Here is a 276,283-nt window from a genome sequence, read left to right on the forward strand (position 1 = left end):
CGTTGTTACTGGTATTTAATCAACTTAGTCAATTATTATTGTAAACTAAAAGTATAAATATATGACAGCAAATAAATAAAATACTTCGTTTTAGCTGAGGATACTGTAAAGTATCAATTTTGGTGGCATTAAGCAATTTTGGTGGCTTTCCAATTACCACCAAAACCACCAAAATTGATGCACCAAAATTAGAACCATTGCATAATAAAATTTTTAAAAATAAACTATTTCATTCACGTCACTTTCAAGTTTATTACTTTTTAAAGAAACCATAAACATGCTTTAAAAACAGTTCACGTAAACATAACTACTTGTTTGTCATTAGTTAGATATACCACCAAAATTGCATGAAAAAATATTTTAATACACCAAAATTAGGTACTTACGTGTTTGCTGGTCAGATACATTGACGTACGACACGTACGTCATAGTTCAGGGCCAGAACAGAACTAAACTAACAGGCTACTACACGTTTCTAAGATTTATAGAGGTAGGTTGGCCTATTTTTTACTAAATGTTAGTATATAAATATTATATGTTAAATGAATATATTCACTGTTTTCGTTGGTAGTTTGTGAGAACTGAGTGAGCACATGTTAATGGCTGTATCTTTTGATTTATCTTTTTACAAATTCAGAGATTCGTTTTACAATTGTTTTAGAACTTTTACTAAATGATCAGCATATTTTTTTTTATTTTCGGAAGGTGCTCACTCAATCCACACACACACTATTTGGACCTATTCAGTATCGCGTGAGCTCATGTGAATTTGAGGTTTTTCATAAGAGAAGGAACCGCTAATAGCGTGTGTGCAAGTACAAGACATTTTAGTCAACATGTGACGCTGGCGTACGCACAGTCAACATCGAGTTGGGTATACCTAATATACCTATTTGCCAAATTGCCAGATAGATATATCGGAAGTCCGGAACTCCGGAAAATAAGTTTTACAGTACAGATGGTGCTTTTTCGGAGGGCCATCTGTACCTACTGAAAAACGTCGTACGACACACGTGTGAACTTCTTGTCCCCACTTGAATTATAATGTACTTATAATAGTTATTTGTTATACAAGGGGGCAAAGTTGTATTTTAACGCCGAGTGTGGAATTGAAACACACGAGAAGTAAAATACATTTGCACCCGAGTGTAACACAAAACTTTTCCCCTCATTATAGCGAGAACCTACAACGCAAAAAAATGCGTTTATCACTGTTTCCGTAGTTCCACAGGTGGTAAATCATCTTTATTACTAGATTCACCTACTTTTATCAATTTTAAAGCATGAAATAAAACTATGGAAACGGATTAAATCGCGTATAATGAATTTAAAATACATCCACGAACGCTGTAAAGAGTTCGAAACGTCGGGATGTATTTTAAATTCATTATACGCGATTTAATCCGTTTCCATAGTTTTATTTCATGAGTAACTATCGCGGTAACCGAAGACAATAATTTTAAAGCAGTTAATTTGACTTTATTCAAGGTCAAATTACTTTACCCACTAGTGGATAAAAATGAGTTTTTACCCGCTGGTATTAAAGGACAAAACACGTGTTTCCGCGCTAGTGAGGGGAAAATATTATTAAGGTAACTAACGAGTGTTACGATATATTTGGCGCATTGGCTGTCACAATTAGTGCGTTTTCCCATTATCCGATCCGATATCGGATGTAGGAAGGATTTCAAAGAAATCAAAGATATCGGTCCTACATCCGATATCGGATCTAATAATGTGAAAACGCACTTATAGTCGATACTGACTGTGCGATTTATGTGACTTGCCAAACAAGTGAATTTGCTAATACTCTATTATTAGTAAGTTTTTCGTTTCATGTCAAACGGCCTCCTACTAAAAAACACACAGATCGATCCCGATCCGTGATTTTATTGTCTAACTCAGCCATACTCAAAGTGTGCTCCGCGGAGCCCTAGGGCTCCGCAAAACCTCTCTGGGGGCTCCGTGTGAATTTTGGTTGACTGATACGCGATTTCAACTCTCTTCCATAAAACCTTGCCCTAAACTGTTTTGTTTTTATTTATTTAATTTAAGGGTTCCGTCAGATATTTTGCTTTCCAAAAGGGTTCCATGAGAAAATAAGTTTGAGAACCGCTGGTCTAACTGAATAATTACCAGCTATCTACTTTATTCAACATATTTTTTTAGAAAATATTATCTACTTCAGGTGCAAAAATGTAAATGGGTATATTTTTGATGTGGACTGTGCTGAAATGGCCCAGTTACTATTATTACGTCTGGTACAGTGTCCGCTTGAGAAAATTCTGCACCGACTTGGACAGAGCGAAGTTTGGAAGTGTCATACTTATTACTTACCTACTTAAATTCAGAGTAGTTTGTAATTTGTGCAATTTTAGATTTTTAATTTACAAACTTTGGGCATAAATAGTTTGGTTCGCATTCATCGAGGCTTGAATTGTAGTAAGTATTCAATACTACCTACCTATTTTAAATTTCCAGCTTGATAGTTTTAGTAGTGTGGTGTGATAGGGGGAGCGCTTCCATGGGAGAGTGGTCCCGTGTGCTTACGCTCCACTACATCTCGTGCTATTTCGGGGGAAACACCCCGGTTTTATTCGCTTCATGAATTAATGAAGGAAGTGAAAATTACTCTGGTCGGTTTGACAGCTTATGAAAAAATCGCATCCTAACGTATCTATCTCAAATTGTAATTTATGCTAAAAGTGTAACCCCAAATCTTTAAAATGATCATCTGCAATGTATAAAAGTTGAAAAGAGTAATAAGGTAGGTAACTAATTTTCAAAAGATATTTTAACATCCCCATGTAACATATGTAGGTGCCTACTAAAGATAGTCATATCTACTAGCCATTGTGGTGAATAAAATGAACCTCTTTCATTTGACTCATGCTTGGGGTCGGATTAGAAGGAATCACAAAACAAAGAATACAAACGGTGTGTTTGCCCTCTGCAAGTTGCCCTGCGCCGGCGCACAAAGGGCTGTGATTACGCGGGGGCAGGGGCGCGGGCGCGGCAGGTCGCTGACCTCGCCGGGGTGGCCGCCCCCTGCGCTGCGCCCGCGCCGCTCGGTGGCTTGGGCGACGGCCTGTAACGTCCTGACATACCCTCACGTTCGAAAAAATGCTACAGTTCCCTGGCCTCTGAATATCTTCGACCGATCTATCCTGTGAACCCGGTGTTATAAAAAATATAGACTCTTTTTAAGACACATCTACTTAATATTATTCGAATGTTACCGTCTCTTCGGCTAGGATGTTATTGTCTTCGTCTGGCTTTATTTAATCAAAGTTGCAATTGTCGTCGAATTTATAGCGCAGGTTCCGTACATTTTACTAAATTAAAAGGAAATCTAAGTTTTTTTTGCAGAATCTATATTATAAACCAAATTGCATCTTTAATATAACTAGGCGAAGAATCCTAAGCGAAGAGAAGGGGTTTACGGGTACAGTTTAAAATGGTTTCACATCTCAGTAATCTATTACTGTTGTCATTGCCAATGACATGGAAATTTAAAAAAAATGTTTATGCAGTGATTGTCAGACATCGGTGGCGGCGACCCCCACCTGTAGCGTGCCCCCATACCGGAAGTAGGTAATTTGCATTACAATCAAATCTAGAACCCTCCTCGCGCGTAGCGCACTTCCGCCCTGCCCCGAACGAGTAGAGCTGGTGGAGTATAAACAAGTGCATGTATGTCCTTGCTCGGTTTATTGTCCACGCGTAACAATCATCACCACACACCACTGACACTGGCGATCAAATATACATGCATGAAAGAGGCGCGTTCCTAGCACACAGTCTAAGCTCATGTACGCGTATGAACGCGTACTATGCTTGTACGAGTGAGATATGACAGGTCGACTGTTCGCGTTTTTGACAGGCGGTAACTATGAGGTATCGAGAGGGGGTGGGCAGCACTTTCAGCGGGGAGCGGGAGTGGCCATACTGTACGATAGTACTCTTTATTATACTGTAACATCACAATAAGTACGGTGGACACTACCTGTAGCTGTAGTTCACTTTGCTTTAGGCGCAGAGAGCGGATTGTTTAGTTTATGTAGGGTTTTATTTTTCATCATGGTCGCCAAAAATGTAAATAGCAAACTTGAGAAAAGATTCTCTAAAATATTGATGGCTGAATTTAGGTAGGTACTTACTTTTATGTGGGTACAACATTAAATTTAACCTTTTTTGGATCTCAGAAATGTGAAGTTAAAATCTTTCGGTTATCTCATCCTTTTCATGCCAAATTGCAGCTTTATAGTCACCAATATACCTAATAGGCAGACAGACGGACATAGCGAAATTATAATATTTATGTACATTAAGGAACTCGCAAAAAATAACTAGCTTTAAATCATCAGAATTTCTGTACAACTTTAATTAAGTACATCAGATACCTACCTGATACGGTCCCTCGATATTTATTAATTAAGAGGAAACCAGAGAAAAAACCCATTTATCGATTTCGGAAAACTAAGTAAGGAATAAGGATAACTCACGTAAAAACTGCATAAAATCTCTAAAATCGGAGGTTAAGTACTCGACTAATACATAGTCGAACATAGATATGAAAGTAGGTTTCAGTAGTTATTTGTTTTACAAGGGGGCAATGTAGTTGTTTAACCGCACGTGCCAATATTGATACCTGAAAAAGCGAGAGATTCCAATATTGAACCGCGAGCGTAGCGAGTGGTTCAAAAAGTGGAATCTTGAGCGTTGCGAGGGTATCAAAGCACGAAGGTTAAACAAACTTTGCCACCGAGTGAAACACAAAATTTTTCACCACACCAACACGAACAAAATACTGACTATAAAACATCAAAATAAATTAAATCCATCAATTTATTCAATATTTATGATTCAAAATCATCATTTTATAGGTAAAATCTAGCAGCCAAGACATCGAGTTAAAATTTGTATGAAATTACTTTGCCCCCTTGTGGATAAAATGCAACTTTGCTATCTGTTTTCGAATAGCAAAGAAAGCCTTTACCAGTTGGTGTGGTGAAAAATAATTTCTCAATCTTTTGAAAGTTGTTCCGAATTTCCTCTTTTTTGCACTTTTATCGCAAAGTACTATTTCGTAACGTATTATGTATAAATGAAGTTTCTTTTGCCTGATCTTTAGTTTACTTAATAAACTTTTTTCCTTGATAACTTTTTTTCCATGATAACTAGGTATATTAAGGATTAGATATAGGTGGAACCATTTCACACAGGCTAGCTCCTCTAACGCCTTACTACCGATGCGTAATGAGGCCCGGCTGTCCATAAACAGTGTTACGACACTGCTGTACAAACATCGCACTGGCTTTAGCAGGCTCTATCTCAAAATATTTACTATACCTACATCTGCGTTACCTACCTACCTACCTACATTAATGCGCGCTAACTGAAATGTGACTACTGGCCTGACCTAGCTCGTGGTGGCCCTGCCTGCAAGCCGCGGTCCAGGCTTCGAATCCCGGTAAAGGCATTTATTTGCGTAGGTAACGAGAACAGATAATTGTTCTCGAGAAAGGTGAATAATTTGGGAAATCATCGGGTTCCCGTAGCTTATGAGCGCATATTTTATAAAATGGTTTTGGATGTTTGAATACCTAAGCCATACGCGCAAAAACACTGAATTCTAAACTTTTCCACGATAAAAATGTAAATGGAGGACAGCTAAGAACAATGGACACTTAGGGTCTTCCAAACATATCGACGAGGAATCGGCTTTCGCTGACCAAAAATCGCTAGTTATTATGAAACTACCTATGAACATGCGCACGGCTGCGTTCAGCGACGTCTAACGGCCCAGCCACGACATTGGTCTAAGCGCGACAGCGGTGAGCGGCGGCCATACATTGGAGCGAGACACAGCGATGGGACTTTTCATTCGCACATATGGCAGCCGCTCACCGCTGTCGCGCTTAGACCAATGTCGTGGCCGGGCCGTAAGCGTCTTCATACTAAAGAGCGATGTTTGGTCGGCTAGAGCCCATTCCGCGCCAATAGGTTTGAGGAAACCCTAACAATTTTCCTACTTAAATATTTTTTGAGCTGTTTCCCTCACAATTGTAAAAGCGTGCGAATCCTCATCAGTGTGATGGTCATCACACGTTAGCGGGAGGCAGCAGGGCAGGACGTTAGTCGCCGGGGAGGGGCGATCGTGTCCTATAATAATCAGAAGGCCATGGCAGCCCTCCACACCTCGCGACACGCTCGTGAACGCTGCTCTAAAACTACGCAGCTATGTATGATATTAATGGTGATATTTATTCGGCAAAAAGGATTATTTATATAGAATTTACATACTTCATACTATGATAACTACACTGATGATGCCTTCAAATCAAGAGTGAACAGGCAACTTCTGGGCGAGCTCACTCCATCGTAGGCCACGTCTGTGCCTTGGCTAGTGGCTGTGGCCAAGAGTAAGCCCATTTATAATAATAATAATAAAAATGTGTTTTGACGTGATTTCAAATAAAGTAATATGTTATTAATTAAATTAAGGGCAACGCAAAGCTTACTTGTTACTATTTAACATACTGTATAAAGAATACATACTTTTAAAGGTTGTTTGATAGATATTGGTCGGCTTGAGGAGTACAGCACAGCCTGCACTACGCACCTTGCACATTTCCGCGCAAGATTGTCTGCGCGGTAGAGAAAATTTTCATGTTTTAATTACGGGCACTAAACAGGAAACACTTGTATTCTTTCTCCCCGGGATGTCCCTCCGGGATATTGCGGCGTCCGATTTGCGGATAAAATAGAGGTTCCCTCTAAATTCCCAATCTTTCAATATAAAAAAAAAAAACTTGTATTCTTACTCATTACCTACAGTTTATAGTAAAAGGACGAAATTTCCTTAAAACCCAGATGAGCATGATAGCGACAGTTCGAAACGTATGAAAGCTAACGTGCCTTATACGCTGACCTCTGTGCGCTTATCTACTTCGGGCTAGTTGATATACTGATATAATGTAATCGTGAACTTGACTGCTATTGTTACGATCGAGTTGTGTAATTAGTGTAACTACGATACAGCCAATGTTTGATTGTGCGATTTGTGCGGCGTCTACAATACACATGTAAATTGTTACTTCAGAGTTTTCTATGTTTTATGTATGAAATGCCGTACATGTATATTTACTATTCGCTGCGTGCGCATGCACATGTCACGCGCCCTAGCAACAGCACTTCTTGCGAAAAACGTCGATTCACTTCATCTTCTTCACTAGACGACCGGTCTGACTCAGTCGGTAGTGACCCTGCCTGCTAAGCCGCGGTCCTGGGTTCGACTCCCGGTAAGGGCATTTATTTGTGTGATGAGCATAGATATTTGTTCCTGAGTCATGGATGTTTTTCTATGTACATAAGTATGTATTTATCTAGTTAAGTATGTATATCGTCGCTTAGCATCCATAGTACAAGCTTTGCTTGGTTTGGGGCTAAGTTGATCTGTGTTAGGTATCCCCAATATCTAAGTATTATTTTATTAAAATTATCTTATAAAATTACTCTAATCGCAAAAACGACTGAATGGAAAAAGTCAATAACGGCGGGGTTTCATGAATGAAAAAGATTTCCTTTGGCAAAATTGTTATTTCATACAGATTACAATGATTCCATGAATCGCGCCTTTTCTAAGCATAGTACGATTTATCGAACACATGCGTTTCTACGGGATTTACACTCTAAACACTGCAATTCAGGGTATAAATTAGATTAGAATTTCCAAAATGTGACTCGCTTTAAAATCGATCTTAAAAAAATCACTACTTAGGATATCCTAAGTAGTGATTTTGATCGATATTACTTATATAGTGTGTAGGTAGTAATAACCTCTTTTCTACTCTACTAGTTAGGTAATTTTTATCCAATTTATTTTCTACATGATCCCATAGAACAGTACCAACGTGGAAACTCGAAAGGGCGAATGGTGTAGGAACAGGTGTAAATTATTTTTATGGTCACCTACCTATATAAATATAATGTTTGATAGTACAGATTGATTGTGATTTTATAGTTGGTAACTATGGTTTAATTGGTTATACATATATCTCCTGTCGACAATCGACATGAAATATTTTAGAGAAATCTAAAGTTAACTTTCAGGATACATTCTTACAGGAGGGCGACATTTTTTCAGTCCTTGAAACTAAAATTTAAACACGGGAACATCTTTCTTCCCGTGGGTGTCGTAGAAGGCGACTATGGGATATGGGTTAAATTGTGGCGTAGGCGAGAGGCTGGCAACCTGTCACTGCAATGTCACAGTTTCGTTTTCTTTCAACCCCTTATTTGCCAGGAGTGGCACTGAAGCTTTGGTAGTTTCGTGTGCTCTGCCTACCCCTTTATAGGATACAGGCGTGATTGTATATATATATAACATCTTGCAATTCCATTTTATACAATTTGTGAGGTAAACGTACTCGGAAGTGTACCAGACCAGGGGGCCGATTTTTGAATCTCGGCCATTCGATTTCGTGAAATTCGTTCAATAGTATCTCCACTACTAGCGATTTCAATTCTACTAACAGAATCGAAAACGACTGGTCATTACCACTAGTTTTAAAATTACTAGCCGTCCTTTTTCAAAAATAGCATTTACGGCGTTTTCCACAGATTTTCCAACGGCGAATTCGGGCGTTCGAAATTCAAAATCGATCCCCAGTAAGTAAAACATGCCAATTTAATAGTACATTACTACAGAGGCCGGGACAAATGGGATTGCCGGCCGAAGACATATAGACGGCCGAGCGAAGCGAGGCCGGATAGGTCTGAGGTGGGCAACCCCATTTCCCGCCGAGGTATGTATAGTGCTTTTCTCAAACATGGTATGAAATAAATAAAGTCTACTGAAAATAGTAACTTTGGATGGCTGTATCTCCTAAACGGTGCGTCGTAGCGCAAAAATAATCGAATTTTCGTTCCCCTTTTTTTTTTGTATGAAAACGCACCCCAAAATCAAATATTGTCTAGGGCCCGTACCAGTTGCAGTCGGCACGTCTATAAAGCCCCTTATAGTTTTTTTTTAATTGGCTAAATACCTGGATGTTATGTCACAATTATCTGTGTTTGGAAATTAAAAAAGAAGACTTTGCCGGCCTTGGCCTGCAAGGTTTGTATGAAATTCCATTATCTATCAATCGTCCTAGCCGCACCTGCAACATCATACTTCGCTGCCAATTATAAGGCACATAACATCAATATTTCATACCATGTTTGAGAAAATGAATTTTTTTCGTAAGTAAACACAGATGACAAATTACATTATAAGATACCTACGGTATAGATAGGTGTGACAAAAACATATAAAGAATGAAGTGCCATGGAACGAATCCCTTGTGTACCTGGCCTGGCGGCCTAATGCTACTGCTAGTGGTAAAAGCCCGCGGTGTTCAATTTGGCGATCGCGGGTTTAAGCCCCGGTTCTCACCATGAATTTTTGGGATTTATGTATGATACGTCTTTTGTTGTTTGCTAGTCACTTTCCGGCGAAGGAAAACATCTAGTTTGCCCTCAGTGGCAGTCGCGCTTTTATCAAATTGGTGCCTGCACCAAATCATTTCATTAGTCGCCAAAGCGGACCGCAGGATCTCATGAACTGTAGCAATATACTTACTAGGATGACGTCATATTCCATGCTCCAGATTTTAATGGAATACTAAAGCCAGAGTCAAGTTAAGAGAAGTTTTCAATATCGTCACTAAGTTATATCGGACTGACTTTACCTCACCCTCAGTATCCTCTCAAATTCATAGTCTCCAGGTTAGTCTCCATTGTGCATTATGTAGGGCAAACTAAATATCTAGTAACTGGCCACCTAATATATGTTAAAAATGATTTCTATTTATAGATAATTTTAGTACAAGGTATATATTAAATACCTAAAAAACCAATAACTGGCCACTTTTTAGTTAGTGGCCGGCCACCATATTAAAAATGAATTCTATTTAAAGGTATGAGAACTCCTTTTAGTAGGAAGAAAATGGCCAGTTACTGGAGTGCCTGAACGAGTGCCTACTAGCCACTCGTTCAATAACTGGCCGCCTATACTAAAATGAGTTCCATTCATAATAAACAGAAAACGTTTTCACTAAGTAGCCTACCAAAAGGTGGCCAGTTACCAGCGAGTTACCCTACTTATATATCCGAAATAAACAATGAAAGATATAATTTCATCCACCATGTGAACTATGATAAGTTGATAATCTGTAGCGATACACTATCAAGGACATTGAGAATCTATTTTTAACCCCCGACGCAAAAACGACGGGGTTGTTATAAGTTTGTGTGTGTGTGTGTGTGTGTGTGTGTGTGTGTGTGTGTGTGTGTGTGTGTGTGTGTGTGTGTGTGTGTGTGTGTGTGTGTGTGTGTGTGTGTGTGTGTGTGTGTGTGTGTGTGTGTGTGTGTGTGTGTGTGTGTGTGTGTGTGTGTGTGTGTGTGTGTGTGTGTGTGTGTGTGTGTGTGTGTGTGTGTGTGTGTGTGTGTGTGTGTGTGTGTGTGTGTGTGTGTGTGTGTGTGTGTGTGTGTGTGTGTGTGTGTGCGTGCGTGCGTGCGTGCGTGCGTGCGTGCGTGCGTGCGTGCGTGCGTGCGTGCGTGCGTGCGTGCGTGCGTGCGTGCGTGCGTGCGTGCGTGCGTGCGTGCGTGCGTGCGTGCGTGCGTGCGTGCGTGCGTGCGTGCGTGCGTGCGTGCGTGCGTGCGTGCGTGCGTGCGTGCGTGCGTGCGTGCGTGCGTGCGTGCGTGCGTGCGTGCGTGCGTGCGTGCGTGCGTGCGTGCGTGCGTGCGTGCGTGCGTGCGTGCGTGCGTGCGTGCGTGCGTGCGTGCGTGCGTGCGTGCGTGCGTGCGTGCGTGCGTGCGTGCGTGCGTGCGTGCGTGCGTGCGTGCGTGCGTGCGTGCGTGCGTGCGTGCGTGCGTGCGTGCGTGCGTGCGTGCGTGCGTGCGTGCGTGCGTGCGTGCGTGCGCGTGCGTGCGTGCGTGCGTGCGTGCGTGCGTGCGTGCGTGCGTGCGTGCGTGCGTGCGTGCGTGCGTGCGTGCGTGCGTGCGTGCGTGCGTGCGTGCGTGCGTGCGTGCGTGCGTGCGTGCGTGCGTGCGTGCGTGCGTGCGTGCGTGCGTGCGTGCGTGCGTGCGTGCGTGCGTGCGTGCGTGCGTGCGTGCGTGCGTGCGTGCGTGCGTGCGTGCGTGCGTGCGTGCGTGCGTGCGTGCGTGCGTGCGTGCGTGCGTGCGTGCGTGCGTGCGTGCGTGCGTGCGTGCGTGCGTGCGTGCGTGCGTGCGTGCGTGCGTGCGTGCGTGCGTGCGTGCGTGCGTGCGTGCGTGCGTGCGTGCGTGCGTGCGTGCGTGCGTGTGTGTGGCATCGTAGCTCCCGAACGGATGAACCAATTTAGATTTTTTTTTGTCTGAAAACTGAGTTAGTCGGGAGTGTTCGCGGTCGGGGGTTTTTCAATATTATAATTTTGTGGTTAGGTTATGAATCAATGAATTGCAATCCTCCACTGTGCGTTTCTCCAGAAACTTCCTACCCCGCACAGCCGAATTAATTGTCGCCTGTGCGGTATATCCGGTGCCGGACCGATACGACCTTCAAGAAAAGAGCGTACACCCATCTCAAAGGCCGGCAACGCACCTACAACACTTCCGGTGGTAGGTGATATTCGGCTCGAGTGATAGTGAAAGAGATACCGTAACTTTTCCATGTATAATGGCGGTCACCATTTTATATATTTCCCAAGAATAAGATTTAGCCCCCTATTTTAGGGGGTATAGTAGGGTGGGCAAAGTTGGAACATTTCACGGAACACAAAAAACTTATTTTTATTTTTAACCGAATTTGCTTTTTGACATGGAATTCGAAATAGGTAGAGTCAGCCCAGTAAGTTGTTAGCGAGGTTGTTATCTAAAACCTCAAATGATAAATTATTATGTTTATTAATGTCTTTCCCATCACGGAACAATGGTATTCCGGACCTTTGGAAGGCGTGCGCGGGGCCGAAGCCAACGCGTAGAGGCCCTTTCGACACTTTAATGAAATGTAAGGGGTACACCGAGCGAATGTTGCCCTTGCCCGTATCATGGGACACACACAGAGGCAACACCCGCCAGGGTGTAAGGACTATTTGAGAGTTAATGGAATCTAAAATGAACTGGTCTATTTTGATGAAAGTGATGGACTAAATACTAGGCTATGGATAAAAAACCGGACGCCTGCCTAATAAAACGGTATCCAATTTTATTTCTGGCAGACGGTGACTCGTCCCCACAAGATGGGCCCCCACAAAAAGCGACATCCAAGATGGCTCAAGGGCAACACCGGTGTGAGAACTCAAGGGTGTCGAGAGGTGTACACCGCTTTCTGCCCAGTGGCTGTTAAGCCACTGTACCAACTCGCGTCTTATGCAAATTTTCACTTCCACCCCTGGGGCATGTATAGCCCTAACGACTCCACTCTGGACGGCCAGGCAAGGCAAGCCAGAGGTAGAGAGTACTGTATTAATGTTATTATTAACCCTTGCAGGCGCTATCAAAATTGTTGCTAACTTGTGGTCTGACTGTAGATGTTATATTATGTCATACGTCATACCATAATTTTCTCCGGGACCTTGACTATTGTAGGGGGGAATTATTATTTTATTAGCGATTTCAGGGTTGATCCCTTAGTAAAAGGTAATTACAGGTTGTTGACCTATATATTTACCATGTAACAAACTAGACTAAATGTGACGTCACAGGCCTAAAGGGACTAATTCATCTTGGAATTTCAGATGAAAACGTCGTCATAAAACTCGAGGCAAGAATAGTTTTTTGTGATGGGATGCAAATAAACACCCTGTATAATTAATAAATGTACAGCGAGCATTATTTTACGGATACGTTTTCCTATCCGGTTCTAAAAATACTTATCAGATATAAATACGATATGTATCGGATAATTCGGATATGTAGGTACTGTCAAAAGTAACGGTTTTTTTTTTGAAGAAACGCAATTTTTTACATGTACTTCCAGGCTTTACAGATATAGTGCGAAAAGGGTTTCCTTCGTATTTTTCCGGAAACGTTCGAAATGGTCACGCTAGTTCAGTCAATGTCAGTACATTTTGTGGTGAGACTGACTGAAATAGGATATATGACACGTTCGTACGTTTCCGTAACAATACGAAGGCAAATCTTTCCGCACTACAACTGTAGTTAGATCTATCTATAGCGCATCTATTAGGCTGCTACGCCCTAGGCGGTTTATTTTTTTGGAATTGTAGATTGAAAAAGCAGCTTATCATAATCTTTTATATATTCCACCACACAAAAAGTTCGAGAAGATCTTCTCAAACTTTTTGTACAAGAGCCGGGTTTCAATCATAAATCATAACTTAGATGTAGCATGTGATATTTTTCACCACACCAACTGATAAAGGCGTTCTTTGCTATTCGAAAACTGATAGCAAAATTGCATTTTATCCACAAGAGTGCAAAGTTATTTCATACAAATTTTAACTTGATGTCTAAAACTGGGTGTTGGAATTCACGTATAAATGATGATTTTGAACCATAAATGTTAAATAAATTGAAGTACTTTATTTATGTTGATGTTTTACAGTTCATATTTTCATAGTGTTGGTGTAGTGAAAAATTTTGTGTTTCACTCGGTGGCAAAGTTTGTTTAACCTTCGTGCCTTGATACCCTCGCAACGCTCAAGATTCCTTTTTGAACCACTCGCTACGCTCGCGGTTCAATATTGGAATCTTTCGCTTCCTCGGGTATCAATATTGGCCCGTGCGGTTAAACAACAACTTTGCCCCCTTGTAAAACAAATAACTATTACATGTTCGCTCACGTAGGTATTTATTATAAGCATACAGACCTAAAATGTTCATATTTAATAACTGTTCTAGTTCATGCCCTTCAACTTTTGTGTATACCCGGAACGAAATGATAGACGCTTTCTTTTCTTTCAGGTTGAGAATGAACAAAGGCTTTCAAGTTGCTAAGGTCAAGGGGAATGTAACCTGTCTATCAAAGTGTAGACCAAAAATAAAAAAACTGGTTTCTGCACGAAGTTAGGTACGTGTGACAAATCTCGATGACAACAAAAAACCTGCGACCACGCACCACACTTAATGACCCCCGCCGATCTCATTGCCTAATATTACGTATGCTTTATTTACCCTTTATTTTACATATTCGTGCTTATATATTTATGTATAATACTCGTAGTCACCTATATAAAATACCTATTAGGTACACCTATCTTAAATAACACCATGTAAAATTACTCTGATAAAGGATGTATAGGAGGAAATAAAAATATATAGGAGGTATTTAATTATATAAACCTCGAAATTTGCAGACCGTCTTCAGATAGTATAACATATCCTAAGTTGCTACGAAAAGAACGTACCTTATACCTACTTATATTACGCTGTACAGATTACGTGAAAATAACCCTACGCCTATGTAATTTTCTCAATGATCACATGATATCTGCAATGCAAACGTGTCGTCCTTTGCATGCGAGATTTTCCCGCACGGCGTTGGCGGGGTGGCGGGGTGGCGGGTGGCGGGGTGGCGGCGGCGCGGGCGCGGGCTAGGCAGAGGGCGCGGCGCACCCGCCGGGGCCTCTCGATCTGCGTCCGCGCCGCCTGTAATAACGCTCTCCGTTCGCGAGGGCAGCTTGGGGGCAGCGATGCCTCTACCGATTGACGTCATCCCAATTGACTCATAGACCTCAATCCACAACTATTTTGAACCTCGACGTTCCTTAGTAAATATGCATGAAAGGAAAACAAACATGTTGTTAAGATAATAAGTGTTAAAAAAAAACGATTAAGCGAAATGGTATTTATTACATATTTTATTAGAGTAGTGGATTCCATTCACTGAGAATCCTAAAAGTCTTAATTTTTAGGTACCCCACAAGAAAGTGAGAAATAGGTAATTGGCTTCCTGTATCTACTGTGTCTTATACAAGTACTTATGTCATAGCTGTTGGATCTCCAAATAAATATATAAACTAATAGTTTAGTTGAATTTTTAAACTAATTTAAACAAACGTCTACAAAACTAACCAAATAGCAATGCAATTTAAAACATCTATACTAGTAGGGCCCGTAGTTCATTAAATAGAGAACTTGACTTGTGTTTATAAACTAGCATTTGACACTAGCGGATGTAATTAAACACGCAGCCGAATCACGGTTGCACACCTGTGTCTTTGGTATTATAATTATACCGCTTCTCAGTACGTACTACCGATTACCAACTCACACAACATAATCTCTCCTGCGAAGGAAAAAGTAGGTATGCTATAAGTGTACAAGCCCTTAATGAAACCAATATTTTTCCTTCGTAACTAAAATACCAAATCTACTAATTAAACCGGAATTCTTTCCCGATCCTAATCAACGTTCAGAACGAATGGTCGAAAGCAATTCCTCACGCTTAGAGTACAATTTTGGAGTATTACGATAACGAATAACGCTATAAGAACCGGTGAGAAGTAGGAAAGAATAACGGTGCGAAGGTAATGAGTGTGCCCCTCGGATGCGCACGTGGGACGCGATGCGTTTGCGCAATGAAAGGCGCCCAAACCACGGCCAAGATCGATGGGCCACCGCCGCCGCCGCGCCGGTCGCGGCTGCAACCGCGTGCAGCGCGCACCCTATAGCAGAAAGAAAGGTGTATTACTTAAAAAAAAAGGATTTTTATACATTCCGTAAACAGTGCCTGAATGTTGAGATAAGCCTAGACGTATCATTTAATCTAAACTAAACATTTGCGATAAAAATTATGACCCTTGCAAAAAACAAAACAAATCAATAAGTATAATGATTTGTGTCAGAGCCTTCTGCTTTCCTATAACCACGAAAAGAGTAACCTGGAGTAAGCTGGTAACAACTATCAAACAATCTGGTATTTTTACTGATAGATCGTTTCCGGGAAAAATTGGTCATTGACCTTAAAATCACCCTTTCCGTAATGATTTCTATAAAGATCTTTCGTAATAGTGTGTACTACTCAAGAACTAAGTAGGATTCTGTGACGTTCAAAAATGCTCGCAGCTTTTTTTTTATTTGTTGAGACTCTTAAAAATATACTTAATCATTTTTTAAAGTGTAACGTTTCTTTTAATCGTGTTTAGCTTGATGTTGATACAAAGTCCTATTTCTTGTATGCAGCCGCATAAAAATAACAGAATTAACATAACTCAGATGCTCATTTTCGTTACGTAACCCTCCATTGTCATCATTATCCGACGGGTTTCCAGTACGGTCAGAATTTTTTATCGATAACCATAGTAAATTGGTGGAATAAGGATTAGGATGGCGTCCACCGAGCGCGCCGGCTACACGTGGTCGACATAAAAAGGCTCTCGGTGTTGCGCAACGCGGTTCGCTGCGCCCGCGCGTGTCGTAGCGTTACTTTCATACGGTCACTACCCTTTACAGAGGGACGCGGTACTAGCCACCTTTGTGGATATCGGTCAGCGCGATGAACATAGTTTTAATAACGCTTACAGGCCTGCAGCTGAAGAAAGCCTTTTTATAAACAAAAATGTTTAAAACCTACTACATATTTGATATTCAAGGGTTCATGGTTCCTGTACTTCCTGGTAAAACAGTAAAACAATTAATAAACTAATAACACTGACCAATCTAATAATGAAGAAAACTGGAAAAGCTCTAATTTTAAATTTAATCATTTTCAGAAAATTACTTTACGAGTATAACTAATTATGCAAAAGTCCTCCTAGATCCTAGGAACATGACAAAACCTACTTATTAAAGCTTCATCTAATCAACACTTTGAACTTTATATGAACGACTAACGTACATATGACGTCGTACCTATGTACACCATAAAATTTAATGTGATAGGTAGTCACAAAAAAATTAAAAGGCTAAAATTTACAGAAAATTGAAACGTGGAATGAACTATCGCCTGCTTCCTGCGTGCGGTACGTTCAAGCCTTCAGGAAAACCTACCTACCTATACTCCGACCGATTTTGTCGTACTGTCTATTTATGCGCGGCGGTGATCGGTTACCATCAAGCGATACGTCTGTTTGTTTGTTTCCAATATCATAAAAATGATGTGATGCATTTATTGTTGTTTTCAAGAGCTTTATTTTATTACAGACTATCTCATCTTCATCTCCCATTAGTTCCATTTCCTGGTGATTTGCGGATTAACTCCACACTGTTGTTTTGAAGTTCCACTATTAGGAGTACAGTAAGCTGCGACATTGCATGGAGAAATTATGAATGAATTCATTGACAAATTCGCCATGCAGTTTTGCAGCTGATAGTACATTGAAAAATAAATCGTTTCTTCTTTGCCTTCTGAAAGACGTTCTCAAATAATAAAATTAATAGTAGGTAAATTACTTTTGGATTGGTAGCCACCAAGTATTTAAAATTGCAAACCGGACTTAAACGCGTATTACTATGATTTAAACACTATGTTCTAGTAATATGAAAAAATACTGTAGCACATTATGTTTTACGTTGGAACCTATCAAACCTAACAAATCATACCTAACTAACCTAACAAAAAAATAAGTACCTATAAGATGCAAGTTTTTCCTTTTACAAATAGGTACCTCCTTGCCTCCATTGTAATAGATAAGTACACTTTAGGATGAATCTACCAAATTTATATTTAATTTACCTATCTGTTTCAAAAACATGTTCCAAATCCATAGCAAACATAATACAGGTAGGTACTCCATCAAATCGGTTCATAGCACTTTTTCAGTCATTAAGCCGAAAATTATGTTCCAAATTATATAAAAAATCACCTTAAACGCGTGTCGCGTTAGGTCGTCGACCTCCTCTGGAACCACCCCGATTTCAAGTCGTGCATCTCTGTCTAGCGTGAGGCCGGCGAATATATCCGCACTGCTCGCGCGGCGCCCATTCTCACGTGCGCTCGCGCCTCTTGCTGTAACGTCACATCTATCAACAACTATTCTCTGGGCCACTAGACTAGACATATTAATTCCCCTATGAATAGTCACTAGATGTAGTTTTTGGCAAACGGGTTCTTTGCTTTGATGCTAGCTTAGACATCTAGAGTCAGGTCAACTAAGTTGACAACGATTTTGATGGGGCATTCTTAGCACGTGTTATAGTAAACCTCATAATTATGACGTTTTAAGTAACCCTTCTCCGTGTAGTGTGGTATCTTTGTCAACTTAGGTTAGGTAGAACCTGACTGTTCACGCAACTACTACCTTGGTAAGTTTTTTGTTTCTTCTACGCTGATTAAAAAAAATTGGCATTGGAAACGCGGGATCCTCAAGGTTATTTATGTACCTACTTAATTAGACAAAAAAATGCACGGATGGTAATGCGAATGTGCATTATGTGTGATCACATCGTAGTGCTATGCTATTGTCAGGCTGTATGAGAGAATAGCTTGTGATACGAAGCACTTTCCATTGTGTCATTGGTCGACTAGATATGAAGAAATTCTCACCGCACCGACCCCTGTTCTCAAGCCGTCTTCCACGAGCTACCGTGGAAATCTAGGAGAAAAGGAATACACTTTTTTCTACATAAAATGCCGTGCTCTGAAATGTTCCATTGTCGTTGTTTATTTGGTCGCCGCCGAGCCTCTGAGAGCGCACTCAGTAGGTACCGCTACTCTTTCGAGCTTATGGATGCCTTATTTTGGAATGAGAATTCAAAATCCATTGTTATCCTAATATTTAGCCAGGTAAATTTATACAAACGGCCGAAATTGGGAAACCATGTATCCTATGTATGTACAACATTAATTAATATTATTACTTATTACATACTACAGCTAAAGTACTCACTAGCAAAAAGCCGAGCTTTGTGAGGGTTCGCGATGTTTTTCTACGTGGTAATACGGTCTTCGGTAAATCTACACACTCATAATTAAAATGGAAGTGTCCTGACTAAACTGACTGACTGATTCGTCAACGCAGTCCTCCAACGGCTCCAACTCCGCCGGAAATTGAAATAAACTTTGTTTATAGACGGTTAACCAAATCTTGACACAAAATATTAAAAAAAAAAAAAAAAAAAATATCATCAGAAAGTAACATTACATCTAGGTACGGTAAAAGATTATGTGTAGCTATATTGTGCTTGCGCCTTATAATTAAGGTTAAATACGTACGCCCTGGCAGTTTTTCAATCAACGCGAGAGACTTCCCCGCGCCCAAGTCTAGTAAGTAGCTGTATCTATTGATGCTGATACTGTATTTTATAATAGTACATAATGGTTAAATTGAGCTAATACTTCTTGTTTATGATCTACTTACTGGTTTGTTTTTGTTAGCTGATCATACTTTGATGATTACATATGTATGTACCTAAGTCCCAAAAATTTTATCACACCACCCGCCCTGGTAGTATAGGTACTAGCTTCAGCCTACGACTTTGTTTGGGTGGAATGATGATGATTATTAAAAACTATCCTATGTCCTACCCCGCGTCTCAAACTAAATTGCAAATTTCCATATTACCTATCATTCGAGATTTAGCTGCTTCGAACTAACAGACTGTAGTAATTAATATTACATAATTAGTTGAATAACATAACTGGTTAGTTTGTTTTGGCTATAAATTATTACTGACGTTATAAAGCATAGCTACGTTCGTGCTGAACTAAGAGCCCAGAGCCGCCAGAACTACCTCATTTTCTCAAGGATGAAACTTTGGGATAATGTAGTGTTTGTATCGACGGTTAATGTCTTCATATTACCTAGTTCGGCCCGTCGGCCATGTTTTTTGCTATAAGGTTTAAAAAAAAAACCACTAACTTTCCTTAAATTCTCAAAACTGATTTTTACATAGGTATGTGTTAGAAAATTGCGCCGGCCGTAGCTTGACTGTATTAGAGTAAGTTAGAGAGAAGTTACGGCCGGCGGAAATGGTCAGGAATTGATGATTATCAAATCCTTACAGTTTTTTCTATTACATATATATAAAAAAACCGGCCAAGTGCGAGTCGGACTCGCCCACCGTGGTTTCCGTACAAACTTTCAATAGTTGACTCATCAAATGTTATTCATATATAACTCTACCTCAGACTTGACTAAATCCCCCAAGACTCAATTTCCCACATAAAAAGTAATATTTTTTAATACACAATTTTATTATTAGACAACGTCCAAAGAAAATCAAGACTATTCAACTTCAATAGTTTACGACATGTAAGGACGCTCCTGAACCGACGCCATTATAATTATATTAGAAAAATCGCGATGTAGGAAATGAGCGTTCAACGTACAGCGACATCTATAGGCAAAATTAAGGAAACTAATGTGCGCGAGCTAGTATGGAAGATAATTTTTATGATAAATATGCTTTCAATTTGTAGAGGTTTTTTTAATGATGTTCATATGTATTCAAATTTCAAAGTGATAGCACAAGTAGTTTTCGAGTTATTTAATAATGTGACAGACAGACAGACAGACGGACAGAGTCGCACCATAAGGGTTCCTTTTGTACCTTTTTGGTACGGAACCCTAAAAATCAGCCTTGAGAATTTAAGGAAAGTTAGTGTTTTTTTTTTTAAAAACCTTATAGCAAAAAAATGGCCGTCGGGTTGAACTAGGTAATATGCTAATATGCAGACATTAGACGTGAATACAAACTTTACAATATCCCATAGTTTCATCCTTGAGAAAATGAGGAAGGTCTGGCGGCTCTGGGCTCTTAGTCCATGCCGTAAACGGCTACTGTAGGTATAGACCGTATACCCACCTGCCTGGAATGGACCAAACTCGGAAAGCATGTATGTATTTGGTAACTATAATTAAGTAATTATAAAGGCATTAAGTCAATTTCCAGCTTGCTGAAAACAACATAATTTCAAATTTGATTGACCTGATGACCTCCTATATTTTGCACATCTGTGATCTGTGTCAATAATTCTCACACTACCCTTAAAGAAGGTAAGTGTCTAGTCATTCAGGCGTCCATATTAGGTATTATTTTGAACCTGCTAATTGATTTCTAACATGTCAATTTTAAGTTAATCGAAATTAAACTTCAAAACCGGCTAGGTATGAGTACCTACGACAAACGAGTATAGTCTTATAAATGAAATAGGTACTCTACTCGTACTCGGTTATACTTACCTCGTTGATACCTACTTAGCTCGGCGTCACCGCTCAAGGTCTCACGTCGTGGTGGTACCAAATGATAATCTCTATTCGTGTCTATAAGTACTACATATAGCGGGCTAACCATTAAGGTAAGGCTACGACGCTTCATCCTTACCTACATACTTATTTACTCAGAGCTAACCATTATAAGTACCCATCCATTACGTTACGTTTCAACCGACGAACATTCAGTAAACTTAAATACGTATATGTCATCTCGCGATAGGTATATTATACATATTTATTTATTATATGTAAGTAAGTATGTCCGTTCAAGCACGTAACGAATGGAGATAGATTAAAAACACTCCTCCAATATGGTTCTAACTTATGGGCAACGCTTTGAAACTATGTAGATTATAAACAGTGTTCCAATATATGATACGGTTTCAGGGCTATTTACAAAGTTACGACTAAGATATCAGACCTGTGGATACGGGTAAAGATAGTCAGGATAAAGATAAGAGTGATTACGGGCGATACATAAAACCGAATATCCGCAGCTTCCTCTCTTAACTTGTCCATCCATGAACTATCCGGAGAGGAAACGTTGCCATCTTTAGTACCTACGAGACCTCTTGCAGGGGTTGTTTTTAACCGCCTTCCAAATCTCAAGGGAAGGGGTTCTCAATTCGTCTGTATGTTTTTTTTTTATTTTTTTTAATGTTTGTTCCTCGATATCTCCGTCGTTACTGGACCGATTTTGAAATTTTTTTTTTTGATTGAATGTATATACATACAGATTGGTCCCATTTTTCTCAGAAACCAGTTCTGATGATGGGATCCTGGAGAAATCCAGGGAACTCCTCAAATCTGAAAGGTGAAAGGAATGATGATTTTTGTGTTTTTAAAGGAACAGCATGCATTTACGTACGGAACAGTGACATTTGGTGCAGTGGAACTCCTGATGATGGTCAGAATTGAACTCCTCAAATCTGAACGGCACACTTATATATTTTTATAAGAACAGCATGCACTTACGTCCAGAACAGTGACATTTGGTGCAGTGGAACTGCTGATGATGGTCAGAACGGAACTCCTCAAATCTGAACGGCACACTTATAGTGACTTTGGTATTTTTATAAGAACAGCATGCACTTACGTCCAGAACAGTGACATTTGGTGCAGTGGAACTGCTGATGAAGGGTGAGCCGCCCCTGGTTAGAGTTCCGTTCTGATAATCATTCTCATCTGTAAGTACTTCAGAATCATCCAAATTTCAAAATTGGTTCAGAAATGACGGAGATATCGAATAACAAACATTAAAAAATATACAGACGAATTGATAACATAATCCAACATTTGAAAGTATTTATCACCAGATTTATCAAAGGAAGGCGGTTTTTTTTTTCTTAAAAATTATAGTATTTTAGTTTTGAGCTAAGTATATCGTCGTCATTTTTTAAATCAATTTTTAGTTATTTAAGTATTTGATAATCTTGTTTGGTACTTGTGATTGTACGAAATAAGTAGGTACCTATTTTTAAAAAGGTTTTTTTGTGCAACGGTTGCAGTGCCGAGTGGCGCGCAAGTGGGAACAGTTCTCGGGCTGACCTTGCTGCGTGGGAGCGCGCTAGAAATCGGCTGCGCTTACGCAATCCCAACCACTCGGCGGCGCGCCTCCGCGTCAGCGCCCGCGCCCGCGCCCGCCCTCTCCCCGCCCCTGTCCTATGAGCCACACACCATCATTGTTGCTATCCGTTCTTTAACTCCCAAAAAAGGACAGGTTTACAGATCACGAGAATTCCATAGTCAATTTTTAGCTTTTCTTAGATCGAGTACCTACAGTCAGCAACAAAGCTATGTATATAAGTATATAACCAAAGTGCCAAAATATACATTAAGTATACAGTTCTTTATTGCCTGTACATTGGAGTCGTGTATACATATTTTTGGCACTTTGGCTATATTCATATTTTTGTTGTTCACTGCACGCCTGTACAGTTACCTAGTTTAATCTTTCTGACATTCTGACATAACTCAAAAAAACGATTTAAATTATCGTGTGGTAACATTTATCAGAAAATTGACTTTCAGCTGAATCAACTCTTACCTACAAGTAGACGAAACCCTTTAAAACGAAAGAGCTACACGATAGGCTTAACGTTGATGTTGCAATCTAACACCGCCGACAAGGTCAACGACTGACTTGAAATTAGAAGAAACCTCCTCACTTTGGTAGCCAGCTACATTTGTACAAATGGGGTACCTTCCGACAGGCTATCGCATATTACGTAAGCTCACTATGTACTTTATCTAATCTGCAAGGTGGGTGCATGTGTAATAATTAAATTGTGGTATTATTATTACTTTTCCATCACGGAAACCAAACTTTTGGGAAACGTGCGCGAAGCCGAAGCCAAAACTTTTGACACTTTTATGAAATATAAGGGGTACCTAGCTACCTACAGTTATTATTTATTACCATTATGAAAACTACCTAACAACCGACCCTATGCGTATTAGGCTTAATTTATTTTTTAATTTTTTTAAAGGACCTTGTCAGTCTGCTTTTTATGGTCTCAAATTACATTATTGTTCAGATTTAGGCTTAATTTAAGTAATATATTTCTACTTAGAATCAAAGAAAGATCCAAAAACAAAATAATGTACCTAAGTAATTTTGTACATTTCTCGAGATGTGTGCCGGATATCATTTGGGGTTAATCGATTCACCGCCAAAAGTCGAGGTATAGTGAGACGAGATTAGTGATGGGTCTCGATCTCGAGTAACGGGATTCGCCGCTGCTTTGCTTCCTCCGCGGGTACCATCGCCTACTCGCCGCATAGACCCCGCGACAGGTGTCCTGCCTTACTAATAGTATGAGCTTTTGACGCTTTAGAATAAGATGTATGTGATTTTTGGTTCTAGTATTTGGGAGTGCTGTTCACTGACTCCATACGATGAATGTTGTTTCCGTAACGTTTCCCCTATCGAATAAAGTAAAGCTTCACGTGTTCCTTAATAATCTTTTTAAATGAATCAATATGTAACGATATTGGCTTATAGTTGCATAGAAAAGTTTCCGCATATCGATTTATTCCGAACCGGTCCCTAATAGTATCGCAATTAAAATAATCCTTATTACCAATTAACTTATGATATGAAGGGCGCAATTTTATCGAGAAACACTCGTGCAATTATTAATGAATAAAACTGTCTAGCAATTCATTAACATAATTAGCTATCTAGGTCGGAATGGAACGAATAATGGGACGCAACAGGTAATGGGAGCTGTTAAGACACTTAAGACGCAACAGCATTGATAACAATTTGTATTGAAACATTAATTGTTCAAGATGAAGACCCGGGAAGAGCGTTTGTAAGGAGAAAGACGTTGTTGTGGTTTAATTCGCTGTATTTGGATGTGAAATATTTACGTGGAGTAGAATGGCTGCACGACGTGTGCGATATATCTCATCTTACTCTGTCTTCTCGGAATAGGAGCAGCGGGAATTACTCTGAGTAGTCTGAGTGTTAGCGGTGACAATCTGGCAATAATACGAGAAAGATAAGAGAAGCTCTATGCTGTTTGTGGTAGATCATAACATATACTTTTTAGAAGATTGGACAGAGGGATTTAAGCGAATTGTAGTTGTTGCTCACTTTTCGCTCCTCCTGGTAGTCCAGACATAAATACTTATGTTGACGGAATTTTGTGAGACAGACTAATTTGAAACAAAAACTTAGATGATTAGAAAATCAGATTGTGTAACAAGTGCATAAAACGCACAATATTTTTAATGCAGTGTTCAAAGATCCACTACGTGAAGTTGTATACCTACCATTCAAGTGAAAAGTCGTGTCACAACCGTGCGGTGCGGTTGACAATCTTATGATTACGAGTCAGTACATTGTGTGATTGTTCAGCTTTTATTATAAAGCAGTGCTAAGGGACCATCAATGTACGATTTCGATAAGTTGTTGCTCTTAAAATGCATTTAACATAGAGTCAAGCCAGCTAAGGGGTTATACCCCCATTTGCCAGAATTTCATTTGCCATAATTTTATTTGCCACCCTATTCAACAATCATAAAATTGTTTCTCATAACATCTTATGCCATAATCATTGTTTACTATATTAATCAAGTGCCAGAAACTTTGTTTCCCGATTGAAATCAGTAATTACCACATTCCATACCATCATTTGTCATCCAAATTAGCGACCAGAAAATTCAATTTCCATAATATGATTTGGCAGAATCATCGAAATGCGTAACAATCACAGAGACGACACTACTAGAAGTAATAGAGAATGAAACTGCTTGAAAAGTAGGTTAGGTTAGGTTAGAACTGTGACCCCCTGGAAAATGAAAATGCTACCAGAAAGTAGGTTAGGTTAGGTTAGAATTGCGACCCCTGAAAATGAAACTGCTATCAGAAAGTAGGTTAGGTTAGGTTAGAACTGTGACCCTCCGGAAAATGAAAATGCTATCAGAAAGTAGGTTAGGTTAGAACTGCGACCCCCTGGAAAATGAAACTGCTATCAGAAAGTAGGTTAGGTAATAATTTTGGCAACAATTAATAGGGCAAGAATTGCTTATGGCGTTTGAATATTATATTAAACCATATTATTGCACTTAATAATATGGCTAACAAATAGTATGGTATTGTATGATTATGGAAGGTAATGTTCGGGTAAACAACCAGTATGTCATACAATTTTTATGGTAAACAAATCATTCGGGCAAATGAAATTCAGACAAGTTAGATTTGGGCATATGAATATTATGTTAAATGACTGTCGGGCAAACAATAGACAAACAATAGACAAACAACTTAATTTCTTATAAAAATATTTGAACACGCATCTATTGTCACGTTCAGGTATTTTAGACCATCTTGATAGCTCCGATATATCTGATGACGACTGTATATACTAATGACTAAGAAATAAATAGTTCAAATCATCATCATTCGCTGCCAACCCTTTTCTTATTCATTTGTCGGTGCAGCATGTCTTCGTCTTCCATATTACCTCTCTATCGTCTTTCGTTTCACTTTATCTCACACACAGTCCATCCACCTCTTCGGTTTCCCAAATCCAATAAATAGTTAAAATAGATACATAAAGTAAGTACATTCTGAGAGCTTTGAATCCCGGTAAGGGCATTTATTTGTGTGACGAGCACAGATATTTTTTCCTGAGTCATGGATGTTTTCTATGTATGTAAGTATGTATATCGTCGCTTAGCACCCAAAATACAAGCTTTGCTTTGTTTGGGGCTAAGTTGATCTGTGTAAGGTGTCCCCCAATATTTATTTATTTATTTTATTTATGTGGAGCCCACGAGGCCTCCTCCTCGACCCTACAATACAGACAGATTTTCTAAGATCAAGTAGGTTAGGTAGTAGGCCATAGTTTTTATTCTTCGATTTTTCCAATAAAAATTTAAAATATACACATAAAAATACATGCAGAGAGCTTTTATGTGAAGGCAGCGCCCCGTGGACGGCGAATGGGCCACGGGGCGCCCGCGGACATTTCTTTCTCATTATTGCAGTGTGTTATTGCCGGCGCGAGATGTCTAACAGTATACGCGGCGAAAATTGAGTGTCCGAATCGAGTCAATGAACCGAAAACTGACCGTTAGCCGCAACGATTCTAACAGGACGGGCCCTTCTACTTCCTACTATTTTTGTCCTCAATAACTTTTATGTGGAACTATTTACCAAAGTATGCAGCCTCGGCCGTCAAGTGTGCAGCTTCCAATGCGACTTTAGTGTAGGTAGTGATAGTCATACGGTACCGGTTGGGTAACAGCTTTTTTACTTAAAGCTTTTCCTATCGGATATCACATTTCGTAAATGAAGTCGATTCGGTAGAATTAAGTAAGTTTTGATAGGTTACTTATCCTGTGTAGGTACCTAGAGTTTTGTGATAAACGTTGTTGGCAAACAATATACTTACAAGTGAGCAGATAATGGAAAGACATACATGTTTGCACGGGTAACAATACACGTGTGAAGGGGATATTTCGTATAACAGTCTTCCTTTGGTCATGTTTTAATTAATCGCCACTCGTTTCGAACTTCCTCCTTTCCGCACTTTTATCAATTTTATCATAATGGACAAATTTATTACGTGATGTTGATATTGATGATGTATTATAATTTTTAATTAAATTTAGTTTGAAGTTTTACTTTTCGGTAAGTATTTTCCTCGTGGTTGTAACAGTAAATTAAAAAAAACACTTGTCAAAACAATTGCTACGCTTATAGTTCGTTATTGGAATGGTTCGCTTACCCGGGACGGGTATCAATATTAGCACATCTTTGTCCCCTGTAAAATAAATTAGATTGAAACACTACCCAATATCCTGCACTAGTCGTATTTTTATTTCAGCAATTCTCGAAAAGTTTGTACAAAAATTAAGGAAAAAGTTAAATTTGTTTTTATTAATTCCTATTTTGTTACCAAGATTTTGTTAATTAATTGAGATTTTATTAAGTTTTATTTCGTCATTAAGGTTCTCTAGAATCTATATTTTCTTAATTATAACAATTAACCTGTATATATCTTACGAAAGTCGACTTATATTACTAAATGTTGGTAACAAAACCGGCCAAGAGCGTGTCGGGCCACGCTCAGTGTAGGGTTCCGTAGTTTTCCGTATTTTTCTCAAAAACTAATGAACCTATCAAGTTCAAAACAATTTTCCTAGAAAGTCTTTATAAAGTTCTATTTTTGTGATTTTTTTCATATTTTTTTAACACATGGTTCAAAAGTTAGAGGGGGGGGGGGACGCACTTTTTTTCCTTTAGGAGCGAATATTTCCGAAAATATTAATATTATCAAAAAACAATCTTAGCAAACCCAGTATTTATTTTTTAATACCTATCCAACAATATATCACACGTTGGGGTTGGAATGAAAAAAAAATATCAGCCCCCACTTTACATGTAGGGGGGGGTACCCTAATAAAACATTTTTTTCCATTTTTTATTTTTGCACTTTGTTGGCGTGATTGATATACATATTGGTACCAAATTTCAGCTTTCTAGTGCTAACGGTTACTGAGATTATCCGCGGACGGACGGACGGACGGACAGACAGACATGGCGAAACTATAAGGGTTCCTAGTTGACTACGGAACCCTAAAAAAGGATCAATTAAAATTTGCTGACGTGGCTATGTACAAAGTTGACGGGAACTGCAAATTTAGCTCGATGAGAAGGAAGTTTTTACCCGCGCACCTATAATATAAGTAACAGTTACAGCAACCGTTCTCTTGATGCTTTAGTGCAAAAATGCTTATTCATCGGCACTCGAAATATTTGAGAAGTAGTTAGCAGTTCGCCGTAAGTAATTGAAATGGTATTTTTATACATACACCATTGAAACTTAGCCTACTTAATGAATAAGGCTAATGAACGACGTATAGTTACCAAACTATCGCCTGAAGAAAATAGGTGGTATACTAGCTTTTGCCCGCGGCTTCGCTCGCGTTAGAAAGAGACAAAATGTAGCCTATGTTACTCTCCATTCCTTCAACTATATCCACTTAAAAAATCACGTCAATTCGTCGCTCCGTTTTGCCGTGAAAGACGGACAAACAAACAGACACACACACTTTCCCGTATAATATTAGTATGGATAAACAATGATTTGCAAAGGGGTAAATTAGAATGAAACAAGATACAAAGATGCTACGTGCGACAATTACCTATGGACTAAGAGCCCAGAGCCATCAGACCTTCCTCATTTTCTCAAGGATGAAACTGTGGGATAATGTAGAGTTCGTATCGACGTTTAATGTCTGCATATTACCTAGTTCGGCCCGTCGGCCATGTTTTTTGCTATAAGGTTTTTTTTAAAAACCACTAACTTTCCTTAAATTCTCAAAACTGATTTTTACATATGTGTTAGAAAATTGCACCGGCCGTAGCTTGACTGTATTAGAGTAAGTTAGAGAGAAGTTACGGCCGGCGGAAATGGTCAGGAATTGATGATTATCAAATCCATACATTTTTTTCTATTACATATATAAAAAAACCGGCCAAGTGCGAGTCGGACTCGCCCACCGTGGTTTCCGTACAAACTTTCAATTGTTGACTCATCAAATGTTATTCATATATAACTCTACAGACTTGACTAAATCCCCCAAGACTCAATTTCCCACATAAAAAGTAATATTTTTTAATATACACACTGGGCTCTTAGTCCACTACGATGGCAGATATTTATCCAGTCTTCAGTATTTCATCAGATTTTATTTTTTACCTTATTATTTAACTTACTCTAAAACATTTACTTTTATTCAACATTTTACTTGCCGGATCCCTTGAAGATACCTCTACATTATTTAAGATATACAACTAAATTACTTAAAGACCTTAATGTACACCTTTAAATGGTCTTCAACCCGTGAGTGGTCGACCTGGAAACCAGGAAAATGATGGCCCTCGATGTAAACATTGCGCAAATTTCTCATAACACAAGTAGTTTACGTTGTTATATGCACAAAATAATTGCATCAAGTATCTTGTTTACTGGTGTTGGCTCCAGCTGTAGCCGTTGAGCTGCGTGCGTAGTAAGGAAATTGTTTTGACTTCCGGTATCGAATAACGCCCGGAAGGTATGAAACTTGCCCGAAGCATCACGAATTTGGACAAGCGCGGTTGCCAGTAGCACGGTCGTGTTTAAAAGTAAGTTCGACGAAGTCCGCGGTTCCTTAGCCAGTAACACGACTGGGCTAGGTTTTCCACCCGAAGGTTCAAGATGGCTGGCAACTTCCTCTCGGTGTAACAGAGTGTGGTGCTTTCGCTTGCATTTCTGACAAGAGAAAATCGATGTGCACTGTCTGACTGAATGAGACGCGTTAAGACAGTTGTAGCACCACTTTCTTTCTGTAGTAACAGCCATGCGTTCATCTACCGATTTAGCTAAAAAAGCCTTACAGGCTGATATGTGATGATCATCATCACAGAAGGAACATTTTCGGACAACTTTCGGAGTTCCCGAAACTTTCGGTTTCACCTCTTGTTTCTCACTCTTCGCATGGGGGGTTGCATTAACGGTAGGTGAGAGCAGGGTATGCGTGACGTTATGTCGCTTCGGTTTCTGAACGGTTCCCGTTGCCTCTTTAGAAGAACTCGCGGTTTTAGAAGTAACGGCGGTAAAATGCGTATCGCGCAACATAGCTTCGCATTTCGAGTGTAAAAATGCCCTTATTTGTTTATATTGAGGCATTTCCACGTCGGCGTGTTTTTCCTCAAACTCGCGTCGCAACTTAGTATCTAACTTCGCAAGAATGTTATAACATAGGACAAAGTCCCAATGTTCCGTCGGTAATTTCAACTGTTTTAAAATAGTTAGATTTTCATCGATAGTATCTAGCGCGTGTCGAAAATCTTGAGCGTTACCTATTTTAAAACTGACATCTAAAATGTCCCGCCAACACGTAAAAGCTAAGTCGCGTTTATCCTCATAACGAGCTTTAAGCGCATTGTATGCACTCAAATAATGTTCATTTGAAACCGGAAACGTCTTAATTAACGATAAAGCGTCACCGCGTAAAACGGACACTAAATAATGAAATTTCTCAATTTCACTCAAAAGAGTAGATTCATGAATAAGCGCATTATAAGTGGCGATAAACTCGGGCCACTCCTTAATAGTACCCGAAAAGGTCGGTAGCGAAATCTTTGGTAGTCGCATGTTACTACTATGCGAACCCGTTGTTGTGTCCTGCCTCGAAATATCCGGTTGTTGAGACGAGCACGGTAAAAATTTACGCTGCATGGCAACCACCTTAAAGTACGCTTCATCAAAACGTTCTTGAATCTCATTCTCACCTTCGTCGGCATCATCCCCCAATAGATCCGAAATGATAAGGTGAGATTCTTGAAAACTGTCAGAAATATTTTTTATTTCCTGACAATACGAAAGAAATAACTCGACTTGTGAATCGTCGGTATTGGCTAAAATACCTATCTCTAAAGCCTTCGCTATACGATTATACGCCATAGTTCGTTTACGCCGCAAACTTGGTAAGTTTTTAACAGTGTAAGTCTCATCAGTACATTTTTTACCTACGTTCGATTTTGATTTACGCCTTGTTAGGTAAGACATTGTTAAAGTTATAAAACAATGTTTACTAATACGTAAGTAATGCCTACTTGAACAACAAGCTTGTATTTAAAAACACTATACGTTAAAAGTGATAGCACAAATAAAACCAACTTCGATGTTTTTATAACGCGGCAACTATTAAAATGGGCACCCCAAGTTCGCGGAATTAATATGGTGAAATATATCAACTTAGTCAATTTATACAAAATAGAACTCAAGTAGCACTCGATACGGTCAGGGATATTCGGAATAGTCAATAGAAAATAAAATGAAGGAAGGTTCGGTATAAAATTTAACTTTAATACCACGGTAATTAATTCGAACGATTTGAATTTTCTAAAATTAAAGAATTGAAAGGTTCTATTTATTCCGATTCGAAATAGGTATACGATGGCGTAAGGTTTGCAAATTATAAAACAATGACAATTTTTTAATACGATAAGTCGAGCGGTCAAAATAAATGAACGAGTTACAAATGTTATGCCTACGTGAACACCTGCGTATAGGAAAACGCGAATATGACCCGTGCCGCCGTACACTATTCAGCGGGCGAGGGATCAGCTTACGTGGTTACCTCGAACAGCTGTGCGAAGTACCCGTTGCAACTTGTAGGTTTTTAAGAAATATGGTTCGATTTCTTAGAAATTCAGTTATTTATAATAAAAACGGTAACTAATTTTGTCAAATGGATTGAGACGAATAGGTATTATTTCGATAAAGTTTGAATGAATGAATTTGCGATTATAATAATATCTATCGGTACGGTATGCGGTAGGTAGCGAGACAAAATTGGCACAAAGAAGTTCTTAATTATATTATCCATGCAAAATAATAAAAACAGAGCGGATCCAACAATGTTTCATTTGTTACAAAGTGATTACAAAGTAGTGAACAATCGCTCTCTGTTACCGGGATCATGGCCGTTGCGGATCGCGCAATTTTGAAGTAAAAATATAAAGATGTTTTCAAATTTCTCATAACACAAGTAGTTTACGTTGTTATATGCACAAAATAATTGCATCAAGTATCAAATTATTTTTAATTTAGTTGTTTACTGGTGTTGTAAAAAAATGTACCTAAGGTACAGCGGGGCAAATATCGACTGGGGGGGCCATTGTAACTGATCCATTTTTTCCATTATTACACTATGTTGTTGAGTTCTATATGTATCAACTGAACAAGTGAACACGCCTAATACCATACATATATAACCGGTGGACACTCTATTTAATAATGCAAACATTGTAAAACATGAAAAAAATGGACCAGATACATTTGCCCCCCAGTCGAGATTTTTTCTCCCCCTGTACCTTACATATAAAGCCCGAGGTTCTACTCGTATCGCTGACTGAAAATAATTTCAATTTCCTATGACACGTTGTTTACATCATTTACATGTGATTTGTGAACACATATCCAACTATGCATATTTTTTAGTTTCGTCTAAATGCAAATCAGAATCGATACGGGTGACCTATATCTGTGAACTTTTCAGAGCCGTCGAGGTATACTCAGGTTATGTTTATTTCAGGGCATGTTCGCTATTCGAGGGAAAGTGTTGGCGTTGGCAAGCTTTATGCATCAACCGCGGCGCTGAAACTGGGTCAGCCCGCTGTAAGGACTTCAGCTAACAGTGGCACGATGACCTAACCTAGGTCAGGTCACTGAGCACTGAACTATACCTCGTTCCAGGCCGATCGATACATCAACCCAACGAGGAAAATACACCAACTTTACCCCCATTTTTAGCTGCATCTGTCTCAAAAGATTAGTGCACAGAATAAAAATATCAAAGTTTCATCGTATTTCCGCGAAAAAGATTCATACAGATGGTGAATGACAAAGGCCTATCTATATTGTTCTCTCGTGAGTTGTGGCTTTAAAAAAAAGATTTCACTCCCTCCCTAGGGATTCATTGCTTACAATTTTTAATTTCATTCTATTAGTTTAATAAACGTTTAAAATATTTTAAACCCAATTTTCAATCGATTGCTAATCCTCTCGAGTTTCATCGCAATAAAAAAAAATACAGTACCTGCATAAAACTATGGAAACGGATTATATCGCGTATAATAAATTTACAATGCATCCCGACGTTTCGAACACTTTACAGCATTCGTGGTCAACGGGTGACTAAGGAAAAGTTACAATGTGCAAAAGCTACCCACATTGACACAATTGATGCTACGCTACCCCGGCTGCTGGAAAATGCACAAAAGCTCCCAAATGGAACAAATATTTGCTGGAACAGCTATCATTGGGCGACAAAGATTAAAAGGCAAGAAAAAATGGCCAGAGATTGAGCTGTGAAAAGGTGATGAGGGAAAATCGACTGGCCTGAATGCACGCCCGACTCTGCTCAGCCAGTCAGCTAGGCAGCCTAAAAACCGATGGGCCAAAGGTTTGGATGCCGATCTGTTGCGTGAGCTCCAGCATGAGCTTACGTAAATCTTCACAGGAGTCACAGGACTTTGATCAGTGGCGAGTAGTAGTGTTGGAGCCCCAAACACACTTTTGGTAGCAGTTGACTGAGACAGAACGGATACTTACAATAGGCTAGCGCGAAAGTAGTGTAAGGAATAGTCACATTATTTTGTTCTTAAATATTACTTACTTATGTATAGTTATTGCAAATGTTATCGTTAGTTAATTTACGTTTATCGTGAGTTAATTATCCGGACTTCATAATAATTAGTTAAAGCTCCTCTTTTAGTGAGCTCTAAAAGTCTATAAAGTTATTTCTATTATACAATGTGATTTTATTATTTCCAACTGGAATATACATAATTATACGAGTACTTATTCATTTTAGGGCTTTGGTCAAATTAGTTAACATTTGTAAGGTAGGTACGGTACAGGCGCCTAGGATGGCCCATTGTTATCTTAATTTTTGTGACATAACAAAATGTGAAACATAATTATGTATACACTTGCAGTTTTTAACCCACGACGGGGGTGTTATAAGTTTGACGTGTCTGTCTGTTTGTGTGTGTGTCTGTCTGTAGCATGGCATCGTAACTCCCAAACGGATGGATCGATTTAAATTTAGTTTTTTTTTGTATGATAGCTGAATTAGTCGGGAGTGTTCTTAGCCATGTTTCATGAAAATCGGGGATCTTTTCAAAATTTTAATTTTGTGGTTAGATTGAACAGTTGAACACATAATTTAAACTCTGAAAGTAAAAAATTCAGTTTGAGAACCCGGTCTTAAAAGTTACATGTTTTTTTTTGATGCATGATAATTGCTGTTTGGCCACGCCTGATGGGGCCACTGGGGCCAGTTACAGCTGCGGTATGAGTGAGATTCAGGCCGCGCCACTGCCAAGTAAGAAGACAGGAAGGGGAAAAATACAGAAAGAAGAATAGAAGATAGAATAGGATAGAGAAGTGAAGTATACAATATTAAATTAACAAAAGCTATGAACTTACATTATACAATAATATTCAGGTTTGAAGAAAAATTTTTTTTTGTATGATATAAGTAAGTACTTAGACTACTTACCATAGCTGGGCATTAACTCGTTAATCCGTTAATCGTTAATTAACGAAGTTAACATTTCGATTAACGGATTAACTTTTAAGTTAACTTTAAAAAATGTTAACGGATTCGTTAACTTCCGTTAAATTTCATCGAGTCCGTTAATCGTTAATCCAGTATTCCAAGCGGCTCGCTGCGCCGCGAAAACCACGTTCTTACTGCTACTGTAAAAGCCCGTAGTACGGCAAAACCTAGGATTTATCGGTAAAAGCAGATCCGTCGGTTATAAATAGTCTAAAGACCGATTGGCGACTTTGGATCACTTATTCGAGATCTTCTAAATCTTATTAGGCGTGCTAGATCGACCACTAACCTGGGAATATGGTGCAATCATCAGGCATGACAGACAAATCGCGCAACCGACGCATCGAGTTAGAGTCCTTAAATTTTTCTACAAAGTTATCGTGGCCCACAGCATGGAGTTGTCATCTCAAATCTCAATCTGAAGAACCGACGCACCACGATCGCGACCTCATGAATGACCCAATAATTACCAATCCGAAGTAAAACCTAGGATTTAGCCAACCAACGGCGGTAAAAGCCCGAAGAGACCGTAATTATTACATTTCGGTTCGGTCGACGGATTGGCGTCACAGGTTTTAATGGTTTTTGGTGGATACTTAATAAAAAGAAATACATAATACCTACAGTGAAGTCCTATTTTTATGACGTGTTAACGGATTATCGATTAACTTTAACTTCCGTTAAATCTACCGAAATGTATCGCTTTAACGATTAACGAAGTTAACTTTTTAAGTAACGGATTAACGATTATCGAAGTTAACTATTTGATTAACGGTGCCCAGCTATGCTACTTACTGCATGAAGATACGTACGTACAGTAGTTACGAGTAATACGTTGAGAATAAACGAACTCCATGACATCATATTATTCGTCCTGACTCATTTCCGTTTCTTCCTCTCACGGGAAAAAGTAAGCATTCCAAAAAGTGCTTAACTTTTTTAACGTGCCAAACTTTTTTCTGCATTCACCGCATTAGGGTCCGTTACTTGTGTGAGTTGTCAAGTATTTTATATGTACAGATGTAGTGCGAAAAGGGTTTCCTTCGGAAACGTTCGTATTGTCATGCTAGTTCAGTCAATGTCAGTACATCTTGTATTGACACTGACTGAAACAGTATGACACGTTCGTACGTTTCCATAACAATACGAAGGAAAAGCTTTTCTAATAGTTATTTACCTACTTATTTACTTTAGAGTTTCTCAATATGTATTTGATTAATGCCCTTTAATTTCCTAAGTTACGTAGGTACGAATATTTATGGGGTACGTATCACAATGTCTAAAGTTAAAAAACCTAACGTCAAATGACCTACGTTCAAAATACCTAAAATCAAAATACATAATGGTGTTTCGACCGAAATTCAAAATACCTAAAGTTTAAAAAGGTGCATATTATAATGTCGAAAATAAAAAAACTAACGTTAAATGACCTACGTTCAAAATACCTAAAATTAAAAACACGAACGTTAAATGACCTACGTTCAAAATACCTAAAATCGAAATACCTAATGATTAAATCCGAAAATCAAAAATGTCTAATAAATGGGGCTTAAATAACCAGTTTATCCTTAAATCGTCGACAGACAATCGAATATTATTTCAAAGTACAAGTCAAATTAAACCGTGGACTTTTACTTCGTAGATAACTTATTCCGAGTATACTTTATATCGTGGTATTTTGGTTTGTATTTTTTCATTTCATTTGGTTTTACATTAAATAAAATTTATTACGCGTAATATTATTTCAATTGTGTAATTGTGTATACCTAAATATTTCAATTGTTAATTTTTCTAAAATTTTACAATTTGTAAATTTTTTGTTTTTATGTTTAGTAACAACTAACGTAACCTTCTTCTAACCTATTTTAAAGGTCGTGCGTTGATGTGTAGGGTCGCAGTTCTAACCTAACCTAAACCTACTCTGTAAGCCGTTCTTTTCTGTGTGATCGCAGTTCTAACCTAACCTAAACCTACTCTGTAAACTGTTTGTTTTGTGTGTGGTCACAGTACTAACCTAACCTAAATCTAATCTGTAAACTATTTTTGCGCGTGGTCACCTAGTTCTAACCTAACCTAAACCTACTTTAAAAGCCGTTCGTTGTTGTGTAAGGGCGGAGTTCTAACCTAACCTAAACTTACTCTAATATAGGATTTAAACCAATCGTGTTCCCTCTATTTGGCATACCTTTAATTGTCCGAAACGATTTTCGCATAACAGACTTCGCATAATCGATTTTCGACGAATGTTAATTTGGCAGAAAACTTATTTGACATAATATAAAATATTACTAATATTACTTTGTACGAAAATGAGTTCGCATAATACTTTTTACGCCGATTGTTTTTTATGAATAACATTGATTTGCAACATTGTATTTGGAATATTTCTTAAAATCAGAATAACCACCCATACTAAATGCAGTCAGGAGAGTCGGTTAGGTTAGGTTAGAACTGCGACCTCAAGAAATACAATATTTTGTTAAGAATGCACGAATGTCGGTTAGGTTAGGTTAGAACTACAACATCAATATAGTAGTATTAGCTATGATAAAAATTCTGCGTGATAAATTTCGACTAAACAATGTTATGCATAAAAACCACTCGACGAAAAACCTTTATGCACAACATAAATTCGAACAAACAAAAATATGCCTAGATAAATTATGCGTAACTATACTATGCTTAAAATTAATACTTCAAATACCCTCTTTTACGCTCGCGGAACCTACCCTACTACTTCGGTATTTTGACCGGTTAATCATTTTAGGTATTTTGACCATAGGGTATTTCAAATTTTGGTGTATAAAATTTAGGTTACATAGTTTTTGGTATTTCAAACATTAGGTATTTAGTCCAATAGGTATTTTAAATTTCGGTAATTCGTGCGTAGGTGAAACTTGCTTAGGTATTTAAAATCATTAGGTATTTTGATTTTAGGTATTTTGAACGTAGGTCATTTAACGTTAGGTTTTTTAATTTTAGACATTGTGATACGTACCCATATTTATGCCTACTATGTACCCGAAGTTTTTTGAAAGTTTACCTAATATAGATAAATAGAACGTGTTTCCAGAAACCATTCCTTAATGTTTTGAATTATACTTTTACGTATTACATTTCTAACTATTCCCTACATAAAATATTGATTACGTTTTATATTTGGATAGGACAACACGGACTTCACATCCAATCGTTCTGTACCAGTAATTCAGAAAATCTGTCACCATTTCTTTATAAAAGTATTAAAACGATACAGTTTTATATTGATATCAGTTATATTCGCAAAAGTCAGTGATGTATTAGAATTGCAAATAAGGACGCAGTATGTACGCGAGTTAGTAATCTCCTGCGTCCCGGCGCGCACGCGCACCCGACGCCGGCGCCGGCGCGACGTCGCGGTGCTCACGCTCAGGGCCCGCGCCGTGGACGTCCCAGGACATCGTCGCTATGTTGCGTGTTTTCCACGATTCTACTTTTGAAACTTTCTAACCCTGTGCCGGAGTGAAGCGGCAGGGAGGGGCGCGCGCGGGTGCCAGAGAGAGGGTACCGACCTCATTGCCCATTGCCACTCCTCCCGCCGAGGCGGCAGGCCATTTTTATCAAAAATACTTTCGTGTTCTGTATACGCGCGCGGAAAATTGTTATATTTCCCGAGAAATAAAAATATCCCCCAATATCCTCAAACATATTAGTAGTGTTTATGTTGATATCGTATCAATCAAATAATATTGCCGTTGATTCGTATCAAAACAACCCCTTATTTTATAAAAATAGTGATGACATTGTAGTTGTAAAAAAAAACCTGTGCGCCCCGAGATTTGTTTTCCGATTTAACTCGGGTGTGCTCGGTTGCGAAAAAGTGGCTGCTCTCGGCTATCTTCGGCGGCGATCGTCACAAGGAGGGAGTTCAACCCCGCCCGAGAGCAACAGAGATAGAGAGCAGTGCTGACATGGCGACGATACGAATGGATTGATGTTTTTCCTCGGAAAATTCATCCCTCAAACGACATCACGGTCATGTTCAGGTAATTGTAATGATAAAAATGTGTTTATAAAAAACAATGCACGAGCGTCCTCCCCGGAGACAAGTGCTTATGTAATAGCCGTATAAATAATAGGTACAATATTGATATACGGGTAATAGTTCCCAAGTAGGACCGAAAGGTATTTTCCCGGTCGGAGAGGAAATCAATAAATTTCTACAGATCAATATAATCGTGCACCCCGCGCCGAATATATCCTCTGCCGCCATTTGAATGATGACGGCGTATTTTTTGTGAGATATTCGAATCGGAGCCGCTGCCGGAGCGCTGCGCTCGGCTCGAGGCGAGTCGAGTCGGTGTCGGGCTGTCGGCGCTCGGCGCGCGGGGTTGTGGCCGTCACCGTCAGTCGTCGGGTGAGCGGGGTGCGACGCAAACGCGGACTCGGACTATGGCGGAAGGGCTGATCCTCATTCCCATAAAAGGGTCGAGTTGATTGTGGTGTGGATACGTTTGGTATGTTTTCTAATATTAGTGCAGTGATATTTTATGAATAACGCCTATTATCTTGACGTACCGTTCGAATCGATGTGAATATCATAGGTAATAATGCCATTGTGATGACGTAATGTAACGCGCTCGGCTGGGTGCGTAGTAATAATTCGAGCGCCCGTTTATACCGCGATAACGTTTGTGGTCAGCAAGCACCTGTGTATGTGGAGCAAGTAATCGTGTTTTTTGCAATTCGTACATTATGTTTTGGATTCCAATCAGATTCTGATTGGATTTGTTTCGCGATTTGTATCGTTTGGCGTTTATGGCATATTTAAAAAAATATATTAAGTAGGATAAGATATGAGTATTCATGTTATTATTTTTGATGGTTCGTTGTGTTAGCGTAGTGACGTGAGCGTTTTGTATGGAGGCGAGCCGGTCCGCGGGCAGGGCGCGATTGTTTTCTCACTGGCCGCTGGCCGTCGCCGTCGAATGTCGCGCCGCGCCGCGCCGCGCCGCGCTGTGCGCTGTGCGCTACCCGAGCGATACGATACCTACTAGCTGCTCTGCGCTGCTTGCCACTAGAAGCGCCCTCAATTCATTAACTCTTCAATTATTTCAAGTCTTAATGTGTTTCAGTTCAGTCATTATCCACAATAGCAAAAGCGGTTCCCCATATTTCAAACCAGAATTATAATTAATAGAGTGGGTAGGTAATAGTAGGTATGATTTGTATACACCTATCTACTTACCTAGCTATAACACAAATCAAAACATGGTATTGTTAGCCTGTCTAAATAGAGCTATTTAAAAATAAATAATTATCATTACGATTTTCGACCTAGCAAATGGAACAAACAAATTATTGTAATTCAATTGTTTTATTTGAGGTTACTTAAACATCGAAATGTTATACACATTTAAAGTGTAGGAGGAAATAGACTTCTCGTATATTTTCTAAATCTTATGCATCCTATTGTTATTAACACAAAAGCCAATAGAAATCTAACTCGAAGGCATGAAGGTCATTATTACAGCATACCTACCTACCTACGCCTTAACCGACATAGTTCTAGGTGTCCTAAGCTTTCTTGGCGCTATACACAACATCCTTACCGCCTTCAAGGTTTCTTGGTCAAAGGGTTTAAAATTAAACGTGATGCAAATATAAGGTGATAAATAACTATTGTATTAACTTAGAACAGCCTGTGTGCAATTTTGCGGACTCAGCGAACCGATTTTTAAATCTCGACCGCTCGACTTCGTGTGGTCCCCATCAATATCGACTATCTACATAATAATAAATAATACTAGTCATTTAATTCTTAGATACTAAATAAGTAAACAGTAGGTACTTATTATTTAGGTGAGAATAACAAATAGATTTCTAATTGCTGTCCCTTGTCTTTCAAAACCACAAATTTTATCAGTTTTTCCACTGTTGCTGAATAAATAGGCAATGCCATATATCGATTATGATACTTATTTTGGAAATTAGGTATAATTACTTATATGAAAAACATGGAATACTAATCTACATTTTTTATTTTAGTTTTTCTTTATATTTTCAAGTACGAGTACTTATGTGCCTACTCCCGTTAGATATTCAGTTAGGTGGTTAGGTACTTATTATAATGATAGTTGGTTCTTTTCCTCATATTATTATGAAGTAATAAGATGTTACGAAGTGTTGACTAATGTAATTTCCTCATTTTATTCAAATTTTCATATTATTTGCCGATTGTATTTGCCAAATAGCTTTCATTATTAAATGCTGTAATATTAATAGCTGCCTATAGTAGTGAGTTATAAGAAGTTCATTAAGAAAAAGTTAATTTCAATATAAAGTTGATCACGATTTTTATTTCATAAACAATAAGGTATATAAAGGTACCTAATACAAAACTGACAGCAATTAAACTTTCTTAACTAGGTAAGTTTACGCTACAAAGATTAGTAGTGTCATTCCATATTTAATTTCTTAAAAAAGTAGCAATAAATAGAGAAGAATGGAAAAAGAGGAGGGATTCCTTTGCCCAGCAGTGGGACACCGCGCGCAGGCTCTGAATAATAAATAATTTAACTCTACATTTTTTAGGGCTTCGTCTTTAATATACATATTAATATTGGTATGCATAATGCATATCAAATGTCGCAAAAGTAATATAAGGAATATTGTCGAACACAACCCCGTCCGTCAAAAAGTAGCAATCTATATTTTTAAAGCTGTAATTAGTTCTTACACTACAAATGCATAGGTAGGTAGGTACTTTTAACAGCAGCGGCTGGTCCATACCTACAAGCCGATACCCACCGACTTGCCTAAAATTGATCACTAGTAAAGTACCTAATGTAAAGGTGTTTCTTTTGGCTCAGTGTTGCCTAACAGAAATTTTCACCAGCCGCCACTGGTACTTTATAATGAAATATTATACATATATTTTTTTACAACAATAACAAGTCCCAAAATATAATTACAGAGCTAATAATATGAAACCCCATCTGAGAAGAAATGTTATTAAATGTGACGTTTCATGCCTAAAGGGTCCTTATGCTCCATCTGCAATAAGGACAAATTTATGTTGGAATTTGAGAAGTAAACTTGCTTGTTGCATTTTCACAAGGAACTAGGGAAAGCCTAACGCAAAATGGTAGCGGTCTTAAATTATATAAGTTTTATACACCGTGTTTCACTTAACACTAAAAACCTGAAAACAGTTTGTTCAGAATCGAGAGTAGAATCGATTGAGCTATATCTTGATGGGGGTAATATTTTTATTTAAATTAGTATTATTAGTTATTTTTTACGTGCCCATTCTATTGTACTCGTAATACAACATTGTGTATATCGCATTGCTAGAGGTTGTTTACCTTTTTTCAGTATTTAGGGGTATACTGGCCGGTTACTTGGACGATTATTTTTTCCGCTACTAGTTTGACGTTGTTTGTCAGTTTAATCTTAATGTTTATCATAAGTCATAACAAATTGAACTCGTACCTAATTACAACCTTGTCATTTTGAATATTGAGTTTATTTGCTTACTGCGATAACCTGTCCAATTTGAAGTTTACTGTGACAAAGCTTTAGTGTTTTACAGTGACATCTTAGCTGTCTATTGGTAAACCTTATGTCGTTGCAGTAACGTACACAAATAAATAGTCTTATGGTTTATGATGGTAGTTAGCAATTATTTTATTGAGTGTAGAGCTAAAAGTCAAGTAGAGCTGTACAGAAAATTAAAAATTCAATTAAAAAAAAAGTAACGATCAGATTAAAAGATGAATACTCTAGATGAGTTTAAAAAAATAAAAATCAGTTGGGGTGTCTGAGGTTTTGAGTGATACCGGAAACACCGTGTATACTACGTCACCGTAACCTATGGACGCCTGCAACTCAAGGAGTGTCACATGCGCGTTGCCAACCCATTAGAAACGTGTACACTCCCTTTTGCTGTGTTAAGTAGACCAGGTACACCCTTTTGCTGTGTTAAGTAGGTTAGTTACCTTTAAGAGGATACGGTAGCGAAAATGCTAAAATGGAAAGGAGCCCCTCTTTCAACTTGGGAATTTTATTTAAATATACAAGTGTTATTTAGATTTATCGAAACAAAATTGTCCATTAAGAACAACTCAGTCAAAAGATATTTCAAAAAAATCTTTGAAATCGAGGTTCCGCTCTCGACTCTTTCCTCCTTCAAAACTTAATCAATCGGAACGAGGATCGGAATTGAGAATCTGTATCACAATGAAATAATCTATGTCGGACCGTTTAGCTTTTTTGGTTAATTGTTACCAATCTTGAGTATCACACCTTTTTTTGCGCCACAATGAAAAAGGGCTGTTTTTGGAAATTTTTGATTGGCTCTAGAGTCTTTAAAAAGCAGAATATCAAAACGGTCCGACACAGATAAAAAATAATAACAATCTGTGTTGAAAAAATCATTGCCCTATCTTCAAAAACCAGGGAGGAAATAGTCGAGAGCGTTTGTATGGAGAATTGACCCCTATCGTATCGCCTTAAAGGGCAAATGTGAAAAAATAAAACAAGTTCTATGTAGCTGCCGCCATTATGCCTCATGTTCATGTACTATAAATACTATTTTAGCCGACTAAGGACCCTTGTTTGTTGAAAAGCCACATGATTGCTAAGGCAGACTCTGACCAAAACAAAAAAATCACCAACAATATTTTTTATTTATTTTGACTTGTAAGTAGACATTGATAAATAAATATTCTATATCTTGAAACTATGTGCTAGGGCACTAGATTTTAGTATAAAATAAGGTAATGATAATAGCTAGCTGAAGTAGGTATTTTTATGCGTCGGGAGGGGTTAAAAAGCCCTCGTGCGATAACCTAAATTATCTTGCGACTAGATTCGTTTACATGTGAACATGGTTTATTCCCTTCTAATTTATTTTTATCCTCCAAATTTTAAAACCCTATACGTTTGTACTTGCCGAAATGTATTTTATCTATCTCCTAAGTAATAGGTACATTTTTAAAGTTTTTTTATTAACCTGTGTCATGTCATGTTATGTGATATATTAAATTAAAAGGCTTATTTCAAATATTACGAATACATTATTTTTATTGTTTTAGTTCAAAAAGTCTCGAAGCTCTTTAAGGATTCAAGATGAAAAATCCTCTTTATCGCGAAAACTATTGAGCGTAAAATTTTGAAATAATAGTTTCCTACTAGTCAAATCAGCTTCTTTTTATGACCTGTCAAAACGATTTGCTAGTATGTAATTAGTATGAAATACTGAGGAGTGACGTCACGGTTAATTCATTTACTTTAAATCTTTCTTTTTGACTTATTAAATAGAAATTATATTTAAAAATAACTACTTACTGTCCATATTTTTCTTCCAATTATGTGGTGCTTTATTTCGTGCACTGCATAAAATATTTTAATTTAAGTATAGGAAACTAGCCTATTACAGGAAATAACCCTATATATGTGGAAATAATACACGTACAAGAATCTTGGTATCAGGCGTGGGTCAGATTTCGGGAAAAAAATGTAAAATTATGTGAAGAACACAAATTTATTTTATGAGTCCTCCCTCTTAGTAGTTGCGAGTGAAAGGTGTTACGATTGGGAGGTAGTTTTTTTGTGTATCGAGGAATAATGGGATTCACAATTGAGGCTTATTCCCCTTACACAGCGTATAATTAAAAAAATGGTGTAGCATTTCCATAGTTTGTATTTGCAAAATATGAGCGTGTACAGCATGTTAGGTTTCACAGAGTTAGTTTTGAGCCAAACAATTGAAAACGTAAAGTACAAGATCACATACATACCTAATTAACTACATTCAAGTTATATTATTAAATTAAAACGGGACTTAATCGCGTAAATCCATCGCGTATCTTCGTGGAATCCAGTGATTAGCAAGTGTAAACGTGAGAAAACTTCCCGTCTCATATACCATCGGATGTCGTGAGTGTTGTATGTAGGCAGAGTGGCAACCCTAGCGTAAAAGTGACTGATGACAATCAAGTGCGGGTAGTTCGAAAAACTCGTACAGCTAGAAGATGTTGATACAACTCCCAGCCAGTCTACCCGTGACCACGGACGTAATGTCATGTCCGAAACGTCGGGTTAAATATAAAACGTAAGTTTTACGCGATTAAGTCCCGTTTTAATTTAATAATATGAGTGAAGATCGTGTTAGTTTAAATCAATATACATTCAAGTTACATTTTAAGAACATGACTATAAATAAAATAGTGACATATACCAATAACGACCACGTATTATTCTTAAGAGGTACATATAGGTATTAAAAAAAGTTTGATGAAACCATTCTAATTAATTTACATTTTAAGTATTAAGTTTAGTCTCAGATTCTGTTTGATCTCTTATAAAAAAAATGAATACTATCACTAATGGATATTCCCACCTCTTTAGAACATTTTCTATTGACGTCAGCTGAAAAATAACTACGAGTATGCCTATTGTATATATTTTACTATCTATCAAAACTTGTCCAATGTCGCTTACACTTAATTCTCTTTTTTTCAGGTCCCCTGCGCTCGTCACAAAATCTGCGGAACGGAAAATAAAAATGGATCTTAAAATGTAAAAACTACTATTGTTGTTATATTATAGAATTGTTCTTGGAACAAGAGAAAAAAATACTTATGTATACATTATAGATTGTTGAAATTAGATGACAAATTCTAGAGGGTGAATATATTCCTAACAAAGAGGCAATTATACAGACAAAATGGCTTCACAAAGATTCTGCTTGAGGTGGAATAACCACCAGTCGAATATGCTGTCTGTATTTGACCAGCTACTTCACGCTGAGACCTTCACCGACGTTACTCTAGCAGTAGACGGCCAGCTACTAAAAGCCCACAAAATGGTACTATCAGCTTGTAGTCCGTACTTTCAGGCTCTTTTCGTCAACCACCAGGAAAAACATCCCATTGTCATTTTAAAAGACGTTCCTTATTCAGATATGAAGAGTTTATTAGATTTCATGTACCGAGGGGAAGTGAGCGTCGACCAAGAGCGATTGACGGCATTCTTAAAAGTAGCTGAAAGTTTGAGAATAAAAGGACTCACGGAAGTGAACGAAGAAAAATGTGATATTCCGGCTCTTACAAATTCTTTAATTCAACAACAGCAACAAACTTCTGCCTCCGCCCACACCCCTCCACCACAGCTTCACCGAATACATCCCTACATGCAACAAAAGAGACCAGCTTCGGGCATGCCAAGCGGCGGAGCACCCCCAAATTTATTAATGCCTTTGCTCGGAAATGCTCTAATGCAGCCTAAAAGAAAAAGAGGCAGGCCGAGAAAACTAAGCGGGAGTTCGAGTGACGCCCTGACGACCGCAGCGAGTCCGCCGGGAGAGTTCATACCCGAGTCGGCCGCCCACGCCGCCTCCAACAGGCCCGGTGACCAGCTGATCAGAGGGTCCCCGGAGATGCTGGAGGTGAAGATGTCGATGGAGGGGTTCAGCGCCGAGGACGGCGCGACGTCGGGCGGCGAGGAGCTGCTCATCGACGAGGGCGAGGACGCGCACTCCACAGACGCGCAGCTGGCCGGCAAGGACTCCGAGTCTGCAGGTACGTCTCTCTCCTCACTGCACTGTCTCACTTACATACGATTATGTTTGGTTCCTAGGTGGCGTTCGACACCTGTTGTAAAGCTATGGTTTATTGATATAACTCTACACCTGTTATTCATATTATTATATGTTCACCATCCCGAATCATATGAAGAGGTTCCCCGATTATTTCTGAAAACGTTAATCGGTTATTTTATACATACTTGCATTTCTTTTGTAAATACATAATTTTCCTTTCCATTGACCTAACACTGTTTAGTAACAGTTAAATTATTATTGAAAAAAAAGGGAAAAGCTAATGGGATATAAGCTTTGATGTAGGGAAATATTTAAGTGAAAAAAGTGAAGTGTATTTTGATTACTTATTTACATACCTATTTAAAGTTTATCCAAAAGGGGTAAGTGATATCTATTAAATTATTTTTGACGTATTCAAGTAACAAAAATGCTTTTTCTTCTATCCAACAACAGTAACTATTGCTTGCTTTTCTGCTTTTGGGGAGAGCTATTAGAGGAATGGCCAGGGGCAACTCGGTGTGGTATAATGGTTTGGGTAATATCATTTCTTCTCCTTAAATTTCTTTTTATTACATATCATTTACATAAACATGACGATAATTAAAGGGAAAACAAACAAGGCTTATTCCCAATAGCTTTCCTTCATTAAAAGCAATTGGAAATATTTTAAGGACATCTAAAATAAAATCTTTAGATTCATTACAAAGCGCTGCGCCAAAATATTTCCAATCAACATCATGACTTTATAGAAATAAAAAAGAGAATCCCAAAATTAGAGCTGAAATTATAACATTTCAGATCCCGAAAAAGCGTCAAAAGGGGAATTACACCAGAATAATAATTCCACAAACGGGCCGACCCTCTCTATCGAAAACGGATCCATAAAGCAGGAGCCCGCGGCCGCGGCCGACGCCACCGACGGCTACAACGACCCTATCGAGTACAAGTACACCCCCGACCGCAGCCGCGACAACTCCAACTCGAGGGACGACCCCATCAAAGACGCGGACGACAAGAACCGACTGGGCAGAAATCTAAAGCCAAAGAATAGTAAAAAACTACTACCCCAAATGTCAAAAATTAGAGCCCGAAACTTGTTCAACCAGCTCTCTGGCCTTTCTAACCTGAACCCCGCTCTCAACAGTTTCGAGAAGTTCGCACCAGAAACCGTGCTCATGCCGGCTCTCGCCACGCAGCTGTTCGCCGCCGAGCTGGAGCAGAACAGCCTGAGCCTCACCAACAACGAGGTGGCTGACCTCGCGCAAACCAACTGGGAGCATCGCATATTCCCTTCTCCTATAAGGAAAAATAATATGCCCAACTTGGGCAACTATCACGAGGAGACCAACGAATCCGTCAGAGATTACTGCATCAAAGAAGGGGAAAACGTTTTCAGATGCAAAATTTGCTCTCGAGTTTATACTCACATTAGTAATTTCTGTCGGCATTACGTCACTTCTCACAAGAAGGACGTCAAAGTTTTTCCATGCCCTATTTGCTTCAAAGAGTTTACTAGAAAAGATAATATGATTGCGCATCTAAAAATAATTCATAAAAACCAATCGAACGCAAACGAGCAAATGGCTAAACAGGAGTCGTAGAAGTCGTGGCTTCCTATTGTTGTACACAGAGATCTGAGATGAGCACGAGCAGAGGGTGGTGCCTGGTCGCGCGGCTTCAAGAGGATATTATTATGATTATAGTTGCATTGAGTAGGTTTTGAGCTCTAGTTTCAAATATATACATAAATCTATTTAACAGTAAGTTTGTTGATGTAGGTCGATGAAAGAGTTGTTATATTTATTATTATGTTCAAATTCATTTCTCAGAGAACTGTCTTCAAAGAGATTTATGAATGTTTCTACTTATTTTACTTGTTATTTCGCACTTATGTACTTGTTACTTAATTTTATTACTTACAAAATTTCAGGGTACAAAATAATTACTCAAGGTGATCGTTTATCAAATTGTAGTCTCCTAGATAACCGCATAATGATGTGCTAACATTATTTGCAATTCTCATTGAACTGAATTAGTGTAGGTTTCTTAGTTGTTTATATTGTTCGTTTATCGAAGACGCGAATAGAATGGCGCGTCAGTAGTAGTAGTTAGTATTTATTGTGCCGAAGTGGCTCGGCCAGCAGAGGCTACCGAGCGGCACCCGCGCCCGCGCGCGTGGCGTGCGCTCGCCATTCTGTGCAAACTCTACAGCGCAGAGAACTAGTGGTTTCAATTATAAATTGCATTTTCATTTGACTTGCCTTATTAGTGATTTTAGATGTAAATAACGATTTGACTTCTTCGAAGTAAAACTCAACACAGGCTATGATTTTTTGTCTAGGACTTGTTAAGATTATTTTATAATAGTTTATTAAATGTTGAAAGCTTTGGTTGTAAATGTAAATGTTATTCATTACAGATACATAGTAGAGAAATTATTACCTATGTATGATGTGAATGAGAAAATCTCAAAAAAGATTTTCACAATCTCAATAACAGCGAAATTTAGTTGGTAGACTTGACATAGTTAAGGATTGAGTTCCTGAATATTTATTTAAGAAGCTAAGTAACAGCCCCAAGAGAAGCCGCGCCCGTGAGCAGCGGCAGCGGCGGCGGGCGGTGCGCGCGCGCCGTCGTCGCGGTGTCGCTGTCGGCGCGATGTGCTCGCGCACTTTACTAGGTATTCACTCATTTCAGTTTAGAACCGACTAGGTGCCTGCGTAGGTGCTAGTTTAGAAGAACCAATAATAATACGTTATCGATAATTTTATTATCTTTCAAAGACAATATTATGACGAAGAGAAGTATATAACAATTATATAGGTCACTACTAATTACACCGATTCGCAGCGTACAGAATTAAATATAAAATACCAGATGTTTATAATGTTAATCTGTAAATATTATCTTTACAACAGATGTTGTAAAAGTGATCTAAGCAAGGTGCTTTGAAAGAAGTTAATAAATGACAGGAATCATGAGATGATTTGTAAATTCTATTTTAGTAGAAATTGAATGCCTTAAATATTGAATAAGTAACAATACTTAAAATATTAAATTAAATCTAGAGGCAAAATGTAGTCTTCCATATATCGATAGCGACACTTTATCTCGATTCAGTCAGTAAGTAAGTTCACAATATGTCGCTTCCGACGATGGTATATAGGTATTATTGTTCAAGGGATACCTAATACTATAAAAAGCCAAGATCAGCCTTACTTAAACCATGTGATGATGACATTTGTGTGGCATGAGGCGGGACAATTATCTAGGTGGAAACCTTAATATCGACGCCTTCGTACAAACGTAGTTTTATATTAATATCCTCACCAAACCACATAGCCAACCTGCCAATCGTTAACGCTACTAGCGAACGAAAATGTCACGTCGCACTAACATCGAAGTGTAATTGGAGCGTTTTGTTATCGTTACACAAGCGATTGTCACCTTGGCTATGCACCCAACTCACCACTAACCCCAATCTATTAACTTTTAACCGTATTTCAATTGTAACGTATAGACTCCTCTTAATGTAGGTATCTTAATTTCAATTTAAAGCTGAATTGAAAAACTACGTTTGTACCTATATGTAAGGATATGATCCTGTATGGAGCGGTGCATGTCGGGTATTGATAAATATTACTTACCTACTCGTTGATTGCACAGCGACTACATATATGTTTTCACATCACCCATTCGAAAAAGAGCTTTTAGTCCCCTTATTAGGAGGGATCAAAATGTCAACTTTCTCTCAAGGATAAAATTTCATTTGTCATACATTTTTCAATTGCTTCAATATGAATTTTATATATTTAATAATAAGTCCTTTGGTCCAAAATAATTTTCTCATTGGGTGATGTGAAGTTCAGTAGGTGTGTGTCACATGGCAGAAAACTTATTTGCGCCTTGGACGTTAACATCTGAATCCTTCGCTTTGTTCAAGATTCGATGTACGCTCTCTGTGTAAATATGCAATTATGCTCCTATGCTTTGTGACCAAATCTACTATTAAATGACGTTCCTAATATAGTCTGCAGTGGTTGACATCAGTGACAAATTGCATTTTCTTATATTCGCTTCAGCAATATTTTAACCACTTGTTAATTTCCATACAAAATATATTTTTTATTAGTACACTTGTTTTCTGTTAAAAATTGTGTGTTTTTTTAATGTTTTAACTCTTACTGCTGCTTTATATAATCTGCACGCCAAGCGAATACATGTCATTGTATTTCCTCAATTGAATACTTGTACTTAATCCTGTTTTAAACGAAACTTTACACTCTGTTTCCCAGAGGTGACCCAGCTTGCCCGCTAATTTATTACTAATTATTTATATTTCCGGATTATAATTTTGCCAATATGCCGCCTGTAAGGGCTCCGTACACCACAAGAAGGGCTTAAGCGCCTCGTTTTTTGAAGGCACTTAAATCATTTTTGAGAATAATCGATATTCTGAACAATTCCTAAAAAACCGGCCAAGAGCGTGTCGGGCCACGCTCAGTGTAGGGTTCCGTAGTTTTCCATATTTTTCTCAAAAACTACTGAACCTATCAAGTTCAAAACAATTTTCCTAGACAGTCTTCATAAAGTTATACTTTTGTGATTTTTTTCATATTTTTTAAACTTATGATTCAAAAGTTAGAGGGGGGGACGCACTTTTATTTCCTTTAGGAGCGATTATTTCCGAAAATATTAATATTATCAAAAAACGATCTTAGTAAACCCTTATTCATTTTCAAATACCTATCCAACAATATATCACACGTTGGGGTTGGAATGAAAAAAAATATCAGCCCCCACTTTACATTTAGGGGGGGTACCCTAATAAAACATTTTTTTCCATTTTTTATTTTTGCACTTTGTTGGCGTGATTGATATACATATTGGTACCAAATTTCAGCTTTCTAGTGCTAACGGTTACTGAGATTATCCGCGGACGGACGGACGGACGGACGGACAGACAGACATGGCGAAACTATAAGGGTTCCTAGTTGACTACGGAACCCTAAAAAACGAAACGGAAAGTAATTTAAGTAGATTTCAAGAGATTTGGTAACTCCTTTCAGCGGCAAAGAGTGAATGTTGAGTATTTTTTTTCCTTTTAAGTCCGCCTTACGCTTGACTGTAGATTTATCAATAGGCTTTCCTGTGTAATCCATAGATTGAAGGATATCTCGTGTATTGTTTTTTGAAAATTTTACGCTTAGTAGTTTCGGAGATAAAGCGGGAAGGGGGGGTCATTTTTTACCTATTTTCTTAAATTATTATTACAGAAAATATTATTAATTACAGAAAATGGCCAAAATAAAAGGGGGAAAAGTATAAATTTCAAATTTGTGGGGTATCGTTAGAAAGAACTCAAACTATACATATCAAAACTATTTTTTTGGAGGAAATGTTTTTGGAGAAAAATATGATTTTTTTTTACTTTATAAAAAATCCTTCCAGATTTACATTTTCAATTTGAACACTCTTGCGGGTATTTATTGTACATGTATTTTTTACAGAATAAAAATGAAAGTATTTGCTTTCAAAGAGAGGAAAAATGGTTAAAATCGGTTCACACAATAAACAATTATCCCATAAAAATCATCCTCCATACTAGCTCGCACACATTAGTTTACTTAATTTGCCGAAAGATATCGCTGTACGTTGAATGCTCATTTCCTCGCGTTTTTCCTGATATAATGAGGTCGCTTCAGGAGCGTCCTTACATGTCGTAAACTATTGAAGTCGAGTCGTGATTTTTTTTGGACGTTGTCCAACAATGAAATTGTATATTAAAATATTACTTATGTGGGAATTGAGTCTTGAGGGATTTAGTCAAGTTTGTAGAGTTATATGAATAACATTTGATGATTCAATTCAACTATTGAAAGTTTGTACGGAACCCTCTAAAATTTGGTTGACCGTCTAATATATTACTCGGTGGCCTTAGCACTAAGCTAAAGTATTATTGTTTACTTACGCACATAACATACGAGAAATATTTCAAACTTGGAACAAAACTATTCAACATTCAATTCAAATTAAAAAATACTTAAAATAGACACTTACCCAATTAGACAATAAGTGAATTGAATCCACAAATCAAATCTAATATTTTCCTATTATGATTAAACTTAGCACTAAGAAGTAATTGCAGTTTTTAAAATCGAAACTTCGGAACAAAATGACGAATTTTTAACCGCCGCCTCAAATCTCTCAAAAGAAGGTGGTTCTCAATTCGTCTGTTTTTTTATATTATTTTTTAATGTTTGTTCCTCGATATCTCCGTCGTTACTAGACCGATTTTGAAATTTTTTTTTTTTTATTGAATGTATATGCATACAGATTGGTCCCATTTTTCTCAGAACCCAGTTCTGATGATGGGATCCTGGAGAAATCGAGGGAACTCCTCAAATCTGAAAGGCATACATATGGTGATTTTTGTGTTTTTAAAGAAACAGCATGCAGTTACGTACGGAACAGTGACATTTGGTGCAGTGGAACTGCTGATGATGATCAGAACGGAACTCCTCAAATCTGAACGGCACTCTTATAGTGACTTTGGTATTTTTATATGAACAGCATGCACTTAGGTACGTCCAGAATAGTGACATTTGGTGCAGTGGAACTGCTGATGATGGTATTGATGGTCAGAACTGAACTTCTCATATCTGAACGCCACACTTATAGTGACTTTGGTATTTTTATAAGAACAGCATGCATTTAAGTTCAGAACAGTAACATTTATTTAGTTATGTTTGTTAAGCATATATATTGAGTTTTCGAGTAAAATTTTGTCAAGCTTCGATTTCTTATAATCAATCGGATTCATGAGGGAATTGAGGAAACTCCTCAAACCTTAACGGTACCTATAGGTGTATGTACGGGTTAGCAAACCTAAAACTTATTACTTATCTTATGCTTGTACCTTATAAATATATTTACTTCATTTACTCTTTTGAATGACCGTAATGAAGGGTTTTATTCATTATTTTTGCTTGCCATGCATTTGTCACTTATGTCAACGGAAGTTTGTGTTGCTTATTAATGAAATAAGGGAAGCCCGAGATGCACCGTGCGCGAAGGTAACGCCCGTGGCAACGGTCGTGTCGTGTCGTGAGGCTGGCATACTTACCTACATGTCACTCAGCGTTGGCAGTCGAAAGTTATATATCAATTACGTTTACCTACCCTAAAACCGAGTTTCTAGTAACATAAAGTAGGTCCAGGAAACGCTTGCCTATTAGTGTGCCTTTACTTGTACATTAAATAATAAGTTAAATATTTATTGACTATATTAGACTATTAAGAAATTTCAAAGAATGTTATGTAAAATTATTTATTTTAATTATTCAGAGTTTACAATATACTTTAAGAAGCTTCCATAGGAATTTAGACACCATTTAGGCCCATGTAGAAAATATAACGTTGTACTTATCTAACCGTAAGAAATATATCATCTCATGTTTCCGACTTAATTTGGATATCGAAAATGTTACAAGATTTTCAAATGACCTACCTAAATTATAAAGTCAAGGCGACAAGTCTTGGTGAAATCAATATTAAGACTGTAAAAATTCTTAAAAACGAATTTAACTTACCTTTCATAAGCTTTTATACAATTTAAACGGGGAGATGTTTGAAAGGTACTTAATGGGGACAATGTAGGTACGTAGGGTGAGGCGATCAATGAACATTAAATCTCATACTTATGTAGTCAACCAGTGCCTAAGCATACAAACCTTATTCGAAATTTATATTCATTATCTAATTTATCGTTCTTGTCCTTATTCGTTAAGATTTTTTATTTTACTAATTAATAGATTATATTTACTACGTCGATTGGATGTTATTTATTACATATTATAATATCATCAATTGGTGCTAATTATGCTTAAGAAATGTTACATTAGATGTAGCATTTAAAAGAAATTTCCGTATATTATTTACTTATAAAATTATTGTATGTCTTTTTCGTTGATGTTGTTATATTTGAAAGCATATATCTATCTATCTTGTATCATTTGTCGTCAGGTGGCATTCACATAGAGATGGAATTTAAATTTTATATAGAGACCCGTTCATAGGAACAGCTCGATTCAGTCATAATAATGTGTGTGAATATTTAAATAACTACACTTGTATTTAGTTACTCAGAACAAATACTAGAAATGATAGGTAAGACTAAATCGCAGTACCACTGTTGTTAGATGACACATATTCGATACTGTAATGTTGATTATCACCTCCCTAAAGCAATAATTACTTAGAATTATACATACAATTAAAATTATTACCACTTACATGATTCATGAAACATGTTTATTGACATTAAACACTTACAATAGGATTTTAAAACTTATCGGAAACTAACAGTGACATTACTTACACAGTAAGCGTAGAGTAGATGGCAGTCCATAGAGTACGTATTGAGAAACATATTTGCTGGAATACATGAGCTAAACTGAACATAAAGCACTCCATTCATACCAAGTGTAGGTTGATCATGATCTGTATTCTACGGTGTACCCTTATCACGAGTTTGGTATTGACGTGACACATCCGATAGCGTGAGCGTATAAGCTATGTAGACGTTAACGAACAAGTCAATGTCACGTCAGTGCCAAGCTCGTGGTAGCTGCACTGAATCGGTTGCTACAGACTACGGTTAACTTTATCTTATTACTCTGTATGATCTCTACTAAAAGATAATATGTATCACAATTGATTCTGTTATCCTTCATGTGTGGACTTCATCAAATATTCATCATATTATATATTCACAAGACCAGTGACGGTATCAGTAACAATACATAGTTAATCAATTATGTATCTACTATAAAATTATGTAAATGGATGAAAAAAAAAATAACGAACTTGATCTAAATCCGTCCAAATTGACGTGTAATAAATTTAAAAATTGTCATTATAAATTGCTGAAATGGTTCAATAAAATGTAATTTTACTTTTTTTATAAATGTAGAATAAAAGGTGCATCAGTAGCACATATCTTAAAATAGTCAACGTACTGTAGTTACATTATACATATACATAGGGTACATTTATTACCTATGATGAAACTTAATACTCAAATATCTAAAATATACCTATTAAATAATCTGTCTGACTATGTGATTGCGAATAATAATGACGATATGTTTTAGTTTAATGATAGTTATGAATATGATCCATTTCAGTACTGAACCGATAAATATGTTTCTCAATTTTATTGGGACACACTTGACATACGGCGTACGTACTTACCTACTGAAAACTTAAATACTTATTAACTGTTCGTGATATAAATTTACTTCACACAACTACATACATACTTATTATGATAATCGTAGTTTTAGCCAAAAGAACATTTTAACAGTTTTTTTAATTAATTTGCACTTAGACAATAGCCAATGCAAAGAGTAATGTTTAGAGACATTTTAGAATGACCGTTACACGACATAGCATTATTTGTTAAAGAAGGAATAAATATATAAGGTGTTAATTACTATTTTTAGAATCTTTAATGAAAGTAATAAAGTTACAGCAAAATATGAATCTTTTCAATTAATGTTATTACTTTGTTTTGTTTCATTTGTTGTTGTTAATTTAATTCAACCTTTTTATTTATTTTTTCCAATGTTAGTAATATCGGAATATATTATAATTTATTGTGATTTTTTTACAGTTCTTGTCATACAAGACAGGAATTGAATGACTACACTTGCCGCATTATTATTGTCTTTTATGTGGTCGTATGTATATTGATAATGGATAATTATGTTTAGTAAAAGACGTATCAGGGACGTGGAGCGTCCGTGGTACTGGCTGCTCTGGAGAATGGCAGGGCAGCCTTGTGTCTGCCGGTGGCGATGGCGCTGTCTCAGCAGGCTAATTGTGAAACCCAAACAATACCCTAGTGTAATTTGAACTGTTAGTGTTATTTTAAATCGGGCTGATGATCCCATCATCGGTAATTTCGCAATTATCCTGCCCCACGCCGAGAATCGTGATGTCTACTTCACACCGAAACGGACTTCTACATGTCCTACTTATATCGTTATTGTTTTTGGCAAACAATAATGATTTACTATTTAATATTATGTAGTAGCAAAGTAACAACACGGGTTATTAGTAAAACATAGATTAAACGTTAAGTTATTTATATTATAATTAGAGATAAATAGTGTTGTTAATATTTGAGTGAATTTCAATACTTAGAAAGCTTTATTAGTCAGGAAAGTTACGAAGAGAGGACTGTTCAGGTATGTGATCACAATGATGCTATCTCTGTTCGTAGCGGTAGCGGTAGCGGTGTGGCGGGCCCTAGTGCTAGAGCTAGATGACTTCATTCAGTTCGCTTTCTATGTTGCTCAAACCGACGCTATGTGACAAAGTATTTTGTTTCAGTACAAATTATTGCTTTGTTTGTTATTTGTTGATCCTGTAGTAAATATTGCAACTTATCCATGAGGCTAATTATTTCTGCTCATTTTTTGTCGAAGATTATAATTATTTTGTATTTTAATTTCACAGCCGTATTAAACAGGGCAGCTTTTCCTAGAGTCTGTAAGCTAACACCAATGGTACAATTTATATTATTTTTACATCTTTGAGCCCACCTTATGTGATCTTAAGAACTAAGTTTACTGAAGTGTTATTTTTATACAACGTACAGTACTTGCCGAAATAGTTCCAAATGCAAACACTTGAGTCCTATTATATCATAGATAATTCTGTTCTTTTTTGTTATATCATTTTTAATTTATTATTTTAGATTAATTAACTTAATAGAATAGGTTTGACTTTTTCGTAAGTTTATTACAATTTTCAAATATGTATTTAGTGTTCTGAATTTTGTTTTGGGTATAAAACTGTATTGTTAGGAACCATCATCATTTTGTTGGACTGATTTTTGTCAAATGCATTGTTTATTTTATTTCCAAATTTATTTTTCAATTGGTTGTAAGTAGTTGTATTTTATTTCGGTTATTTCATGAACACGTTTTTGACCTGAAATAAACTTATATTTATGAATGTTTGCTTGAAAAGGTGCTAAAACAGTAACTATAAAAGCAAAAAAACTTGTTCATGAGTGTATCCGTTTATGTTCATTGTCTTCTTTTAATAATAACTTGTGGTAATTTATTTCGAAAATCAATTTGAACAAATAAAGGTTTATATATTTTGGTCGATTGTTTTTTTTTCTCATTGTATTAGCTTACATTTAGTTATCACAAGGCACACGCTTTTTGTTGTATAGAGAGTATTCATTAGTTTCATTACTTATGTTTTCTATGATTATTAAATCTTCACACGCATTTTATTAACAATGACAATAATATATTTCAGGACGGGCGTCACCAGATTCCGAAAATAAAGATGCAAGGTATGTCCATTCCCCGACAAACGACGGGCACAGCAAGATCCGCGTGAACCCGGCCACGCAGGCGGCGTCGACGTCAGGCGACGGCGCGTACGCCGAGTCGCTCAACAACAACCAGGCGCGGCCCGCCGTGCGCCGCCGCATCCGCCGCCGCGCCAACTCCGCCTCCAACGACCCCGCCGAGCAACTCACCGAGATGTCCGTTCGAGGACTCAATCTCTTTAGATACGCCTCCGTAAACGAAGGAGTCTACCAATGCACCGAATGTGCCAAGGAGAACATACAGAAAACTTTCAAAAATAAGTATTCATTCCAGAGGCACGCTTTCCTTTACCACGAAGGGCAGCAGAGAAAAGTGTTTCCGTGTCCTGTTTGTTGCAAAGAGTTCTCTAGGCCGGATAAGATGAAAAACCATATGAAGACTACCCACGACTGTTACGTGCCAAAAGACTGCGTGTATCCGCCGAATGCGTACTTCATGTTGCCGGGGATGGAGGCGCAGCTGCCGCCCGGTATCAAGCTGGAGGCGCTGGGCGGCGCGCCGCACTCGTCGCCCGACCCCGCGCAGGTCTGACGCGCACCAATCGCGCCCGCGCCGCGCCGCACTCGCTGACCTCGCGCAGGTCTGCATGTGTACTAGGCGAGCCCGTCCGGTGCGACAACTGAGCGCATTTAATCCATCTTTTTTATCTCGGCTTAGTATTAACATTACGTATCTATCAATTCCATACAAATTGTCATTGCGCCTCGAAAACCTATTTTCACATAGTTTCCTAATTTGTTTTGAGTATATGTATAAGAAGAATGAATTCAGAGTTCAATAGAAGTAGTTATTTATTCTATTTTTTGAGTAAAATTTTAATGTACTTTTACTAGCTGCATTACTACGCTAAACTTTTTTCCAATCATACTGTTATGCATTTAATATCTAACGTTCGTTACATAAAGATTATAGGTACTTGTTAAAAATTACGGTTGTGCAAATTATTAGTAGACAATAATTGTTTGAGGCCAGTTTCGCAATAATAGCAAAAGCGAGTTATTGTAAAAGTTAATGTGTAAGTAAATAGCATTAATGGATGCTGTACAAGTCTGATTCGAGCCTTCCGTGCAACAGTTCTGTCCACACGCTGAGCGCACATTCCGTGCTGTCAGTGTCGCAGCTCTGAAATATATAAGTACTAGGTGTGATACCGTAAGACATAACCAAAGACTGTAATTAACATTTTAAACTGTTTTCACAATAGCAAGTTAACTAATCGCGATCTACTTAAGTCTGAAACCAGAGTAATATCTCGATAGAGAGAGACAATGGAAGCCATGTAGCAACTAGTGGGGCAACATTTTGATACAGACCGCTAATGCTCATGACTGTCTTCAATTTGGGTGTACGAGTAGGTATGTTTCGACAAGTAGGCCTAGTTATATTATACGTATACCCATGTGACGTTGATATAGATTAAAAATCTGATATAGATATTCACAGCACGTGTAGCGATTGCCTAATTCAGTATACATTTACAGTATATGTATTTAGTATTGGAGTCTAACTAAATTGAAATTAACATATGAAACAAAAGATGGATTATCTTTGGACTGTAAGTGCCTTGATGCCTAGAGTTATAGCGGAAGGAATCACTTTTGTCGAAATAGATTATAATTGTTTTTAATTACTATTCATACTCTAAATTTTTATCTAATAAAGACTTATTAATAGAAGATTTTATTATGTAAATGTTTAACTATATTAGTGAGTCTACAGTTGATAAAATAACTATTATTAAGCAACTTTGCAAGAGTTATATATTTTCAGATTTATCCATTATCTAATACCGACCTAAGTAGTTAGGTACTGAAGTAAATTAATGATAGTGCCATAGCACAAAATATAAATGTTGTATATTAGGAATGTTTCCAATTCTTATGAGTATTCCCTTTTAACGATTAGTAAGGTAGATAGGACCGAGGTGCGCGCGCCGCACCGCGTCGCGTCGCATCGCGCCGCACCGCGCCGCCGCGCCGCCCGGGCGACAATCACCAGTTCTTCCATTAATAAGGAAAATCTAATGTTATACTTTAAAATAATTACGTTACGACTAATCTCCATTCTAATGTTAAGTTCTTTGTTGTGGAGATGATTAAAATACGAGCGATTATTAGGTAGTAACCAGAATTTTAAATTGATTAATATTGTATACTTTAAAGATGTTAGTTACAAATTGAGTTTTTGTATTTTAATAATTAGCGCACAAGTTTAATATAGCTTATGTTAAGTTTATCATAGAGTTTGGTAGGTCACGTTCTTGTATATAATTAATGGTATAGTTAGTTGCAGTAGTTTAATAATCACCAAGAGGTATTAAACGCGAGGCAGTCGCGGCTGCCGCGCAGTAGGTACAACGCAGCGCCAAGCTAAATTTGGACTTTCAATTCTCCTCGTTATTTTCTTTATCTTTATGTGTTTTTTTTTTCACTACATATATTTTACTTTTGGTTATCCTTACTTACAAAAATATACTTAACCGTACGGTGGAGTGTTACTTTCTTCTCTTTTTTTGTAGTATTTTATTTTGTGATATTAGTGCTAACTAAGTTGGCTTTCCTGTTCATTGTTGAGTTATTATATTTCTTGTCTTTCACCTTAATCCATGCTGCAAGGCAGCGAAAATTTTAAATTCGACAAAACAATTATTATCTTTTGATAGTACCTAAGTATTACAAACTAATAAATTCACGAATATTATGACAATATTGACAATCCTATAAATTAGGTATGCTTCTAGTAAAGAATTAGTGGGTAGTTAGCAGTAGACTGTAAAGCAAATGACACTTAGTGATCGATCGTCTCTTGCTAAAAGACATCACCGTCATATTGAGTATTCTGTTATGAAATCTACTGGGATACCTTTTAAGTATCTGTTTTATTTACTATTCTTGTTATTTTCATTATTGAACCTTTAAAACGCGTCAAAATGTATGTGAGTTGACATTTCGTTATAACATTAAAATGTTAGCAGATTTCAAATTATTTAATAAGATAACATTTCAGATATGTAAGTAAAAAGTAACATACATACTAAGATTCTAATCAATAGATATTACATATATACATAGTGAATGCATATTTAACATAAATAAGTACTTCACTGAAATAAGTAGGTACTTACGTATTTCTTCAAGATCTGCGTTTAGACATATTGTTAAAATCATAACAGGTACCTATATATATAGCTTATCTCTCCCCGTAAAGAAATATATGCAATTTTCAGCATACATTTAGTTACAAAATGAGGATCGTCGGTGAAAGTTATTTTTTTTACGTCTTAAGTGCAATTTATATTAGTGTTGATTTGTTTTCTATATTCTATTGATTTTAGTTTACTAGTGTGCTGACCAGATTTATAACAATATATTGATTAAAACAGCTTGTTCAAAATATAACTACAAAAAACATATACATACTATCTCCTCTTAAAAATACTTACTATTTACATATGTTTATACAGATATCTATTCTTAGAGTCCCTTTTAAAAAAGGATTTCTTTTGTGTATTAATTTTAATTAATTATTATTTGGGCCATATCCTAATAAAGGAAAACCGTAAGTTTATATGGGTACATCTCTACCTATTCTCTAGCCAGTTTGTAGATGCGACTCGAAACAAAAACGATTCGCTATTTATGTGGCGTAGTGATGTTATATTAAGTAAACCTCATTTTCCAAAAAAATATAGTTGGTATTATAGCAACCAAATCCAGATACATTGACAATTGCCGTCCTTCTCAGTTACTCGTACCTACGCTACTGCTGAGGATGCGCGGCTTGAGCCATACGACCCTTCTAAAAGCTAATTTAAAGTCAGTTTCAATAGTAGTGACAAGCCTGCAAACGGTTCATCCGTTGTATTTACATAGATAGGTAGGTGTATCTAGCAATCGTTTTAAATTTTTAAAGCTTTAACGATTAAAACTGATGTAAATTAAACAAATGTTTATTTTATTTTAACAAGAAGTCTAAAATACTTTTTTTATTATAAAAATATAACTATTTTACCATCGTCAACTCGTTAAATAACGTGAATACATGTAACACTAAAAGTAATCCAAATAAAATATAAACAATATAACTTGTTTTATTGTGCCTTTGTATAAGTTTGATTACATCCTAAGATACTGCAAGAAGAATGAAAAGAGATTTGTTTCTGACCTAATATAGGAGATAGGAGAGAACAGCGTGACAGTCATAATTGCGTGGAGCGGGACTGAAAAAAAAATAGCTTCCCGCAGTGCCGGAATGTAAAACACAATCTGATACTTGCTCTTCATCTTAATTCATACACTTAGGGGGGTCCCATTTTTTCAAAATGTTTGTCCACGGAGAGCCCGTTTATAAATAACTAGCTTTTGCCCGCGGCTTCGCACGCTTTAAATTCAACCTCCATACAAACTTCCACACCCCATGTTAGAGAAATGGGGGGTTAGAAAGAGACAAAAAGTAGTCTATGTCACTCTCCATCCCTTCAACTATCTCCACCTAAAATCACGTCCATTCCTCGCTCCGTTTTGCCGTGAAAGACGGACAAACAACTTTTCCATTTACAATAGAGGTATGTATTAGTATAGATGTAAATCAGTTTTTTAGAAATTTTAGTCCATTTTTAATTTTTATTGGTATCACTACACATAGAGATGTGTTTAAAGAAACGGTAAGTATGGACAAAGTGCGCATATCAAAATACCTAGAATAATTATTAGAACACCTATAATATTAAATAACTATTTAAAAAAAGCATCATCATTAACGGCCAGACTGCTTAGTTGGTACCTATTGTACTGACGCACGTAGCGTCCCATCCCATACCATACCAAACACCGTCCCCGTTCCCAAGGTACTAATGTCACGGTCATCAGGACGTTGTTCATCTGTGCGGTTAAGGCCTGATGGTGGCTCAAGCACCGACGGGATACCAGCCGACTTAAGGGTTAGCAAACGCAGCCCAGGCGGAGAGCGACGGCCACACGCAGAGTCGCCGTCGAGCAGGGTACCCAAATGCGATGAAGGCACTGCGTGCAGCTACACCCCTGATTCCGGTTAAGACACTGCCAGCAGCCTTGTGTGGTCTACACCTAATCTAATAAGACTGTCCAAAGTGGCCTTAGACCCTACTTCATCCAAGCGCGCTGGATATTTGGTTTATCCGGAATAGAGGCACGTGGGTTGACATAAATTAACGTTAATTATTTACAATAAATTAGCAAATTCGATATTATTTGTGCCGTTTGTATATCCGAGGTCTTATATAGAGAGAGTACGTCGTAGACGTCGCATCGGACCGATAGATGGCGCCATCGTTCGTTGTAAGTCGCTCCGGCGTCACACCGCCGCGATGTTGGTAGTCCCGTTTTCCCCACCTGCAACATAAGGCTCCTACGCGCCCCGGCCCGCCACCAGCCACCCTCATTGTTTCGTCGAACGCCGAAGTGACCGGTTGTCGCGTATTCCGTTCGAACATTTTTACAGCATGGTGTCTCGAAATTAATCTTTTAGTTTCTATTTCCTTGTTACTCCTGGTCAAACCAGAGTTATTCGTGTTTTTATTTAAAAAGTGGCTTATAACGTTTCGGAATTATGAAATTTTTCAATTTCAATTTTCACCGTAAATTCTTTCTTCCCTTTTAATTTACGCTCGTTCTTCTTGAATAATGAGATATATTATGCCTCGCTAGCGATCATTATTCGTCTTTCGGGGTTCTCACGATAGAAATGAACGAGCGGTGCTTTATGATTCTACCCACTTTTTTGTAAGAAAGTTCCATGCTGCAAAAATCGTTACCGTTAATCAGTTTTCTTTTTAAACTATTCGCATTTCCGAGACTAAAGTAGGAAGTGTTATCCGCGTATTAAAAGTTTCGCGCGAGAATATAAGCGGTAACGTAGGTAAGTTGCTCCGCCGGGGACCACGTGCTCCGGGGACCACGTGCTTCGCGACCGCGGGCTGCGCGACCTGCGGGCTGCGGCGGCGGCGGCGGCGGCGGAGGGCGCGGTGGAGGAATACCGCGCTCCAAGGAGGTTTGAATTTCTCCGACGAATGGGTGAGCAGATTCATATTATTTTAGAAAGAACATGTTCGGTTTCCGATTCGGTGCGGAGGCCCCAAGCCACGTGTCGGCGCCGGAACTTACTGTAGCGCTGCGATAGCGCCACTGACCGCGGCAGTGTTGTCCGCCGCGTCGGCGCCGCCGAAGTTGCGTAGAAGTTGCCTCCTCGTTAACGATGGCCATCTCTGCGGTGCCGCCGAACAACGTTGTGGCCGCCACATAGGCGTCGCGTGCGACGCTGTAAGTATGTCTGCTGCTGCCCCGACGCGAGCGCCGCGCCGTTAGTGATCTGTCGTCAATATGCAGGCTACCAGCGCGGCCACCTTCTGCCCCCGCCACAACGCCGCGAGCCTGCTGAAGCTGTCCACCAGTATCGCTGGCCGCCACGCTTATGCTGGCGCCTCGATGGTGATGCAGAGCGTTCGTCTGCCATGACAACGCCGCGATCCTGCTGAAGCTGTCCACCAGTATCGCTGGCCGCCACGCTTATGCTGGCGCCTCGATGGTGATGCAGAGCGTTCGTCTGCCATGACAACGCCGCGATCCTGCTGAAGCTGTCCACCAGTATCGCTGGCCGCCACGCTTATGCTGGCGCCTCGATGGTGATGCAGAGCGTGCGTCTGCCTTGACAACGCCGCGAGCCTGCTGAAGCTGTCCACCAATATCGCTGGCCGCCACGCTTATGCTGGCGCCTCGATGGTGATGCAGAGCGTTCGTCTGCCGTGACAACGCCGCGATCCTGCTGAAGCTGTCCACCAGTATCGCTGGCCGCCACGCTTATGCTGGCGCCTCGATGGTGATGCAGAGCGTTCGTCTGCCATGACAACGCCGCGATCCTGCTGAAGCTGTCCACCAGTATCGCTGGCCGCCACGCTTATGCTGGCGCCTCGATGGTGATGCAGAGCGTGCGTCTGCCATGACAACGCCGCGATCCTGCTGAAGCTGTCCACCAGTATCGCTGGCCGCCACGCTTATGCTGGCGCCTCGATGGTGATGCAGAGCGTGCGTCTGCCTTGACAACGCCGCGAGCCTGCTGAAGCTGTCCACCAATATCGCTGGCCGCCACGCTTATGCTGGCGCCTCGATGGTGATGCAGAGCGTTCGTCTGCCGTGACAACGCCGCGATCCTGCTGTAGCTGTCCACCAGTATCGCTGGCCGCCACGCTTATGCTGGCGCCTCGATGGTGATGCAGCGAGCTCATCTGCCGTGACAACGCCGCGATCCTGCTGAAGCTGTCCACCAGTATCGCTGGCCGCCACGCTTATGCTGGCGCCTCGATGGTGATGCAGCGCGCTCATCTGCCGTGAAAACGCCGCGACCCTGCTGAAGCTGTCCACCAGTATCGCTGGCCGCCACGCTTATGCTGGCGCCTCGATGGTGATGCAGAGCGTTCGTCTGCCGTGACAAGCCTCAGTGGTGATGCGGAGCGTAATACTGTTAACCGCTGCACAGGCGTCGCAATCCTTCTGCTGCGTCTGCCGTGACATCGCCGCAAGCTACTTGAAGTTTTCCACCGGTGTCGTCGGCCGACACGCTGATGCTGGCGCCTTGATGTCGCCTCGATCGCACGAGGTAAGATTGCAGACGCGGCGACCTTCATCGCGCCACCGAGCGCAATACTGCGGCTGCCGCGAAGGCGTCGCTAATTTTCCTGCCGCGTCTGCCGTGACGACGCCGCGAACTCTGTTGATGCTGTTCACCGATGTAGCTGACTGTCATGCTGGCGCCGGTGCCTCCCGCGCTGACGGCGGCGACCTCGAGAGGGCCACCGAGCACGATACTGCGTGACGCGACAGGGGCATCGAAGACGCCTTTCGAGCTGACGACGGCCGTCTCAATCTCACCGCCGAACGTAACATCGTCTGCTGCAGTGACAAGCTGGTAAGATTGCTGATGTGGTCCCTTGGTACTGCTAGCCGCCACGCTGATAACGCCCGTCGCGCCTAAGATGTCACGCTCACCGCGAGCACTGTCTTCCCCTACAATGGTGCCACGACCATATCCGGGCTCCGTCTGCTACGGTATCGTTGCAGACTCTGTTGCTGACCAGGCTGATACTGCCCTCCAATGTGACGCCGGGCGCCGCTATCAGCTGACATCCCGTACACTATGGTATCCACTCTTCTCTTTCCAGTTCCCGTGAAGTACTTCGACAGTATTTACACTCTATTTTGACCAATGACTCCTCCGTCGCCGAAGTGAGAACAGATAAATTCTAAAGATGCTACGTCCTAACGTGGCTTGGCCACCCATAGTTGAACGAGGTAAGACGTCAATAACCGGACGAGGAGCCGCACTGCTGCGAGGGTGTCCTGACGATGTTCGCGAGCTATCTAATCGGAGAGGCGCCTCGCGAGACGACCCTGTGATTCCTGTACGTCGCTCATTGTGTAGGTCAAAGACATCGTAAAGGTTTGCGGAATTAAAAAAAAAAAAAAAAAACTCTTTCAGAATGTCCAGATCTGAATTCGAGCCAGCGTGCTGCATCCTGAGCGTGCGTCTGTTTACCGGGCGGACACCAAAACCGATCGGTAATCTGGCCGCGGGGGTTCCAAGTACACGACGATTTCCCGGAGGCTTGTGGCGCCCCTGTCCATTCGAGAGATTAACTTATTCGCCGAGCCTCTAATAAACAAATTGGGAAAAATAAACCCGCTTCGCCTTAGTGAACTTGAGATTCCAGCTCAAAGCGAAAGGGGCCAGGAACTCAGGAGGACTTCAGTAGTTATCATCTGGCTCGACTATACTGAATTAATATAGAGCTTGATTCGATCGTAGAACCTGATTTCATCAATTTCACAACTTTCGTAGTCTACAGAGGGAGGTTGGTTTCCAGCATTACTTCGTACAGCTGCCGATAGCTGTAGGCCAATCGCTCCTGTTTTGCTTGCATTTGCAGCCCGATAAGACCTTAAATAATCGGAATATTGTACAAAGTAAAGCTCTTCCGATGGAAAATAATCTTCAACAGGCGGTGGCGCTGGCGACTGAAGTGACATGCAGCCGGATTAAGGTTCGCATAGCACTATATGCTATGCACAGTTCGGTTGTATGTTATGTTATGCTGTACGATGGCAGGACTACATCTCTTCGGTTACGAGTAACTACGACAGTAACTGCTGACTCCAACAGACTGTCGTACGAGGTCAGTATGCACCCCCTGGGAGCCAAGTAAGTGACCTTCGGTGACCTCGCCTTCTTCTGCTTCGCCCGTCATCGTACCTCTTCGTCTGCGAGAGCCCTGCATTACGCCGTACAACGGTACGTATTAAGCCTCCGCCACACATAAAGCGCATTCCGCTTCGCTAACGCTACGCTATCAGCGCGCTGAATGCGCGCGCATTCCGCTCGCGTCCCGCGCGCGTTGCGCTCGCAATCCGCGCTCGTTAGTTCCCGCTAGTGCCCACTGGGCGCAACGCCAGCGTTTGTGCGGTGCACCGCCATTATTGCGCTCCGCCTACGCTCTCAAAGCGCGCATGTGTGGCGGTGTTTTAATTCACCCCTTGACCTGCTACCACGACGTGTTCAGCAACCACCAGCGATGCGACACGGACGTCACCTCTCAGTCTACACTGTCGACCTTCATTGCACGAAGTAGAAATCCGTCGCATCGGGTTTTGGATTAGGTAATGGATTACCCTAAGAGTCAATGACTGACTTGAAGAAATCGACTGATACCTCCGTCCAGTGTAGTAGCAATCGACAGCGCTCGTACTTTTCATCTTCTAGGCTAGTTTTACCGAGCGATCAGTATCCTCAAATGCCCTCACTAAAAAGAGTTCAGAGTTCAGGAGTCTCGCTTGTAACCGCGCTCGCTTGTCGCGAAATAGTCTGATAATATTTTGTTAATACCTAATGAACAACTAACTTGTTTAACTCAATATCAACTTTTTAAATTTTATTGGTACCTTTTCAAATATTTAAATCTCCAATTAATACATTTAATTTGTGATATAATATAAGGTACAGCGGGGCAAATCTCGACTGGGGGGCAATGGGCAATTGTAACTAACCCATTTTTTTCATTATTACACTATGATGTTGAGTTCTAAATGTATCCACTGAACGCGCTCATATAATAACCGGTGGACACTCCATTTAACAATACAAACATTGTAAAACATGGAAAAAATGGACCATTATTTTCAGCGTAAAATAAAAATATAATACCTATTCATTTACTTTGGAATGGTTCATTCTGTTACCTCTGAAGTACCTAGGATACTTACGCTAGTGTCTAGGTATTTGATTAGGTAGATAAAACAGAAACTTCGTAGTTACTCAACGGCTAAGTACCTAGACACGCATAAGACAAGAGCCTACTCACAATGATTGTTAATTACAGATTTCCAGTTTAGCTGCGATGAGAACGGCGACAGCAATGGCACGCCGCCGGTAATAACTCTAGAGGTGATGTCAGATTGCTCCACCATCGAGCTTTGTCCCGACGGGAACTCCAGTGATGCGCTCTCCAGCGCGCCCGATCCCGACTCGCAAGATCACGGTCTTCACTTCCTAACCATCAAAAAGTGTCAATCTGAAGACATTTCTGACAATGAGAACTCGGAGGACAAAGACCAAGAGGCGAATGAGAACTCCAAGACAAGAAACGAGCTGTTGGAGTACGTGACGAGGAACGACGGCAGCGTGGTGTGCAAGCTGTGTGGCGAGATCCTGCAGAGTCGGACGCATTGGTACAGGCACAAATATAAACGGCATGTCATCCAACCGTTGAACCCAGCGCCACTCTTCCAATGTGAACAGTGTCTCGTGTTCTTTAAAAGTAGAAAAGGTAGGTCATATTTATCATAATTATACCTAATTATCTAATTTTTTGTCACTGGTAACCGTCAGAGCGTTTTCACATTATCCGATACGATATCGGATGTAGGACCGATATCATATAATAAAGATATGTAGTAGGTACCTTATTATGTAGGTACTGCCACGTCGAGATAAAACCGCCTTGAAACTCTTGAATCATAAATTATTCTGCAATTTTTATAAATCCTGAAAAGGCATCATTGATAAGATGATTGTATGTTTCTAGGCTACATTGGGCACCTGTCAAGCAGACATAGTGAGATCCTGACCGAGCCAAGTCCTGTAATATCCGGAACTGTATCAGAAGTAGTTGAGAAGCTGTCGCTGTGCCCCGTGGTGGTGAAACGCGAGCCGGAGGCCGAGCCTGCCCCGCAAGCCCCTGCAAAACAAGCTGCGACTAAAACTGAAACAAAGAAATCAAATAAGGTTAACAAAGGTTAGTTTCACATTGAAATTATCTATGCATACGTCGTAGAACCGGTCCAACCTACCTATTGGTCGTGTTATTTTAAGTATCTCACGCTCTGTGCGTACTTAGCTTGGACCGATTCTAGTCTACCTTGATGGAAAGCGGTCACCGTAATCTATGGACGCCTGCAACTATCAAGGGGTGTCGCAAACGCGTTGCCGATCCGAAACTTGTACCTACTGTACCTACTGTAGTTCATCGGAAATACTTCGGCATGAGCTCATTCCACATTCCATTGAGTAATATAAGTAATTTGTAAAGTGTGTACGTATTGAATCAATCGAATATGCGATTATCCACAATAATAAACATTTCAGACAATCGAAATAAAGAAGATTGGGAAGAGAAGCGGTATAGAGAGGAGAAGTTAGTGGCAGAGATCATAGACCGCGTGAAGAGAGAATGTGAAGCGCAGGGCGGCAACGGGGGCGCGCGGCGCGGCTACACGCGGCGCACCACCGTCATGCACACGTAGCACACCCACTCCCGGCCCGGCTCCACGCCGCCGTCGACCTAAACCTTCTTGGCTTCTAACTTGGCTTCATTTTCGAACGCTGATATAGACAAAGACACGGGTCTTCAATAGTATTGTTAATTAAATGTTAGATGTGTCAAATTCTTCAAGAGAACGACGCACATTGTCATGGCCGATTACAAGCACTAGTATGAATAGGGCCTAATAAAATTGTACCTACCTAATAAGTTACTTATTAGGGCGTCAAATTGTCGATCGGCATCGATATCTAACTAGCACACATCTGTAATCTTAGGTACCTGACAGTAAAATTGAACATGGTATTTTATTAAGTACTAGAGTTCACTTCAAAATGCTAAACACTTCTATCGTGATACACAGTTTACTTCATCGTGTTCTGAACTCTCATTTCCATTATTCTGAGTAGGGAATTTCCTATTTGGTCCAGGATGCTGGCATTGGTGGAGGTAACAATGTCAGACCAACAAAACTTTTCAGATAGCCTTAGTTTTTATGAAGTACACAGTACCTATTATAAATATACAGTTAAGTACTTCATTATTTTAGATTTAATCAAAAGATACTTACTATTAGATTTAGCTGTTCCTGTGGAAATATCAAATCCTATCTGTTACTAGGCCTACTGCGATTCATTCGTTGTGATTATATATTTTAGTATATACTTAAGTAAACTGTGCCGATATATTTGCCACTATTGAAATTAAGGTGCCAAAAACTGTCCAGATTGTACATAGTAGTTGTATATAGAGGGAATAAATAATACTGACGTATAATCTAAGTAGTGCAAGAATGCGGTTTGTAAAAATGTTGGTACACGAACGGGCCTAGTTAAGGGACATTTACTTAAAGGATGAATTAGTGCGTTTTCACATTAACCGAACCGATATCGGATGTCGGACCGATATTCCACATTACATGCGCCATCTTATTTAATTTATTTAATTTTTTCTTTTTTCTAAGTTTATTTATAGTTGTTATATTGTTTGTTTTTCAATAAAGATTTTGTATTAAAATAACAAAACACGGAAAAACTAAAAAGCAAAAAATAATAAACGTTTGAATTCAGATTTCTTATCGGAGTGCAATAATCTAAACATCCAAATTATTAACAAATCAATTACTTTTGTAGTCGGTACCAGCCCTGTTCCTCGCCTTGCTATTGCCTGTTTGCCCCACCCAACCATACGCAGGCTGGCCCCGACTCCAAAAATAATTGATTTGTTTATAATTTGGATGTTTACATTATTACAATCCGATAAGAAATCTGAATTCAAAGGTTTATTATTTTTTGCTTTTTAGTTTTTCCGTGTTTTCTAACGCGCTTATTTTTGAAGGCGGTTATATTTAAAAAAAAAAAGTTTATTTATTTATTGATTTTTAGTGGTTCCTATTGATATTATAAGTATCAGTCCGAATAAGTGAAAGAATTATCCTTTAACTCCTAACCATTGAGGAGTTTGGCCTTCCATCATCAGCTCATCCACATAAAATTATTACCATCAGGCGTAAATATTGGTGTACCTTTGAAAAATACACTAAAAACATTACATGTGCCAGGTGCCTATAACATTTGAAAAGTTCCCTCGATATCTCCAAGATCCCATCATCAGACCCCAACTTGGCGCCAATGGAACCATCTCGGAGTTATACCCATTCGATTAAAAAAAATAATTTGAAAATCAGTTCACGATTCTCGGAGATATCGAGTAACATACATACAAAAAAAAACACTCAGTCGAATTGAGAACCTCCTCCTTTTTTGAAGTCGGTTAAAAATCATATCAAGTGGCGATAAATTAAAAAAAAAACACCATCTTGGATTTTTTCCATTGAAATCCTTCCGACATCCGATTGATCCGATTTCGGTTCGGATAATGTAAAAACCATAGAGTATAATTGAATAGGTGAAAACGGCCTTACGCTAGGCCGGCCCAGGACGGGCCAGTTTCGCTTTAGTCCCGGACAAAAATATCGTACTTATCGTTATATTCCTAATTGTTGTAGGTAAGGTTTTTTAGGTTAATTAATTAATTATTAAAATGTACTTACTTATACCCATTTAGTATTTTGTAATATATGTTGTGACAATGCTCAAAATTTTTAGCCAAAGTTTAATACGCTGTATAATTTTTTTAAACGCCATAAATACGTAACAATGTCATATAAATTAGTTACACTTGTATTTATACACGGTGTAACATGAGGAAACCGAAAGATTTTAACAGTGTAATCCGCATTGTTCATCAGCTCAATGCATAAAATACAATGCTCTCAGTAGAGCAAGGAAAAGGATTATGAATCCGACTGAGAGAAATAAATACTTTCAGATTTTTTTTGTATTCCTTGTTGACGTTGCTCAGCTTATAGACTCTACAAGATTGACTTTAAAATCATCTTTTATCTCTCTAACTAAATTTAAACTTTTATCACCATTACCATGTTAGTGCCAAAGTATTTTTAAACAATCAGATAAATATTTTTGTAAAACTTTGTGCTGTGCTCCAGATGCCAACCAAGCTCCAAAGAAAAATGTAAAATGTCCACTAAATCTTCTTTATTAGTATTAAATAGTACTAAGATACTGTCCTCTCGTAAATTAGGTAATACTATTAACATTTAAGGATTTAACTAAAACTCAATATTTAGTACCTAAATATAATTTTAAGAATGAGAATGAGACTGTACTACACAATACCTTTATGTCTAAAATAGGCGGGACGACTAAAAAAAACTAATTAGTCCGTCAGTTAGATTATTAAATAATTTTAGACACGTATTTTTTCTTTTTTCTCGTAAACGAAAAATGACGACGGTACATTGCGTTGAAGTTTCGCGTGACGTCACGCCTAGGCTAGGTACAATTTTTACTTAGAAGTGACATCACAAGCCCCCACTCCGGAACTTTGATGCTCTATACAACGTGTTAGACCGTTTTCACATTATCCGATCCGATATCGGATGTCGGAAGGATTTCAATACATAAAATCCAAGATGGCGCCTGTAATGTATAGGATATCGGTCCGACATCCGATATCGGATCGGATAATGTGAAAACGCACTTACACCAACCACTGAAAACCTCAGACACCCCAACAGATTTTTATTATTTAGAGTTAGTCTAGAGAATTTATTCTTAAATCGGCCTATTATTTCCAAAGATATTGCTGTTTCTTTTATTTTCGTAAGTCTAGTTGATTAGTAACTCTACGTTCGTTGATTACGTATGCGTGCCGTGTTAGTGTATCATCGTGGTCCAAACAGATTACTGGCAATTCGTAATCCTTATTGCAAAGGCATAAGGCTTTCAGGTATCTTATCAATTGTCAGTCATACAAACTGGGTTTAGAACAAAAGTCGATAAGGCGATAGTTTGTTACAAATTGTAAGAAAACCAGCCCTTATTGCCTGAAATACGGTAGTGACATTGGCAACTGACATTCGCTTTGTAGTAACAGGGACTGACCTGTCGTATTTTCGCCATGATAAATTGAACCTTATCGCTGAGCCAGAAGAGCGAAATTTTAAAAATTCAATCTTTAATAAAAAGAACAGCCAGTATTAAAACATTACCAAGTATGCAATCCTCTATCAGAGATACAGTAGTAACTTTTGCTTTTGTAACTTTTAGACCTGGCACGCAAAAAATGAAAACTAAATACAAAAAATAACCTGCATTAAAATATAGCGTAATCGATTCTACTCTTGTTTCTGAACAAACTGGTTTTCAGTGCATGGTGGATATATAATAACCCCCTTATTCATAAACGTACTCTAAAGTTATCAAGCCGATAAAGTTCGTTTGTCCTTTTTGTTTTTATTCTTGTCATGTTTTTTATTTTTAAATTATGCTTTTTTTGTTCCTTTTGTTTCTTCTTTTGTATGTTATGTTACCTTCCGTGATTTTTCTCACTTAATGGTCGGAAGTCGCCAGCAATATGCTGAGGTGAAGCCATTTCGTGGCACTTTATTACTATTTTATGTCAGTGTAAAATTGTTTATTATCTGTGTGCTTTCGAATAAAAATATTCTATTCTATTCTATTCTATTCTTTTCTATCACACCAATACGTCGGAAAGGGACAAACGAACTTTATCAGCTTGATAACTTTATTAGAGTACGTTTATGAATAAGGGGGTTAGTGTGTAACCTGCCAGCTGCCTAGTCAATGTCTAGATGTTTCTTTGCGTAGTGGACGCTAGTATTTTAGGTAGGTATATCCTGGCGGGGATCAGTGTAAAGCGCTTGATACACATTACTTAATTTAGAATCCTAAATACAGAGAATTACATTCTGCAACAAGGGGAGGGAGTTGATTAACGAGAGTGAGTTAAATCGCGACGGCTTGCCGGAGCGATTTAAAGACTCGAGTTTGTAATATTCATACACCCCGAGTTACACACAATGTTTTTCATCACACACGCAATATAAAAAAATATGTAAATAGATGAAAAAAAATTAATTACGGTACTAGAAATTTCATTATTCCCTCGGGTGAATGATTTTTCTATAACTCACGCTCCGCCTGCGTGCAATAGCACATTTAGTTTGCGGGTGTGGTGAAAAATAGGTTACCTACCAGGTGTAATCGTGTTTTGAAAGAAAGCATCCTTGAAAGTAATGCAGTTGGTAGGTGTTGTCTAAGTACATAATTATGTAAGTCAGCGTAATAGGTACATACCTACCTACTTAGGCTCGGTTGCACCAAACCGTCTGACACCGTTAAAGCGCTCGTTAAATTTTATTGTATGGGATGTTCCATAGACCTCTGCTGCGTGACGATGATGTGTCTGTCAAATGTGGTTGATGCAACTGGCCCTTAGTCTGACTGCACTAGGTAACTAGAAACAATGTTTAAGAATTTGGTAATGATCCTCAGTATTAGAGATGGGCCGAATATTCGGTAAATATTTGGTATTCGGCATATTCGGCAAGTTTTTCAATGTTCGTATTCGGCCGAATAGTTCGGTTGCGTTGCCGAATATTTACCTAATAAACAAAGTAAATAACTAATGAAGATCTTACGTATTCCATTTGGATAATAAGCTCCTATTTTAGTAGCTTTCTAAGGAACTACTAAAAATGCGTCAAAATAGCAACACAATTGTTTTGTAAAAAAGTTAAAAATCGTAGTTTAAGAGTTGAAAAGAGTTCAAAGTTGTTTTAACTAAGTCTTAGTTATCCACTAAATCATAAGAACATAGTTGTGATATGTATAAACATTATCAATCATTTCATAGTTTTAATTTTAACATTCGCTTTAAAAATATGGTGTAACCGAATATTCGGCCGAATGTTCGGTTCGGTAAGAGCTGAACCGAATGTTCGGCCGAATATTCGTATTCGGCAAAGTCCATATTCGGCCCATCTCTACTCAGTATGTTTAAGACGACTAAATTAAGTAAGGTGTATGTATTAACGTGATTTTTGACGAGGGTGCTAGCCCGGTTCTTGATATAACAATGATTTACAGTATCTGAGATGTTACATGAGTGCCAAAACAATTGACAATAAAATAGTTATTTTTTTACAAGGGGGCAAAATAGTTGTTTAACCGCACGTGCCAATATTGATACCCGAGCAAGCGAAAGATTCCACTCGCTACGCTCGCGGTTCAAAAAGTGGTATCTTAAGCGTTGCGAGGATTTCAAGGCACGAAGGTTAAACAAACTTTGCCACCGAGTGAAACACATATTTTTTCACCACACCAACCCGAACAAAATACTGACTAGGTATAAAACATCAAACTAAATCAAATCCATTAATTTATTCAATACTTATGATTCAAAATCATCATTTATAAGTAAAATGTTCCAGCCCGTTTAAGACATCAAGTTAAAATTTGTATGAAATTACTGCACTCTTGTGGATAAAATGCAATTTTGCTATCTATTTTGAGAGCCTTTACCAGTTGGGGTGGTGAAAACTATTTTTTCAGTACAGATGGTGTTTTTTTTACGCACTAGTGCGAGAAGTGGTTCATTATATGCTAGGTCGAAACTTTGGAGGCTCATCTGTACTGAAAAACGTCGTACGATACACGTGCGAAAAGGAAATTCGCAACTCGTGTCGATTTAAAACACTCCCTTCGGTCGTGTTTTAATTTATCGCCACTCGTTTCGAACTTCCTTTTTTACGCACTTGTATCGTAATGTACTATTTTATTTCAATTTGTGACTTAAGTTGACACTAAACTAGGCTAACACATAAGCGCACTCGTTAAATTGAATTCTTTATAAAAATCTATAGAAATACGGTTATTATGGTAATATACGGGTTGTATTCGGAAATAATGAACGGAGCCTACAATATCAAATTAAAAATATAATATAAAACTATCTTCATATTAGGTACCTATATATACAATGTAAAATGGAAGAGAAGTCGAGAACCGGGCTTTCTAAGTTCGTATTATTTACGGCGGTAGGTAACTCTACAACCATAAATGCCCTTTTGACCCTATTCGAACGATTTCATTTAAGTATAACTCGGATTACGAGATCATGCTTTAGCGTGCATATTGTAATAACTTCTTCCTGTTTTCGGTATAATAGAAGTGTATTTTAGTAACTATTTTAATGATCTTCCAAAGTAATAAAGGTAAATGAAGTACTTACTTATAAAAATAATACCTTTAACCAATTTGATTGAACTTACTTTTCAAAAATGAAAAGGGTTAGCCGGGTAACCATAGTGAAACTGCCCTAAGCGAAAAATCTGATTTCCTTTTACTGGATTGTATACCTATGTATATCTAGTGCTTTCACCAAATATCAGGCCTCAAATGAATTAGATTTAAAAAAAAAATGCAAAAAAAGGAAAAACATTTTTATTTTATTTTAGCCAAAGTACTTATCCGATTTCTTTGTAATTTGGATATGTTGTATATACAATTAAGGTCAATTTCTAAAAAATTAAAAAAAAAGAAAAATAATACTTGCGAGATAGCGACAGTTACCAAATTTACATATTTTGTGTATAATTTAATAATGTTTGACATATATTTTTTTCTAAAATAAAAATCGGGATTAACAGTGTGAAAAAATCGGATTTGTGACCCATACATTGTTTTCATTCAAAATAACTTGTACGTGATTCCACTAGAACGTTTTATTCCCAACGTATTTTGAATTTAGAACGCGAGTAATATAATTAAACTGAGAGCGAACCATAAACTCCTTGGCTGTATGCGGCTGGGCGTGCGGCATTCGAATGATTAAAAAAAATAATTTTTAAGAAAAAAAAACCGTCGCCTTTCGGGTTCTGGTAAAAGCTACTTGCGAATGTTGGATTATGTAGAAATGTATAAGTATTTTTTAAAACTGCTTTTAATGCTTTAATTATTAGATGGCAACACAAATGAATATACGTATAACGTTAAGGTTTGAGGAGTTTCCTCAATTCCTCATGAATCCGATTATATTATAAGAAATCGAAGCTTGACAAACTTTGACTTCAAAACGTATGCTTAACAAACATAACTAAATAAATGTCACTGTTCTGAACTTAAATGCATGCTTTTCTTATAAAAATACCAAAGTCACTATAAGCGTGTCGTTCAGATTTGAGGAGTTCGGTTCTGACCATCATCAGAAATTCCACTGCACCAAATGTCACTATTCTGGACGAAAGTGCATGCTGTTCTTATAAAAATGGCAAAGTCACTATAAGCGTGCCGTTCAGATTTGAGGAGTTTGGTTCTGGCCATCATCAGCAGTTCCACTGCACCAAATGTCACTGTTCTGGACGAAAGTGCATGCTGTTCTTATAAAAATACCAAAGTCACTATAAGCGTGCCGTTCAGATTTGAGGAGTTCGGTTCTGACCATCATCAGAAATTCCACTGCACCAAATGTCACTGTTCTGGACGAAAGTGCATGCTGTTCGTATAAAAATACCAAAGTCACTATAAGCGTGCCGTTCAGATTTGAAGAGTTCCGTTCTGGCCATCATCAGCAGTTCCACTGCACCAAATGTCACTGTTCCGTACCTAAATGCATGCTGTTCCTTTAAAAACACAAAAATCACCATATGTATGCCTTTCAGATTTGAGGAGTTCCCTCGATTTCTCCAGGATCCCAACATCAGAACTGGGTTCTGAGAAAAATGGGACCAATCTGTATGCATATACATTCAATCAAAAAAAAAATTTTCAAAATCGGTCCAGTAACGACGGAGATATCGAGGAACAAACATAAAAAAAAAAAAAAAAAAAAAAAAAAAAAAACATACAGACGACTTGATAACCGTCCTTCTTGAGATATGAGGCGACGGTTAATAAAAGGCGGAAACGGGCAAATAGGCACGAATAGTACTGAGTGCTAATTATCGAAAGATGTCTGTTTCTTTGATAAATAAAAAAAACCGGTCAAGAGCGTGTCGGGCCACGCTCAGTGTAGGGTTCCGTAGTTTTCCGTATTTTTCTCAAAAACTACTGAACCTATCAAGTTCAAAACAATTTTCCTAGAAAGTCTTTATAAAGTTCTACTTTTGTGATTTTTTTCATATTTTTTAAACTTATGGTTCAAAAGTTAGAGGGAAGGGGACGCACTTTTTTTTCCTTTAGGAGCGATTATTTCCGAAAATATTAATATTATCAAAAAACTTAGTAAACCCTTATTCATTTTTAAATACCTATCCAACAATATATCACACGTTGGGGTTGGAATGAAAAAAAAATATCAGCCCCCACTTTACATGTAAGGGGGGTACCCTAATAAAACATTTTTTTCCATTTTTTATTTTGCACTTTGTTGGCGTGATTGATATACACATTGGTAGCAAATTTCAGCTTTCTAGTGCTAACGGTTACTGAGATTATCCGCGGACGGACGGACCAACGGACAGACAGACATGGCGAAACTATAAGGGTTCCTAGTTGACTACGGAACCCTAAAAACGAAGTTTTGAAATAGTACATTACGATACAAGTGCGTAAAAAAGGAAGTTTTTTTAGAAATTGACCTTAATTGTATATACAACATAATATCCAAATTACAAAGAAATCGGATAAATACTTTGGCTAAAATAAAATAAAAATGTTTTTCCTTTTCTGCATTTTTTTTTTAAATCTAATACATTTGAGGCCTGATATTTGGTGAAAGCACTACATATACATAGGTATACAATCCAGTAAAAGGAAATCAGTTTTTTCGCTTAGGGCAGTTTCACTATGGTTTGGTTACCCGGCTATACCCTTTAATAAACAATCCATATCCATTTTCATACCCTATCTGTAGGTCCTATTAGCAAATTCTTATCGTTAAGGTTCTACCCCTGGCTATTGTTACGTTAAACTTATAGATATTAGGTACATTAGTTTCTATTCTGCTAAGGCATGGTCACGTTACAGGGTATTTATAGGTGCCTACCTATTTGTTACCATTAACGTAAATGTTTCTGTTAAACAGGTTGATTTTTATTGTTATTTTGTTATTAGCTACTGCCACAGTATAATAAAGAGTACTATCGTACAGTATGGCCACTCCCGCTCCCCGCTGAAAGTGCCGCCCACCCTCTCTCGGTTACCTGACAGTTCCCGCCTGTCAAAAACGCGAACAGTCGACCTGTCATATTTCACTCATACAAGCATAGTACAGTCGCCATCAGATAAATAAGAGCGCCCGAGGTACTCAAAAATATCTGAACACGCCTCTAACGCCTAGGCAATAGAGGCGTGTTCAGATATTTTTGAGTACCTCGGGCGCTCTTATATATCTGATGGCGACTGTACGCGTTCGCCTACACGAGCTTAGACTGTGTGCTAGGAACGCGCCACTTTCATATATTTGATCGCCAGTGTCCGCGGTGTGCTACTGCTACATACACGCAAGTAGGTATATTGTATACCGTAAATAACGAACATACCTATATTTAAAACGTAAAATACTTTTATTTACTCAGTAATTTACCGTAGGTATAATTATCAGTATTAAATGTAAACAGACCTAACATACAACTTACAAGTATTGTAATTTTACGAAGTTTGTGAGAAATAAACACTTGTTTACCTATAGATACGAAATCTGTGATTAATGTGGCTAAAATAAATGAATTATTAACTAAGTGACTAATTTAATTACACTGTAATGTACTTATGGTTAAAATCTTGAAGCAGCAGGCAGTTAGTTATCTATTAGGGATTGTGGAGAAATCAGTGAACATATAATAATTAAGTACTTAATACTTAATGAGTTTTCACTTTTTCCCGATGAGGACCTAAAATAAGTACTTACATTTTGAAAAGTTATGACATTGTTTTTTACAAAACTGAGAATACGAATTCAAGACCCAATCCATCCAATGTCAGTATACGATTATCTTCAGGTCCGAGATTGACGATTTGTTAGTCTGTCTAGATCTATGCGCACGTCAGTGCACAGGCCAAGTTCCAGCAACAGGCTGCTAGCATGCCGTGCACTCAGGGCCGGATTAAGGGTAGAGCGAGTGGAGCGGCCGCTCTAGGCGCCACATGGTAAGGGGGCGCCAAAATCGAGAATGTGGAAAAATCCATACAAAAAAATTATACGTTGCGTGGGCGCGCACATATCACAAAATGGCGAGAGGAGTCGGGAATTAATCCACTATTGAAAATCTAGATTTGTAATTCAGATTAAGTGGAAAGTTGCACCACATTGCCAACATATACCAACATTCATAAGGGCGATGTTGCTAGGGCGCCGTAAAAGCAGGATCTAGAATCCTCCTTTTACGGCGCCCTGGCAACGAGCCCTTGACCAGCCACATTGTTGTACGGCGAACGACTAAGTAACGTCGCTATCCAAATGCTATAATAATAGTCTACCCGATAGTCCAAAGCGGAGTTCCTCATAAAGCCAAAGGCGCAAAACGTTTCAGAGAGGCGCAATTTTGTGAGTCACAGCAGATGGTGAGCGAACTTCAAAGCACTTAGTGGCAAAATAACGAAATAGGCATCTCGACGGTGACGATCGAGTCCGCAGTTAAGCTCTTAATTAACTCTTAGTATTATAAAAATAATAGTGATGGCGAAATATATTAAGGCCTAAAAGTCGGGAACATAGGCGCCCTGTGAAGTCAAAATACCCCAAAATACGTCAAAAACCGCAGTTCTGCAGAATATAAAAGCATGAAAGTTCGGGGATTCCCCGCTGGCGGGTTGAGTCTTAATAAATCGAGTAAAAAAATCGCGCTGGCTTTGCTCGCGCCTACTGTTTATATGTTCTCTTTTAGTTACTTTGAAAAAATCCGAATCTGCTTTCCTGACTTAGCCACTATAGTGCTCTATTTTGTTTGTTATTTTATGTATTTACATTATGATATCCACGTTCAGCCACACGTAACTATACTAGGGTGCGACTACGAAAGTTTAACCATTTGTCCCTTTCGTACTCTGTATCTGTATGACGAAATCCATAAATTCTGTATTGCGTTAATCTTCAAATTATGGCATTACTATGAAAAAAATTTCGCGCTCGCTGCGCTCGCGATTTATTTTCCTACGTGAAATCAAACCTTACCAAGGGGCGCCGAAACTGAAACTCGCTCTACCCTGATCGAGTGCACGGGCCGGCGCTGCGTGCACTATTTACACGAACCGTTTCGACCCCCACTTTTGACCCCCCTTTAGCTCAGTGCTTATTGCAAGTACACAGGTAAAATGATACCTACGTACTTAATCTAATCATGTACTGTAGTACTAAAGCAGTATGCCAAATTTCATATATATAGCTTCAGTAGATTCTGAAATATGATCCTGTGAAAACAGCTAATTTTGACACGGACTGATTGACTGACTCACTCACTCACTCACTCACTGACCGGTAATCAAAACCTTTCTTCCACTTCTAATTGTCCTAACGTTATGAAATTTGGCACACAGTTGGTGGTTTAATTATATGTAGATTAAGAAAAAACTAAGAAATTTAAGAAATCAGTCAAGCGTGAGTTGACTCAATCTAATATCGAATTTTTAATAAAAATATTTATGAAACAGTGATACAATGAGAATACGACCCCCTCATGTTATGAAACATGACACAAAAAAATAGGTACGATTTCTTGAAAAAAAGTTTTGAGATCCTACCAAAAACAAAAGGTTCAAAAGGGGGCCAAGTTCCTATCGGCTAAATGTTCCCCTAAAAAAGGGCTGTATTTTTTATTATACTTCGTCGGTGGCAAACAAGCATACGGTCCCCCTGATGAAAAGCGGTCACCGTCACCTATGGACGCCTGCAACGGAGTGTCACATGCGCGTTCCCAACCCATTAGAAACTTGTACACTCCTTCTTGCTGTGTTAGGTATATACCTAATTACCTATACATAAAAAAAGAGTGTAGTTACAAGTTCCAAGGAGGGTTCGGGTTGCCGACGACTCAAAGGACAATAAACGGAACAAATTAGTTCCGTAGGTTCTTCCGACACCAGCACACCGCACCCTCTTTGAGCTCTGGCAGCCTTACTCACCGGCAGGAACACAACACTATGAGTAGGGTCTAGTGCTATTTGGCTACTTGGTTAAAAATATCTAAACTTATAATACTTCTAAATTTGAACTTGGCAGGTTTTCGTGTTGTACGTAACACTTGATTAATTGTATAATTAAATTAACCTATCTATATAATTAATTTAACCTGCCAAGTTCAAATTTAGAAGTATTATAAGATTATAAATGTATTACAACTTTACAACTATACCATATTTTAAGTTGCATATAAACTTGGCATTGGATTGGATTTCAACCCTTTTTAGGGTAACAATTAGCCGATAGGAACTTGGCCCCCTTTTTAACAGGTATGTTTTTGGTGGGATATTACATTTCCATTACTAAAAAACCGCGGCAAGATACTTCAAAACAAAAAAAGGCGCGAAATTTCGATTATCTATGGAATGATTATATTTTAATTTTGCAGCTTTTTTCTTGTAACATGTAATGGCCCCTGTACACACATGGCCAACGGTTCCACCAGCCCTTTGTGAAACCCCTTGGCCAAGATAAGAGCCGCTGTTTACACATTGGCGAACCAATCACTTGGCATTGGCTCTTCATGAAAGATGGACGTGGAATGGAAAAGTCTAGGAAATTCTAGATCATAGACATTGACAGAAAAATTTGATTAAAAAATAATAACCCCGTAGTAAAATTAAATTATTTGAAATATGTATTAACAATTTTTTTAATATTATGATAAGAACATTTATCTTTTTTAGGAAATACATTAAATATTTGCAAGGTTATTTTATTTCCTAAAATCTACACTATTATTGACATAGATAAACTTATTATTTTCGTAAATATTTCACTACCGTCCTCTCTGACGGCTGACGACCAACTGAATGAAGCGCCAACGTGTAAACGCAGTTGGCCATTGGCGCCAAGATCCTTTGATGTGTGGACAAAAAAAAACCGACACGAATCGGTTGGCCGGCAAGCGCAAGCGCCAACTGCCAACTTACGGCCAAGTAGCCCTCTACACACATGGCCAAGGGGGTTGGTGGAACTGTTGGCCATGTGTGTACAGCGGCCATAATGGGAACGACCGACATAACAATAGTAAACTGTACAGTACAACAAGGGCATATAGTGACCCATTTTTTCCCGAAGCAATTTTTAAGCAGAATTTTTTAAGAAGTAAATAGTATACGATGGTAAAAATTTACATTTATGCCCTTGTTGTACACTCTGCTTTTCACTTCTATTGCGAGGAAAATAATTATATTTTCACCACACCAACTGATAAAGGCTTACTTTGCTATTCGAAAACAGATAGCAAAATTGCATTTTATCCACAAGAGTGCAAAGTAATCACATACAAATTTTAACTTGATATCTTGAACAGGCTAGTAGAATTTACCAATAAATGATGTTTTTGAATCATACATATTTAATAAATTGATAGATTTGATTTAAGTAGTTTGATGTTTTATAGCCAGTAATTTGTTAGTGTTGATATGGTGAAAAATTTTGTGTTTCACTCGGCGGCAAAGTTTGTTTAACCTTCGTGCCTTGAAACACTCGCAACGCTCAAGATTCCACTTTTGAACCACTCGCTACGCTCGCGATTCAATATTGGAATCTTTCGCTTGCTCGGGTATCAATATTGGCACGTGCGGTTAAACAACAACTTTGCCCCCTTGTAAAACAAATAATTATTTTCACGGCAATTTACACCACGAAATTGTCGTAAAGCGAAAGAACATACACCACCGACGACCGGTCTGGCTCAGTCGGTAGTGACCCTGCCTGCTGAGCCGCGATCCCAGGTTCGAATCCCGGTAAAGGTATTTGTGTGGTAAGCACAGATATTTGTTCCTGAGTCATGGATGTTTTCTATGTATATAAGTATGTACTTATTCATCTATTTAAGTATGTATATCATCGCTTAGCACCCATAGTACAAGCTTTGCTTAGTTTCGGGCTAAGTTGATCTGTGTAAGGTGTCCCCCAATATTTATTTATTTATTTATTAATTCCCGCCAACTAATTTTTTCATCATTTTCAACATGTGATCAGAGTTTCAGACGCTTGGTTTTCTGCCAAGTCAAACATTTCGGTGCATTTATGAACGATAATCGACTCCTACTTTCTGTGATTTACTAAATTTAATGACAGAAAGTACAGAATTCTAATAAATAGTAGCAAAAGTTAAATAATATAGTTTTGTCATCTACACATTTACACAAAGAGTCGTGGAGTGTATTCATGTATTGGACCTTGCTCTTGACTTTCATATAACAGACTATAGTGAGAAATTGATTTGTCCGGCTATAGGAACTTACATTTTGACGTGATAACGTCTAAATAACTCGTTACTACGGGCTGCATGCACGAAAAAGATGACGTCATTGTCCCGTTCCTCAAGGCCACCAAGCAAGAGCAAGTGGTTTGTGTATGGACGGTTAGGGTATAAGCAAAAGGGGCCCGATTTTAGGACTTAGAAAATTTTTGTTAAAATTTTTTGTTAAAAATTATTATTTTTGAGTGTTTGTAATTTAAAAACATGAAAGATTGCATTAAAATAAGCATCTTTTATAATGAAGTTGCTTGAAAAACCTACTTATTTAGGAGTTAGAGCAGTACGAAGTTGCGAATTTTCCCAAAGTATTTACTAAGGCGCCAGAGACAGAAAATTTACGATGATTTTTTTTACCAATATAACATATGTTAATATTGACACAGAATATATAATAGTACAAGTACAGAAGGCTCACTACTTTGATGTTCACGAAATGCCGCCTTTTTAAATGCCTACAAAATTCTAACAAAGAAACGAGCCGCACGTGCGCAGCGTCGGTCGATAGGGTTGCCTATGGATTAAAACGAATTAATACTTACTCAGATAAAATGTTATACTATTATAGTCAAGTATTGGGTACTCTAGATATATATACAGTATTTATATATTTTTGTTTAAGTCAATAAAAGTCACGAAAAAGTTCAATAAGGTTTGTGATATTGGATCACAAACCTTATTGAACTTTTTCGTGTGACTTAATCAATAGATGATATAATTATGTAAGATTGTCCTATTTTATTTGCGATGTCTATTTAATTAAGCATTATTAATCATTCCACATGCGGACATCGCATATGAACCTTAAAAAAAACTCGCTACGTAAAGTAACAATAGAAAGTACGAACGTGCGTTCCGTGAGAACGCGCACCACCCCTGATTAGGCCGCGAACTCGCGGCCGCCAGCATGTACTTGTAGCGCAGCGATAGAATCGCGGAGTGAGCCGCCCCTGATATTGATAAATCATATAGAACACGTTTAAATAAAGATGTTTTGTTATATAATTTTTTTCTTTTCCATTAATATTTACTGAGATATTAGGGTTCTAAGATTAGTAAATGGCACTAGCACTTAAATAAAATTAACGCGTGTCTCGCAAACGGTCTAGGATACAAAATGACAGGTTCGTTGGGTATCTTCAAACGGCTGAAGGCCAAACTGCACAGAATAGAAGCCCCGCGTAAGCGGGGCTCCGTCGATATCGCTTTCTGTCTCTGGCGCCTTAGTAATGCTACGGGAAAATTTTGCAACTTTGCACCACTCTAACTCCTAAATTAGTAGGTTTTTAAAAAAACTTTAATTTATAAAAGATGCTTATTTTAATGCATTCTTTCAAATAAGAACAAAAAAACGTGAAAAAGGTCCCAGAATCGGGCCCCTTTTGCTATACTCTGACCGCCCCTGTCTATACTACTGTAATGTTTGACGTTATCACGTTAAACTACCGTCCGTAAACCGACTTTACAGACAACCAATTTTTTAACGTTCAATCATCTATTACCTAGTATTTTTGAACGTATCTAAATTTTCCGTTAAATGTCAAGAATCTTGGTATATAAGATTCTTGTTAAATGTCAATTTTGTCAGTGACATTACTGACATTGACATTCGATGATTTTACCGGTCGAAAGTGGAGTATATCTTTGTTTTGTATTTTGTACATAAATAACAAACACACTTTTTAAACTAAATATGCCTCAAACTTTTCAAGTGCTGCGGTGTTACAAATGCGAGGTGTTCCAAGTGAGTAATAAAATACTTATTGTAAAGTAAATTCGTAGTCAAGTCGCAAATTTATAATGAATACGAATTCATGTCTCAGAACATAATAATTATTATCTTTGATTCGTGTTACTACTTTAGATATTTTTATTTTTAAAGGTACATCCAACTAAGAAAGCTAACAAATGGAAGTGTAAACTATGTAATGAGAAACAATCTACTAAACGGTTTTATGGTTTGGGCACAGGCAAAGAGTGCCGGTTACATGTCCAGAAACTCAATGGGATCAGAGGTGACATTGATGCGCGTAGTTACGAGTATGAATCTGATGCCAGTAGCCCCAGTCATATAACAGAAGGCCCAGAATCTGAACCAAATGAAATTACACATTGTTCAGTTGCCAAGAAAAGTAAATGGCTGGATTATGTAGACAATCAGGAAAACTCATTTACTGACGAAAATGAAATAACGATGTTAAACAATACTGAAGTTGTATTGGAATTACCAAAAAAGCTTCCAAGGAAATCCTATAAAATGACTAGAGTGCAGAGTAAGTTTGAAACTGAAACTTTAAAACCTTCAACATTATCAAATGATTATAAAATGAGTAATGAGATAACATCCGAGGATAAAGCCAAATCATTTATTAATACTGACACGGCTGATACATTCCATGGTGTACCAAAACCTCCAAAAATTACTAATTCCAAATGGGCAAAATTTGTAGAATACCCACTAACCCAAAATTCAGAGGATGAACATAAAGAGATTCCAATTACAGATAACAATAGCCTACTTTCTGTCAAGTCTCTCAACTCTATGTTTCCATTACTGGAAGATGAGGAACTTGATTCGGTACTGGATCTGTAGTACAACATACTTTAATATCTTGTAAGAACAGTTTTGCATTTTGATACAGGATCAATAAAGAAACATAGTGTAATTTCTAATGTTTTATTATGAAAACCAATACACATTTCATCACAATGGCAACAGTATATTATCACTTAAATATTCCTACAAGATAAATAGCATACTTCCTACCACACATACTGACTGATTCAATAACATTATGTTTAGAGGAGCTTTGGCTAGTTGACAGTGTACTGGCCAGGAGCTCCTCTCAATACTAAGTGTGTCTACATTGCTGCAGCAATTGTGACATCATAATAAATTGCTACCTCAGGATAATATTAGAGAGAGCCGGCACTAACATTCTCCAGCTCATTATAAAATGTTGGATATTTCTTGACTTCATATATTTTTTATATTTCTCTCCAGTGTGGCTGCTGACAGAAGCGGGTTTAGGTAAAGAGGAGTTGGAAATATTTTAAAATTCATCCAACAACTTAAAGGAGCATTTTTATATGTTTAACATGTTTGTGTTATAATTGAAATAAATAATTATATATAAACGCTAAACACTGCTGCTTTCAGCACCCAACTGAACTAACATACATAACAGAAACAATGCATTATAAGTCATAAAAATAAAACAATCATATCACGTCACTCTTATCAAATATTATCATATACATGTTTTTTCTAACACATCTGAATACATGTAGGTATATTTTTTATGAATTTACCATATAATGCGAGTTTATGCTGCCAGCGTTTTTTTTTTATAGAAAGGAAACAAAAATTCCGATTAAAGCTAACAATTGGAAAGATCAGGAAACTAACAATTATGTTCTTATCTTAAATACAACTGACTCTCTCTCTCCATTTATTATACATACCGGCACTGGGTAAAGGGAATACTGGGCAGAAAAGATGTTTAAATAAACTTCTATTTAACATAGTTGTTTGATAAGAAAGCTTGCAGAGCCTCAATTGCATCATTCAGTGTCACTAACATATTGTAGCAATTTGGAACAGTAATACTTAAATTATTATTATCGCCGACGATATAGTCTTGTTTTCCTCTACTTCATCCGAGCTACGTCACATGCTAGAAGACCTTAGCAACGCAAGCCTCGAAGTTGGACTGAAGATGAATATGTCAAAGACTAAGGTCATGACGAACAGCACAGAACGTAGGATTGAGATAAACGGAGAACACATCGCATATGTCCAGGAGTACCTTTACCTAGGCCAAATAGTCTCTTTCCAGGCGCGACAAGACAAAGAAGTCCAAAGACGCACTGAAAACGCCTGGAAGAGTTATTGGTCAATGAAACACCTAATGAAGGAGACCTACCTATGTCACTCAAACATGGACATGTGCGTACTTCCAGTTCTCACCTACGGTGCTCAGACCTGGTCTTTGACGAAAGCTCAGAAGTCCAAACTCGGGGTTTGCCAGAGAGCTATGGAGCGCAGCATATTAGGTGTAAAATTAAGGGATCGGATCCGGAACATCACGCTGCGCTCTAAGACTCAAATAATGGACGTAGCTCGGAAAGCTGCTAAGTTGAAATGGGACTGGGCTGGTCATGTCTGCCGAATGCCGGACGACTTGTGGGCTAAGATAACCACGAAGTGGGAGCCCCACGAGTCAAACCGGGGATCCGGCAGACCACATCGGCGATGGCGAGATAACCTCGACTCATTTTTGAGTGGTTGGTCAGACATAGCACTTAACAGAGACGAATGGAAAAAGAGGGGGGAGGCCTTTGCCCAGCAGTGGGACACAGCAGGCTCCTAATAATAATACTTAAATAGAACTTAAAGTCTGGGTGATTAATTGATTATTTGTTTGATTTGTTTCATGTAATATAAGTCAAAGCCATTGTTATTCTTAAACTGAATTTCACTTGATAAACTATGTATCTCGACAGAACTACTGAATGCAGATATGATCGTTGTTCTGTTACAATTCAGTATACATCAAGGGCTGACTGTTAACAATTTTGCAAATTATATAGGTAATTGTAAAAATAAAAATAGCTAGGATGCCCTTCATGCAGCGCTCATGCATTACATTAATTACTTTTTGATTTATTTAACAAAGACGTTACATGTCAGGGCTATACCGGGATAATCGATGTAACTCTAATGACAGCTTTCGAGGCGCGAAAGAAAAAATCCCTGAAATTTACCTACTTCGATTTTCACGATTATAGTCCTGCACAAATTGGAAATAAACACTTTTAAAGATTATAAACGACACTACATCACTATAATGGTACGTCAACGGTTTATGAAGATAAATGGCAGCCAGGTTAACGGTGCCAATAGGCTACTAGACTCGTATCGAATTTAGCACATCAAGTTATTGCTTTCTGTAGTATTTGACTTAAGAAATCAATATTTATAGATTGCGGGCATTAAAAGTGCGTGATGACTGCGTATTTTTAATTAAATATGTGTGTATGTTTTTTTTAAATTATGGAGTCCGAAAACGGTGTTGGCCAATGGAGTGACGTCACATAATTCAGATCAACTATGGAAATTAGAGGTAGTAATCTGATCTCCATAGAAGCAACCTCTATTGTATTAAAATTCATAGTGGTTGACGGGTGTGACAATGTGAAATATTTTTTTCTAAATATACTGACGTCATGTCATAGATATTCTATAGATTAATATGGCTGATGTTGTTTTTGCCTGATCACGTAAAAGTAAACTTTAAATAATTTTTTTGCGGGTTTTTAAGTCGTAATAAAATATGGTACTATTTTTTTTTGTTTAATTAGACAGTAATTAATAATATAAGACATACTTTGAAAAAGGGTCAAGTAGCCTATTTAGTGTTTAACCTTTTAATGCATGACCTTGACAAAAATATATTCAAATTTGAATTTTGACATGCTGTCAATAAAGTCAAAAATACATGATGCATATACATCACTAAGCATTTAAGGGTTAAGTTGGAAACGATGTTATAGTGAAGAGTCAAACTACGCAGAGATAATATCACGAGCGGCTAGCAATCAGTAGGGCAGCGTGTGCCGCCGCCGGTTCAGCGCGTGCGCCCGCGCGTAACGCCGGCCGTAGCCGCTCCAGCGCCAGGCTCTGTAACAAAAGGCACCACTAAGTACATACATAATATTTATAATCAAAATTCTAAGTCTTTTTTCCATGCAAATCGGTTCTCATAAAAACATGTTTCGCGATCAGGTTAACTCTGTTAACTTAACGTGGTATAAGTAGGTAAGTATTGCAATTTCCACCTTCATCACTTTGCTGGTTGGCATGAAGTTCCGAACTGTAACTTTTTAGAAACTTCCTGCCCCACACTGTTACTCAAACTAAAATGAACGGTCTCTGAACCGATACGACCCTAAACCGTCAAAAAAAAATTCTAAGAAACGTACATGCATTTATGAACTTCACTGCTAATCTTAAATTGAAAAGATTATTTGAGTCAAGAAAAGAGCATACTCCCATTTTAAAACCGCCACTCTGGTCCTGCATGTGTCCATGGGCGCGGTAATCACGTACCATCAGGAGATCCGTTTGCTGGTTTGCGTCCTATTTATAAATACTGTAGGTAAGGTAAAATATTGATACAGAAAATAGTACCTTTCATTATATGGGGCAGTTTCACCTCGAAACATGTGATTATCTTCGAAACGCCTTCTGTCTTCTGTCAGACCTAAAATATTAATGAAAATATTAAAAAGATTTTAAAGGCTATTTACAAAATTGCAAGTAGGTATGTTAGAATACATACCCTGAGGATTTGAGTAGGAGTGCCGGCGACACGAGGGCCCCCGGCAGCTGAGGAGCTGCTGCAGTTGATTGTGGAAAAACTCTCTCTCCATTGCGGTCAAGTATTTCACTCTGTTCTGAGTTTCGAAAGGATCTGAAAAGGTAAATATGTTACACGGCGAACACTTCACGAGCACGTTCAGTTATATATATTATATCGAATAAATGGAAAAGACGCTAGTTTTTTGGGAACATCAATCAAATTTAACTTATAAACATGTAATTTACCAGTGCATACTTACTACCTAAGTACAGAGAAATGTGCATAATATAATAAAACGGGAGTTACCAATTCTGAGATTATAGTAGGTGATTAGGCCGGTGACAAACTCGCAGTATAGCAGGTTGTGCGTCGCGTTGATGGTCCTGACGCAGTTGTAGGTGTTGTTGGAGGCGCTCATGCAGAAGCAGAAGGGGCCGGCGGTCCACAGCGGCGCCGTGCGCCAGTGCTCGTTGTCGTGCCGGAAACAGTTCATCCTCTCCGACTCGCATAACCTCTCCAGCTCCGCCTACAATTTCAAATAAAGCACAATAGTCTTATGTCTAAAATTATAGCCTAACAATAAGAAATATATATATATAATATATACCTTCTTTTTAGCCTTCCTTAGCTTCTTCCTTAGTCTTTGTTCTTTTAATTTTCTGCGTTCTTCTCTAGCTCGATGGACTGCTTCCAAATAGCTGTGTCCGATGCCTCGCATCTTTCTGCAAAAAAACCTTTTTAGTGACCACAGTTGTCTTACGCGTGCAACTATATTAATCATACCCTAGGTCACTCACCTGTTCTCCTCGCAGTAACAAACATGTTTATCTTCATTCTCAATGAACAAAGGATGAAGTCGTCTCGGAAAATCGTCTTTCGGCTTACTAAAAATTCCAGTGTTACTTGAAACACCCCGATTCGGGTTCCGTTTCTCATATTCGGAGGCGTCGAGCCTCGCCGGCCCCAAGTTGGTCGCGGCCAGAGACGTGCTGGCCAGTGTGGTAGTCGTCGACGCTGGCGTTGATGATGCCTCGCTGTCGACTAGCACCGGAACTTGGGAAGATATAATTTCGTCGATAGCGGAATTAAAGTTGGATAAACCCTGTGTAAAATCTACGGGAGAATGTTCTGTATGTTGGTCCACTTGCGCTACCTGTTTCGGACTAGCATATACAAATGTTTGGCTTGTTACTGAAATACTTTGTCTAGTATTAGATGTTGTCGTATCGGTTGTATTGTCCGTTCGTGTTACTTTTTCTACTAGCGGTGAATCAGTGCTACCGAAGTAGTTCGCTTCTATACTAGTAGTAACTTCCGGCTTTGGCAGTTCAGTATCTATTATAAGGGAATTTAGAGTAACATTATCTTCATTTGTGAAATTAATCTGACCAGTCGAAGGCACCTCGGCTACACTAACATTCTTGAATTGTGTGCCTTCGAGCACATCTTTGGTATTAGCGTTTAGAGTGGGAATAACATACTCATTTGACTGGCTGAACTTTTTGTCGAAATGTGTTCCGTTCCTGTGTTTTGATTTAATGCGATGCAATCTTCCTTTTCTGTAAAATTCTTTGGAATTATTATGAGTTGGTACATCCGTTTTAATCGGTACCTGTTCTGTAAACGAGGACGTGTTGATGATGGGGGTTGTCTGATGTGCGTTTATACTAATGGCAGGTTTAGTTGTTTTTAAATGCCTTTTGATTTCCTTTAAATCTTCTAGTTTTGTTTTCAGCTGCCTTATTTGGTCTTCCAAACTTAATCTGTTGGTATGCCAGGCTTTTAGGTCGTTATAAATAACTTGAGAACAGTTTACTTGTCCGTCCCTTTCAATTTTACATTCTAACGACGATCCATTACTGTTGACGACTGCATCATTGCGTTGTTTATGTTTGTTCCAATTCTGGGCCCTCCGTTTTATTCTCGTCTTACCTATATTATCTTTGGTACGTTCATAAGCTTCTAAGAAGGCTTCTGTCTCCTCTATCAGCTTATCAATTTTATCCGTCAGGTTCCTGTTCTCGATTTCACTGATGGGTTCATTTTTAGAACTCAAATGACCAATACTCGGATTTTCCTTTAGGATACTATCTACAGTATTGGGCTCAAAGACGTCGTTGTCGATAGAACGACGGCTTCTCGTGGTATTGTCCTTGGGTGCTGCGATCGGACGCCGCGCGATGGTCCCGTCCGTCTCCAGCCTCGTGTACACCAGTCCGCTCGGCGTAAAGCAGGCACACTTCTTGGTACTCATCTTTGGAGGTGCAACGCCAATATCGCCCTTAAACAAAAATAAAACATAATGAAAACAAAACTGTAGACACGGTAAAAATGTTCACATTAAATTTTACACATCCTCTTTTCCTTTCTTTTCTCTTTCCCTCACCTCGTACTTGCACTTGTGGCGCCGCCAGCGGCCGGCCACGAGCACGCAGCGCCACTTGCGGCCCGGCGCGCACGGCAGCCGCGCCTCCGCCTGCGAGCAGTCGTCGGCGAGCCTGTCCGCCTTTCCACCTGCTATGCCATTTTCTGTCCCTTCTGCATAAAACAAAAGTAGTCACGTTTAACAACTCATACAATTGCCTCTAACCGTACAGACGTGAAGATGTATCAAGACAAATTTTACAATTATTATACCTGCAGATGGGACTGCTGATATCGAATTAAACACTTTTATTGTCACTGAAGTGGTCCCCTCAGCTAGGTGTCAAGTTTCTTTTCTGCAGATCTTCCATGACAAAATATCCAAGCGACTGCGCCAATAGTACGTAAACTTTTACTCTGACAAAAACTGTGGAATCTTTTTTCTAAATTTTTTTACTGACGGAATAGGCTTCTCTCAAACTAACCAAAAACTCACATGCAAAATATTTACTCGTATAATGGAGCTAGACCTAACAGAGCCTCCGGGCGGGAGATTATCATGGTTAGAAAAATCGTGATGACGATATTGATGATGACGTGACGTGTGTCGTGTCACTACGAAGTGACAAGCCAGTGGGCAACATTGAGAGCTTATTGAGAGTTTTAATTAGTACTTACGCACAATAGACTTTTTATCCGGGTTTGCAAAGAAAATATCATGGGCATCTAAAGTGGCTTCGTCTGATTCAAGTTTCTCCAAGCTTTCATCCAGAATAGGGTTGTGACTCTCATTGGATATTGTTGGTTCCGCAGACGCTTTAGACTCATTGTGGTCCGCATCCACATCCTGAAAGAAAACACTGATTATATCTCATTTCAATAGAGGATGTTATGGAAAACTCTGCTGAGAGGACGCTTGTAGCACAATTAGGACTTTACAAGAGATTTTAACAATTATCTGATCAAGTGTTGATGCTCTCCACCCTGTTAAGAGTCCTCACATCGTCTTCTTCGTCGTCGTCGTTAGGTTCCAGAAAGTCGTCGTCGCCGGTGTCCTCGAAGTCACTGCTCTCGGCAGAGGGCGCGCCGGTGCTGCCCGGGTTCATCTCGCGGCTGTACTTGCTCGAGTGTTGCATGTCCCGACGACCCGAACTGGAAAATACGAGCTCCTTATGTTTTAGGCACAGTGAAACTTAAGATATTTTCTGTCCCTTAGGCAGACCCGTAAACAAGTGACCAAACTGTCATATTTCGCTTGCGCTTGCACTGACAATTATACTGATAATAAATAACTGGAAATGATCACGATAATTTAAAATAAATTTCGTTTGTCTATTTACGGTACCTACTACGTTAGCTTCGGCCTCTGATCTTTTATTTATGTTGTACTACGATTCAAGTAAAGTCATCATTGGTGCTCTCATATTAATTAATTTAATGTGTGAGTCATGGCAAGTACACATATTTATGGTTATCAAATTGTTGTATCAGTGTAGGATGCAACTAAATACCCGTAATAAAATTCGCAGCGTACCTATTAATATACATACCTCTCGATAAGGAAGGTGTCCGGCCAGTGCGGGGTGGGCTGGCGGCAGCGGCGGCGGCGGCGGCGCGGCTGTACCTAGCAGCGACTCTGTGCTTCTTCTTGTCCTTGTGTGAGGAAGTGATTGCCTAGCGAAGCAGAGTATGTACCTCTCGATAAGGAAGGTGTCCGGCCAGTGCGCGGTGGGCTGGCGGCGGCGGCGCGGCTGTAGCAGCGACTTTGTCCTTCTTCTTGTCCTTGTGTGAGGAAGTGATTGCCTAGCGAAGCAGAGTATGTACCTCTCGATGAGGAAGGTGTCCGGCCAGTGCGCGGTGGGCTGGCGGCGGCGGCGCGGCTGTAGCAGCGACTTTGTCCTTCTTCTTGTCCTTGTGTGAGGAAGTGATTGCCTAGCGAAGCAGAGTATGTACCTCTCGATAAGGAAGGTGTCCGGCCAGTGCGCGGTGGGCTGGCGGCGGCGGCGCGGCTGTAGCAGCGACTTTGTCCTTCTTCTTGTCCTTGTGTGAGGAAGTGATTGCCTAGCGAAGCAGAGTATGTACCTCTCGATAAGGAAGGTGTCCGGCCAGTGCGCGGTGGGCTGGCGGCGGCGGCGCGGCTGTAGCAGCGACTTTGTCCTTCTTCTTGTCCTTGTGTGAGGAAGTGATTGCCTAGCGAAGCAGAGTATGTACCTCTCGATAAGGAAGGTGTCCGGCCAGTGCGCGGTGGGCTGGCGGCGGCGGCGCGGCTGCAGCAGCGGCAGCAGCGAGCGCCCGTCCATGTGCGCCGGCGGCACCACGCCGCCCATGTCCAGGAACGTCGGCGCCAGGTCAATGTTCAGCACGATGTCGTCCACACTGGTGCACGAATTGTTTACATTTGTTAACCGACTTCAAAAAAAAAAGGAGGTTTTAGGGGCGCATTTAGCTATCCTAGAGTCAAGCGGGTCATGGCCCAGTGCTGTAGGCGTTTGTTAGGGCGGTACGGTAGTTTTAAAATTGAATTAGTAAATAAATGAGGCAGCAAAGCCAACTGGCACTACCATGTTACACGATACAAAATCACGTAACAAATCGCTCGTAATTTGCTTTTTCAATAAACTGTCACGGTATGTAGCAATGTTTGTGTATTTTCATAATGTCGTGTCTACAATGGGACAACGTACAATGTATAATTTATACCTATGCAAAGCAAATAAATATGACGAGGGTGACTAGCCAATATTTATTTATTTATTTATTTCGAAATAGTTATACAGCATGATACTAAATCACTGCGAAACTAAAAACAAGTACAAATAATTGAAATTTAAACTGTTGAAAGACGTACATCCATCCTCTCACAGAACCTCAATAATTCATAGGCTTCATAGCGAAGATGCGAAACACTTAGGTACGTTCCGTAACAAGCGAAACGTCTCTATCGTTCTAATTAGGATTTTTTGTGGCGTATCGCTACAGTGTAAACGACTGGCAACTTGTCACAGCCAGTGCCATAAAAGCTCGGCCACATATGCGCGTTTTGATAGCGTAGGCGGAGCGTCAGCGGAGTGCAACGATAGCGGTGCGCCGGACGAACGCTGGCGTTGCGCCCAGCGGACGCCGTCGGGAACTAACGAGCGCGGATTGCGAGTGGAACACTAGCGTTCCGCCAGCGCACCACTATCATTGCGCTACGCTATCAAAAAGCTTTATGAGTGGCGGAGGCTTAAGCTCGGCCACATATGCGCGTTTTGAGAGCGTAGGCGGAGCGTTAGCGGAGCGCAATGATAGCGGTGCGTCGGAAGAACGCTGGCGTTGCGCCCAGCGGACGCCGGCGGGAACTAACGAGCGCATTCCGCTCCGCTAACGCTACGCTATCGAAACGCTTCAGCTTACACAGTGCCAGGCTCGACGCCGGGGCCGCGGACGAGGAAGGGCACGCGGATGTCGAACTCGAAGGGGAAGCTCTTGCCCTTTACCAGGCCGAACTGCCCGAGGTGGTAGCCGTGGTCGGAAGTGTACACTAGGTACGTGTTGTCTAGTTCTCCGAGCGCTTTCAGCTCTTGGTATACTCGTTCAACGGCCTGGAAACAACATAGTCATGTAATTTCGATTTGCTTGCCTACTTAACACTTACCTTATAATACTTTATATGTATGTATACATATAAAGGTAGACAAGGTGAAGAAAAACGATAAATAAGATATCTCTTAACTCTGTTGCTCTTGAGGCCATTTTGGTATCCCCACCAATGAAGTCCTTAATAAATAATTAGTGAAGATACCTTGCAGATACCTACCCCCAAACTAAGCACTCTTTGAAAGTCACTACTTTGAAAAAATCTTGTATCTTCTTCTGTCAATGAAAAGAAAATTGTTGTAAGCATGTTATAGAATGCATATAGACTTACTGCGTTTTAACTTTGAGGAGAAACATGAGATACGAGATTTTTTCAAAGTAGTGACGACTTGTAGGTGCTATGGGTACTATAATAGGCGCCGATATACATACGTAAAGCCTGACCAATAATATATGACTATTGTCAGGAGGTCGCTGTTATTCTGATGTATGGGTTAACAGGTCAGTATAAGTATAGTAGGAAGAAAATTGTTCTAAGGAAGTTCCGCAACATGGCGCGTAGTTAAATTTTATACATACTTACTTGTAAGTACCTATGTACCTATGTACATTGAAAACACCCATGACTAAGGAAGAGATACAGCATGTATCTGAACGAAAAGCCATCACTTAAACCCGTTAACGTTTAGATCATACTGAGCGACTTTTACTATGGGACCAACCCCGCATTCCCAAAAAAATTGGCTGTTTCTTATATTTTGGTCATTTTTCTATGGGAGCTTCAATATTTTTTTCACGATTTCAGTCTTGGTACCATAGCAGAAATTACTCAGTATGATCTAAACGTTAACGGGTTTAAGTGTTGGCTTTTCGTTCAGATGCATGCTGTATAAAATTGCTCATCCTACAAATAAATGCCTTTATCAGAATTCGAACAGTATTAGGTATATAGTTGTATAGTTGTGTTTACCATGTCGACGCTCTGCAGCGTCTGCAGCCGCTTGGTCATGAGCAGGTCGGTGAACTGCCGGTGGATGGGCTTCATCTTGTCCGTCACGCGCAGGATCCACTGCTTGTCCGGGTTCGGAGCCATGTCGTAAGTCGGAGTGCTGATTCAAGTTTAATTTACGTTATTATAAAATGAAATGAAGCGTTTGCGGGCATTTTCAGAATTTGGGACGCAATTAGTTGTTAACAAAAATTAACTCACTGTTAGTTTTATGACGATAATTAAGCATGAAATTTCAATAAAAATATTGTTTTTGTGTTGGTTACATTACAAACTTTAAGCGATAATCTAAATAAAGAATGCGAAAAAAGTACATTTTTACACATATCTTATACTTTTAAACGAGCAGTCAAGGATACGAAACAGAACCGAGCGAAGCTCGGTTGCCCAGATACTGGGGACGCTATTGCACAACACCCTGCATTTTATGATTAAGCACTGAGACTTGGCACAGGTTGTTCCTTGGGTGGCCCTGAGTAGATAAAGATCGGGAGGCATTGAGAGCCCCCCTTAATTTAGGAGGGAAGAGGGGGGGAAGGCTGGCGCCGTCGCGCTTCCTTTGAAGCCATATTTCTCTAAAACTATACAAAATAGGGCATGCGATATATCATTTTCGGATAAATGAAGGATGAGAAATTCATTTTTGGAACAAAAAAAATGTATTTTAGAACAAAAATACAAAATAAAATGGGAAAATCTGAAAATGAGATTTTTTTTATACATATTATTGCACATTTTATGAAAACTGTAATGGTTTTTTCTAAATAAAAAATATTATTTAATAGCTATATTTATCTAGTTTTAGAAAATGTATAATTTGTTATAGAAATATATTATAGGACGAGTGATAAAAAATAATTTACATCGCCCGATAGGGTGATTTGAATGCTCATTTCAATAAGTTTTGTCAATGATTTCAGGTATAATCACTATTTTTAACACACGAAAGCCGTAATCATTGTAGTTTATGGCTATTTTAGTGATTAATGTACTTAAAATAAAAAAAAATACAAAAATTTTAAAAAATATTAAAAATGTGATAATTTTTTAAACATTATCCTATTTTGTTCTTTCTACACAATATATATCTAAAAGCAATAAACATCAATAAAAAGCCACATTTATACAGTTTATAAAAATATATATTTTGTTACATAAATATATTACGAAACGCGAGATAAAAAATAATGAAAATGAAAATTTTTATGTACGGGTCAGCTTGCATTATTCGATGAGGTGAGGTAAAGGTACTACCCGCTATGCAGTGGAGTTCGTCTAGTAATACAGAAATATACTTATTCTAATAACGTTTACACATGTAGGTATATCACGACCCAGTACAGAAAATTGTAAAAGTCCTATAATATAGATTATTTTGATTGTAAAATAAAATTGCATGTGACTTATATTGCAAAAAAAATGTCTTAATCACTTTCTCCACTCCTAAAGTAGTTCTGCATGTATAGGCTTGAAGATTTTTTAGTTTACTAGCAGAATTTAGTTACGTCCTTTGGGCCCCCTTAAATCGGTTTTACCCATCCATAAAAGATAAAATAAAAATCGTCATATTCTTCCTTTCAGTATCAATGATAGTTAGTTATTGCGCAATAGTGCCATAAAAAATAAACTAGATTCGTATTAGCATTAAACATTAATGATTTTTGAACTAAGACATTGCTTTTGTACAAAGGAGAACCTCAAAAAATGGTCTGACTAGACGAAAACATGTGTATCGGGACTAGTACTCAAGGCTCTCAAAAAGTGTAGCTATTTTGAGTTATTCAATAAAACAATATGAATAGTCTGAATTTAATTATGTATATATCACAACATCCACTGCATAAGCACATCAGTTCCGCACATTTAATTTAAAAGTCTTTTTTTACGATTGCACCTTACGCGGCACTGTTTTTTACAGCTGCATCCGACAATTTCGAGGCATGTTTCTGCAGCAACAGGCAACGTTGCGGGCAAGTAGGCTCCCAAATCCCAATTGTTACAGACTTTCGTCCAGCCACAAGTAGCAAATAATGGCAAATTTTGAATTGGGTTTACTTAGTTGACCCCATAAATGGACACCTTGATATACCTATAACCCTTACAAAAATGGTGCAAGGCAGCTTTTGTCGGTGAAATGCTGTTAATTTGGCGGTCTTTTTTGGTTAATAACTATTTTCGGCACTCGTTAACCAAAGTACAGGACGCAGATCTGGGGGCCGATTTTTGAGTCTCACTGTCACTAAAATACCGGTTGCCTATTATTTTCAGTGACAATTTTCTGAATTCGAACGCCGTGAGACTCAAAAATCGGCCCCCTGGAATAATAAATATGTCAAGTAAGAATTATCTATAAATTATGCAAATCATATAGATAACTACTATTTCACAAGATGTATTAGGATCAGATGTATATATCTGATCTATCATATCAATCGCTCATTTCCTGTAATATAAATAGTTAAATTCAGACTATATAGGAGTATGTTGTTTAATTTGAAGTACTCTAAATAACTACACTTTTTGAGAGCTTTGAGTACCTTTACCTCACCTCATCGAATCATACAAGCTGACCCGTACCGTACATCAAGATCGCCGTGCCACGTCACTTTTATTATTTTTTATCTCGCGTTTCGTAATGTATTTATATAACAAACTATATATTTTTATAAACTACATAAATGTGGCTTTTCATTCATATTTATTGCTTTTAGGTATATATTGTATAGAAAGAACAAAATAGGATAATGTTATAAAAAAGTTACCACATTTAATTTTATTTTTTATTTTTGTATTTTTTTTTATTTTAAGTACATTAATCACTAAAATAGCCATAAAATACAATGATTACGGCTTTCGTGTGTTAAAAATAGTGATTATACCCGAAATCATTGACAAAACTTATTGAAGTGAGCATTCGTATCACCCTATCGGGCGATGTAAATTATTTTTTATCACTCGTCGTATAATATATTTCTATAACAAATTATACATTTTCTAAAACTAGATAAATATAGCTATTAAATAATATTTTTTATTTAGAAAAAACCATTACAGTTTTCATAAAATGTGCAATAATATGTATAAAAAAAATCTCATTTTCAGATTTTCCCATTTTATTTTGTATTTTTGTTCTAAAATACATTTTTTTGTTCCAAAAATGAATTCCTCGTCCTTCATTTATCCGAAAATGATATGTCGCATGCCCTATTTTGTATAGTTTTTGAGAAATATGGTTTCAATGGAAGCGCGGAGGCGCCAGCCTTCCCCCCCTCCTCCCTCCTAAATTAAGGGGGGCTCTCGATGCCTCCCGATCTTTATCTACTCAGGGCCACCCAATGAACAACTGTGCCAAGTCTCAGTGCTTAATCATAAAATGCAGGGTTCCCATACAAGACATAGCAATAGCGTCCCCAGTAAGATATTTTTATGCTTAATTGTCGTCACAAAACTGACAGCGAGTTAAGCTAGGAACATACTACGCGGACGTCCGTCGTAAATCGACCGCGACCGCGACCGATCAGTGTGCACGGAACAAAACATCCAGCGAGCCAGATTTCGATCGGACGTCCATGCGCTCAAGGCCACGTCCACGTCCGTCGACCGATAGTTTGCACGGTTAAAGCTAGGAACATACTACGCGGACGTCCGTCGTAAATCGACCGCGACCGCGACCGATCAGTGTGCACGGAACAAAACATCCAGCGAGCCAGATTTCGATCGGACGTCCATGCGCTCAAGGCCACGTCCACGTCCGTCGACCGATAGTTTGCACGGTTATGTGTATTTCCATTGTCCAGATTCCCGTCCGCGGTCGATTTACGACGGACGTCCGCGTAGTATGTTCCTAGCTTAAGTGTATATTCATTGTCCAGATCCCCGTCCGCGGTCGATCGACGACGGACGTCCGCGTAGTATGTTCCTAGCTTTAATGTTTGTTAACGACTTACGCTAATTGGGGGGATGGGGGGACCCAAATTCTGAAAATGCTCTTGCATATCAAATGGAAACGTTTTGCACTTTAAGCATAAGGATAACTAATGGAAGTAATGGAATGCCTCATATAAGATTAAGGGCCAGTTGCATCAACCACATTTGACAGACACATCATCGTCACGCAGCAGATGTCTATGTAACTTCCCATACAATAAAATTTAACGAACGCTTTAACGGTGACAGACGATTTGATGCAACCGGCCATACGTATATTATTAATGTTGTTTAAATGAATAAATTTTGAATTGGATTTTTCTTCGAGAAATAGATTCATGTGAAATAGATTCAAAAACTTATTTTTTAACTTAATTTGCCTACGGTAAACAACCCTAATAATATAGTGGACGAAGCGTAAAAACTTAATGTTAATAATTTTTAACCGCCTTTTTTTTTATCATGCTGCCAATTTTATCACTTATCCACGTGGATAAAAAACCGCCATACTTTTTGGGGTTCTGGTGATAAATACTTTCAAATGTTGGATTATGTTATCAATTCGTCTGTATATTTTTTAATGTTTGTTATTCGATATCTCCGTCATTTCTGAACCAATTTTGAAATTTAGATGGTTCTGAAGTACTTACAGATGAGAATGATTATCAGAACGGAACTCTAACCAGGGGCGGCACTCTTCATCAGCAGTTTCACTGCACCAAATGTCACTGTTCTGGACGTAAGTGCATGCTGTTCTTATAAAAATACCAAAGTCACTATAAGTGTGCCGTTCAGATTTGAGGAGTTCCGTTCTAACTATCATCAGCAGTTCCACTGCACCAAATGTCACTGTTCTGGACGTAAGTGTATGCTGTTCTTATAAAAATACCAAAGTCACTATAAGTGTGCCGTTCAGATTTGAGGAGTTCCATTCTGACCATCATCAGGAGTTCCACTGCACCAAATGTCACTGTTCCGTACGTAAATGCATGCTGTTCCTTTAAAAACACAAAAATCACCATATGTATGCCTTTCAGATTTGAGGAGTTCCCTCGATTTCTCCAGGATCCCACCACCAGAACTGGGCTCTGAGAAAAATGGGACCAATCTGTATGTATAATAATGCATATACATTCAAAAAAAAAAAATTTTCAAAATCGGTCCAGTAACAACGGAGATATCGAGGAACAAACATTAAAAAAAATAAAAAAAAAACATACAGACGAATTGAGAACCCCTTCCCTTGAGATTTGGAAGGCGGTTAAAAAGATAATTCAGATAAGTTAGAGCATTACGTAGATAGATACATATTTACGAAACAGTTATTATACAGTACTGTCGGCTGAACGTACGCACTAATTTGTAAAAAAAAGATACATATTACACATACATACATACATACATACATACATACATACATACAACACACAATACACATAAATATGTAATAAATCTACAGATCAAGAAAGTGTAATAAATATGCAATAATATTATGTAGATATGAAAATGTGTGCGTTCGTGCGTTGATGCTTATCATTTGAGTAATAATTATGTACTCAAATGTATTAATTTAATATGCATAGTTTCTATAACAAGTTTTTTGCAGAAAATCCAGGACAGAGACCGGAACTCAACGGCGGCTTGCGGCCACCGAGCTCGTCTGTTACATATTAATAGAGTACCCGCTCGAAGCCGTCTCCTCGCCAAAAACGAATTTTAAACACTACGTCACCAATTCACCATTACATTTTATAGGTGCCGACTCTAAAGTAAATGCTTATAATATAAACGAAATTATTACAACATCGTCTTTTGATCTAAGTAAGCTAAGCTCCCAAAAGTCATGTACAGGCAAGAAGTAGGTGAAACATTTAGACATTATCGTCTTTAATTAGGTACAGCCGTTCACAAAACAGATTGTTTGTAACCAACAGATCCTACAAAATGTAAACGCACGTAGCATCAGCTGCTTTAATGGAAATAAATATCTTCCATTTTAATAAGACGAAAACAAATGCTTTCTATACAAGCATACATATTTAAATGTAGGTAGGTACTTAATTACATTGAAAATACAAATTTCGTCAAAAGGATACACCATTAATATCTATACCTCGTGTATATAAGTATGCCCTTCCCATAGACTTAGACAGCCCCTTTCCTTCTCGAGGAATCGGGTCAATTTCACGAGGTTTATTCAACATTCAAAGTAGATAATTATATCGGTTTAATTTCGCATATTGAACATCGCGTAGTCGTTTATTTGCGGGCCGCGGGCCGCCGGCCACCGGTAGCCGGTGCGCAGGTTTCAACTGTGCTCCGATAATTTATGTGGCGATGGCACGGGCGTCCTTACAACCTGGGCGGTATTCAAGCTTCAGTTCGTTTCGCTCGTATGTAACTAACAAATCTGAATATATTCTTGTAAGTAGTTAAGTGCTACAATACACTAAACAAAAAATTTGAAGAGTAATATATAATTTTATGTATTTATTAAAGCGGTCAAAGCGGACTCCAGGGTCCCATGAGCCGCGGCGAATGCCGGGATGACGCAAGGAGGACGATGATATTTTATTTTCCCCTCACTAGCTCGGAAACACGTGTTTTGTCCTTTAATACCAGCGGGTAAAAACGCATTTTATCCACTAGTGGGTAAAGTAATTTGACCTTGAATAAAGTCAAATTAACTGCTTTAAAATTGATAAAAGTAGGTGAATCTAGTAATAAAGATGATTTACCACCTGTGGATCTACTGGAAGCAGTGATAAACGCATTTTTTGCGTTGTAGTTTCCTCGCTATAGTGAGGGGAAAAGTTTTGTGTTACACTCGGGTGCAAATGTATTTTACTTCTCGTGTGTTAAAAAACTCGCAAGTTCAGGATTCTATTCTCGAACCACTCGCTTCGCTCGTGGTTCAACTATAGAATCCTTTCACTTGCTCGTTTTTCAATTCCACACTCGGCGTTAAAATACAACTTTGCCCCCTTGTACAACAAATAACTATTATTGTGTGTGTGTGTACGCAGTTATTTTTTTAGGTCTGCAAATTTGCGCTCTTGCTACTCTCACTTTCACCTTTTCGGAAATTCCATTGCACCTTATGCCAACCAAATTACACTGCATGCATTTAGTTTAATACGGTCGTATAAATCCCTAGACATCTATACTCGTTAGCACAGGAGCACCGCTACTGTATCATCCCGCCTATTAAACCTACTATGCATTCTTGCGACCATTATTTTAAGCCGTTTTTGCAAGAATAATGAAAAACATGCATAATTCATACGTTATGTTATTTAGTAGGTAATTATTAGGTATCTACTACGCACTATTAGGTTTGACGCACCGATGAAGTTATTACCTATTATACATATATTATACCATACCTAACGTGTGAGAATGTCCGTATAATTAAACTGGTCACTCAATTGAAACGGGTTGTTATTCGATCATAAATCTATTTAACACATTTTTTTTATAAATTTTTCTACAGCTGGAGTAGGTAGTAGGATTTGGTAGGATTGTAAAAATACAAAACGGACTAACAATATAAATTACTAGCTTATGCCCGCGGCTTCGCTCCCGTTAGAAAGAGACCAAAAGTAGCCTATGTCACTCTCCATCCCTTCAACTATCTTCACTTAAAAAATCACGTCAATTCGTGGCTCCGTTTTGCCGTGAAAGACGGACAAACAAACAGACACACACACTTTCCCATTTATAATATTAGTACTTATGGATAGTCGAATAACTATCACGGTAGCAAGGGTGAAGACCACAAACTACTTAGATGGCAGTGGTGATAACAGTGCGAGCAAAGGCCCATTTAGATGGTACGAGAATTCGCATACGAGTTTTATTTATTACATTGCGGTATTTGATGGCTATGCAAAATTGTATGTAACCTCAACAGCCCGCAATGTAACTAAAATCGCATGCGAGTTCGCACGCCGTCTAAATCAGGCCTAATGTTATTAAGCGGTCGAGGCGGTTTACTGACGATTCGCCGAAAAACGTTTCCCAAAGTTTCACATCCCAAACTATTATTCCCAAATTATCATTTCCCAAATAAACGTTTGGCAAAACAACTTATCGCAAATTGACATTTAGCAAAACTTTTTTTGGCAAGTATTTGTTTCTCAAAATATTTACTTGGTCAAATTTCATTTTACCAAATATTATTTAGTCAAAGGTATTGTTAGGCAAAATTTCCATTTCCCAATATATTGTAATTAAATGGCGCACTAGAAATTTGTTTGTTGATTTTATACTTCAATGCGTCCAAGATTTGTGTGAAATAATGTGTATGTCTTACTTTTTTCCTCCTGCTGCAAATGTCAAGGATGACATTTTCACTTGCATGTCCGGATACATTTTATTACATATATATATATATATATATATATTAATATAATTACATATATATATATATATATATATATGTAATTTTTTGTAATTAATTAATTACTTTTAAAAGTCATTTCCGGTTTGCTCACTGTCAACCTAACACGCTCCTCCTCGCTTCGCTCGTCGTCGCACCTAAACTGACTCTGTCACACACGAGTTTTCTATGTTACAATAGTAATACAATTATTACATTACATTTATGCCTTTTAATATTTATTGTCAAACGTTGTTTTGCATGGTGTAATTTGTAGAAACATTTTTTGACAAAAAAATAGTTGTCAAAATAATTTTGTCCAAGTGAAGCACTTGGGAATAAAACTGAAATTATCATTTGTCAGATTTTAAGTTAAATTTGGCAAAAAAATCTTCGGTAAATTAAATGGATGCCGTAGAAATAAAAATAAACCTAAATATTTTCGAAATTTGCGATGTGAAATTTTTACCAAACATGTTTTTGGGATATAAGTTTTGCCATTAAAAACATTTGCGAAATAAAGTTTTGTCGAAATAAAATTTGACTAAGTAAAATTGTGCCAAATGATAATTTGACCAAACAAATTCATTGCGAAACATACCTTTGCCAAACAATACTTTGGGAAATGAAACTATTGCGATATGATTATTGGGAAATGAAATTTGACGAAACGTTTTTTGGCGAAACGGCAGGACACCGGTCGAGGCGCTTAGACAAATGTCCAACCAATCGTTCACGTTCAGCACATTTTAGTTATCTCTCTCTACGTATTTGACTACTAGTCGGGTAGCGATAACTTTTGAGGTTTCGATAATATTCATGTTGCTTATTTTTTGCATATAGTTTTTAGACTATTGATCAAATATAAAAATAATGTTTTGTGCGTTCCTAGGTACTTGCTTAGCACGAACTTTAGGTATTTCTCTTTTTAAGCAGTGTTCAGTCAAAAAAATATTCGAGAAGAAATTATTTGTATTTGTCTAAAAACAAAGTGGTTGCCGATGTATATATGCATTTTGTGCAATTTTCATCCATGGGTTTAATTATATTCAAAAAAATTCTAATATTGATCCTAAAACCCTTAAAAAAATATTAGAGTCAGTAAGTGAAGTCTTGTACGATTCAGGGCATTAAAACATCTTATTTTTTTAAAAGTGTGCGACAATCATAGATTGCTTATATTTAAAAAAATATTTTGTAATAAAAACCCGTTCAAATCCTCAAAAAAAATTTCATGTTCATAAGTTGACGTCTATATTATCATAATATACTATCGAGTCATCAAATTTAATTTGTGCGGTTTTGATCAATGGGTTTTCAATATTTGACGATATTTCAATAGCAAAGTATTTTAAATTTTCGTGCAGTGTGGCGCGCAACCGATAACCAATCAGGTTGGCGCGTGCCACTGGCGCGACGCCGCGCTGCCTCGCCGCGTAAGTACATACGTCTCGTGCGCGGTCATGCACAATTTAGGGTTGCCAGATGGTCGGGATTTGACGGGATTCTCCCAATTTTTTGCATGTCTTCCCAATTAAAACTTACACATATATTACTGAACTTTATTTTATTACATTATACAGAGTAATGGTAAATTTTTTGAATATTGTATAACTAGCTTTATTAATAGTGTGTGAACCTGCCTTAGAAATCTATATTATTTGTGGTCATGGTTCGTTAATATTTCTTGTAAGTGGGTAGCTTTTGCACATTTTAATTTTTCCTCAGTCACCCGTTGACCACGAACGCTGTAAAGAGTTCGAAACGTCGGGATGTATTTTAAATTCATTATACGCGATTTAATCCGTTTCCATAGTTTTATTTCATGATTCATTAAAGTTATTTTTTAATTACTTTCTTTTTTTTTTAGAGAAATTAATTGTAATTCACCTAAGCAAACTTCCCTTAAAGTTAACGGATATCAATAACAACACGTTGTATACCAGGTGGTTCCCGAAAATGAACCTAACTGCATGTCGAATTTCATGGAAAACGAATACCGTTATATAAACTACTTACGTAGGTACCTTAAAGACAATTGACAGATTTTGACAGTTTTGATTCAAAATGTTATTTTGACAGTTTTGGCCCAAAATATCGTTTTGAGAGTTTTGACCCAAGATGATGTTTTGACAGAGTTGACCCAAAAAGTCAATTTGACAATTTTGAGCACAAATGCCAAGTTGATCGTTTTAACCCAAAATGTAAATTTGACATTTTTGACCCAAAATTTAATTTTTACATTTTTGGACAAAAGTGACATTTTGACATTGTTAACCCAAAGGGCAATATGACCGAATTGACACAATGCAATTTTGACCAAAATATCAATTTGACAGTTTTGGCAGTTTTTAACCCATAAATACCCAAGGTGTAAAGAGAAGTCATTCCGTTGTCAACACGACAGATTACACATACCATAAAGGCAATTGTCAATTTTTGACAGTTTTGATTCAAAATATCTTTTTGACAGGTTTGAAATTAGACGTCAATTTGGAAGTTTTGATCGAAAATATATTTTGACAGTTCAACAGATAATCGCCAATTTGATCGTTTTAAAGCAAAATGTTAATTTGACAGTTTTGCCCCTACATTTTATTTTTACATTTTTGACCCAAAGTGACATTTTGACTCTGTTGAGCCAAAATTTCAATATAACAGAATTAACACAATGTCAATTTGACAGGTTTGACTCAAAATGTCAATTTGACAGTTTTGACCAAAATGTCAATTTTACTTTTTGGACCAAAATGTCAATTTGACAGTTTTGAACTTTTGACCGAAACGTCAATTTGACAGTTTTGACCAAAATGTCAATTTAACAGTTTAGACCAAAATGTCAATTTGACAGTTTAGAGCAAAATTTAAATTTGATGGTTTTGACCAAAATGTCAATTTGACACTTTTGACAGCAAATGTCAATATGATCGTTATAACCCAAAATGTAAATTGAAGTCATTCCGTTGTGTAAGATATAGTACCTTAATGGAAAATGATAGATTTTGACAGTTTTGATTCAAAATGTCATTTTGACAGGTTTGATCTCAGACGTTTGACAGTTTTGATCCAAATATATCTTGACAGTTTGGTCCAAAATTTCATTCTGACAGTTATGACAGCAAATGTCAATAAGATTCGAGCCAAAATGTCAGTTTGATAGTTCTGACTCAAAATTACATTTTGACAGTCTTGTCTTGACTCAACATGCTTTTTTGACATTTTAGACTCGTAATTCCAGTTTGACATTTAATACCCAAAATCACATTTTGACAGATTATATGATCAAAATGACTTTTGACAATTTGTTTGTAATAATTATATAATATAGTTACTTTTCAGTACAGATGGTGTTTTTTTTACGCGCTAGCGGCGCTAGCGCGAGAAATATAAGTAGAGGAAGACTTCGAAGGGCCACCTGTACTGCAAGACGTTGTATGATAGGTACACGTGCGAAAAAGGAAATTCATAACTCATGTCAACTTAAGATACTCCCTCCGGTCCTGTTTTAATTTATCGCCCCTCGTTTCGAACTTCCTTTTCTCCGCACTTGTATCGTAAATCGTAATGTCTATTATAAAAATAAAATAATGTACTACAAAAGCGATATAGCGGGTGGATATGAAAAATGTCATTTTGATATATTTTGACAAATGTCAAAATAAATTATACAGATTTCGATAAATGCTTTTTGCCGGCCGGGACCATAATATTCATACTAATTCGTGTTACGAGTAACAAGGCACGCTAATTTTTAATGGAATTATTTTATGCCTGAAATAATTTATATCTGGGAAACATAAATATTATTAAGTTAAAATGCTACTCCAATACCGAACACAACAGACTTTGAATTAAATAGCTTCATTTGGGCGCACAGTTTAAATAAACTTGCGTTTTATACGCAACGCGTCGTTTGTCGATTGCCGAGAGAGGTCATTGCCCTTCCCGCTGCCGCGCTGATACCTACACTACCCGCGCCGCGTGGATTGCGCCCGCTTGACTCGATCGTACGCAAATAAAATTAATATTAATATCGTATTATTTAAGGAGCAATTGATTAAACTTGCACAAATTCATGTATCTTATTTATCATGTCTTTTAAGTTGATGAGATGTGAACTCTAGTAACTCTAATATTTTTTTGTAATATTAAGAATACATTTTAGCTAAATTATTGCAATTTTAATAAAGCAATTGTTTAAGACAGCACAATATCAGTTTATTGGCATATTTTAAGGAGTCAACGCGACGTTTCTTATTTTTTTTAACATGAATATTTTTTTGTATCTGTTTCGCTAGGTATGACATAATACCATATCGCAATTGACAAAAATTGCACAAACTACTTATACATGTTAAAAATATCATTCTAAATCCAACACAGTTACATGTTTTATCTCGAATATTTTTTTGAGCAAATTAGGTCAAAACAAAAATTATAACGACAATTTACCAAATTACTGAAAAAGCAACTTAGGTACTTTGCACAAAACGAAATGTAAAATGTATAAATTAACAATGTATCTATTAACGAAAACAGAATCGACTTTAATATTATTTTAACTTAGGGCTCAAAATATAGCCAGCGCCGCAGGACTATACGCGCCCTTTTTTAACAAATGGTATGAGGAACCAATAATAAACGAGAAACTTTGCAAATGTCCCTAATCCACTAGTAAGTAATAGTTATTTGTTATACAAGGGGGCAAAGTTGTATTTTAACGCCGAGTGTGGAATTGAAAAACGAGCAAGTGAAAGGATTCTATAGTTGAACCACGAGCGAAGCGAGTGGTTCGAGAATAGAATCCTGAACTTGCGAGTTTTTTAATACACGAGACGTAAAATACATTTGCACCCGAGTGTAACACAAAACTTTTCCCCTCACTATAGCGAGGAAATTACAAGGCAAAAAATGCGTTTATCACTGCTTCCAGTAGTTCCACAGGTGGTAAATCATCTTTATTACTAGATTCACCTACTTTTATCAATTTTAAAGCAGTAAATTTGACTTTATTCAAGGTCAAATTACTTTACCCACTAGTGGATAAAATGCGTTTTTACCCGCTGGTATTAAAGGACAAAACACGTGTTTCCGAGCTAGTGAAGGGAAAATATATATATTTATTGGCATCGACTTAAATAGCCTCGCCTATGCACGGGTTAAGTAAACGTCACAATTTCATCGAAGTTCGACGTTTATTTAACATTTGCCCGACGAGGCAGTAAAAACTAGAGAAAATCGCCTCAAACTTTGTATAAATTTCGCGTTAAAACGAAGATAAATAACTGTATTTATCACGGTACACTGAATAACATCGAGCAACATTCATAAAACGAAGCGGTCAGCTAAAGAAAGGAAAGAAATAAAATCTCGGCGTCGGTGGCAGGAATCTTTTCATTTTTGGCGATTCCAGGCAGGCAAATATGGTCGCACGATTAATGATAAAACATCTGGCCGTTCGTCCCTATCGCACTTACAAATAGTGCGATAGGGACGGCAAGATGTTTTTATCATGTATTGCGTGACCATACTTGCCTGCCAGGCTATTCCAGCACCGTTCGGATCGCATTGCTAAATAGCAAATATCAGGGTTGGCATAACATGGCGTCTACGGATAATTAATTACATGCCTTTTGAGCTTATGACAGTTATGACAAACCTAATTAGTCGAAAAAGGTTCATTTCTGTGTGTACTATTAGAACGCTCACTCTCCTTACTCCTTATGCTGTTTCTCTCGTTTCCTACAAGATGGTACTATAAGTATCTTATTCCGTATATTGACATGGGGATACGTAACTGTTTGATGTATCGTTGTCGCACCAATACGGAAGAGCGATAGATAAATTCCTGACAGACTTATGGCTATAAATCTATGGGCTCCGGTATAGTATAGTATTCTTACTTCCATACGGTCTATGCAACGTTAGAGTATGTGAAACTAACGTATGATATAAACCTAACCGCCGAGCAACTAGTTTTAGAGCTGTTTAATTTATCCTGTGTACATAGACGAGCTCACACTCTGGCGAATAATTTTGCAGCGAACGGCGTGTTATAAGTAAACAAGCAAGTTTAACGCCCTCAGAGCCGCGAGCCCGAAATACATCGTCAGCCAAAACTAAACATTCTTGTTAACATAATCCAGCGAACAACGATGCTTTGTGAAAAAGATGCCACTTTTAAGTAAAAGGTCGCTGGGCAAACCTACGTAACTAAGTAAAGTAAGTAACCACTTCATTGCATGTTTATTTTACAGAACGCATGGTGCTTTTTTCCCGCACTAGTTCGCAATGCCGTTTCGACATAAAAGTAGGTACATATCATGTTCAGAAGGTTCTACTGTAAAACGTCGTCGTACGACACGCGTGAAAAGAGGGAATCATAACTCATGTCGATTTGATTATTGATAAGCTTATTTTTAACCCCCGACGCCAAAACGACGGGGTGTTATAAGTTTGACGTGTCTGTCTGTCTATCTGTGTCTAACGGATGAACCGATTTAGATTTAGTTTTTTTTGTTTGAAAGCTGAGTTAGTCGGGAGTGTTCCTGTTCCTAGCCATATTTCATGAAAATCTGTCCTAGTATTTCGGGGTTTTTTTCAGAATTTTAATTTTCTTGTTAGGAGGGCGATTTTTGAATCTCGCATACGGGATTTTGTCACCAAAATATCGGTTGAAAACGGTGACTTGCTTATTATTTTCAGTAACAATTTTCTGAATTCGAACGCGTGAGACTCAAAAATCGGCCCGTAAAAACTTGCATCATGCCCAATTGCGCATTAATAAAGAAACATGCAAATCAATGGTAACTTACATTACCCTGTTAGATGCAAACACTGCTCGTTACCAGCTGTCAGTATAGAATCTTACTAGAATTAACTAACTACTAATAAGGTACTTAGTATTTCATTTCACCTGTATTCCATTTTAGTCTATTTGTATAAAGAAGAACACGACAGACGTCATACCGTTCTCAATAACAATCAGTAATGAGGCTACGGTTCCATTTAGTTTGATTTGATTGATTACTTCTTAGATTAAGAGAGTAAGTTAGTAAAGACAAAATGAGAGCATAACATTTCGATAGCAAGTAAGTTTCACCTAGTTACGTACAGCCACTACAGCCAGCATAAAATTGATAGTGATGACTAATGTAGCCGGGTGTTCGCCTGCGCTGTAGCGTCACAGATTAATTCTCAACGATAACATTTGGTAGTCAAATTGGAATCAAGAGAATTGCGACGGTTTCAAGACTAGCGAAAATTTTTCACCCTAGTGAAACAACAATTTCTTATATGTATAACTCAATTTTGCGAAATAATCGCAAATATTGCTATCAGCTGGCGTCCGGAACCAGAAATATTTATTATTATTTTATTAACAAAGACATAAAAAGCTTACATTCCTTCACAATTTCGCCTTTCGAAAATTAATCAGCAAAAGCTATGTAGTAAATATACGGAGAGCGATATTGGAATATTAACTGTTACAAAAGCAAATAATTTATGCAATAAGTAACACTGGATAGATACGAGTACAATGTCACTTGACGTCGTTCCGATTTTGGCTGCCCTTTGCATGGGTATTTGATAAATATGCATCTCTAGGTACCTACATCTGCGGCTCATATCCATTCTTTTCCTACAAGATGGTACTAAGAGTACCTTATTCTAAATATAGCCATTTATAAATTTTGTAAAAACATTTTACACAATGCGGGCTTAAAACTCGGTCATCATCTTGAATTTTTAAAGAAGGCAAGATGGCTCAGCGCTCACGAAAAACGTGGCGCCATTATACGAAGAGTTTTTGTTGAAATATTTACAGAGGACCCGAGAGCTAAATCTCTCACCCCGAACCCCACTAAATAAAGGTAAGTGACCTTCAAAACAAACGTATAACAATTACTTTGAAATTACGCTCTGCTTGGGGTATCGATTAGAGAAATGACCTTTCAAGTTTCCACGTTTTTCGAGAGCACAATAACGGTCTCCCGTCTACCTTTTTCACTTATATTAAATACGGACAGTCGCTTTATAACAATTGCATTTTAACATTTTGCGTGATTGATAAAATAACAGTAACAGTATTTTCATTACATATTTATTGCAATAAATACATCATGATCAATCAACACAAAGTTTTAGCCATAGGGTATCTTTTGTTCCGAGAAGGCCGTATTTGACTGTTTAATGTCACAACACATGCCAGCAGAGCAAAAATAAACGGTCACGCCACATGAGATTGTATAGGTACATATCATGCCTGTTGATTAATTGTTCACCATTTATAGGTAATAACGATGCATTACAGTTTAAGACTTTGTAAAGTATTTTATGCATTTTTTTACAAAGTGAAAAACCGTAAAATAATATTGAATCCAGTACTCATGAGCAGATCCTCAGAAGCGAGCTTCCTGCCCAGATATTTAGGGAGGCCACAGGGAGGTTTATACTTAGTACCTACGAGATTCTTTAAAAAACATGTATTTATGTAACAAACTTGGCAACGTAGCCTGTGGTAGCACCCCTGTCCTGCGATGCCTGCTATCGATTATCGAATGGTATAAAACTTACTGATGAGTGGTGACATTGAAGAAGAGATGCGAGTACTGCGGTGCCGAGTCCTCAGGGCCGTGCGGCGCGGGGAACGACATGACAAGCAGCACCGGCTTGCGCGCGAACCGGCGCTTCGACGCGCGGAGGAACGCTATCGAGTCATTCGCGATCAGGTCCGGGTAGTAGTCCTGGAACAATCACGGCTTTAACTTCATCTTGTCATATGCTTACAGAGCAAGCAATGATGGGTGCGACAGTATGCCCGCGAGAGTCGCGAGACTACCCCTCCCCCTTTTTGTATTAAACAGTGGGACGGACGGGTAGTTTATCACGCGGGCGAGTTGGTATCTCGTATTTCGCCCATCATGAGCTTACCCTGCCAATACGAATTTTAATACAACACCTATGTCAAATAAAAATAAACCTCTACTATCAAAGTCAAGACTAGGTACAATACCTAGTTGCATAATAATCATTTATTTACATGTATCAGGCATTATTTATTGGTTATTAATCACAATTACCAACGACTAATAACAAGTTGCAGTATTTCGGTTCGCTGATATTACATAGGCTGATATGATATAATTATGTATGTTATAGAAAAAGAAATAGTCGTTATACTTTAATTACTTACCGCTTCGTGAGCAAAAGAGCACTTGAAGGGAGTGGAGTGGTAGTGAAAAATAAATAAGATTGTAATATTTATAAGGCACGTCGCCACCGAGAGGCTATGTTTATACTCGTGACCACTCACCGCGTAATTACATTATCGACATAGTCGTTATTGCTCTGATATTGTTGACTTGATATAAATCTGGTAAGAGCGTCCACAACGCCGCAAGGTTCTGCCACAGTATAATAAAGAGTACTATCGTACAGTATGGCCACTCCCGCTCCCCGCTAAAAGCGCCGCCCACCCCCTCTCGGTTACCTCACAGTTATCGCCTGGCAAAAACGCGAACAGTCAACTTGTCATATCTCACTCATACAAGCATGGTACGCGTTCACCTACACGAGCTTAGAGTGTGTGCTAGGAAAGTACCTCTTTCATATATTTGATCGCCAGTGTCCGAGATGTGGTTCTGCGGATCTGGCACACGCACGCGCACGCGGGTGAAATTGAAAATAACATCCATCTATTTCTCTATGGTAGGTGACTCATGGACACCTAAATAATGATTGTGATGTTGCATTAAAATATAAAAAACTGGCCAAGAGCGTGTCGGGCCACGCTCAGTGTAGGGTTCCGTAGTTTTCCGTATTTTTCTCAAAAACTACTGAACCTATCAAGTTCGAAACAATTTTCCTAGAAAGTATTTATAAAGTTCTACTTTTGTGATTTTTTTCATATTTTTTAAACATATGGTTCAAAAGTTAGAAGGGGGGGGGACGCACTTTTTTTTCCTTTAGGAGCAATTATTTCCGAAAATATTAATATTATCAAAAAACGATCTTACTAAACCCTTATTCATTTTTAAATACCTATCCTACAATATATCACACGTTGGGATTGGAATGAAAAAAAAAAAACCGGCCAAGTGCGAGTCGGACTCGCCCACCGAGGGTTCCGTACAAACTTTCTTTCAAACTACCTAGTAAAAATAATCTCATATTTTCATATAACTCTAATGACTTGACTAGAAGACAAAAGTATAGGCACTAATGAGTATTATAGTGTATAGCGCCATCTCCCGGTCAATTTGCTAACTAATTTGCGCGACCTGGTTTTTCAGGGATAATTCTTTATAATGTTAACCGATTTAAACAGTTTTTACTTTATTGGACAGAAGATGGTTTACGTAACACCTCGTATTAATTTGAAGTACGATATACATCCGCAAGGGTGGGTAAATTGAAAGTAAAAATCTGAAAAGTTTTTTGTGAATTAAAAAAAAGTATTCAAAATACAAACACGATTATATTTTTCCTGTAATATATAGCATAAAACCAATGTTTACTAAAATTTTCATAATTTTTCATTGGTAAACTTCGGAGGTAAGGGGGGGGGAACGGTATTTTTTTTACATTTTCCTTCAAAATTCTTTTTTTTCCACAACAAAAAAATTATAAAAAATAGCTTATTTGCGTTCAATTTGAGCTCTTTCCAACGATACCCCACTTGACCTAGTAACTTGAAATTTACAGTTTGCCCCCCTTTCATTTTGGCCATTTTCTACAATTAAAATTAATATATTTAAAAAAATTATACTTTCTATTTGTAGAGGTTTACAATGTTCACAACTATTCCAAATTTCAAGTTGATAGCATTAGTAGTCCTCGAGATATTTAGGAATGTGACAGACGGACAGACAGACGGACAGAGTCGCACCATAAGGGTTCCTGTTGTACCTTTTTGGTACGGAACCCTAATATCAGCCCCCACTTTACATGTAGGGGGGGTACCCTAATAAAACATTTTTTTCCATTTTTTATTTTTGCACTTTGTTGGCGTAATTGATGTACATATTGGTACCAAATTTCAGCTTTCTAGTGCTTTCGGTTACTGAAATTATCCGCGGACGGACGGACGGACGGACGGACGGACGGACGGACGGACGGACGGACAGACAGACATAGCGAAACTATAAGGGTTCCTAGTTGACTACGGAACCCTAAAAAAGGAAAACTTCACGTCTCCGGCAGGATTCGAACCTTCCTTCCTTCGACATTCTGAAACGCCGGTCCTGTCTCTCTGACCAACTAATCTAAGGAGGCCTACCAGTTGTGATCACATTTTCGCAAATTTAATTTTAAAAAAACCGGTCAAAAGCGAGTCGGACTCGCTCACCGAGGGTTCCGTACAAACTTTCAATAATTGAATCATCAAAATGTTATTCATAGAACTCTACAGATTTGACTAAATCCCTCAAGACTCAATTTCCAAGTAATATTTGAATATACAATTTTAGTTAGACAACGTCCAAATAAAATCAAGACTATTCGACTTCAATAGTTTACGACTTACGACATGTCGCAAGGACGCTCCTGAACCGACCTCATTATATCAGAAAAAACGCGATGTAGGAAATGAGCGTTCAACGTACAGCGACATCTATCGGCAAATTGAGTAAACTAATGCGCGCGAGCTAGTATGGAAGATGATTTTTATGGAATAATTGTTTATTGCGTGAACCGGTTGTAACTATTTTGCCTCTTTTTGAAAGCAGGTAAGTTCATTGTTATTTTGTTAAAAAATACAGGTACAATAAACACCCGCAAGGGTGTTGAAACTGAAAATGTAAATCTGAAAGGTTTTTTTTATAAATAAATAAAAAGTTTTCAAGATACGTGTACGATTTTATTTTTCCTGTAATATATATGTAATAGCCATGTTTGGTGAGAATTTCATAAATTTATGTTGGTAAACTTCGGAGATAAGGTGGGGAACGGTATTTTTTTTAAATTTTCCTTCAAAAAACATTTTTTTTCCACAACCAAAAAATTATAAAAAATAGTTTTGATATGTACAATTTGAGCTCTTTCTAGCGATACCTCACTTGACCTAGTTACTTGAAATTTTCAGTTTGCCCCCTTTTCATTTTGGCCATTTTCTATCATCTATATTAATTAATTTAAAAAAAAAATACTTTCAACTTGTATAGGTTCACAATGTTTATAACTATTCCAAATTTCATATAGATAGCATAAGTAGTTCTCGATATATTTAACAATGTGACAGACGGACAGAGTCGCACCATAAAGGTTCCTGTTGTACCTTTTTGGTACGGAACCCTAAAAATACTTGTATCGCGCGCAAACATCAGCTCGATAAAAAATAAGATGTTAAGTTATTTGCTTTTATAAGATTGACTGGTACTGGTACCCTCTTATTTCCTTTCGAGCAATAAAGATAGATAAGTAAATATTATACCTTCTGGTAGTCGTCTCCATGTTTGATCCGCTTGCCGTTCATGTTGATGCTGTAGTTGTAGTACTTGGAGTTCATGATGAGGCCGCCCCACTCGCGCCAGCCCGGCGGTATGTACGACCCGTTGTACTTGTTCAGGTACTTGCCGAAATACCCTGCCAATCACAATATACACTATATTCTGTCAAACAAGTCTGTCAGTAAATAAGAACAAAGAAAACTATAGGTATCCTTTTCTATAGCACCCTAAAGAAAAGGATGCATATAAGTAGTTTTCTTTGTTCTTATTTACTGACAGACTTGTTTGACAAAGTATAGTTCAAAAATGTTTCACTAGGAAAAAATAAAAAAGCCTCAAATATGTTGTCTTGGCCATACTTGGCTAAATTACTTATGGAAGGAAAATGGAAATTTAATTACGTTTCCAGCGGGACTTGAACCCGAACCGCGTGAAATCTGTCGAGTGGTCTCAACCAATTGAGCTTGCTCTTGGCCGGTTTTAATTTAAATTATTTTAATGTTTTTCGGACACAAATCAAAATAAGATGTCAGATATCCGAAATGATACGCAATACGTAAGAACATTCTTAAAACCCTTGTAAAATTACAATTTACTTACAATAATTTACGTAGTCCTAAGTATAATACTAGAATTCCAATTAAATGGCAATGGCAAGAATAAAAACGATGGGAGGTTCAGAATAAAAAAGCGCTGTGAGGCAACAAATCATTGTTCGTTGAGAGACAATGCTGCTCAAATTTTAATTTCGGAAGCTTGAATGCAAATGCAGAGAGTATGGGGCTTAATTTTCGTGGCGGGCGCGTCAGGGCCGCCATCTCGATAGATTACTTGTAGGTATTTCTGGCTGCTTGACTGACTGAATCTTTTATAAGTCAATAATGACGCTTCTAGGAAGTAAAGCAAATCATTGTTATGACTGACGCTATTCTTTTGTCAGACGCAAGCTAATTTTAGTCTTTAAAATGTTTGATTGTCTGTCACATGTATGCTTCATATGCTATTTACGTATAAGTATCCGATCCGATATCGGATGTCGGAAGGATTTCAATGGAAAAAATCAAAGATGGCGCCTGTAATGTATGGGATATCGGTCCTACGTCCGATATCGGATTGGATAATATGAAAACGCACTAAGGGTACTATTAGATTAGGTAGGTAAGTAACACAAGTGTACAATAAGTATGTAATATAATATACAGGATGGCGATTACAGCATGTTAACCCAAGCAGCAAACTAATCGTTAACAGGGTGTCGTGGTTATCGAGCTGTCACTTAATGTTGGAGCTTCGGCACAGAATATATTATAAAAGTACAAGTACAGAAGGCTCACTCTCAACAATCTGTCAACGGACTGCATGCGACATTGAGTTCTATTGCGCAGCGTGAAGGTTGTCAAACTTTATGGACCACGAACTCGCGGCCGTCGAAATGTACGAAAGGAACGCAGAGTGAGCCGCCCCTGGCTTCGGCGATATAAAGCACTGCTCCAGCATACCAGCAAGCAGTAAGCAGTATAGTTACATGTCAGGGCTGTAGTCCTAGTATCTTGCCGAGTACAGGATAGTCGAACGTTCAAGATGACCAGAATAAGTTCGTTTTCGGTTTATATTTATTCAGTTGTAAATCTAGATGTTTGTCTAGATGTGTGTCCAGAATGCCACCATCTTATCTATGCTCTTAAAAGCCCCACTGACTCATTTCCATCTTATATTATGGCTCGTCCTATATTCCAAGTGACGGAGCCACTTAAGTCTAATTACACAAACAAATACACGCTGAGGAGGTGAGAAGGTTCTCGTGGCACATTTACGTTTGTTTTTTAGTATCGTTTGTTCATGCATGGCGATAATTGGTAGCATTACTACATACAGACTTATCAACATTAGTTATTCACGTTATGTGTGGCTATACTGGCTATCTTAGACACACTTGATTGTTCCAAGATACTGGGCGAGGTAGGTAACGTAAATGCCAGGAGGATCATAGGCCAAAGTCGTAAATGTTATAACAGCATGAGCTCTTGGCCAGCAATATTTATCTGGTTTCATTGGAACCCAGGGTCGCCGACTGACGTGATGGCTAATTCAGTACCTACGTTGTATTTTGTGCTAGGTACGTACAATAACAATACTTGCCTAAATTGGTTCCGAAACGAAAAATACAAAAATCTAAATCGTGATTTTGACATACATACAACATACAATCACGCCTGTGTCCCATGAAGGGGTAGGCAAAGCACATGAAACTACTCAGGTTTCAGTGCCACTCTTGGCAAATAAGGGGTTCAAAGAAAACGAAACTGTGACATTGAAATTGATGATTCGTGATTTTGAAAGACAGAAAAATCGAGATTTTGTTTGTTGTTATACTCATTACTCAGTCCAGAAAAGCAGTGTGCTTATCTATATTTTTTTGTAAAGTTATATGTATAACTACATGATTGCTTTTTGTAGGTAAATATTTCAAAAATCAAATTTTTGATAACAAAAATGTAAAATATAATAATTTGATTTGTTTTAACAGTTTTATAAAGTTTATAAAATCTAACCCACCTACTAAAATAGATAGGTACATATTAGGTACTATTTGGATAATTGACAAAATAAGTCACTTCCATACAATTATTCCAAAAACTGAATATTGAGCTGAGATAAACCAATGCCCCAATTGTATTTTCGATCGGAGGGCTTTCGCGATATCTAATAAGTAAATATTATTACTAGGCAATACGCAGGGCACGCAAAAAACGAAATGTCGCGACGTAATTTGAAACGGGTATATGTTTTGGTTACATCTGCAGCTCCATCGTTAAGGCGAAGTTCGGATAATCAGAGTTTGCTTTGTATTGTTCTTTCGTGCACCCAAGATGTACGGTCACGTTGGTAACGTACGTATATCAGAAGAAATGGTACCTGCGTTTTCTTCTACTGTAATAATCTCTAACTACAACTTAGAATGTAAAGCCTGACCAGAAATATACATATATATATGCCATGCTGCGGTATTTCATTAGAACTATTTTTCATACTAAACTGAACTGTCACCCCATACATCAGAATAACAGCGCCCTCCTGACAATTGTCATATATTTCTGGTTAGGCTTTACAGCTAAATTTTAAATAATGAGTAAAGATTGTGTTCCTATTAATTATATCTATGTCAGTGTGTTAAAACTAACAAAAAATGCCTTAGATAGTAAGTATTATACAAATTAAGAAACGTTTAGTTAATGATCCAGGCCATTCAGAATACCGCCTAAAACATTAGTTTTAAGCTTCGTTATAAGTAGTTAGGTATCGAACTTTTTGCTTTTCTATTTTTACTTCATTTTATAATTATAGTTTTTTACTGTAGTATAAAATGACTACATAATTATTCATTTGGGATTATTTATGTTATGAAGCTATTTAAATACATAATAGAAACTAAAACTCAGAATTTAATAGCTAGCTTAGAACTATAATATTGTACCAAGCACCAAGGTTGCTGGCGAAATTTCCTTTCTATATCGTAATGCAACTACGTTGTGCATGGATGTCGCCAGCTCAGTCACTAAGTAGATTCGTCAACCAGAAGCTTACTTCATGTTTGTAAAAAACTATTATTCTTCAGGTCCGTTTTTAAAGTCTAAATAATAAACGTAGCCTTAACAAGCAGGGCTAAATGAGCGCGAGTGTCGTATGTCGCCGCGTCGCAGTCTCGCAGGTGGTGCTGTATGCGTACACATCCCTGGAATGCCGCCGGTGCTCCCTTAGCATTCCACTTTTTACAGCCCGGTATTATTAAAGGGTCACACACTTAGAACCTTGAGTGTTCTGTTCTATGGCGCTAAAGACACTGAAGAAATATTTTTATTTATTTTTTCAGCGTCTATGTAGATTAGATTAAAGACTGCAAACTTTTAAACTTTTCACGGCAGCCGTTACAAAACCTATAAGTTATCTATCTAAAAATCGAATATGTAGAAAAGTCGCTTTCGTAATAAATATAAACGTCCTCACAGGGCATCGAACTCGGGACTATATCGGCTTCATGGTCCGCCAGGTACTTATATAGTAGGTAATTCTGTTTTTTCAGTCGTGCAAATAAACTTGATTATTACGGGCGACTTTAATGGCCATTAAACGGGTCGTATCAACGAATACTCGCGGTAGGTAGTAGGTAATTTCCATAGTAGGTCTGTAGTAATTTCCTTTTAATCTCTTTTTCCCATATGTGGTCCAGCACCCTAGTGTGATATAAGGCCTATTATGTCGGTGCATATATATCACTCGACTGTGCTTGGCCGACGTGAGTCTTGAGCCCTATTGGTGGTGAAATAAAATTTGACAGAAAATTACTTCATCCTCCTCCACTAAACAAGTTCTCAGCTGGATACGTAGTTATTTTCGGTATGACCAATATTTTCTACGTATTCAGTAAACACGCTGTAAGTGTGTCAATTCACGTTTACTTGTCCAATCATGTAAACAAACACTGCTGGATAACATTATCTCAGTTTTCTCTTGAATTACACATTAATCATCACTTAAAATGTTATTATATACTTAAAGAAACTCACAAGGTATTGAAATCAATAAAAAAAATCACTGAAAAATATAATTTCTAAAAAATACCTAACCACAAAATTAAAATTTTGAAAAAACCCCCGACCGCGACCTTGTTGACCGATTTTCATGAAACATGGCTAAGAACACTCCCGACTAATACAGCTTTCAAATAAAAAAATTTAAATCGAAATCGGTTCATCCATTCAGGAGCTACGATGCCACAGACAGACACACACACAGACAGACAAACAGACAGACAGACAGACAGACAGACGGACAGACAGACAGACACGTCAAACTTATAACACCCCGTCGTTTTTTCGTCGGGGGTTAAAAAGATTTTCATCAATAATAATTGCAATGACGAACCGATGACATCAAAAACCCCAGACATCACGAAGTCTAAGGTTGTCTACGAATCGTAATGTTGGGATGACAACTTATCATTATGAATGATCGATATTAACTTTTGAATTGTATAGCATGGAAAAAATGCGTTGATATTGACTACAATAATTTATCCGATTTTTTTAACCGACTACATTACGTTTTATTTCCTACCCTTTCTTTACAATAAATATTTAACTATCAGTATATTTTGACATTTTGTTGTTGTAAATGTTAATCCTAGGTACTATAAAATGAATACTGAACTAGCCTTTTTCACAGGATTGTTGCAAATGTGACGAAAAAGAATTTAATTTTAGTTCTAACATAGATATTGTGTGACATAAAATTGAAAATCCTCTGATGACGTCAGCAGCGAAGTTATCGTTAATACATCATTATTTTTATCGACACTTCCAATCACTGGTTATTGTCTTTGACCATATTTGACGTTTCGTTTGTTTACATTATTGGACAAGTAAGGATGAACTGACATGTCTGCCACTTAACAATTACTAGCCTGCAGGATATATCAAAATGAATATTTACTCTGAGTCTGGCAGAGAGTTGAGGCACGTCAGGCACGTGCTGTTGGTGGAGTAGGGAGAAACCCACTTTATAAGAGTGCATAACTGTGTAATTGCAATCTTCCGTCGCACCTGTTTTAATTTATATCGGTTTTACGGAATCTAATCTAATAATAATGTATCTAAAGTCAGACTAAGCTAAGTTAACTACCTCTACTTTGTTAGCCCCGCCTGCGCAAACGTTAAGTAAACATCATAATTTCATAGAAGTTTGACGTACCAAATAAGATTTGGGCATTTTCGCGAGAACAATCACCAAAAAGAAAAAATCTAAGGTAGGTAAATTTTATGTTTCTACTCAAAATCATTAGCCCTTTTGATCTAGGACAAAAAACAAGAGGCAAAAAAATGGTTCCAAATTTTTCTATTATTTTGCAAACTTTCCACTTTATAACCGCTGTACAAAGTGTTTGAAAAATGGTAACGAAGTGGAAAAAATTAATTTGGGACGCTTTTTTCCGCCTAGTAGGATGAAAAGGGCTGAGTAGGAAAAACATTAAATATACATATTTTAGAAAAAAAAGTTTTTGAATCTTTTTTCGCGAAAATGCCCATTTGCACAAGTGCTATCAAAATCACTGCCAAAATAAGCTTGGTGTGGCTCTAGCCAAGCATCGATCCGAACAGGACCGGCCGGATTTTCTACGGAGCAATATTTTTAATTTTTTTGCGCTTTTGGCGTTAGTCCCATATAGTAAATAATGCTGGATGAACAATAGTATCAATACCTATACATATTCGCCCCGCAGATGAATGCAAGTCACTAAATTGACGACCGGTCTGGCTCAGTCGGTAGTGACCCTGCCTGCTAAGCCGCGGTCCTGGGTTCGAATCCCGGTAAGGGTATGCCCTTACCGGGATTCGAACATTTGTGTGATGAGCACAGATATTTGTTCCTGAGTCATGGATGTTTTCTATGTATATAAGTATGTATTTATCTATTTAAGTATATATATCGTCGCTTAGCACCCATAGTACAAGCTTTGCTCAGTTTGGAGCTAAGTTGATCTGTGTAAGGTGTCCCCAATATTTATTTATTTATAAATACATACACCCTATATGTATAATAAGGAACGAAAGCGATAACTTATGACATCTCTTATCGAATCGCAAATAGCTTTAAATCATTTAAACGATACAAGTTCAACAAACATGCAAACATCGAGATCGAAGTTTACATGGTATGAGTAACAGATATTACTTAATGAATTAATATTATTTCCTATTTACATTGACGTGCTTGATTTAAATGTGTTCTGTAATTTAGAGTTAAATTAAATAGTAAGTATTCCTGATTTATACACAAACATAATATGTGTATGACATTTATTTAACAATATCATATCTATAGCAGCGCCGTGTTTTTCAGCGTGACTGCTGTTTTACTACTTATATGTAAAACAAACACAAAATATCTTAGGTAGTTGTAACTTTTGTTCTTAGGTGCATTATGTTATGCAAGCATTTCTCATATCAGCTAATTACGGCGACAGTTATGAAAAACTACGACGATGATTCATTCGATATCGAGTTACAAGCAGTTTTAACAGGCTTCATACTAAGCATAGTCCGATCTGTTCCCAGAGCTCTTTCGCTATAATTTTATGGACATGACAGCAAATGCTAGATCATAAAGCCTTGCTGCTTTAAACTAACAATTCAAAGAACTGTGTCGAAGCATTTGGAGTCATATATACATACGTCGGAGGTCGGACATGTCTGATGTCCAATCTGTCTCTTATTCAACCCGTACATGTATATATGAATGTAGGGAATCAGATGTGTGGTCACATATAATTTACATGACACATTTTTCTATCACACAAATCTCTAGAAAAAAAACGGATTAGATGTAACCAAATATTGACGTCTCAGCTACAAAAAGCTGTTACTCAAAAGCACTCAATTGTATCGAAAAAAGGGGCTGAAGTTGAAGTTTTCACCGGTACTTTATTAAAATTCTTGATGCATGCGGTATACGGCTAAAGAGGCTCTTAACTCGTAAGGTATTTATACGAACGAGAGACGAGAATGTGTGGGCGGCCCATGAATGAGCGCGACACGAAACCTATAGTCATTGATCGAGATTTACATTATTATTATTCCATCGTTGGACTTAACTGTATCTAAATGACATAACAATGAAATAGTAAACGGTTCATTCATAAAACTTAGCGATGTTCTTTTTTTTGGTGGAGGCACTTTATTAGAATGATTTCTAAGTATTGTATATAATTAATGAATCTACGGTTGTACTCACGTTATTATATCGCTAATTGCTGCGACATGTTTCGGGCCAATTTGGAGGCCCCTCTTCAGGCATATAGGAGTTCACGCGGCGGCTAAACTCCGTGGACTGTCAGTCCACGTCCACGTCAGTAATAGCGATATAATAACGTGAGTAAAACCGTAGATTCATTAATTATTTGAATATGTCTCACGAAAGTTTAACGTGTCTAAGTATTGTATAAGTAGTTAGGTATTTATTTTTACACTACTTTTAATGCTGTGTCCATTATGATTTATGATTTTGGCGTGACGTCATATGTAAACGACCTCAACGGGACGGGACGCATAAAACTGATTATAGTCTAATGAACAAAGACAAACTCTCTCGTGTTAAATTATCGAGTGTCCGGTCGCTAAGCAGGACGTCACACGCCGCACGCAATAAAAAAAGTAGTAGATACAATTAACTAATGACTTGCGCCTACTGTAATACTCTACTAAACGTTCGTGTCTTTGACAAGGCAACTCTCGAGAATAAGTCTGGACTATAACAAAGAGCGAGTAATATTATTGATGACAATAATATTATATACTGATAGTACATACTGCACAACAGCAGAGCAAGATTTGTGAAACTTTGATTTGCTTCCTAATATTATTTAGTGTGACATGTGCCGTCAGGTACTTGACACTTCTGGTAATGAGCGTAATAAATAATAATTAAAATAAAATAAAAACGGAAATCAAAAATAATACTTTTAAAGAGCCGAAGACGGACTGCAATGCGGGTACTGCAACTTCTATACTTTGTATAGAGCCTTAGCAATATTTGTGTTTTGATTCCTTTTATAGATTTAGATTTTATCTTTCATCTCTTGTTTGAGAAAAGAACTATGGGTATATGCCGCGCCGTGAAAAATATAGGTATAGGTACCTACTTAGCCGTCAACCCTTTACTTTTCCGATCTCTGCAATATTTTTTTTGTACGTATGATACTACATATTTGACAATATGCATCAGAAATCAGAACCCTATATCTCTGATTTGTTAATTTTGTACTGAATTATAGTATCTTGGTCATACCATGAGAGGGTGAATTTCTCAGCGTGATTTTTTTGTGGCGGAGCTGAAATTCATTGTGTGGGCTAATTGTTTCCGGGTTTTAATTTTTTTTATGAAAACCAATCCTAAAATACTACCTTCGGCAACATTGCAAATTGTTACAAGTGTTATGTATATTTATTTAAAAATAATTTTCCATCGAAATTCTAATTTTGGTGTAGCGTCCAGAGCCTGTTTTTAGCGGATTATTGCTATGGTAAATCCAGTAAATCCGCAGCTATAAAGATAACTTGCCATAACTTCATTCTTTATTACATTAAGTATATTTTAAGATGACATAAGTCAATATTATTATACAATTTGACACTTATAACTGAGCACCAAAAGTTGTCCGGGGGAAAGAACCAATTTTGGTGGTAAGTATTGAAATCATTTTTATGGTTAAACGAGACGCAGCAAGACGAACAAACGTGTCGTAACATGACCATTCAGGTTCTTTCCTGCATTTAGACATGACACAAGTGTCATACCTTGCTGGGTTGGTCCGCCCCATACAAAAATATCTAATTTTGGTGGGTCGTAATACTTTTTCCACCAAAATTGCATAAATTTTGGTGGTGAAAAAATTGAGGGCAGTAACGTTTTTGTTTTTATTTGAAAAGTATTTATTACATGTTAAAAGTTTATTATTTCAAGTAGAAAATAATACAAAAATGAATAAAAGGCTTTATTTTTGATTTTATTTTTTATTTTTGTGGGTAGACCAATTTTGGTGGCGACCATGTCATTGAAATCGTAATTTCTCTAAAACTACTTATTATAATGAAAGGTCATTGATACATAGCATTGCTAATAATTAGTTATGTAACATCAGTACATAATTTCAACAAAAATTACAAAACTAAAAAAATCCACCAAAATTAGGCAAATTTCGAGTATGTTGAAATTCACCCGAGAAGGGATTTTTTTAAACTCACTTTTAAAATAAGTACCTAAGTTAAAAAATAATGGTATGCGAGGATCAGTCTTCACAATCAGTTTCAAGCAGTGTCTAATCGTTTAATTTTTTTAAAGAATGTATTAGGGTGTTTCTTGTCTTCTAATTTAAATATAAAAAAGGCGATATATTATATGTACTACAAAATTATCGTTTTATGTAAATTACACTCGGTGTACCTGCAACTGAGAATTCTACGGTATCGCTATACTCACGCGTCACGCGCAACGTCTGTTGCAAGTCTCCGCAACATTGTAGCACCGCTATTTATCAGCAAAAGTGTTTTAGTCAAAAAATGACCGACTTGATTTCCATCATTGCACTGAAGATATCCGCTGAGATTGTTAATTAATAATCGAAGCGAAAATACTGTTAAAGTTAAAGTCTCTCATTTATTATCCACTACTTTTGGTATAGCTTAGTCAATTTGATTGAACTTCAAGGAAACTGAGATTTAAAGCAAAACTTGATACTATCTCAAAAGACAAAGATTCAAATTCGTATCAAAATTGAAAAAAATATATAAACAAACAAATAAAGAACGTAGCTGTCGAAAGAGTAATTTTATACCATTACCATATAAGATACGACGACGTGCTGGATACGCCGCCGTATACTTTATTAACTTGATTAATTCATTTAGATAACTACGTCTAACATTGTTCTGCACGGTATGTAGTACATAATACAGGTACATATAGAATGCTTGTTTATAAATTTAGCTGTAGCACAGTATAATAAAGAGTACTATCGTATGGTCACTCCCGCTCCCCGCTGAAAGTGCCGCCCGCACCCTCTCGGTTACCTCACAGTTACCACCTGTCAAAAATACGAACAGTCGATATTTCACTGTCATATTTCACTCGTACAAGCATAATACGCGTTCACCTACACGAGCTTAGACTGTGTGCTAGGAACGCGCCTCTTTCAGAATATACTTGATCGCCAGTGTCCGAGGTGTGGCTGTAGCTCGGGGTGCAGGCAGAATGAAAAGGAGATGATGCCACCTTGGAAAATTTCTATGCGAATTGGCGGGAAAGTGCAAACGACACGATTGAGTGGAGGGAAAGAAAAGAGGGAAGGCCTTTGCCCAGCAGTGGGACATTAAAGCAGGCTAAAAAAAGAGCTTTACCTATAATGTTATAGTCATACATTTCCGCTCTACGACAAGTGTGATAAGTACCTACATACATACCTGGATAACTCTCTTCGAGCACAGATTATTAATAAGTTACTAACGTAACAGATCCTTCACTTGCCCGCAAAACGACAAATACCTACGCTTTATTTAACTAATACTAATAAGTTACTACGTAAAACTCAGAAGAATAGTAGGTACGTGCCATACGAATTACGACTATACAGGCGGGCGCGTGCCGCCCCTCGGCCACTTGTTCATTCGAATGAACGGCTAGCGTTGACCGCGAGCGAGTGACGTAGGCCTGATTCGAGCTCAAATACCCTAGGTCTGAAGGTGTGATGCCGAATTTCAGAACGAAGTATTAAATAAGCGCTCCACTCTATGTTAGCTGAAGAGCATAAAAGATTACGCTTCATAAATAACAACAGCTGCCTTGCAAAGGAATACGATCCGAGGTGAGGGCACCATCAGCGTTCGCGGCGCGAGTACCCGGGCTGACCTATTCGCGCCCACGACCTTTAGGGAAGGGCCACTTGCAAGCCATTCGCCCCACGCAACATCTAACTGATTACGAAACGTTCCGTAGAAGCCGAGTTTGAGTTATTCCGTCAATAAATACTTAAACTACTCTATTGTTAAACTATGTTACAGCTTATTAAGGTGCAGTGGTTTCAGCTATTAGAAGAGATAAACTTTCTCAGTAGGATTAGCACATGATTGCCGCGAGAGTATGTCGCCGCGAGAAAGACTACACGTCCTTATGTCATTAATACAATTAGAAGAAGATGTGTGATTTATCTCGCGGCGACATACTCTCGCGGCAATCATGTGATAACCCATCATCATCATCACACCAGATCATCATCATCATGCAGATCATCTTACGGTTGGCATAAAATACGAACAGCAGTCTTGAGCTTATCTTTCTCAAATTATGTACTTCAATATTTGGGCGACCGAGCTTCACTCGGTTCTATTTTATTATATCACGTCTTTAGATAAAAAAAAACTCTTATATTATTAAAAAAAACTTAATTTCTGCCGGCGTATCATGCTTCCAATTTTATCACTTATCCATGTGGATAAGACATCTGTCACTCTCACTCTGACATACTTGCCAAAGCGTGACAGAAGTATTATCCACGTGGATAAGTGATAAAATTAGAAGCATGATACGCCGGCTGGCCGGGATTCGAAACCCTGACTCCTGCGATCTGCCTGTTAACATTAGACCGACCTCTTACGACTGAGCTAGCGGAGCCGATGCGCGGGCGGCGAAATTAACGACCATATTTTACGTTTATTAACGCGAAAGGAAAAAAATACGCATGAAAAGTCGAAAATTCACGTTTTCCGGGATCTAAGGCTACGCTAGATCGCTTTTTCACCCCCGAAAACCCCCACATACCAAATTTCAGCGAAATCGTTAGAGCGGTTTCCGAGATCGTCGGTATAAAGTTATATATAAATAAATAAATATACTTATAAATAAATAAATATACAAAAAATGCTCGTTTAAAGGTATAAGATTTATTCGGAGATTCAGTCGGTAGAAAGAAAGCACGAGCATTGTCTAAAACGCATTGTTAACGATTTCTTACTAATTTATTTATTGAAATCTTCACATTTCAGTCACCATAAAAACGTGGCAAATTCAATACACTCGTTATCGTTCCATGTAATGGCTGCTTGATTTAACGATGTACCGTGTGGGACTTGTGGGAGACTTTTTTGAGTTACCATGCACATAAGAAATAAACGTAATATAAAACGTTATGTGACGATAAATAGTGTGTGTACTGTGCAATATGGAATTAATTTTAATTATTTTATTGTTATACTTAATGTCCAATTCACATTGTGTGAAATGTTTAACTAATTTAATGTTTACCTATTAACCATGGTTACACATACACAATGTATTACCTACCATTAGATGTTGACATGTAACACTGGTGTGGTGTCATTAATAAATTATTGTATTGTATTGTATATGTGACGTTATCTATCTGGGTAAAGGGTCTTCAGGGACCTTATAGTCGATGGCGCTTACGTACCTTGGCATCGTATCTGTATACGAACATCGCCCTTAACGCCTTAAGCGCCATCGACAATAAGGTCCCTTTTCCCAGATAACGTCACATATAAATTTTGAATTTCGCGTCTTTTTCTAGTGACAAATTTGTTTGACCGACTAATTATGCAAAAAGATTGATTAACTAAATGCGAAATATAAGCTAATAATAATTTAATAGCGACGACACGCACGATCCAGGTTCGGGTCGGAGGAGGACCTCACACGGCTAGACAAAACTAGTAGCAAATGACGAATAAAATTTCTTGAATATTCTTCGAATGAAATGCCGCACATATTTATTTATTAAAACATCGCAGAAAATTTTTCAACAAAAACCAATTCATCAGAAAAGCTGTTTGAATGCAATCGACTTGTAGGTATCAATAGCAGGAGGGAGTAGTGCTCAAAAGACCGTCTACCACGATCACGATAAAGGGATTTCGAACTTCAACCTATTACGTTTACAGTTTACACCCAGTGATACATAGGTTGTAGCTACTATGTATAATAGTGCCCACTATCACCAACACCCGCTTGTGGGCAAAATATTTCATTACATCAACTGTCATATCGAGTCTCCCGGACTCACATGTAAGTCTGTGCACTTTCGTAGGATGACGTATCGTTTGAGTGATCGATTCCAGTAGGTAGGTACCATTCGTTTAAACTTTAAATAAACGATAAGGGGTCGGATTTTGAACATCGATGTCTCTATTTCGGGTACTTCGTTCAATAATATCTCCACTGCTAGCTAGACTACATATTTAAATTCTACCAATAGAATTAAAAATGAGCGGTCAATCGCCATTTGCCCATTTCTATTTACCGTTGTACCCTATTAAGATATTGCTCAAGCATACAGGATGTGGCCTGTAATACAAGCAAATAATAAACTGCTTACTCTTCCAACTGACACACATTAGATCTGTGACTTTTATAATTTTTAGAGTAGCTACTATAAAGTTTATTTCAACACGCAATGTACCTACTGTAATCCATGCTAATCCATACTAATAGTATACATACATGCAATGGGACAGTGTGTGTGTGTCTGTTTGTTTGTCCGTCTTTCACGGCAAAACGGAGCGACGAATTGATGTGATTTTTTAAGTGAAGATAGTTGAAGGGATGGAGAGTGACATAGGCTAATTTTTATCTCTTTCTAACGCGAGCGAAGCCGCGGGCAAAAGCTGGTTTATTATAATTTAAGAAGAATCTGAATCGGGTTATCTACATGTCTAAGAAAACGACTGTATTAGGTGCACTACGAGTATCGATAGCAGAATACGCTGCTGATATCCTTTGTAACCTTATAGGCGGGAACAAAGGTGTGGTCTCACGACACGGCATCGGCACTGCGGCCACAACGAGCACTTGGCGCGAACTTGTCTGTATTTCTGCCATTCGACTCGGCCGCAATATAAGGACTATTATATTTTATACTGTGACTCGGCTAAGTCAGAGCGGCGCTATGCTGCGAAGGATGCCGACATTCCATTTCTATAAGAAACATATATTATTTTCAGTAGTTACATATTATGGTGAATTTTCTCGCACTAGTCGCAAAGTAAATAGCACATTTCTTGTCTACTACTACTACAAAGACTCAGTCACGGATAACGCACATTTTACAGCATGAAATTAAAGAATGTGAAAATGTATTAATAGTACATTGTGTATTAAGGGCGGAAAGTGAAGGATTACGAACGAGAGGCTGCCCGAAGCCTGACGCCGAAGGCGGAGGGCTTTAATAACTTGAGTGCACAATGTTTTTCAGTTTTCATCTCACTGACATTTCGAACATTCGTCCGCCATCTTGTAATTTTTGACAGGTCGTTCAAGGCCCTACCCAGGTATTCACTTTACCGCCCTAGGGCGGTAAAATAGCTCATTAGGTATAAGTATGCAGGCATGCACCGTTTACGAGGGAGTGTGATGAAAATGTATAAACGAGGGATCAACTATTTCACCCATTTGAAGAACACTAAACCCTTTACATTTTTAATGGACAGTCAGCTGCAGAGAAAAGTAGACCTTGCTTACAAATTTGTATGCAGAGGGGTTTACTTTTCTCTGCAGCTGACTGTCTTCGTACACCGTAACTTACTGTTTTCAGTTAAGTACATGAATCTGAAAACAGTTCCCGTTCCATCGTTAAGTGAAATACTTCCACGGTTCTATTTAGTAGACAGACAAGCTATTAGTATTAAGAGTTTATAGAAAACGCGACTGTTAAATTATATTTTTAATAGATACGAGTGGTTAATAGTTACTCAAAGCATTTAATATTAGGTATGCTTCTGTGCCTAGTTAATGAATGAACGATAGCCGATCGGCTCGTCTGTAAGTAGGTAAACAGAGGGGCCGGCAGACTGTGAGGCGGCTGCGCCCACGCATGCGCGGCTCGGCCGCTCTTCGTTCCACACGCGCAATATTCTGAATGGCTCCTTGTACTACGAACGAACAGGCATTGCACAATTACGTAACAACTTCGAGTACTGGGCCCTAGCCAAAAGTACAATCGTTGACTGCACCTTCCGCATTGTTGCGACTGAGCCAGTTGCGTATAGTCTGCCTAGAATCTACACACAGGCTCTCGCCGCTGACTTGCGTGCACAATTGCACATGTTGGGTAGACGTCTATAAACGTTGCCCGAGCCTAGGTTAGACCTGCACAAAGCGAGCCTTACTCGCAATCTTGCCAGGACCCGTTTCGCACAATGGATCCATCAGAGAGATTGCTCAAGACATAACCAGAGAGAATGACCGGCTACAATTGTGTAGGTACCTTTGCATCTAATAGCAGTACCTACACTAATTAAATTAGTGATTCGTTGTTATACTCGTACATATGTACTTTACCGTTTCTTAGATTTTTTTATTACCAGGTATTTAGTTTTTGTTTAACTACGTAGGATAATTAATCATCTGAGTAAAGAAAGATAATCACAAATATGATTACAAAGTATGTATAAGAATTAAAGTACATAAACACTACATATAACTGAAAACTATGTTAGATTTTGCAATTAATTACTACAAATAAGTAGACTATGCAGATATGAAAAGGTGGTTAATTTCGCAATGTTTAAGTTTGACCAGTGATTAGGTACTCAGAGACTACATCTGAACGTCTGACAAGTTACACCAGTTGGACAGGACGGCTTCCCTCAAAGGCACGTATTAATAATATTATTACGTAGGTATGTACCTAGCTACATTTGAATAAAAATACAAGTATACTTATAATCCGACCTTGCTACGGTCGTGAACTCTTTATGTGGTCAAGTCGGTAGGGTTGCTAACAATGTGAAGTGGTGTGTCTGTACACTCTTTGTGCTGAATTAAAAGTGACCGTCCGAACGGCGGGTTGACGAGAAAGATTGGATATTTTATTTTAATGTATAGGTATTATGCTCTGTAGACACGTCTTGAATTTCCTCACATTATATGTTCTCACGATTTGCACACAGAACCGTATATATAACTTTACAAGTACGAGTATGTAGTAAGTAGCACAAGTTTCTCAGAGTAGGAGAAATCAATCGGGAAAGCAATATGTCGACACCGCAGGTGCACGGCAGCCCTAGCGCGGCATGCATCTTTTTCGTAATAAAGCCACCAAGCTCCGTGCAATATGCACTTTATTATGATCAAATATGTTTCTCTAGACATAGTATTAAACCCAATGTATCTAAGATGTATATTATTAAATTACGTCACTCCTTGTTACCGTTGCTACATACTATAGAATATTAATAAAATTATGTTATGATCAATGCAAGATTAGCGACGCATCGTATTGTTTCATATGAAATTACATATATTTAGTAAAAAGACACGACACCAATGGAAAACGTAGTTGGTAGGCAAAGTAAGAGGAAACGCTCGGCCCACATAGGTCCACTTTCATCTTCAAGCGGAAGTCGCTGTTTGCGCGATGCGCCTGTAGGTACGGCTCGTGCGTGGAGACCATTTTCTGCTATTAGGGCCCATCCAGCAATCGTAGGCGGTGCCCTTCGCCCACATCCTGACCCGGAAGGGAAAGCATGAGCGGATTTATGATCGCCCATTCCGAGTATAAATTTACAAGCCAAATGGACACTTGGAACAGAGCGGTGATAAATTGTCGACACGTGCTCCTTGACACGAAAAGCACTTATGTATGTAAATATGTAGTACTTAAAGTTTACCTGCGATTTGGCTTATTAACATTGAATAGGTATGTTTTTAGCGTAAACATGTTTTAGGACTGGTTTCGCGATGAATCGTAAACTTACTTTAGGACTCTGTGTAACGATAAAATATATTGTCATCAAACGGCTGTCTGTCATATTGCGATGACAAAATTTTAGATTGTCAAGAAATGATTTATTAGCTTTATAGTCATTATCCAATAATGGCCATTTGCCCAATTCTTTGTCTAAAGTGTACCTAATCGGCCAACTTCCTAGCAAGGTGGGCGCCCTAACGAGTGGCCCAGCGCGCTGGCGAGGACGAGCGCCGGATGAGCGGTCTGCACCCCAAATTCCAGCGAGGACACTTCCATCTACACCGGTCGGTGTGCGCGGACAGTCCGGCGTGATTCTCTTAATGGCCGACGTCCGCCGACCCACGTGCGCCCACGTCACGGTCTAATACGAAATTTAGAACAAATCTTGCAAGACGCTATACGTGGTGCAGTTGGAAGACGATTGCGGGCGACGCCGACGTCCTGGAATTGATTTACGGCCCACAAGGCTATGTAAACATTGCATGTAATTTTTCATTGCATAATATTGGAAATTGAAACTTGATTATCCATTTAGCTATTGCTTCTTCTAATTCTGAATTCCATGGAGGTAGTTTATGAATTCATGGTATCTGACCTCCATTTTAGTCATTAAGCTTATCAATAGGTACGTGCTCGTGACCAGGCGTTGTTCCCAATATTCTCTGGATACCGAGTCGTGAGTCAGTGGGCCTGTATCGGCAGCATTCCTCGTGTAACATAGCATTGCATCACAGCGTAGTGCGTACCTACAGTGAATGCGCGTTCAACGCACCGCAAACTTAGCTTTCTTGAAGGCCGAGACACACCAGATGCGTATGCGGCCCGCCCTTGCTTCCAATTTGAGCAGCAAAAACGTGGTACCTAAGTAATAAAAATCTTGTAACAAATAGGTACTAGAATACTAGAGATGCATAGTAGGGAGACTAGGGAGTGCAGGGACGTGTAGCTAATAGTAGCTTATAATGTTCATTAAAAAGCATCTTATTAAGTTATTTATTAGTGTACTAAAAATAACTAATACCTTATTGTAATACATAACAAAACCCTAATCCTTCCAATCCTTTGTTACAAACACAGTATTGTAATAGGCAATTACGCAGTATTCGCGGGAACGTCTATTGTTAGATAGGTACTAAGGAGTTTAACCGCTTGAGCAAATTATCAGCTTAACCTGACATGGCGTATCAGCGTACGGCTATTTGCATAAAGAACTAGGTTGTCTCCAAGTAAGTAGGTGTTAGCTCTATTTGTTAATGAAGTCAATCCAAGACTTAATTAAAAAATTGTTCTTTAGGGTTCCATAGTCAACTAGGAACCCTTATAGTTTCGCCATGTCTGTCTGTCCGTCCGTCCGTCTGTCCGCGGATAATCTCAGTAACCGTTAGCACTAGAAAGCTGAAATTTGGTACCAATATGTATATCATTCACGCCAACAAAGTGCAAAAATAAAAAATGGAAAAAATGTTTTATTAGGGTACACTCCCCCCCCCATGTAAAGTGGGGGCTGATATTTTTTTTCATTCCAACCCCCACGTGTGATATATTGTTGGATAGGTATTTAAAAATAAATAAGGGTTTGCTAACATTGTTTTTTGATAATATTAATATTTTTGGAAATAATCGCTCCTAAAGGAAAAAAAAGTGCGTCCCCCCCTCTAACTTTTGAACCATATGTTTCAAAAATATGAAAAAAATCACAAAAGTAGAACTTTATAAATACTTTCTAGCAAAATTGTTTTGAACTTGATAGGTTCAGTAGTTTTTGAGTAAAATACGGAAAACTACGGAACCCTACACTGAGCGTGGCCCGACACGCTCTTGGCCGGTTTTTTTTTTCTAAACTTCTCATTTGATCATCATTCGCCGCGCCAGGTACCTGTAGTTTCTATAATATAATAACTATAATAAGTAACATATCGTCACTACTTTGAAAATACTCGTATCTCACGCTGCTTCTCAAAGTTAAAACGCAGTAAGTCTATATGCATTCCATACGTACTTACTACAATTTTCTTTTTATTGACAGACGAAGATACCTACAAGTTTTTTAGGGTTCCGTAGTCAACTAGGAACCCTTATAGTTTCGCCATGTCTGTCTGTCCGTCCGTCCGTCCGCGGATAATCTCAGTAACCGTTAGCACTAGAAAGCTGAAATTTAGTACCAATATCAATCACGCCAACAAAGTGCAAAAATAAAAAATGGAAAAAAATGTTTTATTAGGGTACCCCCCTACATGTAAAGTGGGGGCTGATATTTTTTTTTCATTCCAACCCCAACGTGTGATATATTGTTGGATAGGTATTCAAAAATGAATAAGGGTTTACTAAGACCGTTTTTAATAATATTAATATTTTCGGAAATAATCGCTCCTAAAGGAAAAAAAAGTGCGTCCCCCTCCCCCTCTAACTTTTGAACCATATGTTTAAAAAATATGAAAAAAATCACAAAAGTAGAACTTTATAAATACTTTCTAGCAAAATTGTTTTGAACTTGATAGGTTCAGTAGTTTTTGAGAAAAATACGGAAAACTACGGAACCCTACACTGAGCGTGGCCTGACACGCTCTTGGCCGGTTTTTTAAAGTAGTCACGATCTCACGATATAATTGTTCCTATGGTATTAAAGTACCTGTTCTCCTACTCCTGTTACAGTCATCATCAAATACCTATATTGTGACAGCCAAAGCACCAAATATATATAAATAGATATACATATATACAGAAATATAATTATATTTATTTTTATGACGACAAAGGTGCGTTATGATATATTCGATACTGACTATAACACGAAGGTTTAACATATTTTGCCGCCATACACTATACCTATATATTAACTGTAAACGTGAAACATATTAAATACCTATTTATCAATCAAAATCAATCCTTAAAAGTCAAATTTATCAGCCAGCGGGAGCAAACAAGTCAACATGTTCAAGATATTAGGCGTGATCTATTCATTACGTCGCGTCACAAAAAATGAAGTTTTTAGACTCCATTATTGTTCCCTTTGTCACACTTTTGTACAGTCACCTGCGATAATTATTTTATCACCAAAAGCACAGAATACATATTCCAAAAGGTACATTTTTTCTGCAGGTAACCCTAATGTGAGTGCGTTTTCACATTATCCGATCCGATATCGGATGTCGGACCGATATCCCATACATTACAGGCGCCATCTTGGATTTTTTCCATTGAAATCTTTCCGAGATCCGATATCGGATCGGATAATGTGAAAACTAATCAAAAGTCCAATCGTGGACGCTCCGTGGCGTAGCAATGAAGTAAGATGGTACAGCGACTTACCCGTGCGATAACCGGCGTTGGAGAGGTACGTGGCGAAGGTCTTGGTCTCGTGCTTGGCCTGCCACATGGGCGACGAGCAGTTGTCGTTGTTGGTGTACACGTTGTGGTTGTGCACGTACACGCCAGTCAGCAGCGAGCTCCTGTCGCGAAACAATGCAAACTCGCCATTTAGGTATACCGTATTCAATAGATAAATTTTACGAGTATTGGTCGCTTCCTTCACTTAGACGAAAGCCAAAGCTTGTATCATTAGAATATGCTATTACCTAAAGGTTACATTTGACAAACCTACGAGTTATTAGGAATAACACTATCTGTATAAATAAATAAAAGATATGCAGCGTGTATTTTTGATATTACCACATACTTAAAGGGTTATTCGTAAAAGCCCTACAGAATGGAATATATTTTCATATGTTTTAATTAAAAATACTACTTTTATTTTTCATAAAAAATAATTCAGCACGCAATGTATTGCTACTTTATTGTTCAACGACGTGACTTAACGTAAGAACTGACAATTAGTTCCGCGTCTTCCAGTGGGCTATTTCACCAATAGTGAGTATTGTCGCCCGACAGTGACCCTTCGCCGTTCATTGCTTGTTCAACAAGGAAATATTGAGGCTGAGTAACAATGTTACTTATTAACCCAGAAATAAGTATATGTCATAGCACTAAATGTACTAAAACCTTTGTCTGGTTAAAGTTTTAAGGTAATATAAAACATACACTCTGTATATATAGGTACTTACTTAGTTTAGAAAAATGTTCCATGTTTATATCTTTTAAGTAGTGAAAAGAGTAGGTTTTATTTAGCATTATCCCCGTTACCGTGTCTAATACATAGTACTTACTTGATAGTTTAAAAAAGGGATGAGATTTGGCTGTATTACAGATAGATAAAACTATGGAAACAGATTATATCGCGTATATAATGAATTTACAATACATGCCTACATTTCGAATACTTTACAGGATTCGTGGTCTTTACAGCATTCGTTGTAATTTTTTGAATATTGCATAACTAGCTTTATTAACAGTGTGTGAACCTGCCTTAAAAAATCTATATTATTTATGGATGGTTCATTAATATTTGTGGGTCATTATGTCTTTGTGGGTTCATTAATATTTCTTGATGTGAGTAGCTTTCGCACATTGTAATTTTTCCTCAGTCACCCGTTGACCACGAATGCTGTAAAGTATTCGAAACGTTTCCATTGTTTTATTTCATACATACATACATACATACAATCACGCCTGTATCCCATAAAAGGGTAGGCAGAGCACATGAAACTACTAAAGCTTCAGTGCCACTCTTGGCAAATAAGGGGTTGAAAGAAAACGAAACTGTGACATTGCAGTGACAGGTTGCCAGCCTCTCGCCTACGCCACAATTTAACCCATATCCCACAGTCGCCTTCTACGACACCCACGGGAAGAAAGGGGGTGGTGAAATTCTTAACCCCGCCGCCGCTTCTTTCTTAATTCTTGTTTTATTTCATGGGTAACTATCGCGGTAACCGAATACAATATTATGTATACAGAGAGACTTATCTACCCCAACTATTTCCATATCTTCGATTCCACAACCCCGCGAAGTTGATTCAGTTACAACTCTCACAGTTGCATATCTATTATACATATCTACTTAGGTATTTTTATGTAGATATGGCAAATAAATCTATACATATTATGTAGATCAGCATCATTAGCACGATACAATGTACGGCCGAGTTGTCAGCAAAGCAAACCAATCGCATGTTTACGACTATGACTTGGTCTTTCTCTACATATTTCTTGAAGAACCAATAATAACAATTATAGGTAAAATCGCCGTCAATAGAAATTGTCAACAGTGTAAACAAACCGTTCTATAAAATATCAATATTCTAGCACAATTTTATTATTTTAAAGGTTGAGGATCATAATGTGATATGAATTGATTAAATAACACATGGATTTAGCCAGTATCTGATGAGTAAGAGTGAAAATTAAAAACATTTTGACTAAAAGGTTTGTTTACATTGTTCACAAGTTCTATTGACGGCGACTTTAACTAGCTTTTGTCCGCAGCTTCGCTCGCGCTAAATTCGAAAATTGCGGAATGCTCCATACCAACTTGTAATCCCCATTTTAGGGAAGTGGGAGGTTAGAAAGAGACAAAAAGTAGCCTATGTCACTCTCCATCCTTTCAACTATCTCCACTTAAAAATTCACGTCAATTCGTCGCTCCGTTTTGCCGTGAAAGACGGACAAACAAACAGACACACACACTTTCCCATTTATAATATTAGTATGGATTAGTATGGATAACAGGTTAATTTTTGTTTTTTTTTTCTAACATCAAGAGTTAGAATCATTATTTGATTGATGGACCATGAAATTGCATGAAGTGTGGTTAATGCTGCATCCGCACATGAAGAGATTGTAAAGGTTCGGTGAACAATTGAACATTCGTGATGCTGTAATCCTTTAGAGTAAGCAAGAGATGTCATCACTAATATTGCACGTTTACATTGTATTCAAAATAAGATGATAAGATGATAACTTTAAAATTACACTTGAGCAGGAAATTTAAATTTAGGTATTATATTAACCATTATTGTAGTTACGAGATTTAAAAACTCGTTGAATAGAAAGTCTAATATTACCTAGGTAAAAAATAGGCAAGAATGTGCAACTGTGCATTAAATGAAATGGTGTTACCTGGAAGGGCAGCACATGGGCGTAGTGGTGTAAGCGTGGCGGAACTCGGCGCCCGCGCTCCTGATGGCCTTCATGGTCCTCGGCATGAAGTTGAGGCTGCCCAGCTCCACGTCCTGGTCGTCCGTGAGCACCACGATGATGTTGGGCTTGCGCTCGCGCGGCTGCGGGAACGGGATGTACCCGCCGCTCTGCCACTTGTTGCTCACCCTCCCCTTGGCTCGAGTGCTGTTGTCTTTGAGCGCTTGGTGATTCCTTTCTTGCATTTTACTTTGGCTGAGAGGCTTGTTTCCTCCGAAAGATTTGTCCATACTATTATTTTTATATGATTGCTTGTCGCTTTTACGGGGCTTATCTTCTTTTTTCAGAAATAGGTCGGTGGTTTTGTTGGACGCGGCCTCGTCGGAGGAGTGCGCATCCGGCCCTTTCCTCCTGTCTCTCCTGACATCGTACTCGCGGTCCCAGGCCCTGCGCCGGTGGCCCCGGAACTTGGAACTGTTTCTGTGCCTCAAGTTTCGCCTTTCGGGCAGATCCGTGAGGGTTCCATTAAAGGTGGTTCTGTTGCGATTGTTTTCTCTATTGCGTATTTCTCGCGCTCTAGCCGTTTCCTCATCTTCAAAGGAATCTCGGGTGGCCGAAATAAATATAAAATTCCAGGTTAGGAGGATTGGGATTATTTTCAAGTTCATGATGTTGAGTTAGAAATATCAAGAGTAAGATTCTTTGTTAGGTTACGTAGCCAGCACTGCAATTATAAGATTCATGTCGTTAATATAGACATCGCCTTGCAGACTCGTTTTGGAAAGTGCTCGGCTATTTTCATCGCCACCTATAACAAGAATTACAATTTCAAGTTACATAGGCATAATTAGATATTTTGGGAAATAGATAAACTTTACAAATTCACAAAGTAAATGAATAGCTGCTGTAGGTACCTAAGTTAAGCATAAAAAAACAAATGCATTTCTCATTGAAAATGAAAATTTTATACTCTTAAATCATTCATAAATGAAAGAGAGTTTCAAATTCCAAATTGGAAAAAGTGGTCTGGATCTTACGATGATAAAATAATATGTGGTAACAAAATAAGAATATCACCACCTCCTTATCCCCGTGGGTGTCGTAGAAGTCAACTGTGAAATGTGTTAAATCGCGATGTGATCGGCTAGCGACCTTTCTCTGCTGACTATACTGCAACGTTTTTTTTAACCCTGTTAACTTATTCTTTAAGGTCGGTAAGTCTACATTTATATTAAATTGTTTAGGTATCCAGTAACATCACAACTATTTTTTAGGATATTAAATTTAAATATCTGTTTCAATTTATTCACATTGTACAACATAATACTTAGGTATATAATATTACAAACAAAAATTACACTAAAACTAAACGTACCTACGTACAAACTAAAGTAAAAAACCGGCCAAGAGCGTGTCGGGCCACGCTCAGTGTAGGGTTCCGTAGTTTTCCGTATTTTTCTCAAAAACTACTGAACCTATCAAGTTCAAAACAATTTTCCTAGAAAGTCTTTATAAAGTTCTACTTTTGTGATTTTTTTCATATTTTTTAAACATATGGTTCAAAAGTTAGAGGGGGGGGACGCACTTTTTTTTCCTTTAGGGGCGATTATTTCCGAAAATATTAATATTATCAAAAAACTATCTTAGTAAACCCATATTCATTTTTAAATACCTATCCAACAATATATCACACGTTGGGGTTGGAATGAAAAAAAATATCAGCTCCCACTTTACATGTAGGGGGGGTACCCTAATAAAACATTTTTTTCAATTTTTTATTTGTGCACTTTGTTGGCGTGATTAATATACATATTGGTACCAAATTTCAGCTTTCTAGTGCTAACGGTTACTGAGATTATCCGCGGACGGACGGACGGACGGACGGACGGACAGACAGACATGGCGAAACTATAAGGGTTCCTAGTTGACTACGGAACCCTAAAAAAGAACATAAAAATATAAACAATTTAAACCAAAAAACCGCTCCCAGCCGCTCCCGATGCAAAAAAGCCCATAACGGCTCTCTGCCACGACATTGGTCTAAGCGCGACAGCGGTAAGCGGCGGCCATACATTGGAGCGAGACACAGCGATGGGACCACGTATGGCTGCCGCTCACCGCTGTCGCGCTTTGACCAATGTCGTGGCCAGGCCGTAACGCTTAGGTACCTACTGCATTCCCGCGTTGGATTACGATGGAAAGTTTTTGCACCAGGAACGACTCGGAGCGGGGGTCCTCTCCTTTTTAGGGTTCCGTAGTCAACTAGGAACCCTTATAGTTTCGCCATGTCTGTCTGTCCGTCCGTCCGTCCGTCCGTCCGTCCGTCCGTCCGTCCGTCCGTCCGTCCGTCCGTCCGTCCGTCCGTCCGTCCGTCCGTCCGTCCGTCCGCGGATAATCTCAGTAACCGTTAGCACTAGAAAGCTGAAATTTGGTACCAATATGTATATCAATCACGCCAACAAAGTGCAAAAATAAAAAGTGGAAAAAAATGTTTCGTTAGGGCACCCCCCCCTACATGTAAAGTGGGGGCTGATATTTTTTTTCATTCCAACCCCAACGTGTGATATATCGTTAGATAGGTATTAAAAAATGAATAAGGGTTTACTAATATCGTTTTTTGATAATATTAATAGTTTCGGAAATAATCGCTCCTAAAGGAAAAAAAAAGTGCGTCCCCCCCCTCTAACTTTTGAACCATATGTTTAAAAAATATGAAAAAATCACAAAAGTAGAACTTTATGAATACTTTCTAGGAAAATTGTTTTGAACTTGATAGGTTCAGTAGTTTTTGAGAAAAATACGGAAAACTACGGAACCCTACACTGATTTTTGTCTTAGTCGACGGCCCAGTTCGCGCACGAAACGCTTCGCACTGCACCCCAGCAACTATTTACCTTATCTTTTTAATCTACGTAGGTATATGTAGCTATGTAGGAAAAAGTGTTTCGCTCGTAGGCCCCCAAATATGGCGGCATTTAACGATCCTCAACCAAAGCATCATTCACCGGCGGCTTTTAACAGAATTGCCCCGACCGGAGTAATGGCCAGTTTGGAAATAAATAGCGCTTCACCCTGCGCGCAGCGACTACCGCTAATAAATTTCAAACACAAATCGAAATGGTCCTTGAAAAATCGCACATGTTTGTTTACACAGGGCCTTTACTTATAATTATCAACTTCTGACTATTCAATATGTTACTAGTAGAGATGGGCCGAATATGGACTTTGCGAATACGAATATTCGGTTCAGCTCTTACCGAACCGAACATTCGGCTGAATATTCGGTTAGCCCTTTTTTAAAGGGGATATTCATTAAAACGATTAAATGATTGATAATCGTTACATATGTTACTACATCTATGTTTTTATGATTTAGTGGATAACTAAAACTTAATTAAAACAACTTAAACAACTCTGAACTCTTCTCAACTCTTACGGTTTTGTAATTTTTTTACAAAACAATTGTATTTATATTTGGACGCATAGGTTTCTTTCTTTTTAGCAGTTCCTTAAAAAGCTACTAAAATAGGAGCTTATTATCCAATGGAATATGTAATGCCGAATATGCCGAATACCGAATATTTACCGATTATTCGGACCATCTCTAGACTAGTAGTACTTAATATACATATACCCACTACCAGTGGCCCGTTTCTCGAAAGGTACAAGCCTCGTATTACAAGTGTGTTTCCATGACAACCCATACGATTTGACAGTTCGCGCACTTGTAATACAAGGTTTGTACCTTTCGAGAAACGGGCCCCAGACATATAATTTTAGTAATAGAAAAGGAAACAAGTGGAAATACTAATAAGGTGCATTAGGGTAATTCCGAATGACAGAAATGCTCTGGTAATTCCGAAAGGGGAATCTTGATTTCCATCATGGAAATAATGGTGATTTTTGTGCGACTTTCGGAATTACCCTAATGCTCCTTACATATAAAGTACCAATTTCTCTTCGTATTTCAAAAATAGGATTCGAGTGATAAATTCGCTTGCTCGAATTACTAAAATCAGCAGCCATGGGTAATGGCTTATGGCTTCGCAAACGTCAAACAAAGTTACACAGGAAACTACATAATGATTGAAAGTATGTATATTTTTATGTTTTAAGGTACAGAGGGGCAAATCTCGACTGGGGCTCAATTGTAACTAATCCATTTTTTTAACCACCGCTCTTAAATCTCAAGGAAGGTGGTTCTCAATTCGTCTGTATTTTTAACCGCCGCCTCAAATCTCTCAAGGAAGGTGGTTCTCAATTCGTCTGTATGGTTTTTTTTTATGTTTGTTCCACGATATCTTCGTCGTTACTGGACCGATTTTGATTTTTTTTTTATTGAATGTATATGCAATATATACATACAGATTGGTCCCCTTTTTATCAGAACCCAGTTCTGATGATGGGATCCTGGAGAAATTGAGGGAACTCCTCAAATCTGAACGGCACACTTATAGTGACTTTGGTATTTTTATAAGAACAGCATGCACTTACGTCCAGAACAGTGATATTTGGTGCAGTGGAACTGCTGATGAAGATCAGAACGGAACTCCTCAAATCTGAACGGCACACTTATAGTGACTTTGGTATTTTTATAAGAACAGCATGCACTTACGTCTAGAACAGTGATATTTGGTGCAGTGTAACTGCTGATGAAGTTCAGAACGGAACTACTTAAATCTGAACGGCAGGCTTATAATGACTTTGGTATTTTTATAAGGACAGCTTGCGTTTACGTTCAGAACAGTGAAATTTGGTGCAGTGGAACTTCTGGTGATGATCAGAACGGAACTCCTCAAATCTGAACGGCACACTTATTAGTGACTTTGGTATTTTTATAGGAACAGCATGCATTTAAGTTCAGAATAGTTACATTTATTTGTTAGGAGATTTCTGTTCTTTGTTATGCTTACATATTGAGTTTTCAAATTTTGTCAAGCTCGATTTCTTATAATCAGATATCGGATTCAAGAGGAATTGAGGAAACTCTTCAAACCTTAACGATGCACCTACGTATATTTATTTGTGTTTCCATCAAATAATCAAATATTTACAGTTTTAAAAAATACCTACACATTTCTACATAATTCCAACGGATTACCATTATCTTGCATAATATTTTTTGTCATATTTTACCTTCGCATAACAACGCTTGGCAGAATCCTTTTTTCGCAGAATGACTTTTTGCATAAATTTCTTGGCATACTATCATTTTGCAGAATTATCTAAAGCAGAGTAATACAATGGCATAATGGTAAATCGTATAACAGTCGTATAATCGATTTATTGTTTTGTCGAAAATTGTGTCGCACTCTATTGACTTGACATTCTGTCATTTCGCACAATTGTCTTAGGCAGAATAATACATTGGCATAATGTTGATGCGCAGAATAATGTCACTTATCTTTATTTTTTACACTAAAAATGGTTTTCTGGTTAACTGACTGTCAACCTAACACGCTCCTCCTCGCTTCGCTCGTCGTCGCACCTAAACCGACTCTGTGACATATAAGATTTCTGTGTCATGTGAGTATTTTGTCTGGATAGGGATTCTAACCTAATCTACATTTCTGCCAATTTCAGCATTTTGCATTTCTTTGAGTAACTAAATAGTGGCGGAAAGTGGATGCATAAAGCAGCAGACCGGGCTCTGTGGCGTACCTTGGGAGAGGCCTATGTCCAGCAGTGGACTGCAGCGGGCTGATGATGATGATAGTGGCATACGCGTGATTGCTTATCAGCCTAATAACATAACACTGTCAACCTAACACGCTCCTCCTCGCTTCGCTCGTCGTCGCACCTAAACCAACTCTGTGACATAATATATACGATTTCTGTGTCGTGTAAGTATTTTATCTGGATGGAGGTTCTAACCTAATGTACAACTGACAAAATAAATTCGGCGGAACGTCTATTCGGTGCAAAATTACAGTCAGCAACATGAGTATTATGCGACATAAAATGCTGCAAAATGAAAGTCGACGATATTAGCAGTATGCTATTACTAATTCGGTGAAATGTAACCTAATTCGGTGAAATGTAACGTATACTATATACAATTCTGCTATATTAAAATCGACAATATTAGTATTCTGCTATCCAGAATTCTGCCAAACGAATGATATGCGATATGACAGTTATGCTATCTGTACAATTATGCAAAAGTATCATTCGCGTAAAAAAAATTCTGCGAAAGCTGCTATGCCAAATGTATTTCGGACAATCGATATTCTGCAAGATAAAGGGAACCCAATTCCAACATTCGCAAGTACCTTTCACCAGAAGCCCAAAAGCGACGGTTTATTTTTTCTTAAAAATTATTACTATGAATATGATGTTGATTTCTACATGTATCCACTGAACACGCCTACCATATATAACCGGTGGACACTCTATTTAATAATGCAAATATTGTAAAACGTGAAAAAAATGGACCAGTTACATTTGCCCCCCTAGTCGGGATTTGGCCCGCTGTACCTTACATGGTTTAGTTAGGGTTTTTAAATCTAACCGAATCTCAACCAAAGGTGTGGCGTGGCCTTATCTAAACGAGCGTCAATTTTTCTTGATCGTCTGTTTTTTCTTAGACTATTTATCTCATACGAAGTTATATGTTTGGTTTAGGGTGTAGGTACGGTCAACCAATTTGAATCCTAGGCCACTCTAAAACCCTGTCTCATTTAAACCATGTTCTATTTGCTATAAGAAGTCACATTGACGTTTACTGTGCAAAGGTTCTACAGTGGCCTAGGATTCAAATTGGTTGACGCTACACCGAGCAATGTGGACGGCACGCGCCTGCAGCCGTCATCTATCGTGTCAGTGCCCCTATCAATTACGGCGGTACTCCAACGCCGATATAAATCACGATCAGTGCAATTGTTCGCAGCGCCGAACAATCCGCCACCGAGACGACACTGCACCATTACACCCAATAAAATATTACTAGCTTTTCTCCGTAGGTACCTATTATATTAGGCATTATAAATAATAATAATAAATAATAAATAAATAAATATTATAGGACATTCTTACACAGATTGACTGAGGCCCACGGTAAGCTCAAGAAGGCTTGTGTTGGTCAGATAACGATATAAATAACATATAAATACTTATATACATAGAAAACATCTATGACTCGGGAACAAATATCTGTGTTCATCACACAAATAAATGCCCTTACCGGGATTCGAACCCGGGACCGCGGCGCAGCAGGCAGGGTCGCTACCGACTGCGCCAGACCGGTCGTCAGGTACCATTGAGGTAACATATTAATTCGATGGTATTAGGTATATGTATTGTATATAATATATGATCAAACGAGCTTCCCAAGCGAAGTTCGATCGATATTATATGACTCGCTTCATTGGAAATATAATATATGTGTTGTGGAAAATCATAATCCTAGTAAAATTTTCACTATATATATGCTCACTTTGTATGCTACCATGTGAAATCTTATAGAATCAAATTATTTCCGACTGCCGCCGCTAACATTAATATTGGCCATACCCATAAGTCCACAAGTTTACATGTATTTGTGACAATCAGCGTCACTCGTTCACCCACGTTGCCAATAGCTGTATCGGTACCTATGGCTCACTGCTATGGCGTTTTCACGCTTGAGAAGAAAAAACGAGCGCCCGATGCACCGCGTGGATCTAATTTGTAAACCATGGTGCTGGTACAGTCACCATCAAATGTATCGGAGCTGCCAGAGCTCTCCCCAATGAGTAGTGTTTTTTCCGATATTTTTGAGAGCGACGATAGGAACGGTGTGTGCGTGTGGATTGAGTGAGCACCTTCCGAAAATAAAAAAAATATGCTGATCATTTAGTAAAAGTTCTAAAACAATTGTAAAACGAATCTCTGAATTTGTAAAAAGATAAATCAAAAGATACAGTCATTAACATGTGCTCACTCAGTTCTCACAAACTACCAACGAAACCAGTGAATGTATTCATTTAACATATAATATTTATATACTAACATTTAGTAAAAAATATGCCAACTTACCTCTATAAATTTTAGATCACCTAGTGACGTATTTAATTTTTTACAAATAGTTTCTTATGCTCACTCAATCCTCACACTTTTGAAAAGCCGAATTTTGATGAAAAACTTAAGATTTAGACCGCTATTATATGTGTATAGTTTAGTAAAAGTGAAATGGGTGGGTGTTTTGTAAAACACAAAACGAACCACTAACGTGTCAGGTTTTGTTATAATAAATTTTTGTGAGTGCTCACTCAGTCCACACGTTTTGAGAAAGTTAAAAATGTAAATATCTTAAGATTTGTAGCACCACAGACATTCGAAAGTACTTCAACATTTAGTAAAAATTTTTACTAAATATTTTATATTCGTTGTCTGGTTTTAAAAACTATTATAAAAAATAAATTTATTATAAAAAAACCTGACACGTTATGTCGACTTTTAGTGGATATTTACAAAAATTTTACTAAATGTTTCACTTTTACTAATGTCTATACACTACAAATCTTAAAAATCTTACATTTTTAACTTTCATCAAAACGTGTGGAATTGAGGCAAAAATTTATTATAAAAAAACCTGACACGTTAGTGGTTCGTTTTGTGTTTTACAAAACACCCACCCATTTCACTTTTACTAAACTATACACATATAATAGCGGTCAAAATCTTATGTTTTTCATCAAAATTCGGCTTTTCAAAAGTGTGAGGATTGAGTGAGCATAAGAAACTATTTGTAAAAAATTAAATACGTCACTAGGTGATCTAAAATTTATAGAGGTAAGTTGGCATATTTTTTACTAAATGTTAGTATATAAATATTATATGTTAAATGAATACATTCACTGTTTTCGTTGGTAGTTTGTGAGAACTGAGTGAGCACATGTTAATGACTGTATCTTTTGATTTATCTTTTTACAAATTCAGAGATTCGTTTTACATTTGTTTTAGAACTTTTACTAAATGATCAGCATATTTTTTTTATTTTCGGAAGGTGCTCACTCAATCCACACGCACACGGAACGGTCGCTAAACATCAAAGCGACGCTATATCGCAGTCAGAATGAATGATAATTGATAATTGAATTGATAATTTGAAACATTCCGCAGAGAGAGTGCATTTCATTATTATAATAAATTATACTACTTAATGCGTGTAAAAAAGTCCTCCGCACCTGAGTAACCGCTGAAGACGCCGCCGCGCGTACGCCGCTTCGGTGATACGGAACATTCAATTCAACCACGATTGGCATTTCCAGAATGCGTGAGTTATCATCGCATAGATCGCTAAGCAGTATTTTCCGAAACTTGGGTTAAATAGGCGTACCTGTTACCTAGCTAAGTACAACCTGTTTTTATTGATTTCCGTTAATTTTAAGGGAAGGTTGATTAAGTCAAGTACAATTGATATTATTACAAGTCTTACTGTTACTGCGTTATTATTATAAAACTATTATTAAAACTTTACCAATTACTTCCTAATATTATTATTTTGACATTGCCGTCAGATACTTTAATTATATAATAATTATATTAGGTAGGTACATTATAGTTAAGTTATTGTTGTCTGACCCTTATCAATGCGACCTTGGGAACAAATAAAATCTTATACATATTTTTATATACGTTTTTAGGGTTCTTTACCAAAAAGGTACAACAGGAACCCCTATGGTGCGACTCTGTTCGTCTGTCTGTCCGTCTGTCACATTGTTAAATATCTCGAGAACTACTTATGCTATCGATATGAAATTTGGAATAGTTATAAACATTGTGAAATGTGAACCTCTACAAGTTGAAAGTATTTTTTTTTTTTTTTTAATTAATTAATATAAATAATAGAAAATGGCCAGAATGAAAGGGGGGGCAAACTGAAAATTTCAAGTAACTAGGTCAAGTGGGGTATCGTTAGAAAGAGCTCAAATTGTATATACCTATCAAAACTATTTTTTATAATTTTGTGGTTGTGGAAAAAAAATGTTTTTTGAAGGAAAATGTAAAAAAAAATACCGTTCCCCCCCTTATCTCCGAAGTTTACCAACATAAATTTATGAAATTTTCACCAAACATGGCTATTATAATGAATATTACAGGAAAAATAAAATCGTATACGTATCTTGAAAACTTTTTTTTTATTTATAAAAAAACCTTTCAGATTTACATTTTCAATTTCAACACCCTTGCGGGTGTTTATTGTACCTGTATTTTTTAACAAAATAACAATGAAATTACCTGCTTTCAAATAGAGGCAAAATGGTTAAAATCGGTTCACGCAATAAACAATTATTCCATAAAAATCATCTTCCATACTAGCTCGCGTGCATTAGTTTACTCAATTTGCCGATAGATGTCGCTGTACGTTGAACGCTCATTTCCTACATCGCGTTTTTCCTGATATAATGAGGTCGGTTCAGGAGCGTCCTTGCGACATGTCGTAAGTCGTAAACTATTGAAGTCGAATAGTCTTGATTTTATTTGGACGTTGTCTAACAATAAAATTGTGTATTAAAATATTACTTATGAAATAAAACTATGGAAACGGATTAAATCGCGTATAATGAATTTAAAATACATCCCGACGTTTCGAACTCTTTACAGCGTTCGTGGTCAACGGGTGACTGAGGAAAAATTAAAATGTGCAAAAGCTACCCACTTACAAGAAATATTAACCAACCATGACCACAAATAATATAGATTATTAAGGCAGGTTCACACACTATTAATAAAGCTAGTTATACAATATTCAAAAAATTTTACCATTACTCTGTTAAAAAATAATTAACCAATTAATCTACACAAAATTGACAAAGAAACAAACTGCAAATGTCCAACACCATACAACACAAATGCCTCACAGCCTTCGTCGTGCTTGTTCCATTATCAGATGTACTACTGGATCCCAAGCCGGTGGTAAAGTAAAGCCATCCTCTCTATTAAAGTTTGGATATTTCTTGATCTCAATGGCCTCTCGCAACATTCTGGGTATATATCGCTTCTCCTTAGCGAGAACCAGAGGCTTGTCAAACTTTATAGCATGATTGACTTTATCCATGACATGTTCAGAGACTGCAGACCTTTGCCGACGGTGCTTGACATCCGCTATGTGTTCCTTAGTTCCTCATTATACGCGATTTAATCCGTTTCCATAGTTTTATTTCATGAGTAACTATCGCGGTAACTGAAGACAATATTAAAATATTACTTGTTATGTGGGAAATTGAGTCTTGAGGGATTTAGTCAAATCTGTAGAGTTCTATGAATAACATTTTGATGATTTAACTATTGAAAGTTTGTACGGAACCCTCGGTGAGCGAGTCCGACTCGCACTTGACCGGTTTTTTTTAACTACTAAGTATATGTAAATAAGACACCAAAGAAAACTGGTACATGTCTGTAAACGTTGTTATTCATAATAATGAATTACCCAAACCGTTTTGAACAGTGCATTTGTTTCCACAAGGCGTAATTACGAAGTTGTTTGTAATTATCTTTGAAGCCTTGATTCCGTGTGGCGTTGTATCGCTCGCCTGTAGGGAGCCTTTAATAAATTACAACCTTATAGAGGAAAGGCACGTATGATTCTCCGTACAAACGTAGTGCTCATTTTCCTCCATAGATATTGTGGAAAATATTACAACACAGTAATTAATCCACGGTGGTACTCATGTTATTATATCGCTACTGCTGCGACATGTTTCGGGCCAAATAATAACGTGAGTACAACCGTAGATTCATTAAATATTTGAATTTGTCTCACGAAAGTTGAACGTCTAGTTTGATGTGTTTAGTTCATTAGTTAGGATTCATTCGAAAGTTATACATAGAGTAAGTAAGTATTATAGATAGATAAAGAGCATTAAATAATTAAATTAAGTTAACTAACTATTCTGGCTCAATGATCCATTAAGTGAATCTTGGCCTCCGAAATGAAAGATCGCCACCTGTCCCGATCCTGCGCAACCTCTTTCCAGTCACTGTGTCACTGATTTGAAGCTGACGCAGATCCGCTACCAGTCTACCACACTGTCAACCCACAGCGATACATGGGTCGACCCACCGGACGGCCACCAGCCGACCCAACAACGCTCTCTTGACAGCACGATCGTTTCCCATTCTTAAGTAAGTGACCGAACCAGCGAAGTCTGTGGGCTTATTGGGTTCTGCCACTAACTCCTCGATTTCGGCATTTTTCCGAATCCTCCTGTGAGCTGTGCCATATTCGCTCCCAATTTGTACAATAAAGTACGGAATTTGAAAACCGAAAAAGAATTCCACAAATTAAGTAAAAAGATCCATAAAGCGAAACGAGGACTTGGTTTGTATGAAAAACTGGGTTTGGGGTAGGTGTCCCCTTTCGTCTTAATAAATTACAAGTTAATCACCCATTGGAAAGTTGGCGCGATTCGCACTCGCGGCTCCTTATGTAAATCTCCCTAATGATCCCCGCTTAACTTATTCTTGCCAACTTTCTCGCCGAAAACATTCAAGCTGTATTCAGCGTAACAAACGGTTATAAATCAAAAACATTCGGGATATGGCGCGAGTTGAACCTCATTTCCGACCTTTTCAACATCGCGCCGGTAATGGAATTGGAGGGATGCAGCCCTCAACAATTCCAATAAAGACCTTCTTTCGCACAAATCAACAAAATATACAAGGAAATTTTGCGTGGGATGCTAAATAAACTGACCATTCTAATAATAAAATTCGGTTTGTGTAAGTATATCACATTAGTCAAATATTGATATTTGATAATGTTACGTATTTTTGATCTTTTTTCGTGTAAGCTCTTCAAATTATTTTAAGCTGATCGGATTATTTAATCATGAAATGTCATGTCCAGGGATCCCTTTCCCCAGATATTTGGCAGAAGCTCACTTGACGACCTTGAGCTTATGAGAAGGGTGAACACAAGGGAGGCTAAAAATAAACTAGACGCCTTCCAAATCATTCGTGACAATTCGAACTTGTTAGCATCTAACCGATATTAGATATTTAACGGAATTATACACGAATCACCTAAATAAGTTAGCTGTCATTTACAATGCCTACACAGCCATCTCGCTCGCACTATTATAGGGTGCTTTAAGCTAGGAACATACTACGCGGACGTCCGTCGTAAATCGACCGCGGACGGGGATCTGGACAATGAATATACACTTAACCGTGCAAACTATTGGTCGACGGACGTGGACGTGGCCTTGAGCGCATGGACGTCCGATCGAAATCTGGCTCGCTGGATGTTTTGTTCCGTGCACACTGATCGGTCGCGGTCGCGGTCGCGGTCGATTTACGACGGACGTCCGCGTAGTATGTTCCTAGCTTCAAGAGTCATACCGGAAAAAACAAAAGAGCTTAGAACCGTCAAAACGGTTATCTTATATGGCATTCATATGAAAACGTAGATAGGTACATGTCTAGTATAATGACGTTACGGCGCACGATTTTTTTTCGAGTTAAGAATTCGTGTTAAAAATGGCGTCATTTTATCTAATAATTATCTGGTGCTCTATTTATATAGTTAATGGTGAAATAATTTATTATAAATTCAGAAAAAATCCTTACTCAATGATATTGTGATATTACTTATGATTTCCAATATATGTACCTATTTACAATGGACTTATTTCCAATGTCAGTTTGATGTTAAGTGCAAAATCGCATTGGCCTGCCTGGCGATATTTTACTACCTACTTAAATGTATATTGCTAGTATTGCTATTGCTACCTCGATTAATTCTTCCTCTCATGGGCAAGGAAAAGGAAATTTTAAATAGGTAACTTTTTGATATTTTACCGACACTTGTAACTTGTCCCCCGCTTTATGCCTTTGCCTTAAACTTATATCTTTAAGTCTTGAAAGTTTTATTCGTTCGTTTCGTACATAATTCGTGTTTTCGATGTATCTTAGGCTACTTGACCCTTTCTTAAAGTTTGTCTTATATTATTACTTACCAATTAACCGAAAAAAATATCACTATATTTTATTATGACTTATTAACCGCAAAAAATATTTTTAAAGAATACTTTTACGTAATCAGGCAAACACAACATCAGCCATGTCAGCTATAGATTTTCTGTGAATGAAGTCATTCAGTGCGAAAACAACACTTTCTGACACTTTAAGTACGAGGCATAAAGGTAGGCATTAAGTCAGTGATTGATTTGACATGAATTTTATTCTAACGTCACTACACGGCCGACAGCGTTTTCGGTGGCCAAAATTAAAAAAAAAATACTCACATTTTTTAATTAAAAAATACGTAGTCATAGTACACATTTAATACCCAAAATCATTAAATATTGGTTTCTTATGTCAAATATTACAGAAGACAATCATTTATTGTACCAAATTAGATAGGTATGAGTCTATAGTGACTATAGTAGCCTATGATTTATAGGAAACATGCTGCCATCGGTTTCAGACGTTTCAGTAGGTATATTACTATCTATGTTTTTAGCTCTAGACATGAGCAGTCTGGGGCCATTCATTTTAAAACAAACAACACTCAGTGAAACATTTATCGCAAGCAGCCTATGGGTATTGTTTATGATAAAATTCTGGCATCTTCTGGCATACAATCCCATTACTGGTTCATTATGAAGATAGGTCATTAAATTTGTTTCCTTTCTAAGAATTCGTACTCGTAGCGTTACTTAAGTAGGTAGTCAATATTTATTTAAAAGTACAAATGGCGGTCTTAAAGCCTTAAGGCCATGCCAGTCAACCATAGCCACTAGGCAAAACAAAAATTCACAAATGTACTGCAATGAAATAAATAAGAGCAAATATGTATAACATATAGGTCTTATAAAGAAATGGCCTTTCGAACGAACGAAAACGAACAATATGTAGTAGGTACATAATGAGTATAGTTATTAACACAATCGCATCGCAAAGATAATCTAATAAATTAGCAAGCTTCTGTAGTTTAATATAATCGCCGATCGCAGTGCAAAAAAATAAATCGCAATGGGCTACAAAGTACAAACATTCATTCTTTAATATAATAAGTCATAATCGTCATGCAAGAAAAACACACTAATAAGGATTAAGAAACAAAACAACTGAATTAAAAAAAAAACTTTAAAACATAATATTTTTAAAATAAAAATAAATGTTTTCAAAAGACAAATATGTGACGTCAATACGTCATCCTGCGAAAATTCTGCATGAACTAAAAAAATAAACTAAGAAATTGTAGGTACTTAGTAAAAATGCATTTTTGGTGCAAATCTACCCGTTGTCTATATAATTCCTTTAAATCTTGACCCACAATGTAAAAGTTTTCCCACCACTGATGTAGAATATAGAAAAACACGTAGCTTTTAAACCTTGATTGGTGTTAGATGCGTGGTATGAACTCATATAAAATTTCTTGAACTCAGAACGAGAAGTTACGATTATTGGCGCGCTCTTGTTTACTGCCGTTTTATTAACAGCGCTCTCAATTTGCGATCTGTAAAGTGCGCAGTCCTCATGTAGGAACCTATGTATGTAATAAAATAATGAACTATGTACGTGCAACTATGTACAATAATCAAAAAACGTACATATTTTCATTGAATACGATGTTTATTTAATGAAACTATGCGTAGCTGGTGCCCGCTAAAGGTAGCCACTGCTGACTATCACTTGTCTGGACGACTCTCAGAATTAAAAAGTAACTGCGCTGAATAACTGACAGGCCGTTATCGTCCGGCATGCTGGTAACTGATAAACAGTAGACCACTTAAGGGTAACGTCACTCAGTACTAGCACACCTCGGACACTGGCGATCAAATATATGAAAGAGACGCGTTCCTAGCACAGTCTAAGCTCGTGTAGGTGAACGCGTACTATGCTTGTATGAGTGACATATGACAGGTCAACCGTTCGCGTTTTTGACAGACGGTAACTGTAAGGTAACCGAGAGGGGGTGGGCGGCACTTTCAGCGGGGAGCGGGAGTGGCCATACAGTACGATAGTACTCTTTATTATACTGTGGTACTAGTAACGAAGACGTAACAGACCAAGCGGGTTTTCTGTTTGTAAACCACAAAATATTGGCAGAGTAGACTTATAAAGCTTATAAAGCATATTTCAGCATCTTTATGTTTTTCCATTGTACCTATTGAAAAAGGCATTGAGTGGTCCGTGCCTATATTTATAATTATTTCTACTAGTATGCTACCATGCATATAAATGCGTAATTAAATAGTGGGTAAAAAACGAGCAGCAGCTTTCCTAATTGCACCTATAAATGGGCCGACTATAAATTCACCGGGCAATAAGTTTTTCAGTTATTCAGCGATGTCACTTTTTACTTCTTATAGCATTTTCACATTATACGACCAGCACGGGAAGCATGGTCGCGCGATAGACGATAAAATAGCCGCCGTCCCTATCGCACTATTTGTAAGTGCGATAGGGACGGCCGCGACCATGCTTCCCGTGCAGGAAGGATGTCAAAAGCAAATGTCGAAAGTGGCGCCTTTAAATACATGTATAATATACAGAGGGCGGAATTGCTCATGGCAAAAATCAAACGTCAATCGAGTTGGACCGTTAAATTTTATCGACTATCGATTGAACTGAAATTATCAGTATGTTGAGTTGTTTTCGTCGTAAGTAAGACGAGGATACTTCTTTATCCATTTGTTGACTGTTTTTCGTTTTAGATTAACCATTTTTTTCAAACGTTTTTGCAAGAGGACTAGTGACAAAAATGGTAATCAAATGTTATACAATTTACTTTTAATCATGTCAAAATCAAATATAGCTAATCAGATGTCAAATGAAATTTAAAAGGTCTGTTTTTATCGATAGCTGAAAATGTCGATAAAATTTAACGATATTGACGTTTGATTTTTGCCATGAGCAATTCCGCCCTCTGATAATATAGGATGTAGGTCCTACATGCGATATCGGATCGAGTAATGTGAAAACGCACTTACAGATGTAGTGCGACAAGGGTTTCCTTCATATTTTTCCGGAAACGTTCGTATTTGTTATGCTAGTTCAGTCGCTGTCAGTACATCTGGTACTGAGACTGACTGAAATAGCATGACACGTTCGTACGTTTCCGTAACGTACGAAGGCATTTTCGCACTGCATCTCTACTGTGGGCGACATTCGGAAAATGGTGGGTCACAACTTCAGGACGCGATAACGCGGTGGCTTGCGTGGGCGACGGTCGCGCGAGGGCGATGCGACGAAATAAAACCTTATCGATATGGAAGTAGACGATGCGATGAGCCCACGCAACACACGGCGTAAGTGGCGTAATAGAAGATAGGCATATGCTCAGCAGTGGGCATGTAAAGGGCTGATATGATGATGATGACTTCTTACTAACAGACCGATAAGGTCAAGGGTACCCAATAACCTGTTTAATCCATTATAATTCCAAGCTTCCTGCGAAGGGTAAATTCTCTAACAGCGTTGGTGCAACCAAGGAATTTCGGGGTACGAACCTACGAACCAGGATAAAGCACTATGAATTTATGGAAATAGGCGAATGCTCTAATCTTAAGGACTTCGTTTGTACTTTAGTCCCTTGGTAGCTATTCATAGGAGCACACCTTGCCTTACTATATTGCGATAATATATTTCAACTCTTATAAATCGCCATGTGTCTTTTAATTAATTGCCCTAAATCTAATAGGTTATGGGCCCAGACACATTTAATTAGATTTTTGTAAATAGTGTTGTGAGATTCATTTGTGGACAATGTTGTGTAAATATTAAATGGAACATTAACCCTTCAGTGGTGAATTGGTCATAAGAAGAGTATGCGGAACTTACAAGTTCAATAGTTAATAAACTATCTACGTTTTTTAATGGTGTTTGATGGAAAAGGAGTCGTAAACCTAAAATAATGGTGGATTTTAAAAGCAATAAAACTGAGGCAGCCATTGTTCAGTATTTCATGTACTATTTGAAAACATATACCGACTTAGGAGAAGAAAATTATATTGCCGCGAGTTTAAAATCTGAAGAGAAATAACAGTACATCATCAAGTTTTCAACGAACGTGTGCGAACTGATAAAAACGGATGTAATATTATACCTATTGTTAAATTAAAACAAAATACATGCTGACTCAACTGACGTTTGCCGTGTTTAAGGACCAAAGCTTCGAACCTTCAATAATAACAGCGTATTTCTCTTTTCGCTGCCAGCAACGCACTTACAACATTTGTGATATTACAGATATATCTGTCTGTGACAATAATTACTTAACATTAGTGACTGCTTACTGATCCGTCCGCTAGTTTGCCTCTTATCCCATAAAAAGGGGCATATTATCAGAGTACGAGTTAAAATAGCAATTGGATACAGTAACTACAACGACATGAAAGTTGTTCCATTATCTGAGAAGGAGTAAGGAATATGTTTGTGACCAAGAAAGAGAGTTAACTATGCAACGCAGCGCTCAACGTTAATGCGCTAATGGTAATGACGAGAGACAAGACAACTGTAATATAATTGATCGACGTGAGTGCTACGTGGGCTACGTCTACCATATGTTTCCTGACAGTCAAAGTAATCAGCAAACCTGAATTTACAGCACCTTCCTATGCTGACATACTTGTCAGCGTATATCCAATGATGGAATCATGGTATTGACTTACACACCAGTAAGTGTAAGGTGTGGTACGTATGGTATAATTATATTTATTATTCTTTTACATTCCCTGAGTCATGTTTTGGAATACTTGTCGTCACTTTAATTAACAATACAATTAATATTATAGAATTGTGACTTTTGAACAGGAAGTACGTATTAATTAGTATTTGTACTTTATTTTTGGGTCACTACACAAATACGAAACATCTAATGCTATAAAATTTAAATATACAAGCATTAAGTACAACAGTGGAGTTAAAATACGCACGTCAAATATCTTATTTCCTTTATTATTGTTGAAGTCCCATTTTTGACGTGTTGTGAATAGTGACGCTTCATTTGACTTGTAAGGGCAAAACACATGTTTTGTTGAATTGGCCCACTGGTGCGCCCGATAGATACTTGAAATCTCATAAATTAGTATTTTTTTTTTATTTTATTATTAAAGGAGCTCAGTTTTTTTTATATTTGTCAGATTGTCTAAAGAAAGTATCTGAGAATGATGACATACGTATTTAAAGTGGCACATATACATTTACAGTTTCATGTGCTCTGCCTACCCCTTTATGGGATACGGGCGTGACTGTATGTAAGTATGTATGCATATTTATGTTGTCTTAAATGGCATTATGCTTAAATATAAGTACCTTTATGATATTAATGATGTAAGAACGAAATAACATTTTATTGTTGTGTTACTTCATGCATGACTGAAAACTCGTTCTTTTGAATTAAATTAGCACTGGTATAATAATTGTAATACATCTTTGTGGTCATATAAAATCCTCGAGGTATATGGTTCTGTGTTTGTAAACATAATTTAGTTATGTCTTGAGCCATATGAAAAAGGTGTAAAAAAAAAAAAAAAAAAATGATAGCGCAGTATGTCATTGATTGAATTCCATAATGACATTCAGAGTGTTTCTGAAAAGTCTGTTTATCGACCATGTGAGTCTGATTATCAACCATGTGAGTCTGTATGAATTCCATAATGACATTCAGAGTGTTTCTGAAAAGTCTGTTTATCGACCATGTGAGTCTGTATGAATTCCATATGGACATTCAGTTTTTCTGAAAAGTCTGACTATCGGCCATCTGGTCTTGAGGGAAATGGAAATTCGTTAGACATTCGGGAGTTTTCCGAAAAGTCTGTTTTTGGGCCACATGAGTTTGAGGGAAATGGAAATTCGAAAAATGTCTTCAGGATTTTTTGTGTTATGATTAAAACTATTGTGTGTGTGTTTGTATAATTGACATGTCCATCGTGGTTCAGCGTGGAAACGCGGCCACTGTGTGATGGTCCATCGTGGTTCAGCGTGGAAACGCGGTCAATGTGTGATGGGTATCTTTGCGTCGCGTCGGAAACGACGCGGGATGGTTTGTTTTACCGACAGCTTTTATACAAGTTTTGAGATAAAATATCCAAGCACAAATTTTAAATTTAAATATTTATAATTATAATTTTAGGTGGTTGAGAGTAGATAGATCAATCGAAACTCAACAGTTAAAACAAAAATTAAACAAATAAAAACTAAATAGTTTAGATCAAAAATAATATATAAATTAGTCTAAACATATAAAGTCCATTTTTCGTTGCACTTGTAGTTAAATATAACAAAATTAAACAAATTATATTTCTTTGTGAAATACATGTGCAGTTACACTAGTAGGTATATAAAGTTTTTTTTTTCAAAGCAAAAAGATTTCCAGAACACATAATATAAGTAGATACCTTCCTAAATTGCATAAATAGGTACCATTGTTGATAAAAATCATAACTCTACTTTTCTTTTAATATGTAGTCATTCACACAAAGATAGTAAGAAAATAATAGCACGATGTTGCATCATAGAAGGTATATAATTCTTGTAGCCGTCTCTCTTATTTTTTATTAGACCAACTGGGTGGCTAGCCGAATGGCACAATCGCTCACGAAACGCTCACGAAACGAAGCGCTAGTAGATATCTATCTCTATCGCGCTTGCGTATTGGCGCGACAGAGCCAGCGGCGTATCGCTTTCGTTTGGCGTCGGAGAAATGCCATTCGGCTACGGGGCCTGGGAATGCAACAATGGATAATATTATTTATCTTTAAAATTTACAACTCTGTCTAATACTCATTAAAAAATGGGTTCCATATTATAATGATTAAATACTTACCTACAAATTTTATACTCGAAAATTGCAAGTGAAAGAGTCTTATAAGTCTTTCAATTATATTTTATTTGGTTAGCTAAATATGACCTCCTCTCAGAACACAGCAAAACTAATACCTAACACTTGGTTATAAATAAATATAAAAACCTAATTCTATTTTAACCATTATCTAGTAGGTACAGACAGTGATAATATTAAATAAATTTCATTTTTAATGATATACATACATTAAGAACTATTAATCATAAATAAAGAGTCAAATTAAAAGAATTGTATTTAAAATATAGCAACACACAATAATAAGTAAAATAAAGCAATACTCGTATTGTTGTAGCATTTTAAATAACTATACTTAGCTAAACAAATCTTTGCATTTGGAATGTGAAGTAAAATAATGCAAAGAGTTCCAATTGAAGAACAAAGGACTTTGTAGAAATAAAGTGGTGTTCTTAGCCAACTTAAGCTAATGTAAACAAGGCGATACGTTTCGTTATGCTAAAGAGTGTCAAGTTGATTCTCACGGATAAGGAAATCATAAGTGAGCCGAACAGTGGACACTCTATAGGGGTGACAAACTTCTATGAAGTGGTTTTCGGTAATTGTCAAACAGCAAAGTGGCATTGATAAAGCTGAACTTTTAAGTTCATTGATAAAGGATCAAATAGATTGTTTCTAATTCTATTATACATATATAATTGGTGGTAGTTAATACAATGTGCATGTACAAGCACAGACAGGTTAGTTCTAAAATATATCTACATATGAACCTGTCAGAGAAAATGGTACATGAGTAATGTATAGAAATGTGAACCTTATGTATTCCAGTACAATCTTACAGAATGATTATGAAAATAATATACAGCTTGTGGTTTATATAACTATAGTTAATTGACAATACTTAGTGTAAGCTGAAACTACGTATTATAATTGATACGTATTTAACTAATAAGTTTTATGTCATGATTTATGAATGGTTGTTTTATTGTGAAAGTAATATGTTTCATTATGTATAGTTGTAAGAAACTGTGGTAATGTAGTAGTAGTAGTAAACACTTTATTGCACAGAATAAATTATGTGAAGTACAGACAGTACAGTAAATAATTTTAATGGTTATGTACAGAGGCGAGCTTATTCCCTTTAAGGGATCTCTTCCAACTAACCGTAGAACAACTGTGTATTTTTAATTTGTTCATGACGTACAGTTTGTATGAATGTTATACCTATGAAACATTACAATATGAATACATGTCATATACCTGTTGACATAAATGTAAGCGTATAAAATGTCAGCGTTATAAGTGTCTGTGAAATTTATATTTATGTGTGGTTTTATGTGGTTATAAATGTGTTGTATTTAAACGACTATGTTTTGACTTATAATTTACTTGAATCGATCTGATCAATCGATTCTGGTGTGTTAAATCACATATGCATATGTGTTCTATGTTCTTAGATATGGTACCATATAGGTAGGAAATGTCAAACAAGTTGGATTGTATTTTAGAAATAAGTTGATGACATGGCTGGTAAGGTTTTACTGGGTTTCCCTTACCTTTGAACAAATGTTGGCCATAATGTTTCCCAGAAAAAGGCGGGTGATGCTGTTATTGTTTTGTATAATGATTTTAATCATAGATTTATTTTTGAGGGGGCGTGTTGGAATTAACAAAACTAAATCTATCTTACTCTAACAAGTATATTGTTATACTTTCTCTTTCATAAATGTAAACAATGCTTGCCTTTGATCTTAATTAAAGCGTCGCGTTCTCTAATACACGTGGCGCTGCGACCGGCATGTAATTTAGTATTAGTAGTATTACTGAACATCAGGATACCTTTAATTTACCTTAATTAAAGCTTACAGTAAGCTCTGTGTAGAACAGGGTGTCTAGCCAATATGGAAATCTCTTGAACAATGATAACGAAACGCTTAGAGATTCTATCACTCTTCCATACTAGTTAGACAGTGACAGAAGCGTTTCGTTAGCTACCTTTGAAGCGTTAACTATTGGTACATTAGCTACGCACTATAACGAAATGAGTTAAAGTTAAAAACCTGTAAAACACTGTTCAACAGAATTTGTGAGTTAAGATTTATTATATTGCCGCGTTGTCCATTTTAAAGGTGTTTTGTTTTGTATAGGTAATGCCTAGAGTTCAAGATTATCCACATATGTAAGCACTCGACACTTTCATATATTTCTAATCACCTAGTTCACCCCATAATAATATATCTATTGTCACTTTTATTCTTAGCCCTAAAACCTTGTACTACATAGTACCTACCTACATAATATATTCAGATACTTAGATCGATTTCTTGCACATGTGTGTTTTCGTTAGTGTTTTGTCCCGTAAATTTTAAATACCTATTTATTCATTGATATTGCTTTTTCACGTAACAGCCATGTATCCACCACATTATATCATTTATCCAACCTGCGGGAGTAGCACACTAATAGCACATCGCACTACAGAATATATAATAGTACAAGTACAGAAGGCTCACTGCTTTGATGTTTACGAAATGCCGCCTTTTTAAATGCCTACATAATTCTTACAAAGAAACGAGCCGCACGAGCGCAGCGTAACGAATTAGTACTGAGATAAAATGTTATACTATTATACTCGTATTCAAGTCTTGGGTACTTTGTAGGTATATATACAGTATTTATATATTTTTGTTTAAGTTCCAACATGACAAGCCTTATTGAACTTTTCCGTGTGACTAGTAGATCTGTGTAAGAATGTCCTATGGTATGTATTTTATTCATGATGTTTATTTAACTGAGCATTATTAGCCATTCCACACGCGGACATCATATAATGAACCTTACAAAAAATCGCGACGTAAAGTAACAATAGAAAATGCAAACGTGCGTTCCGTGAGAAAGCGCGCAACCCCTGACTAAGCCGCGAACTCGCGGCCGCCAGCATGTACTTGTAGCGCGGCGATAGAATCGCGGAGTGAGCCGCCCCTGCGCACTTACAAATAGTGCGAAAAAGACGGCCTGACGTTATATCGTTTAACACGCGACCATGCTTGCCTGCCTGATTTTGAAAGATGTTAGACCTAATAGGGTCACCTACCTATACCCTATACACAGTGTAATATGAGCAAAAACGATTAATTTTAACAGTATATTCCTGATTAGGTACATTTTTAAGGCTAAAATTTCGTATAAACTTTTCTGGGTTTAGCCTACCTAATTAGTTTAGGTACATTTACATAACAGAGTTACACCAACTTAAAAAACACAGGTCAAGTGCGAGCTCGTTTAACTCACGCACCGAGGGTTCCGTACAAACATTAAATGATTTAAATGACTTATCCCATGTCAGTCACATAACGTTAAAGACTCAATTACAAGTAAGTATATGGTAAGTAGATACTCATAATCATAACAATGGCTCATAAACATAATAGCGTATAACGCCATCTATCGGCGAACTAAATAATAAGTAAGTAGTTGACTCAAAACAAAACTTCATAATTTATATGAATTTATGCATAATATCAAGTTTCAGTGCCACTCTTAGTACAAAGACGTTGAAAGGAAACAAAATTGTGATATTGCATTGACAAGTTGCTAAACCCATTCCGTGGCGTTTCTGTCGAGTAACGTATTAAAAACTGGTAGCCACACTTGATGTTTAAACACTACAAAACAAAACTGACGACGGCGGTTTAAAATCACAACGTCAAAAACCCCAAATCTCAGCAAAGCGCGCGACATAATGTTGCTACAAATTGAATTTGTTTAGCCATTATACCGTACAGGCCCCGTAGCCGAATGGCATTTCTGCGATGCGAAACGCCACCGAAACGCCGCAGAAATGTAGTCTGGCTCTCTCGCGCCAATACGCAAGAGCGATAGAGATAGATAGCTACGAAAGAGATATTATCGTGAGCGTCTGTGCATTCGGCTACGCACACAGTATATGTCTAGCATGTATGTGCAAAAAGTTTTGAGCTCGTTTATGTGAGCCCCGCAACTACGCAATTAAAATTATTTATTTTGGTTAGCCGCAAGTGAGCTGTGACGTGTTCGCCGCACATGGCCTCGCCGGCGCAGTCTCGTGGGAATCTCCGCCGTATGATACAACACTTCAACTATGTACCAGTTACATTTGCTGCACTGCTAATCGAGACGTAAACATTTAGATTTTGTTCATTACGTAATTTATTTGGGTGTGTTTTTGCCAAAATAAGAAAAAGGCTAGCAACTCCTATGGTCAAAAACGCCAAAGACTAAGTGACGTATATTTAAGGAATAATTTTAACTATTGTGCCGTTACCGAGAACGTTCTCCCGTTTGTATGGGAAATGTTCTCTCACGAGAATATTGTCCACAGTAAAATGAGATCATTGTCGAGAGCGTTCTCAAAATTTTTCGGGTTTTTCGGGGTCCACGTTGTATAAGGAAGGTGTCGCAGCATGGCGATGAATTACCGCGCGCAGGCCGGTCCCGGCGGCTCTCATAACTCTCATTTCACGAGGTAATACTACACGTAACAGTGACATATGTATGAACATGTATTATTATTAACAGCACGAAATCGATAAAATAATTACTAGGTTAGGTAATAAAGCCGAACGACAGCCTAATAAGACGGCGTGCAACTTTATTTCCGTCGGACGATGGGCCATCAAAAGCGTCGACATCGAGTCCACGGCTCAATGTACATTCAAGTTCCAACTTTACCTTTCTTATGCCTAGTTTCCATATTTGAGAAGACAGGGCGGAGAAAAAGTAAAGTTGATATCCACCATACATTTCCTCCAAAGAAGGAAATGGTAATGGTGTCTTTATATCAAGAGCAATGTAACTTCATGGGTTTAGCCTCGGCCCTCGATACGGTATAAAAGAATTCTTTGTTGCTTTTTAAATCCGATAAAAAGTTTTGCTCGGTTCTGTACAAGGGCAACTGCTCGACAGTCAACTTTAATAAATGCTGGGTTTTATGCAAACAGTCGTCTATTTGAGCCATGGACATTGGAACTATAAAAATGCAGTAAAGAAATATCGATTATCTGAATTACTTGGCTACGTTATGTAACAATAACAACACTACAGAATACTAAATAGACTAGTACAACTTTTGCGGTTCTGGTGAAAGGTAGGTACTTGCGAATGTTTTGTGAATAGAATGTTGCGAATTTTTAATGTAAATCTTTGATTATTTCATGGAAATACAAATGGATATAGGTATACCGTAGGTTAGAGGAGTTTCCTCAATTCCTCATGAATCCGATATCGAAAATTTGACTTAAAAACCCAGTATGCTTAACAAACACAACGAAGAAAACAAATCTCCTAACATGTGCTACGCGTCGTTGAGGATTTTCGTTCTGATCATCATCAGCAGTTCCACTGCACCAAATGTCACTGTTCTGAATGTAAATGCATGCTGTTCTTATAAAAATACTAAAGTTACTATAAGTGCTCCAGTTCAGATTTGAGGAGTTTCGTTCTGATCATCATCAGCAGTTCCATTGCATCAAGTGTCACGGTTCTGAAAATATATGCATGCTGTTCTTATAAAAATACCAATTGCCTTTAAGATTTGACCAGTTCCTTCGATTTCTCCAGGATTCCATCATCAGAACCGGGTTCTGATAAAAATGGGACCAATTTATACATTCAATCAAAAAAAAATTCAAAATCGGTCCAGTAACGACGGAGATATCGAGACTTCGACTCGACTTGAGATATGGGCGGCGGTTAAAAAAGAAGGGCAATAAGTAGTTAGGTAATTATTAATTAAGTATGGATAAGTACATACCTATAATAATAGCCTGGCAAAAAGAGAAAAATTAATAATTGCACCGTCGTAGTGTGGTCCTGTTTTCTTATTACATATTATATTGATTTGAAAGGTACGAAACTACGATTTTGGCACTTCTTATCATAGGTATTTTTAGTCACGCTGCAATATAAAATAATAAAAATGTTAAAGAAACTCACAACTTGTCCTCTTTTGTTTTATTAGTACGCCATTATATTACTTAATTGATCTGTGTTAATACTAATATTTAAAAAAAATCGTTGTCCTATAAAACGGCAGCATTCTAATCGGTTATCAACATTTTCATTAAAAGTATGGGATGCTACCCTCGAGAGCTATTATTCAATTTACGTAATTGGGGAAGACAACAAGGAATAAATAAATATTATGGGAATCTTACCCAAATAGATATATCGCCCTTCATTTTGTCCTAATATATTTAATTAATAATCTACAGTGTTGTTACTGTTACGTTAACATATCTAAGTTATTCAGATATAAACGATATTTCTTCACTGCATTTTTATAATGTAGAGATTGTAGAGGGCAAAGCTAACATAGCCACGCGTCGTTGAAGAGTTATAGAAGAGTGATTTTACTCCGATAAAAATACAAAAGTCATCTTAATGTTCCCTATAATAGACTGCGAAGTATGACGTTTAGGTGCGGCGAATCATCATCACCATCATATCAGCCCTTTATCGCCCACTGCTGAGCATAAGGCCTCTCTTCTAGTACGCCACTTGTCCCGATCCTGAGCTGGTACAGTCGACTACAAAGAGATGTATTTTCACCTTATTACAATGCAATAAGGTGAAAAAGTGTATACATCTCTTTGTAGTCGACCGTACTAGTATGAATACAAATACATATTGCGAATCTGAATACAAATTGTAGACATCTATTGGCGACTTTGGTTTACACTGATTTTTTTTAACATAAAAATCAACTGTGTTCAAAAGACATAGGTACATGTAAAACTAACTTTAAAATACTAATTGACATACTATTTTTATGTTTAAAAAAAAATTATACCGATTGATGATGATTACGATCAATCAGTAAAATCGTTTGATTCCTACACTTTCCCTGTTTTAAATGTTATATTATAATATTTGCTTAGTAAATGAACTTGACTTTTTTTCAAAGTATGTCTTATATTTTAATTACTGTCTAATTAAACGAAAAAAAATAGCACCATATTTTATTACGTTTACTTTTACTTCATCAGCAAAAACAACATCAGCCATATTAATCTATAGAATATCTATGACATGACGTCAGTATATTTAGAAAAAATATTTCACATTGTCACACCCGTCAACGACTATGAATTTTAATACAATAGAGGTTGCTTCTATGGAGATCAGATTACTACCTCTAATTTCCATAGTTGATCTGAATTATGTGACGTCACTCCATCGGCCAACACCGTTTTCGGAGTACCTACATAATTTAAAAAAAATATACACACATCTTTAATTAAAAATACGCAGTCATCACGCACTTTTAATGCCCGCAAGCTATAAATATTGATTTCTTAAGTCAAATACTACAGAAAACAATAACTTGATGTGATGTGCTAAATTCAATACGAGTCTAGTAGCCTATTACAACGTTCTCCGTCTAATAGTGCCCCCACGAAAGGTTAAGGCACGTCTTATTACAAAGCCGTAAGGGTTACAGTAAAGACCGGGAGCGGGATAGTGAAGTTGTTAATTAGATAAACATGAACGGAGATATATATCGCCATTGCGTGAGCTCTCGTAATACATCGACATACTAATGGTATATAATGTAACTTTTATTTGCTCCGATTCATTTAACTAAGTGATTTTCGAGCCGGCAAACAATAAATTAGATAAACATAAACGGAGATATATATCGCCATTGCGTGATCTCTCATAATACATCGACATACTACACTGAGAGAAAAAACAAACAGTTTTCATGTTCGTTCAACAAGTTTTTTGGTTAAAATAGCGCCTAAGTGCTCTTTGGTTCAAACAACAAGCTACAGTCATTTGAATCGGCAATATATTTGAATCAACAAGTCGATTTTATTAAAACAGCCTGACAAATATTGTTTTAAACATACGTTTGGCTGATTCAAACGGATAAACCGCAACAAGTCGAACTTGTTAAATTCACAATGCAAATTTCTCTCAGTGTAATGGTACTAATGGTATATACTATATAATGTAATTTTTATTTGCTCCGATTCATTTAACTAAGTGATTTTCGAGCCGGCAAACAATACCAAAGCACGCAAAGGCTATGTATACAAAGTTTGTTTTGTTTAGAAGGTATGACACATGAAAGCAGGCTGTGACACAACTCACAATAAGTAAATAGTAATGAACGTATTATCGATTGACAGTCAAAAATGGCCCTTTAATGCGAATAAGTGCTCGATCAGCTATGTCAACGAAACTCAACGTATTTAATTAATCACACGAGCCCGAAGTCCGAAAATCAAGCGTTGGGGCTACGCGGCTACGCCACACGCAGGGAGAGGGAGCGAACACCGCTTTTCCATTATTCCATTACCTAGGCAAACCGATTGACGGATCCCTGCGTTGCGTAGCCAACTCGCCGAACGCTCGACCCTAACCTAACTGTCCTTAAGCCAGGTCACCTTTTAGTTTTGAGGCAAGGACACATTTACTTGTTTTCAAAAGAATAAAAATGTATGCCAAGTTTCGGCTGGCTACACAATTACATCGACCTCGTTGTCGGCCGTAGAAAAGAGGCTACCTGTAGGTAATAAGGTAAATAAGTCCTTAATACATTATTAATGTTCATAAGCCCAAATTGATGACAAAAGTAAGAAAAGTTTATTTTTAATACAGTTGCTCAAAAAGTGCCCGTTTTTTGGCTGTTTAGCGTGCGAGAAGTTGTATTTTACGAACTAGTGCGTAAAAAGTATATACGTTCCATTTTACGACTACTTACCGAACTGTTTTCATATTAGTCTAGTTTACTAAGACAGAATAAAACTATAAACATACTATTAAGTGATTAATATTTAAAACGTTAATATTTCATATGTAATTGTGTACTTTTAGTCATACTAAACATAATTTATAAAATGGTTTATACTTTGAAAAATCGGTCATAATGAGTCGTGTAAACAGAACATGATTGGAACGAAACGCGTCTTCTACTGTCAAAGTAGAGGCGTCTACCATGTTTTAACTTAATGCACTTTCAAAAAACCTCAATATGTTACGCGATTTGTCATAATTATTTTACGTTATTTGCAATACGTCGGGGCATAAATGGATCGATTAAATTAAAATGTAGTTGTACATTAAACAATCGTCCCAAATCGTAAATGTTTATGTTTTTATGGCACCCAATGAAATAAATTATGTTAGATGAATAGCAAACTCGAAAATATGCACGCAAGTTTAAAAGCTTCAAAAATACGCCTTTGAATTGTCAAATAATCCGTCAATGTCCATGGGAAAATTGATAGTTCGAATTTTCATACAAAATTGCAAAAAATAGTACATTACGATACAAGTGCGTAAAAAAGGAAGTTCGAAACGAGTGGCGATAAATTAAAACACAACCGAAGGGAGTGTTTTAAATCGACACGAGTTACGAATTTCCTTTTTGCACGTGTATCGTACGACGTTTTTCAGTACAGATGAGCCTTCAAAGTTTCGACCTGGCATATAATGAACCACTTCTCGCACTAGTGCGTAAAAAAAACACCATCTGTACCACAGAATATATAATAGTACAAGTACAGAAGGCCCACTACTTTGATGTTCGCGACATGCCGCCTTTTTAAATGCCTACAAAATTCTAACAAAGAAATGAGCCGCACGTGCGCGGCGTTCGGCGATAGGGTTGGATTAAAACAAATTAATACTCAATAAAATGTTATACTATTATATTCAGGTCTTGGGTACTTTCTAGGTATATATATAGTATTTATATATTTTGTTTAAGTTCCATCATCACAAGCCTTATTGAACCTTTCCGGGGGACTTAATCAATAGTAGATCTGTGTAAAAATGTCCTATGGTATTTATTTAATTCAAAATATTTATTTAAGTAAACATTATTAGCCATTCCACACGAGGACAACGCATATGAACCTTAAAAAAAATTCGCAACGTAAAGTAACAATAGAAAGTGCGAACGTGCGTTTGCGAGAACGCGTGCCACCCCTGATTAGGCCGCGAACTCGCGGCCGCCAGCATGTACTTGTAGCGCGGCGATAGAATCGCGGAGTGAGCCGCCCCTGTCTGTACTGAAAAAGTATTTACAGAAGTAAGTACCTACTATAATTTCATGGAGCCCTCTTAATTACATTTTATGGAAAGTGAAATAAGTTTTTTGCAAAAAAATCATTTTTGGCACAATCTTTTATCGCCGCCTGTACCTTTCTTTCAACAGTCATCTACTGCTGTCCGAGACGTTTCTAAAAACCCCTTACTCGATGGGGATACGATAGTTCATAACAGAGTTCCTATGACCACCTTTCTGCTCCATCATCAGATCAGCTCCATCATACCATAACATTGCATTGTCACGTGATTTACATAGGTGTGCAAAATTTCAGCAAAACCGGGAAGTGGGTGAAATTTAGCTTCTACGTTTTGACCCAAACTAACATACAGACAAAGACATATATAACTCCGTATAGACAGATAAAGTCTAAGAAAAAAACGTACCTCAGTACCATACAGAAAAAGGTACGGTGGCCTAGATGGCATTACACCTTTGGGGTACGCTCAGCTAGATGGCGCAATTTTTTTTTTTTTATTATTTACAAAAAAAAAACACGTCAAGATCTATTTTGCTTCAGATCTATTCTCGCAAAATCCTGTCCCGTCAGTTGCCAACATAATTGAGGAGTGTCTTTTCAAAAGGGCTTATTTCCACTTTGAACTTTTTATTATAATTCCACGGTATTGATTTTGAAATTAATATTTAATTTGTAATATTGTAAGTTGACGTTAATGCTATGATTACAATTACATCAAACGTAATATGTGTACCTAAATAAATATTTAATTACCGTATGTTTTTGAGAATTAAGCACTTTTAATGCGAACTTTTGGGAATTATTTATGATTATCGGCTATAAAAACGAACAAATGATAAGCGCTCCCGTGCAAATAAAAGAGACACGGCGATGTTTATAGTTACTCGCCCAGCGGTAAGCTATTAAAATCGCCGTGTCTCTTTTATTGCACGGGAGTGCTTATCTTTTGTTCGTTTTTATAGCCGATAGCTCATAGCTTTTGGGAATTAAGCCCTTTTGTTGTGGCCTTGTAGCGTAAACGTTATTATTTTAAAATAGTTTTATTTTATTTTATATTTTGTATTAAGTTAGTTGATATCAATGTTGTTGTACTACATACATTAGTTTATCCACAAAAATAATCATTACATATACAAATGTGTTCTAAACTTTGGATGTTACTCTTTTTTTTTTAAATCAAGGCGAGAGTTTTTGAGCTTTAATCTCAAAACAACACGTAATTTTCTATACTAAAAAAAATGCATTCATAGTTTAAAAAAAAGAAAAAATGGAAATAATAAGCCCTTTTGAAAAGACACTCCTCAATTTTAATGGTATTGCATTGCAAGTCGATCGGTAAAGCACAGTGCGTCCAGCGGGTTTGCTCAATAACTAAGTATTTAGTATTTATAGGCCTTTGTGCCAGGCGATGTACATAAACCACAAGCACGACTCGGCAGTTTCCAGCATGGTATTACCTATGAGCTACGGTAGCAATTCACAAAATTAAGACGATACGATACAGGTCAATTCTCCATACAAACGCTCTCAACTATTTCCCTGGTTTTTGAAGATAGAGCAATGATTTTTTCAACACAGATTATTATTATTTTTTATCTGTGTCGGACCTTTTTAATTTTTTTGAAAAGACTAGCTAGATCCAATCAAAAATTTCTAAAAACGGCCTTTTTCAATATGGCTCAAAAAAAGGTGTGATACTCAAGATCGATAACAATAAGCCAAAAATTTTAAACGGTCCGACACAGATTATTTCATTATTATTCAGATTCTCAAATTTCGTTCCTGTTTAAATAAGTTTTGAAGGAGGAAACAGTCGAGAGCGGAACCTCGATTTTAAAGATTTTTTCGCAATATCTTTTAACTGAGTTCTTCTTAATGGACATTTTTTTCTTCGATAAATCTAGTTAATAACACTAGTATATTTAACTGAAATTCCCAAATTGAAAGGGGGACTCCTTTCCATTTTAGCATTTTCGCTCCCGTAGCGTCTTAAGGCTCGCACTTCACGTTCAACAATGCCATCTTTAGAACCGTATATGGTGTACGACTACGTACGTAAGAATAAGAAATAAAAACCGGCCAAGAGCGTGTCGGGCTACGCTCAGTGTAGGGTTCCGTAGTTTTCCGTATTTTTCTCAAAAACTACTGAACCTATCAAGTTCAAAACAATTTTCCTAGAAAGTCTTTATAAAGTACTACTTTTGTGATTTTTTTCATATTTTTTAAACATATGGTTCAAAAGTTAGAGGGGGGGGACGCACTTTTTTTTCCTTTAGGAGCGATTATTTCCGAAAATATTAATATTATCAAAAAACGACCTTAGTAAACCCTTATTCATTTTTAAATACCTATCCAACAATATATCACACGTTGGGGTTGGAATGAAAACAAAATATCAGCCCCCACTTTACATGTAAGGGGGGTACCCTAATAAAACATTTTTTTCCATTTTTTATTTTTGTACTTTGTTGGCGTGATTGATATACATATTAGTACCAAATTTCAGCTTTCTAGTGCTAACGGTTACTGAGATTATCCGCGGACGGACGGACGGATGGACGGACGGACAGACAGACATGGCGAAACTATAAGGGTTCCTAGTTGACTACGGAACCCTAAAAAGATAAACCCTACACTGAGCGTGTCGGGCCACGTTCAGTGTAGGGTTCCGAGTTTCCGGTATTTTTTTTAGGGTTAGGGTACCTTAAAAAATAAAACGGAACCCTTATAGGATCACTCGTGTGTCTGTCTGTCCATCTGCCACAGCAATTCTCTCCGAAACTACCGAACCGATTAACTTGAAATTTGGCACACATATGTAAACCTGTGACCCAAAGACGAACATGTAATTTAAATTAAAAAAAAAATCAATTATAGGGGCCACTTTTGGGGGGGTAAAAGTGAAAATTAAAAATCAAAGTTTATAGAACTACATATATCAAATGACAGAGTTACTACTACTAATACTTATAAAAAGTATTTAAAAAATATTTTTTTTAATAATTTTTAGTAAAGTAATTTAAATAGGCAAACATTGACACCCCCCCCCCCCTGGCCTCCCCGCCCCTTATCTCCGAAACTACTAAGCGTGAAATTAAATTACAAATCTACAGTAAAGCGTAAGTCGGACTTAAAAGAATAAAACTCAAATTACGTATTTCACTCACTGCCGCTGCCAAATCTCTTGAAATTGTGTGAGCGCGTTTGAATATTACATATAAATAAACTCATTTCTGTTTCGTTTTGTTCAAAATATCGATTTGAATAAAACTTTTTTTCCACTTTTTATTTTTGCACTTTGTCGGCGTGATTGATATACATATTGGTACCAAATTTCAGCTTTCTAATCCTAACGGTCCCTGAGATTATCCGCGGATGGACGGACGGACAGACAGACATGGCGAAACTATAGTGAGCGTCAGAATGGCGGGTGTACATCAAGCAATCCTGGTGTGGTATACGTCAGGAGTTTAGTGCTAGCAATGTGCCAAATGTGCGCCAAAATTCGAGCAATGTGCTCTTTGAACTCCAGAGATATTTAAGAAATTAATGACACCCGCCATTCTGACGTCAGGTTGGCGGGTGCACTTCCAGTTCTAGCTAATGGCTGCTTACTCAAGGGTGAAAGTACTGCCTAAGGTTAGTGCTCGCAATGTGCTTCCACATGTATGAAACACACACTAATTCAGAGAGCCGTTGAAGAGTAATATGGGATTGAATAAATATATCTATAACGCCTGCTGAAATAAAATAGCAATGTTCATTGCCTGCAATGCAGCATTAACATGCAGCATGAACCTCCAGGTCTTTTATACCTTATACATGTTTGCTACCTATGTTATTTGATATAAACAATTAACATGCAGGCGCTTTTCACAAAAAAGTGATACTTATAGATATATTTATTCAATCCCATATTACTCTTCAACGGCTCTCTGAATTAGTTTGTGTTTCATACATGTGGAAGTACATTGCGAGCACTAACCTTAAGCAGTACTTTCACCCTTGAGTAGGCAGCCATTAGCTAGAACTGGAAGTGCACCCGCCAACCTGACGTCAGAATGGCGGGTGTCATTAATTTCTTAAATATCTCTGGAGTTCAAAGAGCACATTGCTCGAATTTTGGCGCACATTTGGCACATTGCTAGCACTAACTCCTGACGTATACCACACCAGGATTGCTTGATGTACACCCGCCATTCTGACGCTCACAAACTATAAGGGTTCCTAGTTGACTACGGAACCCTAAAAAGCAACATGCGATAGTGGGGACAAACGTAACAGCGCAGCGGGTCAAAAGTATTTGTAACAAACAATCGTTCTCGTCAGCTAAGTTTTTGTCTTAAATAAAGTAGGTACCATATTTGTGAGCGACAGTAATTACTAATTAGAATGATGTGATACTATGAACTGTGTTCGTAAAAGTTTATACTTGATAAAATAATCGGTAAAGGTTAGTGTTTATGTGTATTTATATAAAAAACATAATACCAATTAAAATGCAAATAAGTATCGTAAAGGAACAGGTAAAAATCACGTGTTACATTCATTTCTCCGGTAATGTGGTAAAAAAAATGTTATTTAATTGTTATTATGTACTGAACATCACTTTCTTATGCCAATAACTTTCTCTGTTATAAAACTATTATATATAATGATGATTATTTATAAGTACCAGAAGTTATTCATTTTATAGGTATTTATCACGGGACGTATGTGATGAGACTCACGGTAAGCTCAAGAACCGAAATCAAAACACTTGTTTAGAGTAGTTTGCGTGTATAACAAATAGGTAATCAGACGAAGTCTACGTTATATGTATTGTCAAATTTTAATATGAAGTCTTCAAGTAGTACCACTTGGGTGGGATAATAATGATCTCAAACAAATTAAAAAAAGGATAGTGGTTTTTCATCACTATTTTCATGTGTCTATGTCGATAAATACCTTACCTGTAAGTATTGTTTAGAAAATAAGGATTGCATAAAGTGCGGTAAAGACTACACAGGGGACGGAATCTAGCACAGTAACTTTAGCTTTACCTACATTGACGGGGTTGAGAATGCCAAATTCCACAAAAAAATTACATATTCATTTCATTACAACGTTTTGCCATTTAAGTAAATAGTGAAGTTTTCTCTATAAATTATTTCATTCACAACTAAAACTTGTTTGTTTGCCGATAACACTTGTAATCTACAATAGGTACATTAGGTACCACTACACACTATAACACTATCTACAATAAGTACCTTACAAATTTATGAAATTTATGGAGTGAGGCGCAGCGTGGCGCGGCGGTGGACCGTGGCTTTGCTATTGTCATTCAATCGGGCCATTGTGGGCTTTGTCGTGCCTCGTGCCGCGGGCCGCGGGCCGCGCGCCCGTTCACCATGGGACATTGGCAACTTGTGGTCAATTTTATTCCCTGAACACGCTACATAGATGATAAGTAGCCTGAATCATGAATCATTTTATTTATTTATAAACCAGTTTGCTCGAAAATCTTTGGAAAACGGTTTAATGATATTTTTTAAACACGAGTTTAACTTTTCGTTTGACCCCTTGTTTCTAATCCTATAGTAAAGTTTAAATGCCATGTTGTAGAAATATTATTGAAAGGAACACGAAATCGACCAATCAAAATTCGAAAATCGCCTCCCAGAGGCCAGCTAAGGGCCTGCGCGAGACAGTGTCCAAAGCCAAAACCTGTCCGAGTTGTGAGTAGTAACTAACTATATTATTTATTTTAATAATAATGCAAGCGAAATGTAAGGGACCGTGGGGTAATCAGAGCGGGCGGGTAATGAGAGCGGTGTCAAAGTAGACTTACCCAGGGCTCGTAATTACTTGTGCAAACGGCCTTGGGACGTCTTCGGAAGCTCACTGCAACGCTCCGTGCCCCGCGATCAGTTGCACGAGACTGGTTCAACTATAGAATCCTTTCACTTGCTCGTTTATCAATTCCACACTCGGCGTTAAAATACAACTTTGCCCCCTTGTATAACAAATAACTATTTCCCCTCACTAGCTCGGAAGCACGTGTTTGGTCCTTTAATACCAGCGGGTAAAAACGCATTTTATCCACTAGTGGGTAAAGTGATTTGACCTTGAATAAAGTCAAATTAACTGCTTTAAAATTGATAAAAGTAGGTGAATCTAGTAATAAAGATGATTTACCACCTGTGGAACTATTGGAAGCAGTGATAAACGCATTTTTTGCGTTGTAGTTTCCTCGCTATAGTGAGGGGAAAAGTTTTGTGTTACACTCGGGTGCAAATGTATTTTACTTCTCGTGTGTTAAAAAACTCGCAAGTTCAGGATTCTATTCTCGAACCACTCGCTTCGCTCGTGGTTCAACTATAGAATCCTTTCACTTGCTCGTTTTTCAATTCCACACTCGGCGTCAAAATACAACTTTGCCCCCTTGTATAACAAATAACTATTTTGGCTCCGCGGTTATAAAAAAATGTGAAATTCGTCTTTCACGGTAAGCGTTAAATTATCTTTATTATGACTGTGTTTTTCCAAATATGTTACGTTAATATATATAATTTACGTCGATGCATCTCAAATCGCGACGACGAAGCAATTTTTTTTAGAAAAATATTTTTTTGTGTTGCATGCGGGTAGTGGGAGCTATAAACAGCTCCTGATATCCGCATTGCTAAAATTTAGCTCCCATTACCCCAATGCAGTTAACTTATTTTATACTGAAATGTTTTCTTTATTTTCCCTTCCAGATGGCACGAAAAAGAAACCGTTCCACATCAAAAGCCTCTTAGAACGTAAAGACTGATTGTAAGCAAAGAAAAGATTTAATCTAAATATATTTGTCGGAGAATGATCAAAATGTGGTTTAAGATACCTTTTATGTTTGCTCTATTTGTCAAATATAGCGTCATAAAAGGTATCTTAAACCACATTTTGGTCATCCTCCGACATATTACTATGGCTCCCATTTGACATATAGGGCATTTTGTAGCTCTCGTTACCCGAAGGTGAGGGTACCTAATGGGAGCGAATGCCATTTTTTTGTTTTTCGTTTCTCATCATTAACAATGATATTATTTACGCATATTTTTTGTTGTTATGGGTTGCTAGATAAATAACCCTAACGTTCATAATTAAAGATATTTTTTACTATGAAAATTATGAGTTTTATTACAAATCATTCTTAGTAGGCTCTAATTCCCCCACGCTCCCCTAACCCAGAGTATCCAGCTACAATTGCCGAATAAATATTTCAAGTTGACACCGCTAAGATCCAGTCGTGGTTAGGCTATTGATTGATGAATTGATAAGATAATATCGTTAAATTCAAATTTAAAACTCAAATTGAAAATATGAGTTCAATACCTATATCGAAATTAAGTAAATCAACAAGTAGCTACCCTATACAAATGGCACATACAATCAAATGTATAATCGCATGTAAATGCATCGCGTTTGTTTCCATCCAACTGACTTGACTGGAAATCGGAATTATATCTGCAATTATTAAGACTACTAGAAAGAGCTACAGTAAGTAGGACAGGTACATCCATTTGTGCAGCATGGTAACTTCATAAGTATAGATATTTAAATCAAATGAACGAAAACTAGGACAATAACAAGCACAATGACGTCAATGATCCTATTCTGAAACCAAGTAGGTACCTACGATAATCCTGAAATAAGGTAAATTCTCCGTAAAAAAGCTGCCACTGTTTGAGCTAGGACTATGAAGAAGCTGTCTATTACCTACTCCGACAGGAAACTGATAAGTAAATAAGAATCTTTTGATCATTATAATAGTTATTCTTAAAGAAAACGTAGCTTCCTATCAATCCAGAGAAATATAAACAAATACCTGCTTACAATAATGTTAGCTTTCGACATTGAGTTCATAATTTTCATTGATTTTATATGTATACTGGCCTTTATCAAATTATCGGTAGATATAAACGTGCCTGAATAAGATTGGCCCTTTTAAAAAAATAAAACATTAGGCGGGAACCGCATAAATCTTGACAGATGTCACCGTGAAAAAAAGATATAATCGGCATTATGGAAAAACTAGAAAAAGCAACCGTATAACCAAGCTGTGATAATTTTAGGAATTTGTGTATTGTATTGTTAATATCGACTGTGATTGTAACCCAAACTGTTCAGTATGAGATTGGCATTGTAATAAAACAAAGTGCAAGGAGAAGTTCTTTCATTTAAGACCGGAACATAGCCTTCAGTTCAGCAAGAGGGATCAAAGGCTTACTGTCGCCTAAACCACGTCCACAACTTTATGAACGGCAGGTAAACAAGTTAATCTGTATTTTTGAGTATTGGAGACCGAGTTATATGATAAAATGATATTAGTGGTCATATAACTGGTAATATCAACAAGTATGGGAAGTGATCGGGTCATACCGATTGTTTGGAATGGACTTGCTAAGTTATGGATTGAGATACAGACACTTATGAGTGGAAAATGTTGTTTTCGTGTTTATGCAGAATACTTATTCTAATTACTTGATATAGCAAAGGATTGCATCAAATAGTATTACTCTCTGAATGACCTGTTTTAATTCAGGAATGAATGAGCATCAGTAATCAGTATATTTTATTGCTTTCATAGACTTCAGGTCAAAGAAACAAACATCCATACTTAATATTATAAATGGGAAAGTGTGTGTGTCTGTTTGTTTGTCTGTCTTTCATGGCAAAACGGAGCGACAAATTGACATGTTTTTTTTTAAGTGAAGATGGTTGGAGGGATGGAGGGTGACATAGGCTACTTTTTGTCTCTTTCTAACGCGAGCGAAGCCACAGGAAATAGCTAGTGAAATATAAACTGAACAATGTTTTATAAACACATGGGATAATTTCTTTTTGGAATAAATACTAATGATGTCTAACTTATTCAGTAATGATAATTATTTCAGAACTAGTTTCACTGCCATATTTCAGTTTAGTGTAAATATTTCATTTTGTGCTTTGAAGTCAAGTGACATCATAATCATTTTATTGGCTTTCAATTCTTTTACCGTTTACTTTTGTCTAGTGTGCTCAAATGCCAGTTGCTTGAAAGTCACATGCCTTTTTGGAGCTCATCTATTCAGGATGAAATTGATGGGGATGAACTTTAATTAACATTAAGTTCAACATTGTTGTTTTTGTGTATCAGACTAGGAATGTATTAATCTTTTGACATTGACAGTTTATTTAGTCATTGGTGTTGGATTTCTGTCTAAGCTACTACATTTAAAGTATGACTACAAGGTATAGCAAGAAATCAATGATGGTAAATTATGAGGATGTTAAGCTAAGGATCAGGGTGTTGTATATAAATAAAGAAAAACAAACCATAATAGTGACAGCTCTGGACTAAGGAGGTGGCCGGTGACATGTGTTGTTTGTCTCAACACTAGTGATCCATGTTTTTTTGTTACATGTACAAAAACATATTGAAAAAGTTTTCCTGTATATTACACATCTAATATACTTGTAATTCTACATAAAATTGTTTTACATAGGTAATGTGGTTAAAGGAGGAAGTGAATATTTAGGTACTATAAATAAGAAGGAGGAAGAGGTAATAAAAAGGGAATTTAAAATAAAGCTTATCTAACATATAATTATAATTTGCAGATTGGATGGTGGTACTGATTGAGGAGGAGGATCAGTACAGCTAGCAATTAATGCTGATGAACTTAGCTGCTGCACTAGGATAAAACAGCAGAGAGGTCCAGGATATGGCCATGAATCAAGGATGAAGAACCCGGCACAAATTAATGCTGATGATGGTCTTAGCTGAGGCTTTAGGCTAAGACATCAGGGAGGTCAAGGATACGGTCATGATTTAAGGAGTGCATTGGGTTCAAGGATGGAGAACCCGGCACAAATTAATGCTGATTGTCTTAGCTGTGGTGTTAGGCTATGGCATCAGGGAGGTCAAGGATACGGTCATGATTTAAGGAGTGTGTTGGGTTCAAGGATGGAGAACCCGGCACAGATTAATGCTGTAGGTCTTAGCTGTGGTGTTAGGCTGAGACATCAGGCAGGTTGAGGACACGGCCATGATTTAAGGACTGCTTTGGGTTCAAGGACGGAGAACACAAATGGTTTCAAGATTTTAGGACGAGTGGTTTCTTGGTTTTGTTTGGAGCAACTCTTATAAGGAAGGTTGGAGAAGTGAGCACTGGAGGTTGAGGGACTATTTTTCAACATCATCTGGGTCTGGTGGCAGTTCATCACCTCAACTTAGGAAATGATGTCGCGGATCAAGTATAGTGTTATATTAAATCAATTCCTTAGTATTCTTGACAAGGTCAAGAGTTTAGACAAACATAAGTTATCCTATAGGGTAGCTAAGACTTGTTATCAAGGATTATCCACCTTTTTATTTACATGGGATGAAGAGAGAAATTTATAGAATCCTTTCCTTGTCGAGAAGACTATGATAAACTTCTTTCATATATGTAATTTTAGTAAGGAAAGTAAAACATCATGTGAAAAGATAGGATATCTTGAAATTTATTGCCATAGAAATAAAAACACTGATTAAAGGAATGAAACTCAAACAACTACTAGTGATAGGACGTATTTGTGAAATTTGTAAGGTGTCAGAATCGGTACTCGCGGTGATTTCAGTCAAAGGAAATAGTAAGTCCAATGTACTTAGGATATGTTTAGGAAAGTGAACGATAGAGGGCGTGAAGGGCAATTGAACGCAAAACTGACGCGTACAAATATATACTGTGGTGCAAGTTGTTACTAGACGTCACTATTACCATTTACCACTGCAAACTGGTTGGCTGGGTGTAAGTATTTCGCTAGATGTCTCTGTACTATCTGCAAACTAGCGAAAGGCGTTCTACGTATGGTTAGTTGTATTTAATTGGCTGTGATTTCTTGGAGAGATGGGTGTTGATAAATAATAATAAATAAATAAATAAATATTATAGGACATTCTTACACAGATCACACAGAGGTTGAAAAATTGAATTTGATCTTTTAATGTGCTAATGTTCTGGATGGTGTTCGCGCCTGGAGGCTTTTACACATGATGATTGTAACTTGGTTGTATTAGGCTCGGATTCTGAGTGAAAAATAAACCTAATTAAAAGTCCCGTCATAAATATGTGACATTCCATGTCAAAAGGGTGCACATGCTTTGTGTGTTATAAGGAACCTTAATAATAGATGGCGATGCATTCGAATATCTTGATAAGTTGATAACTCTATCATACTATTCAATTTTCATATTTAGATTGTCGCGCTGACAATGTTGTGTTACATTTCAAACAATTCATTAATATCATGGCATGATCAATTAGTCATCTGTAGGGTTCCGTATTTCAATTTATTGTGTGATGCATTTTCATTGGATAAAGCAGTTATTTGTTCGGGGATCCAATTGTAAATTTTTGGGCCAACGGTATAATATGTCCTTTTGGTAGATTTGGTCAGTCTGAAGTTGGATGTTTTTGCCACGCCCCTATTCCTGTTCCTTAAGCGTCTCAAGTTGACGACTCTGTGTGGAAATATGTCAATGTGGGTTCTTACGAGCTTTAAAATGTTAAAAATATATTGCGATGGTAATGTCATGGTTCATAATGATATATAAATAGTTGTCGAGTTGGCAAACCGGAGGGCGAGTTGGCTATTATTCTTATAGCTCGCTTCTGCAACACGAGGACACCATGCCGGTCAGCGACGACGCCTCTGAAATTCTAGACTAGTTTGGCACAGAATGGAAAAGGACAAAATAACTACTTCGTACTGCTGCTGCAGAATTATGCTGGACTCCTAGACACCCCTAGAGTATGTAGAGGACCATAGAGGACTACATCTACCTGAGGACACTTTAATTTCATTTAAACAAGACTTAGAAAAAGAAATTGAAAGAAGAGTAAATCGAACATGGAACAAGTATTGGTCATTAAAGGAAATTTCAAAGGTAAAAATGTCTACAAAACAAAAATGAAGACTAAAGCAATGGAAATTTGCCTATTTATTACCCTGCCTTATATATGCATGCCAAACCTGGCCCACTAGGAGAGAAACATTTAGGAGAATAAAAGCATGTCAGGGAGGAGTTCAAGGAGGCTACCTAGGATTGAGACTGGAAGATGGAGTAAAAAAATAAACGTTCGAAAGAGGACCGGGGCTAATGATTAGTTAAGCAGGTATTACGCTTTAAATGGAGATAGGCCGGACACGCAAGGAACCGAGGACGGACACTGGCCAAATGTGGTAAGCGAGTGGCTAACCCAGGGAAAGAGAAGAAGTGGAAAACCACTCATAAGATGGAGCGACGGCATAAAAAAAAAAATAGTAGGCTACAGCTGGCCAGAAGTAGCAAAAGGAAGAGAATGCTGGAAAGCATTGGAGGAGGCTTTACCGTTCAGGGTGGTCCTTATGAAGATGATGAAGAAGATAAAAAAAAAAAAAAAACATAACTGTAAATATTTATCAAGAAAATAAAAGCTTATATTATATTATTATATGTTTGTGCTTGAGGAAGAACAAGGACAGTATTTTGGGTGCGAAACAGATTCCTGCTATCCCATGGTGTCCCATTTTAGCAATTGGTCGAGGGTAACGCTCAAAATTTGGCAGAGGTGACGTGCGGAAGGATTGTGTTGTTCATGGTAACTACTGGCGGTCTCCTTCCTAGGTTAAAGTGGAGAACCTGAGTTATTGATACATTTAAGGACGAGCCCATTAACGAAACCAATGTACTAGGAGTTTATGTACGTCACGGGTGATTGACGTCTTGAAGCTATCGTTGTTCGGAGCAGTTAGTATGTCGTCAGCAAAAACATACATTTGTATTAGAAAGCATAGATTGGGCCATGGACGAGCCCTAGGGGATCCCAATATCTACAGAACCACAGTCAGATTTTACCGCACCACTATTTATTACAACGGATTGCTGTCTTTCCTGTAAGAAATCGGCCATGAACTTTAAAACAGAGGCACCTGGACCGTGGTGCTCAAACTTTTTGATTAGGACGTTGTGATCGCAAAGGTCAAAAGCATTCGTCATGTCGCAAACGACAATGGTTACATGTAAATGGTTCTCTTTAATAATTGAGACACGAGCGATTTCGTCGATAGGCAAATTGTTTTGTGTATTAATTGAAACTTTTCTAAAAAGTTATGCGGCCGATTACTCACTCCCGCTTTTAAAACTTTGGCCATAGTGGGAATTATACTTATTGGCCTAGGTATAGTTCCTCAACTCATCTTTCTGACTTTTGCCTTTATAAACGGGAACGACTGTTACATTTTTAAGTATGGTGGGTAAATACCTACTTTGATAATAAAAAAATGTTAGTTAACTGAACTATGCCTAGGTAGTCCAACTTTGAGGTATCATATACATATATACCACAGGTGTTTTTCTTGTAACAATATTTGTCGCTATATGATTTTATACAACTCATCAAAGGTAAACCGAGACCGATAACTTAACGGAAACGGGACTTGAGGTGCACGCACAGATCAATACAACAAGATGGCCCTTACAGGGCGACTCGCGGTCACCAAGCATACGACAAATCAGGTTTATAAAAGTTTGAACGCGTGCGACACCGATCAGTAGCGCCCAAGTATACGACCCGCTAACAGTGTCCGTGTCCGCTCGGGAAAAAATCTTAAATAATCAATTTTGGTTGCAAACAATGGTCTCTTACAGCTAGGGTTTGCAATCCGGATATTCGAATATCCGAATTATTCGAATATCCGCCAATATTTTTATCCGAAAATATTCGAATAATCCAAGTGAAATTATCCGGATAAACGGATAATTTCTATAAACATTATTTTTTACTTATAAGTAATATATTTAATAGATAGACGTCACTGAAACCAATTTCGATCAATTCTTAATACGGACAATGTTATTGCTAACAAGTTAACACCTATTTATCTTCAAAATCAAACTAATATTTACAAAACAAAGAAAGCATTCGTGGACAAGAAGTAAGCAGAATGCCTCACCCCACGCACTCAGTTCTTATCAAATATTCGATTAATTGGATGATTTAAAAAAACAGAAAAACGTTCAAGTATTATTTTTTAATATGAAAACGTTACCCCAACCTACTTTCATTACTGCTAATAGCTAACGTGAAGTTATCTGTAAAACCGTACTTAATAAGGGAGATTTATACCTAGATTTCCTGGTCCCTTGTTTTTTTGAAATTGAAATTTAGCGCCTCACTCCGAATTTAGCTGTTATCAGTTCCATGGCAATTTAGTACGCCAGAATTCCCTCCACTTCACTAAGAAATATAAGGCATTTTCCTTTTAAGTCCTTAGTTACATTCATACACAAAAATAGAATAGAATAGAATAGAATATTTTTTATTCGTAAGCACTTAACAACGACGATAACAATATAATATACACAAAAATTAACGACACAAACAAGTAACCATACACACAAAGGCTAACAGACAAAAGTGCCACGAAATGGTCTCATCTCAGCATGTTGCTGGCGACTTCCAGCGCTGGTCTTCCGATGAGGCCATTCGGTGAAAACAATCACGACAGGTAACAATTTATGAATACAACACTAATAAAAATAAAAAATAGCAAAAAAAGAAAGTATGCAAAAGACAACAAAGATTTATAACAGACATTACATTATTACACAATATTATCGGGTCGGACTCGTCATAGCTGTACATTAAAATATGACTACATCTAGCGCCATCCGGCCATTACGGGAACTAAAATGACATAACAAAAAGCACGAGTACAAGGACAAACAAAAATTGGCAATGCAAACTTAAATTATTAATTAATATCAATAAAAGGCTGAGAATATTTCAGAATGAAGTGCGCCATGGCAATACAGACGGAACATAAACTATGTGGTAAGTAAAAACAGAGACTACAGGCAACTTGTATCATGTAAGCAGGTTTCCTGGTTGAATTGGTGGCTAAGCATGTATTGTTTGAGCTTTATTCTGAAACTATAAATACTTTGCAGGTTCCTTATAGGTGGTGGGACATTATTCCAACACTTTGAAGCGTTATACCGGTAGCTGCCCCGGAAGGCTGCCGAAGCATGGCGTGGCGTCAGCAAATGAATTCCACAATTGCGGCGGTCGCGGAGCTTGATGCAAGATAACTTAACAAAAAGATATGCAGGTGTTTTATACTTAAGAACTCCGAAAAGCAAACAAGCCAGATGAAGTTTACGACGGTGCTGCATTTTGAGAATTTTGTGACTATTGAGAAATGGAGTGACGTGTGCTCTCAACGGAATGTCAAAACAGAAGCGAGCACAAGCATTTTGAACACGTTGGACGAGTCTCTTGGTTTTAGCCAGAAGCCTAGGCCCAGTTACAATATCCATATAGTTCAGTTTTGACAGTACCAGCGACTCGGTCAGTTGAATGCGCAAGGTTTCGCTAAGGTATGGGCGAATTTTATATAATACCTTTAGCTTGTAAAAGCAACTTCTTACAGCTTCAGCAGTGTGCTTCTCGTAACGAAGTCCACAATCCATTAAAAGTCCCAAATTCCGTGCTTCATACACCCTTTCAATTGGTTCATCCATCAGCATAATATTCACTGACATACTGACACCCGCCAGTTGTTGCTTACTGCCAAAGATAAGGTACTTTGTTTTATTTGGGTTGAGCACTAAGCAGTTTTGTCTAGCCCAGGTTGCTATACTTGCGAGGTCATAATTTAGTTTCTCTATAGCATAGTCAACCTCTGCTGGCTTACATGATAAGTAGATCTGAATGTCATCTGCGTATATGTGGTATCTACAGTGTTTAATGTGAAGCCTAACGTCTGCAGAATAGAGAACAAATAGGAGCGGGCCGATTACAGATCCCTGTGGGACTCCTCGGTTAAGCTTGGCTTTTTCTGAAAGAAGTGAGGAACTGTCACCAGAGCGCACCTTGACCATCTGCCATCGGTTACTGAGGTAGCTATGGAACCATTGTATAGTTTTCTGATCAAAACCATAGTAAGCTAGCTTTGATAGAAGTAGATCTATATTTATACAATCAAATGCCCTAGAAAAGTCTAGGAGCACTAAAAGAGTACACATACCCTTATCCTGAGCATCTAATATGTTGTCAGTGACATCAAGCAAAGCAGTTGTGGTGCTACGTCCTTTCCGGAAACCCGATTGGACGTCTGGCAAAATGTTATTAGTTTCAAGGTAGGCAGTTAACTGTGCACAGACAACTTTCTCCATTATTTTTGACAGACATGGGAGTATGCTAATTGGCCTAAGGTCTTTAATAGTAACAGGGTTGGGAATTTTGGGCAGAGGATTTACAACTGCTAACTTCCAAATATCAGGAAAGGTGCATGATAGAATAGACTTGTTAATTAAACTAGTCATAATGTCAATTGTGTAAGGAAGCGTAAGAATAAGCATATGTAAATTTATCCCATCAGCACCCTCTGCATTAGACTTTAAATTCCTAATTATTTTAGTGACTTCACTCGAGTTAATTGTTTTTAAATGGAATACTGTGTCGCTGTGCCTGTGAAATTCAAAATAGGTTAACTGTGACATAGTTACATCTGTAGTTCCCGGCAGGTCAAGAAAATGTTTATTTATTACGCAAGGATTATTGAAAGTTGAAGGTAATTCATTATTCTTAGTGGGTAATATTGTCGATTTCAGATTTTTCCATAATGTTTTAGGGTCATTTATTTTACTATTTATATTTTGTTTAAAATAAGCCACCTTTTCGAAATATAGAGCCTTGTTCACTACAGACTTAAGGTCCTTGTAATATTTTTTTTTTATATCATTCGGGTTTCTGTGAAAGTCTGTTGCAGCAGTGTCGCGCAGATGCATCATGAACTTGACAGTGTCAGTAATCCACGGGCAAGATTGTACTTTGACTAAGGATGTTTTTACTGGGGCATGTACATCAAATATAGTGAGAACTTTTTGGTTGAATATACTTACTATGTCATTGACACTGTCAAGATCCGACATCAGTTCCCACCCCGCGTTCTGCAGGTCGGTCCCGCTGAGCAGTCTGCAAAATCGGTCTAATTACTACTTATAATTTGAAATCTTAGTCGATCTACTGATCAGCATGGAAACTAAAACCCATCAAATTGCTGCCGAGCAATTTGAGGCGTTTTGGATTTGAATATTTAAATAAGTTCGCCTTTGTACCTCCTCCTTCTTCATTTTTTTAAATTTTATGTCTTGTATATTTTATGTTGGTAGTACAATACTTATTTATCGCTTCTCCCCTTCCATTGGTACTTTGGTACCAGCCACTGTGCAACTAAGGTCTAAAATGATCCACACCTGGATAGGAAGTTTCTTCGACTAATTGGTCTTCTCTTTTTTTGGTTATTCTGTTTTGAACGAGTACCTATGCTCAGTTGCTCATTCCTGTTCTAAGACCCTAACCAGGACGCTTTTGTTTAGAGCCTACGAAAAGAGTTTTCAACTTTTTATATTAAGTATCCGATCCGGTCCAAGATGGCATCTGGTACGGGCGTAGGCATTTATGCAAATGACTAGTGACTACAGTGGTAGTATCAGCATGGGCAATTATGCCACTGTCTTTTAAGCCGAGACATACGCAATAATTACCTGTGTACATAAGAATATAGTTAGACAAATCCAAGGAAAGAATATCTATATACTCAGCGACAGTCAGGCGGCACTCAAAGCCTTCACATCGCCCAGAGGTGACTCTTGACTGGTATTAAACGGCATCCAAGCTCTTAACAAGCTTGGAAGGCAAAACAAGGTGCAACTGGTATGGATACCGGGGCACGAAGGCTTCATTGGCAATGAAAATGCTGATGAACTTGCCAAGGCCAGGTCTAAAGACAACGTCACAAGGAACCATTAAAACGGCTATGAAGGACCATACAAAGGCTAATCACCAAAAAGAGTGGGATGCCTTGGTAGGTCTGAAGCATTCAAAGCTCTTTATGCGGAGGGTAGAATCTGGATGGAGCAAAAAGCTAGGAAAGCTAGGCAAAAGACAACTCCAAATTATAACGGGGGTGTTCACATGCCATTACGGGATCAAAGGAATGTTGGCCAAGATGGGACACGCTGACTACACAGATTGTCGCATGTGCGGCGAAGAGGAAGAGACCGTCAGACATCTAATGTGTGAATGTCACGCCCTCGCCAGACAAAGAATGAAGAACTTTGGAGCAGGCTACCTAGTACCAAAGGACATCAGAGAGCTACCCATGAGTCTCATCATCCGATACGTGGAGATGGTCGAGAAGCTCCTGAATAGCTGAAGGAGCTTAAGATCTAAGGGGGTAATTGCACAAAAGATCCACGCAGATTTAAGATAAGATGAGTATCCGATCCGATCGAGCGAAGGACCGACTCCTATACATTCTCGAAATCATTCAAGGCGCCATCTTTGATTTTTGCCTTTGACATCCTTCCTATATCCGATATCGGAACGGATAATATGACAACGCTGTATCGCCTATAACCATCATCATATCCAATGTTGTTGTCTCACGTTCCACTCTACACAAGCCATCCTCTCTACCATCCATTTCCAAGGTAAAGGTGTTGTCGGAAAAACTTCTCGTTATACCTAACACCTAACTAATCACGACTACTAACTGTCTTATATCGAAAGCTCACTATCTGATTGCAAGATTCTAGTCATAGAACTAAAGATAGAGAGCTAGATGTGTTTTAATTTCTAGAGTTTGCTGATTTACGCAAAAAATAAATAAAAATGTAGGTAAATTTCGCATTATGGCGCTCATCTATCTCAGCCGTTATCAATTCCACGCTTATACGCACCTGTAACATTAATTTTGATCCATTTAATAAATTATCCGAAATTATCCGAATTATTCGAATATTCGAATAATAAAAATTGTATTATCCGAATTATTCGAATATTAAAAATCCGTCGGATAATGCAAACTCTACTTACAGCATAAAGTGGTGTGGCAAGTCTTCTAACACTTCTACATGTAAAAAAGATGGAATAACATTCCACAGTTAAGTCAAATTAATTATTTTGTTGAATATTGTTTATTGTCCGCGGAGTTCATTTATACTGGTCAATATGGTTGTGCTGAGCGGCGCCGAGGCGCGTCCATCCCTCTTTACCGAGTTAACAATGTGATATGCTATCCCTTTCACGTAAACGACTAGGCATGGGGCCATGTTAGTTTATGTCTGTTGCGGGAACTTCGTACTGCCGTTCGTACCATGTGCTACCATTTTATGAAATATAAAAGAAAGCAGATTTGTAATAGTGAATAATTATTTAGAATCTGTAGAGTCTGTAGTGGTATTTAGTTCATTGATTAGTTTAGAATATTTAGTTGGTTATTTAACTTAGTAAACGTAAGTAAAAATGCACAGTTTAGTTATTAGTTACTAGAATGATTTTTATTGAGATGCTATCACAATTATCATCCTCCTTGCGTTATCCCGGCATCGGCATTCGCCACGGCTCATGGGAGCCTGGGGTCCGCTTTGGAAACTACTACTAAGATTTGGCGTAGGCACTAGTTTTATGAAAGCGACTGCCATCTGACCTTCCAACCCGAAGGGTAACTAGGCCTTATTATAATTTAATTATAATATTATAATTTGTTGCAAAACAAATTCACCACAGTACTGGTACCGGTACCATTGTCTATAATAATAGACATGTCCCATTCCCATCCCTACTGCTAATCATAAAGGCGCGCCATTATTTGAAACGACCAATGGCAGCACCGTGCGCGCCCGCCTCACCCCGCAAGGATTGGTGATTTGCGTCTCGAACAATATCGCTTGCATTTGGCTTCTAGTGGGGTGTTCTGTGGGTGCACGAATGTGTAAGAGGTACTTCATTAGTCAGTTCCGGGCGAGCGATAGGTGCATTTGCAGTATTTGCAGCAGATAAAAAAATATATATTGATATCTTAGCTAACCGGTTCCGCGATGTGTATTGTTCGTCCCGGCTATCTTTTAACGAGTCCAGATTGCATTGTCGCTTGCTGGAGACGCGTGTCGTGACGGTGTTTACGATTTGCCAGAGAGTGTTTAGTTGATAACCACTACTTTGTAACGTTTTAGCGTAGTATTCGCGTTGTGCGATGTGCGTGTGATAGAGATTGTTTAAATTATTAATATATTGATTGTGATATAATTAGTTTCAATATCACATTACTATGCGGGCGTTTTTGAGCGATTTCAATTAACTGGACGAGAAGTTTTTTTTTTTTTTTATTATTAAGTCGTTTGTGACCCACGGATAGTTATATTTCTTGTGTGTTTGTACAAGACTGTATGGAAAACAGATACTGGCAACGTTATTTGAAATATAATGGATGTTAAATGTGTGATTTGAGCATTTTGTTCGATTTTTGGCCAATCAACTGAATAAAGATGTTTTTTTTTATATACTCTATGACAGTAGTTACGCTATACATGTTAAGTTTATTGGATTAAATTTCTTGTTGTGTTTCGGATTAAATTATTATTCCATACGACTATCGGTTTTGTTATATCTTATGATCTATTTTTGTTTGTTAATGTAAAATTGAATGACAATGTTGGTATGCCTATAGGTGCAAAATTTAATAAGTAGGTACAAATTCATTGTTTTTTTTTATCGCTGATTTCTAAGCATATTATCTAATTGATAGTTGATACTCGTAGTTCCAGTCGTGACACTGAGAAATGCTTAAGGCGAAGGGACTCGCTTAACAACGAGGATGGCCGATGTACTTATTGCACTCTTCCTGTAGGCCATCGTGTGCTAGGCCTACTGTTACTGTTGTATAGTCGTATTATTATTGTCTGAAAAATGGAGCCTTTGATTTTTTTTTATTGTTATTATTGATGTTATTGATAAGTTTGCTATTGTCAAAACTCGTAAATTTTATTGTAGTTGTGTTATCATTAACAAGCATGTCAACACCTGGAGGATTAGGTATGTTACCATTACCGTTGTATCAGACGAATGATTATTGTCTGAAACATGCAGCTTTTGATTTATTTGTTGTTAATTCATGTTTTTGAATAGTTTTCTATTGTTGAAACTCGTAACTTTTATTGAAGTTATGTTATCATTACAAGCAATGTTCAATGATATGTTATCATTACCACTGTTGATCTCTACACTAGTAGGCATAGGAAGTAGGTTTGTGTTATGTCAACAACCTAGGGATCGGTTGCACCAATCCGTCTGTTAACGAATTAAACGTTTGTAATATTTTAGTATGGTAATGTCCATAGACTTCTGCTGCGAGACGTTGATGTGCCTGCTAGCTGTTGTCTGCGGGTGATGCAACTGGTCCTAAGCGAAGGGCCTCGCTTACACAGGAAGGCCGAGCTGTTAGCTTTCGACATTGAGTTCATAATTTTCATTGATTTTATATGTATACTGGCCTTTATCAAATTATCGGTAGATATAAACGTGCCTGAATAAGATTGGCCCTTTTAAAAAATAAAACATTAGGCGGGAACCGCATAAATCTTGACAGATGTCACCGTGAAAAAAAGATATAATCGGCATTATGGAAAAACTAGAAAAAGCAACCGTATAACCAAGCTGTGATAATTTTAGGAATTTGTGTATTGTATTGTTAATATCGACTGTGATTGTAACCCAAACTGTTCAGTATGAGATTGGCATTGTAATAAAACAAAGTGCAAGGAGAAGTTCTTTCATTTAAGACCGGAACATAGCCTTCAATAATAAGGAGATAATTACCCACATAAAATGTTCTACCCACTATTTTTTTTTTCTTTTTGTACTTTATACTGTACTAAAGCAGCCTAACTACCCTACCTTTATTTATTTCCTGTATTATCTAGGTATATCTTTGTGGAAAGACGCATCTTTCAATAACGTGTGTTGAAATATATAGTAACAATAATAAGTCTTAGAAACCTACTCAGATTTCTGATGCCTATTGCAGTTGAAGTCAAGACCACTATATATAATATACATAATAGTAATATTGGTTTACCAAACTAATAACTAATATAACTATCTAGGTACCTATCTTCAAAGTTAGGTTCGTAAATAAATATTATACAGTCACGTTCAGTTATAATACCTACATCAACACATCAACATACGCATTACGCATTCACGCGAAAATTATTCTCTGAACAGGATTTTAATATCAACAATATCAAAGCGTGCGATCTACTAGTCTTGACCAACTATACTACTACAATGCAAGAAATACACGGAAGTCTGTTAATCTCAAGAAAGTTATTAGCAGTGTGTAACATGTGAAGGTACTTTCTTAAGTAATAATATGCCGGCATTCCCGGCTGTCTCAGTTTGTCTGGTAAGTATATTCTTATTGAGTACCTCCTTAAACCTAGTCTACCGCAATTTGATTGATTACGTATCATCACTCTACGTATTTATCTGCTTAGACTGCTATGAAAACTAAAATGTTAAGAGAAGTTAGTGCTTGACTTTACATATTTTTTGTAGCAGGTACACCGACACAAGGAACACTCACCGTTATTTAAAGATGCAACAGGCTCCAAACTCGGCGGAGATGCTTTTCACACAAGTTGTTAAATCGTCACAATCCAGCCGGCACTTGTGAATTAAGTATACGGGAAGGCAGCCTAAAATAGCTGTTGTAGTTCAAAATGTTAGTCCTCGAACACGGCAACACAAACAAAATGAGTGCGGCACGTAAAGTTTTTGACGTGCGGAGATGGGTGGCGGGAGCGAGCGTCGGGACGAGACGTCAGCCTGGGCCCGCGCCGACGGAGGACTGTGCTGTATCTGGATGCCGCTGTCGCCGCGATCCTCGCGAGCTTTCCACCGGCAGCTGTCCCGCTCGCGCAACCGGTCTCACGCCCGTCTTGAAAAAATAAAGAGAGCCTCACATTTCGGAGAAATATGAACCAAACCAAACACCACCTTATTTATACCTCGGACAGGTACGCGGCAACCTCTTTTACATTGCGCATCACGACATCCTTAAATAAAAGAGAAGAACGCCTCGTCGAGTCAAGCATGCCACCGATTCTCGGCTGTCCGATCCGAAAAAGTATTAAATTAACCTACCCAAACCAGCCACCCTAACGGTAGAAACAAACCGCAGTTTAGAGTTCAAATACATATAATAGGTACTTATTTATACCTAGGTGCTGAGATAATCGCAATATTCACAATGTTATATTTTGTATCTGTCGGTAGCAATCCGATGATAATACGCTGTCCAAACAGCATGTATTTTAGCGGTCGACCTGTTATCACCAGACCATCACTTCCGGCTACTCAATTTAATTAGCTGTTGTTTTATCTCCATTAAAAATATTTAACATCAATATTTGCGATTCCAAAGTCAAGAAACTATACGACGGTTGTCTGTTGATTTAGGTTCCCACTGTGGCCACTATTGTGAAGCTAAACAAGCGATACCTACAGACTCGCTACCGTAAGGGATCCCTTTATGTTTCCCTCAAATCCTAGTTTATTGACAATAGTAACCAGAAAAACCTAAGATTAGATTTTTACATTTCTGATTATCTGAAAGAGGATCATTCTTTGTCTATAAAGAGCGCAGAAAGTGTGCAGATTCTGCACTAGGGCATTTATTTAGCAAGTAATTAAGTTTTGATTGTGATTGTGATTCAATTGTAGGTAACATGGATTAAAATGTGAGTGTGCGCGAGAAAACGTCCCACTTTGTCGACTGCTATAAAGCCGCTTTGTCAGTTTATTCATAATATCTGGGCGATCGAGCTTCGCTCGGTTCTATTATATTATATCACGTCTTTAGATAAAAAGAAAACTCTTATAAATAAAATAAAAACAAAAAACAAAACCTTAATTTCTGGCCGGGATTCGATCTGTCTGCGAACATTAGACCAACCTCGTACGACTGAACTACGCGGAGCCGCCGCGCGGGTGGCGAAATTAACGACCATATTTTTATGTTTACTAACGCGAAAGAAAAACGCATGAAAACTCGAAAATTCGCGATTTCCGGGATCTAAGGCTACGCTAGATCGATTATTCACCCCCGAAAACCCCCACATAACAAATTTCAGCGAAATCGTTAGAGCGGTTTCCGAGATCGTCGGTATAATTATATACATATATAAATAAAGAGGTAAATAAATAATTAAATACAAGAATTGCTCGTTTAAAGGTATAAGATAAAGATACAAGTATAAATCTCGCCTTAATGGTAACCGACAAAATGGGACGTTTTACTAAACACACTCAGAAAATAATGGGTTTGTTATAAAAACGTATGTTCTGTCTAATATTAAACTTCCCATTAAGACCTAAGATGGAAAATACCCTCAGGAAATACCTTAAAAATTACAAGTCTATTTTGAAGACAGTATTTTTTTTCAGACTGTCAAATGATTGAGATAATAGGCTACTTGACTCTTTTTAAAGTCTATCTTATATTATTAATTACTGTCCAATTAACCGAAAAAAATATTACCATATTTTATTACGACTTGAAAACCGCAAAAAACATTTTTAAAGTATACTTTCATTTAATCAGGCAAAAACAACATTATAGCCATGTATAAGATTGTCTGCATGACGTCAATCGAATTAAACACAAATCTTTCTGACATTACCTAAGTATGAGGCATAAAGTCATCATAAAGTTCATTACGTCAGTGATTGATTTGACATGAAGTTAAGTTAGGTTCGATGACGTTGACGTCACTATGTGACTGACAGCGTTTTCGGTGGCCAAAGTTTAAAAATAGTTATTTGTTTTACAAGGGGGCAAAGTACTTGTTTAACCGCACGTGCCAATATTGATACCCGCGCAAGCGAAAGATTCCAATATTGAACCGCGAGCGTAGTGAGTGGTTCAAAAAGTGGAATCTTGAGCGTTGCGAGGGTTTCAAGGCACGAAGGTTAAACAAACTTTGCCACCGAGTGAAACACAATATTTTTCACCACACCAACACGAACAAAATACTGACTATAAAACATCAAAGTAAATCAAATCCATCGATTTATTCAATATTTATGATTCAAAATCATCATTTATAAGTAAATTCTATCCGCTAGCTTAAGACATCATGTTAAAATTTGTATGAAATTACTTTGCACTCTTGTGGATCAAATGCAATTTTGCTATCTGTTTTCGAATAGCAAAGTAAGCCTTTACCCGTTAGTGTGGTGAAAAGTATTTTACACATTTTTAATCGAAAATTCGTAGTCATCGTTCACTTTTAATACTTACCCAAAATCTATAAATATTGGTTTTTAGGGTTCCGTACCTCAAAGAGGAAAAACGGAACCCTTATAGGATCACTCGTGTGTCTGTCTGTCCCTCTGTTACAGCCGATTTCTCCGAAACTACTGGACCGATTTACTTGAAATTTGGTACACATATGTAAACCTATGGCCCAAAGACGGACATGTAATTTAATTAAATGAAATTTAATCATAGGGGTCACTTTTGGGGGGTAAACTTGAAAATTAAAAATCAAAGTTATTAAAACTATATTGTGTTATATATCAAATGAAAGAGCATTTTATGAGCATTGGAAATATATTTTTTTTTTATTTTTAATTTTGGTACTTTAGAAGTAATTTAAGAAAATAGACAAAAAATTACCATTCCCCCCCCCTTATCTCCGAAACTACTTAGCGTAAAATTTTCAAAAAAATACACGAGATAGCCCTCTACCTGTAGATTACAGGAAAACCTATTAGAAATCTACAGTCAAGCGTAAGTCGGACTTACGAGAAAAAACTCAAATTAAGATTTTCACTCACTGACGCTGCAAGCAGTACTAAACGTCTTAAAATTTTGTAAGCGTGATGGACAGGTAGAAAGAAATTCATTTCTGTCTTTTTCTTTTTAGAAATTGTTCAATTTTTTTTTTCATTTGCCAAAACGACTTAAGTTTCTACTAAAAAGGAGGCGCTTAAGACCGTTTGTAAGTGGACTGAGCAAAATTTTGTTCAAATCGGTCCAAAAAAGGTCTCTGTTGACGAAAACATAGAATTTGTGCCAACGACAGCCCAAATCTGAAGTCCATTTTGCTCTATCTCTTATCGTTTCCGAGATATATACGTAAAGTCTTGAAAGTGCGAAAAGTTAACTTTGCCATCACAGTCGTTCAGGCGCTCATGAGTTCTTTGCATGGAAAAGTCGAAAACCGACTCGCACTTGACCAATGTTCATAGAATGTGTTGTGGTTTTTTACGCGGGTCCGCGACTGACGACGTTCGAATGTTTTGTTCGGAAATGTTTGAGGGTGGTTTCTTTGAAACGTCGCCGGCGGCGGGTGGTTCGACGGGCGAAGGTCACAGTTGTGACGGGCCAGAGAAACCAGGGCCCGCGCCGCAGAGGACGCGCTGAGGGGGGGGGGGGGGGGGCGGTGCCTACAGCAGTTGTAGTTGTATGCATACCTAGCTCACGCACACAGACGCGTCCGCTGGCGCTGCCAGGGGCGGCTCACTCCGCTATCCTATCGCCGCGCTACAAGTATAATATCCTGGCGGCCGCGAGCTGTGGCCGCGAGTTCGCAGCCTACTCAGGGGTGGCGCACATTCTCACGGAATGCACGTTCGCATTTTCTATTGTTACTTTACGTCGCGAGGTTTTTTAAGCGATGTCCGCGGGTGGAATGGCTAATAATACTTAATTAAATAGACATATTGAATAAAATAAATACCAAAAGATATTCTTATACAGATCTACTACTGATTAAGTCCCACGGAAAAGTTCAATAAGGCTTGTGATGTTGGAACCTTGAACAAAAATATATAAATACAGCGTATATACCTAGAAAGTACTCAAGACTTGAATATAATAATATAACATTTAATGTGAGTATTAATTCGTTTGGATCCATTGGTAACCCTATCACCGGACGCCGCGCACGTGCGGCTCGTTTCTTTGTAAGAATGTTGTAGGTATTTAAAAAGGCGGCATTTCGGAAACATCAAAGCAGTGGGCCTTCTTTACTTGTGCTATTATATATTCTGTGGCGCCGCGCCGGTGTCCACGTGCGCTCTCTGCAGTGTGCGCTGCCGCTGCCACGAAACGTTTACCTACTCCGTGTAATACTGATAAAAGAAAGTATTGACGTGAATTCACACGTTTCGGAAATGACTGTAGGTATTTTAAATATTTTAGCACAATATGTTTTTTGCCTCTTATTGCCTATTATACAATATATACATACCTACTATGGCAACTCTATCACAGCGCAGAATATGCAGAAGCCACATGGTGGTCTGCGACAGAAACTCAATAGACATTTTTAGAGTTTTTAAAATAAGTACCTAAGTAGGTACGTGAAGTAACATGGTAAATTAAAAAAATATCATTAGATACTTATTGCGAAGGTGTAAACAATTTCCTTCGTTTTGCCACATATGAATAATTACCTATCTATATTAAATTCATTAATCCGTATACATTACATTTTTACAGTACGGTAATACTCACCCCGTTATTCATAAACGTACACTAAGCATTGAACTACTATGTACTACGTACTAGAAATGACAACTCGAACATATTCTGTGCGCCGACCGGCAGCGGCGGCAGCGCGAGGCGCATGCGCGTGAAGCGAACCGTGTCATAGAGTAAGACTTGACCACCTAGACGCGACACTTTTAGTGTAGACCTTTGTTTTATACTTTGTATGTGAAATACTAAGTAGTTTACTTTTAGCACTATTATACATTGTGTTATATTTAATTTCTACTCAGTGAAATAAAAATAAGTAATTGTTTTTTTCATAAATTTTAATTTCCTTTGAATAAAATTAGTTTTGTAAGTTTCTGTCGCTCAGAATAATAATCGCGCCATTCACCTTGTTTTACCTCCCTTAAACACCGGTTGCATTAAATACTATAATACTATTTCAGTTTTGGTGTCACTATTTTTCGTCAATAATGAGAATTATAATTCAGAAATAATTCAAAATCATGCTTATTGTATAATATTATCGACTAAAATTCGTATTAGAACCGTGTAATATTCAAAACTATAAATTGAAATAAATATTTTTATATTATATATTGAAAACAGAATATGATCACAATTATTATACCTTATTACCTACATGTCATGTCTGCGCGATTCATCTATGATTCCAGTTGTCAAAATGGTGGCCATAGCATCGCGTTTAAGGAGCCCGTCCCTTCATTATAATAATTACTTAAATTAAGTTAGATTAAAATAGCTTGTCTACTAACCGATGAAATGTGACACCGTCACTTTTATTAGATTTTCTCGTATGGCTTCAAGAGTATCTTATAGCACAGGAAGGCATTTTTTCATTTTATTTGTGTGCAGTCAGAGACAACCTCCTCCCACCACGCGCAGAGACTGACTGAGGCAACATAAGTCCACTGGACTTATGTTCGTGGCGCAAACTTTTTGTTCGCCGTGTCCTCTCTAGTACATTATACCTCAATGACACTAAGTTATCAAGCCGATAAAGTTCGGTTGTCCCTTTCCGACGTATTGGTGTGATAGAAAGGGACAAACGAACTTTATCCGCTGGATAACTTTAGTGTACGTTTATGAATAAAGGTGTTAAAATTTATAGCTACGAAATTTTACATAAAACACCTACTTTAAAATAAAATAAAAAATGTTGAATTTGGTTAACATTATAAAAGACCTCACGCAAGCTGTGCTAATTAGTTCGCGAATTCGTCGAGAGGTGGCGCTAAACACAATTATGCTCATTAGAGAACCTATACTTCTAGCCTAGCCCAGTCTTTAGACTTATGTGAGTAACGTAAAAGTACCTAATAGTTTTGTAGGTACGGAACCCTCGGTGGGCGAGTCCGACTCGCACTTGGCCGGTTTTTTATGTAAAATACTACAAAAAGAATCATTTCTTCTGCCAAATTCTATATGATTCTACTTAGTAGCCTATTCCTACAATCCTAAAAACGATGCGCTGTTTTTCTGACAGTTCCTAGTACCTTTGGCCAGCTCCTGTCTCCATCGTCAGATCAGCTCAATGGTGCCATAATATTGCATTGTCAATTTGACACCCAGAACCTATGTGAACCTGTATATCCTACCTACCAAGATCAACAACATATTTACTGATCTGCATTTACTATTACTACACTTCCATAGTAGGTAATTAGCTACAAAATGTACGGATTTACGGAACAGTATTTTTTTTGCGATATCGGGGATGGTCCCATATCTATGTGCAGTTGTTAACTATTACGAAACAAGCGTTACTTTTCACCAAAGCTCAGATAAAGCAACGGCCATATCTGCAGGACGAGGCAGGGCAGGCGGTGGTTGCCTTGCCAGTATGCCAGCAGAGCGAGGCAGGCAGGCCGCGAGGCGGTGTGGCCGGGGAGGCGCCGTCACGACACGGCAAAGCACTCAGCACCGCGAGGCTTAAAATAAACTCGGAGCCGAGCACCCGCAAGCCGCTCGCCACTCTTAAATCCTATTAAAGGATATCCTATTCATAGACATTTCACGTCTCTCGATGCACTTCGATTTGCATTAGAGCAATGTCAAAGTCCTTAGTACCTATATTCCTATTTTGAATTAGCCAGATTTATTGTAAACAAAGCTGTGGCCGGTGCTGTAAAAAAAATGCACCATTGCAGTTTATTAGAAATCTAAATTTACATATTCCATTACACAAATAATGACTCTGTTTAAACGAAAATAAATTTCAACAAAACCTTTTGGTATATTTATTGAAATTAGAAAGCCGTTTTTGTCGGATAGTTTATTTATTGCACTGGTATCACTGTGGAAATGTACCTGGGCGACCATTACCAAGTAGCGGGCCGCTAAACATTATTTTTCAGTAACTTTCGACACTATGTGGTAGTGAATTTTAATGGCTAATTAAAACCGTCTTCAAATACGATGGTACATAATAAGGTGGTTATAAATTTAATTATTGGTTTTGTAAGTATCAGAATATCGTCAATTTTGGACCGATATTTTTTTTACCTGCATGTCATGGGATCATAACATAATAATAACAGTCATCGTGTTCGATCGATTCACGATTTTAAATGTGTAATAGAGTGATCGTTAATAATGTTTTTCTGTCGGCCCTTACTTTAAGAACCCCTGACTTGAGCTGCTCGTGTAACTTTGACAGTGACAGCAGTTTGTTTACGTTTATTCCGTTCAATTCGTAATGGGAATTATATGTGAATTACTTATCATCAAGCAGAAAATCAGATAGAGCAATATCGGTGTGTACCTACATAATATGTAATCTTTAGGATAATATTTTGTAAGTAACTAAGCGACTTGCCCCAACTAAGCATAGAAAAGTGGGTACCTATAGTAAGTTATCCTTAAAACATAGACTTATTTACTTAAGTCTCAGACGATTTTGTAGACCTATTAAAGACACCTACGCAATTCCACCATACATTAAGTATTTTTCGCCACACCAACTGGTAAAGGCTTACTTTGCTATTCGAAAACAGATAGCAAAACAAAATTGCATTTTATCCACAAGAGTGCAAAGTAATTTCATACAAATTTTAACTTGATATCTTGAGCTGGCTGGTAGAATTTACCTACAAATGATGATTTTGAATCATAAATATTGAATAAATTCATAGATTTTATTTAGTTTCATGTTTTATAGTATCTATTTTGTTCGTGTTGGTGTGGTGAAAATTTTGTGTTTCACTCGGTGGCAAAGTTTATTTAACCTTCGTGCCTTGAAACCCTCGCAACGCTCTAGATTCCACTTTTTGAGCCACTCGCTACGCTCGCGGTTCAATATTGGAATCTTTCGCTTTCTCGGGTATCAATATTGGCACGTGCGGTTAAACAACAACTTAACCCCCTTGTAAAACAAATAACTATTGTTACGTCTCAAACGGCTTGGGCACCGTTTTCGATTAAAGGGCTTAACCAGTGTGTTTTTTTTCCGACTTGATAATTAATTGATAAATGTAAGAATAAACTACGCTTGACAATGGTATCCACAAGCTAATAGCAGTTCTTCCGATAATTTATTGTAATAACGACCATATATGTAGTGTAATCTCTACTAGTACGTATCCTGCATTTTCGTCACATCAAGTTAGGATTAACAGTGGCAACATGGTGCCAAGCTGTTTAGGCTTAAGGAATCTAAAACAAAGAGTGTATGAGACTCTAATCTTCTAGTTTAACGTAGGTAACTAAATATGTACCTACAACTCGTATTCCAGTATCCTACATTGTTGCTTTGAGTTTGAAAAAATTAAAAAACCGGACAAGAGCGTGTCGGGCCACACTCAGTGTAGGGTTCCGTAGTTTCCCGTATTTTTTTTCAATAACTGTTCAACCAACCTTCTTGTTCAAAGGTTAGAGAGGGGGGACACATTTTTTTTAACTTTTGGAGCGATTATTTCCGATAATATTAACAATATCAAAAAATGATTTCCGTAAATATCCATTAATTTTTAAATACTTACCTATCCAACAATATATCATACGTTAGGGTTGAAATGATAAAAAAAATCACTTCCCACTTGTAGTAAGTGGGGTACCCTAATATAGTACATTACGTAAGTGCGAAAAAAGGAAGTTTCTAAACGAGTGGCGATAAATTAATTTCCTTTTCGTAAGTGTATCGTACGACGTTTTTCAGTAGGTACAGATGGCTCCGAAGTTTTGACCTGACATATAAATATATATTTGACCGCACTAGTCCGAGAATGGTTCATTATATTATGTCAGGACATACACTTGCATGTGCACTTGACCGACGAAACGATGACCACCGGCAGAGTATAATAAAGAGTACTATCGTACAGTATGGCCACTCCCGCTCCCCGTTGAAAGTGCAGCCCACCCCCTCTCGATTACCTCACAGTTACCGCCTGTCAAAAACGCGAACAGTCGACCTGTCATATCTCACTCACACAAGCATGGTACGCGTTCACCTACACGAGCTTAGAATGTGTGTTAGGAACGCGCCTCTTTCATATATTTGATCGCCAGTGTCCGAGGTGTGCCACCGGTCTGACCTAGCCGGTAGCCGGTACTTAACCTGCCTGCTAAGCGGATGGTCCTACTATCATACTATTATAAATAAGTATCATTATCTTAGTACTAAGACTCAGTCAATCTGTGACAGAATGAGATAAAAATATCTTTATTTAATAATATTTAACTCACCGTGGTATAGGTATTCGCGTAGTTCACTGTTCGTGCTCACCAGTCTTGTTACCACCGCTCCCGCGATTCTATGCAGGGTACGTAGCTAAATCCCAAAGATTCACGATAATATCATCTTCTATCTCCATCGCTCTTCTTTATTGGCGCGACAGGGCCAGGCTGCGTTTCCATCTATGATCGGCCTCTAGGCGTCAACAATTGTCATTCATTTCAGCTAGGGCGGCAGTTCCTCGTCTGCAATCTTCGTCCTGGAGAAAGCGCATGACAAATTCGGAAAACAATATTTCAATGTACTCTTCAATCATTCCATAATAAAATTCATACTATGCACGGATGCATGGCTGCAGCATACGATGGGTTAAAGCTTAAAATCCTCATAAAAATATTATCATAATAATAAAATTATCATGAAGAAGATAGGTATAATAGTCTCTATTCTAATCAAACACATTGACATACCACGACATATAAGCATGAGATTTTTTTAAATAGATATTTATGTCTTGGATATTAGCTCTTTTAGCCAAGTTATTCATTGTCCGGCTGACTTTATTTAAGGGTATTATAAGGACCAAATAAGGACACACTCACAAATGTTCGCCAAATAACCTATTATTTGTGGATACTGTAGATTTCTTGTGGATCAACTGTGGATGCAGCATTACAACAAAAACTTTGTATAAATAACAACAGTAGGGCCGCACCCGCCCAAGCGCCCAATTCATAGACATACTAGAAACGAAAATACAGACAGAAGGTTTTAAGCCTAAAATACTGTTTACTCTCGTGAAGCATACCAATTACCATGTACCGAAAGAGACAGATATACAGCTATATCGCAAAATTATACTACTCGATCTTAAATCAGTAAGTAACAGTCACCGGCGTACCTTGTCACATTAAAATCTTGTTTGAAATGTCATACGAAGTTGTCAAATGATTAAAAGCGACAAGGTACAGAAATCATAACTTATTTTTGCCGGTGACTGTACCAGCCTCTTTAGCACAACTTGCCTTGTCGCGCGCGAGTCCATACAGCGCGAATTCAAGTATGGACTCGCGCGCGACAAGGCAAGTTGTGCTAAAGGGTCAGGGTTCCACTTGTTCTCTTAAAAAACTCAATATTTTTTAATTTATAATATATGTTTACTAACCTGCTGGCTATCAGTCATATACTGTCGGGATCGTAATGAAGAAGTGGTGACATGATGACGCCAAATACCTGCCATCTATAACTACATCAGTCCATGTCCCAACCTAAATAAATGCTAAGTTTCCGAACAAATAGGTGGCTAAAGAGAATGTATAAGTAAACCAAAGGTGGTGCCATGATGACGCCACATACCCGCCATCTACGTATTTGTACAGTCTATGCCCCAACCCACATACATGTTAAGTTTCCGAATAAATAGGTGGTTAAAGAATATTTACCAATAAACCCTGGCATACAAGTTCGAGGCATGTGTCATTCTAAAAAAGCTTAATGTCAAAATCAGTTGTCAATGCATTTTGTTGTAGTAAATAATTACGATGTTTACATTAGATTTATATATTCTATGAAACATTTTGGATCAGTTTTAGTTTTTCGTACCTATTGTTTATTGCTTTCGTTTCTAACTATTCGTTAACGAGTATATGTTTACGATAAGTTGAATATGGCAGGTGGGTTTTTTATAGTTATTAATATTACCTACCTATGGAGTTATCATTATCAAGCTCTGATCCGCATTACAGTTTTTTTTAGAAAGTAATTGACAGTGTCAATACTATAATTAACACATTTTTTATTTACAAATTAAGCATACAAGAAATAATGTACCTACCTACTGGAAGAAAGACTATCAAGTTATACATTTACCATAATATATACATATTATATGTATGATGTTTACAAGCGTTACCTAAATGAAAGGTCTGTGGAATTAATCAATCAGAGCGAACCACGCGAAACTAATCAGGATTTCCAATTTTTATTTTTGGTCACCATGTTATTTACTGGTTTTCAGGGGTCACATTTGTTTAACTACTCATGAAACATGAGCATGGCGATTTTCAGGGGTCTCAAGGCACGAAAGTTTAACATATTTTGGCGATTTTCAGGGGTCTCAACTCAAGGCACGAAAGTTTAACATATTTTGCCGCCATACACTATACCTACATATTAACTGTAAACGTGAAACATATTAAATACCTATTTATCAATCAAAATCAATCCTTAAAAGTCAAATTTATCAGCCAGCGGGAGCAAACAAAGTCAACATGTTCAAGATATTTTTTTTATTATATGAGCCTCTTCCTCAGCACATTTCAGATGGATATAGTTTTAGTATTCTAATATATCTCTCTTTCTTATCATCTGAAAGTCTGTTTGCCAGTCGGCAAAGGCCTCCTCCAGCCTCCTCCATTCGTTTCTGTCAAGTGCTACTCTGTTCCAGGTTACTCCGGCGACTAAGCGAATGTCATCATCCCATCTTTTTAGCTGTGAGCCAGCCTTCCGTTTCCCTTTCGTTTCGTTTTGTATCCAACCCCTTGGGTACCATTCAGTTATACTTTTACTCCATTTTTCGCCTCCTCTGACCAAATGACCAGCCCATTTCCATTTTAACCTTTTTATTTTTATTGAACTGTTACATCTTGTACTTTGGTTTTTGATCTTATGGAGGAGTTTCTAGCACGGTCCGCTCTCCGGAGTCCAAGCATACTTCGTTCCATGGAATGTTGGCAACTTTCCAGTTTTGAAGTTAAGTGTCTTTTGAGTGGCCACGTTTGACTTCCATAGAATTAGGACGGGTAGTACACAGGTATTGAAGAGTTTGCCCTTGGTTGAGATGTCTCATCTCAAGATATTAGGCGTGATCTATTCATTACGTCGCGTCACAAAAAAATGAAGTTTTTAGACTCCATTATTGTTCCCTTTGTCACACTTTTGTACAGTCACCTGCGATAATTATCACGAAAAGGTAATTTTTTTCTGCAGTTAACCCTAATGTGAGTGCGTTTTTACATTATCCGATCCGATATCGATGTAGGACCGATATCCCATACATTTAAGCCGCCATCTTTGATTTTTGCCTTTTAAATCCTTCCCACATCCGATATCGGATCGGATAATGTGAAAACGCACTAACATGTTATTGCAGGTGATTGTACGGTCGACTACAAAGAGATGTATACACTTTTTCACCTTATTGCATTGTAATAAGGTGAAAAAATGGATACATCTCTTTGTAGTCGACTGTACCTGCTATAATTATTTAGCTGCAGGTTCTCAGTTACACACTTTTTATTCAAAATAATGTCTACTTATGTGTAAACCTTTAAATATGTATAAGACAGGTTTGGTAGGTAGGATTTAGACAGCAGCAAACACTCTAAAATAAATATTTTTAATTTTTACCCTTCCCTTTTTTATGTGCAGCTGCTTCGGTTCTAACGGACATCCGGTCCATGATTGACCTAGCAATTGGCACACCCGAGGTAAGTATATGGCACTAAGTTAAGTAGGTAGATCGCTCAATGCACGTCTAGTTAAAAGTTAAAGTTACCGAATGAGAAACTGTAAAATAAACTTACTCTATATAGTAACTACTCTCATCTTATTAAATACTTACTTATACCCTTCTCGGGCAGCGTAATGGCTAATGACTTACGAATGAAACATTATTTTCCGTCAACTTTCGAGACCAGGTAGTAGTCAAATTTAATGGATAATTAAAACCGTGTTCAAATACGGTGGTGCATAATAAGGTGGTTGGAATCAATTAAATTATTGGTTTTGTAAGTATTTGATATGACAGTACTTCGTCAGTTTTGGACCGATTTTTATTTTGACTTGCATCATAACATAATACATATAACAGACATCGTGTGTTTTTTCGATTCACGATTTCGTGTGTAATAGAGTGATCGTTAATAACTGTTTAAAAGTTGTCGGCCCTTAAAATTGAAAACCCCTTACTTGAAATGCACGTGTTAATTTGACAGTGACAGCAGTTTGTTTACGTTTATTCCGTTCAATTCGAAATGGCATTTTATAGTAAACTGTCGTGGACATCCTCCCGCCTCATGGTAAACTGTCGTGGACAAATCTCTGGGCAAACTGACGAGATGTAACATTTAGGTCGGCGTGGTGGACTTCTGCATGCTGCACACGGTGCTGCACTGCCTGGCGCAGCAGATTAACGCGCTGGACAGACCGGTGGAGCTGCTGGGCGGCGCCGCGCCGCAGGCCGTGCCCGCCGCCGGCAAGGACACGCAAACCGTCGCCATCACCGAGTACATCGTCGAGACCGACGCCACCACGGTATTTGATTAGCTCATTCATGTAGCCTTAGACATCTGCCATATCATCTGACTGTGTGCTGAGGTAAGCATGGTCGCGCGATAAATGTTAAAACATCAGGGGCCCAATTCTCGACGCTATAAGTTACAATTTACAAGTGGTTGTCAATTGATGTCTAATAAATGACAAGTTGGAAAGAGACTTCCGCTTGTAACTTGTAACTTTCAGTTTTGAGAAACGGGCCCCAGTATCGCACTATTTGTAAGTTCGATAGGGTCGGCCTGACGTTTTATCATTTATCGCGCGTTCATGCTTGCCTGCTTGGAGAAGATATTTTTATTGATGTTAAGAGCCTGTAGGATCTACAATGAAACTATGTAAAGTGTAGACACATAATTCTCATGTATAAGACCTGAAAGTACAAACGATTCTGAGTAAAATGAGCCCAATAAGTAAGTAAATATTTTGAAGACATTAGTGGAATGTACCTACACTTTTTCTGCATAAGGCTCATTTATCTACAAATTTGAAACCCGTCTTCGTACTCGGCTAATCTCACTAGCTTACTACTAGCTATTAGTTATCTGTGATTTATTGATTTATTAATTATTTCCACTATATTTCAGCCCATGAAATCTAAGGCAGTAAAACCACCACCACGTAAGTTTTTTTTTAATTTATAGAGCAATGGGACATTCACTTTCTCAGTGTCCTCGAGTTTGGGCTTGGATTGGATTTGTATGGATGATGTGGCGGAACTCTACGAATACATTAAGACTACCTGCATCCGATCATTCTAATAATTATAACAAGAGTACAATCATTACAATAGGTGTTTTATTTAATCATGTTCTAAACATGTTCTAAGATCCGCTCTCTGTAACTACATCGGTTTCATTTCAGTTACTTGTTAAAAGAGTTAAATTGCTGACATTGAATTTATTTATTTTTCTTCCACAGCCCCTGTCGAGCCTACACTTTTAGTAGGTAAATAAAATAAAATACTAATTATAAAACGTACTTAGACTCGACTTATTTATATTGACTTGAGGAGTGAGACTCATTATTTAATTACGAAAATATAGACCCCGAAATAGTACATAATGATACTAGTGCGAAAAAAGGAAGTTCGAAACGAGTGGCGATAAATTAAAACACGACCGAAGGAAGTGTTTTAAATCGACACGAGTTACGAATTTCCTTTTCGCACGTGAATCGTACGACGTTTTTCAGTACAGATGGCCCTCCGAAGTTTCGACCTGACATATAATGAACCACTTCTCGCACTAGTGCGTAAAAAACACCATCTGTACTGAAAATACAATTTAATGTCTGAAAACTTGGACTTTGAGCAGAAAAGGAAAAGAACTTGCGAAACACGAAAAGAAAAAGCACCTGAAAAGGATGCACGGTGCAACAAAAAGAACTTTTTTATACCCTTGTTCTTAAATAAATCAAATTCTTTTTCAGTGGAACGTGTCAAAAAGGATTCCGGTGAGTATTATTCTCCTTCCATAATTAGGTTTACAGTACACCGACTGGTAAAGTTTTTAAGTATTTTATTCTCCGAAAACGAATGAGAAGGTTTCATTTTATTCACAAAATAAGTAATAAGGAACTTTGTTGCGACCCAGAAAGACAAACAACCGGATAACGGAGATGCTCTGTACTGCTTTCGCTCGGTTCAACGAAATTAAATTTACGACATCAAATGTGTCGCAAGTAATACGTAGGTATGTTTAAAATGTATACTGTGTTTAGATTAGTACTTATTATATTTATCACAAATTGTATACCTACATTACCTGTCAATTCGTGTAATCGATGAATGGGGTCTTGATGGCTAGATGACAGAGCGGTGGAGTATCGATCCAGAGGTCGTCTCGGCAAGATTCACGCAAGGCAGTAATTTTCTACATTTAAAAATTAAAATTTTGTAAAAACCCCCGACTGCAACATAGTGGACCGATTTTCATGAAACATGGCTAAGAACACTTCCGACTAACTCAGCTTTCAGACAAAAAAACTAAATCTAAATCGCTTCATCCGTTCGGGAGCTACGATGCCACAGACAGACACACAGATAAACAAACAGACAGACAGATAGACAGACAGACGGACAGACAGACAGACACGTCAAACTTATAACACCCCTTCGTTTTTGCGTCGGGGGTTAAAAACATTTTTGGTCACATATTACTTAATTAATCAATTTTGATATACAGCACCCTTATCCTCTACGGAGGGATCCGGGCTGAAAGCGAGACCCGACAAACCAGGAGCCGGCAAAACCGGTGGCGCTGGCAAGGTTGGTTCGGAGGGCCAAGAGGAAGGCATGCCCGAAGAGGAAGGAGCTCATGAAGAAGCCGTGATGGGGGAGGAAGGCAAACACACGGAGCCCCGCCAGATGACGTCATCGGAGAAACTATCTCTGGTGACTTTGAGCAAGTTTAACCTGCTCGAGAGCGCTGTTCAGGACCTCAAGGATCGTGTTTATGGTAGTATGCCAAAGAACGAGCAGATATTAGAGGAAGTCAGGTTTGTATCGTTTTATCATGAATGTGAACTAATACCTACACTGATCAGCCCCGAATAATATATTTCGCGATAAACTTTATCGGCTATTATATACTTACCTAGTTTGAACATTCACAGTGGTATTTTTTTTGTTACACACGTGCAGTACGTTTTACCACAGAATATATAGTAGTACAAGTGTTTTAACTTACCAATTAAGTACCTAGGTAAGTAGGTACTTTTACCTATCACATTAAATGCGGTGCGATCTCTCTTCGTCGAAGTTTCTCACTACATTAAATATAAGCGATATAGGGCATATAATTAGGTATAAAATTTTAAACTATGCTCAAAAGCAAAAAAATACAATAGCTATTCTTCTTCTTAGAATTAAACACTTAACAAGTTGTACACTTTTGCCCTTTTTGCGCAGATCTCAAACAAACATGAAGGCAATTACTGACATGTGGACGAATTTGAACGTATCGTCTCGACTGGAAGCTGCTGAGACGGGTCTTGCCAAGCTTAGCTCTCTGGTGGAAGACCTGATAAGGGAAGGCGGTCCGAGACCGGGGGGAATAGGGTAAGAGATTTGAATTTTTGATTGTATTGAAGTTTGTATGATAGGACTTTTACGTCTATGACAGCCACACTCTGCAACGTGGAACAGATCAAGCTTAGTTATTAACACCCTTATTCATAAAGCACAACGTCAACAAGCTGCAGTTAGCGACCTAATATTAGATAAGGCTATCTAAACAAATATAATAAACTTTAGCGTAAAACATCTAAGGTGCATTAGGGTAATTCCGAAAGTCGTCTAATTATGAAAGTCGCATAAAAATCACCATTATTTCCATATCTCAAGATTCCCCTTTCGGAATTATCCGAGCATTTTTGTCATTCGGAATTACCCTAATGCACCTTACCTAGTTTATAAGTAAAAATTGCAGTAGCAAAGTATACCGTATATACAAAAGCCATTTGAGAAATTTGCTGGTTTCTTAGGATTTTAAGGTTTCGCTAGTCAATATTTTCAATGTAAGTACCTGGGAATCATAATTATGGTATTATAACCTACGCTTGCCTACAGTCACCAGGGTGGCTAGCCGAATGGCACAATCGCTCACGAAACGCTCACAAAACGAAGCGCTAGTAGATATCTATCTCTATCGCGCTTGCGTATTGGCGCGACAGAGCCAGCGGCGTATCGCTTTCGTTTGGCGTCGGAGAAATGCCATTCGGCTACGGGGCCAGCAATAACATGTTACGCTTCGAATGCTTTAAGAGCGTTTCCCATATTTTTGAAGCCTTCGAAGAGTATAAGCATGTTACTATATAATAAGTATTTCTGGTGACTGTACATCACAGACCAACCCCTATAGACATCTATTACAAGACGACTCGCGGTGGCCAGCCTTCCTAGTATTTGCACTGATATAAGCGCGGGCGCTCGCCGTGCCCGATCAGTATCGACCAAGTAACAGACCCGAAAGCAGCGCGTGTTTTTCGCACAAAAAAATTGGAAAAGGGTATTTTGATGCCTTAAAGATGTCCACCTGTAGTGTGAAATGGTGTGGAAAGGTAACAAGAAGCTCAAATTTAAAAACAGACGGCATTACATTCCACAAATAAGTCATATTTATAATTTATTCAGAGCCGGCATAGGTCAACTTACATTGGCCACTTACGCGTCAGTAGAGGGACAGTCATACTTCTGTCCCTTTTCATCTGGCGCGACTGCCCGCCGTCCTTGAAACGGCCAATCACAGCGCGCTTAACACATTCCCCGCCCGCTCCTCGCACCCCAAACACTGGTGACTCGTATCGCGAACCAAATATACAAGACTGCCACTCTATAGGAGGTTCTCTGTGCTGTACATACAGGACTTAAGAATGCACAAATCACCTGATACGCTATAAATGTAGATCGTGTAACTCTTATTTAACGATGACTGATTGTATAAATTGTATTCCTTTTTATTCCAGTACGGCGGCAGGAACGGCTCTGGGAACGGCGACAGCCGGCGCCGGCGGCGGCGGCGGCGGCAGCGGCGCAGGGTCAGCGCCGGCGACGCTCGCTACCCCCTCGCAAACTGACCAGTCAGTCATATTTCTTTAAATGTGTCTACATAACAGGCTGGCCACTACATTCCGAAGTATTTTCATAAGTAAAATCAGGGAAACATGTCTTCCTTTTAAATGTTTAAGGTTTTGAGAGTTTTGATGTTTTGATTGGGTCAATATAAGTCTAGGATCCTTGGGGCCCAATTTTTTAAACGTCTTACGAATCGATCACGAATAATGTCATCACTGTCATCAGTGAAGCAGATTCTTGAAAAATCGACGAACTTGGAAGTTGTTTTTACCCTCGAATGCAAGTTTACAAATAATCTATTAGCTGGCACGCTTGTCAATATTATATAAGTGTACATACCTACCAATATTCATTTGATTATGCCGGTCTAGTCTTAAGTGGTGCTAAATGGTTTTGATAGTTTCCTTTTTAGGGTTCCGTACCAAAATGGTAACAAAAGAATCTTTATGAGGCGACTCTGTCCGTCTGTCTGTTTGTCACATTACTAAATATCTCGAGAACTAGTTTATGCTATCGCTTTGTTTGACATTTGAACAGAATGCAAGAAGGGCAAGTTGGGCAAGGCGGACAATCAGTTTCTGCCCGGCAGTGGGAAGCCCTGGCGGCGGAGACGGCTCAGGACCGGGACATGATGCGGCACCAGCTGGCTCGCCTGCGCGCCGACATCGACCTCTTGAACAAGACCTTCTATGACGCGATGCAGAGCCTTCAAAGCAATTTAGGTGCGTACGTGCGTACAGGGTTTCACGTTCAGTAGAGTTCAAGTCAAATGAAGACCAATAATAGTTAGGCCGATTATCCACTATCGTATGTATGCTTATCATAGAAATATGATCAATAGGCAACATATGCCGTCCTTTTTCTTCACGTGGGAGAAAAAAGGAGGCATACAGACCTATGATCATATTGACGTGGACTTTCGGCCTCAAGCCTACCCTTTCATAATGGTTTCTGCTGTTGACGTACTGTCACTGAAAATACATATACGGGTAGGTCGGTACCTATGTCCTTTCTGCGGCAGTAGTTCGGCTGTCGAGTGATGTCGACGTAGTGTCAGCGAATGGGCAATATTTTGAAAGAAGAGTCTGCTAAGTGGATCATGTGTAGATGTAGATAGTTGAGGTTCGCACCGTACAATTTTTTTTCGCAATCGTATCGTCTTGTACCTACGCATTTGTCCGAAATCGTGCTCGTGAAACCAACAAAATGCGTACCTTATATTTGTCTTATTAAAGCCCATGTCTTGTTTGTTATAAGCAAATAAAAATATGATAGCATAATGAAGAAAAAATCACACAACAACAACGTCAACCAGCTACTCAAAGTTGTCTTACTCAGTTAAACACCGTTGCATACAATACTTCTTCTACGACCATGCACTTACTTTTGAATAGTTTTCTAGAATAACTTTCGTAAAATTCGCACTGTTTCCTATAAGTATTTTGACTTGTCCTCTGCAATGTTTCTGCACTCACCCTGTCTCTCGCACTCCCCCGCGCCGCCGCCCGCCCCCGGCCGGCGCCCCGCGGCCCGCTATATCCCTTAACGGCTACCTGACAATGCTGTAAGAGCTATATCGTATGCGTGGGTGCGCGGGGCGCCGGCCGGGGGCGGGCATCTTTTATGTAAGGTTTTAACGATCTATGCACGACACGGTAAATGACGAATAACAACACGGGAGTAGAAAAAATTTGTATTGTATTTTTGTATGAAAATAAAAAAATAGGAAAGCAATATAGTAATAGTCAAATATTCCAATAAAAAAATACTTAATAAATCCATAAAAGTTCAAATGATTAAAAAAAACTTCGGAATGGAACGCACGATCTTCTGCATCATAGTCGGTCGTTTGACCGAGACGCCATTTCGATTTACATTATCAGTGTCGAAATACATGATATGTAAAGCCTGACAAGATTTTATTTGACCCTGAAGAAGTGTCGCTACAAAACGTTTTCATATGGCAATAAAGTGCGGACGTCATATATAATGGGGACAGTGTGTACTGGTCTCGCGTTAATATTTGTAGAAAACTAAAACATGGTTTTAGAGAACAAAAATGTAATAAGCAAGGTTTGAATACTCGCTACTTGTATCCGCACAGCCTAAAATACACATGAATCTTGTGCCTGCATCAAAGTCGTCAATGTTTATTTTCTTTTTGCGTGAGACCTTGTTTTGTACTGGTAGCAATGATGGAACAGCCTCCTTATTTCTATAAATATTTTTCACGGCAGAGCTACAGACACCTTAAATAAGAACAAAAAATACATTGAGCTTAATCGAAACCAACTAATCAATACAGGAAAACCGCACTATAAACCGTCAGTACCGGACATGTCAACAACCGATTTCGGAACATTATCATCGAAATGCTGTGAAATCCTTCATCCTTTTTTGTTGTAATTCATTTTTCACATTAAGTATAATTATTTTCACTTTTTCAATATTATTTTGGGCATATTTGCGATGAAACCGTTAGGAAATTTAAAATCTTTTCTTCTTGTTTATATCACTGACATTCGATGGCTTTCGATGACGGGTGTCAAATAGTAATCCTTGCCAGTAAAAGAAATTAGTTCTGCTGAAAATCCGCAACGTGGCGAGGGTCAAATAAAAACTTGTCAGGCTATATCTTTGTTGACAAAATGCGTCATTATTTCTGAGTCTGCTTGAGTTAACTAAACCAATATCTTTATATAATTACTTGTCAAGAGCCAAATGTCACTGATGACAATGTCAACTAAAAATGCGCGAAATATGACGGCTCTGTGTCTGTACACAAAATTTGGCACGCACATTTACGTAAAATTAATAAAAAAAATCACATGGATTTGTCCATGATTTCTGTACGAAACAATGTATTTCATTCACTACCGCGACGACGGATAATGTATAGTAGATGTATGCGCATATTTTTATTTAGTTGTAGTTGTGCGGTGACTAAATAAATGGTAGATGTTTTTTGTATGGAAAGCGAGCCACCTTAACGATACAGTCTTTATGAATAATTTATTTTATCGACAGATCTAAAGGAACAAATCACACTGCCACCACCGCCGGAGCCCGCCCCGGTTGAAGAGCTGCTCGCCCCGCGGCCCCTGCCTGAGCCATTGCCATCACCCGGTAGACCACCGGCGACCGCGGGTGGTAATCTATTTAATTTTATATTTTAACTATCATTTGCCCGCAGCTTCGCTCGCCGTTAGAAAGGGACAAAAAGTAGCCTATGTCACTTTCCATTCCTTCAACTAACTCCACTTAAGAAATCACATCAATTCGTCGTTCCGTTTTGCCGTGAAAGACGGACAAACAAACAGACACACACACTTTCCCATATTAGTATGGATATTTCTGCTTTCATTCCCTAAGAGTCGTCTTCCTCCTCCGGCTGTACCTTCTAAGCTTTATTGATCGAGGGTTCATTTGTAGGCCAAAGTGCACCAGCGTCGCACCCGTCGGCGGGGTTGACGGCGGCGGTAACGGACCGGCTGGCCGAACTCGAGCAGCGCATCAAGGAGTGCTGCGAGGGCATGGGCAAGGACAAGGGGACTGTCCAGGATCAGGTGAGGGCAGATCCTTCTCATCCAAAACTCTTACTCTTCTCGGTCCTGTGCACCGTGCGCCATCGAAGCTCTTCGATGGGAAAGACCACGGTGTTCACGGATTGGTTGACGCAGCTGGAGCTGGGCATCAAGGAGTGTTGTGAGGGAATGACTAAGGACAGAGGCACCAGTGAGGACAGGACTTATCCTCCCGGTTCTGTGCGCCGAAACTTTGTACATTGCGGTGTAGGCACTATATATTTCCCTTACTTATGTGTATTGTTCCATAACAATATTTCATTTAAAGACCACTAATTGTTTCTTGGTACTCGAGATGGGACACAAGTGTCTTACCATTATTCTATTTGCCTGTAGAGCGAGTGACCAGTTGCTTCGTCAATCAGCCGCCACTTGAGTAATTCACTCTGGTTTTACTGCATCTTCCCCACTGAAAAGTGGTTTTCATATCTGCATGATGGATATGATTTCTTTGGGATAGGTATATTTCACTTAAAACATTACTGTCAATATCTATTCACTTGTTAGGCTTTTAGTGATAGAAAATTAGAAAGACTTTTCAGGAAGATTAATAAATAAACCTTCTGGACGTTTTTCCTGCAGTTGAATAATTTCCAAGACCAGCTTGATCACCTTATGCGTCAAGTTGGAGCTCTCCATGACGACCTCGGCGTACTCAAGCTTTCACCTAATTTGGCCAAAGATTTGGAAGGTACAAATAATTATTAGACCAATCTAACTCAAACTTTAGATTTCTATTAACACAACGCTTCGAAGTCAAGTGCTGAATTAGCTAGCTTATTATGATATTTAAAGTGAACTTGGACTTGACACCACTTACCTAGAACTGAATTCTATTGACGGTGTTATTTTAATCTGGTTCTCACTTCTTGACGAGATACCTTTTTGGTACTTTTTAAGTGATACCTAATTATCTAGTTTAAAAATTTTTAGTAGCGTCATAACTAAGATAAGAAATAACAATACGTTGACCAGGTCTGCTGCAGCTGTACCAGACAGTGCAGGATATGCAGGAGCAGTTGCAGCAGGTGAACGAGGTGGCGCGCCAGCTGGCCGGCGAGAAGGATGACCGCCATCAACATATCAAAGTATATATAGTTTTTCCCCTCACTGGCTCGGAAACACGTGTTTTGTCCTTTAATACCAGCGGGTAAAAACGCATTTTATCCACTAGTGGGTAAAGTAAGTTGACCTTCAAAAGTCAAATTAACTGCTTTAAAATTGATAAAAGTAGGTGAATCTAGTAATAATAAGCATTCACTCGCCTCCGGAAACCCCAATATTTTCTGGCGCATTAATTCCCCATTTGAACCGCCAAACTTAACCGCTGGGCAAAGAAAATGCCCGCCCACGTATCGCCTGATACGTAATTAGCCGAACCGACACCTTTTTCACAGATTGTTTCGTGTCAGTCCACCACGTTTTCACCCAGTGTTTCCGATGCAAGCGCCGAAGACTAGCGTCGCTTGATTAGATAGATAAATTAATGTAATTACCTAATACTTACCTTATATTGTAATGATCGGCTAACAAATTATGTTACATGAACCATAGGCACTTCTGGAGCAAATCGAAATCCTGAAAACAATCAAAATGGACCGAGAAGACATGGCAGAAGCCATGGCTGAGAAGGCGGACCTGCGCATGCTGGCACGGAAGGTCTCCCACGATCAGTTTGAGATGGCTTGCGACGATCTTTCCAGAGGTCTGGAACACGCCCTCGGGAAGCTCAATACACAGGTTTGTAATTGTGTCTTATCTTATATCTGCTTTGATCACTATGCACCAATCACTCTTATTACGCCCCCCAGGTTTTCCTTCAATCGGTCTTTCGTAATTTGAATGAACGACTCTTCCAACGGAGCTCGGAGTTACTTTGATAAGTGTATAATTCTGCCACAGACCAACCCCTATAGACATCTATACAAGACGACTCGCGGTGGCCAGCCTTCCTAGTATTTGCACTGATATAAGCGCGGGCGCTCGCCGTGCCCGATCAGTATCGACCAAGTAACAGACCCGAAAGCAGCGCGTGTTTTTCGCACAAAAAAATTGGAAAAGGGTATTTTGATGCCTTAAAGATGTCCACCTGTAGTGTGAAATGGTGTGGAAAGGTAACAAGAAGCTCAAATTTAAAAACAGACGGCATTACATTCCACAAATAAGTCATATTTATAATTTATTCAGAGCCGGCATAGGTCAACTTACATTGGCCACTTACGCGTCAGTAGAGGGACAGTCATACTTCTGTCCCTTTTCATCTGGCGCGACTGCCCGCCGTCCTTGAAACGGCCAATCACAGCGCGCTTAACACATTCCCCGCCCGCTCCTCGCACCCCAAACACTGGTGACTCGTATCGCGAACCAAATATACAAGACTGCCACTCTATAGGAGGTTCTCTGTGAATTCTGCACAGGAAGCACTATGGCAGCAGGTGTTGGACGACGTGCAGCGTGAGATTGAGAGCAAGCTGGACAAGATGGAGCTGTCGCCGCTGAAGGAATTCTTCGAAACCAAGCTACGCTTATTACAAGACAACCTGAAGCAGATGGCGTCGCTACGACGAAATGTCGAGGCGGCGGGCACCAAGAGGCGATTACTAAGGTTGCCTGCTTAGTCACATTTATTAAACAGACACGAGTAGATTGTTCATGTCTTATTAGTGAAGTACAAAAGTACCTACCTAACTAATAGGGACGGATTTGGTTAAACACGGATTTGTGGGTGTGTAAATAACTCCCCATACAACCATTTCGGTCGCAAAATCTTTAAATTAGTTAAGGTGACGAACCCAATCATGGACAGTTTAAGAAAAAAATTCGCCAGTTTTTGATATTTCACTGATAAATGTAAAAATTCTACCGCCAAGCGTGTTAAATCTTGAATGTCCTATCCTTCTTCTACATTTCAAACGTATTGCAGAATAGATACTCCTATTGGTTTCTTCATAGTTAACAAATTAAAACTAGGTGTTTTTTCTCCAATTATGGACGGCAGTTCTCCAGTAATGGATCCCCCATTATGGACAGTGAAATAAGTTTAAAATTTTACTTTTAAAGCCAACTGATACGCAATGAGTCTTTTTTATACACCATAAATACAATTAGTTTGGGTTATTTTAACATAGGATTGTTTGTTGTAAATTTTGGTTTTGTAAATTGTTCCTTGTCCATCATAGGAGGTAGGCAGTTTTTCGGGTCCATTAATGGACACTCGCAAAATAACATCATTTCTTTATCATCTTTGGAGCAACAAACTAGTATGTTTTATTACCTTATCTCATGCTTAATGCAGTAAGTAAAACGCATTCAAGATTACACCGTGCGTTATTTTTTTATTATTTTATACATGAACTCATCTCTCTTAGCAACATTACTAAGAATTCTTCTTGATATTTTTTTCAGTAAACTGGTGAATTTTATCTTGTCTCCAAATCCTTCAGAAATAACCGAATTAATTGAAATTTCAAAATTAAACAGCTCTACAACTCTAGTGTTTATGGTACATAGCCGTCAGTTTTTAGAAACGTATTTTAGATACTTATTTTTAAGGATTTGTGTTTTTTTGTCCATAATGGCATCACCGTCCATTATGGGGTATTTTACCTTACTAAATGTCAAATGTGACATAACGCGTGGTAATGTCGTGCACACAATGCGCGGTCGTGATACAATAACAAAATGTAGTCGACGTATGCACGCATTAATACGGTAATAAAATGTGTACAAATTTTGACTGTTAATGTCACTGTCAGAACGGTTTCTTACTTCACTTTGTTAGTCGCTGTCTGCACACATGACGGTAACAAAATGTGTACAAATTTGTGGCTGTCAATGTCAGTGTCAGGCGGTTTCTAACTACACTTTGTTAGTCGCCGTACGCCCTCATTACGGTAACAAAATGTCAATGTCACTGTCAGAAGAAGCTATTTTGTAAATCCAACAACGTATTCACTGCTTTCGGTCACGCGTGTACTCTAGGACCATTTTGCGACCAATTTTCGACTGTTTTTTAACAGGAATATTTCCCAGCCTTAAGCCATATTTTAACAACTTTATTGGTTTTCTAAGCATTATTTTTGTTATTTCAGTATAGAATATGCACCGGAGCACTAATAATTCAACAATCAATATAGTTATGTACACAAACACTGAGTATTAAATAATATTATTGCTGGTTAAACCCGTTAAACTGAGGTAAATTGATGGCGCGTTGATAGATTCAGACTTATTTTATGAAATCACTCGAGCAGTTTAATTGCCCATGGTAATTAACCCACATATAACCCACATTAACCCACAATACAAATGCAAATAATTAAACCTTTTGCAAATTCTTACGCCATTACGTTTTAATGTCATATAAGTTTTATTTATTTTTCTTTCTGACGTTTCTGACAGTTCGCCATTTGAAAAGAATGAAATGAACGAATGATTTTGGGAAAACAGTCGCCAAACTGTAACAATTTGTGCACGGGTAGTGCACAGTTCTGTGACCAATTGTGCCTGTTATCAATCGTCCCCATTTGGGTAGCCTCGACTAAACGACTACCATATTGCGACTAAGAATTGAGACACGAACATCAGAATCTGTGTGCACGCAAAATATCCCGATTTGCGTAGGAACTACGACCGAAAATGGTTATATGAGTCACTGTACCGTTGCTCATCCATCGTTGCTCTAGTACATGAATTAGTTGAACCTCTCAAATACCAAGTTTCCACTTTTTCAGAGAGGTAAACTGCATATCCTGCGACGCAGATGCCGTGATGCCATTAGAGAACACCGCTGCGATACCGAGCAAGCCTTTGCCAGCCCATTTGTCCATGAAACCGTACCTTAGTTATGAACTAGGTTCGTCCCGTTAATTAGTATTAATAACAGGTCGCTGATTTATTTCACCGGATTATATCTCCTCATTCCTGTCTACAAAACCTAAGCCTAACATAGCTAAGTATACGATCGTACATAGATAGTACACTAAGTATGTAGGCGTAAAAGTGAAATACCTAATGGCAATGATGAGTGACGAATAAAATCTACGACATGCGGATTACCTATGATATGAAGATACCATATTCGCTATACATCATATTTTCCACCTCCCAAGCACATTAAACACGTTCAAACGTTGAATCAAGTCATTGAGAAATTATTGTGCTAACCAAATTCCACAGACACGATTCGCAAGACACAAGCAAGCAACATTCCGCAGCGTAACCTGCACGACTGGGAAACCATAGAAAAGCAAAAGGCTCCAAAAGCACCCGTAAAAGTTAGGTAAGAAATTGATAGTATTAATTAATCATTGTGTAATACCTACCTTCCATACCTTCTATAAAAATCCGCCTCGGGTAGCCCTTCACCAGGCCGCATGCACCTAATTACTGAACTACAAGGTTTCTCCAAAAAATGCAGACATTCCAATTAATCCAGTAAAGACAATTTACATTTCCCGAATGTGCAATGTTGGTAATTATCTTTTCCCCTCACTAGCTCGGAAACACGTGTTTTGTCCTTTAATACCAGCGGGTAAAAACGCATTTTATCCTCTAGTGGGTAAAGTAATTTGACCTTGAATAAAGTCAAATTAGCTGCTTTAAAATTGATAAAAGTAGGTGAATCTAGTAATAAAGATGATTTACCACCTGTGGAACTACTGGAAGTTGTGATAAATGATGTTTTTTGCGTTGTAGTTTCCTCGCCATAGTGAGGGGAAAAGTTTTGTGTTACACTCGGGTGCAAATGTATTTTACTTCTCGTGTGTTAAAAAACTCGCAAGTTCAGGATTCTATTCTCGAACCACTGGCTTCGCTCGTGGTTCAACTATAGAATCCTTCCACTTGCTCGTTTTTCAATACCACACTCGGCGTTAAAATACAACTTTGCCCCCTTGTATAACAAATAACTATAAAACCGTCCCTATTGCACTAGTTGTAAGGGAGGTGTTTATCGCGCGACCATGCTTGCCTGCCTGATCTGTTCATAATTCAGTAACATATTAGACCACAGAACTTTATTTAGATAGAAGAAACAAGTTCATCTATTTGTATAGGGGCCGAGCGTGTCAAATTTTGTACTGAAGTTGTTTCTTGCCTGTAATTTTAAATATTTCTCAGGCTCTTGATTGTTCATAATTTTTGTGTTGTTGCAATTGAATATCACGTAACGAGGTATTTTTTATGTTTTGATTGACTTCAACTTACAAAAATTGACGCCCGAAAGCTGCAAGCTGCGATTAAAGACGGACAACTCAGTGGATTTCACTGAGTTCATTTGACACGCTAAGTAGATACGTTTGCTTGATCTATGGTATATATGACATCTGTGTATTAGACAGTCACACATAGATGACAGAAGAATCTTAGTTTTCAGATTTAACGATAATTACCTACATTGCACATTCGGGAAATGTAAACCAGGATTAATTAGGTCCTGATCTAGCAAGCCAGGGTTTTCTTTTAATTTTTGTTATTTATATGCCTGGGCCTTAGGAGGTTAAGATGAATAAGCTAGGGTTTACTCACCTAAGATATACCTGCCTAATATTGTAGATCAGATACGGACAAGCACATTTGCAACCGCTACTGCGGCGGGTCTCACACGACGACCACCCCGGCGCAGCGGGTGGCGCGCACCGGCCACTTCATCAAGCAGTGGGGGCCGGACGTGGTGCCTCTCTCCAGCGGCCTGGCAGCCGGCGACGACGGCAGGGTGAGTGCACACACCAGTTTATTAGGTCACCAGGGACCAGAGTAATCATTTTAAGGCGGCTATGGTATCGTTCTACGCCGAGAGCCCGTTTTTATAAAAGTAAAAACTACTTAGTTATTATCTGTACTAGTTTTTGAATAAGTCGTCAAAAAACGCATAAACAGAAAAAAACATAAGTGCGCAAAAGTGTTATAGAAACGTAGACTGAAATGATGCATTGACATGTAGCTTCCGAATCTTCAGATGCGTAGGTATACCTAGTGGTTGTAATTTGTTTCGTTGCCTGATCGATCGCCGCCTTTTTTATTGATGACCTACCTATCACACTTTTTTTATTACAGCTGTACAAAGTTACTACTACGGAAAACGCTAACGTTGGACCAGGTATATTTTAGATTTTTATCAAATTATCAATCAACTAGTAGTTTTACCGCTTTATTTTAGTACCATTCACTGCACATAATATTCTGAAATCATGCGATGCTGATGTTCACATTTGATGTGACTAGGTGGATCAGTGGACCAGACTTGCACGAAAAAGCCGAAGTCGCCAGAGCCTTCCAAGACGCAGCCAAAGGCGCCGGCTATAATTCTAAATAAGGTACCTATTGACATGTTGTATCTATGACTTTGATATTTTGCATTTTTATTACTTTTACACAGTAATTATATTTATCAAAGTTGAATTGTTACCAAAACATACTGGTATTCACGTATCCTAACGGACGTTAAGTGGATCGGAGAAAGTTAGAAAAATGCTTTGCACGATTTTCAGGGAATCCTATGTTCACCACACCATGTGGTAAAACCTCCCTCGATACTTCAAAAACAAATGACAAAGTTGCATTTTATCGTGAGCGTCAGGACCCCTGGACCACTACAGATATTTGATGTTTAGTACATACTAAAATTTAGTACCTATTTGATACTATTTGGTACCTGAGTACATATATTTGGTACCTCCACTGATATCGAAAAATCGAGCGAATAAAGTGGCCAGACATTCTGACGTCAGGATGTCTGGACCATTTTTGGTTTACATAGTTCTAGACAACACTACTAATTGATATCTTAGTCAATATTTACTACCTATTTGGTACCTGTCAAATATATTTTTTCAAATTTTTTGGCGTACCTGAAAAAAGTTATGATGGAATTTAAAGTTGTGAGCCCAGCCGTGGCGTTGAAGTATGTAGCGCCTGTCAAAAGAATAGAGGCAAATCCGCCTGCCCTCCTGCGCGTCAACTTAAATAGGAATTTATTTTTAGGCACTCGCACATCATCTCTACTGACTAGTGGCATTAATATAGTCGAAATATAAAAGTAATTAGTGTAATTACACTAGTTTTCCATTTTCCTCCTGAGAGAACCTCCTACAGTCTCAATAACGTCTAATGTCATGTCATGTCCCTGAGAGACATCTTCTGGCGGAGAAATTTGTAAATCAGTTTACCCCTGACAGCCGGTCATTTTTGCGACTGTTCAGCAGCTGTAGAGCTGTGTGGCAGATTTGGCGGCATTGTGGTTGTAGGTACTGATAGTAGATGATTGATTTGATGTTTGTATTTATTCTTAATTCATAATTGACACTAATCGATGCAAAAAACAAATGTTACCGAAAGCAGTGGTTTATTTATATGATAAGCCCCTATAACGGAGCTCGTGGACCATAGACTGGTCCACATCATCAAAATACATCCTATATACCAATATTACCAATGACGCTGTTAATTATAACAGTTTATGCTATTTTCCCCCTAGAATTTGCCCAACTGTTGCCACGTGTTTAGGTCTCTCAGGAGGAAAATGGAAAACTAGTGTAATTACACTAATTACTTTTATATTTCGACTATATTAATGCCACTAGTCAGTAGTAGATGATGTTGCGAGTGCCTAAAACTAAATTCCTATTTAAGTTGACGCGCGCAGGAGGGCAGGCGGATTTGCCTCTATACTTTTGACAGGCGCTACATACTTCAACGGCACGGCCGGGCTCACAACTTCAAATTCCGTCATAACTTTTTTCTGGTACGCCAAAAAAATTTGAAAAAAATATATTGACAGGTACCAAATAGGTAGTAAATATTGACTAAGATATCAATTAGTAGTGTTGTCTAGAACTATGTAAACCAAAAATGGTCCAGACATCCTGACGTCAGAATGTCTGGCCACTTTATTAGCTCGATTTTTCGATATCAGTGGAGGTACCAAATATATGTACTCAGGTACCAAATAGTATCAAATAGGTACTAAATTTTAGTATGTACTAAACATCAAATATCTGTAGTGGTCCAGGGGTCCTGAGGCTCACATTTTATCCACATTTAATGAAAAGTAATTTGATACAAATTTTGACTTGATGTCCAAAGGTGGTTTGGCATTTAAATGATGATTTTCATAAATATTTACAATATTGATGATTTTAATTTAGATTTAGAATTTTATGTTTCACTCGGAGGCTTTTTGCCTAATTTTTTTCACCACACCACCTGTTAAAGGCTTACTTTGCTATTCGAAAACAGATAGCAAAATTGCATTTTATCCACAAGAGTGCAAAGTAATTTCATACAAATTTTAACTTGATGTCTTAAGCTGGCTGGTAGAATTTACATTTAAATCATAAATATTGAATAAATTGATGGATTTGATTTAATTTGATGTTTTATAGTCAGTATTTTGTTCGTGTTGGTGTGGTGAAAAATTTTGTGTTTCACTCGGTGGCAAAGTTTGTTTAACCTGCGTGCCTTGAAACCCTCGCAACGCCCAAGATTCCAATATTGGAATCTTTCGCTTGCTCGGGTATCAATATTGGCACGTGCGGTTAAACAACTACTTTGCCCCCTTGTAAAACAAATAACTATAACCTGCGTGCCTTTAAACCTTCAAGATTCCACTTATCGAACTGCTTGCTACGCTCTTGGTTCAATATTGGAATCTTTCGCTTGCTCGGGTATCCAATATTAGTACGAGCGGTTATGCAACAACTTGTAAACAAATAACTATTGTTTATAATTTTCAGGAATGTCGCTGCATGGACGGGGGTGCTTAAACCCTTGCATTTGCAGTACCTTATTTATTTTGGTAAGAGAATACTTAAGTTAAATAATGAAATGAGCAGAGTCAGGCACTTTCAATGGCATGGTTTTTAAGGTGGCAATTATTCTAGAGCTGCAGAGTTTGTCTAACTGTAACAGACTTTTTTTTATGAAATTAGAATAGGCACTTGCAGACTGTGCCAGTTAGCAGGACACATCTACCTTTCTAATGAGTTGATAATAGTTAGGTAAGTACATAAAAGTGTTTTTATTTTATTTTAATTACAGATGAATGGATCAGCTGAGAAGTTTTTTTCGAATAAAACTAGACTGTTTCATAAAATCACTGCATTTGCCGACATCGTAAATTACTAATCGTCACTATATTAAAGACTATAACTTCCAAACTTTGCATTTTAATGTCATTAATATTAACTACCTACCAATTCACTTTTTACTCGGATTTTTTTTTCTAGTCCTACAAACAAGGGTAGGTAAATTACTAGGCATTTAATCATTTAATATTAACCACTCAAATGTTTGCCAGCAATGAGCGTTTTCACATTGGGCGATCCGATATCAGAGTAGAATGTAGGTATAAAATATTGCTATCTGTATTTATTTATCCATGGAAGAATCTAAAAAAATGAATTAGGCACTTGCAGTAATTTCAGGCACGTGTGATCCCGACAGCTGCCGGACCGACATATTCGTAGGCTTTTTCTCGGATGCCGGATATCAGATGATCTACGTCCAATATCGGGTCGTACTGTATGAAATCGCCCTTACAAGGATGCTTGACAACATATAAGCTTATTTATTATACAATGTTCTATCTAAGTCAAAGAACAGAGCTAGATAATTAAAATCATACACCAAACATGCCAATAGCATATAGCTGAAACCACAGCGATTGAATTAACCCAAGTATTGCTTAAAATAGTATATATTTACAAGAATCAGTAGAACATAGGTTTATCACAAAAAATACACTCGACATGCATAGCGTTGAAGGTTTGCAACCGTCAGCGCCGCCGTCCGGAAGGGCTTGGCCGCCTCCAGCACCTGCGTCCCCTGCGACCCGCACCACAGCGTTCCCTGTCCTCGTGCAAGGGTGCACTCTCAAACATCATTTTGATTCAAACAAAAGGCAAGTATGACCATTAAGTAATGAAATTAACTGCGCTTTCATATAGTTGCATCTGTAGGGTTAAATTATACGGCTATTGATGAACCAAAGATTTCCTTTGGCAGGATTGATCATTAGGGCCCAAGGATGGATTTAAGAAGTGGGGCCACAGTGATTTTTGATGTTAGTATTTTTGAGATTTTGGTAGCTTCTACTCTGGAGGAAAATAGGGTCTCAATCTGTATAGAGGCACTCATTATGCTACTATTCCAAGATTGGTACAATAATTGTATGACTTAAGGATGTCGAATACATTATATGACACATATGTGCACGAGAAACATGTTAAACTACGTAAAATAATAGTAATTTATACAATCGTGATATAATACAAAGCTTTTCAGTCGAGTACCATGTTTAGGCCGGTACGGTAGTACGGTACGAGAGTGAAAAGCTTAATTATATCACTATAGTATACAATACTTTTTCTACGAGTCATCATCTTCATCATCAATGGACGGAAATATCATCATTCATGTAGAGTCGTTCACCGTTGTATCAACATCGAATTACCTAGCAACCAATTGTTTGTAATAACCGTCTCTGATTGAGCGATAACGCGACAGATAAAAAAAAATGTGTTTCAGATGCAGGAAAATTTGCCAGGTATCGCAAATTAGTATAGAAATTGTATGAAGTTCTATTTTTGAAATTATTACAGTTAACTAAAGTCAACTATAATGAGCTTTTAGGGTTATGGATGCTGAGTGACGATAGGTATATTCCCTAAGAAGATATCTTGTAGAGTTGTAAATCGTTTATTCACAGTAGCGCGGCTAGGAGCAACACGGTTTGGCTCAACTAGCGTAACAGTACTATACAGAGATATTGACTGAGCAAACGCGTGTGTCGGAACAACGAGTGACGACGAGTCAGTGAGTGAGCGAGTGAAAACTGGGCTGGGACCGTATCCTCTATCGTTTTTGTTAAACTTTACATCCCCACTTCTCCAAATAACGGGAAGAAGTTACGGTACCAAAAGTTTCCCACGCAACTACAAATTACACAATATTACACTATAATAAAACAAACAATACTCCTTTGACTCTGCCGGCGTTATCGGACAGAGCGGTGCAACACAGAGATGAACCCTAATAAACTAAAACAATACTTTACAGGAACCTAACGGGTAAACAATAGTCGACCGTAGCGGTCGTGGATTACGCAATAAAATAAATGTAACTTTATGGCTATACAATAAATGACCGTGTACGGGTCCAACTTGCGAACCTAACTGTTGCTTATTTACCTGAATGTTTAATTTATTTATTACTAAATTATTCTATATTTATATTCTAAAAATATTGTAGTGGACGACACGTCGGCTACATGGCTCCCTCCTCAGCGAAGCGTACGGGTGGACGAGTGATGCGTCCGCTGCGGGTCATCCTTGGTTGTCCCGAATCAGATGAGGCGGAGGTATTTTTAGACGATGTTGCAGGTATCCTCCTTGTATCAGCTGTAGTCACCGGTAGTGGTTTCGACGGCCTTGGAATTGGCGTCGGCGTCGGTGTCGGTGTCGGCGTTTGCGGCGTCTGAGGAGTCGGTGATGGCGACGTCGGTGTAAATCTGAGCTTGATTACAAAGCGTTGGATCTGCACCGGGTTGGCTTCTGCATTTTCGTTTATAATGTATGCAGGCTTCAGACGATCTATTGATATGTTTGTTTCGCGTGTCGGTAACTGAATAGTGAAAACCTTGTCGGTTCGTTTCAGTACTTTGTAGGGACCGTCGTATGGTGCTTGCAGTGGCTTCCTAACTGCGTCGACTCGAACAAACACGTAGTCACACGTAGTCAGATCGCGGTGAATGAAGATAGACCGTTTGTTGCTGTGTGGTTGACTCGGTACAGGTTTCAGTTTTTGAATGGTTTCTCTCAGTTGTTCGACGTAGGAATTGTCCATTATGACGTCATTGCTTGTTGTGTTGGTTAGAAACTCACCGGGTAGACGGATGTTGCATCCATATGTAAGTTGTGCTGCGCTCACACATGTATCGTCGCGGAGCGCTGCACGGACACCTAGCAGCACCGTAGGTAGCTCGTTAATCCAACTTTTAGTGGATAAGAGTCTAGCTTTTAATGCTGTCTTCATTGTTCGATGACACCGTTGCAAATCGGATGGTACGGCGTTGTGCGCGTCTTTTCGATACCTAGTAGCTGTGATAGGTGTGCGAATATTCTGCTTCCGAACTGTCTACCTTGATCCGTTGTTATTGTAGTAGGACATCCAAATCTTGATATCCATCCTTCGTAGACGGCCTTGGCGACTTCTTCGGCGGTGACTTCTTTTAACGGGATCGCTTCGGGCCATCGAGTTGCACGATCAATGATGGTTAGGCAGTAGCGGTATCCGTCTGACGTTGTGGGCATTGGACCGACGATGTCACAATGCAGGTGTTCGAAACGGGCTGTCGGTTTGAACGCCGATAAAGCACTTGTAGTGTGTTGCTGTATCTTTGCTCGTTGACAGGCGATGCATGCTTTTGCCCATGTTCCAATGTCTGAGTTCATTGAAGGCCAGAAGTATTTGCTTGTAATCATCTTGCGTGTGGTGCGAGTGCCAGGATGACTGACGTTGTGTAGGTATATAGTCAAATATAGTGCGTCGGTAATCCACAGGTAGGTATGGGCGATCGTTGCCTGTGGTGGATTCGCAGTATATAGTGCAGTCTGTTCCAGGAATCTTGATTTTCTTCAGTGATATGTTTTCTTGTTGCTGCAAGCACTAAATGCTTCTGTCTCTTTCTTGCGATGCGTCTAATTCTTTGAAGTCGATCGGCGTTGGGCAGGTAATGGCATCGATACGCGAAAGTGCGTCCGCTACCGCGTTTTCCTTTCCACTTACGTAGCGAATATCGGTCGTGAATTCGCTTATGAAAAGTAAGTGTCGCGTACGTCGCGGTGATTCGCCGTCGTTTGATGATTTCGTAAATGCGAATGTGAGCGGCTTGTGGTCTGTGAATATCGTTAGCGGTCTTCCTTCAAACATTTTCCTAAAATGTTTTACAGATAAATATATTGATAGGAGTTCTCGATCGAATGTGCTATACTTTTTCTGGGCTTCTGTGAACTTGCGCGAGAAATATCCGAGTGGCTGCCATTGTTTGTTGATGAACTGTTGTAGAACGGCACCAGCTGCGGTGTTTGAGGCGTCACAAAATATCGCGAGTTGTCCATCGTGCTGCGGGTGAGCGAGTAGAGCGGCGTTTTGAATGCTCGCTTTACACGCTTCGTAAGCTTGCGAAGCTTCTTCGGTCCATTCGATTTGTGACTTGTCTCTTTTTATCGCGTTGTGTAGATACTTGCACAGCGGAGATTGAATTACCGCGGCGTCTTTGATGTTTTCTCGATAAAAGTTTATCATACCGAGAAAACGTCGTAATTCTTCGATGGTTTTCGGCTTTGGGTAGTCGGCGATCGCTTGTACTTTTTCTTTCGGTGGCTGGATTCAGTCTTTATTTACTTCGTAGCCGAGAAACTTCACAGTGGGTTGGCCGAAGACACATTTCGCGGGGTTTATAGTGATTCCGTACCTACTCGTCAAGACGTTGTAGAATGACGCGTAAATGTGCTCGGTGTTCTTCTTCGGTGGTTGAAGCTACTAGTAGGTCGTCGACGAACGGGAAAACGTAATCCAGTCCCCTGAGTACTTCGTGTATAAATCTTTGAAATGTTTGACCGCAGTTTCTTAAGCCTGGGCACATACGCGGAAATTCAAACAATCCAAATGGCGTGATGATCGCTGATTTTTCTATATCTCGCTCGCTGATCGGAAGTTGCTGATAAGCGCGATTGAGATCGATCGTTGAAAATATTGTTTTCCCGGAGAGTTGATACGTGAAGTCACGTATGCGTGGTATAGGGTAGCGATCGGGTACAGTGATGGCGTTGAGTCTTCGGTAGTCGCCACATACACGTAGATCTCCATTTTTCTTAGGCACGACGTGTAACGGCGAGGACCATTGGCTCTTGCTCGGACGACATAAGCCTTGTTCGATCATGTTTTGGAATTCCTTTTTGACCTGTTCGTAGCGATGAGGTGCGATTGGTCGTGCTCGGCAGTGTACAGGTTGACCGATTGTTTCAATGACGTGCTCGACTGCATGCTTCGGACTGAGCTTCATTGATGTAAGTCTTGTAATTCCAGGAAATTCGGCAAGTATGTCGTGGTAGGTTTGTCCTACGCGGATGCTTCGAACCGTAGGTTCGTTAGATTTACATATTTGCGCGTTTGTAGTTATCATTGTTTTTCCATCGATCAATCTTCGGTTCGTCACGTCGACTAATAACTCGTGATGGTTGAGAAAATCGGCTCCGATGATTGGTTTTGATACGGCGGCAACGGTAAACTTCCATTTGAACGGACGGCGCAGGATTAGGTCCAGTTCGTAAGTTTTCTCGCCGTACGTGGATATCACCGAGTTGTTTGCGGCGTACAATTGGAATGACAGAGGCGACTCGGGTGTGCCCTTCGCTTTTGGTATGACACTGATGTCGGCTCCAGTGTCTACCAAAAACGATACCTTTGTCTTCCGGTCTGTCACGAATAGGCGGTGTGATTTCTGGAATACGCTAGATTCCGCCGCATCCAGCGTCTTTTTTAGTTTTCCGACGGCGAGGTTGGTCGGAAAGTACACGGCTGTCTACATTTAGTCGCTGCCGTGCCGAAGCGTTGATGGTAGTAACACCACGGCGATGGGGTCTTGCTTCGATCTGATGCGGACCTTGAGTTGTTCCGTGAACCGTTCCAGCGACGTCGGCTGCGTGAACGGCTTTGTCGCGTCTCGGCTGACGATGGTAGGCGTCTACTTATGTCGTTCATTTGCAAGCAACTTGTGCAATACCTCAATGATGATTCGGATGTCGCTTGCTGCGTAGTTTTGCGCTGACGACGATGACGGCTGTGGCTGAGGTGACGGGATCGACACTGGCGCCGATACTGCTGAAATTTGCGTTGTGATGGGCGATTCCTCGAGCACCTTGTCGGCGAGTCGTGCTTTGTCATCGAGCGTTATCCCTTTAATGGATTCGCTCACGCCACAGATCAATACAACAAGATGGCCCTTACAGGGCGACTCGCGGTCACCAAGCATACGACAAATCAGGTTTATAAAAGTTTGAACGCGTGCGACACCGATCAGTAGCGCCCAAGTATACGACCCGATAACAGTGTCCGTGTCCGCTCGGGAAAAAATCTTAAATAATCAATTTTGGTTGCAAACAATGGTCTCTTACAGCATAAAGTGGTGTGGCAAGTCTTCTAACACTACTACATGTAAAAAAGATGGAACAACATTCCACAGTTAAGTCAAATTAATTATTTTGTTGAATATTGTTTATTGTCCGCGGAGTTCATTTATACTGGTCAATATGGTTGTGCTGAGCGGCGCCGAGGCGCGTCCATCCCTCTTTACCGAGTTAAAAATGTGATATGCTATCCCTTTCACGTAAACGACTAGGCATGGGGCCATGTTAGTTTATGTCTGTTGCGGGAACTTCGTACTGCCGTTCGTACCATGTGCTACCATTTTATGAAATATAAAAGAAAGCAGATTTGTAATAGTGAATAATTATCTAGAATCTGTAGAGTCTGTAGTGGTATTTAGTTCATTGATTAGTTTAGAATATTTAGTTGGTTATTTAACTTAGTAAACGTAAGTAAAAATGCACAGTTTAGTTATTAGTTACTAGAATGATTTTTATTGAGATGCTATCACAATTATCATCCTCCTTGCGTTATCCCAGCATCGGCATTCGCCACGGCTCATGGGAGCCTGGGGTCCGCTTTGGAAACTACTACCAAGATTTGGCGTAGGCACTGGTTTTATGAAAGCGACTGCCATCTGACCTTCCAACCCGAAGGGTAACTAGGCCTTATTATAATTTAATTATAATATTATAATTTGTTGCAAAACAAATTCACCACAGTACTGGTACCGGTACCATTGTCTATAATAGACATGTCCCATTCCCATCCCTACTGCTAATCATAAAGGCGCGCCATTATTTGAAACGACCAATGGCAGCACCGTGCGCGCCCGCCTCACCCCGCAAGGATTGGTGATTTGCGTCTCGAACAATATCGCTTGCATTTGGCTTCTAGTGGGGTGTTCTGTGGCTCACGCACAGCACCGAGCGAATGTGAGTCGGCAGCAAATTATTCCAAATTATGTGTAGCACGTTGTCGTCGAATTTGTTTCCCGCTAGCTCGCGCATTCGCCTTAAAAGCTGGCTAGGCTTTTGTTCTCCTAGCTCCATTTCTGAGAGAAGCTTTTTTGTTTTCTTGGTATCGGACTCCTCGTACACTGAGATGAGGCGATTCTTAAGGGCGTTGTAGAATTCCGTTCTGGGAGGTGAGTGCATAATATCCGTCACTTGCAGTAGATCTTGTTTGTCCAGGCGCGAAATCACGATGCTTGCGAGTTGCCCGTCGCTTAGGTTTAACTCCCTCGTGGCGAGCTCGAGACTGGCAAACCATAAACGCGGTTCATCGCGCCAAAATTCGTTAACCTTCAGTAATTCGCTGGTCGATACAGATGTTGATACAGCCTGTACTGGAGCGGTGGAGTTCGTTGCGTTTCTGGCTGCGTCGACGGCGTGATTGTTCTCGTTCATGTTGACTCCGGTGTTTTCTGGGTTCGGGCTCATGTTGCGTAGTTCGGCGGTGGTCACCACTTTAGGGTTATGGATGCTGAGTAGCGATAGGTATATTCCCTAAGAAGATATCTTGTAGAGTTGTAAATCGTTTATTCACAGTAGCGCGGCTAGGAGCAACACGGTTTGGCTCAACTAGCGTAACAGTACTATACAGAGATATTGACTGAGCAAACGCGTGTGTCGGAACAACGAGTGACGACGAGTCAGTGAGTGAGCGAGTGAAAACTGGGCTGGGACCGTATCCTCTATCGTTTTTGTTAAACTTTACATCCCCACTTCTCCAAATAACGGGAAGAAGTTACGGTACCAAAAGTTTCCCACGCAACTACAAATTACACAATATTACACTATAATAAAACAAACAATACTCCTTTGACTCTGCCGGCGTTATCGGACAGAGCGGTGCAACACAGAGATGAACCCTAATAAACTAAAACAATACTTTACAGGAACCTAACGGGTAAACAATAGTCGACCGTAGCGGTCGTGGATTACGCAATAAAATAAATGTAACTTTATGGCTATACAATAAATGACCGTGTACGGGTCCAACTTGCGAACCTAACTGTTGCTTATTTACCTGAATGTTTAATTTATTTATTACTAAATTATTCTACATTTATATTCTAAAAATATTGTAGTGGACGGACACGTCGGCTACAAGCTTATTATACACCGTGTCCAATAAGTTTGAATACAGCACAAATAGCCAATAAAACAAAATGAACAAATAGTTACTACATTATTATTATATTTTATGAATGGCACTCTTATTTACTACATTCACAACAAATGTTTTGGAATAACTCCAGCATTAACTTGTTTACCAGCCTCAAACGCTTCTCAAACGGATCACACGCGGCACGCACCGTTTTCTTCACATTTCATCCCAAATACTCTCGATAACCTTTTTGAAATGATCTAGGTTTATGATTTTATAAAAATTTTGTCTTCAAAGCATGTATGACCATACAAAATAGTCTAATACGCCTAAACCTGGAGGCCTGGGTGGCCACTCATGTTTCGGATAAAAAACTGCCAAATTAGTCTGAAACTACGCTAGAATACCATTTGCCGAATGTGCTGGAGGTGCGTCTTGTTGGGACACATGATACTCATTCCCAAGCATCCTTTTTAACTTTAAGGCATTTTTTCTCCAAAACCTTGGTTTTAAAGAAAAAAACGTTGATTTTAACGCTTTTATCTGTAAGTACTGAAGGTAGTTTACCTCGCTTACATACTGCATCCCACACCTGGGCCGATGGTGAGCTCTGGATCCTAGGCACATTTTTCTAGTTGCCCGGAACGTTATCTATCCTCGGTACCCATAATAGTTTATTTTGGACACGTGGCGTCTGTTTTATCACATACAGATTCTCCTTATAAAAAATAACTCGTCACCTGCGTGCCGAGCAAGTATTTTGTTGGCACTTTACTTCTTTGTTTTTCTTAGACACTTCGGAAATTTCATGTACTTTGTGCTTGTATTTTATTAAGAGGAATATACTCTTTAGTTTAAATAAGAATTTGATGGCCTGTGATCCCTATATCTTTAGAACTGAGATAAAATGTGAGTATTCGGACTTATTGGACACGGTTTAATTGGGTCGGAACTGCAATGCCATAGAGTATCCAACACTGAAAAGTTAGCACCTATAGTTTAGTCTGTGGTGTCCTAATTGACAGATTACAGCCGACAAGTAGAAAAACATCTTTCTCGTGCACAATGAGACCTATAATGTATTTGACATCCTTAAGTCACACAAATATAGTACCAAACTTGGAATAGTAGCAAAATGAATGCCTCTATTATAGATTGAGACCCTATTTTCCTCCAGAGCAAAAGCTACCAAAACCTCAAAAAACTAACATCAAAAATCTCGGTGGCCCCACTTCTTAAATCCATCCTTGGGCCTAAGGACCAATCCTACCAAAGGAAATCTTTGGTTCAGCAATATTCTTTGTTTTTTTGCATTGTACAACTGCAACTAATAAGTCAGTTTGACTACATCACAATTATTTAGGTATATGCATGAAGCCAGTCCAAGAAAATATATTGAGATGAATCTTTTCAGTTACAGTTTCGGATTACACCTTTGATTATTTTCATCAATCATTTTAATATTCAGGAGTCTCAAGTTGCATTGGAAATTCACCAGTAACAGCTAAGCCACACTAAAATAATTTATAACAAGCAGAAACATATGCTAACTCATCATTCCATGCACGCACTCGAAGCTGGCTGAAGTTACTATCTAACTATCTCTTAACACTGGAACCGATCGAGATGAATATGTCCCGAGCCATACCACCACTATTATACAATTTTGAATGTTTCATGACAAAGCTTGAAAAGAAAACCGACCGCTTACACGTTTTTTTAAACCTTTGCGATCACGAGAACTGTTCTAACCAATATTGCGGCTTTAATCATCCAAGGTAACAAACTTTTATAATAGTACTACTTAGAACCGCTACAGCAAAAAAGTTAGAGAAATTATATGCATAAAATTTATTGCATTCTTAACCCCTCCAACCTCGACTATTCCATGTAAATAAAAAAATGCAAAAAGATGACCTAATTTTACGCGCAGTCATCATTTTGCATTTTTTTCCGGAACGAACATAATGTTCGAAATGCGTTAGTTAGATAAAACAAAAAAGAAGCAAAACAAAAATAATAATATGACTTTCAACCATGTTTCATCGTACCTACTACTCCCACCTACAATCGTTGACGCTCCGTGGCCGTGGCGTAAGATACGAATCTGGCTCTGTCGCACCAATATGGCAGAGTGATAGAGACAGATACTACAATATGCCTTTAATGACTGTACTATTTGGCTAGCTCCAGGTAATTTAGATTAAGTGCGAAACTCCTCCCTCATTAGTTTAAAGATAAAAAGAAATCAAAACAATTGAATAACTTCGTTTATTGAGAGCTAAATACTCGGAGCAGATTTACAAAATATCCAATAAACGAGATTGAGCTTAAAAGATAAGTGGACGCGCCACTACCTCGACATGAAAAATCTGTACAACTATGTAAAGAACTATCGGGTTAAACGAGCAACCATGTTTTACTACGGAAAATGCGAATTACAACTGTTGTACCTAACCATACTATCGATCTTAGAAAAGTAAATAATATAATATTTTATTCAAATCAATCTTTCTAAAATGGCTGCTGCCACAAGACACAAAAAAGCTCTCCACACGATAAGCGCTTATCACACCATGCGATTCGCACGTCGCTCCGTTGTGACGCCCACGCATGTCGCTATAAACCGCGCAAACTGTCGTATCGCTCAAACATCGAAGCGAAGTGCGATGCCCGGATCCAGTGTGATAAGTGCTGCAAAGACGATTATTAACATTAAGAGTTTTATTATGATAAGACAAGTTCCTAACCAGTATTCAGTAACGCGAGCCACCTAATCAAGATGTACAAGTTAACTAAGCTAAGTTACGTGACTTAGTGCCTCCTAGACGGTCAATAATTGTAATGATTTTGATTGAAAAACTTGGTATACAAATCGCCTAATATTATGCCCCGAGATTCAGTCTGGTAGAAAAATTAAATTAAAAAGTGGCAACATTGTAGTATTGTCTGTTTCAAATCAATATGTGCAAGAAAACGGCATTGTCACTTTTTAATTTCTGCTCATTTTTCCAGGATGTACAATGCCAAATAAAAAGTTTTAAACCCAAAGCTTTTCCGATACAGGAACTATAACGTAACGTCTTTCACAATAGTCTATAAAAATGAAAATGTACTTGTACAAAATAAAGTACAAGATAAAGTATCGATGTTAAAAAGGATAAGAACTTCTGCTGTGTGTAGCAGATTTGAAGGCATGTTTACAAAAACAACATAACTAACATTTTTTGCGAATTTGAGTTTTTGGTATCATAGCATTCGTCTAAGCAGGATCTATACGTAGAGCAAAAGATAGTGTCCAAAAATGACCCCAATTGTCCACACTCAGTCCCCAAAAATATACCCATTTTGCAAAAACTACATATCTACATTGTTTTTTACAAAAAGAACATAACTGTATATCGTTCACGTAAAAAACTTAATTTTCAATAAAATATATACAAACTCTTTTTAATTTAGGTAACGGTTTAGGTTACCTTGGGTTACTATTGATATAAGAAATAGGAAGAAAGTGCCCAAGAACATCAATTTAAAACGTGCTTATGTGTCTTCACTTCCCCTTAATCCTCACAAAGTAGGCGACTTGAGAAAATTGATGCAGTTTTTGGTCAAACCATCGAGCCATCAATTCTACCAATCAATTTTGTATAATACGTGTCAAGAATCGTCGTCTCTGGAGGTAGATAACGATGACAACAGCAGCGGATGTGAAGATTAAAGTAGATCCACTAGTTTAGTAAGATAAATGATAGAATACAAAACATAATTTCTATAGAAACTTGTTTTATTTTCTAACAAAAAGAACATAACTAACAAAATTTTACAAAAACAGCATAACTGACGAACTTATTTTTCATATTTTTTCCAAAAATAATTGTCTTTGAGATGTGTAATCGTGTGTTTCGGAACTAATGGCCACTTACTTAAATAACGTATATAACGTTTATGTCCAATAGCTAATATATAAGAAGACATTTAGTTTTTTTCGTTTCCTGTAAATTCATGTCTAGTGTAGTTATGTTGTTTTTGTAAACATGCCTTCATTTGATAATCATACTTAATAGTGCTCCAACACTGCAGTTATATAACACCGCGTGGCAAGGACGCCATAGTACTAACTTATAACTACCAGTGTAGGAGCAAAATAAAACAAACACACGGCAAACTGCCTCAAATGCAATATAGCGAACGATTGAGAGTTAATAATATACTCGGTAGTACACAACTTAGAAGTACTTATTTAGCTTAATTAGATTTACCTAATGCTACGGCGATCTTTATGTCCAATACGGATACACGCCGCTCCAGAAATACGGCACGTCCCGTTCGCAGCGTTCACTCGTACGCAACTGGGTATAATGTTTTACAAAATAAAATGTGTACTTATGGCGGGCACATGTATGTAATAATAAATGATTTAGCGGTGTCTCCCGCGCGCGGGGTAGTGCGAGGAGGCGCCGTCGCGGCTGTAGCGGCGCTCCTTGCGCGCGGGCCGCGAGCGCGAGCGAGACCGGCTGCCGCGGCGGGACCGCGACTTCTTGTCGCGTCCCGACTCATGACTTCTGCAAATACAACAAGTGCGTTACATAACCGATATAACTTTATATATTCTCTAGTCCAGACATTCTTTCCTTGAAGGTATACACATACCTATCCCTATTAATTTACGAATAGAATGCTATTTTGTTTATTTATCTTATGGCATTGCAATAATTGTTTTAAATATGTATTATCAATAACGGCAATTGATTAACCTTTTAACCGTCATAGTCTGATGACAAACAGTACCCAGTTAATTTCACCGCAGTCTGATAGCGGTAAATAAGACAACATTTTGTGTAACTTCGTATTGGTACCGACACGAGCACGCTCGACGAAAAATACTAATCGGTTAAAAGGTTCATGGACTTAGTAAAATTGTGGCAGCACGTGAGATATGTAATATCGCATTTGCAGAAAATGTGTGTTACGACGACTCACTGCAGTTTCGGAAAAGTAAACTGAGTCCGATTCGTTCCACTGATAGCTGAGAAATTCGTAGTCGGTCGCCGAGCAATGTGATAAAGTTTACAAATTTGTGATTTTTCTATGGAGAAGGATGTAGTCAATTACTTCTAAAATAATGAATGGTTATTTTTACTTACATAACAATACGTGTATTTTCAAATTAGCATAGCACAATTATTATTATATATAGAATGAAAAAATGCAGCACAATCGCTTGAAAACCGTATCCAGAAATAAATTTCCAAGGTGGAAATCATATTAATACCTTCATATGGTTCTAAATTAGTGTAAGAGCATTTTCAGAATTTGGGACCCCCCAATTAACGTATGGTTTTTGTGTTAATTACATAAACTTTAAGCGATTTTTTAGACAGATTTTATGCTTAATTGTCGTCACAAAACTGACAGCGAGTTAATTTTTGTTAACAACTAACGCTAATTGGAGTGTCCCAAATTCTGTAAATGCCCGTAATCCGAGTTTGCACCATCCAAGCAGTTCATCAGGAATTCGTCATTTAGAGACAATTTCATGGCCGCAGTTTGTTTAGACAGTTTCAATAGGCTAGTTTCCTATACTTAAAATATTTTATGCAATGCACAAAATAAAGCACCACATAATTAGAAGAAAATTATGGACAATAGTTATTTTTAAACATAATTTCTATTTAATAAGTCAAAGAGAAAGAATTGACCGTTACGTCACTCCTCAGTATTTCATAACGTCAGTGTCGGGAAGACCGTCTATCCAGAAAGACCGTCTACTGAATATAACTTTTGTATTTATACAGAGTGGGGCCTGTAACAAAGGCGAAGAATTGAACTCTAGGCTATTCTCCTTATACTGATCAACGACTTTGTTCGGCGACTTTTAAAAATAACTTGTATTTTGATTTTTATCACCCTTGAAAGTTTTTTCTAAGAGGTAATGTATTGCGAATTCTGTTAAGTCTAAAGTGTGACAGACAACGTCAATGACAACAATAATGGCGTACATTGAAGCTAATATTTATTTTGTATGAAAAATTAAAAATTTAAAGACTTCATAATTTTTAAAAGTCACTGAACAAATGTTGATCAGTATAAGGAGAATAGCCTACAGTTCAATTCTTCGCCTTTGTTACAGGCCCCACTCTGTATATCAATCACTTCTTACACCTCCGGAGGTGTACCAGTTTTTCATCCTTAATCCATTGGTCTTCAATAGATATCCCTAGGACGAACACCAGTTAACAAAAAACTTGATTCGTGTTTCGAACTCGACCATCGAGTTCAACAAGGTTAGGCAAAAATTAAAATAAAATACAAGCAGCTGGAATATTTGTGCATTATGAATGTAACGTGTTAATTTAATAATCGTTCTTCCTGTCTAGTACAAATTAATGCTCTTAAAACGCGTTCAATTTATTGTTTTATATCCTGAAATATGTAACTTCGAAATTGTGCCTAGTCGGAAAGACCGGCATATAAGAGTAACGGCCCAGCCACGACATTGGTCTAAGCGCGACAGCGGTGAGCGGCGGCCATACATTGGAGCGAGACACAGCGATGGGACTTTTCATTCGCACGTATGGCTGCCGCTCACCGCTGTCGCGCTTAGACCAATGTCGTGGCTGGACCGTAAGGCACCTTTTTAGGCTTTATGGGAAATAAGTCGAGTTTAAACGGGTGTTGTAGGTTAATTTTAATTATAAGTTTCGGCTTTGCTTTTATCTGGACCTGAAAAAAGAAGGTTATCAACCTCATTTACGGGACATATGACGGTCTTGCCTTATAAATAGAAAAATGCTGATATGTTGTTTTATATCTATCACATTACTCCCTGTTATTACAGAATATAACAATGAACATGATTTTGATACTTATTTTCATATGAAATTACGCGACAACGAGCTCCTTCTCGTCTTTGGGTACTCCGCGCGTGGGGACGGTCCACCCGCCGAGCCTTAAAAAAAGTGATTTTTATCACATAAGTTTACTTTAATTCACCAAAGTATTATAAAATCTGTGTAGAATATAAAATTTGCTAGCCCATAGGACCATGCGGACTCCAGACTACTTTAATAGTCTAGTTTTATCCACACAAACTTTATTTCAAATAAAGTATGCCGGTCTTGCCCACACTGACCTTACTAATTTCATATTAGCAAATCGTTTTACAGTTCTTAAAAAGAAGCTGACTTGACTAGTAGTAGTAGGAAACTAGCCTATTGACGACGACGAGTTTATATGCATAAGGGACGTCACACTTCTGGCATGCATCGTGCACCACTCCGAAATTGTGGAGCACGTATACGTACACGCACTGGAAGTCCTGGCCTTAAATTTTAAATAACAACAATTTCATAAAATGTGAGTGTGTTTAGTAAACGTGGGTGTGGGTCATGAATAACCAAACAAAGCGGCTTCATAGCAATCGACAAAGTGGGACGTTCTCCCACAAATGAATTTAAATAAAATACTTTCGCAATTGCTGCAATAAATAAATGAATATGAATAAATAGATGAGCAACACGCTCGTAATACCGGTAAGCCCCGAAAGCATAAACTGAGTTCATGAGTCAATGATATCGTTAACGCTAGTAAGTATTTTGGTGCAGCCGACCCTTTATGTATAGGTATTACTAACGCACGGGGTTATAGTAAATTATCCGTAAAAGATAGACATGCCATCGCGGACTTTTTTTGTAGACCTATGAGAGAGACACCAATTTCGCCATACATTGTTTTGATATAGCTCAAACGGTTCGGGCAGCGTTTTCGATTAAAGCTCGCAGCCAGCGGAACTTTGTCCGACTTGATTAGCAAATATTATCAAATTTAAACCAATTCAAACAAAATCTCGCGAGCGATTTTGTCTTATAAGGTGTAGAGATGTTTGTAGGCGGGGTGTAGTAGTAAGTAACGAACCTGGAGTCTCGCGAGTGCGTCTTGCGCCGGGAGCCGGAGCCGGAGGCCGAGCCGCGCGCGTGCGGCGAGCGCGAGCGACGCCCCGGCGGCGAGCCCTGCGGCGACTCGCGCTCGCTGTTCAGGTTGAAGTCGTCGAACCTACGACAACACTACTACTCACAACATGTTACACGTAACCAGGGGCGGCTCACTCCGCGATCCTTTCACCGCGCTACAAGTACATGCCGGCGGCCGCGAGTTCGCGGCCCATTCACTGGCGACGACCTTCGCGCGGCGCAATAGAATTCAATGTCGTCTGCACGCGTGCGGTCCGTTTGTTAATGTAGGTAAGAATTTAGAATGGCGGCGTTTTGTAAACATCAAAGGAGTGAGCCTTCTGTACTTGTACTATTATATATTCTGTGACGTAACCTTCAGCATCCTATGCGGGCTCATCGTATAAGAAAAAATGCATTCAAATTAGAAAAATCCAAAAAAAACAATCATCTTTCAATGATGCAAATTATTTGTACTAGTATTAGATAGATACATTCTTTATTCATACCCACAACATACATGGCATTGACAATTTAACATCAAAAAAAATCAAAACAAAAAACAGTATAAGAGTTGTTGCAAACTTAGTTACTAAAAAAAAAAAATATTTTAACTAATACCTATGCCATGCATCGTGGCAGAGAAAAGGCGCTGACTCAGCGTAGTGATGCGGCAAGCCAGCGTAGCGATGCGGTATTCTGCTGTATTAGGACTTAAATACCACGAATAAAGTGCAGGTACTTTACTACAGGAATCACCGATAAAATATGTAGAATAGGTCGGCGGTACGAATACGTACATCTACATACCGCGATTAGCCATTTGGCTATAACTTTCTTTCAATTGAAACGGGCCTCGATCGCGCATAGTCGTACGATTCGTCTGAATTGGCATGAATGGAATGAACGAGACTTTGATTGTATGAGTAACACCTGTATGTATAAGATATACAGTCGTACCTAACAGTGATACAAACGCATATTTTCATTCACTCGTCCCATTCGTGCCATCTCTTGTAAATGGACCTGTATCAACGTCGTGTAAGTCCGCGGATGCATGTAAAACTTACTTGTTTTTGGGAGCGTCCGCGGAGCTGCGGCTGGAGCTCGAGCTGGAGGACGAGCTCGACGACGAGGACGAACTCCGAGATCTGAACAACACAGTCATTATAATTATTTACTTAGTATACGCGGACCCACCATAGGTCACAAATCCAGGTTAAGATACATACAGAATTTCGACGTCGATAAAACGTCGACGTTAACATCGCCACTTGAGAAAACGTCACACATGGTGTCGATGAACACATTACAAAGGAAAAATATTGATAAGTTATCAATGCAAGTATAATCTATTCATGGTTAAGCATAATTTGATAAGGTTCTTCTGGTGACTAATTCTAATTGCCTCCAAAGTTTCAATTTGCACATGAACCTGCATAATTAATCAACCAACCTTCGTTTAGCAGCTTTATTTTCCTGTGTCTCAGATTTGCCATTTTTCTCCGCCCCGTCTGCTTCGGTTTCTGTTCCGTTCCCGTCTTTAGGTTTGTCAGTAGTTTCTGTAATCAAGCATAACTATTATTTTGAGACTCAAATGTTGCTCTAGAGAAGCGAACGTGCGGTCCTAGACTGGCTAAAGAGGCCACGCGACGGGAAATTGTAGGGAGCAGCCGCCGACGTCCGTTTCAAATGAAATTAAAAAAGTACAGATGTGGTGCGTAAATAATTTCCTTCATATTCTGACGGAAACTTACGAATATGTCATACTATTGCAGTGAGTCTCAGTACAAGACACTGTCTGAACAAGCTTTCTGTAAGTCAATAGGTAAGTGAAGTCATAACACTTGTTTGGGCCATTTTTTTTCAAAGTTGTCCACCCCACTTTTTTTGGATTTGGAAATTTTTATGTGCTTTCCACTCAGAATAGCGAACTCTTTCAATCCTAATAGGGGAAACCATTACCATTTTTTCATACATTTTGTATGGCGGTAACGGAATGGAAGGTCTGAAAAATGTATGGAAATTTTGGAACATTAAGGTGGCTCGCCTAGGTTACCCGAAGCTCAGGCTGCGTTAGATGGCGTTAATCTGCAAATTACCAGTCTTATTTTTTTTGTGGAGTCGTACAGGCATTTATATACTTTCAATTATGCTTCGCGAACATTTAATATTAAAATTGACGTATTACAACAAACATTCAACTTCTCATTGTAACGTTAATCCCCTTAATGTAAATAAATTTACTATTTTACACTATTTTTAAGTACCACTCACACATACAAACAGTGTTTTTGTATTCCTTCTAGTCGATAATTTCACGCGGCGACAGCTTGTTTAAATAGCCTTGCGGTAAATACGTGCCATCGCATGATTTGCATGGAAGTACTGGGTTCGAATCCAGGACTTTTTCTTTTTTTTTAATACTACGTCGGTGGCAAACAAGCATACGGTCCGCCTGATGGAAAGCGGTCACCGTAACCTATGGACGCCTGCAACTCGAAGAGTGTCGTATGCGCGTTGCCGCCCCATTAGAAACTTGTACACTCCCCTTTGCTGCGTATGCACAGCAAAAAGGAGTGTACAAGTTCAAAGGAGGGTTTGGGTTGCCGACGACTCAAAGGACAATAGACGGAACAAATTAGTTCCGTAAGTCTTCCCGTCGTCAGCACCCCGCACCCTCGTTGAGCTCTGGCAGCCTTACTCACCGGCAGGAACACAACACTATGTGACACTATTTTTTGTTTTATTATTATACATAAATGTATATGTACTCGTACAGTAGTTACTGAGCGTTTTCCACAAAAAAGATTAAAAACCTATTATCTTACATGGTAATAATTTTTGGGTTCGTCGAACTCAGAATTTCTAACATAATTATCCTAATCTGATATTTTAAAAAATTCCAAAAAGTATAGATAAATTTTAGTTTCTAAACTACGATCCGAATGATTTTTTTTTCTAATTGTTTATTTTGCATGGAGCAAGGGTATTCAAATCGCTTTTGAAATCTTAAATTAGTAAATGAAAATGCAATAGTTAACTGAGTAAGGTAATGTTTTAAAAACTCAAGTGGACTTTTTTTATCTAAGGAGTGATTTCGATAAAATATTATATTTAGCGAGGGTATTAAAAGTTGTGTTTTATATCTCAACTTAATAAATAGAAAATCAAAATGACAATAAAAAAATCAATATGTTCTCTAAGATAAAATTGATACCTTCGGCTCTCCATTCTTGCTCGGTCAATAAAAAAAACGAAATTTATATCCAAAAAAATACAAAAAGTTTATAGAATCCTGGGAATCGAACGCACCTTCACGGCGTGACAGACGATTGTTCCCCAACGACGCCATTACATAACACGCTGTTACCGACGAAATTGGGCTATACATATATAATTATTTAAATATAAATAATAATGTCAAATCCATACTAATATTACAAATGGGAAAGGGTGTGTGTCTGTTTGTTTGTCCGTCTTTCACGGCAAAACCGGAGCGACGAATTAACGTGATTATTTAAGGGGATTTAGTTGAAGGGATGGAGAGTGACATAGGCTACTTTTTGTCTCTTTCTTACGCGAGCGAAGCCGCGGTCAAAAGCTAGTTTATTATAAATGGGAAAAGCTGGTTACTCTATAATCTGAAGTGGAAGAATTCGTTGTTTCACCAAAGATAATGTGTGTTTGTTTGTTTGTCCGTCTTTCACGGCCAAACGGAGCGACGGATTGACATGTTTTTTAAGTGGAGATAGTTGAAGGGATGGAGATAGTGACATATGCTACTTTTGTCTCTTTCTAACGCAAGCGAAGCCGCGGGCTAAAGCTAGTACAGCACGGGAAGCATGGTCGCGCGATAGACGATAAAATATCAGGCCGTCCCTGTCGCACTATTAGTAAGTGCGATTATAGGGACGGCCAGATGTTTTATCATTTATCGCGTGACCATAATTGCCTGCCTGGACCAGATTATATTGATGATAATTTGATGATAATTATTATTTGTAACCATTTAGTTAATATTGTCTTCAGTTACCGCGATAGTTACTCATGAAATAAAAACTATGAAAACGGATTAAATCGCGTATAATGAGTTTAAAATTCATCCCGATGTTTCGAACACTTTTACAGCGTTCGTGGTCAACGGGTGACTGAGGAAAAATTACAATGTGCAAAAGCTACCCATATTCTTGTATATAACCATTTAGTTGTTGAAGAAAAACATTCACACAACAATAACATAGGTCAACCAGCTCAGTAAATGCAATACATTACTAATACTATGCCCACACTTTGACCTATGTATAATGTATTATACCAGACGTGTAATATTTTATTTTATCAACAAAGGCATAATAAAGGATTGTATTGTATTTTTGTATGAAAATAAAAAATAGGAAAGCAATATAGTAATAGTCAAATATTTCATTTAAAAAATATATAAAAAAAATCCAAAAAAAGTTCAAATGATTAAAAATAACTGCGGGATGGAACTCAGAATCACCTGCTTCATAATCGGGGCATTTGACCAAGACGCCATTTCGATTTACATTAGCAGTGCCGAAATATACGATATGTATCTTTATTGACAAAATGCGTCATTATTTCTGAGTCTGCTTGAGTTAACTAAACCAATATCTTTAATAATTACTTGTCAAGAGCCAAGTGTCACTGATGACAATGTCAATTAAAAATGCGCGAAATATGACGGCTCTGTGTCTGTACACAAAATTTGGCACGCACATTTACGTAAAATTAATAAAAAATTCACATGGATTTGTCCATGATTTCTGTATGAAACAATGTATTTCATTTACTACCGCGACGACGGATAATGTATAGTAGATGTATGCGCATATTTTTATTTAGTTGTAGTGTGCGGTGACTAAATAAATGGTAGATGTTTTTTGTATGGAAAGCGAGCCACCTTAATTTTCTTCTATCAGGATCGAAAGACCTCGCGATTCTGAGTATGAATCGCGTAAAAAATACCCATGTTACAAAAAAATGGGGTGACAACTTTGAAAAAAATAATGGCTATTTAATGTATGGTGGAGTATTTAATGTATCTCAAAAAGATACTACAAGTCTTTGAATTTGTAGGACTTGATCGAGAGTTGTAGTAGGTGGCGATCACAATAGATCAGAAATGGTCGCAGTGATACATAAGGCGCCCTGAAGCCTTACAAAGCCCCTAACCTAGAAGAAGAAGAAGAAGAAGAATGGTGGAGTGCCCACCTGTTTTAGAGGAGTCGGCCTTCTCGTCGTCGCTGCCCCACAAGTCGTACTTGGAGAGGTCGGCGTCGTCGCCCGACTCCTCCTCGTCGCCGTCGTCCGCCCCGCCCTCCCCCTCCCCCTCGCCCTCGCCCTCGCCGGACGCCGTCGCTTTACTCTGAAACAATACATTTTAATAGACCCACGTAACCGCGCCAATCTTATGGCCGCTGTACACATGTGGCCAACGGTTCCACCAACCCTTGGTGGCCAAGATAAGAGCCGCTGTTTACACATTGGCGAACCAATCACTTGGCATTGGCTCTTCATGAAAGATGGACGTGGATTGAAAAAGGCTAGGAAATTCTAGGTCATTAACGTTGTCAGCAAAATTTGATTAAAAAATATTAACCCCGTAGTAAAATTAAATTATTTGAAATATTAACAATTTTTTGAATATTTTGATAAGCACATTTATCTTTTTTAGGCAATACACAAACATTTGCAAGGTTATTTTATTTCCTAAAATCAACACTATTATTGGCATAGATAAACTTATTATTTTCGTTAATATTTTACTACTGTCCTCTCTGACGGCTGACAACAAACTGAATGCAGCGCCAACGTGTAAACGCAGTTGGCCATTGGCGCCAAGATCCTTTGATGTGTGGACAAAAAACCGACACCAATCGGTTGGCCGACCAGCGCAAGCGCCAACTGCCAACTTACGGCCAAGTAGCCCTCTACACGCTTGGCCAAGGGGGTTGGTGGAACCGTTGGCCATATGTGTACAGCAGCCATTACCCTAATCCATGACGGCCCGGCCACGACGTTGATCTAATGGCCGCTGTACTCATGGGCCAACGGTTGGGCCAACCCTTGGTGGAACCCCTTGGCAAAGCGTGTAGAGGGCTACTTGGCCGTATGTTGGCAGTTGGCGCTAGCGCTGGCCGGTCAACCGACTGGTGTTGGTTTTTTGTCCACACATCAAAGGATCTTGGCGCCAATGGCCAACTGCGTTCACACGTTGGCGCCTCATTCAGTTTGTCGTCAGCCGTCATAGAGGACAGTAGTGAGAGATTTACGAAAATAATAAGTTTATCTATACCAATAATAGTGTTGATTTTAGGAAATACAATAAATACCCTTGCAAATGTTTAATGTATTGCCTAAAAAAATAAACGTGCTTATCAGAATATTCAAAAAATTGTTAATATTTCAGATAATTTAATTTTATCACGAGGTTATTATTTATTTATTAAATTTTGCTGACAACGTGAATGACTTAGAATTATCTAGCCTTTTCCATTCTACGTTCATCTTTTATGAAGGGCCAATGCCAAGTGATTGGTTCACCGATGTGTAAACAGCGACTCTTATCTTGGCCAAGGGGGTGCTCCAAGGGTTGGCCCCATATGTACAGCGGCCATAAGGCCGCAGCGGCGAGCGAGGTGATGGGACTTTTCATTCGCACTTACGGCTGCCGCTTACCGCTGTCGCCTTACGGCCCGGCCACGATATTGGTCTAAGCGCGACAGCGGTGAGCGGCAGCCATACGTGCGAATGAAAAGTCCCATCGCTGCGCCTCGCTCCAATGTATGACCGCCGCTCACCGCTGTCGCGCTTAGACAAATGTCGTGGCCGGGCCGTTAGACCAATGCCGTCGCCAGGCCATTAGGCTGGTTTAAGTGTCCATCCGCACCGGACTAATATATGTGTTATTTTCAGAGAATGTTTTAGGGCCGGTTGCACCAAACCATCTGTCACCGTTAAAGCGTTCGTTAAATCTTAATGTATGGCAAGTTCCATAGACGTCTGCTGCGTGACGAAGACGTGTCTGTCAAATGTGATTAATACAACTAGCCCTTGAGAGTAAAAAAGACATCAACTCTATATAAATTGGACATGCGGATCGCTCCGCGCGATTTGGCATTGGATTTGGCGTGACACTGAAACCCGCCTTAGTAAAGTGCTAACTCGGGGCATTCTCTACGAATTTCATGGCATTATAATATATTTACGTGACGTGACAGTATATTATTTACGTTTACTTTTAAATTAAAAGATCCGATATCACGTCATGTTTGTTATAGACCCTGTATAAGATAAGAAAAGTATATGTACCAAATTAGGTATTAAAATGAAGAGAAAGTAAATAACATTTAATATTATTTAGCATAAAGACGTTGACTGTGATATACATTTATTTCTTGATAACTACTTTGTTACATTACTTTAGAATTTGCCCCAAATTAGTACACCATTTGTCTATCATGACTAAAAATAAATAAAAAATACTTTTATGCCGATTTATACGCTTTAGATTTTCTTTTTCATATTCATTAACTTCCTATTTAGACCATACATTTTTAGGTAGAAAATCATGAGACTGGGATGCAGGATGAATTTATGAAGTGCACAAGTATACGTGTACATATCTATGTATGATAATTAATTATATTATAAGGCAAGCTCCGCAAAGTTAATTAAGCATTATGATACTTGGGATGGATGCGAAGTTGACGACTAGTAAGATAGGAGTGCAGTTCTGAAGACTGTCGGACAATAACAAAATTATGGTATGGATGCCTTTCAAGGTTTAAACTTTCTGTGTGTATGACACTACATTTTTTTTTTCAAAAGTAGAAACGAAATGGCTAACAGTGAATCTGTATAATGCCGATACTGAAAAAAAAAAGATATTTGCTTCAATATAAAGCTCTAAGTAAGAATGACAAAAACTGTATATTTTTTTGTAGGTAGCTTTAAGGAAGCAAATACCCACCAGCCTGAGTCGGCGGTAGAGCTATAAACAACCATAAAACCTGTGCACTGCATAAATATTTATCCCATAATGCAATAGTTATGTACTACTATAAAATGTAACTGTTTAAAACATTATTGAATTAAAAATTCTACAAACCTTCTTTTTTCGTCTTCTCTTTCCCCCATTGATGGACTGTTTCGGAGTCTTGTCTGGTTGTTTAATAGCTAATTTGAGCCTATTTAACATAATCGGTTTTGGTAAAGCAAAACTCTTGAAATTTCCTATAACCGATGTACTTTCTTGTGTTTCAGGTAATGTGTCATCTCCATTAATATTTAACTTTTTTGCAACATTAGGCGGTATCACTACTGGGCCTGGATCAAAAATATCGCTTAAAAAAGGAGTGTCACCAGTACTTCCGTGCAGTTTTTTGAGTTGCTTCTCAATGCTCCCTTCTCGATCAGACTCCTTTTCCCAGTCTTCGTCATTGGTTAAGTTGATAGTCTCGACGGCGGCGCCTTCCTGCTCGCCCGCCGCCTGCTGCGGGCTCGCGTGAGCAGGCGCCTTCTGCCCTAACTGTTGCAAGTTTTGAAGAGCTAACAAAAGTGTATCTGTATTTATACCCGCCAATAAATTTGATAGATTTACACTTGGCTGCATTGATGTAGTGCTGTCATCAGTACTATTTTTTATTGGCGATTTATTTTCTTGTGGCTCACATCCACTGATTGGTTGGGTTTTGTTTTCTACGATTAAGGAGTGACTCTGATAACTTGTTTTAGGTTTAATTGTTATAGACTCAATGATATTGATTTTCTTGGCTAATTTACGTTCAGGTGACTCCGTATTTTCTAACGTTCGATTTTGTATAGGAAAAATAATTTCTTTGTTAGCAATATTTGGCTGTATCACCTGGTTCAATAGTTTTTTTGTGTCCTCCTTTTGATAGGAAGAACTTAGTGCCATCAAATTCTTTGTAAATAAATCTCCATCGGATAGTACTTCCTGTTCATATGATCTTGGAGTCAGATGAGAACTTTTCGTCACATCCTGGATAAGTTGACTTTGGTCCAATTCCAACTTGTTAGCTTTGTCTATCAATTGATTAGGGGCAGGGTTCAAACCGCTGGTATTGGGATCCCCAGCTTCATCATCATCCTTGTACAGAGCATCGTCGTCTTCATCCCATACCATAGTGTACGGTTTTACACTATTGGTTTCTAGACTATTTGGTTCATGGTTGGAATGATCATCAAACACGTCAAATATTTCCATTATACTTTTATTTTTTTGTGCCGAATCAGACTGCACGACGTCGAAAACACGAGACGAGTTTTCCGACATCGCAGACGAGTCTTTCGATTGCATGGGGGCATCAAATGGAGTATAATTATCAGCAGTGACTATTTGCTCAAAATCATCATTTGTGAAGTCATCACCCTGAGGATCCGCGACCTGTGGCTCTGTTCTATATGGTGATTGATAAGGAACACAGTCGGGAGGATTACTTGTAAAAGCTATTGTACTGCTGTCGTCCTTAGAATTGAGAAGAGGAATGTTGGCCGCGTTATTTTGCAATACAGCAAATATTTTATCAATTTGGTGTTCATTGACAGATTGACTGATGTTACTGACTGATTTGGTGTTTGTTTTTACTGATGTGTCCTGTGGTGTTTGCTTGATTTTATTGACTGTTGCATGGTTCCCCTTTGCCCAAAACCCTTTTTTCTTAACATTATTTTTGAAATCTTGGTAGTTATTTTTAGTTGAAGACCCAAGTTTAGTAGGCACATACTCAGCTGATCCACCATCTGTGTCAATAAAATTGACATTCCTTTTTGCTCGCATATTTTGCATACTTGATGTGTAAATATTCCCTGTTGCTAGTGGTGACTGTTCCGATTTGTTGACAGTAGAGTATCCTTGAAAGATTTGATTGCCATTCGATAATGACTCACAGCCCGTTTTAGTTCCAGTTCCCAACGGGGGTTGTCTTTTGTTCATTCTAGATTTGGGTTTACCTTCCCCATAGACACGGGACAAAAAATCAACATAATCACTATCATAAGAAACTGAATCCGAATCTGACACACCTGTTGATTGTTTGTTTTTATGACCATTAGAGGTAACAGGGGTTGTTTTTGATTTAGAAGAATTGGTATCAGCTTTTTCCAAATCACTGTCCACATACAGAGAGTCTTGAGAATCAAGGGAGCTAGCTCGGCAGTGTGGTGATGAATGATTTCTTGTCATCACAGCTTGCTCTGGACCAGTAATACATTGATTTCCCAATGACTTTTGTGTATTGAAAAGAACTAGAGTCTCGGCACTAGTACTGCGTACAATATTCTTAGGAATCAAGTTAGCTGGGATTTGATTTGTTTTTGTATTTTCAGTTTCACTGTCTGAACTAATGGGTATCTCTTCTGGATTAGCTTGAGCTACAGACTGTTGACTTTTTGAATGTGGTGATTCACATTTATTTTTCTTTTCCATTTGATTTTCAGAATGCATGTGAGAGTCATCTAAGCAACCTGTCTTCAAAAGCCTTTGCCTCCAATCAAAAATTGTTTTAAAATCTGGGGCTGGTTTACCATATATTGATTCAAACTTGTCAGTGGTTATTTTGCAATTATTGTGCACAATGGCATAAGCGGCTACTCTTGCTCTCTCTTCTATAGAATATGTAACTTCAACATTCTCTGTTGGATTGTGTGCAGTAAACTTATGTACAACATCATTTTTCAAAGGTTTGAATACCTTTAGAGGCTTATTGTGATCAGTAGTCTTAGTGGTGAGGCCATTGTTTATCTCCTGTTTAAGAATTTTTGAGGCAATTTTATTATTTAATGAGTCTTGTTCAGTAAATCTTTTGCGCAAATAAGTTCCATTGGTCTTATATGATGGTAACATGTGATCTTGTCCATTATATTTGCTATGAGCGTCAAGTTGATGCCTTCGAAATGCCATTTTGCTAAGTGGAGGTAGATCACACATGGAACTCTCACTGAGAGTGCGCCGAGATTTTTCAGCATCTCTGTTAATCTGTGTGGAGAGAATAGGTGCAGGAGCTTCCTTTGCATCCTTGTTTAGTTCCATCTGCAGCAATGCTGGTGGCAATTTTTTGGCTAGAGGTCCTTCAGTGATGCCGACCTGAAGGCAGGAAAAATTATCTCCACTTTAATATTTATGTGCATCAAAATTTATTGCACTATTATATATAATTAATAATCTTCTTCGCTTCAAATTCCACCATCCTCTGATTTTTCAACAACGCCTTTGGAAATGCTGAGTGCTATGTTTATTAGAATACAATGTTGTACTAACTGAAAAGTCTCCAGGATGGCCATTAAGGGAAACCAGTATTATATCATTTCTAAACATGTATGAAGATTGCCTACATGTTTAAAGATGAGAGAATACAGAGTTGTCAGTTCAAGGTTCATTTAGAAAATTACTGAAAATGCCAATGCTTCACAATTATTTTTTTATTTGCCTTAACTATTTTAGAACAAAGGAACAATTTATAAATAAAATCAATAGTGTTGATAAAAAAATATGGAATAAATCTTCACACAATGATTAGAAAAAAACTTTATGAAGAAATAAAACCCCAAATGACATAATGTGAAACATTGAACAAATAAATAAAATTACATGCTTGTTTAAAAAACAGAAGTGGGTATTAAGTGTAATTGACAAAATGGATACACACCGTATTCTGCGTGTCTAATTTGCGTTTCCTCTTTTTTCTTCCAAATTCATCATACTCGTCATCAGAAGAAGGCTCTCTGCGCCGATACTCGACCACTCCGCGCTCATTGTATCCACCGCCGTAGCCGGTTCGGGCCTCCACCTAACAATACAACAATAAAATATTAAGTATATATACAATATACACAGCTCAAATCGTAAAATAACTATTTTAAAAGCTCGACATTTACTTCACCGAACTTCGGAGCATTGCAAACGTTGCACGTCGTGCGCCGGGCCCAGTTTACATTCGCACATTTGTTACACTGCCAATCATCGGCGTTAAATAAGCCGCGAGACTTTTCTGCTGCCGACTTTCCAATTTCCGTGCCAAGTTTCTTTTTAAACATTTTCCCTCCATCGGGTCTGTCTTTATTACAACGATAACATGACACTCGTCGCGCAAAATTTATATTACCACAACTCGGATCACTACAAATCCAATCCCCCGCGCCTTCGTTCATTGTGCGAAACCTATGTACAAACGCTGGCTAAACAATTATTGCCATTATATATTATTTCTATACTTCCATTTAGCAGAAAGGGATCACTTTGAATATTCGTACAATAAAGTGTAAATAAACGAATTTTGACGGATATCACAATCAAAGAAAACTAAGCACTCTTTTGTAAGTAAGGAAAGAAATCAAGCCATAGTAAGAAAGCTTTATTTCATGCCAGCCATGACATGACGCAAAGCAGTAGAGAATGTTCTTACCATAGACTTTTACTCTCAATGCCATAGAGTTATTCAAAATGTTCTTATTTAGTTTGTGTTCATGGCTTAATAAATTGTGTTAGGCTCCCCACAGACAGTCTTAAAAATTCATAATCTTAAAAAAAACTTGTATGCAATCTGACAGCTCAGATCTGTCAGTGTCTTGTCAGTGTTTTTGAATTTTTAAGACTGTCTGTGGGGAGCCTAAGGCTCCCCACAGACAGTCTTAAAAATTCATAATCTTAAAAAAAACTTGTATGCAATCTGACAGTTCAAACTGACACTGACAAGACACTGACAGATCTGAACTGTCAGATTGCATACAAGTTTTTTTTAAGATTATGAATTTTTAAGACTGTCTGTGTGTTATTGTCGTTAAAACTGCTCATCTACCTTTCCTTTCTATCAACTAGTGTTACTCTTGCGTTAGCATTTCTAGAAAGTCATGAATGACTATTGACTACACTATAACAAAAATGTAATAACCCTCGCTCTCTCGACATACGACATACCAATAATATATGAATACCATACAATGAACTTACTCTTAAAACTCTTAAAAGTGTACAGATTGAGTAACATTTATTTTATTTTTATACTAAAATAGACAAATTATGAAATTTTCTAAAAATATATTCATTTTGATATTCATGTACCTATTTCTACCATGTAAACTAGGCCTAATTCTCAAGACCGCGATTATGGCAGCGGTAGCGTAGCGGGCACGCTCACGGCTCGCGCGCATTTGCCGAAACTGTCAAAAATGTATACAGAGAGGTTATTATATAGTGAATAATCAGAATATCTTGTGAACCATGTTTTAACATTTACAATCAAACTCAAAAACAATATTGCTATTGCAATATCCTGTTTTGAAATACTCTCTTTACTTTACCTATTTACAATATTACTACATATTTACATTTTGGTTTTCGGCCAACTAGATTAGAGTTACTCGTTAAACTACCCATATATTTTGTGGTCTAGGATTATTACAGAATGTTATCGCACAATGTATGAAGATGATAACATAACTTCCACTCCCAAGCGCTGTGTGCTTACTGAAGTCACCAACTCTACCAATGTGTCTCCCACGGCGAATTTGAAGTTGTTGACGAACGTTGCACTGTTGTACCCGACTCCGCCGCCTAGCACCGTGCACCGCAAAGAAAAGTCGCTTCAAATACTATGCGACAGGTAATTAGAATTTATATTACACAATAACCAAGCACTGGTTATAAATTCTATTTTCAGGAGGCTACTAACACATTCCAATTCGACCCTAGTTCTTATAAGTTGTGATAGCCTAGGTGGTGTGATAGCACCTGCGAAGAACTTCTTTTGTTGCATTGGATAGATGATGAAGTTTAGGCTTCCTAGACAGCATAATGAATAATAGGTAATATCATTGAGTCTATGAAAAAAAACCCAGTTCATACAGATGCCTTAAATATGTCATGAGGATTGGAAGATTTACAGTTGCCGTGTAGCATGTAGATATATTATATTGCTACTATTCCACAATAATACTGTACATTTTGAATTGTGAAATACTTGTTAAAATTGTTGCAAAGTATTTTCAAGCTGACATCAATAATTATATTATGATAGTCTTAAAATGCTATGAAATTACCATTATCATGTTACACAGTCTTAAGGGTGCTTTCAAGAACATCAAAATAATGTAAAATTGATAGTTTTAGTTGGTGAAATACTGCACTTTCCATTATCTAATAGATTTATTTAATTCAAATTTCAATTAGAGCATCTTATTATCTTGATTCTTATCAGACTGGATTTTTGAAAACTAACTTACTAAATTAATTATGAATTTTGCTCTGATGCACATTTAGGAAAACCTGCATATGACTCTGAATGAGTCAATCTTATTTGTAAAATTTGTACAATTTTGAATACTGAAACTGGTAAATTTATAATACAGTATATATCCTGTACTACAATCTTTTCAGACTACATTTTTATTAGAAGGTTTTGAAAAAGAGTAAATGAGGCTAAGACAAATTAAATTTGTTTCAGAAATTACCTAAAATTAAGTGACAATTTCTTTAAAAGTCTACATCACATCAAAGTATTCACTAAAATGGCTCTTATGCCTTAATGATTATAAATTTCTATTATATATTTATGTCAATTTTTTGAAAATGAGCCTTCACAGTCTCATTTATTACTACTTCTAGACATTTTCTCATATTTTGTTAGACCAAGTAGAAAAAGTCCTATAATATGTTATATACTTGTAAACTAGTTGCAAAGCCCTTTAATTTGATACCACACATGGTATGACAAAGTGCTTGTTTGCGATTTCACTATTTTTCACATGCCCTCTGAAGTATAAAGATGTAAAGCTTGACCAGAAATATGTATGACTATTGTCAGAAGGGCATTCTGATGTATGGGGATTGGGGTGACAGTTCTGTATAGTGTGAAGAAAATAGTTAAGAAAAGTATAGTGAAGAAAATAGTTGTAATGAAATTCCGCAACATGGCGCATAGTAATATTATATGTAATTTAGACATGGGCCGAATATGAACTTTGCCGAATACGAATATTCGGCCGAACATTCGGTTCAGCTCTTACCGAACCGAACATTCGGCCGAATATTCGGTTACGCCATATTTTTAAAGCGGATGTTCATTAAAACTATTAAATGATTGATAAATGATAATGGTTACATATGTTACTACAACTATGTTCTTATGATTTAGTGGATAACTAAAACTTAGTTAAAAGAACTCTGAACTCTTCTCAACTCTTAAGCTACGGTTTTCTTTTTATATATATTGATGTATTAATTAACTCTTTTTAGTAGTTCCTTAGGAAGCTACTAAAATAGGAGCTTATTATCCAATGGAATACGTAAGATCTTCATTAGTTATTTACTTTGTTTATTCGGTAAATATTCGGCAATGCTACCGAATTATTCGGCCGAATACGAACATTGAAAATCTTGCCGAATATGCCGAATACCGAATATTTACCGAATATTCGGCCCATCTCTGATATATATATATATATATTAGTATAAATTATTAACAAAAAATAAAACCGCCTTCAAAAATAAGCGCGTTACAAAACACGGAGAAACTAAAAAGCAAAAAATAATAAACCTTTGAATTCAGATTTCTTATCGTATTGCAATAATCTAAACATCCAAATTATAAACAAATCAATTATTTTCGCAGTCGGTACCAGACCTGTTCGTCGCCTTGCTATTGCCTGTTTGCCCCACCCAACCATACGCAGGCTGGCACCGACTCCAAAAATAATTGATTTGTTTATAATTTGGATGTTTAGATTATTGCAATACGATAAGAAATCTGAATTCAAAGGTTTATTATTTTTTGCTTTTTAGTTTCTCCGTGTTTTGTAACGCGCTTATTTTTGAAGGCGGTTTTATTTTTTGTTAAAAAAGTTTATTTATTTGTTGATTTTTAGTGGTTCCTATTGATATTATATGTATCAGTCCGAATACATGTACACTAGTGAAAGAATTATCCTTTAACTCCTAACCATTGAGGAGTTGACCTTCCATCATCAGCTCAGCCACATAAAATTATTACCATCAGGCGTAAATACTGGTTTACCTTTGAAAAATACACTAAAAACATTACATGTGCCTATAACATTTGAAGATTTCCCTCGATTTCTCCAGGATCCCATCATCAGACCCTGACTTGGTGCCAATGGGACCATCTCGGGGTTATACCCGTTCGATCAAAAAAAAATTTTTGAAAATCGGTCCACAATTCTCGGAGATATCGAGGAACATACATACAAAAAAAAAAAAAAAAAAAACATTCAGTCGAATTGAGAACCTCCTCCTTTTTTGAAGTCGGTTAAAAACACAACCGAAGGGAGTGTTTTAAATCGACACGAGTTACGAATTTCCCTTTCGCACGTGTATCGTACGACGTTTTTCAGTACAGATTAGCCTCCGAAGTTTCGACCTGGCATATAATGAACCACTTCTCGCACTAGTGCGTAAAAAAAACACCATCTGTACTGAAAAATCGTTTAAAGTGTAATGATTTTTTTATGTGTGTCTGTCTGTGTATGTGTGTGTCTGTCTGTGGCATTGTAGCTCACGAACGGATGAACGGATTTAGATTTAGTTTTTTTGTTTGATAGCGGAGTTAGTTGGGACTGTTGGGAGTGTTCTTAGCCATGTTTCATGAAAATCGGTCCACTATGTCTGGGGTTTTATCAAAATTTTAATTTTGTAGTTGGGTTATCTCAGGCTTACCTGTATGCATGTTCTTACATCAAAAACTTAACCATCAACATTAAATCTAGTACAAGTGTAATACAAAATACAAGAAGAATATTCAGCAAATAGGCCACAGGGGCACTTTTACACACCACATACAATATTTTGTAATTGAATTTAAATTACAATTTGATAATACAAATTTTACCTAATGCATAATGCTACTACAATTAATTAGAAACGTACAAGGTCTCTGAAACTCTAATGACTACTAAAACTACACATACTTAATATAAAAAAAAAGTGTTCAAGTATCTGCTTGTGATTAATACAAATAACTAAATGAGTTTTCTCATCACCCTTCAAATGATAAGCATCTAAAAGCAAATATGACGTCAAAGGCTTGGGATATTGTTGCAGATTCCTGACACTGTTCCCCCTGTATGGGCATGGCACGGTGGAGATCCAGCTCGACAGCACGGCGGCGCGGCTGGGCGTGGAGAAGCGCCGCATGTACGACATCATCAACATTCTCGAGGCCATGCAGTGTGCGGTCCACAAGCGGAAGAACACCTATCTGTGGCATGGAGGTTCAAGACTGAATTCATTTTTGAAGATGCTTAAAAAGCAAGGGGAGAACCTGAGACTGTCTGCGGCTCTACGGGGCAGAGCTCCGAAGCCACCCGCTCCCAAACACAAAACCCTGGGAGTATTGGCTCAGAGATTTTTGATGCTGTTCCTAGTAGAACCACCTGTAAGTATTTTTATACAATATAAAACAAATTGTGAATATCTGCAAGTGCTGTGGTTTCCCAAAGAAAAATCCAAGGAAATAAAAAGCTTGTCTTAAGTGATAATAAATACAATATTTTATTTTCAGAATACGCTTATCAATTTGGAGATGGCTGTGAGAGTACTGATTGACTCAAACAACAAAACTAAAACCACTCTTTCACCAGAAATGCTAGACCGTCAACACAAATCAAAAGTAAGGAGGCTATATGACATAGCCAATGTCTTTATTTCAATTGGTCTCATTGAAAAAGTGTCAGGGAACTCAATTTTAAAGAAACCTGTATTCAAGTATGTGGGGCCCTTTAAAATGAAAGGCGAAAAGAAGGCGGAGAAGATGGTGACAGGCACTCCCTCGCCGCTGACCCCGCTCGCGCTGGCCGGCGAGCAGCGCATCACTCCTTGCCACGTGTTCTCCGGCCGCTCCAAGCGCAAGCTGGAGTTCTCCTCCACGCCCACCAGCAACAGAGAGGCGCCTCTGGGCGTCACCACCCCACCTCACACTCCGTCCCATAAGTGGGACGAAATTTTATTGGTAGCCGATATGGAGCTCAGTAGAATAAATAATGGAATTATTTTGTAAAATTGTTCGAATATGACTTGGCTAAATATTTTTCTAATGAATTCTCCGTCCACGTTGAGGTCTACAATGAGGGACTAACATGATTTGCTGTGGGAATATCCCTATGTACCAAAATGAAGGGCCTTCACTAAATAAAACTTAGCCATGATCATGCTCGTGATAAAAGTTCAGGACTCCTCTTAAATTGATCTCATTGACAATTGTATAATGTCTAAATAAACCTACTATAAAAAAACAACGTAAAAGTAAAATTTCAAAAATATAAGTTATCATTAGATAGTAAAAACAAATGACATTGTCGTATATTTAAAAAAAAATCCGCGCTGTACTGAACTAAATAGGTCTATTAAGATATCACACCGATTTTTTCGAAATGTTTCTGTTTCCTTACTGAGCAAACAGATGTATCACAAAATTTTAGTAAAATGACATTAACATTAAATTTCGTGTTTCCTAATTTGCCCACTGGCAAATCATGAATGGCTCGTTTCTGTAGGCAAAGATTTTAGCTATTTATAATCTATACTATGGCTAGGACAAACATTAACATCACAGTTAAGGTAGAAATACAATACAAACAGCTAAAAATATCGTTCTGTTAAATAATACCTTCTTTTAATATTTTTCTACATATATTCCGGTATCCTGTAAGTGTAACACCTTCCAACCATACATGTATTCGCTCTGCAAAGAATGCATTGACTGCACGGCGCACGGCGGCGCCCGCCCACTGAAGAAAACTATTTTTTGCGCTATTCTCCCTAGTTTTCATCAATCCTTTGATAAGTACTTGGAGTGGAACTGTAATCCAACGGAATACATTGGCAAGATAACTGCCTGTCATTTTGTGGTATAGTGTATGGTAAAATAATAACGATATGATTTGGAGACATGATTTTTTTGAAATTTTTGTGTTTAGTCATAATTTAGTAATTTAACGACGAACTTCTTTATAGGTACTTCGTGTATTTTTGATAAAACGTAAACCTTCGGGCGTAGCACACTAGTTGGATAAACTTTATCGCATAGGTGCGTCCCTAACGCAATTACAAATAGTGCGAAAAGGACGGCCTGACGTTATATAGTTTATCATGCGACCGTGCTGCCTGTCAGATGTAGATTTAAGTGCTACGAAACTGAAAGAAAATATGTAATATTAGTTTTTGAGTAGTAATATGTACACAATAATATATTTCGTTATACGGCAATCGATATTAACGAGTTTCAAAACAAGACCGTGGTGACACATTAATTGCTGAATGATATGTATCATATAACCTGTGAGGTGTGTTAAACTTTGCGGTGATATCAAAAATACACGCTCTACTAATTTTGAATTTGTGTGGACCTTGAAATGCGTCAGGCCGAACGTCACAGATTGTTTAGTGTTGAGCGAGATAAATGTTTGAACACTTACTTAACACTAATCAATATGTGATCAGGACCTAATTCGTCTTCCAAGAAATATTTTAAGATTGAAGTATTTAATATTATTTCAAACATTGAACAAAAACAATAGATAAATTATTCCTACGTTAAAATTTTATTATTGTTGCTCAGAAAAGAGTTTAATTAATTTCAGAGAAAAATAATGCAATTAGCAAATTGTTGACTTAGGAAGAAAACCTTAATTAGTTATTAAGTTTGTAAGACGTATAAAAAAGATTTAAAATGAAATATATTGTTGAGTTGTGCCGCTCCCGCTTTACCGCGTAGCCCGCTTGTGTGCGAGGACGTCAGGAGCAACCTGCGGTTGGGCCACGGAGCCAACTCCGGCGGATGCAAGCAATCACGAATCTTATACGACCCATAAAACTTTGTTTCAAATGCTCAATTACTCATACGCACGTACTTACCTTACTATGTAAGTACGAGCACATTTGTAGCCCCAGAGCATCTTCTCACATGCCAGTTTTGAATTCTCATTTCCATTGTTGTCAGGGCACTTGTCTCAACGAAACGATCATTTAGCAGGGTCTCATGCCCGTTTCGCGATGCTTAGCCGCAAGTTAGCTCCTGCAGCGCGACACTACTACATACATTTATGTATTTTTATGAATTCCTTTCCGTGGAAAGCCATCTTAAAGATGTACTTTGAAAGTCAATATAGGTTATATTATAATTTATAAAAATTTACCATACCTTCGAAGACTTATTGTCTCTAGAGGGAAAATATTTTTTATTATATTGTTTTATACATAGATATAAATTAATCTATTGTTACAATCCTTACATATATTCCTAAGGCTCGCTATAGGGTTTAAAAATAACTATGAATTAGAACAGAGCATTTGTTTTTAAACCAAACCAAAATCTATTTAGTTTCTTTCATTGTTGATTGTACGTACAATAGAATATAGATAGTCGCCATAGAATATACCGAAGGTGCACACAAACATCTGAACACATCTGTACAGTCGACTACAAAGAGATGTATCCACTTTTTCATCTTATTACATTTGTAATACGGTGAAAAAATTGATACATCTCTTCGTAGTCGACTGTACATATTACAAAGTGCTTTCTCAGATTTTTTTCAGTACTTCATGTGCAAAGTTATATTAGATGGTGGCTGATAGCTATATTCAAATTTAACTGTCAATTTTTGGATTGTTTTGTTATTTAGCCGAGCCTTATGAGAAAATAAATAAATAATATAGGTATACTTTAGATGGAAGCTTACACGTCGCTCTTAGGGTGGAATGACATGGAACAGCATCGTGCCGCATTCTATAAAGAATTTATGACATAATACTATATAGGTAGTTGTTTAACTTGGTTACTACGATGAATGATAACGCCTACGCATCGGCAAGCTGAAAGCATACACATCTTGGTACTAATGGGCGATTCATAATATTTCAAAATGCTGACAGATGTGATTCCATCCTTGGAACACTTCTGCTCTTTATAACACGATATGCTGTTTCGACAGCTTGCAATACCAGCAAAAAGTTCAAGATGTTTCGCTGGCTATGTTATTAAATTTATGAATTATTCTATATTACCTATTTCTAAAATCACCGCAAAACTGTAAAGAACCACAAACATACTCAGTACTCACACCAATATAGATTATACAAGTAGGACAGTGGAGCTAGGCTTTACTGTCGGGATCAAGAATACAGTCATATTGTTTGCGAGTATTGTGGTGTTCCATGCCAAAAGGAACCTAAGGCTTCTAGTGCAATAAAGAGGTCATCTGATATTCCTACAGAAATTAGCCCATATTGCCGATGAAACATAGAACGCTTTAGGCGTGGGATAGCGATTATTGTTGAGATTCAATAGTATGCATTCAATGTTTCGAATTAGTATATAATTTTAAGGTATTTAAAGTTGCTTTTTATGCTCTATTATTTTGTTGCTAAGCTGTATCTGTAATAATAAAATACATTAAATTGATACAAATATGTTTTATTTATATTTGCATTAAATTAAATTTAATAGGTAATGAATTAATTAAATTGTGATATATCTATGCTAAAATATGAATGACATTCAAAACATGACATAAATAAATATTATCAAGACTGATAAATTAAACGTTATTGCGATGGATGATTTAAAGCTTACATTAGTAAACTGCACTGACACGAAGTGCCGCTAGAACAACGATCATTAGTCCGTTAGCTCTAACCACGACTTTCTAGCAAACAGCTGTCGAATTTAATTTATCGAGTCTACTTTATACAATCCAATCCATGTCTATACAGGGTGGGGCTTGTAACAAAAGCAAAAAATTAAACTGTAGGCTATACTCCTTAAACTGACCAACATTTGTTCAGTGACTTTTAAAAATTATGAAGTCTTTAATTTTTTTATTTTTCATACAAACTAAATATTAGCTTCAATGTACGCCATTATTGTTGTCATTGACGTTGTCTGTCACACTTTAGACTTAACAGAATTCGCAATACATTACCTCTTAGAAAAAACTTTCAATGGTAATAAAAATCAAAATACAAGTTATTTTTAAAAGTCGCTGAACAAATGTTGATCAGTATAAGGAGAATAGCTTACAGTTTAATTTTTTGCTTTTGTTACAGGCCCCACTCTGTATATATTTATATAGTTCAGTGGATAATTACTTTGCCTGAAATAAGGTTAAACCATAGCACCTAAAGGGATAATAAACTCTCCTCCTAAAACTTACAATACTTGGAACTATGTTAATACTATTTTATAATTTTTTCAAGCATATTGAATAGTTTCCTTCAGCCATAGACAGGACAAAGAAGTCGAAAGACGGATCCCAAACGCGTGGAGGAGCTATTGGTCTATGAAGGAACTGATGAAGGGCGACCTTCCTCTGACCTTAAAACGGAGACTCGTCGACATGTGCATCCTGCCTGTCCTAACCTATGGTGCTCAAACGTGGTCACTTACCGAGGCGCAAAAGACCAAATTGAAGGTTTGCCAAAGAGTCATGGAACGCAGTATGCTAGGAGTAAAACGGATTGACAGAATCCGTAACTCTACGCTGCGCTCTAAAACAGGCATTACTGATGTTGGAGTTAAGACCGCCAAGCTGAAATGGGACTGGGCCGGCCATGTCTGTCGCATGCATCCGCAGAGGTGGGCAAAAATTGCCACGGTCTGGGTGCCGCAAGACGGGCGAGGATCTGGCAGACTTAGGCGGAGATGGCGGGATGACCTGGACGCATATCTTAGCGACTGGCCGGAGATTGCTCAAGACCGTGACGGATGGAGATCCATGGGGGAGGACTTTGCCCAGCAGTGGGACACCATGTAGGCTATTAATAATATTGAATAGAAAAAAATCTTCCCGTTCAATTAGATTAGACAGTGGAAAAAGGAGGTTGCACAATCGCAAACAACTTGTGTCACAGACTCAGACTTCATCTGTTTGATTTAAACAAAAAAGTAGATATCGTTTGTGCTCAAATCGATTTCTAAAGTAAGTTGGTGGAACCTTAATTCGCATTTAGTAAGTACGTTGTTTGATTTGTATTTACAGTTTCAAGAGATTAGTGAATGATTTTAATTATAGTCACAAAATTGTTATATATTACAACGGAATATGGTTGGTTTACAACAGCGATTTTTAACCTGGGAGTAGTTACCTCCGAAGGGGTAAGAGCGTTTACACATTATCCGATCCGATATCGGATGTAGGACCAATATCCTATGGGTACATATTAAATACCCATATTAAATACATATGTATATTAAGCCTTTAATACCTCTGACATCCTGCCTACATCCGATATCGGATCGGATAATGTCAAAACGCATTAAAACTGGTACGGGGGTAACAAAGATCTATAAGAAATAACATTAATGTTTATGGCGGAGTAGGAAAATCAAGTTTGGTGAAGCACGTGGTGTCCTGAGTGGCCTGCATGAGTTGGTACAGCTGTCACACTTGCTCGATCATCGGGAACTGCTCCTCCTCCAGGGGCGGCAGCGCCTCGGCGTCGAACAGCCCGGCGTGCAGCGCCACGATCGTCACTGTTGCACCTGGAACACAAAACTAATTTGTTACTCCTATAGTTATTTAATAGGCGAGAAGACTAAAAAAAACTAATTAGTCTGTCAGTTAGATTATCAAAGAATTTTAGACACGTATTTTTTCTTTTTTCTCGTAAACGAAAAATGACGACGGTACAGAGCGTTGAAGTTTCGCGTGACGTCACGCATAGGCTAGGTACAATTTTTACTTAGAAGTGACGTCACAAGCCCCCACTCCGGAACTTTGATGCTCTATATCTTTATATTGACGATCTAACAACAGAATGCCATTTTTTAGGGTTCCGTAGTCAACTAAGGAACCCTTATAGTTTCGCCATGTCTGTCTGTCCGTCCGTCCGTCCGTCCGTCCGTCCGTCCGTCCGTCCGTCCGTCCGTCCGTCCGTCCGTCCGCGGATAATCTCAGTAACCGTAAGCACTAGAAAGCTGAAATTTGGTACCAATATGTATATCAATCACGCCAACAAAGTGCAAAAATAAAAAGTGGAAAAAAATGTTTTATTAGGGTACCCCCTTTACATGTAAAGTGGGGGCTGATATTTTTTTTCATTCCAACCCCAACGTGTGATATATTGTTGGATAGGTATTTAAAAATGAATAAGGATTTACTAAGATCGTTTTTTGATAATATTAATATTTTTGGAAATAATCACTCCTAAAGGAAAAAAAAGTGCGTCCCCCCCCCTCTAACTTTTGAACCATATGTTTAAAAAATGTGAAAAAAATTACAAAAGTAGAACTTTATAAAGACTTTCTAGGAAAATTATTTTGAACTTGATAGGTTCAGTACTTTTTGAGAAAAATACGAAAAACTACGGAACCCTACACTGAGCGTGGCCCGACACGCTCTTGGCCGGTTTTTTTATGTAGTCGTCATCCCTAATAAGGATACAGTCAACCAATCTGAATTTTTGACAGGCGGTAACTGTGAGGTTACCGAGAGAGGGTGGGCGGCACTTTCAGCGGAGAGCAGGAGTGGCCATACTGTACGATAGTACTCTTTGTTATACTGAGGTAAAAGTCAAAGTCAAACTGCCTTCTATAGCAAATAAAGCACGGTGTCAATACGACAGGGTTCTAGAGTGGCCTAGGATTCTAATTGGTTGACTGTGCGTACCATGAGTTCAAAATTAAATACATTACTCGATAGCGAGAACGTCACGGAAAATATAATATATAAACAGCGCTATTTAATGGTTACCCATAGGAACTACATTTTAGAACTATTTTCCGTGACGTAAAAATAGTTATTTGTTTTACAAGGGGGCAAACCTTCGTGCCTTGAAACCCTCGCAACGCTCAAGATTCCACTTTTTGAACCACTCGCTACGCTCGCGGTTCAATATTGGAATCTTTCGCTTGCTCGGGTATCAATTTTGGCACGTGCCGTTAAACAAACTTTGCCACCGAGTGAAACACAAAATTTTTCACCACACCGACACGAACCAAATACTGACTATAAAACATCAAACTAAATCACGTCCATCAATCTATTCAATATTTATGATTCAAAATCATAATTTATAGGGTAAATTCTACCAGCCAGCTTATGACATCAAGTTAAAATTTGTACTTTGCACTCTTGTGGATAAAATGCAATTTTGCTATCTGTTTTCGAATAGCAAAGTAAGCCTTTACCAGTTGGTGTGGTGAAAATGATATTTTTGTATCTTGTCGTCACTGGACGCAACTGAGAAAAAATAGTAATCACTAAGTCACTCTCTTGGTAACTGCTGAGAATTTTTCGATAGTTAAATGTGAAAATGAAGTACCTAAAACCCAGAAGACCACAGCCCCGACGCCGGCGAACCAGCAGATCGCCATCGAGCCCGCAGCCGCGACTGCGTATTGCTGCGTCTTCGTCAGCTCGTAGCTTCCGATCTGACAATCAGCAAAAACAATTGACTATCAAATCAGAAAGTTGAAAGTTCACCCGTGAATGTATTATACGTCAGCAGTTCTCGAAAAGTTTGTACAAAAATTAAGGGAAAAGTTAAATTTGTTTTTATTAATTCCTATTTTGTTACCAAGATTTTGTTGATGAATTGAGATTTTATTAAGTTTTATTTCGTCATTAAGGTTCTCTAGTATCTATATTTTCTTAATTATAACAATTATCCTGTATATATCTTACGAAAGTCGAATTATATTACTAAATGTTGGTAACAAAATAGGATCAATTAAAATTTTCTGACGTGGCATTGTACAAAGTTGACGGGAATTGCTGACGTGCAATCATAGATATAAAAATTGTGTGCAATAATAGTTATTTGTGTGGACTCTTGAGCGTTGCGAGGGTTTCAAGGCAGGAAGGTTAAACAAACTTTGCCACCGAGTGAAACACAAAATTTTTCACCACACCAACACGAACAAAATACTGACTATAAAACATCAAATTAAATCAAAGCCATCAATTTTTTATGATTCAAAATCATCATTTATAGGTCAATTCTACCAGCCAGCTTAAGACATCAAGTTAAAATTTGTATGAAATTACTTTGCACTCTTGTGGATAAAATGCAATTTTGCTATCTGTTTTCGAATAGCAAAATAAGCCTTTAACAGTTGGTGTGGTGAAAAATAATTAATCTACATCCATATCATAAGTTCTCTACTCTGCTTAGGAGTGATAACCAAATCTGCATCTGCTAGTACTTTATAATTTTTACTTTACGATTTTTCGCGGCAACCGATGCTCTAATGAGGAGACACACTCAAAGATTATGACAGATGGCGCCACCTTATTAGTCCATTGCACAGATAAAGAATTTCAATAAATAATAAGGTACAGGGGAGCCATCTAGACTATCAGTTAATTTCAACTAATTGGAAACATTTCGATTAGTTGAAATTACCCGCCAGTTGAGATTGTTCTTCTGTATCTTACCGTAGGTAAATAAAATAAGAGTACTTAAACATTATAGAAAATATAATGCAAACAAAACACTCATTAACCCATATGTGCCCAACACATATATATTTTTCCCCTATTTTTTGAGGTGACCACTTTATTCTCCTACTTATTTTAATGAGTAGTAGCGTGTTTTCAGCAGTGGGTCGAAAACGACCCTATGGGCATATATGGGTTAAGAATAAGCACTTAATTAGTAAAAGGCTACTTGTCAAAGCGGACCGGGATAAAGCAAGCAGGATGATGATAGTAGAAGGGGACTGTTCATTTAGGACGTAAGATGATGAAGGCATATGTTTTATGCAACATTACTGATATTTAGAAAATGATGTAGATTCAGAAGTTAGTCAATATTTTGTTTTACTTTCATTAAAAGGAGGTCAAACCCCGCATCAATAAAACATTGCACTAAAATTAAATAAATTACACTTACTTTTGGCTGAAATATTTATATCAATAATTATTATGTATTTCGTAAATGAACAGTTATTTACAATGTGTAGGTAATAAAAGTTTCTCACCTTCCACGTATTTGGGCCAGCAGTAAGTTTTCTGTAGCCAAAGAAGCTAGCAACCATAGCTATTAGTAGAAATGGAGAGGTAATGCTGCGAACAAAACGTATTAATATTTTTCATTTTAAAAAGTTTGTATGGACAGTGCAATTTAATATATTTTTTACAACTATTTACCTATACTTAGTGGTCAACATCAAAGGTAAATGAGAAAATTTAATCACGTATCTTAATCAGGATACTTACAGACAGTATAAAAACAGCCCCAGGAAGACCATGAAGTAGTTGGCTTGAAAATATTCCACATTTCGGTAAACGCGGCGAGTTAGTCTCGGCAGTGACGCTGGAACCTATGAAATACAATATAAGAATTAGGTCCTGTTTAAGCAAACAAGTTACATGATAAAAAGAAATGCTAGGAAAACAATATTATTAAGTACCTGGCCGTAGCGCTAAGTCCCATTTTTCGGGTGTTTTGCAGGTTGTGTACTTTGATATACAATAGCAGGTATAAACATAGCAGATGCTACCCTTTGCTTGCTGTGTAATGGAATACAATTTATATATTATGGAAGGCGGGCACAGCCTGTACCCGCCAGGGATTTAGGAACACTGAGAGTAGATGCCAAGATGGAATCTAAAAAATGTACTAGGTTGGGGATTGGGGGGCATTTTCGCGAGAAAAGATTCAAAAACTCTTTTTTCTAAAATAGGTAAATTTAATGTTTTTCTTCCTCACTATCACAAGCCCTTTCGATCCTACTACGTGAAATAAAGTGTCCCAAATGTAATTTTTCCACTCTGTTACCATTTTCAAACACTTTGTACAGCAGTTACAAAGTAGAAAGCATGCAAAATAATGGAAAAATTGGGACCATTTTCTTGTCTCTTGTTTTTTGTCCTAGATCGGAAGGGCTCGTGATTCCGAGTAGGAAAAACATAAAATTTACCTACCGTAGAAAAAATATTGTTGATGATTCTTCTCGCGAAAATGCCAGGGTAGGATAACTAGGGTGGGATTTACACCTCTCTTCAGGTTATTATAAAATACCTTAAAGTTCTCTGTAGCAACAAACTGGGTCCAGGGTCTTCTAGATGCCAAGAATCCCATCAATAGTGCTTGGCCACCACCACTGCGGATGTGTTGCATCAGCCTTAAAAATACAACAATAAATAAGGAAAGTTGCACTAAGTTTAATCTGGAACGCAATTTATTTGACTAAAGCAATAAGGATTTACCCAAATTTCAAGTTAAGCAACACAAATGTACTGCACACTAACTAATGTTGGTAACTGCTGCTCTAGACAATAATAAATATTACTAATGCTACGAGAATTAAATAAAATTTTATTGTCCAATCTAGTAATTAATTATGTGATTACAGAGGTTCCACAAGAGTGAAAATTCATTGTATTCTGATGTTACTAAGGAGGAATATAATGAAAAATAAATGACATTGATGAAGGCCATTATATATAGGATTGCCAAGTCCCAGATAATATCTAAGCATATGATGACAGACTGTCATCATACTCGTATTTTAGCATCATAGCACTGGTACTTATAAATGTTGTAATAACATGGTGGGCCCCTACCCAATGTGGGAGCACCATTACATAAAAGGTCACAAAGCTTGTTTGACTAGTCTGCACCAAAAGGATATAGCGGCTTGCTGCTCAAGCATCAATTTGCACCCCAAATTTTATTTATTATTAAGAAGTCTGAGAAGAAATTCCTTTGTAATGCCACTAGATGGGACAACATCGCCAAAATATGTGACAACCTTAGGCACATGATACTTCAACCCTTTAAAGTGCAATAAATAAAAAGTATAGTCAGACCAACCTAAGTAGGCAACAATTCTGGCAGCCTCACCGGTGTAACTGTTATTTGAACATCAATTAAATTATGATGTTTACATAACTCTTACAGAGGCAGAGCTATCAAAATCACTGCTCACATAGGTTGGACTGACTAGTCAGTTCAAGCCTCCATACTGCTAAATAAAGGCGTTTATTCTTGTGAGGCAATTACGAAATAAAGGGTTAAAATAAAACGAAAAAATCGAGACATGTAAACACCTAGAAAACTGGTAACATTGCAATTATGAATGAGATGATAAGCAAACGATAAAATTTCTGCTACAAGCGTGAACAACACAGCACACGCAGTAAAATTTTTAAAACTTACAGTTCCATGTCATTCACATACTTATGAAATCCTTTCTTTTCAGGCGCTGCGTTCATTTCCCCGGATAAGTCGATGTTCACGTTCTCGGCCATTGTGAAGCACTTGTAGCGATTTATGAAATTGCGTTAGGTACTTAGTTCAAATAGGAATTTCCCAAATACATCAACAGACAAATTTGGGCGACTTAAACAATGCGATTACGGTTCTTGATTAGGAACGCAAGTTTGTCGAAAACACCAGTCCCTATAACAATAATGCAGATAAGGTAAATCACAGATTTTGTATGATTCAATTATCGTAGTAGTTAATAAATACAAATATTACCAAAATACTGTCTTGTTGGCTTGTTAGATGATGATTTGATTTTCCTTTCGTCCCTTGCCCCTCTTCCCGTATTTTGACTTTTGCCTGACATTTGAGTTGACACTGTTGACAGCGACAGCAACCATCTGTCAAATTAGTATTTTTCCCACAGAATTACAGTTAAACCAGAATGAGTAGTTAGGTCAAAAAGTGTGTCCACATGAGAGGTCAATGTTTGGGCTGGTGTCCCTCTCGCACTTACTGACAATGTCAACATTATTCAGTGACGTCATCACTGTCATACATTGGGGATACCAGTCAATTTTCAAAGTTACTACCAAATCTACTAATACCCATTTGAACATATTTTTTAATTATACAAATCTTTGATTTATTGGCATCAAAATAATTACATTATAATTATTTTCCAATTCTTTGAAATATATCGAAACCCAAGTTTGAATGTAACCCTAAAATAATATAAGAAGTTATAAAGTCAGAAAAAAATAAATAATAATAATAATAAAGCCTTTTTATTTCCTTATCAGAGTTTACATGTATGATTTAATATATATATATATCTAGTTTATATCAAGGACCCCTGTCGGGTATATACACTGGTCAAAAAGAGAAATAAAAAAACAAAGTGTGATGTAAAGCTGCATTTTTGGTATGTTATTTGGGGTCCTTGGGGGAATGTAGGACTATATTTTGCAAGCAAAAAAATGGTGTGCTAACTTCGTAATTTAAAAAAAAAAGTAAAAAAATCAGACTTTTTTTGGTTTTTGCCGTTTTATTAAAAAGCTATGCATTTATGGTCGAAAGTTGCTTTGTAATATTAAAAGCGCATTAAATTCCAAACAGTTTGACATCTTTTTTATTAATGTCTGTCAAATATTTTTTGAGATATGAAGCGTCAAAAAAGAGCATTTTTCCCCTTTCTATGAAAATATTCGTTTTGCTAATATTTTGAGACAGATATCAGCCAAAAAGCTCAGGCTATTACATAAATTGTAAAATAAACATGTAGAAAATTACTAGCTTTCATTTAAGACCAAAAGAGTGCCAGTTATTAAAAAAAAATAGGATTTTATCATAAGTCTAGTATAACTGGATCAGAAATAATCGGTGGATGGTAATGGCCAAATGGGATAGTTTACATATATTTACAGGAGGCGTAGCGGAGAACGAATTATTATTATTTGGGGGCTGTTCAAGTATTACTTAGACACATATTTGCGTATATCAAATCAACATTTATTTAGTAAGTTAAGTTTACGGTCAGAAAGACCTCCGGATCGCCGCTTGGCGAAAAAAATATTTACGAGTAGAAAACCCTCATTAATTGAATCAGATTGTTCCGAAATTGTTCTTGTACGGACTGGTTTTTAAAGCATATCACTGAGGGTCAATAACATCGATGCAATCTCACGAGCGTTGTCGTGGACGTGCCCGAATCATAGTATTCTCCTTTAACGAAATATCAGTACATAGTACTTATGTGTTGTATTGCACGCGCAGGTCTCTCACCGCCGCGCAGGTGTAGTCGGACCATAACTCGACAGTATAAACGCTTGTACAAAAACTGAGGAACAGCTGTCTTTTTACGCTGTCACTACATTTGGCGAATCTTCTAGCCAACATGTTTGCCCTTACTGCGGTGGCTCGCCTCTGCCTTTATATATCCTCCTGGTCTTTTAAACTGGGCAACAAGATGTGGCCAAGATATTTGACTTCGTGTACTCTCCGCAATTGTGCTCCATCAAGCAAAAGAGGTGGTACATGTGTGGGCATATGTGCTGCCTCCATGAGCATAAATTCAGACTTGTCCGGATTGTATCTCATGTTATGCTGGCTGGCGTATCTCTCGCATTCTGCAAGTAACTTACGCATAGTTCCCACAGATGGTGCTAGTAGGACCATATCGTCTGCATATGCGATGTGATTTATCATTTGCCCATTGATGGAGCAGCCAACCTCGGTACTGGTCAAAGCCTGCGACAGCCCATCCATGTACACGCTGAAGGGAGCCGGAGACATGCTGCCTCCTTGTCTCACGCCACAGTTTAGCCCGCTGGCTGTGGACAGAGTTGACTTCCATCTTACTACGTTCTTCTGCTGGGAATACCACTTCTCCAGTATCTTATTAATTGGCGTGGGCGCTTTCCGTTCCCGTAGTTTATTCCACAGCAATTGGTGGTCAAATACAACTCAAGTGGACTTTCTATCACTACAGGAGTTGTGCCATCAAGATGCAGAACCAGGACCCTCAAAAAGGAAAAAGTAAAATCTAACTAATTCTGTTTTATTTTTCTAATTTACTAACTTCAAAATGTTATTTTATTTTATTTCTTCATTAGTAATAGTCAAATCGATGCAAAGTTAGCTTAGACAATTTTTTCAGATAAACGGATATCAAAGAAAGTAAGATCGAATAGATAGCACTTTCAACCTAAAACTTTTAGCGTAAACTATTTTACCTTAACCAATCTACCAGACTCTTGGCTTCTCTATTTATAGATTTTTTTTTGTTCACCAAAGTAACTATTCGTCTTACTGACCTTTATTTGAACTAAAACTAAAGCAAAATAAATTTTATACAATGTTATATTGCAATATATATCATATCATGAAGTATTTTGCAGATATTTGTCTAAAAATATTGGCAAAACGCTACATTTTATAAATGCGTCAAAAATAACCTTTTTTGACGCTTCATGTCTCGAAAACTATTTGACGGACATTGATAAAAAAGATGTCAAACTGTTTGAAATTTAATGCGCTTTCAACATTACAAAGCAACTTTTGACCAAAAACGCATACTTTTTGAATAAATAAATAAAAACCAAAATAAGTCCGATTTTTTTACTTTTTTTTTTAAATTACGAAGTTAGCACACTTTTTTTTTGCTTGCAAAATATAGTCTTACATTCCCCCAAGGACTCCAAATAACATACCAAAAATCCAGCTTTACATCACACTTTGTTTTTTTAGCCGATTTTCATGTAAGATTTGACCGGTGTAATAGGCCTCCTCCATGATTTTCCATTTATCTCGGTCTTTGGCCTTAACTGGCCAACTCTCCCCCGCTATTTCTGTAATGTCTTTTGACCATCTTGTTTTTGGTTTTCCAGGTTTTCTCTTTCCATATGGTCCTGGCCATTTGGTGATTTTACTAGTCCATCTGTCGTCAGTCATTCTCGCTATGTGGCCAGCCCATCTCCATTTTTGTTTCAGTATGAACTCTAATGCGTCTATGAGCTTTGTTTTTGATCTGATGTGCTTGCTATTAACTTTGTCTTTTAGTTTTATATTTAAGATGCTCCTTTCCATACCCCGTTGACATGTTCTAATTTTTCTTTTGTTCTTGTCAGTGTGCACCCAGGTTTGACAG

General features: G+C 38.0%; 8 protein-coding genes across 17 annotated transcripts; 5 read left to right on the forward strand and 3 right to left on the reverse strand.

Annotated features, from left to right (window-relative positions):
• Window positions 1-38,128: 38,128 nt before the first annotated feature.
• Window positions 38,129-61,857, forward strand: LOC125241947 (protein tramtrack, alpha isoform-like). 5 transcript variants are annotated; one of them, XM_048150664.1, is made up of 4 exons: window positions 38,129-38,800; window positions 45,282-45,338; window positions 45,892-46,339; window positions 47,158-50,499. In XM_048150664.1, the coding sequence occupies exons 3-4, from the start codon at window positions 45,952-45,954 to the stop codon at window positions 47,958-47,960; spliced, it is 1,191 nt and encodes a 396-aa protein (XP_048006621.1). In that variant the 5' UTR covers window positions 38,129-38,800; window positions 45,282-45,338; window positions 45,892-45,951; the 3' UTR covers window positions 47,961-50,499. The 5 variants fall into 5 exon arrangements, with proteins under 5 accessions (XP_048006621.1, XP_048006618.1, XP_048006620.1 ...); XM_048150663.1 differs by lacking the exon at window positions 38,129-38,800 and adding an exon at window positions 39,106-39,271; XM_048150661.1 differs by having other exon boundaries at window positions 38,137-38,800; window positions 45,282-46,339.
• Window positions 61,858-62,628: 771 nt separating this feature from the next.
• On the forward strand, window positions 62,629-70,530 carry LOC125241801. Its single transcript, XM_048150442.1, has 4 exons — window positions 62,629-62,824; window positions 68,179-68,625; window positions 68,884-69,093; window positions 69,444-70,530. Exons 1-4 carry the CDS (start codon window positions 62,629-62,631, stop codon window positions 69,599-69,601), a joined length of 1,011 nt encoding a protein of 336 aa, XP_048006399.1. The 3' UTR covers window positions 69,602-70,530.
• A 15,470-nt stretch (window positions 70,531-86,000) lies between these two features.
• On the forward strand, window positions 86,001-87,057 carry LOC125241759 (MRN complex-interacting protein). The gene is made up of 2 exons (XM_048150375.1): window positions 86,001-86,135; window positions 86,274-87,057. Exons 1-2 carry the CDS (start codon window positions 86,085-86,087, stop codon window positions 86,982-86,984), a joined length of 762 nt encoding a protein of 253 aa, XP_048006332.1. The 5' UTR covers window positions 86,001-86,084; the 3' UTR covers window positions 86,985-87,057.
• A 2,699-nt stretch (window positions 87,058-89,756) lies between these two features.
• Window positions 89,757-195,405, reverse strand: LOC125240591 (extracellular sulfatase SULF-1 homolog). Of its 2 annotated transcripts, none has more exons than XM_048148542.1 (17): window positions 195,108-195,405; window positions 141,789-142,614; window positions 139,083-139,222; window positions 118,450-118,601; window positions 114,594-114,763; window positions 97,670-97,808; window positions 96,517-96,704; window positions 94,816-95,496; window positions 94,122-94,272; window positions 93,799-93,967; window positions 93,143-93,294; window positions 91,554-93,037; window positions 91,364-91,478; window positions 91,063-91,282; window positions 90,736-90,867; window positions 90,585-90,657; window positions 89,757-90,074 (listed from the first exon to the last, which is right to left on the reverse strand). In XM_048148542.1, exons 2-17 carry the CDS (start codon window positions 142,472-142,474, stop codon window positions 89,993-89,995), a joined length of 4,734 nt encoding a protein of 1,577 aa, XP_048004499.1. In that variant the 5' UTR covers window positions 142,475-142,614; window positions 195,108-195,405; the 3' UTR covers window positions 89,757-89,992. The 2 variants fall into 2 exon arrangements, with proteins under 2 accessions (XP_048004499.1, XP_048004500.1); XM_048148543.1 differs by having other exon boundaries at window positions 95,332-95,496; window positions 195,108-195,398.
• Window positions 195,406-206,266: 10,861 nt separating this feature from the next.
• Window positions 206,267-228,574, forward strand: LOC125241806. The gene is made up of 23 exons (XM_048150449.1): window positions 206,267-206,396; window positions 208,153-208,211; window positions 208,855-209,037; window positions 209,643-209,676; window positions 209,977-210,003; window positions 210,487-210,510; window positions 211,242-211,554; window positions 211,967-212,116; window positions 213,523-213,636; window positions 214,169-214,353; window positions 216,659-216,781; window positions 217,064-217,197; window positions 217,798-217,906; window positions 218,191-218,303; window positions 218,770-218,955; window positions 219,633-219,820; window positions 221,949-222,070; window positions 222,394-222,496; window positions 223,771-223,930; window positions 224,272-224,314; window positions 224,440-224,531; window positions 226,950-227,011; window positions 227,254-228,574. Exons 1-22 carry the CDS (start codon window positions 206,390-206,392, stop codon window positions 226,977-226,979), a joined length of 2,499 nt encoding a protein of 832 aa, XP_048006406.1. The 5' UTR covers window positions 206,267-206,389; the 3' UTR covers window positions 226,980-227,011; window positions 227,254-228,574.
• A 9,155-nt stretch (window positions 228,575-237,729) lies between these two features.
• On the reverse strand, window positions 237,730-255,838 carry LOC125240988 (zinc finger Ran-binding domain-containing protein 2-like). Of its 2 annotated transcripts, XM_048149232.1 has the most exons (8): window positions 255,348-255,838; window positions 255,119-255,259; window positions 251,560-254,556; window positions 248,661-248,814; window positions 244,879-244,984; window positions 244,493-244,573; window positions 243,388-243,525; window positions 237,730-240,035 (listed from the first exon to the last, which is right to left on the reverse strand). In XM_048149232.1, exons 1-8 carry the CDS (start codon window positions 255,618-255,620, stop codon window positions 239,891-239,893), a joined length of 4,035 nt encoding a protein of 1,344 aa, XP_048005189.1. In that variant the 5' UTR covers window positions 255,621-255,838; the 3' UTR covers window positions 237,730-239,890. The 2 variants fall into 2 exon arrangements, with proteins under 2 accessions (XP_048005189.1, XP_048005190.1); XM_048149233.1 differs by lacking the exon at window positions 251,560-254,556.
• A 758-nt stretch (window positions 255,839-256,596) lies between these two features.
• LOC125240911 (transcription factor E2F7-like) lies at window positions 256,597-265,185 on the forward strand. Its single transcript, XM_048149084.1, has 4 exons — window positions 256,597-256,651; window positions 256,862-257,071; window positions 260,524-260,857; window positions 260,984-265,185. Exons 1-4 carry the CDS (start codon window positions 256,638-256,640, stop codon window positions 261,476-261,478), a joined length of 1,053 nt encoding a protein of 350 aa, XP_048005041.1. The 5' UTR covers window positions 256,597-256,637; the 3' UTR covers window positions 261,479-265,185.
• Window positions 265,186-266,825: 1,640 nt separating this feature from the next.
• LOC125240912 (prenylated Rab acceptor protein 1) lies at window positions 266,826-273,061 on the reverse strand. Of its 4 annotated transcripts, none has more exons than XM_048149087.1 (8): window positions 272,911-273,061; window positions 272,608-272,829; window positions 271,447-271,549; window positions 270,642-270,745; window positions 270,404-270,488; window positions 270,316-270,321; window positions 268,744-268,852; window positions 266,826-266,962 (listed from the first exon to the last, which is right to left on the reverse strand). In XM_048149087.1, the coding sequence occupies exons 2-8, from the start codon at window positions 272,676-272,678 to the stop codon at window positions 266,862-266,864; spliced, it is 579 nt and encodes a 192-aa protein (XP_048005044.1). In that variant the 5' UTR covers window positions 272,679-272,829; window positions 272,911-273,061; the 3' UTR covers window positions 266,826-266,861. The 4 variants fall into 4 exon arrangements, with proteins under 4 accessions (XP_048005044.1, XP_048005042.1, XP_048005043.1 ...); XM_048149085.1 differs by having other exon boundaries at window positions 272,587-272,829; XM_048149086.1 differs by lacking the exon at window positions 270,316-270,321 and having other exon boundaries at window positions 272,587-272,829; window positions 272,911-273,060.
• Window positions 273,062-276,283: the final 3,222 nt, after the last annotated feature.

Source organism: Leguminivora glycinivorella, chromosome Z (assembly GCF_023078275.1).
Source record: "Leguminivora glycinivorella isolate SPB_JAAS2020 chromosome Z, LegGlyc_1.1, whole genome shotgun sequence".
Lineage (NCBI taxonomy): Eukaryota > Metazoa > Arthropoda > Insecta > Lepidoptera > Tortricidae > Leguminivora > Leguminivora glycinivorella.

Excerpts from the sequence above, each read along its gene's own strand:
- LOC125241947 (XM_048150661.1), top strand. The coding sequence starts at position 45,487 with ATGGCTTCACAAAGATTCTGCTTGAGGTGGAATAACCACCAGTCGAAT. Across the intron at positions 46,340-47,157 it reads CAAGGACTCCGAGTCTGCAG|ATCCCGAAAAAGCGTCAAAA; the intron begins GTACGTCTCTCT and ends ATAACATTTCAG.
- LOC125241801 (XM_048150442.1), top strand. The coding sequence starts at position 62,629 with ATGTCACGGTCATCAGGACGTTGTTCATCTGTGCGGTTAAGGCCTGAT. Across the intron at positions 68,626-68,883 it reads GTTCTTTAAAAGTAGAAAAG|GCTACATTGGGCACCTGTCA; the intron begins GTAGGTCATATT and ends GTATGTTTCTAG. Across the intron at positions 69,094-69,443 it reads ATCAAATAAGGTTAACAAAG|ACAATCGAAATAAAGAAGAT; the intron begins GTTAGTTTCACA and ends TAAACATTTCAG.
- LOC125241759 (XM_048150375.1), top strand. The coding sequence starts at position 86,085 with ATGCCTCAAACTTTTCAAGTGCTGCGGTGTTACAAATGCGAGGTGTTC. Across the intron at positions 86,136-86,273 it reads ACAAATGCGAGGTGTTCCAA|GTACATCCAACTAAGAAAGC; the intron begins GTGAGTAATAAA and ends TTATTTTTAAAG.
- LOC125240591 (XM_048148542.1), bottom strand. The coding sequence starts at position 142,474 with ATGAACTTGAAAATAATCCCAATCCTCCTAACCTGGAATTTTATATTT. Across the intron at positions 118,602-139,082 it reads CAACGCCGGTTATCGCACGG|GGTATTTCGGCAAGTACCTG; the intron begins GTAAGTCGCTGT and ends TGTGATTGGCAG. Across the intron at positions 97,809-114,593 it reads TTCAATGTCACCACTCATCA|CACTCCGACTTACGACATGG; the intron begins GTAAGTTTTATA and ends AACTTGAATCAG.
- LOC125241806 (XM_048150449.1), top strand. Across the intron at positions 210,004-210,486 it reads CGAGCCTACACTTTTAGTAG|TGGAACGTGTCAAAAAGGAT; the intron begins GTAAATAAAATA and ends ATTCTTTTTCAG. Across the intron at positions 213,637-214,168 it reads ACCCCCTCGCAAACTGACCA|AATGCAAGAAGGGCAAGTTG; the intron begins GTCAGTCATATT and ends ACATTTGAACAG.
- LOC125240988 (XM_048149232.1), bottom strand. The coding sequence starts at position 255,620 with ATGAACGAAGGCGCGGGGGATTGGATTTGTAGTGATCCGAGTTGTGGT. Across the intron at positions 255,260-255,347 it reads ATGCTCCGAAGTTCGGTGAA|GTGGAGGCCCGAACCGGCTA; the intron begins GTAAATGTCGAG and ends TTGTATTGTTAG. Across the intron at positions 243,526-244,492 it reads GCGGACGCTCCCAAAAACAA|GTTCGACGACTTCAACCTGA; the intron begins GTAAGTTTTACA and ends GTGTTGTCGTAG.
- LOC125240911 (XM_048149084.1), top strand. Across the intron at positions 257,072-260,523 it reads CTTCAAATACTATGCGACAG|ATTCCTGACACTGTTCCCCC; the intron begins GTAATTAGAATT and ends ATATTGTTGCAG. Across the intron at positions 260,858-260,983 it reads TGTTCCTAGTAGAACCACCT|AATACGCTTATCAATTTGGA; the intron begins GTAAGTATTTTT and ends TTTTATTTTCAG.
- LOC125240912 (XM_048149085.1), bottom strand. The coding sequence starts at position 272,678 with ATGGCCGAGAACGTGAACATCGACTTATCCGGGGAAATGAACGCAGCG. Across the intron at positions 271,550-272,586 it reads TATGTGAATGACATGGAACT|GCTGATGCAACACATCCGCA; the intron begins GTAAGTTTTAAA and ends TGTATTTTTAAG. Across the intron at positions 266,963-268,743 it reads TGTGGTCTTCTGGGTTTTAG|GTGCAACAGTGACGATCGTG; the intron begins GTACTTCATTTT and ends TTTGTGTTCCAG.